General features: G+C 55.5%; 18 protein-coding genes and 2 pseudogenes across 50 annotated transcripts; 7 read left to right on the forward strand and 13 right to left on the reverse strand.

The window, feature by feature from the left end:
• Nucleotides 1-1,078: 1,078 nt before the first annotated feature.
• On the reverse strand, nucleotides 1,079-9,033 carry DECR2 (2,4-dienoyl-CoA reductase 2). The gene is made up of 9 exons (XM_006049939.4): nucleotides 8,795-9,033; nucleotides 7,589-7,657; nucleotides 7,223-7,274; nucleotides 6,520-6,655; nucleotides 3,987-4,111; nucleotides 3,825-3,918; nucleotides 3,569-3,673; nucleotides 2,894-3,108; nucleotides 1,079-2,026 (listed from the first exon to the last, which is right to left on the reverse strand). Exons 1-8 carry the CDS (start codon nucleotides 8,872-8,874, stop codon nucleotides 2,894-2,896), a joined length of 876 nt encoding a protein of 291 aa, XP_006050001.3. The 5' UTR covers nucleotides 8,875-9,033; the 3' UTR covers nucleotides 1,079-2,026.
• Nucleotides 9,034-10,344: 1,311 nt separating this feature from the next.
• On the reverse strand, nucleotides 10,345-13,472 carry NME4 (NME/NM23 nucleoside diphosphate kinase 4). Of its 4 annotated transcripts, none has more exons than XM_025274855.2 (5): nucleotides 13,268-13,472; nucleotides 11,631-11,788; nucleotides 11,278-11,379; nucleotides 11,069-11,181; nucleotides 10,345-10,612 (listed from the first exon to the last, which is right to left on the reverse strand). In XM_025274855.2, the coding sequence occupies exons 1-5, from the start codon at nucleotides 13,356-13,358 to the stop codon at nucleotides 10,489-10,491; spliced, it is 588 nt and encodes a 195-aa protein (XP_025130640.1). In that variant the 5' UTR covers nucleotides 13,359-13,472; the 3' UTR covers nucleotides 10,345-10,488. The 4 variants fall into 4 exon arrangements, with proteins under 4 accessions (XP_025130640.1, XP_025130641.1, XP_025130642.1 ...); XM_025274856.2 differs by having other exon boundaries at nucleotides 11,631-11,764; nucleotides 13,268-13,464; XM_025274857.2 differs by lacking the exon at nucleotides 13,268-13,472 and adding an exon at nucleotides 12,863-12,996 and having other exon boundaries at nucleotides 11,631-11,764.
• PGAP6 (post-glycosylphosphatidylinositol attachment to proteins 6) lies at nucleotides 12,913-33,370 on the forward strand. 4 transcript variants are annotated; one of them, XM_025274804.2, is made up of 13 exons: nucleotides 12,913-13,052; nucleotides 27,836-28,013; nucleotides 28,096-28,288; nucleotides 28,762-28,889; nucleotides 29,055-29,323; nucleotides 29,402-29,721; nucleotides 30,114-30,204; nucleotides 30,285-30,408; nucleotides 30,800-30,936; nucleotides 31,334-31,512; nucleotides 31,584-31,730; nucleotides 32,487-32,603; nucleotides 32,956-33,370. In XM_025274804.2, the coding sequence occupies exons 3-13, from the start codon at nucleotides 28,187-28,189 to the stop codon at nucleotides 33,250-33,252; spliced, it is 1,911 nt and encodes a 636-aa protein (XP_025130589.1). In that variant the 5' UTR covers nucleotides 12,913-13,052; nucleotides 27,836-28,013; nucleotides 28,096-28,186; the 3' UTR covers nucleotides 33,253-33,370. The 4 variants fall into 4 exon arrangements, with proteins under 4 accessions (XP_025130589.1, XP_025130590.1, XP_025130588.1 ...); XM_025274803.2 differs by lacking the exon at nucleotides 12,913-13,052 and adding an exon at nucleotides 24,216-24,474 and having other exon boundaries at nucleotides 32,532-32,603; XM_025274802.2 differs by lacking the exon at nucleotides 12,913-13,052 and adding an exon at nucleotides 24,220-24,474.
• Nucleotides 33,371-34,575: 1,205 nt separating this feature from the next.
• On the forward strand, nucleotides 34,576-37,315 carry MRPL28 (mitochondrial ribosomal protein L28). Of its 2 annotated transcripts, XM_006049941.3 has the most exons (6): nucleotides 34,576-34,732; nucleotides 34,910-35,207; nucleotides 35,758-35,910; nucleotides 36,209-36,343; nucleotides 36,433-36,519; nucleotides 36,917-37,315. In XM_006049941.3, the coding sequence occupies exons 1-6, from the start codon at nucleotides 34,686-34,688 to the stop codon at nucleotides 37,022-37,024; spliced, it is 828 nt and encodes a 275-aa protein (XP_006050003.2). In that variant the 5' UTR covers nucleotides 34,576-34,685; the 3' UTR covers nucleotides 37,025-37,315. The 2 variants fall into 2 exon arrangements, with proteins under 2 accessions (XP_006050003.2, XP_006050004.2); XM_006049942.3 differs by lacking the exon at nucleotides 35,758-35,910.
• A 10,675-nt stretch (nucleotides 37,316-47,990) lies between these two features.
• On the forward strand, nucleotides 47,991-86,969 carry AXIN1 (axin 1). 4 transcript variants are annotated; one of them, XM_025274798.3, is made up of 11 exons: nucleotides 47,991-48,054; nucleotides 51,829-52,789; nucleotides 71,333-71,473; nucleotides 73,696-73,792; nucleotides 74,462-74,599; nucleotides 78,031-78,560; nucleotides 78,992-79,162; nucleotides 82,313-82,558; nucleotides 83,891-83,998; nucleotides 85,444-85,611; nucleotides 86,262-86,969. In XM_025274798.3, the coding sequence occupies exons 2-11, from the start codon at nucleotides 51,912-51,914 to the stop codon at nucleotides 86,386-86,388; spliced, it is 2,604 nt and encodes an 867-aa protein (XP_025130583.3). In that variant the 5' UTR covers nucleotides 47,991-48,054; nucleotides 51,829-51,911; the 3' UTR covers nucleotides 86,389-86,969. The 4 variants fall into 4 exon arrangements, with proteins under 4 accessions (XP_025130583.3, XP_025130584.3, XP_025130585.1 ...); XM_025274799.3 differs by lacking the exon at nucleotides 47,991-48,054 and having other exon boundaries at nucleotides 78,034-78,560; XM_025274800.3 differs by lacking the exons at nucleotides 47,991-48,054; nucleotides 83,891-83,998.
• Nucleotides 86,970-87,297: 328 nt separating this feature from the next.
• Nucleotides 87,298-90,376, reverse strand: PDIA2 (protein disulfide isomerase family A member 2). Of its 2 annotated transcripts, none has more exons than XM_044935976.2 (11): nucleotides 90,128-90,376; nucleotides 89,342-89,548; nucleotides 89,129-89,262; nucleotides 88,918-89,055; nucleotides 88,728-88,844; nucleotides 88,525-88,650; nucleotides 88,259-88,405; nucleotides 88,058-88,178; nucleotides 87,800-87,981; nucleotides 87,576-87,686; nucleotides 87,298-87,453 (listed from the first exon to the last, which is right to left on the reverse strand). In XM_044935976.2, the coding sequence occupies exons 1-11, from the start codon at nucleotides 90,351-90,353 to the stop codon at nucleotides 87,379-87,381; spliced, it is 1,584 nt and encodes a 527-aa protein (XP_044791911.2). In that variant the 5' UTR covers nucleotides 90,354-90,376; the 3' UTR covers nucleotides 87,298-87,378. The 2 variants fall into 2 exon arrangements, with proteins under 2 accessions (XP_044791911.2, XP_006050010.4); XM_006049948.4 differs by having other exon boundaries at nucleotides 88,259-88,456.
• A 132-nt stretch (nucleotides 90,377-90,508) lies between these two features.
• Nucleotides 90,509-92,994, reverse strand: ARHGDIG (Rho GDP dissociation inhibitor gamma). Its single transcript, XM_025274850.2, has 6 exons — nucleotides 92,821-92,994; nucleotides 91,580-91,759; nucleotides 91,426-91,509; nucleotides 91,117-91,193; nucleotides 90,973-91,036; nucleotides 90,509-90,889 (listed from the first exon to the last, which is right to left on the reverse strand). Exons 1-6 carry the CDS (start codon nucleotides 92,891-92,893, stop codon nucleotides 90,690-90,692), a joined length of 678 nt encoding a protein of 225 aa, XP_025130635.1. The 5' UTR covers nucleotides 92,894-92,994; the 3' UTR covers nucleotides 90,509-90,689.
• Nucleotides 92,995-94,243: 1,249 nt separating this feature from the next.
• Nucleotides 94,244-102,209, forward strand: RGS11 (regulator of G protein signaling 11). Of its 10 annotated transcripts, none has more exons than XM_006049950.4 (17): nucleotides 94,261-95,298; nucleotides 95,674-95,770; nucleotides 95,840-95,890; nucleotides 95,995-96,101; nucleotides 96,697-96,748; nucleotides 96,863-96,921; nucleotides 97,081-97,157; nucleotides 97,275-97,356; nucleotides 98,381-98,449; nucleotides 99,249-99,278; nucleotides 99,353-99,414; nucleotides 99,522-99,635; nucleotides 99,710-99,825; nucleotides 99,917-100,004; nucleotides 100,083-100,221; nucleotides 101,914-101,996; nucleotides 102,070-102,209. In XM_006049950.4, exons 1-17 carry the CDS (start codon nucleotides 95,236-95,238, stop codon nucleotides 102,176-102,178), a joined length of 1,398 nt encoding a protein of 465 aa, XP_006050012.1. In that variant the 5' UTR covers nucleotides 94,261-95,235; the 3' UTR covers nucleotides 102,179-102,209. The 10 variants fall into 10 exon arrangements, 8 of the variants coding, with proteins under 8 accessions (XP_025130616.1, XP_025130612.1, XP_025130613.1 ...); XM_006049949.4 differs by having other exon boundaries at nucleotides 94,262-95,298; nucleotides 99,255-99,278; XM_025274827.3 differs by having other exon boundaries at nucleotides 94,253-95,298; nucleotides 95,840-96,101; nucleotides 96,844-96,921.
• A 1,440-nt stretch (nucleotides 102,210-103,649) lies between these two features.
• FAM234A (family with sequence similarity 234 member A) lies at nucleotides 103,650-123,703 on the reverse strand. Of its 4 annotated transcripts, none has more exons than XM_006049955.4 (12): nucleotides 123,573-123,703; nucleotides 111,642-111,939; nucleotides 107,869-107,988; nucleotides 107,483-107,674; nucleotides 106,632-106,762; nucleotides 106,306-106,438; nucleotides 106,033-106,162; nucleotides 105,591-105,731; nucleotides 105,306-105,381; nucleotides 105,047-105,202; nucleotides 104,672-104,774; nucleotides 103,650-104,582 (listed from the first exon to the last, which is right to left on the reverse strand). In XM_006049955.4, exons 2-12 carry the CDS (start codon nucleotides 111,904-111,906, stop codon nucleotides 104,371-104,373), a joined length of 1,659 nt encoding a protein of 552 aa, XP_006050017.3. In that variant the 5' UTR covers nucleotides 111,907-111,939; nucleotides 123,573-123,703; the 3' UTR covers nucleotides 103,650-104,370. The 4 variants fall into 4 exon arrangements, with proteins under 4 accessions (XP_006050017.3, XP_006050018.3, XP_025130603.3 ...); XM_006049956.4 differs by lacking the exon at nucleotides 123,573-123,703 and adding an exon at nucleotides 118,367-118,615; XM_025274818.3 differs by lacking the exons at nucleotides 105,591-105,731; nucleotides 123,573-123,703 and having other exon boundaries at nucleotides 111,642-112,099.
• A 7,029-nt stretch (nucleotides 123,704-130,732) lies between these two features.
• On the forward strand, nucleotides 130,733-163,174 carry LUC7L (LUC7 like). Of its 2 annotated transcripts, XM_025274775.3 has the most exons (11): nucleotides 130,733-130,934; nucleotides 131,774-131,844; nucleotides 132,826-132,920; nucleotides 139,509-139,607; nucleotides 149,862-149,972; nucleotides 150,962-151,105; nucleotides 154,419-154,595; nucleotides 156,871-156,959; nucleotides 161,648-161,677; nucleotides 162,039-162,206; nucleotides 162,831-163,174. In XM_025274775.3, exons 4-11 carry the CDS (start codon nucleotides 139,512-139,514, stop codon nucleotides 162,970-162,972), a joined length of 957 nt encoding a protein of 318 aa, XP_025130560.1. In that variant the 5' UTR covers nucleotides 130,733-130,934; nucleotides 131,774-131,844; nucleotides 132,826-132,920; nucleotides 139,509-139,511; the 3' UTR covers nucleotides 162,973-163,174. The 2 variants fall into 2 exon arrangements, with proteins under 2 accessions (XP_025130560.1, XP_006050019.1); XM_006049957.4 differs by lacking the exon at nucleotides 131,774-131,844 and having other exon boundaries at nucleotides 130,740-130,934.
• Nucleotides 163,175-168,471: 5,297 nt separating this feature from the next.
• LOC112581790 lies at nucleotides 168,472-169,516 on the reverse strand (annotated as a pseudogene).
• Nucleotides 169,517-171,071: 1,555 nt separating this feature from the next.
• Nucleotides 171,072-171,837, reverse strand: HBQ1 (hemoglobin subunit theta 1). The gene is made up of 3 exons (XM_006049958.4): nucleotides 171,702-171,837; nucleotides 171,358-171,562; nucleotides 171,072-171,258 (listed from the first exon to the last, which is right to left on the reverse strand). The coding sequence occupies exons 1-3, from the start codon at nucleotides 171,794-171,796 to the stop codon at nucleotides 171,130-171,132; spliced, it is 429 nt and encodes a 142-aa protein (XP_006050020.1). The 5' UTR covers nucleotides 171,797-171,837; the 3' UTR covers nucleotides 171,072-171,129.
• Nucleotides 171,838-173,919: 2,082 nt separating this feature from the next.
• Nucleotides 173,920-174,707, reverse strand: HBA1 (hemoglobin subunit alpha 1). Its single transcript, XM_006049959.4, has 3 exons — nucleotides 174,555-174,707; nucleotides 174,249-174,453; nucleotides 173,920-174,144 (listed from the first exon to the last, which is right to left on the reverse strand). Exons 1-3 carry the CDS (start codon nucleotides 174,647-174,649, stop codon nucleotides 174,016-174,018), a joined length of 429 nt encoding a protein of 142 aa, XP_006050021.3. The 5' UTR covers nucleotides 174,650-174,707; the 3' UTR covers nucleotides 173,920-174,015.
• A 2,253-nt stretch (nucleotides 174,708-176,960) lies between these two features.
• Nucleotides 176,961-177,752, reverse strand: LOC102398760 (hemoglobin subunit alpha-2-like). The gene is made up of 3 exons (XM_006049960.4): nucleotides 177,595-177,752; nucleotides 177,289-177,493; nucleotides 176,961-177,184 (listed from the first exon to the last, which is right to left on the reverse strand). Exons 1-3 carry the CDS (start codon nucleotides 177,687-177,689, stop codon nucleotides 177,056-177,058), a joined length of 429 nt encoding a protein of 142 aa, XP_006050022.3. The 5' UTR covers nucleotides 177,690-177,752; the 3' UTR covers nucleotides 176,961-177,055.
• Nucleotides 177,753-179,167: 1,415 nt separating this feature from the next.
• HBM (hemoglobin subunit mu) lies at nucleotides 179,168-180,127 on the reverse strand. The gene is made up of 3 exons (XM_006049961.3): nucleotides 179,832-180,127; nucleotides 179,472-179,676; nucleotides 179,168-179,359 (listed from the first exon to the last, which is right to left on the reverse strand). The coding sequence occupies exons 1-3, from the start codon at nucleotides 179,921-179,923 to the stop codon at nucleotides 179,231-179,233; spliced, it is 426 nt and encodes a 141-aa protein (XP_006050023.1). The 5' UTR covers nucleotides 179,924-180,127; the 3' UTR covers nucleotides 179,168-179,230.
• A 459-nt stretch (nucleotides 180,128-180,586) lies between these two features.
• LOC102399411 (hemoglobin subunit zeta) lies at nucleotides 180,587-181,825 on the reverse strand. Its single transcript, XM_044935978.2, has 3 exons — nucleotides 181,693-181,825; nucleotides 181,037-181,241; nucleotides 180,587-180,817 (listed from the first exon to the last, which is right to left on the reverse strand). The coding sequence occupies exons 1-3, from the start codon at nucleotides 181,812-181,814 to the stop codon at nucleotides 180,689-180,691; spliced, it is 456 nt and encodes a 151-aa protein (XP_044791913.2). The 5' UTR covers nucleotides 181,815-181,825; the 3' UTR covers nucleotides 180,587-180,688.
• LOC102402543 (hemoglobin subunit zeta) lies at nucleotides 180,587-194,110 on the reverse strand. The gene is made up of 4 exons (XM_025275195.2): nucleotides 193,980-194,110; nucleotides 193,380-193,584; nucleotides 193,049-193,178; nucleotides 180,587-180,687 (listed from the first exon to the last, which is right to left on the reverse strand). Exons 1-3 carry the CDS (start codon nucleotides 194,072-194,074, stop codon nucleotides 193,050-193,052), a joined length of 429 nt encoding a protein of 142 aa, XP_025130980.1. The 5' UTR covers nucleotides 194,075-194,110; the 3' UTR covers nucleotides 180,587-180,687; nucleotide 193,049.
• Nucleotides 181,240-190,447, forward strand: LOC123331589 (annotated as a pseudogene).
• A 12,084-nt stretch (nucleotides 194,111-206,194) lies between the features above and the next one.
• Nucleotides 206,195-239,502, forward strand: NPRL3 (NPR3 like, GATOR1 complex subunit). 9 transcript variants are annotated; one of them, XM_025275212.3, is made up of 13 exons: nucleotides 206,198-206,618; nucleotides 211,720-211,789; nucleotides 217,721-217,850; nucleotides 218,938-219,012; nucleotides 223,620-223,773; nucleotides 224,704-224,785; nucleotides 230,365-230,502; nucleotides 231,602-231,758; nucleotides 235,214-235,320; nucleotides 235,634-235,712; nucleotides 237,394-237,583; nucleotides 238,172-238,364; nucleotides 238,806-239,502. In XM_025275212.3, the coding sequence occupies exons 1-13, from the start codon at nucleotides 206,501-206,503 to the stop codon at nucleotides 238,969-238,971; spliced, it is 1,659 nt and encodes a 552-aa protein (XP_025130997.1). In that variant the 5' UTR covers nucleotides 206,198-206,500; the 3' UTR covers nucleotides 238,972-239,502. The 9 variants fall into 9 exon arrangements, with proteins under 9 accessions (XP_025131003.1, XP_025131002.1, XP_025130999.3 ...); XM_025275215.3 differs by lacking the exon at nucleotides 235,634-235,712 and adding an exon at nucleotides 235,713-235,842 and having other exon boundaries at nucleotides 206,201-206,618; XM_025275218.3 differs by lacking the exon at nucleotides 238,806-239,502 and having other exon boundaries at nucleotides 206,195-206,618; nucleotides 235,634-235,842; nucleotides 237,394-237,621; nucleotides 238,172-238,234.
• On the reverse strand, nucleotides 239,447-246,956 carry MPG (N-methylpurine DNA glycosylase). The gene is made up of 4 exons (XM_025275220.3): nucleotides 246,636-246,956; nucleotides 244,506-244,739; nucleotides 241,908-242,112; nucleotides 239,447-239,886 (listed from the first exon to the last, which is right to left on the reverse strand). Exons 2-4 carry the CDS (start codon nucleotides 244,725-244,727, stop codon nucleotides 239,480-239,482), a joined length of 834 nt encoding a protein of 277 aa, XP_025131005.3. The 5' UTR covers nucleotides 244,728-244,739; nucleotides 246,636-246,956; the 3' UTR covers nucleotides 239,447-239,479.
• Between the last annotated feature and the right edge of the window lie 4,186 nt (nucleotides 246,957-251,142).

Here is a 251,142-nt window from a genome sequence, read left to right on the forward strand (position 1 = left end):
CAGGCAGATTCTTAACCACTGGACCCCAGGACAGTCTGTGAGGCCAATTTCTTGCAGGTGAGCTGACCACCACATGCAGATGATGAAGACTGGGGGACAGACCTCACGGTGTGTGCAACTGCGCTGAATAGCTTTGGGTCCGCTAGATGGGCCGATGGACGCCCAGGTGGCTGGTCACCTGGTATTTCTGGAAGGGAGTCGCATTGATTCAGTACCTGGAGGACCTGCCCTCAGCAGTGGCAGCACAGGAAGGGCAAGTCCCTCACCCTCTTCCCTGGACCGTCGAGCCCCTGATGCTTGGTCCTTCGGGCTCAGACTGAATCACACCATCTGCTTTCCCGGGGCTCCAGCTCACAGTCGGCAGATCATGGGACTTCTCAGCCCCCACAGTCACATGAGCCAGTCCCTATAATAAATCTCCTCCTGTGGATCTATATATATCCCGCTGGCTGCCTTTCTCTGGAGAACCCTGACTAGCAGTAATGAGAGGCTCACTCTCACTCTCGGAAGCCGCCTGCCACTCTCTTTTATCCTCCAGGAGCTGAGCCGCCGTGCCCCAGGCCCTCGGATGTGGCTGGCGGGACAGCTTCCCCGGGCCCTCTCCATCTCCTCGGGGACAGCAGACCCCAGCTCTCAGGCACGAGGGGTCTGTGGCTGCCTCTCCCCTACACCTGCCTTCCCACCATGGCAAGCGCCCACTTGCCTTGCTGGTGGACCTCCTGGCCTTGGTTTAAGTGGCAAGCAAGACCCCTCTGCCCACTGGGTTCCTTGCCCCTGCACTGCGAGGGTGGGAAGGAACTCAGGTGGGCGCGGGTGCCTGCGGCAGAGGGCTCAAGCTCAGAGCGAGTGGTAGCAGCAGACCCAGCCTCGGAGGTCACCCTTCACCCGTGCTCCTAGGCTCCCTCCATCTGCGGGCGGTGGGCGGGGGCGCGCATTTCAGGCATTAGGCAAAGTGTTTTCTAAACTCTTCACAGGAGAAAGACAAAAAGGAGACACGCTGCTACCTCTCAATGCCCAGATCACCAGTCCAGGTGTCCTCCTTCTCCTTCCAAAAATATTGTGAAGTCCACTGAATATATAATTTTATAGTAAGATGTTTATTTTTTAAGGAAATGCATTTTCTGGCAAAACTCTAGAAACTGTGCTTATGCAAATGGATGATATGGGAGGGGGTGCGGAGGAGGGCAGTGAGCCACCTGTCCGGCCAGAGGGCAGACCAACAGCTAAGTACGCTGAAGCTTTTAACAGCACAGACAACAAGCCCAGGATCCAAGTGGCCCCCTTAAGGGCTTGGCCTGAATGTGTGTCACTGGGGAACAATTGAGGGTCCAGAGATCCCCCTCCCCCTGGGCCTGAGTGAGGGTGAGAATGGGGCCAGGCCTCCTGGAGGGTCCAGAGAGTGAGCCCCCAACGACCAAGGGCTAAGTCCTCTCCAGGGCAGGTGGGAGCACCCCGACCTGCGCCGGCAGAGGTCCTGTCTGCAGCACACACACCCGGGGGAGAGCACGCAGGACACAGGCCTGGGGGCAGCTCTTAGACACACTCCTCCAGCCTTCCCGGTCTGGATTTCAGTCAAGCAAAGGTCTCAGAGTGGGAGAGCAGGAGAAGACAGTCTGAAACACCTTCTTTTCTCCATCCAGGCCACGGGAGCCACCTGGAGGCACCCCCTGGACACAGGCAGGAGAGAAAGCCCAGCCTGGGTGGGGGCTGGGCAGGCAGGGAAGCGCTGACCCTGGGTTGGCCCGGGGCACACTCCGGGGGCCTGGCCAGGTGCTGGAGCACAGGCCGCCCGAGTGTGTATGGGCAGGTCCCTGCCTGGTCACTGCCCCCCACTCCCTGCGCACAGACAGGGCCGGGGGGAGGGCGCGTGGGCGCAGCACCGCTCCTAGAGGAAGGGCCAGTCTCTCTTCAGATGCTTGGCTGGGACTGCTGGGTCTGCCGCTCAGGCTGGGCAGGTGGGCGGGTGGCAGGTCTGTGGTCTGAGAATGGGCTGTGGACCAGTCCCCTGCAGCGCGCTGTCCACTGCCTGTCAGAAGTGGCAGCAGACACCAGGTCACTGGGGTACCGAGGGACGCCAGGCCGGCCCCCTACAATCCCTGGGGGAGTGAGTGGCAGGCTGGGCGACAGCAGGCCACCAGACCTGTGTGTCTCCTGAAGCGGACACGGTGGACCCCCGCCTCCCCCTGCACTCCCCCAGCACTCTCCACCCCAGCAACTGGGGGCCTGTCCAGCACGCACGCCCTCCTGCCGCTTGGGGCCTTGCTGCCGCCTCCCCCACTCCCACCTCCGACCCCCCCTGTGTGTCTAGAGGACTGAACACATCTTATTGTTCAGATGCTAAGTCACGTCCTACTCTGCGATCCCATGGACTGCAGCACTCCAGGCTCCTCTGTCCTTCGCTGTCTCCTGGAGTTTGCTCGGACTCCAGTCTGTTGACTGTGTCTGCCAGCCACCACACCAGAGAGCCAACTAGCATCATTTCTCCCACAAGCAGGCCCACCCCTGAGACCAGGGGTCCGTCTGGAAGCCGGCGCCAACCACAGCTTCGTGGGGCGACCGAACACTGTGAGCCCTGGGTGTTTCACCACAACCACCTCTGACAGGACAGGAGCCAGTCCAAGTCCTGTCTCTACCCTGTGACAGGGACCCAGGAGGCAGGGTCTGGGCCCTCCCAGCACCCCCACCATGCCCTGTGTGCCCTCAAGACCACCTAGGCCTCGCCCCACAACTGGAGCCAGGGAGCCTGGGGTGCCTGAGAGCGCATCTAGAAATACGCATAAGAGACTGAGGGGCAAGGCGTCAGGCCCAGCGCAGTGACTCCTGGCCACAGGGTGGGTGTCTGGGAAGGGGGCCAAGGACACGGGTGACGGCGACGGTGGGAGCGGGGCGTCACCTAAAGCTTAGAGGAGGGTGAGAAATCTGCCAGCGACTGGACGTCATTAGGGAACGTTAGCCAGGCCCCTCCGTCAACCACCAGCAGGGCTCCCGTCACGAAGGACGCCAGCGGGCTGGCCAGGAAGAGGGCGCTGTGGGCGATTTCTGTCTTGTTCCCCAGCCTCTGCAGGGGGCTGGCCAGGACCTTCGCCCTCAGGCCGGCCTGCGGGGCACCTGGGAGGGAGGAAGAGGTTCAGGCACGTCCCAGGACCGGGGGCCACCACCTTCCTCTGCCAGCGTCCCGAGCCGCATCTGGTGGGGACCCCGGCAGCGTTGCCCTGCGCCGGGCCCAGCAGCCCTGCCCTGCGCCGGGCCCAGCAGCCCACTGTGCAGCCAGCACAAGGCCTGTCCCTGCTTGCGGCCAAGGCGCTGCAGGCTTCAACGGGGCCCTTTGTGTGCGGCTCAGGAGGCCAGCAGCCCCTGGGCTCTAGCTCTAGGGGCAGCTGCCTAAGTCCGGCCCCTAGCCCCGTGCAGGGCTGCATGAACTGTCCCCAGGCTGGGATGGACTCTGCCCACCCGGGGAGCCATGAGCACTTGTCTCTGATCCCGGGCCTGTCCTAGCCAGGCAGGAGGAGCACCCCTAGAGGTACTGTAGGGCCTGTGCCCGGGGCAGCACCCGCTGGGGGAGCCTTACCCAGACGCCGCAACCCCTCCGTGCCACTGATGGGGCCAGGGGCAAGGCTGTTGACGCGGATGTTCTGGGGGCCCCACTCCACAGCCAGGTGCCGCGTCATTGCATCTGCGGGGGAGGCAGGCTGTGTGAGGGAGAAGCACGGCTGCCCGGCCTTCAGCGTGTCCCAGACGCAGTGGGGGCGCAGCTTCATTGGTACACTGCTGGCCTCCAGGGACAGGGAGGAACCCAGGCAGGCAGACCGAGGGGGCGCCCATACCCACGGCCGCCTTGGCAGAGCCTGCGTGCACTTGGAGCACCTGCCCCCGGGTGCCCAGGGTTGCAGTGATGTTCACGATCACCCCTCCATGGTCCTGCAACACATGAGGGGGGCAGTGAGCACGCGGCCAGGACCGGGAGGCCCCGGCCTCGGGACACTCACCCGGAAGAACTTCTCGTAGAGCACGCGAGACACGTTGAAGGTGCCCAAGGTGTCGATGTGCATCACAGTCTTGAAGGCGTTGGAGGACAAGGCACTGGCCGGGCACAGGAAGTTGCCGGCTGCACCTGCGGGCGGAAGGAAACGGCGGTCAAAGCAACTGCATCCTCAGGGTGGTCCAGGCCGGCCAGGGAGGGAACCTCAGCTTTTGGACAAACTCTTGAATGAGGGGCAGAGCAGGTGTCGTGGGTTGGATCGCGTGCTTCAAAAAGATACACTCTTCAGTGTATCCCAACACCTGATGCCTGTCACGGCTTGAGTGTCCGGTTGTGTCCAACTCTTTGTAATCCCACCAGGCTTCTCTGTCCACGCGATTCCCCAGGCAAAAACACTGGAGCAGGTTGCCATTTCCTTCTCCAGGACATCTTCCCAACCCAGAGATCGAACCCACATCTCCTGTGTCTCCTGCGTTGGTAAGCAGGTTCTTTAGCCACTGCACCAACTGGGAAGCCCAGGGCAGGTAAACTTAACTTTATGTGGAAACATGGTCTTTGCAGATGTCATCAAGATGAGATGATACTGAATAGGGTGGCTTAAACCCAAGGACTGCTGTCCTTAAAAGGGACACAGCCATGCACAGAGGGACAGAGCAGAGGCTGGAGGAATGTAGCCAGGAGCCAAGGGATGCCAGGCAGCAGCCCCAGGAGCCACAAGCCAGGCCCCGGACAGACTCTCCCGAGCCTCCTGTGGGAGTGCGGCCCGCTACACCTTGCTGTCACATCTCTGGCCTCCAGACTGTGAGAGAATGTGTTCCTGCTGTTTGAAGCTACCCAGCTGATGACTTTGTCAGTGGCAGGAAAATAATACACTAATTTTGGTTTTTTTTTTTTAATTAATTTTTACTAGAGTATTTTGTCACACTGGAAGTTTTTAAAGGAAATTTCAGCAAAAATGAACCTGAATGTAAAGTAGAGACTATAATTAACAGTTGTAACAAATGCAAGGTATTCATAGTAGACACTATGTGTGTGTGTGTGTGTGGCAGGAGTGTGGTATGAGTAGTTATTTATACTATCTGCTCAATTAGTCTGTGAATCTAAAACTGTACTAAAACAGGAGCTTTCCTGGTGGTCCAGTGATTAAGGATCCACCTTGTAACTCTTGAGAAACCTATATGCAGGTCAGGAAGCAACAGTTAGAACTGGACATGGAACAACAGACTGGTTCCAAATAGGAAAAGGAGTACGTCAAGGTTGTATATTGTCACCCTGCTTATTTAACTTCTATGCAGAGTACATCATGAGAAACGCCGGGCTGGAAGAAGCGCAAGCTGGAATCAAGATTGCCGGGAGAAATATCAATAACCTCAGATATGCAGATGACACCACCCTTACGGCAGAATGTGAAGAGGAACTAAAAAGCCTCTTGATAAAAGTGAAAGAGGAGAGTGAAAAAGTTGACTTAAAGCTCAACATTCAGAAGACGAAGATCATGGCATCCGGTCCCATCACTTCATGGGAAATAGATGGGGAAACAGTGGAAACAGTGTCAGACTTTATTTTTTGGGCTCCAAAATCACTGCAGATGGTGACTGCAGCCATGAAATTAAAAAACGCTTACTCCTTGGAAGAAAAGTTATGACCAACCTAGATACCATATTGAAAAGCAGAGACATTACTTTGCCAACAAAGATCCATCTAGTCAAGGCTATGGTTTTTCCTGTGGTCATGTATGGATGTAAGAGTTGGACTGTGAAGAAAGCTGAGCGCTGAAGAATTGATGCTTTTGAACTGTGGTGTTGGAGAAGACTCTTGCGAGTCCCTTGGACTGCAAAGAGATCCAACCAGTCCATTCTGAAGGAGATCAGCCCTGGGATTTCTTTGGAAGAAATGATGCTAAAGCTGAAACTCCAGTACTCTGGCCACCTCATGCGAAAAGTTGACTCACTGGAAAAGACTCTGATGCTGGGAGGGATTGGGGGCAGGAGGAGAAGAGGACGACAGAAGATGAGATGGCTGGATGGCATCACTGACTCGATGGACGTGAGTCTGGGTGAACTCCGGGAGTTGGTGATGGACAGGGAGGCCTGGTGTGCTGCTATTCACGGGGTTGCAAAGGGTTGGACACGACTGAGCGACTGAACTGAACTGAACTTGCAACACAGGGGGCGCAGGTTCAACCCCTAGTCCCACATGCCTCGGGGCAACTAAGCCTTCAAGCTGCGACTACTGAGCTTGAGCGCCACCATCCAGACCTGACACAGTCAAATAAATAAATATTGAAAAACAAAACTATACTAAAACAATAATATGTCTTCCCTTTTCCTTAATGGAGAGCTTCAGGACATGAGAGTGACCCTTCTCTGTGATTCAGCCTAGTTCTCGGGGCATCCTCCTGAGCCACGGCTGCATGGACCCGGGAGGAGCACAGCTGGACTCAGACAGTGGCCTGGAGCCAGGACAGTTCCAGGGCTTCCAAACAGGAAGGTCTTACCAGACCCATCAGAAGCCCCCAGTCATGCTCAACAGGGACTCACAGTTGATGAGAATGTCGATCTTCCCGAACTCCTTCAGGGCCTGCTCTACAGCTGCCGCGATGGCCAGGGGAGCTCGGACGTCCAGAGACAGAGGGAGGCACCTCTGGCCGGTGGCAGCGGCCAGCTTTCTGGCAGCCTAGAAGCCAGACAGGAAGAGAGGTGGGCAGCAGCCTGCTGGCCTCGCCTGGAGGCACAGCCCCTCAGGATCCAATGAGGATGATGAGCCAGGTTCTGCCAGGGACCCAGATTCTGTAGCTGAAACCCACCCTGGGGAGGCACAGCTGCCAAGTGGCCCTCTCCAGGGCCAAAACCCCTGGTACAGGCTAAGACATCCTGTACCCTCTCCCCTCTCATCACCCTCCAGGCCACTGGTCACAGGTCAACAGCAGCTCCGGCTGATGTCCAGTCCCTGTGCTGAGACCAGCTGTGGCAGGGGAGATATGTTCCCCCCTCAAGAAACTGCTGAGCCCAGAGATCTCTGCTGGGGCCACAGTACCACCCAACAGAAGGGTCGCTTCGCAGGACCCGATAATTAGATTCTGTAAAAACACAAGAGTATCCCTGGGGACCACTTCCATTGAAGCTCCATATTTGGGAGTCAGGTTGGTTTTGGTGTGATCACCCTAGGTCAGGATCTCCCAGGCCTAGCCTCCTGGCCCCCAAAGTCACCCGTGGACAGCTAGGCACAGGAGAGCCCCCTCACCATCGATACTCTGGGAAGACTTCTGCTGGCGATGACTGTGTGACAGCCGTGCCTGCAAAGCCAGAGAGCAGGAGTGAGGGCAGCAAGGTGCAAGGGACACACCCAGCAGGGCTCCTGCCCAGCAATCTAAGGGGCCCCCTCCCCCAAGGGTGTCTCAGGCTTAAACATCAGCCCGGGGCTGAAGGCAGCTGGCAGAGGACCCAGGGGCCTACGTGGGGCTGAGTGACTGTGGCAGGACCCCTTTCAAATGTTCTCTGACGGACTTGGAACTAGAGGGGTTCCCATCACTGACCGGCATTTTGCCCAGGATCCCAGGCCCCCTCCCAAGGAGGAGGGGGCAGCAAGATGGGGCATGTGCTTACTTACCGCATGAAAATCTCAGCAATCCGGAACCCAATTCCAGAGCCACCACCCGTGATGAAAGCCACCTTGTCCCTGAGAGAAAAAACAGAGACTCTTTACAGAGGCCCCGGTTCAGACTTCCTTGATGGTCCACTGGCTGGGACTCCACGCTCCCAATGCAGGGGGCACAGGTGCCACCCCTGGTCAGGAAACGAGACCCCCATATGCCACAACTAAGATCCAGTGCAGCTAAATAAATAAATTCTAAATAATTTGTTTAAATAAAAAATAAAAAGAGTAAGGGACTGCTGTTGAATGGGGATGGGGGAGGTGCTCTTCCATTGACCCTCTGCACTGGGCACTTGGGTCAAATTTGAGAAACGCCGCTTTTGAAGGCCTGCATTCCTCGCCTTTCTTCAACCTAGTAGTCTCTATGCAGAAAGCTATCAATTAATGAGAAATGTTTTCAAAACATAAGCCTTCCTCCAGCCACCCTCTAAATGAATAGGATAGCAGATTCCTGGAGAACGAGAAACAGGCAGGCTTTTCTTGACATAAGAGAAGCCATTTGGGGCCTACGCCATTCTGTGATCTAAGCCTGGACACAGTGCTGTGCTCAACAGGTCTCACAAGAATACAGAAACTAACAACTGTCATTAGGCAAGAGAAGTAACAATAGCCAAGATATGAATCATATACTGGTTGTAAAGTCTCCCAATTCTGTTTTGATGGTAAGGATCAGCCTGAAGTGCTCAGTCACCTGACCAACTGGAACCTCTGAGATGATGATAGTGACTTTTTCTGACACTTGTGACTTTAACGAACTAACGCTTGGACTTCATCAACCACCCAAATCCCTTCTTAAGATGCTTGCACTCTTAGCTTAAAACCTCCCCAAATTTGCTGTTCAGAGAGACAGCTTTGGGGAAAATCTTCAGTGTTCTCCTTACTTGCTGCTAATAATAATTAATCCTTCCTCCTCCTGACCTTTGCTCTGTGTTTTCTGACACTCGTCCCCACCTCCCCATCGATAAACAGGACATGCTCACGCAGGACAAAGATCGGAACACCAGTACTTGCATCGCTGGGATACCCGGACATCTGGACAGCCTGGCCACCAGGCTTGGGGTCCTCACACATCCCAGGAAGACCTCAGTCCCCCGCCGCGCGCACCGCAGGCGCCCCCGCCCCTTGCCCGGCTCCCTGGGGCGCCCCAGACCCGACGCTTACTGGAGCAAGTCCGGATGGAAGAGGTGGCGGTACTCCGGGAGACAGTCGTCCTCGCTGACGTCGGCCGGTGGCTGGGCCATGGCGCTCGGAGCGGGCCTGGGTGGCAAAAGCAGCAGAGACCTGCCGGGATCCCAGGACTCTAACCTCGGCCTCAAAGCACAGGAGGATCTCTGGAACGCGGACTTTCCGCACCTCGTCCACTCTCTCTTCCCAGGACGCCCCGCCCCGCGCCCCTCGCTCCTCCCAGGACGCCCCGCCCCACCCCCCTCCCAGGATGCCCCACCCACCCCGGTCCTCACACCTCCCAGAGCGCCCCGCCCCAACGACAGTCACTTCTCCCACGAAGCCCCGTCCCCTCAGTCCTCAATCTTCCCAGGAAGCTCCGCCTCCGCGACCCACGCCATTCCCAGGATGCCCCGCCCCTCCCAGAACGTCCCGCCCTCAGAGCCCCGCGGCCTGCTGGGACTGGAAGTCAGTCTGCGCGCCGCCGTGTGCGCAGGCGCAGTGCGGCGGGCCGGTTCCCATGGCGGAGGCGGGGTGAACGCGAATCAAAACTCAGCTTTCTAGACTACCTTTCACGTGATTGGGCGTCAGTGCTGCATTGGGGGCCAGCCGGACACAGGGAACATTTGGTTCACGGGCCGAGGCGGGGCCCCTCGGTTTCCCTCACCGCTTTGGGCCTAGCTGTGCATTTAAAACACTTCTTCGGACTCGCCTAGCATTTAAATATCTTCCCCTCCCGGGTGCTTCTCTACCCTGTTGCAAAGAAGAGGGAAGGAGACTAGAGACTAGGAAAGTCATGGGAAACTAGGAAGGCCTTTTCCTCGCACGGCCAGCCCCAGGGTCAGCTTCAAACATGACCCTTTCATGGCCAGTTAAAGGTCAGACCCTTCAACCGCGCCCTCACGTGGAGGCACAGGGAGAAACCTGAGCGGGGAACCCAAGGCCAGCATCGCAAAGACGTCATAAAGCAGGGTGAGGACCAGTCGGCCTCAGCAGGTGTAATGATATGCAGTATCCAGTACCTGTGACAAGTGGCCAGGGACACACCTGAGGACCAGGTGTGAGGAGTGATATGCAGTGTCAATGTGGCCACCAGCCTTTCTGCCTTCGGGGCGGCTTCAGCTCCCTGCCTACCCCTTCCTGCTACTGTTCACAACTGCCTAGGGCTCCTCCTTGAGGGACAGCACAAGCCCTGTGGCTCAGTTTGGAGCTCCCAGATTTCAGGCTGGAGGCTTCAGGACCTCTGCCTGTCTCATACATTCAACAAAGTTCTTGATCTCCTGGTATGTGAGATGGTAAGCTTCATTTCTACTTTCAAGCTGCTTACAACTTTGCATAAGGCCTCATTCCCACCTCAGAGATGGCAGGGGCCATAATGAGCACTCCACTCCCACACACAGCACAGTGAATTTTAATGTCCCCACTTTGGGGAAAGGAGGGTCACACTACCAGCTTTTGGACCCCAAAGCTTGTCTGGCACTTTGGTTCAGAAAGGACTTGGTCCAGCTGCTGGCTTACTAAAAGGCACATAAAGTTTGTGGCTCAACCATTCTGGGGCTGGAGTGGGGCAGAAGGTGGACAGGGAGGTGGTCTGGGACAGATGGGCAGAGCGTGGGTGTGAGCTCAAGTTCTTGTCGACAGAGGTAGCTGGTCCTGAGTGGATGCCAGGGTGACTGCGGGTGCCTGCGTGCTCAGGCTGCGTAGATGCTGCTGAGGTGGCCTTCATCTGCCCAGTCCACCAGCTCACTGCTCTGGAACCACAGCTGGATCTCTCTCTGGGCCCCCTCCACGGAGTCACTGGCATGGATGACATTCCTGCGCCAGGTGGCAGAGGTAGGGTACAGGCTTCAGCATGCACCTCGGGGGTCCTAGGCACAGTCTGCTAATCCCCGACTGTCTAGGGGAGTGGGTGGGTGATGGTGCAGAGGGGCAAGGAAGAACAGAAGAGCTGGAAAACTGGGTTCCAGCCTGCCCTCAGCATCTGTCCCAGGCCAACCCCTGGGGTGTCTGGAGGTAAAGTCAGGTGACAGACTGTGATGGCAGAGCATAGACACAACACAGGGAATTCTTTATCATCTCCTGTGTACATGAAAAGGTTTTTGAAAAATACTGCACTAGCCAATGTCAGGTTTGACATGCTACTATCAAGTTTCCTGGCTTCACTTTCCCCTGAGCAAGACACCCAGGCCTGGTGGATCTGCCTTGGGCACAGGCCGCCACCCTGAGCCCCTAGGGCACTGGGCCTCAGCTACAAGTGGCTGAGTGTGTTACCTGCTGACGTGGGTGCTGAAGTCTCCCCGGATGGTGCCAGGGGCAGCCTTGGCAGAGTTAGTGTGGCCTATCATGGCCCTCGAGGTGCAGACCACATTGGGGCCTTCCCAGACCTGCAGCAGAGAGATAGAGGAGGTGGGGAGAGGCGGGGGTCACCCAGGGCTCAACCCAGGGCCCTCCACCCTCCCACTGCCACAGCCCTGCTGTACCATGGCCACCACCGGGCCGGAGCTCATGTAGCTGATGAGGGCTGGGTAGAAGGGCTTCCTCTGCAGATCGTGGTAGTGCTCAGCAAGGATCCTCTCTGGGGCCTGGTACATTGAGGGAATGGGTGAGAGGGAGCCCCACCGGGCACCAGGGCAGTGGCTGTGGCATCCTGACCGCAGGGCCCTCGGCAGACGACACCGACAAGAGCTGGCACTCCAGCTACAGGAGCACAGGGCAGGCACTTCCCGCCCCTCCCCTTCTACTGCCAGCACAAGAAGGCTGTCCAGATGCAGGGCGGAAAACAGCCCCCACCCTAGTCCCCTCAGTGACACCCACAGGCCGAAAGCCCTGGTACCTGCAGCATCTTCATCCCCACCAGCTTGAAGCCCCTCCTCTCAAAGCGCTGGATCACATCCCCGACTAGCCGCCGCTGTACCCCGTCTGGCTTCACCGCAACCAGTGTCCGCTCCCGGGTCCAGGAGGGTCCTTCTGTAGAAGAGGGGGGCTCGGGGGCTGCCATGGCCTCACCTTTCATGTCTCCTGGACCTGGGTTCCCCTGCCAGGACCCAAGTGTCCCCTAGACTGCAGAGTTTGCCTCAACCAGAGCAGTCCTGGAGGGGAAAAGTATGGTGCCCACAGCCAGGACTGTCCAGCACGGTGGGCCCCTGGGGACTTCAGCCTGTTGCAGGGGGGCATGGCCCCACCCAGGCAGGCAGTGGGAGAAGCTGCCCATTATGGAGCTGGTGCCCCTGAGATGCCACACTGGAAAGAAAGTACAAGTCCTGATGTTCACTCCTGTACTTCCCGGAGCTAGCATAGACACTGTCTGCACCCCCAAACTGCCACATCAGGGGTCTGAGGTGAAATAATGGCAGGGACCAAGGAGAGTGAAAAGCACTTTCCCACCAGGTGGGTCACAGGGAGAGAGAGAGAGAGGGACCTGGGGATTGAGAAAGGGGGAGGGGTCATGTCTGCAGCCAGGGAGACAGGAGGGCTCCTCCCCTGACACCTTCCTGGGCCAGGCTGCTGTTGGGGTTTCAAGGCAGGAAGGACACTTGAAACCTAGTGTCCTAATGTCAAAACTGCCCCAGCCCTCCTCCTCCGGGAGTGATGCTGCCAGAGAGACCCCCAGTGTCATCACCCTCCTACCGCCTAACACTTCCAGAGTTAGGCTGACCCTTGGCATTGGGTCTAGGGTCAAGTGTACTCTGGAAAAGGGCCCAGACCCTGGATTGGCGGCTAAGCCCTGCAGAGAGGGAGGAGAGAACTGGAGAAGAGATGAGCTGCCAGGTCCAGAAGAGCCAGTGTCCCTGGGGGCATCTGCATCTGCCTTCCCAGCCCCAGGAGGGCTTGGGGAGCAGGCATCGGGCCCCCCACCACGTACTTTCAATGCCTTGCACTGCAGGAAGGACCCCACCCTTATTCGTTCCCCCAAAGCCCAGTCCCTAGGGGCCCTGCTGTCCAGCCTGGCCTACTGCCAGCTGGCTCCTGCCTCGGAAGATGGCAGTTTACCCTTGCCAGCATTGGAACGCCAGGACTCTGGAAGCGCCCGAGGGCCAGCTGCTAGGGCGGAGAACCCCCGGATACCTGCAAGGCTCCAGGCAGGGGTATGCCGGGAGGAAAGATGCCTCAGGATAGGAGTGTTCATTTGCTGAGAATGACCCCACGCAGGAGCCCTGGGCCCGCTGGGATCCCCGCCAGCACAAAGTGTAGCCACCAGGCTTCTGGTTTCCTCCAGCTCCGAAGCCCTCGGACCCCCTGCCCCGAGCACGGTGAGGTGAGTGGGGCCGTGGGGGCCTGGCTGGGAGTGAGCGGTGAAGGCGGCGGTGAGCGCTGGGGCCCCGCGGGGCAGGAACCCCAGGGGCGCGCCTCTCCAGTCCGCCTACTCCCGGGCTTTCGGCCCCGACGCCGGGGCCGCACGTGCGTCAGCAAAGGCCGGCGGCCCCTCGACCCGCCCCACCCCGCGCGTGGCCGCCCGGCGAGCGGACTCACCCGAGCAGGAGCGCGCGAGCAGGCTGGGGCCCAGGGCCCGCGCGCCGCACAGCAGCCCCCGCAGCGCCGCGAGCCCGGAGAGGCCGCGCATGACTCCCAGCCGCCGGTGCCGGCCGAGCGCTCAGGGGAGAGGGTCCTGGGAGGAGGGGGAGGGGCGGGGGGAGGGGGAGGCGGGAGAGAAAGAAACTGGGGGAAAGGGTGGGTGGAAGGAAGGAGGCGGGAGGAGGCCGCAGGGGTGGAGGGAGAGAGGGAGGCGGGTTGGGGGAAAGAGAGGGAGGGGAAGGAGTCGAGGGAAGGCAAGGAGTCGGGGGGAGGGCAAGCGGCCCCAGGCTTCTGCGCCTAAGGCTCCTCCCTACCCTCCCCCCCCCGGCACCCCGCACTCCCCAGCCCCCCCCCCCGCACCTCCCCCCAGACGCTGTTTCACTCGAATGGACTTGGGAAGTGTCTAATGTCAATTTCTGTTAAAATCAGAAGAAAAAAAGAATAATGGTGATGAACCCAGCACGGATCGTGTTGTCTTTAAATCAACGCAGTCCTTAAGTATAATGTTGAGTTCATGCAGGTCCTCCTGCGCCTGTCTTGGCCTGCACCCCTGTCCTGGAAGCAGGGCCGGCTTCTGGGCTGGGGGGGGTGCGGGGGCGCGGATGCTCCCACCTGGGTCAGGGTCTCCCTCTGAAATGACACCCTGAGCTGGGAGGATGGACCTGCATGGTCAGGCAAGGTTCGGCAGGGCATCCAGGCATTTGGATGGGGAAAAATCCCACCTTTATTGTCAACTGGCCTCGAACGGAAGGAATTTAGCTTCACTGAAACACCTTGCGATGCCTGTGACTTGATCATAAACAGAAATCACAGATATTCTCATTTATAGTACAGTTCACGTTAAAAGGGTGGCAGCTTACTATTTGAATTTTGAGATCCACGGGATCTAACGTAATGAGTTTTTTAAAAAACATACGTACTTAAAACTTGTTTTTTAAGCTGTGATATTTATTTTTTTGATCACACCTCGCTGTGTGTGGGATCTTAGTTTCTACCCCAGGGATTAAACCTAGGCCCCTGGCATTGAAAGTAGAGTCTCAACCACTGGACTGCTAGGGAAGTCCCCATATATATTTCTGTGTGTTGTGTGGATGGAGTTTTTTTTCTTAGTTTCATTTTCAATTGTTGATTGCAAGAGTATAAAAATACAATTGAGTTTTGTACCTAGATCTTGTACCCAGAAACTTTGCTGAACTCATTTATTAGTTCTAATAGTTGCTTACTGGATTCTTCAGGATTTTGTACACGCAAGCCTCCCCAATTTAGATGCCTTTTGTTTCATTTTATTAATGAATTGCTCTGGCTGGAAACTCCAGAGGGGAGAAACATGGTGACCACAGCCAGGATCTCCAGTAAAATACTGAATACGAGAGACCTGCTTTTTCCACTGTCTTCGGATGGGACACGATTGTTTTGAAATCTTTTTTCTTTCTTAGTATGGACACTTATAGCTATAAATTTCCTTCTAAACACTGTATTAACTGTATTCCATTTATTTTGGTATGTCTTCATTTTCTTTCATCTCAAAGTATTTTCTTTAATATTTACTTTTATTATTTTTTTATTTGGCTGTGCTGGGTCTTAGTTGTGGCATGCGGGATCTTTAGTTGTGGCGTGTGGTATCTAGTTTCCTGACCAGGGATTGAACCCAGGGCCCCTACATTGGGAGTGCAGAGTCTTAGTCTTTGGACCACCAGCGAAGTCCCTCTTTCTTTTTTTTTTTTTAATTGATTGATTTCTTACTGCGTTGGGTCTTAGTTGCAGCACTTGTGATCTTTGTTGTGGGCTTCTCTCTAGCTGTGGCATGAGCTCCAGAGCATTTGTGGCACATGGGCTTAGTTCCCCTCTGGCTGTGGGATCTTAGTTCCCTGAACAGGAATTCAACCCACATACCCTGCATTGCAAGGTGGATTTTTCATTTTTTTCCTGCACTTGGTCTTCATTGCTGCCCACAGGCTTTCTCTTGTTGTTTTTCGGTCACGAAGTTGTGTTAACTCTTTGCAACCCCATGGACTGCTGCATGCCAGGCTCCTCCACTATCTCCTGGAGTTTGCTCAGATTCATGTCCATTAAGTCAGTGATGCTATCTAACCATCTCATCCTCTGCAGCCCGCTTCTCCTTTTGCCTTCAATCTTTCCCAGAATCAGGGTCTTTTCCAATGAGTCAGCTCTTCACATCAGGTGGCCTGATACTTCCTTAGCACTCAGCCTTCTTTATGGTCCAACTCTCACACCCATACATGACTACTGGAAAAACCGTAGCTTTGACTATACGGACTTTATAATGTCTAGTTTTGTCATAGTTTTCCTTCCAAGAAGCAAGCATCTTTTAATTTCATGGCTGCAGTCACCGTCTGCAGTGATTTTGGAGCCCAAGAGAATAAAATTTGTCACTGCTTTCACTTTCCGCCTTCTGTTTGCCATGAAGTTATGGTCCCAGATTCCATTATTTTAGTTTCTTTAATGTTGTGTTTTAAGCCAACTTTTTCACTCTCCTCTTTCACCCTCATCAAGAGGCTTTTTAGTTCCTCCTTGCTTTCTTCCATTAGAGTGGTATCAGCAGCGTATCTGAGGTTGTTGTTTCTCCCAGTTTTCTCTAGCTGCAGCAGATAGAGGCCCCTCTTTGTTGCGGTAATAGGCTCTAGGTCTCGGGCTTGGTAGTTGTGGCCCATGGGTTTAGTTGCTCTGCGGCATGTGGAATCATCCTGGACCGGCGGTTGAACCTGTGTCTCGCTTGCCTTGAAGTCCCTTACAGTACTGTCTGATTTCCCTTTTGATTTCGTATACTCTAAAAACTACAAATCAGGACTTCCCTGGTGATCCAGTGGTTAAGAATCCACCTGCCCTGTCAATGCAGGGAACACAGATTCAACCTCTGGTGCAGGAAGGTTCCACATGCTGCGGGGCAGCTAAGCCCATGCGCCGCATCTGAGTGTGTGCCCTAGAGCCCACGTTCTGCAACAAGGGAAGCCACTGCACTGCAATGAAGCGTAGACTCCTGGTTGCCAGGGCTTAGGGGCTGGAAAGGATGAACAGTCAGAGCACAGAGGATTTTTCAAGGCAATGAGACTACCCTGTATGATGCTCTAATGATAGATACATGTCATTACTGTATGTGTGTTAGTCACTCAGTCATGTCTGACTCTTTGTGACTCCATGGACTGTAGCCCACCAGGCTACTCTGTTCCAGGGATTCTCCAGGCAAGAATATGGGAGTGGGTTGCCATTCCCTTTTCCAGGGGATATTCCTGACCCAGGGATCGAACTCCTGCATTGTGGGCAGATTCTTTATTTGTCATTTGTCCAAACCTGCCAAAAGTGCACCACCAAGACAGAAGCCTAATGTAAGCTGTGGACTGTGGGTGCCTCATGGTGTAGATTCACCAGCTGTAACTACCGTACCGTGCATGTTTGGGAGCAAGGGGTGTTTGCAAACTGTACTTTCTGCTTAATTTTGCTGTGAATCTAAAACTTCTCAGAAATAAGATCTGTTAAATACACACACACAAGGACTTCCTTGATGCTCCAGTGATTGAGACTACATGCCCCCAGTGCAGAGGGCATGAGTTCATTCCCTGATCAGGGACTTAGATCCCACATGTTTCAACTAAGGGTTCGCATGCCACAATAAAGATTGAAGATCCTGCATGCTGCAACTAAGACCTGGCACAGCCAAAATAAATTAAAAAAAATTTTAAAGTACACACACAGAGACCATGAAGAAAGAAAAAGACAAGTCACAGGACAGGAAAGAATATTTCCGTCGCCTAAAAACCATGCAGGTCTAGGGTTCCGTGATCAGAAATCAGGGAGTAAAAGACCAATGACCCAAATAGCACAGCAAATACTTGAAGATTGATTTCTCCAAAGAGGAATTCCAGACACCCAGTAAACAGTGCAAAAGTGACTAGCCTCAGGAGTAATCAGAGAAATACAAATGAAGACGGCACAAATCTCCAAGTCTGAAAATTCCAAATATTAGTGACAGTGTAGCCCATTGAGACTCCTCACTGCTGGTGAGACTCTCAACTGACCAAACCCAGTTAGGTGAACAGCATGGAATTGTCAAGAAAGGGAAAAGACAAATTACAGAGTTGAGAAAATATTTGCAACTCATATATCTGATCAGAATTTACAAAGAACTTTTGTAAGTCAACAACAGTAAACTGCTCAGCCCACACCCTCCTGTAACTCCCTCCCTTGCCCTTGTAGTGTGGACTGCCCCCAGTGACAAGGAGGAAACAGCAGGAGAGGGTCTGGTCACCGATCGTCAAGGTGACCTCATCTCCCCTTCCCCCTCACTTGCTGCCCCATGGGATGAGGAACACATGTCTCTGGCCAACAACCAGTGTGGACCTGAGGCCACGCCATGGATGCAAGTTTAGAAGCAAATCCTTCCCCAAAGAGTTGCAAGGAGTCAGACATGGCTGAGCACAAACACACGTACACAGGGACATTGATGTGGTGAGTCAGGTCTCCTATTTTGTTATTTGTTTTGTGTTTGCCTCCTCTGATGTATAGTCTCTTTCTCCTTTGCTGACCTTTTTGGATTAAATTAGTATTTTAAAATATCATTTAATGTATTTATTGGCTTTTTAGGTATACCTTGACCTGGGGGTATGTGTGCATGCTGAGCCGTGTCTGATTCTTTGTGACTGCGTGGATTGTAGCCTCTGTCCATGGGATTTTCCAGGCAAGAATACTGGAGTGGGTTGCCATAACCTTCTCCAGGGGGTCTTCCCAGCCAGGGATAGACACCCCCCCACCCCGTTTCTTGTGCCCCCTGTATTGCAGGCAATTTCTTTACCACTGAACCATCTGGGAAGTCCTGACCTGGGGGTATAGCTCAGCATTATTGTATATTAGTTGCTCTGCTGCTGCTGCTGCTAAGTTGCTTCAGTTGTGTCCGACTCTGTGCGACTCCATAGATGGCAGCCTACCAGGCTCCTCTGTCCCTGGGATTCTCCAGGCAAGAATACTGGAGTGGGTTGCCATTTCCTTCTCCATTGGTTGGTCTAAGGATTGTAATTACATTCTTAACATTTCACAGACTCTAGAATTTATACTGTGCCATTTCTTGTAAGATGCAGGAATTTTGCAACCATGTAGGTCTATTTTCTCCCTCTCCCATTCTATCTGCTCCATTGTTTCTAAGAAGTCATTCATTGAACTGTCATTCTCTTGAATGTCATTTTTCTCTGGGTGCTTTCAATATTTTCTCTTTTTGTTTGGTTTTCAGTAGTTGACTGTGATGTGTCTGGCTGTGATTTTCTTTTACACATTCTTCTTAAGACACACTGAGCTACTTGAATCTGTAAATTAACGTCTTTCACCAGATTTCATGTTTTTTTCTGCCTCATTCTCTTCTGTCCTCTTGGAATTCCCCCTTTAAGCATGTTAGACTTCTCATTCCTCCTTGGATCACTGCCAGGGGAGCCAGGGTAGATGGCTTATTCTAGGAGTGGGGGTCCCAGGAGGCTTACCCCTATTCTGCCACCCCAGGGAAGCTGGTGGGGGGTGCCAAGGGAGAGCCCGCAACCAGAGCTGACGCTAGAGCCTCCTGTCCTTGCAATCTTCTGCCCTTGTCACCCTCTGTCATTCTTCACTGGAAGGGGGGCAGGATTCACCGCGGCCACCATGCCCATTGCCGCTGGACTGTGGCCCCGGCTCAGTGCATGCCAAGAGCTCTGAGAGCAGCTCCTGTGCCCTTCACCTCCTGGTTCCTCGGTGCCCAGCACCCAGGACAGGGAGCAATCATTAACCAGATAAAATAGGGATACAGGAGAACTACATGCTGCACTCTAGTAGAAAAAATAACTTGCATTTAAGCATAATTTTAAGTGTATGAGCCTCCTAAAAGTTTTGATGGGAAAATGATCCTTTATGAAATGATAATAATAGATGGTAGTTGGAGTTAAGAAACTTTGTCTCGGTAAAATAAAGATGCAGAAACTCTATTTGTTCCCCAGAGTTCTGGGGAAGCTATTCCTCTGGGCCCCCCGTGTCTGGGTGCCCTGGTCTAATTCATGTTGACACGTAGGGGCACCAGGAGGAAGAGAAAGAGAAACCGCCCGCATCCCAGCCCCACTCACACAGGGACACTCTGGTCCCTGCCCGAGGAAGCCTGCAGTGGGCTGATAGGACACCCCGTCTGTAGAGCAGGCGACTCCTTCCAACCTGGGCCTGGCACACAGGAGGAGCCTGGGCTGAACTGGGGAGGGTGGGGGAGCAGGGGGCGGGGGTACTGAGGGACCCAGCCTTTCCCAGTGTGCCCAGGGCTGAGCGCCCACCTCAGCTGGAAGGGCAGCCGTGGGAGCAGGCCAGCTGGCACTGGCACTGGGCCCAGGATGGCGGCACTGCCGGCCTGGGCTAAGCGGGGAGGAAGGACGGAGGGGAGACCTGGGAGAGGAGGCAGGCGGGGGACTCAGGAGGGGCGGGCAGCGCTTGCTTTCTCTCCTTTGCGGGAAAAACGTCTTTCCCTGGGCGGGCAGGCGGGCAGCCGTCCACTCAGTCCACACTCATGGAGCCGGTGAGGGCCTCTGAGGGTGTTCCAGCCTGGAAATGGGCTGCATCCAGGAACTCTGTCCATAAAGCCAATGCAGGGGACGCAGGTTCCATCCCTGGTCCGGGAAGATCCCACAGGCTGTGGAGCCACTAAGCCCAGACTCTGCAACTGCAGAAAGCCCGTGCGGGAAAACCCATCTGTGGGAAAACTGTGTGAAAATTCCTGAGATATCTAGGTCCTCGTCTATGCACCGTCCCCTCACAGAGCCCCAAGGGTCCACAATCACAGACGCCTCTGTGGCCAGTGTTGCAGCTAAGTGTTTCAGGAAACAAACTCACTCAGAAGGACAATGCAGATAGTGGAGTGCAGTTTATTACACCGGCGGGCCCAAGGCAGTCTCCTCTTAGCCAAGGACCCTGACCAGTTTTTGTGAAAACCTTATATACCCTAAGTGTACATGCCCAAACCCACCTCCCCAAATTCCCTGAAACTAGTCTGAACAAAGGAAAAGAAAGATACAATCAAAGTTAACCTGTGATTCATATGCCTTAAGCCTAGGTAGTTAACAGTGCACAATAATCAATAGGCCTGTGGTCATATCCCAATAAGCATAATAGAATTAATGATTCTATTTAGTTACACAGATAATTAGGGTATTCTTTTAGGCAATGGAGAGTCTAGGTATGAGTCCTGGGACTCTTTCATCCTGGGGGTCTGGTTTTCCAGTTGGTATGTCGTTTCCATAGATACCGGGCATAGAGCTCAAAGTCCACAGTCCGGCCCGCGATGGAGTCCTGCTTTCAAGATGGAGCCTGTTCTGTCTGTTTCCTCCTTCACCAGCACCCCTGTAAGCACGGGTCCCCATTTCCAGTACATTTGTGTTGCCACCGATGCCTTCAGGAGCAGCTCACACTGCAGCCACAGAGGGCAAGTGCCCGCTCCCTCGCCCGAGAGGGGACAGGGTGTCTTGTCTTCCCTTGTGGTCCGTTTGCCTGCTAGTGGACCAGCTGCATCTTTCTTGTCGTCTCCTGTTGATTGCCAGGGTGTGGGGTGTTTCCAGTGTCTTCTTGCCTTCTGGGCTCTTTTTAGAGGAAACAGATAGAGCTGGACTCCATCTTAGGCCAGGCTTCAAACATTAGGCTACATGCATGGTCACTCTCCCAATGGACTCTGAACTTCGTGCCCAGTGTCTATAGAAATGGCATACCAATGGAAAAACAGACCCCTGATAAAAGAGCCTCAGGACTTGTACTTGGACTCTCCTTTGCTTAAAAGAATATGCTAATTATCTCTGTAACAGAACAAAGTGGTAAATTCCATTATTTATTGGGATATAACCATAGGCCTATTGATAAATATCCACTGTTTATTTAGTCTTGTGACACATGAATCATGGGTTAACTTTGATCCTACCTTTTTCCTTGTCCAGACTAGTTTCAAGGAATTTGAGAAGGTGGGTTTGAGCAAGTATACTTAGGGTATACAAAGTTTTCACAAAAACTGGTCGGGGTCCTTGGCTAAGAAGACTCTGCCTTGGGCCCGCCGGTGTAATAAACTGCACTCCACTATCTGCATTGTCCTTCTGAGTGAGTTTGTTTCCCGGAAAGTGTGGCTACAACATTTTCTTAAGTGTGTGAATTCCCTTTCTATCTCAGGTGGGTTTTTTATTACTTGCACAGCACATGATTCCTTCCACTTGGCTTGATGGCATGGATCCTTTTTCCTTTTACCCATTTTACAATTACACAACGTTTTTTAAATGAATCCATTCTTTAATTTTTTGGCTGTGCCGGGTGTTGTTGCTGCACAGGGCCTTTCTCCAGTTGCCGCAAGCAGGGCGGCTCCTCTCTGTCGAGGAGCATGGCCTTGGGCTTCTCACTGCGGTGGTTTCTCCTGTTGCTGTATGTCACATGGGCTTCAGTAGTTGCTCCACAGCACGTGTGATCTCCCTGGACCGGGGATGGAACCTGTGAACCCTGCACTGGCAGGCAGTTTTACCCACTGAACTACCAGAGAAGTCCCACATAACATTTTTTAAAGTGTAGTCAAATAAGTAACCTTTTCTTCATGTTCCCCAGTTCTTTGTCTTGCTTAAGAAAAGCTTTCCCATACCTGTATTCTAAGGGACGTGTTCTAGGTTCCTTTTAATATTTTTATTGTTTTATTCTTGACAGTTGATAACCTCAAATTTTCCACATACTGTGAGGTAGGATACAGAAACCTCCTACCACAAGGGTCTGTTTCCATCTTCAAGTGAGGCCCCCAGTGGGCCCTTTCTATTATAAAGACTCTTGTTACTTAGCAGAGATGTCTGATTCTGGTCCATTTGCAAGTTCCCCAGCCCCCCAGCTCCCCGCCTCAGACGAAGCACAGACACCTCCCCTCCTGCCTGCTAGGGAGCTTGGTGCTGGAGTCTCACTGAGGTGACCCTCAGAGCGGGTAGGGCTGAGGGTGCCGCTGAGCCCAGCTTGGGGCAGGGATGGGTCTCAGATGGTACAGACCTCAGGGCTCAGTGGTAACCACAGCTGCTGTCCCTGCATGATCTGGGTCAGTACAGTGCACTAAAATCGAAGCTCAGCAAAACCCGTAATTGGTCTCGTCTCTTTGAATTGAGAACCTGGGAGCCCCCGGCAGCCCTGGGTGAAGAGGCCCTGCCCAGATTCCAGAGGAATAAATGAGTTCACACCTGGGGATTTCTCCTCCCCCCTCACCTTACCTCATCCCTCCCTTCCCCCCAGCCTCCAGTGGCACTGGGCTCCAGGGGTCAGCTTCTCCTCCCTCCATACCCGTAAATCCACACACACAGACACACATACACTGAAATTCAAAAAATTCAAACAGATAGAACCCCTCCTCCCAGTCCTCAGCCACTCGCTTCCCTTCCTGCACCAACTGCTGGATGCTTCTAGGCATTCTCCACCTTTGAGACACGCCAACTAAACAATTTTTTTTCCTACAAAAAGTGGAGCTTTCTGAACACATTATTCTGCCCTTTCCTTTTTTCTGCTAACGGTCCTCCTGCTAGACCATTCCAACCAGTACACAGAGCTTCTGGATTTTCAGCCCACTGGATCAGTGTTTATACCATCACTCCATCTGGGTACCCGTGATTCAAATGCCCCTTTCCCTCATGACAGGTATCTGGGTGCAGGCTGCACTCATGCAAGCTCATGCTTCTGCGACCATTTCTGCAGGGAAAATGCACAGCGGTGGCAGGGTGAGGCTCCCAGAGGCTCAGCAAACCTAAGAAAGTCCGGGCGCTGCAATCAGCTTTTTGCAGATCTGTTAGGTCAAAGAAAAAAGGCCTCTGGGTGCTTTTCATTTTGCCTTTCTCTAAGAAGGGAAATTTGCATATCCTTTGCAGGAATCTTCTCCAGTGGTTTCCTTATTGGTATCTGTGGTTTCCTGGTTGGTGTTTCTTATTTATCTGTAGGAACTCTTTATTGTTAGTAATCTCAGTAAGATCTCTTTGTGATACAAGTCCAAGTGTCCTCCAGTTTGAGGCTTCCTTTTTTTGAACTTGTTGCAGTTTTGCTCTTAGCTGAATTTCTCCGTCTTGCCTCTAGTCTCCTGGGTCATATTTAGAAAAGTCTTCGCTTCCCCTAGACGCTAAAAAAGTTTCCCTAAGTTCTCTGGAGTCCCTTTACCGTTTCCTCTTCACGCTGAAATCCTTAATCTGTTGGAACAGACCCCGGGGTCAAGGGCGAGGAGTGACTCGCACCACCGACGCGAATCGCCACCTTCTCAGTGTACAAAATATGTGCAGGAGCCTCTTAATCTTTCCATGAACGTGTTTTCATCCACACTCGTAGAGCCTTTGTGGTGTGGCGCGCCGGGAGGCCCGCCGGGGAGTCCAGATCCGGGAGGCGGGAGCGGCCGCCGGCGAGCCGGACCTCCCGCCGCGGCCAGCCAGTCACGCAGCGACCCGGGTGCCCCCGGACACATGTGGGGCGCTCTGCGGCCGCCCCGAATCTCCGGCGCATTCCAAGCCACGCCGCACCATTTCTGCCTCAGAACCAAGACCCCCGCGGTTCTCTGGGTCCGGCGCCACCTTCTGCCCCCACTCCGCCCCCCGTGTCCCGCGACCCTGCACCGCATCCCGCCCCGCCTCCGCTACTCTGCGCGTAGTGGCGGACCCGCGTTCCAGCTCAGTCCTGACCCACCTCTGACCTATTTTCCCAGCGCGCCCTCTTGGTCCGCGGGACGCCCCCAGCCCCGCGTCACACCCCGCCTCGTGTCACCCTCCCTCGCCCCACGTCACCGCCCCGCGTCGCCCCTCTGTCCCGCATCCTCCTTCCGATCGCCTTCCACGCGCGTCCCCGGGGCAGCTCTTCACCCAGCGCCCCTCTCCGCCCGGGCTCCGGCGGGGCGGGGCCTCACAGGCGGAAGTGCCCGGGGCGCCGGCGGCCGGGACCGGCCCAGAGGATGGGAGCCTTGAGCAGAGGCGGCGGCTGGGGCCGCAGTGGCGGCGGTGGCTGCCCGGGCGGCGGCGGGGGCGGGCGGCCTGGTGCGCGGGCCGGGTAGCGCCTGGCCGAGCGCGGAGCCATGCGCGGGGCTGGGACTGGGACCGGGGGCGCGGCGGTGGCGGTGGCGATGTCGCTGCTGCTGCTGCTGCTCTCTCGGTCCCCGCCTGCTGCCGCTGGCGACGGCAGAAAGAGCGGTAAGCGAGCGCGGACCCGCGGGCCCCATCCCCGGGGCGCGGGCGGGGGCGCGGGGGAAGAGGCCGGGGGGGCGGGTCCGGGATTGTGACTCACCTGGGGACACCTGTGCGCTCACCTGGCGGGGACGTAGGCCTCAGGTCCCCACGCCGTGTTGGGGGCGCAGGGCGCCCCCTTGCAGGGCGCCGAGTGTGAGAGCGATCTGATAGAAAGGACGCCCTTTCCCCTTCCTCTGTGCCCAGGGCCAGGTTCGGCCAGACTGTCCCCTTGGAGCAAGCTCTCCCTTCCTTCCTCCTCCCCCTCCTCCTCCCAGCGCGTTCTGGCCGGGTAGGACCTTCGGGCACCAGGGTGAGGTTGAGCGGCCTGGGGGGGGGACTCTCCTGGGACTCCAAGGGCTGCGGTGGGAGTGCGAGTCCCTAGGAGGAAACCTTGGGCAGTGGGGTTCCGGGATGCCATCTGGTCTGGGAGAGGGGCAGAGTTGGAGAAAGTTGCTTAGATCCTGGAGTCGCAGCCAGGTGCGTTTCGTGGCTTCTCCTCTCCCACAGTGACCACTACCCCAGTGCAGTCAAAGGCTCAAGGGGGTGGCTAGATCTGAAGGTGCTGCTGGGCGCCTGGGGGTGCTGAGTAAACTACCTGACTTCTGTGGCCTTGGGCTCTCAGATGGCCTGCTGGCGGGCCTGGGAGGGCCCAGATGCCCCAGGAGGCATTAGGCAGCTTATCCAGCACAGCATGGGGTGGCTCCCAGCCCATCCCCCCGCCCTTCTCTGAGATCTTGCTCCTCCAAGCTCCTGTTTCTCTGAGGGCTGTGCCTCTGGTTTCTGAGCCTGGCTTAGCTTGAACTGAAAGGCAGTTTCCCCAAGGCTGGCCCCTGATGAAAGTGCTCCTCTGGGGACTGCCACCCCTACTTTCTCCTTTTCTTCCTTCTCCCGTGTCAGGGCTAGGTAAAGAGTCATTGGTAGGGAGATGGAAAACCTGGGGCAGCCGCTCCCCTCCTGAACGGATCCTGCTTTCTGTGTGATCCTGGCTTCTGGGGTCTCTGGGTGGGCAGGGTCTCCGCACTGGGTGCCTGTGCTGGTTTGGAGGATGTACGAGAGGATCCCCTTACTAGGGTCCCCAGACAGGCTCAGGGACTTTCTTTCTCCTACCCCCAACCCTGTGTCCTTGGAGGGGGTTGTGGGCAGAGCAAGTGTGCATGTGGCTGGTGCTTCCTGATACTGGAAATGTGACTTCCACTTCTGGCTCAGATGTGTGAATGGCCTGGTACATTCACCAAGATAATGGAGTGGGCGTCTTGGGCAGGGAGGTCGGGGTGCAGGGCTGGGGATGGGATGGAGGGGCTGGGTGGCCCTGGGAGTGGGAGGTCTTATCTCTTGTACACCTTGAGGAGACTTTACAACCACCAGCTGAATTGCAGGTGTCCAGCGCTGGCCGGGGAGCCAAAGGACCCAGCCCCTCTCAGACAAGGGGGCTGGACGCCACAGCTGGACCTCTCCTGCCTGGCCACATCAAGCAGCTGGGTGCTCGGCAGCTGGCTGTTTCTCTAAGGCCCTGTGATCCCATGGTGGTGGTAGTGGGGGGATGGTGCAGCAGGAAAAAGTTTATATTAGTTCAGTGGCTCCTAGTCTCTTAGCACTCAGGCCACAGCCGGCAGTTGGAACCTGGTGACCAGCAGATACCTGGAAAGCCTGATGCTTGTGCTGTGTGGTGCCTACCCCTGCCCAGCCCCCATACTGGGCTCCTGGGAGCTCAGATGGCTTTGCAAGTGGGCTGCTATCTCTTTTCAAGGTGCTTACATGGGAGTCAGGAGGCTGGCAAGAGAGCCAGCTGCTCACCCGGTTCCCTCACCAGCTCACCTGGCCCACCTGGAGGGGCCCCGGGCTTACTGCTGGGATGCTGTGGGCTGCCACCCTCCTAGTGGGGCAGGGGGAGGAGAGGGTGGCTCCACCCTGCTGTGTTCACAGTGTGTTTCTTCCCGAAGCACTTTAACATCCATTAACCATGGAGGGAGGGGCAGCTGAAGGGAGGTGCTGTCCTACTCGCCCAACTCAGAGGAAGCTGGGCCCAGAGAGGGGAAGGGACGGTCAAGGTCACTCCGCGAACAAGGCCTGAGCTGGTGGTGGGGCAGTGCTTCCTGCTGAGCAGCCCGGGCACCTCCTTAGTCACCCCTGGACACAGCACTGAGGCGTGCCTCTTCTTGGCAGGCCCAAGAGCATTCTTACCCACTAGTGGGGCAGGTGGTTATGCCGTGGGCCCCAGACACGAGGTTGTACTGGTTAATGGACTCTCCTAGGACGGTCCTAATCCAGGGTGGGGTCTCCAGAGACCTTTAGAGCTGGTTTGGAAAGGCTGGTGTGACAGGAGGGGGCCTTGGGTGATAACTTGCAGAGTGTGTTGGGGAGAGGGGCCATGGAAGTGAGGGGCTGGGAGACACTGCCAGGACTGGGGGGCTCCGGGGTGGGGCATAGGCAGCTAGCTTGTGTGCTGCCAACCCCTGCTTTGTCCCTGTGCCCCTCTGCAGGGGCTTGTGCCCACTGAAGCAGCCACTCCAGCCTAGGTGCCCTCCCCCCACCCTCCACCGCAACACACACACAGGGTCTCTGCTCACCTCCTCTCTGGGTGAGGAGGGACAGCGGCTCTTCCTGTACCCCAAATCATGGCCTGAGCAGGCAGCCAGCCTCCGGACCTGGTCGCCCTGCCCTGTCCACTGCAACCAGGACCAGGGATCCTAGCACTGGGGAGACTCAGTGGAGGTGGGGGTGTGTCCTGGCCTCCAGTGCCCAGGGCAGATGGGAGGAGGGATGGGGCTCCCACCTTGACCTCTTCCTGTGCCTTTCACCCTCCATCCCTCAGCCCCAGGTGTGCCAGGGCTGCGGTGGGGGGGCCCCGGGGGCTGTGAGCAGTGTGGAGAGGAGCAGCCCTCTGAGGGGGGCTCTTCCTGCTTCTGAGGTCTGAGGCACTTGACCTCATGTTGACCCAACATGTGATTGGTGTTGGCGCCTGTGGGACTTGTTGATCCGGGGTGCCTGGTGGGTGGGATGCAGAGATCTGGGGGACTGAGCCTGTGAGCTAGAGGTTGCTGGCAGGGCTGGAGGGGTTAGGAAGATGGATGTACAGACGTGGGTGAGAACGTGATTCCTGAGTGAAAGCTTCTGAGCCCCAGCCCTCACCAGGGGCTCGGGGGCAACAGTGACTTTTCCCAGGTTGGGGTTGGTGTGCCAGGCATCCCAGGGGCTCCATGGCTCCCCTGGCTGCTCCTCTGAGGCCAGGCCAGGCAGAAGGGCCTCCGCCCTCCGCCTTTCTCCATCTTGTCCCCAGGGGAGGGCTCCCAGGCTCCCTGGCCGCCTGACAGTGCCTTCTCTGCAGACTCCAGGCTGGTGTCAGAGCAGTTCTCCCAGGCCCCGCAGAAGCTGGCCTTTTACACCTGGTACGGCAGCGCCCGGCTCTTCCACTTCCGTGTGCCGCCGGACACGGTGCTGCTGCACTGGCTGCTGCAGGTCACCCGGGGCAGCGGCCCCACCTGCAACAACGTGGAGACCACTGTGTAGGTGCCAGCCCGCTCAGTGCCTGCCTGCTGGAGCCGCCCAGGGCCACACCTGAGACCTCCCTGCTCTCCCTGCCTCCAGGTACTTCCGCTACGGCGCCCCTCCTGTCATCAACCCACTGGGCACCAGCTTCGCCAACAATACCTCGGTGCAGCCCTCCTTCCTCCTCAAGATGCTGCAGGACAACGCCTCTGTCAATGTCTCCTACCCAGCACCTGGGGACTGGTTTGTGGCCGCCCACCTGCCCCCCTCCTCCCATAAGATTGAGGTGAAGGTAAGAGCACTCCTTCTGGGGATGGGGGGCAGCACCGCTCAGTGCATGAATGACTGGTCCCTGTTCACCTCCTTAGGGCCGACATTGCTTAGGGCTCTGCTGCCCAGCCCTGCCCTCGAACCCCAGGCTCTCTGGGCCAGCCCCTCCCGCTCTGGACCAGTCACTCCCCCTCCGTCCATCCCTTCCTCTCTGGGCCAGCCGTGCCCCATCTGCTCCAACCCCACCTCCAGAGCCAACCACGCCCCCTCTGGACCAGCCCCGCCCCATCTGCTCCAACCCCTCCCCCTCGGTCCATCCCTGCCCCTCTGGGCCAGCCTTGCCCATTTGCTCCAATCCCGCCCCCTCTGGGCCAGCCCCACCCCATCTACTCCAACCCCGCCCCATCTGCTCCAACCCCTCCCCCTGGGTCCATCCCCGATCTCTCCGGGCCAGCCCTCCCTCACCTTCTTTGCCTGTCCCCGCTCTTTCCTCAGGACTTTATTCCCACCTGTGCCTACATCTTCCAGCCGGACATGCTGGTCGTGCGAGTGGTTGAGATGTCCATCCTGGAGCCTGACGTGCCCCTCCCACTAGTCCTCCTCTCCCAGCCCAGCTACCTCAAGTAAGTGCAGGCTTGCTGGAGTGGGCAGCCCTGCTGTCCTCAGGGCAGGTGAAAAGGTGGGAGGTCCAGGTCTTGGCCCCCACCCTGGAGGGTGAATTTAAGCATGGGGTCCGGGGGCGGGCCGAAGCTGCAGAGCCCAAGGAGGCCATGTCCCCTTGGCTGCAGAGTCTTCGTCCCCAAGCACACCCAGGAGCTGCGGCTGGAGCTGCAGAGCTGTGTGTCCAATGGGAGCCTGGGCTGCCCTGTGCACCTTACCGTGGGGTCGGCCACCCTGCCAGGAAACTTCCAGAAGGTGCTCACTTGTAGCGATCCCACCATGGCCTGCCGCCTGCTGCTGCCCTCACCACCCTGGGAACGGTGGCTGCAAGTGACCGCCAAGAGCCTGGCGGGGCCCCGCGTGTTGGTGACGTTTAGTGCCGTGGCTGCCCTCACAGGTGGGCTGTGCGGGGAGGTGGCTCTGCCCCCCTCCACCCCCAGGCCTGCCTGCACTGAGCCCCTTGTGGTCCTGACAGCCTGCAGACCGTGGACTGTGAACCTCCAGCGCCTTCTGCAGAGCAGCCCGAACCAAAGCAGCAACGCCTCCACGGGCCCGCCGCCCCCGAGCCCCAACACCCAGGACCTGGACCAGAGTGGTGAGGCAGGCAGCGGCGCCTTCTGCTTCAGGAGCTTCCCCATCCTGCGGGAAGACATGGATGTGGTGTCTGTGCGCTTCCGGCCCCTGGACAGGGCCTCAGTGCTCGTGCAGTCGGACATGCCCTCAGTGATGAAACTGCACCTCAACACGGGCATGGACAGTGGGGGCTCCCTCAGCATCTCCGTGAGCATCAACCAGGTACCCTGATCCTCAAGGTTGGGTTGGGATTGGGACCCGGGGCCTGGGGCTCAGACCTTCCTGGGCTGCAAGGACTGCTCAGGCCTTCCTGTGCCCACTTTGACATGGAGATTGGGTCGGGGTGGCCTTTCTGGCAACAGAGTGAGCCTGGCAGGGCATCGGGCTGGCATAGGTGCCAACTGAGAAACAGGAGGCCTGTCCCAGGGGCAGCAGGTCCCTGTTGGCAAGCCTGGGGCTGCATGGGGGCAAGAGGCTAAGGCTGGGGCCCTTGGCCTGGAGGGGACAGTCCTGCTGGGCCCTAAGCCAGCGGGAGCCACAGAGAATAGCATTTAGCACCAGAGGTGAGCGTGAGGTGGAGGCTGGGGACTGACCCTGCTCGGCCTCCCTTCCAGACCGTGATTGCCGACAACACCTCGGTGGTGGCCTGTGTGACTGCTGGCTCGCCCTTCCTCAGCTTCAACACTTCGCTCAACTGCACCACAGGTACTGAGAGGCGCATCCGGCCCAGGGACTGGCAGGCATCTGGCTGCCTCTGACTGGGCCTTCCCACTTCCTCCCTGCAGCCTTCTTCCAGGGTTACCCCTTGTCCCTGAGTGCCTCGTCTCCCACAGCCAACCTCAGCATCCCCTACCCAGAGACAGACAACTGGTACCTCTCCCTGCAGGTCCTCTGCCCCGAGAGGCCTGAGTAAGTAAACTTGGGGTCAGGTGGCCAAGTGGTTGTAGTCAGGCCTGTGGATGGGGCTGCCTGCATCCCAGTTTGGGGGTGACCTGTCTTCCTCCAGCCGTGCCGGGTCAGTTGCCTCCTGCGGGGTCCCTCTCTCCCCCCGGCCACTGCTCCCGTGGCAGCTCCAAGAGCGAGGACACGAGCGGGGATGCTGGTCCCAGCCCAGGCAGGTGGGGGCTCAGGCGGGCAGGGAGAGGGCATCCTGGCCTTGCAGAGCCCCTTGTGGTTGCAGTCCTCTGGGGCCCGGGGGCCTCAACTCTGAGTTCAGGTGTCCAAGACCCTCTGGGAGCTCCAGAGCAGGGCTGGCCAGCAGATCTCTGCAGCCAGCCTTCCTGGGGCCCCTTCCTCGCAGGGAGTGCATGCAGGCCTCAGTCCTTGTGGAGACCACCTTGTACTTGGTGCCTTGCCTGAACGACTGCGGACCTTACGGCCAGTGCCTTCTGCTGCGTAGACACGGCTACCTGTATGCGGGCTGCAGCTGCAGGGCAGGTAGGGATGGTCCTGATGCGCCTTCCGCCTGTGCCTATGGACCCCAGCCCTGGGCCTCTCTCTGGCAGCCACCCCAGCTCGGCCAAGGTTGGAGGGCGCCCCGAAGAGTGAGGGCCACCGCCTCCTTCCCCGGCCTGCCATGCCCCGCAACCCCTGTGTGGGCTCACAGAGGCACCCCCGGAGATGGGACTGCTTTCTGGTCTTGGTTTCCCCTGCTCACACCTGCCCACACTGGCCTCCGTTTGCCCACACCTGTCCTGGCCCGCTGTGGGGTGAGGAAGGGTTTCCTCCTCAAGGCTCTGGGCATGGAGTAGGCCCTGAGGTTCCTGAGCAGCCACTGCCTGGCCTGGCCGCACTGGCCCGGCCTTGGCACCCACAGAGCTGCGTTGGCCCACAGGCTGGCGTGGATGGAGCTGCACAGACAACAGCACAGCCCAGACTCTGGCCCAGCAGAAGGTAGCCACTCTCCTGCTCACCCTGAGCAACCTCATGTTTCTGGCCCCCATTGCCATCTCTGTGCACCGCTGCCTCCTGGTGGAGGCCTCGGTCTATGCCTACACCATGTTCTTCTCCACGGTAAGTCCATCCGCTCCCCGGGGTCGGGGGGAGGTGGGAGGCTGGGTTGTCGCTCATCACTCGGCCCACAGTTCTACCACGCCTGCGATCAGCCGGGTGACGCTGTGCTCTGCATCCTCAACTACGACACACTGCAGTACTGCGACTTCCTGGGCTCTGGAGTGTCCATCTGGGTCACTGTCCTCTGCATGGCCCGGCTGAAGGCGTCCCTAAAATACGTGAGTGACCTCCTGATTCCTGGGTCTGGGTCCTGGGAGAGCGGAGGCCCTTGTGCACAGCGTGTCAAGGGAGACACCAGAAAGGGGTTTCTCGCTGCCCTTGGAAACCTCTTGATCTGACCAGTACTGGGAGAGGTGCCTCTAGCTGTGAAGGGACTGTGCTGACTGCTCGGAGGGTGCCAGGAAAGGATGTGGTGGGCAAGGTTAGGCCAGGCCTCATCCAGAGAGGAGACCTGGAGCCCCAGATCTGGACCAGACCTCCCCAGGAAGCGGCCAGCTCTGCTCCTGGAGTCCCTGTACTGAGAATACTTCAGGGCTTGGCTGCTGGAGATACGTGCCCTGGACAAGCCCATGCTTCAGAAACTCCCCTGTGGGGAGCTTTCTGGTGGCCCAGTGTTTCAAACTCTGTGCTTTCACTACCCTGGGCCCAAGTTGGGGAACTAAGATCCCACAAGTTGTGCGGCATAGCCAAACAACAACAAAAACTGCATTAGAAATATACCTGTGGATGGACCCGAGGGACCAGTGGATCCCAGCAGTGCGGGAGCTGGGAGAGGATTACCTCCTCCCTGCCAGCAGAGCAGGACACAGGCTGCCAGTTTCTGCAGGGGGGCTGGCAGGGGTGCTGGGGGCAACGGGGGGACATGGGGATGACCAGCGGGCCCACACCGCCTGCTCCTGCTGGACCTTGTGCCATCAAAGACACCCTGGCCTAGGGCTCCCATGACCCCATCATCATCCCTGTGTTTCGCCCAGGTCCTCTTTATCCTGGGCACTCTGATCTTCGCCATGTCCTTGCAGCTGGACCGCAGGGCCGCCTGGAACACGATGGGGCCTTGCCTCTTTGCCATCGTGGTCATGGTTACCATGTGGGTAAGGACCTGGGGCAGGCAGGCTTCTTGCCCAGACCCCCTCCCCTGGAAGTTGGGGTACAAGAGTGTGGGCTCCCCATACCTGCTCACCCTGCGAGGACAGAGTGTGGCCCCTCGTTCCGTCCATGTTCTCGTTCCTGGGTCTGTGAGTGTGGCCCCTCATTCCGTTCATGTTCTCGTTCCTGGGTATCTGTGTTCTCCACACCCGCTGAGGGCTGCCAGCGGCAACCCGCAGGGGCCCAGGGTGGCTTGGCACCCCTTGAACCCCTCCGAGCAGCCCACACTCGCAGCCCTGGGCAGCGCCCCGAGATGTGACCGCAGCTCTGTGCAGATGCCCGTGTGGTTTCCTGCAGGTATACCGCTGCGGGCGCCGGCGCCACTGCTACCCCCCCTCCTGGCAGCGCTGGGTCTTCTACCTCCTGCCTGGCCTCTCCATGGCTGCTCTGGCCCTCACCATCTATGTTTCCATGATGACCGGCGAAAACTATTACTACACCCACAGCATCTGGCACATGCTGCTGGCAGGGAGCGCAGCCTTCTTGCTGCCGCCAAGGGAACAGCACACCGAGCCCTGGGCCTGCGCCCAGAAGCTCACCTGCCACTATGAAATCTGCAAGAACCACCGGGACGAGCTATACACAGTGACATGACAGCCGGCGGGGGCGGGTCACCTGCAGCTCTGATGATTCCTCCAGCCAGGGGCAGGACCGAGGGAGAGGGACCCTATGGAGATCCATTTCCAACTGAATAAAACTGCCCTGCACACTCTTTGGCTTCCCCCTCCCGATGGAGGACCACACCCCCAGATCCCTGTGCCCACGGGCTGCCAGCTGACTCGGTCCCTCTGCAGGTCCCAGCTGGAGTCTGTAGGGGCCCCTGGGGCCAGGGCCAGGCTGCCTGGAGAGCACAGGTACCATGTGGGAGCAGGCTCTGGGTTATCCTGGCCTGGGGATGGTTGAAGGGAGATGTGGAATATGAGTCCCCCACTGCCCAGTTCCCCTGTGAGGCTTTCGTGTGAGACACCCAGGTGGGCAGAGGAGCCCTGAACCTGCCTCCCGTGGGCCTCTGGCTTCTTGACCCCTTGTGCCCTGAATGCCAGCCTGCCTTGGGCATGGATCTACCCCGTGCTGACACACTTGCCTTGAGAAGGAGTGACCACACTTAACCATGGAGCTGATGGCACTGGGGGTCCGTAATGGCCAGCTGCCATGGGTGGCATGGGGGAGGCTGACTTCTGGCTGTCCACTCCTCCCCCTTCACTTCCTGTGGCTCAGTTTTGAGATGAGCTTTCTGGGTAGGAACCTGCCAAGCAGCTCTCAGGAGGCTGAGCCCACAAGGCTCACCTTGTCCTCGCTTGTGTCCCACTGGGCCCTGGGTTCTGGACCCTTGTCTAGGAAGCATCTCCTTGTAGTCCCGGGAGAGCAGGGATGGCTGCCACCTTCCACCCAACTGCACAGAAGGGAGGGGACTTCTGGAAACCTGGCCCAGCCTTTCTCCGGTTGTGGGGACGCCCAGTAAGGGCTGCTGTCGGCCCAGCCTCCCTAAGGGGCTGCTGTCTGTGTGAGGGGCCCAAATGGGGCCGTGGGAAGCTGAGCAGCTGAGCCCAAGGTGGGGGGCATGAGGCCCTCCCACCTCCTGGCGTCTTCCTTTCTGAGTCCTGTCCAGGCTGTGGCCTCCCCGGAGGCTTCCCGCTCCTCCAGGAACCCAGGACTTGGCCACCGGAGCTGGCTTGTGAAGGGGAAATATTTATATGCAATATTTTGAGGGGAAGATTTTTCAAGACATTTAAAACGTATTTTTCTGTAGCTCTGATTTCACTGTGATTGGTGAATTTAATATTCTACAATGATGTTTCAAGCAAGAGTTTTTACATTGTTTTCTGCGCCCTTTCCGGGAGGCGGGAAGGTGAGACCGAGATTGACAAGTCCCACCTCCTTGGAAACGGGCCGTACTTGCCGACGGTGCCTAGAGCCGACACCTTCTCAGGGAGTTTTCTACCGTCCCTAAAGGCGGGAGAGGGGGCGGGACGAGGAGGGGTAGACCGACAGCCTTTGCAGCCAGTCAGCGGCGGGTGGAGGGCCCGATGCCTCGGCGCGACTTCCGGTTCCGGCGAGGCCGGGGTTCTGTAAGGTAGGTGGTGCGGCAGGTCTGGGTTCGGGGTTTTGCAGGGTCGAGCCTGGATCACGCGTCTGCGGTCAGGGCCGAGCGAGGGGTTGGGCCGGTGGCGGGGCTATCGCGGGGGCGGGGGTATGGTCGAGGCCCGCATCCTGCCGGGCGCGCGTGACGGCGGCCCCGACCTCCCGCCAGGCTCGCCGCGATGCCCCTGCACAAGGTCCCGGTCGGCCTGTGGAAGCGGCTGCGGCTGCGCGAGGGCATCTGCTCCCGCCTGCCCGCGCACTACCTGCGCTCCCTGGAGGAGGCGCGGACGCCCACACCCGTGCACTTCAGGCCGCACGGGGCCAAATTCAAGATCAACCCCAAGAACGGGCAGCGGGAGCGCGTGGAGGACGTGCCTATTCCCGTTCACTACCCCCCGGAGTCCCAGCTGGGCCTCTGGGGCGGCGAGGGCTGGCTGAAGGGTCACAGATACGTCAACAACGACAAGGTGGGTGAGCAGGCTGGAGCCGTGCTTCCGCGGTCTCGCTGCCCTGCTCCTCGTGGGCTTTTGGGGAACGTGGACAGTGTAAGGGCGCCCACCGCTCGGGGAGAGGGCCTGACAGTGTGGTAGAGACAGCTCTCTCTGAGTTGTGCTCAGGAGTTGAGTCTCAGTTCTGGCAGCCAAGTCGAGTGTACTGATGGGAGGAGCCCTGAGTGTTGAGAAGGGCTGGGGGTGAGGTTTCAGGTCACCTGTCAGCTTGCCGCCAAAGAATCATCTCAGATCAGGTCTCCTGAGTCTGCTGCTAAGCGGTGCTGCCTCTGGGGGGAGCTTGAGGTTGGGGGCTTTGTGTCTTTAAGGCCTCCCAGGCTGGCGTCTCTTTGCCCTTGGCCCCTTGGTCTCTGGTTTGGAATGACCTGTGAACCACGGGATACAGCTGTGTGTGTGCTGTGTCTGGAATGAAGACCAGCACCCTGGGCAGAGTCTGGGTGGGAGTGGTCCCTGCACTCCAGGGTGTGGTGAGAAGCAGCAGGGCTCACCAAGCCTCCCACACCTGCAGTTCTCCAAGAGGGTGAAGAAAGTATGGAAGCCGCAGCTGTTCCAGCGTGAGCTCTACAGTGAGATCCTGGACACCAGGTTCACTGTGACGGTGACCATGCGCACCCTGGACCTCATTGACGAGGCCTACGGGTTTGACTTCTACATCCTCAAGGCAAGCAGATCAGCACCAGGCTGGGGTCCCTGGTGAGATGTAAAGGGGACCATGTCCCTTAATGGACACCCCGTGGGAGTCAATTACTGTGGATGTGGGAAGCACAGCTGCCTCCTTCTCTGCTCTTAGACCTTCCGCTCTCCCGGCCTGAGTGTGAGGGCTGCCCACATGGCCTAAAGTACTGCACCAGGCTGGCCTGGGGGCTGCCAGCTGCTGGGGAGGAATCTGGAGGGGCCAGCTGTTGGAGTGGGCGGGGCCCTGCCCTCAGCACCTGGCCCCATGTGGTGCCTCCTGCCAGACCCCGAAGGAGGACCTGTGCTCCAAGTTTGGAATGGACCTGAAGCGAGGGATGCTGTTGCGGCTCGCCCGACAGGACCCCCAGCTGCACCCGGATGACCCTGAACGGAGGGCGGCCATCTATGACAAGTACAAGGTCAGGGCTCCAGCCTTTACTTACTGCTCCTCGTGGGTCCCCCAGCTGGCTGCCTGAACCTCACTGAGAGCCTGTCTCTGCCTGCCCAGGCGTTTGTCATCCCAGAGGCAGAGGCTGAGTGGGTTGGTCTGACGCTGGACGAGGCTGTGGAAAAGCAGAGGCTCCTGGAAGAGAAGGTGAGCATGTGGAAAGACCAGTGAGAGCTGGATGCTTGGTGCCACTGGTTGCTTTGACTGCCTGGCATTCCCCAGGGTCTGCCCAGTACCACTCGGAGGCCTTTCTGTCTGTCCCTTAGAGGAGTCTGTGGCACGTGGTAGCTGCTGCCCTCTCCCTCTGCCTTTATTCTCTGCAGCCCAGCCAGGGAAGCCAGGGGCAGGTGCCTGATCCTGTGGCCTTCTCCCCCAGACAGGGCACTGTCCTCTGGGTTAGGGGCGAGTGTGTGGTGACTGGGCCTGGTTGACCCTGTGGCCAGGCCCAGTCCTCTCATGCTCGATGCCTCTGGTGTTTGGTCAGCAGCAGCTGGACTCCCGGCCTCCCCAGAGCGCCTTATGGTGACCTGTCTTGCCCCTCCAGGACCCCGTGCCTCTGTTCAAGGTCTACGTGGAGGAGCTGGTTGAGCAGCTTCAGCAGCAGGCGCTGTCCGAGCCGGCTGTGGTACAGACAAGAGCCAACAGGACGTAGCTGCCCGGGGACCTGGGCCTGACAGCCAGGCTCAGCACCGTGGACAGAGCCTGGGGCTTGGTGACAGCCGCCCATGGGCAGTGGGTGAACCCATGGCTGTGTGCTGGCCATGCAGCTCCTGGCTAGGGTGGGCTTTGTGGGAGCCCCAGGAGGCGTCTCGTCCCAGGATCCCCAGAGGCCTGGGGCTATCTTACTGCCTGTGTGGTTCCCTGCTCCCTCCTCCTGCAGCAGGGGCCCTGTTGAGGAGGGTCACCGCCCTCCGGGGCCAGTGTGAGTAAAGTCTGAGCCAGGCCCTCTGTGTGCTGCTTTGCTTAGAGGATCAAGCTGACTCCCTGCCGAGGTGGTCTTGGGATGCAGCTTAGGTGGGTAGTGGTCCCAGGCGTGCAAGGCTTCAGTCCTGTCTCTCGTGGAGAACCCAGCGTCGGGGGAACAGAGTGGTGCTGCCCCTCCCCCGGTTGCACAGCCCTGCCCAGGTGGACTGTCCTCCAGAGCGGAGGCCAGGTGCCATGGCCAGGCTCTGGATGTGGCTGCACAGGGTCTGTGCCAGCTCGGCCTTTGGCGCAGTGAGCACCCCCACCAGCCCTGGGAGGTGCAGGGGCAAAGGGTGTCCTGCGGGGCAAGCCTTGAGGCTGCAGCTTCTGGCAGCCCCTCCCTGTCATGCTCAAAAGGCCGCCTATGACATTGGCGCCTCTCCTCCGCTGACCCACAGCCTGAACTTGGCGGGGGCGCTGTGCCCCAAGTGGGAGGCTGGACCAGGTACCTGAGGCTTCTCCTGATCTGAGATTTGGGGGCCATGACCCTCTTTGCTGACCTTATCCGGGAGTCCTAAGCACTGAGACCCATCCGGGTTTCTCTGGGAGGACAAGTGGGTGCCCTGACCGAGTCCTGTGGCTGACTGGACCACCAGGAGTACCAGACTCCCCGGGGGGTTGCCGTGGACGTGACACCACCTGGGCTATGTTTATAGGACAGGAGACCAAAGAGAGCCTGCAGCTGGCTGGTGGGCATAGCTGCAGGAGAGCCCTGGAGACCCTTGGCTCCCGGCGAGGTCATCCAGGATTGGGGGGTGCCTTGGGGTCAGGGCCCTAGTGGGAGTGCCCTGGAGGTCTCACCATTCCCTGTCTCCTCCATGGACCTCGAGACTCCATGTGTCCTACCGCTGTTTTGTGATTGGTTTTAATTTTTTAAGAGTTTTACCAAATGCTGATGGTGCCCAGCTCTCCCCTGGCCCGGTTCTGTGGGCTGGCAACGTCCAGCTCAGTTATCCAAACCACAGCCCCTGGCTTGGTGGACTGGGGTGATCTGGGTGGGCCACGTCCCCTCCCATGTCCAGGGTCTTCCCCCCCCCCCGCCACAGTCTCTGCCTGGGTCCCCTGTGATGTCTACCCAGAACATTCCCCGTTCATTGACCTCAACTCTGGTACTTCTGTCTTGGCCTGCTCCTTCCTGCTCCAACTAAGGCCATAGCCAAGGGGGCACCTGGGTCATTCCTGGGCCCCCGAGGGACCCTGCACTGGCATAGGGTACGTGACCTGAGTACGTGGGGGCTGGGCCAGGTACCAGCAATGGCTGTGGGTTGGGGGGGACTGGTGGGTCCTGGGAGGCCTCTGCTGGCTACTGGGAGGAGCTTGGCATGTCCTGAGAGGGTCACTAGCCTGCCCGCCACCTGGGGCCGAGCTGGCGGCGGGGTCTGAGTGCAGCCCTTTTCTTCTGGTGCAACAGCAGTTTCATCAAATTCTCCCCGATACCCTTGACTCCGGAGAAGTTTTGCAGCTCTCCCTGCAGGCCAGACTCATTGCCCGGCCCCTAGGAAGCCACCCCTGGGCCTGTGGGTTTGGTCTGGGGGGCGCAGTGGTGAGGGGACAGGGACTGCCTTCCACATGTCCCACCGCCAGTCCTGGTCAGGCTGAGGGCCCCTGAGCTGCCATTGCCCCGCTCAACCACACCCCTGACGTGTTGCTGTTTGAGCCTCTGGTTCTGCCCTGGCCGAGGTCCTGCAGCCCCTCAGGACTTGCAGTGTACCGAGAAAGGTCAAGCCTGCAGAAACCGGAGCTGTCCTGCACTAGCGCCCCGCTGCAAACTGGCCATGCCCCTGTCTCTGCACCAGCTGGGTCGACCCTCCTCTTGTGTTTCCATGACAGCAGAGCTCAACCAGTGTGGTTCCCTGCTGGACTGGGCAGGAGGGTGAAGTATCACGGTGGCTCTGGACTAGGGAGGGGCCTTTGGGACCAGCCATGGGGCCCTGACAGCATGGCATGCTGAGCTCACTGCCTCCTTCTGACGTCCCTGAGTCCCTAGAGAAGGGGATACCCTAGGTCAAGAGGGGCAGGGCCCCTCAGGAGGGTCTCACCTGAGTCTTCCCATCTGCACAGGGCAGCCTGGGCCCTGTCAGGGTGCGAGGGAGGCAGAGGAGCCGTGGGGGCATCCACACGCACTGGGACCCACCCAGCCTGTACACCCATCGCTGCCCCTTGAGCCAGCTCCCACCTCCACTGGCTGCCCCCAAGGCAGAGCCCTGCAGGGGTCAGAAGAACCTGTGCAGTCTGGCACTCCCTGGCAACAGGCTGGAGCCCCTTTAGCAGCCCCAGGTGGCCCAGCGCTGAGCCCCCGCCTGCACTTTGTCCCTGGACAGGCTCTGCCTGTGCTTGGTGTCCACAGACAGGAGGCCCCACGGCTGGGGGTGGAAGCTCGGAGACTGGGCAGCGTGGGGTGGGGCCAGGCCAGTGTGAAGAGGTGTGGGATGAATCTAGGGTACTGGACAAGTAGCTTCTGGGCCCAGTCTAGCGTGCCCTCTTTCTGTTCCGCCAAGTGTGTGAACGCTGGGTTCCTGTCCCACACTCCCCTTGACTCCAGAACCCTCTGGCTTTGGCAGTGGACTCCAGGGTCTGCCTCAACTCTGGCCTCTTCCTGGGGCATGAGGCTCACACCTGCTCCTCCTCGCCTGGCCTCTAGTCTCCATCTTCTGCTCAGCAGGTGGGGCTGGGCTGCCCAGGGCTCTCCAGTGACCTTCACGGGGACCTCGACAAGGTGGTGCTGACCTCAGCAGCCCATGGAAAGACCATGGGCTGTCAGGAACATGGGGTCTGGGTGGCTCTAGGATGCTCTCTGCCCTGTAACACCCAGAAGGGCCGGTCCTTGGAGTGATGGTGTATTGTGTCCTTGCTGGAAAGCTGTGGCATTGAGACCTCAGGGAAGGCCTTGCTGAGGCCAGCAGACTGGGGACAGGCCCTGGGAAGAGCAGCTGCAAAGCCTTGGGGTTGGAAAGAGTCCCCTGGTCCTGTCGGACAGGCACACAAAGTCTTGGGGGCAGGAGGGCTGTGCTGGGGTCACATGAGTGTGTTCAAAGGGCCGAGGAGGGGTTGGCTGCAGAGATGAGGCTGGCAGGCCCTTTGCAGTCTAGGTGGAGAAAGCTTGGACCTCCCTCGAGCGTGGGGAGTTCCTGCGGCTCTCGCTTCCGCTGCCCTCACTCACTATTTTCTCACCAGCGTGGGCCTGGCCTTCAGCTCCTGGTGCAAGCCTGACCTGAAGTCGTCCTCTTAGTAGGGGCTGCATGGACACTGTTCCTGCCACTGCCAGGGTATCAGGAAGGGCATGGGGTGGTTTGAGACATGTGTCAAGAGAGGGACAGGGAGCCCCTCATGCTGGACGTGCACAACACACGTACACGCTCAATGGCTGCTGCAGGAGCAGCCACCACCCAGCCACGTCTGACCTGACCCTCCGAGGGGACCCTGGCATGGGCCCACCAGCGGTGCCGCCTGCTCCCTCCGCAGTCAGGAGTGGCTCGGGGGTGGCGGTGTCTAAAGGGGCTGGTTGCCATGGCTACCATAGGGTTCCGAGGCCGTCATCTGGTCCCTGCCTCAGCCAATCGGCGGTGGGAGCCCGAGCTGCAGCCTAGAGTCACGCTTCTTCCTCGCAGCCACACAGTGGCCAAGAGCAGGGACCCGCTTCCTGGAGTGGCTCAGAGTGCTCTCACGGACGGCCAGGCCCAGCATGGCGGAGCGCGGGCCGGTGGGGCGGGAGCAGGCGCACGGAGCCAGGCAGGTGAGGTAAGCCGGGCGGGCGCATGGACAGACAGACGGGTGGACAGGCAGACAGGTGGACGCGCTCCCTGCTGCCCATTGTTCTTGTGGCGGAGCCCAGAGCCCTCCGCCCACCCCGCCCTCTGCACCTTCACCCTGGGACCCTCTCCCCAGATACCCCAAGGAAGGGTCACGGGAAGAGAGACAAAGGGAACGGCACGAGGCAGGACGAATCGCAGCGCACCGAGGTCCAGGAAACCGCTCTCGTGGGTCTTTCTCAGCAGATTTCACATAGAGGCGGCATCAAAGACCCCCAACTGGCCAGGGCCCTGGGCGTAACGGCCGCCCAGCCCCTCTCCCGGCCACTGCTCCCAGGGCTAGGCAACAGGCATGTCAAGGCAATGCAATTGCAGGAGCATTTTTTTTTTTTTAGAAGAAAAAAAAAAAGGCGGAAAAAAGGGAAAAAATGTCCACCTATAACGGGAGCGGTCAGCCCAAGATGGATCAGAAGCACCAAATCCCATTACTCGGGACTTCAGAGGACAGGCCCCGAAAAGGCAGCTGTGATTAAGAGCTTGTAAATGGAGTGTCTTTTGGAGATCAAAGAGGGACACGCTCATGTGTGTGCATGTGTGCGCGTGTGCACGCGTGTGTGCAGGAACGCGCGTTGAGGGGCGCCAGCAGTGGGACCGTGCGCCATGGCGTGGTGGAGCCCGGCGTGTCACCTGCCGGCCACGGCCACCCTCCATGTTGCAGTGTCCTTGCCGCTGTGTGTTACGTGCTACCCTGGGGGCTGAGCCCACGCAGGCGAGGCCCAGTACCCACCACCCGCAGCCAGCCCTGGGCAGCAGGCCCTCTGGAAGTCGGTCCTCCCTGGGCCTTGGCCCCTAGCACGGGCCTCCATATTCTTCGGGTCTGCTGTCGTCCCTGTGTTTGGCCCAGATGGACCTGGCAGGAGCCGAGGGCTCAGGCCCGCTGTGGCCGAGCCCGCCGTGAGGACGGGCGGAGACGCCTGAAAGCGCCCGGTCGTCCTGCTGCCCGCAGAGGCCGCGAGCTCCCAGATGGCCTGGTGAGCGTGTCTTGGAGGTTCAAAGCCTCCGTCTGTGCGATTGTTAGGTTATTAGGTAAACTCTGAGAAGCAAATCTTTTAATCCACTGTGGCTAATCCAGTGCACTTTTGTTTGCCATGACAGATTCTGCAGCAACAAAGGGGCCAGAGGGACCCGGCATACATAATCACATACTTATAACTGGGCCGCAGTGGCCGCAGGGTTCCTAGGCAGCCGAGAGAGACATCGAGGGACAGCAAGTGAGGGCGTGGGTGTGGGCGAGGGCAGCTGGTCCACCTGGGCACACTTCCCCATCTCCTGGCACCAGTCCCCAGCTATGAGCTTGGGGAGTGGCCCTGGTCCCCGGACCGTGCAGGCTCGAGGGGGTGGAATGAAGTATGTCAGGCCGAAGGAGAAGGGATAACCAACAGATGGGTGTGAGTTCTCACTGCCCCAGGAGGGGACTTCAGGGATGGGGCAGCTGGGACAGGGAACAGGGAGGACAGAGGTGCCAGTCCACCCGGTGTGAGGTCAGTGCAGCAGGAGGGCGGACGTCCCTCGGGGACCTGGCCCCTCTGCCTGGATCTGCCGCTCCTGGGGAAAGCACTGGGAGTGGGCGGGGCTGGGAGGCCAGTCCTCTGTTGGTGACGGGTCTGAGATACTCGACCTGGACCATGGCCAGCGTAGGGTCCAGCTCATGGCCTACGCCTGTTCATGGAGGGCTGCACACAGACCTCTGAGGCCAGCAGCAGGTTGGCACCCTTACTTGCTGAGGAGGGCACTCTGGCTCAGGGAGGTGCCCAGAGACTCTGGCTGGCCTGAGGCAGGCAGGTGCTCAAGTATCCAGGGAGGCGAGAGCTGGACAGGGGGTCCCAAAGCACCAAGCTGGGGAGGTATGGGGCTGGGGTGGGAGGTGCTGCTCGCCCCTCCTCCTTCCCAGGCCCCAATGGCTGTCGGGAGCCACCTTGGACATCAAACCCTCAACACCTGGCCTCTGTCCCTGAGCCTAACAGACAGCCCTGTGGTCAGAATCCACCAGAGAGGCAGTACAGGAGGGTGGCCCTGCTATGCCCCTTGACCTGGAGTGATGCAACCCCCTCAGGACACAGGGTAAGACCCGAGCTGGGCATGTGTGGAGGGTACCCTGGGATCGAGTGTGCTGGCTTGGGACTTGACCCGTGACTCCTGGGGGCCAGCAGGGGTCTGGGGGCTCTCAGGTTTGCTGGGTGAGTCATCTGTTCAGGGACCCTGGGACGAGCGTGGCGCTGGCTTGTTGGGCCTGTGACTTGGGGCTCCGAGCAAGCAGAACAAGCAGGTGACCCCTGCAGCTGGTCGTCTTTGAGAATGCCTGCAACGGCAGGGTGCTCGGAATGCTTCCTTCACTCTGGGTGGGACCTCCTGGCCTGAGAGAGGCCGGGGTAGGATGAAGCATCTCCTAGGAGTGGGGGCCACTGGGACTGGATGACAGAAAGCAGCAGGGTCAGAAAGTATCGGCTGCGCCACTGAACTGGCCTTGGAGCCAGCTTATCTGAGGAAAGCCCTGCTCCTGTCCCCTGCCCTCCCTGCTTGGCACTTAGGCTGCAGGCTGGAGAGAGAAGTCCAGGCAGCAAGAGGGATGCAGAATGCCAGCCTGAAGAACACGCCTGCCCACAGGTATGAAGGGCGAGAGGAGCTGGACACAGGTGGAAAGAGGTGGAGGACCTGTCAGAGGCCGAGCCTGGGCTCAGAGAGGCCCAGACGGGCGGCCATGGAGCCGGCTGGCCCAGGAGGCGCACCTCCTTGCCGGTCCTAGGACTGACTCGGGGCGACCACAGCAGTCACACCCAGCCTGACACTGCCTCAGGGATCAGCTCTGTCCCGTAGCCCCAGGTCCTCACCCTGCAGCTGTCTCACTCTCTTGGATTAATTTGTACCAACCGTTGATGGGAAGATAGCCTGCTGCAGAGCTTGCTGGCCTTCCTGAGATCACAACAGTAGTGTCCTTGTGGACCGTCTTCCTGATGCACGAAGAAACCGCAGCCCGGCCCTGTCCCCTCCAGCATGGGTGCTCTGGGGTGTTTCCTGCCTTTACAGGCACGTCCTCTGCATCCACCCAGGCGGGTACCGTGTGTGTGGGCTCTGAGCCTTTCTACTTGGTGTGTATCTCATGCCCTCGGTGTGACGACTCCACATCCTTTGCCAAACTTGTGATGGGGCACACATGCTCCCCCCACCTGCTCCCTGAGCTCAGAGCTGATGGAAAAAGCCAACTCGGACAAGATATGGAGTCCCCGGGGCCAGGTTCACGGCCGGAAAGGCAGGTGGCCCCTGTGGCTGGGGCCGCCTCTTGGAAGGGAAGTCCACGTGCCCTCGTCAGAATGAATGAGCCAAGGCCTCCTTCCACTTCGGGTCCTCACCTGCCTGCCCACTGCCCACCCCCACCATGCACACCTGTGACCAGGCAGAGGAGCAAGAAAACGCAGAACCCAGAAGAGGCTCTGCCTGTGAAGCGGGACCGCCTCCACAAGGCTGACTCAGAGCAGCCTATTCCTCGTCCTCCTCTCCTGGGAGAGGGTGCGGACCTCATGAGCAGTAGCCCATCCCGGGGGCTCGTCCCCAACGTGTGGCATCAGGCTTGATGCCCCTCAACGTGCCTCCTCAGTCAATCATGGATGATTCCTGCGGATCATTTCTTACGATAAATGGTCTTCCTCAGCCAAGTGGACAAACAAACACCCGTAAGGCTTCAGAGCTCACTGTGTTTCAAATATTCCTTTTATGTCTTAAGTTGAAGAAAATAATTTCTTTTCTGGTTTTAAGTTTTTCATTTAGTTCCTGGAAAGCCTGAACACACGTCATCCACAGTTTATCACATCAAAGCCTGTGGTGGCAGATTCCTGCCCCTGGGGAGGGTGCATCGGAAAGGCCCTCTGTAGGAGAAAGGGCTCCAGCCTGCACTTCCTTGTTCCCAGGCTCCCACGGCTCTGTCTGATCACAGCTCTGGGTGGCTGACGCAGTCCCTCTGACCGGCCACCCCTGTTCCAGCACAGGCCCCCGGAGCTGCCCTCCCTGCCTCCCTCTCTCCAGAGCCTCCCTGAGCTCCCTCCTGTGGGCTCCCCTATCCCCGCCCTGAGTGCCCACAGCCACAGCCCATGGAAGCGGGCTGCAGCCTTTCCTCAAGGCTTTCTGACTCCCTTCCTGTCCCCACAGGGTGAGGGCCCCGAGGAGCCGGAGGCGCGAGGGCCCTGCTCTGGTCCCAGGGCCTGGGGACATCTGCCGCCATGGGCCAGGAGGAGGATGGATGTGGACACGACCCTGGGAGCCTGGCCTGGCCACAGCAGCAGCTCTGCAGAACCAAGGCAAGCACTGGGGCCCCGTGTCTGGAGGTGGGAAGACAGCCTGAGGACCGATGTCCTGGAGGCCCTGCTGTCTGTCCAGCTTACCCAGGACTCCTGCAGCCCACACAGACCCTGTTGTGCCACGAAGCCCACCCACTCTGCCTCTAAGGCTCTGCAGCTGAACAGAGCCAGGGAGAGGCTGCAAAGGCATCTCCTGTACCAGCCCTGGGAAGGCTGGGACCATCCCAGGGGATGTGAGAGAGTGACACCTGCCACAAGGACCCTAGTCGGTCCAGCTGGGTTCATCAGTGCTGTTCCTCTGCGGTGCTGACCCACTGTAGCCACTGCCCCTGCCCAGCCAGTCCTGGGTGTGGTGACAGCCCTCAGAGGCGGCCTGGGCCATCGGCAGGCTGGGGCACTCCCCTGTGGCCTCCTCCCTCATGGATGAAAGCGTGGGTGTCGGAGGAGGCTGTACTGAGCCCTAGGAAGCTGGTTGCTGGAGCTGGGGTGCCTCCGTGCTGTGCACCTCAGGCAGGTGCCAGCCGTGGGCAGCTGCATAGGAGGCTGGCTGGTGGGGGAGTACCCAGAGCCTGGACTTCCTCCCTTCGTAGCGGGCAGTGGGGGTGAGCAGTGTCCCTGGGAAGAGGTAGTGGCATCAGAGATGACCTCAGGGACTGGGGGCAAGTGACCAGAGGCAGCCAGGGAAGAGCCCTGAAGACTGTGAGGGCCCCAGGGAGCAGGCTGGCTGCTGGGGACAGCCTAGGACAGAGGGACTGGGGGTGCTGGGGACAGCATGGGACAGGCGAGGGATACGGGGCCCCAGGTCTGGAGGACGTGAGCAGGTCCCTGTGTGGCCTGAGCTTCAACCTCCTTGTGTGTACAAGGGGGTACCAGCCAGGCCCTGGGGCCCCTGGGAGCATTTCTCAAGGTGCCCGGTCTGACGTGGCACGGCTGGAGGATGAGGTCCTGGATGATCGTGGGCGTGGACTGCAGGGGCACTTCCGTGGGGGGCAGTCAGCACTTCCTGGTGCCCACATCTTTCCTCTGGGAGGGGCTGGTGACGGGTGGGCAACCCAGGAGCTAGCCAGTGGGGCTTGCAGATCAGGCCAGGGTGGCCATGGCAACAGTGAGAGGGAGGGGGTTGTCGTGCAGGTGTTGGGACATCCGGAAGCCCTTGCTCTCAGGCTGGCCTGGGCCAGTGGTACCCGTGGGGCAGTGGTGGGAAGTGAAGTCCCTGCCAGGACCCTGGATGGTGCCTGGGTGGAACCTGGAACCTGGACCAGCTGGGTGGGGCCCCGGCCATTCTGCCCACAGCTCTTTCTGGAGGTTGGAGCTCCCGCCCTAGTGACAACCAGCACTCACTGGATGCCTTCTGTGTGACCTGACGGGGACTCAGGGAGGGCAGAGCCCAAGCCCACCTTCTCAGGGTCCTGGCTGACCAGGAGGCAGTAGGCATGGAGAAGGGGGACAAAGAGGCTGTATGTCACTCGGGGCTTAGCTCCTGGTCAGCTTGGCTTGGCCCTGCAACTGTCCAACTCCTGGACACCTGCTTCTTCCGTGCCAGGGGCAGTCAGTGGCTGTTCTCCTCCGAGAGTCTTCCGGGTCAGGGAGCTCGGAGGGCGTGGCAGCCCGGCTGGGCGGGCCGGGACTGGGGTGCTGACCTCTGGAGCCCTGGGTCAGTGGACACCATGTGGGAAGCAGAAAAGGGCTCCGACCTGGCGTGCGTCTGCGGGGCCGCCTGAGGGCCGTCTCTCCGTTGGGCGCTCGGGCCACCCTCCCTAATGACACAGCCCCAGGGGACCAGCGCAGTTCGACGGCGTATTGGCCCCGCCCACACCAAGGCCCCGCCCCCAGCGACATATCTGATGATGTCCGCTCGGCCCGGCTCTGCGTCACGCCTCCCGTCCGCCTGGACACTTGGCTCCGCCTCCACCCTCAGGGCCCACGCCCACACCCAGGCCCCGCCTCCACGGCAGAGGCTCCGCCCCCAGGCTCCAGGCCCTTCCCAGCGCTCGGATTTGGTCTCGCGCTCTGGCTCGGTCTCGCGCTCTGCGCCCGGCTCCCCCCGCCTTGGCCCCGCCCACGACTCGGCCCCGCCCACCAGGCCCCTCCTCCACGCCGGAGGCTCCGCGCCGCGCGTTCCTCGCCCTGTCCCCGAGTTGGGCTCTGTCAGGTGCTCCCGGCCCCGCCCCCGCGCTCTCGGCACGCCCCGCGCTCCGGGCCCCGCCCGACGCTCCGGGCTCCGCCCCCGCACTTCCGGGCGGCGCCGGCGGGGGCGCTCCGGCCTGGGCTTAGGCGCTCTGGGCTCCGGCTCCCCGCTCGGGGAAGCGATCGTGGCCGCCGCTACCTCCGCCGCCGCCGCCGCCGCCGCCGGACCGGCCGGAGTCGGGCCGGAGCCGCGTCCCCGCGGAGCAGGCCGGCGGGAGTCCGCGGCCGGCTTTGGCGGCGGCCCCGCGGCCTGCCCCGCGCCCGCCTGCGGGCCGCCGCGCCGCCGCTGCGATGGGGGCCGCCCGGGGCCGCGCCCCCGCCGCGTCCCGCCCGCGGCGCCGCCGCTGAGCGCATGGGCCGCGCCGCGCCGCTCCGGGATCCGGGCCCGGGGCCCCGCCGCCGCCGCCGCCGCCGCCGCCGCCGCCGCCGCGCGGGTGAGTCGCGCGGCCGGGCGCGCATTCCTGAGGGGCGCGGGCCTGTGCGGCGCCCATTGTAGGCCGCGCGGGCCGGGCCGGGAGCGGGACCCGGAAGAGGGGCTCGGGGGGCATGCGGGTCCGGGTCCGCGAGGGCTCGGAGCGCGAGAGGAGGCGTGCGGCCCACCGCTGCGAGGGCGGGTGTGTCTAGGAGGGGGTGCTCGCTGCTGATGCCGAAGACGAGGGGTCGGCCCCTGTTGACTCTGGGGCCGGTGGACGGCTCACAGCGGGCAGCCACTTGCTCTGGGTGAGCTGAAAGGAGTGAGGAATACTCAGGATTCTCAGAAGGAAGGTCCTCCGGGAGGAGGCTGGGGTGTGCAGCTGATGTGTTTGATTGGATGGTGGTGCTGACTGCGGTGCTGTGATCCGTGGGCCTGGGGCAGAGTGGGTGGTGGGTGCAGAAGCATCCTGGGGATAAGCCGGATGGCGGAGGGTCCCTTCTCCTCCCCGTACAACCCCCGCGCCCCCCAACCAAAAAGTAGGAATGAGTGAACCTGAAACCGGAGGAAGCACTCCCCGTGAGGCAGAGCCTGAGGCCGGGTGGTCTGGCTTGCTTGAGGGGCTCTACTCCCCCGGGTAGATGCCTCATCCCCCAGCTTTTTCTGCCTCTCTCCCGGGTGTATGTCTTAGAGTCCACCTCTGCTCTCTATTTTCATGGGAACTGAGTCCCTTCTGAAACCAGAGCTGTACAGTCAGGGCAGTGACGCTCATAGTTTAGCATCGAGCACTGCAGAGAAAAATGCATTAGTCCTCTGGGCATTTTTCTCAGCTGGTCTCTAAGATAATTAATAAAGAGTGATTGTGCATCTTGGCCCCTTGTTTGTGCTCATACTTCTGTTCTCTGCTGCTTCAGGGAGACCCTCAGACATCCTTGGACCAGGCCTTGTTTTGGAGAACACACACATCTAAACCTGACCTCCCAAGATAGCACTATCTGGGTTTCAGTTTTAAGAACTTCTATTCAGGAACAAGGATGGGAAAGCATACAGCATGTATGTTTCTGTCTGATTCCTAGCCGGTATTGATGTTTCTTGGATTTCTGGTTTCAGCAAAGCTAAGTGGACTTTTTGGGTTTCGTTGGTCATTGAGGATTTAGGTGGTGGGGGAATAAATTACATGTAAAGCTGTAGTCCCAATCCTTAGGACAGTCCTTAGTTAACGGACAGTTGGGAGTATGTCAGAGTCACACTCTGTTGTTTCCATACTTCACATAAATCAAAACTTCAAAAGTTGCATTTGAGTAAAACAAATAAATATACACACGCCTACAGCTCTGAGCTGGCTGCCGTGGTACCCAGGGGGTGCTCCTTGGCAGTGACTGAAGGAGATTGTAAATGAGGCATCAGAGTTGTAGATTGCTTTTGTGGGGTCCCCTTTGTTGAAGGTGGTTACAGGCTGTTGGCCAGATCCAGTGCCTGTGGGCCCGTGACTCTAATCTGAAGCAAGGCAGCATCTTCGCATGTGGTGTGTATGTGTGCACACTGAACGCCTGCCATGTTTCTTCTTGGGAACCTGGAGATCTCAGTAATGGGAGCGCGTTTCATAACAGCAGCAATGTGGAGAGATGTTCTTGTGCTCCTAGGACACCGAAGGTCTCCTGTCAGTTGACAGCCAAAAGCAGATGTGAATTTTAAGAAACGTTTCTTCTGGGCTATAAGAAGATAGCTTAAATGATTAGGGGGACTTGCTCTCACCCAAATGAAAAGACAGCTCGATGTTGAATTTGCTGCTGTTTCAGCACCCGTGAAGGGCTGATGTTCCACATCTGTGCCGAGTGTTGTTTTCCTTAGTGTTCATGAATTACATGTTTGTTGGTGCCCCTTAGTTGAGAGACCTTGTGTCAGATCCTGTAGGCCCTGCAGAGAATGTTTAAACCAGGCTGCTCCAAGTCGTTTACCTGGAAGACATCAGCACTTCAAGAGAAAGTGACGTGACTAGTAATCAGCCTCCCCCTTAGAAAACAGTGACTTGGTTTTTTCTCAAGGCAAGTGAACCACAGAGCATCTCCAGCAGTAAGGCTCAGGGGACCAGGTGTGGGTCCTTCCTGAGATGGTGGCCCCGACAAGAGGGCGCTAGCATCCGGGAGCTGGTGTGGAGACCTCAGAGGTGCTCAGTCCCCATCGATGGGGTTCAGAGGAGACGACCTTGCAGTTGAAGTGGTCCGTGAGCAGCAGCTGTCACAGCCCGTGGGCCTTGACCTGAGAAAGCAGGCTGTTCCTGCCGAGCCCGAGGTTGCAGCCGACCCGGTAGGCTAGTCACTAGCTGCAGGACAATAGTTGTGACCCATTCTCCACCTCTGGGTGCCATGAGGCGTTGGCAGCTGCTGGCAGGCGAGTGTGTGCAGACCAGGTGTGGGGCAGGTTGCATGTAGGCCAGGGCCCAAGAGTGGAGAGGTGGCTGGGAGGTCTGTGCCTTGTGTTGATGCCAGGTTTTTGGATTTTGCTCTGCTCCTCTGACTTGCTCAGTGCTCTCAGCGATTGGGCCTATCATGCTTCTCTCCAGTCTCCTTCTAGGCAGACCACCTACATCCAGCAGGCCAGGTTGGGAGGTGTGGCCTGAGCCCGTGGGCTCAGTGTCAGGGAGGACAGGACGCGAGGCTGTGGCAGAGCCCTGACAGGGCAGCCCTCCCTTGTGCGAGACGGGCTTCTAGCAGCAGAGACAGAACCATGGCTCCCTAACTCTGAGAGGGCGAGTCACGTGGCTTTCACTTTACCAAGCTGCATCCTGTGAGCCGCGGGCTTCCTTAGCTGGCCTCGTCTGCTCTGTACCCTCTCTGCTCCTCAGAGTACTCAGTTGCCATTTGCTGTCAGAAGGACACTTTCCTTTTAAGCAAGGTTTTCAAGTCTAGAGCACGTCTGATGGAAGTGTTTAAGACTGTTCATGGGAATTCTCTGGTGGTCCAGTGGTTAGGACTCCAAATTTTTACTGCTGAGGGCCTGGGTTCATTCCCTGCTCGGGAAACTAAGATCCCACAAGCTGCCCTGTGTGGCCAAAAAAAATAAAAGTCTTCACATCATCAGCGGTGTGAGAAGGCCCCTGTGCACGGGAGCAGCGTCCTGTGCTCCTCACTGGAAGGTTCCCTGCTCTTTGGGGCGTGTGGAGACTTAGAACCAGTTGCTGTGTGTTTGCCCGGGTCGTGGGGACACTCAATGTGAAGCGGTGGAAAGCAAGAAGCAGAGCGGCTGTGGGCCCGAAGAGTGTGGAGGGCCGACATGGCCGCCAGCCTTCGGTGTGGAGTGCCATGTCTGCGCATCACAGCGGCCCTGTGATGCTGAGATACACACCCTCACCTTCCTCGTGAGGGGCTGGCTCTCACCTGGCTTTGCACAGCTGGGAGGACCAGAAGCTCCTGCGTCTCCTCCAGCCCTCCTGCCTTTCTGGAGCTTGAGAGGGCCTGGCCACGCAGTCCTGTAGCAGCTCAGGATGGAGGGTCCCCAGGCTTGTAGTCTCTCTTTGTTCTCACAGAAGGACCCTCAAGGGTAGTGACGCTCTCTGTGTTCTGGACATTGATTTCTTTGTGCCAGAGGCATTCCTGTAGTTGGCAAAGTTTACAGAAATTGTTCTAACATAGTACAAAACCTTGTGACAAAGGATTGAACATTTAAACTGAGTTTCTGGCTTTGAGTTCGAGCGGGAGGGCATCATTGAGGAGAGTCTTGTCGTGAGAAAACCTCTGTGGTCATGTTTCCATGGACCCACCTTTCCTAATCCTTGTCCTCTTAATGGTTTCAACAGGACAGATTGATTCACTTTGGAGCCGTAAGTACTGATGTATTAGGGTGCAGCGCTCATTGTTCATTGACGCACAGAGTCCCAAAATGAATATCCAGGAGCAGGGTTTCCCCTTGGACCTCGGAGCAAGTTTCACCGAAGATGCCCCCCGACCCCCAGTGCCTGGTGAGGAGGGTGAACTGGTGTCCACAGACCCCAGGCCCGTCAGCCACAGCTTCTGCTCTGGGAAAGGCGCTGGGATTAAAGGGGAGACTTCCACAGCCACTCCGAGGCGCTCGGACCTGGACCTGGGGTACGAGCCCGAGGGCAGCGCGTCGCCCACCCCTCCGTACTTGAAGTGGGCCGAGTCGCTGCACTCCCTGCTGGACGATCAAGACGGCATAAACCTGTTTAGGACTTTCCTGAAACAGGAGGACTGTGCCGACCTCCTGGACTTCTGGTTTGCCTGCAGCGGCTTCAGAAAACTGGAGCCCTGTGACTCGAATGAAGAGAAGAGGCTGAAGCTGGCCAGAGCCATCTACCGCAAATACATCCTTGATAACAACGGCATTGTGTCCCGGCAGACCAAGCCCGCCACCAAGAGCTTCATAAAGGACTGCATCTCGAAGCAGCAGATCGACCCCGCCATGTTCGACCAGGCACAGACGGAGGTCCAGTCCACCATGGAGGAGAACACCTACCCCTCCTTCCTCAAGTCCGACATTTACCTGGAGTACACGAGGACAGGCTCGGAGAGCCCAAAGCTCTGCAGCGACCAGAGCTCTGGGTCAGGGACAGGGAAGGGTGTCCCCGGGTACCTGCCCACGCTGAACGAAGACGAGGAATGGAAGTGTGACCGGGAGGCGGACGAAGACAGTGGCCGGGACCCTGCTCCGCCCGGCAGGCTCACGCAGAAGCTGCTCCTGGAGACGGCCGCCCCGAGGGCCTCCTCGAGTAGACGGTACAGCGAAGGAAGAGAGTTCAGGTGAGTCGACCCGCGGCCTGCAGTCCTGTGCCCACCTCCACGACCTGGAGAAGCAGCCAGGGACAGGCCTTGTCCTTCAGCCAGAGTGGGTGGACTCCCGGAGCCGGGGTGAGTTGCGGGGCTGGTGTGTGCTCACGATACCTTCTCGTGTGTTAGGTGTCTTTACGTTTCTTTTTAAATTGTGTGTGTGTGTGTGTTTTGTTCCTGTGCTTGGGCTTCTCCTGGCTGTGGCGAGCGGGGCTGCCCTCCAGCTGTGGAGCCCGGGCTTCTCCCGTGGTGGCGTCTCTTGTTGCGGCTCGTGGGCTTCGTAGTTGCGGTGCACAGGCTTGGTTGCCCCGCAGCACGTGGAATCTTCAGGGACCAGGAATCAAATCCGCTGCATTGGTAGGCGGATTCTTAACCCCTGGACCACCACGGAAGTCCCAGATGTTTGTTTGTTTGTTTATTTGGCTTCATCAGGTCTTAGTTGCTGGGATCTTTGTTTGGGCCCACGGGCTCAGTAGTTGTGGCCTGGGGGCTTAGTTGCCCCAGGCATGTGGGATTTTCATTCCCCAACCAGGAATTGAACCAGAGTCCCCTGCATTGAAAGGCGGATTCTTAACCACTGGACCACTAGGGAAGTTCCCCCTAGATGTTTTTAATATTTGTATTTTGAGGGCACCTTTATTAAGAAAGATTGAAGGCAGGAGAAGGGGATGACAGAGGATGAGATGGTTGGATGGCATCACCGACTCTATGGACATGAGTTTAAGGAAAGGCCGGGCATTGGTGATGAACGGGGAGGCCTGGCGTGCTGCAGTCCATGGGGTCCCAAAGAGTCGGACACGACTGAGCGACTGAACTGACTGACTGACCTATCAAGAACAGCCTAGCCTATGTGGCTTTGTAAGTCATTAGGAATGTCGGAATTCTTGGGAGTCATATGATATTTAAAGCTTACCCTTTAGTAGTAAAATTTGTGTTCTTTTGCACAGAAGGTGGGTTTATGTGGCAGACTTGATCCTCTTGGCTTGATAGGACATTTGAGTGCGTCAGTATGGAGAGAATTCCAGGCCGCTTGGGAGGTGGTGGCGAGGAGGCTGCTGTGCTGCAGGCTGTCCGAGCACTCTGGGAACTCCCTGTGGCTGCAGCGGGGGCCCCAGGATTGGCTCTGCACCTCCCGGACCCGGACCCGGCAAGGCAAGTGTTGTGCTGCTGTGTGTTCAGTTCCCAGCTCTCTCCAGTTGCGATCAGTCCTTGCACGGGGCACGTTGCAGCCTTGGAGGCGTGAAGTGGCGCTCTCCGGAAGTCGTTGCCAGCTTGGAAGTGTGCCAGTTTGCTGGAAGTGTGTTTGATGTGGAGGTGGGGCCTATAGCCGATGTCGGTGGGCACTCGCGTCCTCACCCATTTCCCTGTCGGTAGGTGGTCCCAGACACTCCTGCCTGCAGAACTGAAAGCTGAGGATTCTGTGGCCCTGCCGATTCAATCGCGGATATGCAGATGCATCCCTGGGTGCTGGGCTCTCCTGTGGAGGCGGTAAAAGCCCAGATCACCTCTCCAGGCTTTCTGTGGCAGAGAGATTGGCCACTTCTAACAAACACAGTGTTAAACTTTTTCAGGGTTTAAATATTCTTTAAGTGATGTGATGATAAAAGATACACTGTTTTAGGTAATCTTTATGCACCTTTATACACTTTTTGTTCACTGTCCTTATTGATTAAGTAATCTTTTTAGGACAGAATATACTATAAAATTATCCTGGTAAGGAAGGCTAGTAAGTGACAATAGCTTTTAAAACCTAACACGGAAGTTTTCATATTTGATTAGAACAGTTTTAAAATGGGATTATATTTGAGGCCTGGGCTGCAGAGGAAAATAAATTGAGCTCAATTCTGATTTCTGATTTTAGAAATTCCCACGTGCTGCCCCTCACACTTCCCAGTTCTCGGTCGGGGGCCCGTTGTAGCAGCAGCCTTGTTTTTTCTCTCTTCAGTTTGCTCTGTTCATAGTATGTATCCTTTACTGTCCGATTGCGGGAACATGTTCAGCTGTGAGGACTCCGGCACGTGGAGGTGCTGGGGCCCCCGAGTCCTGCCTGCGCCCCCGAGTCCTGCCTGCACTGGGACGCGCCCTCCCGGGGCTGCCTGTGTGGGTGTGTGGATGGGCGCCCTCCTGTGTCAGGGCCGGTGTTCATCAGCACTGACAGGCTGTGGAGTCCAGCACAGTCCGCTCTCTTTGCAGGGGTTGCGGTTAGGGTCCATGAGGTTGAGAGTCACAGAAAACCCAGCCCACCCGCCTTCCACAGTGAAGGCGTTGGGCTGGCCCAAATAGACAGAAAGTCCGGCACAGGCCCAGCTTCTGGTGCGGTGTGATTCTGACTCCAGCCATGTTTCTTTTAAAGACTTGATTTTGTTTTTGTTGTCTTTTAGGGCAATTTTACGTTCCCAGCACAGTTGCAAGGAAGGTACAGAGGTTTCCTGTGTGCTCTTGCCCTGCACGTGCACAGCCTACCCCTACCACCCTCATCAGCGCCCCTACCAGAGTGGTCATTTGTTAACAGCGGATGAACCCGATCCTAATCTCTACTGTCTGCACGGTCTTGTCTTTTCTAGACGCCGTGTAGTTGGAAGTAGACCGTATGTAACCTGTTCACATTGGCTTCTCTCACTTGGTCACACGCTTTTAAGGTTCCTCAGTGTCCTTTCGTGGCTTGATAGCTCATAGCTTCAGCCCTGAATAGTATTCCACTCTCTGGGTGGACCACAGTGTACGTATCCATTCGCCAGCTAGAGGACTTCCTGATGGGTCCAGTTTTTGGCAGTTGCAGTAAACACCTGTGTTGGGGTTTTTGCGAGGACGTGAGTTTCCATCTCCTGTGGGTAGAACATTTAGGATCGTGAGCGCTGGCTCATGTGGGAGGTCGGTTTTACAGGAACTGCTCTTCTCTGGGTGCTGCTGTGTCTCTGCCTTACCACGGCCGGCTTTGCTCCCGTGTTCTGTAAACAACTGCCCCCCGCGGCTGGGGCTGCCGCGTGCCCTTGTGGCCGGCCCACTCCAGTCTGATCACGGTGCCTGGGCTCCTACCAAGTAGGGCCGCCCCGCCCTGTCCAGCAGAGAGGGAGAAAGAGAGTGGGTGCTGGTGCCTGCCCCCACCGCCCAGCCAGAGGAGCAGCACGTGCCATCTCAGCGCAGCCGCTGCTGGAGAGTGTGTCAGGAGGGCCTGTCTGGGACAGAACGACAGCAAGGGGCTCCAGAGCTGAGCTCCCTGGCCCCACGGGCCCTGCACATGAGGCCGCTCCAGCTGCGCTTGCTGGGGCCGCCCCGGCTCCCCATGCCAGGTGGGGCTGCCCGTGTGCCCGCTCCTTATTGGCTTCACGTGCTCACATGGCTTTGAGAGCCCTTTCCATAGGTCTTTGTCAAAACTGAGAAAATGGGTGTCCCTGGTGTTTTCTGCACTTAGCCTAGTCCCCTGGGGTCATTTGGAGCCCTGGGCTGAGGGGTCACTAAATTCCTTGCTGGTTTGCTGTTCTCTGTGTGGAAAATTTTCCTGGTTTTTATGGCCTGTTGTCAGTGGAACTCTGCACTGACTTTGGTTGGTTCCTACCCGCATTTAAATTTGGTGTGAATTGGCAGAGGGCCGTCTGATGGCACAGGTGTTTTGGCTATTTATTTACTGAGTGGTTTGGCCTGGGGGCCCAGGGCCTGTAAGTCATCCACAGGCTTGGAAGCCTGGCCTGGCCTGCCAGGGGCTGGGCTCGGCCTGCTTGGTCAGGCTTGAAGTCAGGCCATCTTTTTCAGTCCTTCAACTACCTGCACTTATCTGTTGCCACTGGTTTTCTTTTCTCTGTCTCTTTTTAAAAACATACTTCCTTTTTTGGGCACAGTATGCAGTGTGTGAAACTTCCCCGACCAGGGATCGAACCCGTGTCCCGCTGTGGTTAAGCGTGGAGACTTAACCACAGTACCACCAAGGAAGCCCCTCTCGTTTTTTAATCAACATATAGTTGACTTACAATGTTGTCTTAATTTCTGCTGTGTAGCAAAGTGACTCAGTTATACATGTACTGTATATGCATTCTTTTATATAGTCTTTCCCTTACAGTTTATCTCAGGATATCAAATATAGTTCCTTGTGCTCCACAGTAGAACCTTGTTTATGTTGCTGCTGGCTTTAATGTCTAAGTGGCGAATGCTTTCCATTTTTCTTTGCTGCCTTCCTCACTGGTTGAGAAGTTGCCCGAGGACAGGGTCTCACCTGCTGTCTCCTTACATCTTCTGGGTGGGGCAGACAGTGAGGCCCCCTGGTCAGCGCTGGTCCCTGTGGCCGTGGGCAGAGAGTTCAGTGCGGATGATGCTTGTAGCAGGAGTAACTTGTGGGTCTGGTGAAGGACGGATGACCAGCCCTTACTGCCCACACTGAGGAACTGCCTGACCTGTTTGTTGCCTTATCAACTGTGTTCTGGTAAATGGCTTAAAGAAGGAGAAATGTAAAAAGAGGAAGCACCCAAATGTGTGTTGTTTTGTGTGGAAGGCAGAAAAGGGAGGTTGCTCTGGGGTTTCTCTTGCAGCTCCAGCGCCGTGGCGCGGGGGTGGGGCGGTGACTCTGGGGCCGGCCGCTTCTGTTCTCAGGGTGGCGAGGGCCCAGGCGACGGGGGTCTCAGGACACTGGTCCTGCTGCTGTGGTTGTTGTTCAGTTGCTCAGTCGTGTCCGACTCTTTGCAACTCCATGGACTCCCGCACGCCAGGCTTCCCTGTCCTTCACCATCTCCCAGAGTTCACTCAAACTCATGTCCATTGAGTCAGTGATGCCATCAAACCATCTCGTCCTCTCTTGTCCCCTCTTCTCTTGCCTTCAATCTTTCCCAACATCAGAATCTTTTCCAGTGAGTCAGCTCTTTGCATCAGGTGGCCAAAGTATTGAAGCTTCGGCTTCAGCATCAGTCCTTCCAGTGAATATTCAAGGTTGATTTCCTTTAGGACTGACTGGTTCCATCTCTTGGCTATCCAGGGGATTCTGGTGACAGCCTGTTTAATTTGACCTTCAGGGCTTCCCAGGTGGCACTGGTAGTAAAGTGACCCGCCTGCCAGTGTAGGAGATATGAGAGATACAGGTTTGATCCCGATCCATGGGTCTGGACGATCCCTTGGAGGAGAGCCCTGCAATCTTCTGCAGTGTTCTTGCCTGGAGAATCCCATGCCTGGTGGGCTCCGGGCCCCAGGGTCGCAGAGTCCGATAGGGCTGAAGTGACTTACCGTGACTACCGTTGCACCGGTGGCGTGCGAGTACTCTTCACTGTTGGATTCTTAGATCTTTTGGATGGAGGGTGACTCGTTTGTGCAGCGTGGCTCTCCCTGCAGCCTTCCCCCTCTTTTTTCCTGCTGCTGCGGCTGTACTCACTCTCAGTTGGGACATGCAGGTTAGGAAGAGAACACGGCCCTGCTGCCTTTTCTTTGTCACCTTCCAGGTGTGTGACTTGTCCACCTGGGTGAATTCCTTTAACTGAACAGATGATCCCAAGGTTGGTGACTGGAGATGTTTTTAGACGTACTTTAGTGTGCAGCTGTGGGGTTCTCAAGACAGGAATTTACTGGGCATTCCCTTGGGGTCCTGTGGTTAGGACTCCACACTCCTGCTGCGGTCCCGAGTTCACTCCCTGGTTGGGGTACTAAGATCCCACAAGCTGGGCAGTGCAACCAAACAAAAAAGACAGGAGTTTATAGATCTTTCCATTCACCTTATGGGCTGGATGGGGAGAAGGTTAATTAAGCCCAGTGGTTTAATTTAAAGACCCCTTGCTTGATGCCTTTCCACCGGCTGTGTCTTCTGGGGTCACCCTTCTCCTGGTTATGTGATGGTGGGAGAGTTGCTTCACCTCTCTGAGTTTTCCTATAACATGAGGAGGATGAAGCAAGGGCCTGCCGGATGAGGCTGTCAGGGAGGCTCGTGAGCTGGTCCGCGGTGGTGCCTGCGCACAGCAGGTGTCCAGGGCACACAGCAAGTGCTTCAAGTTTCAGATCCTGCTGTGTCTTCGTTGTCATCTGAACTTACTTGTCTGCTCGATGTTGGTGACATTCTCATCCAAGTGACAGGCGATTTCAGATCGTGACACTTTGCAGTTTTACTAATCGCATATCCTGAGAGGCACCCAAAGCTGCCGTCCTTAGCTCCAGAAGTGGCCCCACCATCTACCAGCTCCAGCCCGGCCCACCTGGCCAGCCCGGCCCACCAGCCCAGACTCCCCGGCCGAGCGTGTGCTCAGCCCTCTGCTTCTCGCTGTGGTGCCCGCCACCTCCTGCAACCACAGAACCTTCTAGCTGAGTCTCTGCCCCAGTCTCTTCCCCACCACGCCCAGAGGGATCGTTTCTAGATGCCGGTCTGGCACGCGCTCCTTTCCTCCCTGATGCGTGGACTCCCCCCGGCTCCTGTGACTTCGCGTGTCCACGGGAGACCTGGTCATGGTGCCGACATGCTGTGTGTGCCTCGTGTGCCTGTCGGTCGGGGGGGTGGGCTAGTGAGAGTTCGTGAGCTAGTTGCAGGAGAATCAAAAAATATTTTCTCTATTTCAGTCCCACAGAACTCTGTAGTCTTTGATGACAGATTTCAGCAGAGCCTAGGAAGGTACAGTCCTCAGACCGAGGACTTCAGGGATGGAGAGGCCCCTTTGTCACGTGATCCGTGGCAGTGGCTTTATGAAAGGGGAGTGCCTGCAAGGACCGTGGCCCGTGAGGCTGCCGCGGCCAGATTGAGATGCCTGGGCAGGCGGGTGGCCGGGCGTGTGCATCTCTGTGTGTTCACCGCCCAGGGATCAGCCGGTTCTCAGGTTTGCGTGCCAGTTAGCGTCACGGAGACTTGAATCTGATTCATACGCACTGTCTGTTAGTCTCCTTTAGCATCCTGACTTCATTTACACCAGTTTACCTGGCATCCTTAGAAATAGTGGAGTTTGGCCAAGTGGTTGTTGTTCAGTGAAGGAAAAGGCAGATGCCCTAATAATTCTGTCTTCAGTCCACCTTGGGGCTGAGTACGTGTGTGTGTGTGTGTGTGTGTGTGTGTAAGAAAACCAGCGTTGCTTTATTTTTCCCCCGTGTCACATCAGTACAAATGCACATTTTTGTGAACCACTCAGGCTACACCCAGGGCCCATTAATTCCAAAAAGTGTTTGATTGAGAAAACAACTCAGTCAATCTCTTCAGTTCCTTCCCGGAACTCAGGCGTGCCTTATGACTTTGTGAAAAGAAACGCAGTCTCCAGGGCAGTGCAGAGGGCTTCGTGTCTGTCTGTGAGGGGCTGCAGCCTGCCCCTTCCTCATCCCTCCTCAGAACCAGTGAAAACCTTGGGAGCAGCTGGACTCAGCTCTTTTGTTTGGACCAAACTCCACCAGTTTTTGTGGATAGAGACAACGAGCCTTGCTTGGTGTGGCCCGGTGGACACCCTCTCAGCCCCCCAGGGCCAGGAGGCTCCCACTGCCTGGCTTATGGGGTCTTAGTTCCCCCACCAGGGGTTGAACTTGGACCCTCGGCAGTGAGAGCCAGGAGACTTGACCATCACTGGACCACCAGGGAACGCCCTTCCTTGTGCCCTTGGAGTCATTAATATGCTTTCGTTTGGAATCAATCCTCTCTGAATCACTGGCTCATTTTCAGTCTTCTGTTAAGGAGATATTTAGAAATGATCAGAAAGCACATTGCTTGCAGCACTGCGAGTAATAGCTCGCAGTCAGAATATAGTTCACTTGGTGTCTGATCTGATCTGACACAGGGCTGGTTGGTTGTACAGGGACTTTTTTTGTATGGCTGGAGAATATAGGCTTTCTGTTTTCTTCATTTGGTTTTTCTACATTTTCCAAATTCCTATAAAGCATACATTTTTGTAACTAGAAAATATATTATTAAAATATATACAAAAATGTATCATAAGAAGGTCTGGATGATATGCAGTTTTCAAAAGCATATCTTTGTCTTTTAAAAGGATCATATATGGAGAAGGAACTGGCAACCCACTCCAGTGTTCTTGCCTGGAGAATCCCAGGGACGGAGGAGCCTAGTGGGCTGCCGTCTATGGGGTCTCACAGAGTCGGACACGACTAAAGCGAGTTAGCAGCAGCATAACTATCTATTGTGGCCCATTATTTTAATTATACTATCAAATAGTAGCTTATACATGAGCTTATATTCTGTATTTTTCAACAGTTTAATCCATGATTGCATTTGATAAACAAAAACCATGTATTGTTTTTAATATTATTTGGAGATTGAAATGAAGCAAACTTTGTGGCTAAAAACAATTTAAAGCAATGAGACAAAAATAAAGTTCATAGGTTAATAAAAAAAAATAAAGCAATGAGACAAAATAAAATAAATAAATAAAAGGATCATATAAATGTTTCTTTTAAGTGTGATCTTAGGTCTTAATGTTTGCACTATTATACCAGTATTTTAATTAATTTTCATTAAAAAAAAAGAAGGAAAAATTCAAATAATGCTAAAAGGCCAAAAACTAAGTTTGGCAGTCTCATGACCCCTGGCCTTTCCAGGGTGGCCACGTCCAGCTTCTTACCCGAGTGTGAGTCAGCTCAGGTCACCATGGCAAAATACGGTAGACTTGGGGACTTGGGTGACAGACTCTTCTCATAGTTCTGGAGGCTGGAGGCCCCAGGCCGAGGCACCAGCAGCAAAGCAGCCTCTGTTCATTCCCCTCGCGGTTTGCACGTGGGCCTTTTCTCACTGGGTCCCGGTGGAGACAGACAGCTCCCTGCTCTCTTCTGCCAAGGTCAGTGATCCTATGGGATCAGAGCCCCACTTATATTTCTATTTATTTATTTTATACTTTTTGAAACCTTTTACTTATTTGGGCTTCCCTGGTGGCTCAAATGATAAAGAATCTGCCTGTAGTGCGGGAGACCTGGGTTCAATCTCTGGGTCAGCAAGATCCCCAGGAGAAGGAAATGGCAACCCACTCCAGTACTCTTGCCTGGAGAATCCCATGGACAGAGGAGCCTGGTGGGCTTCTGTCCCTGGGGCTGCAAAGAGTCGGACACGACTGAAGAGACTAACTTGCACTTGTTCAGAGACCTGTGCTGCGTCTCTTGCTCCACGGGCTTGCTCTGGTCGCAGCAGGCGGATACTGCTCTGCCCGCAGCCCAGGCTCTCACTGCAGCGGCCGCTCTGGTTGTGGTGCGGGCCTGGCTGCCCTTGGCCTCTGGGGTCGTCCCAGACCGGGATTAAATCTGCGTCCCCTGCCTTGGCAGGCGGATTCTTAAACCCTGGGCGCCAGGGAAGTCCAGACCTTTTCTTTTTTGTAAACATTTTCAGTAGTTTTTGTCTTTTTTCCCCCATTGTGCTTCATATGTATGTTTTCCAGACCTGTCTACCATTGGCTCGTTTCTCTTCAGTCTGCTCGTAGGCCTGTCTGTGGAGTTCTTAACTTCAGTTGTTATATTTTTCAAGTTTAGTGTTCATTTGATTCTTCTTTTTGTTTTTTTTTTTTTGATTCTTCTTTTTGTTTTTTTAATATTCAGTTCTCTGCTCAAACTCTCTCAGAAGCTTGTCTTTTAATGAACATGTTTATCACATGCATTTTAATGTCCTGTATTTTAAAATTGGGGTGTTTTGTGGTTCTTTTTCTATTGTCTGTTTTTTTCATGTTCTTGAGTTGGCTGGTCCTGCCTCCTAGTATGCTGGGCAGTTTTTATTGAACCCTGGACATAGATTCTGTATGTGACACAGATTAAGAAATCACTTGAGGACCCCAATCACATTTTTCTCCAGTGAGGGCTTACCTGGCCTTTAGTGTGGGGACTTGTCACTTTACACCAGCCGGAACCAGTCATCCCTCTAGGATAGCCACTGGGATCCCAGCTGAAGGCCTGGGGTCTGCACCAGCATCCACACCTTTGGTGCATTTGAAACGCCCATGTAGGAGTTCTGAAGTTATCACATTCTCAGCCTGGAGGTCACTGCTTGAGGACCTCAAGGAGAAAAGTGGGACCCTGTGTCTGACTTGTCCATCTGTTCTTCTTTTTTCTCTCATGTTTTAGCCCCTTAAGACCTCATTTCCCTGGTAGCTCTTGTGCCTTGTTGTTGACTCACTAAGTCCAACTCTTTTGTAACCCTGTGGACTGTAGCCTGCCAGGCTCCTCTGTCCATGGGATTTCCCAGGCAAGAATACTGGGATCATTCCATTCTCCAGGGGATCTTCCTGACCCAGAGAGTGAACCCACGTCTCCTCATTGCAGGTGGGTTCTTCATCACTGAGCCGCCAGGGAAGCCCCTCTGTGCCTTAAAACATATGAAAACCTTTCTATCTGTTTTTCTCATTGGTCTTGCAAGTGGTAGTTTGCTCCCGGGTCAGGGGACTAAAATCCACATGCCATGCAGTGCAGCCAAAAAAGAAAAATCTGTGAAGAGATGAGTCCTCTTGGGCATCCCTGTTTCTCTGGATGTGCCTTTAGCTGCCTCTGGGCAGAGTGAGTGCTCCGTGGATCATACAGCTCAAATGTCCTTCTCTGTCCACACACTCACCCCATTTGCTCTCTCAATATTGTTCAAAGGTAAATAATCTGAATAATTGTGTGCCCTTCCAAAGCATCTTTATGAATATAGAAATTAATATGAACATATTGTTATATTTTCAATGTTAAATACATTGTAAAGTAGGAATTTTCTTTAGAGAAATGTATGTGACCTAAAAAAGGAGGTCCATCACACAGAATATGGTTTATGTTGAGTATAAACTCCAGACCCATCGTGTATATGTTCGTTTTTCAGGTATAAAGATGACTTTACCAATCACTTGCAGCATTTCTGGTGTTGTCGTTGAGTTTGGGTTCTGTTGCTTCCTCCCTCTAGGTATTGTTGCCGTGCTTCCCGTGTGACAGAGGCAGCTGTGTGGATTATGGCCGGGTTCACTGTGACCTAAATGAGAAGCACACTCGGGGCCCTGGTGGACCTCGTGTTACTTGGCGCACACGGCAGACGGGTTCAGCCACGTGTCGGCTCACCTCCCTCAGTGTGAGCTGCTGGCCTCCGCGTCCGCCCTGCACGGGCCGTGTCTGAGCTATGCCACCGACACTCTTCCTGGGGGCAGAGAACAGGCCCCCAGGTGCCCCTTTGCTGGGGCCTCCCGCCCCACGGGGGTTCCCACTCTCTGCTGGTCTTGGCTTCCCAGCGTTGTGGCCATGCCCCACCTTCCAGGCAGCCCCCAGGGCCACAGGCATGGAGATGGCAGAGTTGAAGGGGCCGGATGAGGCCTGGCGTGGTGCAGAGCCGGGGTAGGCCAGTGACGGGACACTGTTGGACATCCCAGCATCGACGTTGGTGCTGTGAAATTCTGATTGCTTTGGAATGTAAAGTTTTGTGGTGCCGTGTACAGTTTGTTGGAGTTAATATAAAGATGCCACATTTTCGTGGTGAACAAAAAGTCTGGCAAGTAAGAGCAGTCCAGAGTCCATCCTGTGTGCAATGGAAGCAGGGGCTGTGTCTTGCCTGGTAGGGCTTTCTTGTAAGGTGGTCAGGGCAGGTTCATTTGGATATGGTAAAAGTCCTTTAAAAAGAAAATCTGTTTGAAACGTTGTGAAAGAAAACTTCATCAGTGGAAAAATCAAATAACTTATAAAAGCAAAGTACCTGAAGAGTCTGAGTTCTCCCTCAGGTTTTCACTTTCTGGGCAGACTTCATGTGCTGAGTCAGGGGAGGCAGACAAGGGTGTCCTTCGGGCCTAGGGGCTGCCAGACGCGCAGTTAGCTTAGAGAAGGTTGAGTGTTACCTGGGGCTTCCCTGGTTGCTCAGCAGTAAAGAATCTGCCTGCAGCGCCGGAGACGTGGGTTTGATCCCTGGGTCGAGAAGATCCCCTGGAGAAGGAAATGGCAACCCACTCCAGTATTCTTGCCTAGGAAATCCCATGGATCTTGGTGGGCTCTAGTCCATGGGGTTGCAAAGGTCAGACATGACTTAGTGACTAAACAATAGCAAACAACGAGTTACCTGGTGATGTTAGGAAGTGAAGAGGCTTGGAATTTTTGGTTTCTGAATTACTTCAAGGGAACAAATGGTACTATTTTATGAACAGAGTTTTGATTTTGACTAGATTCATAAGTGCATGTTCTTAATTTTTGAAAAGCCATGTTTTCAGAGTTGCTGATTTGGTCTTATAGCTTCAGTCCCGAGAACTAGTCTCCTCATCAGAGTTCTGTGCGATCTCAGAACTGCAGCCCTCAGCCTCCCGTCTGCTTTAGGTTGTGAATTGGGGATCGATTCAGGCCTGTGGTAAAGAGGGTGTGGGCTGGCCACGTGATCTGTGATTTTGAGCTCATGAAGAGCCCATGTCTGGAGTCCCTAAGCTGGATTTGCGAGACCTCAGGGGCTGACAGATAGCATCTCTGTCTGTTATTCTGAACAGCCTGCAGTTTGTTGGGAGGTGTCGCTCTTGCATGTTGATGGTGGTGATTCGCATTTGTGAAGAGTGACCAGCCCGTTCCTTGGAGCTTCTGTTTGAGCCATCAGAAGCTGGAGTGAGGGGCTGAAGTCTCCAGGGGAGGTTAGTGCCAGATGCATGCTGACCCCGTCATTGGAGTGAGAGTGATTCATTAAAAATCATGGTGGCAAACACATACCTGACCATGTGGAAAGCAGACAGCTAGTGGGGAGCTGCTGTCTAATTACAGGGAGCTCAGCCTGGTGCTCTCTGATGACCTAGAGGGGTGGGGTGGGGAGTGTGACTGATTGGCGTTGTTGTATGGCAGAAACCAACACAACACTGTAAAGCAATTCTTCTCCAACTAAAAATTTTTTAAAATGAATACCAAAAAAAAAAAAAAAAAAATCATGGTGACAGATTCTGTGAAACATTTTTTGTTGCACTTTTTAAATACTGCCACATGGAGTTCCTCTTCATCAGATCCGTGTAACCTAAAGATCTGATGTGAAGCATTTGTGTGAGTCCAGGCCCTGAAGGATTTCTGCTGATGTCTGAGAAGCCTGCTGTGCAGAGGAAAGCTGATGTAAACGTGCGGTGTTTGCGCGGAGCAGAGGTGAGCAGGGCTTCTGCTCCGGTTCATCCCTCGTTTGAGCTCGTGCTGGTGAGTTCCAGTTGCGGTGCTTTACAGTTTTCAGCGTGCTCTTCACGTATATTGTTCCATAGATTTCAACTGCTCTGCAGCAATGAACATCCAGGGACACGTTGCAAAAGTTATGTAAGAAATATATTTGGTGCAGGAAAACTGAAGAATACGGATAAGTGAGAAGTGATCTAGCTGGGTCCCTCTCAAATCTTCTTGGCATCTGTGTGGTCTCTCCTCTCTGCACAGATGGGCCCTGACCCATGTCACTCACAGCGCGAATCTTTAGCAGGTGTTGTAAAGAGTTGCTGGCTTATCGTAAAGAGTTACTGGTGTTCACAGCTGCACACAAGAATTGTGGCAAAGAGGGAGTCCCCCCCGCTGACCCGTGAATCTCTCAAGCCAGGAGTGCATGGTCTCCCTTGAGCATGGAGTTCTGACCTTAGCGCCTTGAATCTGCTGTGTTCAGCATCTTACAGGAAGTCAGGGGGGATCTCCGTCCTGCAGCCCTTAGCCCCCAGCCTCATCCCGCTCCATGTGCAGGATGCTGTGCCGGACGTGCTGGCCCATCTAAGTCTAGCGGTTTCTGCATCGTCTGGTGCTCCGCATCCCCTTGTGTGCTCGTGAAGGGTGCTTGGACCCCTTTCAAAGAGGTGGCCATCGTCGATCCACTTGGCAGGAGTAACCTGCCCACGGTCAAGTGCTGGTAAGCAGTGGTGAGGGCACATGGGCCCTGGGGGCCACTCTGGGGCCAGGGTCCTCCACTGCCTGCCTTGTGGGGGGCCGGGGTGTGGCGTCCATGACCACCACACCCAGTCCATGCCTGCCTTTTCCACAGAGCATAGATCCTTCTGTTGTTACTGTTCAGTCTTGACTCTGATGCCCTTTGGCGTGTTGTGCAATTCAGCGTTCATTCATGGTGGTGGGTGCGGTGTGCCAGTTGGGTAATAAAAATAAGTAAAGGGTCATAAAATAAATAAAAGGCGTGTGGGACCGGGAGGCCGCCTCACAGCACAGATCACAGGCTGTAGACGCCTGCCTGGTGAAGACCCGTCAGGGCGGGGCGGGGCTGGGCTCAGGGCTAAGAGGATGGCACAGCAGGTAGATGTCCTGCTACAAGGGCGTGTCCTCCCAGCACACGCAGATCAGACGACTGGTGTGAATAGAATGTGCATCATCCTAAAGTATCTCTGCTACTCATCACCTCTATTTTGAAAAATAATTTCTTACTTTTGGCTGAACTGGGTCTTGGTTGTGGCACACGGGCTTTTTCTAGCTACAGCGAGTGGTGGCTACGCTAGTTGTTGGGCTTGGCCTTCTCATCGCGGTGGCATCTTGTTGCAGAGCGCGGGCTGCAGGACGTGAGGGCTTCAGTAGTTGCTATGCACAGGCTTAGTTGCCCCGCGGCATGTTCAAGCCCAGACCAGGGATCGAACCTTCATGCCCTGCATTGGTAGGTGGATTCTTTATCACTGAACCACCAGGGGAGTCCCACGAGATCATCTCTTAATTACAAAGGAAAACAGTGAAGTTAGAGTAGAAACTTGGCAGGCCCTGGGTTTGCCGCCGGCATTGGGACCAGCCTGCAGGATGTTCTTGGAAGCGTGGCGGCATCGCCTCTGTGCTGCTCCTGGAAGCGCCTGCCGGGATCTCACAGGAGGCCGTCTGGGCCCTTGAGAGTGTCCCAGTGGGACAGGCTGTGGGCGTCTGAAGACTGGACAGTCATTATGCGGCTGTGGCCTGGGTCTCGGGACATCGGAATGGCTCTCAAGGCCGCTCCTGCCCAGGGGAGGGGTCCGTGCTCTGCCTCCTGCTGCTCTCTGTCTGTCTGTTGCCCCTGTGTCCCAGGTCTCTGGGCTCTGGCCTGGGGCACCAGCTGTAGAGGCTGGGTGGGGAAGGTGTGGGCTGGGCCAGCCTCGCCTTCCCAGGAGGGGCTTGCAGAGGTGATGACCAGGAGGGTCACTGCACAGGGCTTGGGGGCACAGAGCTCTCCTGAGACCCAGCTCTTGAGTCCTTTGGCTTTTACCATGGGGGGAAATTGCTGGATCCTACAGCAACTCTGTTTTAAGTTTTAGAAGCTACCGGACTGTGTCCCACCGAGTCTGTGCTGTTTACACCCCCGTCAAAAGCTTACGAAGTTCCACAGAAACCGAAAGGATTACCAAGCAGTGAAAGTGAATTTCAGCCCACTGAAATTACCCTTCAGGAATAAAGGGGAAATCAAGAGAGTTTCAGACCGGCAAACTCGGAGGAAGTGTCAGCTGCAGTGCTTGTACTCATGGACGTACTGAAGGGTGTTCTTCAGGCCTAGAAAATGCTCTCAGGGCAGGAGGGACAGGGGAGGGCGTGGTGACTCCAGGCTGCTGTTGGAGGATAAAGCAAGACTGGTGATGTCTCCTGGGGTTAAGATACCACATGGATCCAAAACCCAAAAGCCAACAGCACATGAGTGTGTGGGAGGCGGGTGGAGTTAATTCTGTTTTTTTTTTTCTTTAATGCTGCTCCGTGTGGCACGTGGGCTGTTAGTTCCTCAACCTGGGGTCGAACGTGCAACCCCTGTAGTGGAAGTGCAGAGTCTTACCTGCTGGACTGCCAGGGAACTCCCGAGTGGAGTTACCTCTGACCATGTGTTGCCTGGAAACAGGTAGGATGCAGTTAATTGGACCTTGATGCCTCAAGGGTACCTGTTGTAATCCCTGAAGGAACCATTGAAAGAACAGTGAAAGAGCTACTTTATTAGAGGGAGGAGACAGAAAATAGAAAGTATTCCAAAAGAAGGCAAGGAGGAACAAAGGAGAATAGAACAGCCGTGACCGACAGCAAGCAGTGAGCCGGTGGATCCACTCTGTAGCCACACTGAACGCAGCAGGACCGGAGAAGCGATTAAAAGGAAGAACGGTCAGACCAGATCGTGGGAAGGCAGCTGCTCAGGAAGGAGACAGAAGCAAAGGACGCGGGAAGTGTTCGAGTGAAAGCATGGAGGGTGGAGTCCTGCCCTCAGCCCCAGAGGCCGAGTGGTCCTGCAGGTTCTGTCGTGAGGTCTGGAAGCTACAGAGAGGCCGGAGGTCTCGCTAGATCCTGCGTCTGAGTTCCGGTTCCAGGCGTCCTGTGGGGAGCAGCTGGTGGCCCCCGAGTGACGTTTCGCAGAGCTTCCTGTGTCACGGCAGCCTGCGGCACCGGTCCCGAGGGCTGGCCTCACTGCCGGCCCCTCCTCCTCTTTCTCCCCACGCACTTTCTTCCCCATGTGTCTGGACGTGGAGCTGTGTCTGTGCTGGGGTTTGCTCAGCACTGGACGCTGGGGAAAGAACCCACGTTTTCCCTGCTTGTCACCTCAAAGCTGGGTTTCCTGGGCCCCGTCGGAGGAGGGCGCAGGCAGCCTGCGCAGGCGTTGGGGTCGCGGGCTCAATCCTGCCCTCTCGGGAAAGGTGAGGGTCCGGGGCTTGCGGGTGCTGGCCCCGAGGTAGGGGGACACGGAGGGGCGACTCCGCTGTCCGTGGTCTGAATTCCAGCGCAGTGGCTGTGTTGGTGATTGCATTGATGGTTTGTGTTTAAACAGCCAGAGGAATAGCAGTGTCATTTAGGGAGAGCGTGGTGCTGCAGATGTGGGCTCTGCGTCAGCACGCATGTGGGCCCAGGGCAGCCCCCGTCCCTTCCCCGGAGCCTCTGGGTCCTGTGCCCGCCCTCATTTGGCGGGAACCTGGCTGCTGTGGGGGCTCAGGAGGACCGTGATGTGGGGTAATGAGCCCGGGTCCTGCTGGAGGGCAAGTCGTGAGCACTGTCGCCGTCCTGGAGGTGCCGCGGCCACTCTGCTTGTGTGCGTGGCCCCGGGGAGGTGGGCTGCTCGCTGGGGTCTCTCCAGCGATACTGCCTGGCCCGGCCCAGCTCACGCGTCCTGTGTGACTGGCGAGCTGAGGTGGCAAGGCGTGGGCTGGCCTTTCCCCAAGCGTCCACGGCTCACACCAGGGCGTCCCCCTGGGCCCCGTGGATGCAGAAGCACTCTGCTCCCTTCTCTGCAGCGAGCACATGGGTCCCCGGAGCCAGTGCGGCTGCCGTTCACGAGCGCCCTGACCAGGATGAGGCTGCAGTCAGAGCCCTCAGAGGCCTCCTCGTCACGTCCCCCCTTCACACGACCCTTGGGGACTGACCACCGCTGCTTCCAGGGGGCTCAGGGAAGAGCAGGTGGTGCGGGGAGCCGCAGCTGCGAGGGACTGGCGGGGCCTTCGCAGGATGAGCAGAACAGAGACTCCAGAGAGGGGGGCGTGTGTGGGGTCAGGTGTGCAGGGATTCAGGACACGGTGGTGGTGTGGTGCTCAGTGCTCGTGGCTGGATCTCCATTTTGATGCAGAGGAGTAAGTGGATTTTACATGCACATATTTCAGGGAGAGATCTTAAAAAATATTGAAGTATTTGGAGAAAAACTGAGGGATATATTTATGATTGTCAAATGAGGAAAGTTGGCCTATGTAAGATACAAAAAAAAAATCGGTAAGGAGAAAGATTGGTAAGTCTGATTTCACAGAAGTAAACTTTTCTAATACCCAAATCGACATAAACAAAGTTAAGAAGTGACATTTAGGGAGGAAGTATTTTCACGTATGTAACCAGAGGTTAATAGTGAGAATATTTAAGTGAAAGTCACTCAGTTGTGTCTGACTCTTTGCGACCCCATGGACTGTCCATGGAATTCTCCAGGCCAGAATACTGGAGTGGGCAGCCTTTCTCTTCTCCTGGGGATCTTCCCAACCCAGGGATCGAATGCAGGTCTCCCGCATTGCAGGCAGATGTTTTACCAGCTGAGCCACAAGGGAAGTTCAAGAATACTTAAAGACATCTGTAAATCACTAAGAAACTCATAAACCGCCCAACAGAAAATAGAAAGTATGAACAGGTCATTTAAAGAGGAAAGAATTAACTTAAGTGACATCTCAATGCTCCCCCTGCTGACCATCTACCAGGGAAATGCAAACTGTTAATATCAATTTCTGGCTAGTTCGGTGACCTGTGGTGGCGCGTCCCGCCCAGGGGGTGCGGGATGGGCACTGCTGTCCCGGAGGGCAGCATGGCAGCTGCTCTCACATCCACGGCCCTTGTGCTCGCCCCCGCTCATCCGCGCTGTGCCAGTGCTCAGGCTTGTGCCCCAGAGGCCTGGCCGGGGCCCTCGCGGACGGCTGTGGCACGGGGCGGGCGGGGGGGCGCGCTCTATGGGTCAGTGAGTCTGTGGCAGCGCGCTGTAGGGGCGGGGGCGCGGAGCTGGTGCCGTTTCTAGTTACTGGCAGAGAGCACGTGTGTGCTCACGGGCACGGCTGCCCAACTGCACAGGGGAGGCGTGGGGTGCCCGTCTCCCCGGAAGCACGGGGGTGGGGGCAGGGCTGACCTGAGGCTTTTTCTGCCCTGTCTCTTCTGAATGCTTTGGGTCTGTTCCACGTGCTGGTGTTGCAGGTGATCCTGAAGAGGATCAGTGCGCGGGGACGTGGCCTGGCGGCTGCTAACGTATGTCCTTATTGGCAGGTGTGGATCGTGGCGGGAGCCCGTCAACCCCTACTACGTCAACTCTGGTTACGCCCTCGCCCCCGCCACCAGCGCCAATGACAGCGAGCAGCAGAGCCTGTCCAGCGACGCTGACAGCCTGTCCCTCACCGACAGCAGCGTGTAAGTGCCCGCCGCCCCCTCCCCAGCACCGCGGGGGCTGTTCCTGGAGACCCTCCTGCAGACCAGAGCCTCAGTTGCTTCCCTCCAGGCGAGACTGCCAGAGCTGCCTGGCGGCACCCAGCCCTGGTCTCAGTGGTGCTGGTGTGTGCGGTGCGTCCAGGGTGGCCACCCCAAGGCGTCTGCTCTGTGCTCGCCCCGCTGTGATCTGGAAGCCGTCTCACCCGATTGGCAGGGCCTGTTGTCCCCTCGGTGTGGCTCTGTGCTGGCCGGCTGGCCAGGGCCACAGGAGCCTCTGCACCCTCAAGGGTGGCGTGAACCCCTGTCCAGGGATGCCTCCCCTGGGGAAAGTGCTCGTTTCTGACACCTTTCTCTCTGGTTTGCCAATGACTTCGGGGACCTTGGCGCAGGTCAGGGTGTGATGGTGTCACACCTGCCCATGTCACGCCAGGGTATGGCCTGTCTGCCTGCTGGGGCATGGGGCCCAACTCCACCGCCCACGCGCGTCAGTCTTGCCTGCGTTCAGTCACACACTGTTTGCTGTCTCTCTGCCCCGACAGGGAGGTTCTGGCTTGGAGCCGGCAGGTGTGTGGGCATCTACCCCCGCTACAGCGCGTGGGCTGCCGCCCTGACCCTGTCAGCAGGTTGTGGGGACTGTGTCCCCGCCCTGCGTGGTGTCTGGAGGTCAGACAGGCTTCAGTAAGGAGGAAAAGGCCAGCTCGCCTGTCCTTGCAGGTGCACCGGGTCCTTCCGTGCTGTGGCCCTGCCTTGTGGGCTGTCCTGTCTACTGGCGCCTCGTACCGCCTGCCCAGGTCTGGCTCTGGTCTGACAGCCCCGTGTCTGGCACATCGGGAGCCCCTTCTCCTGTTGGGGGCCGCGAGATGGGGGCGTCATCCCACCAGGTTGAGCCTCTATGGGGCAGTCGGCATTCATCATTACGTTCTTTGTTTTGACTCTTTCATGGAAAATGTTGATGTTTTTAACAACTTACTTGATATTACTGGGGTTTCAGCACTACCTGCCATGAATATAAAATGTCGTGTTAAAGGGTTCCAACGAGCTGTGCCCCTCAGAGCCCCTGGGAGCGGCTGACAGCACGCGTTCTGTTCTCTTCCCCAAAACTCAGTTACTACAATGTCAATTAATCTCTTAATTCTCTCTAAGGGAAGGACATATGTTTGCTAAAGGGAAGATCTAAAACAACAAAAAGAATTTCCCCGATACTCTGTTCATCTTGGTTTACACTGAGACTCAAAAATATAGGAATAGTTAAGAACTTGGAATGTAAAATTGTGGCAGATATTTAAATATACTGAATATATGAGGCAAAAAATAGGATCGTGTGTTTCATCTGAATTATTTCTGTTGGCAACTCAGCATTGCCTCCACTTGGCGAAGGGCTTCGCAGTCCAGTGCGGTTGGGCACAGACTCCACGGACAGCGCCTGGCCTCCCAGGCGTAGACTTTAGGTGCGCGATCAGAGCACGTGAGCCTCATACACGGGGCTCGGGACACCTGAGCCACGTGAGGGCGTCCAGATGCACTGCAGCTCTTGTTCCCTGAGGCCCGGCCCCCTGGACCTCTGCGCCCGCTGCACTGTGGCCCCAGCTGGGGTCCTGAAGGCCTGGGGCGCCCAGCACCCCCGCCTCTTTGCCCTGCTCCGAACCAGGGCCGCCCTTCCCTCGCACTGGGCTGAGTGTGCCTAGGCCAGGCTGGGGCACACCGAGCACCGTGTGCCTGGGGTGCCTCTGCTGGCCGAGCAGCGGTCAGTGTGGGCCGTGCGTGGGAAGCAGGTAAGGGGCCAGGGACCACCCGCACTGTGGGTCCCCCCTGCAGGAGACCTGGGAGGCTGGGGGCTGTCAGGGGACCACCCCTCAGGTCCTTGGGAGACGGGTACCAGTCTCGCAGGAGGCGAGCAAGTCAGATGCTTCTCAGATAAGTGCTTAGTCATTTTAAAGGCAGTATGTGATTTGACTTGTGGTTACATCAATCTTCAGAAGGGTTGTAACTAAAATTCACGTCAAGAGAACAAATTTGAGTATCTGACAGATTATGCTGCTTTACTGTCTTATCCTGGAAGAAAGCAGGATTCAGGAACCCGTCCCGTTCTTTTTAAGAACGTAAAGTCGTCTTCAGCCAGTGCAGCTCAGGAGACAGGCCGCGCGGGCCTGCTCCTGGCGGCCGTGGCTGAGCCCTGCGTGTTCACAGGAGTGTCTCTCGGACAGGGATGGAGTCCCGCCCTACAGGACCCGCAGGCAGCACCGCCGGGAGATGCAGGAGAGCGTCCAGGCCAACGGGCGGGTGCCTCTACCTCACATTCCCGTAAGTGTCCGCCTGCGTGCGCCCTGCTCCCACCCGAAGGGCAGTGGCCCGCGGTCCTTTGGAGGGTCCAGGTAACTACGCACAGGGTTTCTCGCTCTGCTTGCAAGTGTTTTGGATTTGAAGCGATTTCAGTTTATAGCTCATACCCGCCCCCAAAGCTGCGCGGCGCGCTGCTGTGAGGCGCGCGTGGAATTGCGTTCTCTGAACATGGCTCCCCCTTCCCTCCCTGGCTCCTCCCTGCACCCGGCTTCTGTGTCACTCATCCCGGGTGCAGGGCCTGGGCCCCCCTCCAGTGTCGGGCTCTGCTGCCCTTTGGGTGCAGGGTGGGCGCTGCAGAGCACCTGCCCTTCTGGCGCCCGGGCTCAGCCCCGACCTCAGGGGTCTGCACAGCTGGATGCTTCTGCACAGCTGGCTGGTCAGTCACATGAAGCCCTTCTCCAGGGCTGGCTGGCATCCTCGGACAGGCGCCTTGGGCTGTGGGCGCCAGGGTAGCCGTCCCCGAGGAGGCGTAGCCCCTGGCCTCCTCAGGGTCTTCACCCATGGTCGTGGGAGGCAGGAGGCAGCTGTGTCTGCTTGTCCCCTGCCGGTCAGCCCGGGGCAGGGAGGAGAGTGCAGACCGTGCCCTGTTCACCACAGTGTATCAGGGCTCACTGTGGCATTTCCTCACAGCGCACGTACCGAATGCCAAAGGAAGTCCGTGTGGAGCCCCAGAAGTTCGCGGCGGAGCTCATCCACCGCCTGGAGGCCGTGCAGCGGACGCGGGAGGCCGAGGAGGAGCTGGAGGAGCGGCTGAAGCGTGTCCGCATGGTGAGTGGCTGCCGTGGCGCGGGCCACAGCGGGCCCCTGAGGCGTCAGCCTTCTCCGTGCAGTGGAGGGCATCTCCCCGCCAGCCGGACAGGTCAGGGCTGGAGGCCTGCGTCTTGCTCTGTGCCCTCCCTGCTGCGTGGAGCCCGGATGGCCTCCCTCGGGCAGGGCAGCCTGAGGCTCTGACCAGTCACCTCTGCGTGCAGAGTGGCTTTGCGGTTGGGACACAGCTCTGTCTCGTTTCCTGGCCGGTAGCCTTTCTGATAGAACTCCAGGAGCTGAGAGTCTCAGCACACCCGATCTATTTGCTCTAACTCTTTGCCTGTAGGGGCCTGCATGCCTGTCTTTTTTGCCTGCGGTGGCGCTCTCCCATCCTGGCTGCTGCACACGTGCGTCTTTCTACACACGAGGGGCCCCTGGGCAGAGGTGCTGTGACAGGCCCCCCCCGTCGCCCTCATGTGCCCCGCCGCCCGGACCTGTGGGCCTCGAGGCCTCTGGCACACAGGCCTTCTCTCAGGGCGGGAGTTCATTCTCTTCTCAGTATTTTGTTCAATATCTGAAACTCAAAATGTGACTTTCTTGTAGGAATTATTTCTCTACCGATCACCTGATCTTCCTGTTTAAACTGCAGAACCTGAGCCCTCCCCAGACCCTGTCAGAACCTGAGGGGGGCCCTGCTGTTTCGGGTTCCACGTTCCCCAGGGGTACCGCGTGTACCACCACTGGGGGCAGTGCCGTCAGGGTGGGTGAGGGGCCTGGCAGGTGGGCAGCCGCCTGGCCCTGACACAGGCCAGGCTCCCCTGCCTTCCCTACACGTAGTCAGCAGGCAGATCTCATCACGGGGCAGACCGTGGACCCCTGGAGGTACCGGAGACAGCCCTGAGCATGAGGTGGTCACAGGCCGTGGTGTGCCATGAGGGGCCTCGCGGGACCGTGCCCTGCTCCCCCTCCGCCATGTGGCGATGGCGCGGCCTCCTGGCAGGGCAGGTGCAGCCTGAGGCCCTCGGCCCATTACTACTCAGGAGGGCATGACCAGCGGGCAGGGTTAGGGGTGCGCTAGTCGTCAGAGCTGAGGGTTTCTGCCTCCTGGGAGCTGCCTAGAGGGAACAAATGCAGACCAGACTCATGCGTGTGCCAGTGCGTTGGCGGAACTCAGCCCAGGTCGCGCGTGTGAGGAGGCCGTGTGCCCTGGCATCGTCTCCACCACTGCCTCTCTGTGAGGCTGTCCTGAGTGCGTTACCATCAACAGTGCTTAAAACAGGCTCAGGAGGCAAGCTGTAATGTTTCGTGAAAGAAGTTTCAGAAACCTGCAGACTGGCAGGTTTCAGTGCAGACCTGGGCTTTCGCGATGCGCTGCCGTGCTTCCGGCCTTGGCTCAGGCTGTGTGCGTGTGGTCCTGGCTGGTGGCGTCGGGAGGAGGGGCGCACTCAGGTGGCCCGGCCTTCTGATGGCGTCTGAGGCTCTCCCACCGCGTCCCTGGCAGGCGCTGGACGGCTGTGCCTGCAGCCCACGAGCTCTCAGGGGCCTGGACCCGGCAGTGTTCTCTGACGTGACTGAACGTGTCCCAGCAAACGTCTGGTGTCAGTTGCTCAGGGCCTCAGGCTCAGGAGGGCTGCCCCGCATAGTCCTCGGGTCCCAGCTCCCAGCCTCGGGGGTGTAGCCGGCCGGCTCCCAGGGGCGTCCCTCCGCCCCAGGGGTGGCTCACTGCCCAGCAGTGGCCGTGTGGTCTTGAGTCTGTTACCGGGTGTGATTTTGTAAGCTGTGTGAACCATGGTATAAACAAGAATCCTTTTTTACGAGTAATAGCTCAGACATTTTTGGGGCCATGCCTTGCGGCTTGTGGGATCTTAGTTCCTGACCAGGGATCTAACCTGGAATCCTGCAGTGAAAGCACCAAGTCCTAACCGCTGGACTGCGGGGAATTCCCACTGCAGATTTTTAAGTAATGAATTATTTTCAGTTGAGCAGGGTGTTCTGGCAGCGTGCGGGCTTTCTCTAGTTGTGGTAAGCAGGAGCTACTCTTTGTTGCAGTGCGTGGGCTTCCCGCTGCAGCGGTTTCTCTTGTTGGGGAGCACCCGTCCTAGGGCATGTGGACTTTACTGATTGTGGCTCGTGGAGCCAGTACTTGGAGCACACAGGCTTAGTTGCTCCACGGCATGTGGAATCTTCCTGGGCCAGAGATCGAACCCGTGTGCCCCGGATTGGCAGGTGAATTCTTACCCACGGGAATACCTGGGAAGTCCTACAAATTTTTTAATAACTAAAGTTTACTGTAAAGCTTGGAAAATCAGAACAGAAGAAAATGAAAACTAGTGCTGAAGGGTTACATAAATCTGTAGTATTTTGAAACCCTAAAATTGAATTTCTGTGCATGCAGAGCTATTAGGAATAGCTGGTCTCAGATCCCTGGGTGTTTGGAGGTTTCTTTTTATAGTCTGCTGCCCTGGGAGGGGGTGACTGGCATCAATACTGGGTGCCCCTTGGTGCGGGTCTCCTGAGTCCCCACCCCCTGATAACCACGGAGCACCAGGGTCGGGGTGGGGACAGGGTGAGTGCAGGAACCCAGGGTCCAGGTAGCGATAGGGGGTGCAGAGCCCAGAGTCCGGGGTGCTCTAGGATGGCTCCCAGCTCGCCCACAGGGCTGCGTGTCCCCCCGTCTGCCCCGTCTCCCAGCCTGTCCTCTTGGGTGCCGTTTCTGAGTCGTGCTGCCCACAGCTGGCGGCACGTCTGGCTGACCGCAGGCACTTCCACAGTGGTGTGGAGTCCTGTGGGGACTCCTGGGGGCTTGTTCATGTAGCACAGGGTGGCTCAGTCATCCAGTCTCTCAGCATCTGCTCAAGGCAACTCAATAAGACGAGACAGTGAATGTCAATTGTGTGTTTCAGTATTGAAGTGATTGAATGTGTACATTTACAGGTCTGCTTACAGCAACTCTCAGAGTCAAAGGAAGTTCTACTAGTTTGATGTGATAATTTATTAACACTTGTAGCAAGATAAGGAAAAACCAGGAGCTCTTCTGTATAAGGGCAGTGTTTCCTGGGAAAATATGATGGAAAATACGGCAGTAAAATTGAGGAATAGGAAAACAGTTGAAAAAAATAAACATTTTCATTGAGAAGCTTAACGTGGAAGCAGTGCCAGGCGTCCTGGTGGTCTGTGCGGCCCTGGTGCTGTGCCCTCCTCTGCGTGGCGTGTGGCCCTGTCCCCGCACCAGGGAGGGGAGCCCAGGCCAGCCCACATCCACTTCGTCCTCCCAGAGCCCGGCCACACTGGCGCGGGGCTCGGGGCCACTCTGGATCGGGCGGCCCCTCCTGCACTTCGCTGGCCCGGCCTTGTCCCCAGCTCAGGGCTCGGGCCTTTGTGCTTTGTGTCCCCAAGCACGGGGTCTCCACGGTGCAGCCAGTGCCGAGAGGTGCCATGCTGTCTTGTCCCAGCAGGAGGAGGAAGGAGAGGACAGCGACATGCCCTCTGGCCCCCAGGGCGCCAGCCATAAGCTGCCCTCGGCCCCGGCCTGGCACCACTTCCCCTCCCGCTACGCGGACGTGGGCTGCACAGGGCTGCGGGACGCGCACGAGGAGAACCCCGAGAGCATCCTGGATGAGCACGTGCAGCGAGTGATGAGAACGCCTGGCTGCCAGTCGCCAGGGCCCGGTCACCGCTCCCCGGACAGCGCGCACGTGCCCAAGATTGGGGTGCTGGGGGGTGCCATGCCCGGGCATGGAAAGCATGCGCCCAAGTTGGGGGCAAAGCTGGACCCGGCTGGGCTGCACCTCCACAGACACGGCCACCACCACGGCCACCACGGCGCGGCCCGGCCCAAGGAGCCGGCTGAAGCTGAGGCCGCCCGCCGGGTCCCAGGCAGCTTTGCCTGGGGCCCGGAGCTGCACGGTCACGCAGCCAAGCCCCGCAGCCACGTGGAGAGCACGGGCGCCCCCACTACCGCTGGCGACAGCCTGGCCTACGGGTGAGTGTGAGCGGCGATCCCCTGCCCTGGCCCACGTCAGTGCAGGTGGTATGCCCCGGAGAAGGGTCCTTCGTGCCACCCTCGGGCCAGAGTTTCCCTGAGGAGTCCCTAAGCCAGGGCCAGAGTGGGTTGGCAGGAGTGCGCGCCTGGGTGCACAGCCACGGGGCTCCAGCCCTGAAGCACCGTTGGGTTGGATGGGCCCGTTTTGGGTGTGGTGTCTGGGTGAGGACAGGTGGCTGGGCCCGAGCTGCCTGGACGCCTCTGTCCACAGAGTCGGCCCGAAACAGCCTGACCGCGCCTGCAGAAGTGTGGCCAAGGCCCCACGTGCAGGCAGGGCCCTTGCGGGCTGTCATCCCCAGCCCTGCGGGTCCCGGCCAGCCATCCAGCCTGGGCTGGCTGAAGTAGCAAGTGACCAGGCCTTGCTCTTGCAGCGGGAAGGCGGGCACGACCTCCAAGAGAAACTCCAAGAAGGCGGAGTTGGGGAAGAGTAGCAGCACAGAGGCGCCAGGCCCGTCTGAGGACGCGGAGAAGAACCAGAAGATCATGCAGTGGATCATCGAGGGCGAGAAGGAGATCAGTCGGCACCGGAAGGCGGGTCACGGGTGAGGGCCCCCGGCTGAGTCACCACCCCCCCGGCTCTGAGTTCCCCCACCCCGGCTCTGAGTCCCCCTACCCCAGTTCTGAGTCCTCTCCTCCCCCTGGCTCTGAGTCCTCCCCTCGCCCCAGCTCTGAGTCCTCCCCATCCCCACCTCTGAGTCCTCCCGGCTCCGAGTCCCCAACTCCCAGCTCTGAGTCCCCCACCCCCAGCTCTGAGTCCCCCCACCCCCGGCTCTGAGTCCCCCAACCCCCGGCTCTGAGTCCCCCCACCCCAGTTCTGAGTCCTCCCCTCCCCCTGGCTCTGAGTCCTCCCTGCTCCCGGCTCCGAGTCCCCAACCCCCAGCTCTGACTCACCCCCCCACCCTGGCTCTGAGTCCCCCCACCCCAGTTCTGAGTCCTCCCCTCCCCCCGGCTCTGAGTCCTCCCCATCCCCACCTCTGAGTCCTCCCTGCTCCCGGCTCCGAGTCCCCAACCCCCAGCTCTGAGTCCTCCCCACCCCCAGCTCTGAGTCCCCCCCAACCCTTGGCTCTGAGTCCCCCCACCCCTGGCTCTGAATCCCCCTCCCCCCCGGTTCTGAGTACCCCCCACCCCTGGCTCTGAGTCCCCCCAACCCCTGCTCTGAGTCCCACACCCCCAGCTCTGAGTCCCCCCACCCCTGGCTCTGAGTCCCCCCACCCCGGCTCTCAGTCCTCCCCTACCCTGGCTCTGAGTCCCCCCACCCCTGGCTCTGAATCCCCCTCCCCCTGGCTCTGAGTACCCCCACCCCCAGCTCTCAGTCCTCCCCTGCCCTGGCTCTGAGTCCCCCCACCCCCCAGCTCTGAGTCCCCCCACCCCTGGCTCTGAGTCCCCCCACCCCCAGCTCTCAGTCCTCCCCTGCCCTGGCTCTGAGTCCCCCACCCTCAGCTCTGTGTCCCCCCTGCCCCAGCTCTCAGTCCTCCCCTCCCCCCAGCTCTGAGTCCTCTTCCCCCTGGCTCTGAGTCCTCCCACCCCCAGCTGAGTCTGCCCCTGGCTCTTTCCCTCCCCACCAGCTCTGAGTCCCCCAACCCCTGGCTCTGAGTTCCCCCACCCCCAGCTCTCAGTCCTCCCCTGCCCTGGCTCTGAGTCCCCCACCCTCAGCTCTGTGTCCCCCCTGCCCCAGCTCTCAGTCCTCCCCTCCCCCCAGCTCTGAGTCCTCTTCCCCCTGGCTCTGAGTCCTCCCACCCCCAGCTGAGTCTGCCCCTGGCTCTTTCTCTCCCCACCAGCTCTGAGTCCCCCCACCCCCGCCTCTGAGTCCCCCACCCCCGCCTCTGAGTCCCCCCACCCCCGCCTTTGAGTCCCCCACCGCCGCCTCTGAGTCCCCCCACCCCGCCTCTGAGTCCCCCCACCCCCGCCTCTGAGTCCCCCCACCCCCGCCTCTGAGTCCCCCCACCCCCGCCTCTGAGTCCCCCCACCCCGCCTCTGAGTCCCCCCACCCCCGCCTCTGAGTCCCCCCACCCCCGCCTCTGAGTCCCCCCACCCCGCCTCTGAGTCCCCCCACCCCGCCTCTGAGTCCCCCCACCCCCGCCTCTGAGTCCCCCCACCCCCGCCTCTGAGTCCCCCCACCCCCGCCTCTGAGTCCCCCACCCCCGCCTCTGAGTCCCCCACCCCCGCCTCTGAGTCCCCCCACCCCCGCCTCTGAGTCCCCCACCCCCGCCTCTGAGTCCCCCCACCCCCGCCTCTGAGTCCCCCACCCCCGCCTCTGAGTCCCTGCCAGCTCTGGAGCCTGCTGTCAGCACCAGGCGGCAGTCTCTGCAGGCCATGTGCCTGTTCGACCAGGGCCAGCCCATGGCAGCGTGAGGTCAACCCTTCCCTGTGTGGGCCCTATGACGGGGTGGGCATTGGTGACAACGTCAGTGTCCCGGGCAGGAGTGCCCAGTGGTGGGGTCAGCTGCTGCAGCCCCAATGGGCAGGATCCTACAGCCCTGTGGCCGCCCCTCCAGGAGGAGCCTCTGGATCTGGCCTCCTTGACCCCAACTGCCAGAGAACACGCCTCTGCTCCGGCTCCCCTGGCTCCATGTCGGTTTCAGCGTCACCCGTCCTGTTCGTGGTGGGGGTGGGGTGGGCAGGGGCCTGGGTTTTGGGGCCGGCCAGCTGTGGACTTGCCTGGTCCTGAGTTCTTGGGTCCAGACCCTTTGTACTCACAAAACCTGTCCCGGTGGCTAGCTCCTTGGCCGTTGCCCCACCCCAGCTGGAGGGTTTACGTGGGAAGACGAGTCCAGAAGCAGTGTCCTGGGTGCGCTGTGGGCTCCATCGTGCAGGCCTTTCTGGGGTCTGTGGGCCTGGAGGCAGGGCACAGAGCGGGAATTGAGGAGTCGGGGGCCTCGTGGGTCCTTCTAGGAGGAGTCCACCTCCCCATGGGGCAGGTCACATCATACAGGCGCTGAATCAGCCTTCTCCCCCAGGGTGCCATTCCTGGGATTCCCTCATTTTGCTCCTGGGGACATGCCCCCTTTCTGAGGCCTCTAGTCCAGCTGAGAGAGGCAATGTTTTCACTTGAATTCCATGCAGTGGTTGAGTGATGGCAGGTCACACAGATGTAGAAGGTTCTCGGTGTCTGATGGCAGGGAAGGTGGCATCACGTGGAGGAAAGTCAGGAAAAAGCACGTGATCAGAATTATGCCAACCATGGCAGGTGTTTTCAGTGGGGAAGGAAATAACGCTGAATGTACTGAGTGACTATCGCTAAGTCATATATATTTTTTCGTAGAATTTCCTGAACATTTCAAGTTTTTCACAAAGAGCACTTATTTATTTATATTTTTAAAGGAATGATAAAGGTTAAGCTTTTGTTTGTTTGGCTGCCCTGGGTCTTGGTTGGGGCATGTGAGAGCAAGTTCTCTGACTAGGGATCAGACCCAGGCCCCCTGCATTGGGGGCTGGGAGTCTCAGCCATCCGACCTCCAGGGAAGTCCCAAGAACACTTATTCTAATATCAAAATACTTTTCAAAAACAAAAAAACCTTTATGTAAAAGAAGTCTTCGTGGGGAAACATTAAGAAAATGTCCACATAGGGTATGAGTTGTATTTCAGAAAGCGATGAGGACAGTGCAGAGCAGGTCTCCAGAAAGGCCGTGCGTCAGGGGTGGGGGGTGTGCAGAGCCTGGGCGCAGCTCACCTGCTTCTGTTGCCCCCGAAGGTCGTCCGGGGCTAAGAAGCAGCAGGCCCACGAGAGCTCCAGGCCCCTGTCCATTGAGCGCCCCGGGGCCGTGCACCCCTGGGTCAGTGCCCAGCTCCGGAGTTCGGTGCAGCCTTCGCATCTCTTCATTCAAGACCCCACAATGCCACCCAACCCTGCCCCCAACCCCCTGACGCAGCTGGAGGAGGCACGCCGGCGCCTGGAGGAGGAGGAGAAGAGGGCCAGCAAGGCACCCTCGAAGCAGAGGTGCGTGGTCCTCACAGCATCCGTCCGGGGCGGGAGCCCTTCGGCGCCTCGGCTGGCCTGCGGCTGCGCTCCGGGTGCCGGCTGAGGCCCACCGCATCCGCGAAGGGGCCTGAATTGTTCCCAGCCACGCAGGGGACCCCTGGTGTCTCACTCTCGGTGCTGAGAGCCCAGCCCTACGGCCCTCCTCACGGCGCCCTGCGTGGCTGTCAGGGCCGGTGCAGCCCTTCGTGGGGCAGGTCATCCCTCCACGCTGGACCCTGGCAGTAGGGCCTTTGCAGTCACTTTCCCGGGTGGTCTGGGCTCTGAGGGCCTGGAGACGGGAGTGTGGTCGCCGGATGGTGACACTGTCCTGGGTGTTACTGGTCCCCGTGTCTGATCTTCAGTCAGCTGGGCTCCTGGGGCCGGGCCTCGCTGCAGAGTCCGTGCTGCTCTGGGGAAGCCAGCGCCCAGGTGCAGACCCGCCCCAGCCCACCGCCCTGCGGGAGGCCCATGCGTGTCCCCGGTCACTGAAGGTGACCCCGTTTACAGCAGCCGTGTCACGCGCTGAGGTCTTGCTGGTCCGCGTGGCCCGGGGTGAGGGCGGTACCTGAGGCCCGGCGGGCCAGCCCGTGAGCTGGAGGGTGGAGGGCAGCAGTGGGGCTGCCCGGAAGGGTACTGGGGCGAGCGGGCCCGTCCTGCTGCGCCTGCCCTGCAGGGCTCCCTGCTTGTGGTCTTGCGTCCTTGGTCTGCTCTTTGCGCCAGCGCCCACGGGCCCTGCCCAGTGGCAGGTCCTGTCTGGCTGTGGCACAGCTGAGCCACAGGGGCGGCTTGGGCGCTCCACACTGGTCGGTCCAGAACATGTGCGCCTTTTGTAGACAGCAAAGACTCCAGAGCAGAGGTCTGCTGGATCCTCCTCTTGGGGTGACCCCACCCAGGGCGGTCAAAATAGAAGTCACGTCAGGGCCACAGAGCGTCGCACCCGAGGTGGATGGCCCTGGGACAGGAGCGGTGGGCGGTGAGCTCTCTTCAGCTGGCAGCGACTGAGCTGCAGGGCCAGGTCGGGGCCTGCTCCCCTCCGGAGGCGAAGGCTCCTCTGAGTGCATGGAGCGGCAGGCGCCTGTGGGTTTCAGGAGCCCGAGGTCTGCCTGATGAAGACCTAGTGGGCGGAAGCGCTGGCGTCCCACCTGCTGTGACGGAGCCCTGACCTCCAGCTCCACAACCACGAGGGCCTGCTGTCCTGCCGTCCTGCCGGCCCCGTGCAGCAGGCGCCTCCTCTTTGCTGTGGAGCGTGGCTGAGCTGAGCGCTGCTGGAGGCCCGGCCCGGGCGGCGGCTCACTGCGCGTTGTTCCCTAGGTATGTGCAGGAGGTCATCCAGCGGGGGCGCTGCTGCGTCAGGCCAGTGTGCACGCCTGTGCTGAGCGCCGTGCCTGCGGTGTCCGACCTGGAGCTCTCCGAGACAGAGTACGTGCGCCCCCCTGGGTCCTCCCAGTGCCGGCCGGCCCGCGACGGGAGCTCAGGCGCCGCGCCTGAAGAGCTGGGGCTGCTCGTGTGTCAGTGAGAGGAGCCCTGTCCGTTCACGTGGGCACAGCGAGCGACGGGCCCGAGAGGGGCCTGCACGTCCCGCACGAGGCCTCACGCCCCGCATGAGGCCTCGGCCCTCGCTGCAGTGACCTGCCTGGTGTGATGGGCTCGGGGCTGCGGCCCTGACTCCCTTGGGCACTGCTGACCAAAGCACAGGCCCCGGGCACTGTGTGCACAGCGAGCCAGCTCTGATCTTGCGTGCAGTGTGGGAACGCGTGGTCCACGCCTGTGCACACGGGCCGGGCTGGACGTCCAGGGCCTGAGGGCCATATGTGGACAGCGCGGCCCACCCTGTCCCTGAGCAGAAGGAGGGGCCCCCACTCAGCCTTTGCCGGCCGACCCCCCAGTTCTTCGTCATGCACGGCCGAGGGCCCTGCTCTGAGCCTCCCCGTTGCTACTCTTTCTGGGGGGTGCTCTTGTGTAGAGAATGGAGCCCCTGGGAACCCCAGGCGGCTCCTGGGATGGGCCAGGCCTGAGGTCACAGGACCGAAGGAAGGGAAGCAGACGTCAGGAGCCTGGCTCAAGCTGGGGGTGGCCACTCAGCTGAGGTGACCGCCTGCTGCATGATCAGGAGCACCAGTGTGGGGGCTGCCCACGGAGAGGAGAGCCCGCTATGACTCAGGGCTTTCCTGACACAACGCTGGCCGCCTATCTGGCCAGGGCCAAGGGCTGCTCCTGGGCCCACTGGGCAGCCGGGGCGGTCACTGGACGGGACTCAGGAGGGCACAGGTGCCACCCGTCGAGAGGAGGCCTCTCGCTGCCCGTGCAGGAGGCACTGTGGGCCTCGGTCCTTTCTGGAGAAGGGGCCGGCTGCTGCCTCTGGTCTTGTGAGCAGCTCTCTGCTGTGAGGCGGGTCCATTTCCAGGTCCAGCGGTTCTGCTGTCTAGTCCCTGGCCTTGGGGTGTTTCTGAAGGTGGCTTTACAGGGACATGGGCCAAGCCACCCAGCCTGCTATCTCACAGCCAGGGGCCGGCTGTCTTGAGCTGCCTGGCAGAGGCACCCACCGTGGGGTCCTCCTGAGAAGCCTGCTAGCCCATTTCATGTGGTCTGGGTGGTGGGTCCACCCCCCAGGCCAGCCAGGCCACAGTGAGACCAGGGCTTTGAAGCAGATGGCGGCAGCGGCGGACAGCTAGCTGTCTGTGTCTGCATCTCGGTCCGGGCTGGCACAGCGTGGAAGTGTGGCTGGGCAGGGTGGGCAGCGGGGCCTGTGGACGCACGGCGTTTCCAAATGAGGTGCAGCCCACCCTGCAGGCTCTGCCCCGGCATTTTCTGGGGCGTCTGGTAGGGCCCCAGCCCCAGCGGTCACAATGCTTCTTGGCCCTCAGGACGAAATCACAGAGGAAGGCGGGAGGTGGGAGTACCCAGCCATGCGACAGCATCGTCGTGGCCTACTACTTCTGCGGAGAGCCTATCCCCTACCGGACCCTGGTGCGGGGCCGCGCGGTCACCCTGGGCCAGTTCAAGGAGCTGCTGACCAAGAAGGGCAACTACAGGTGAGAGGCTGGGGGGCTCACAGCACAGAGCCGTGTGCTCCCCCCCCGTTGAGTCCCAGCCCCATCTGCCTGGCCGTGGGCTGCTGGCGCGTACCCTGCGACAGGTGAGGCGTGGGTGGCCTTGGCTCAGGGCCCAGGTCCTGCAGGCCGACCAGGGCACCCATGCTGGTGTGGCCCGAGCCGGCCTTGTGTTGGCTTCCTGACCAGGCGTTTTTTATGGGACCGCGGAAGCCAGGGCCCTACGGCAGGTCCGCCCTGGAGGCCCCTAGGGGCACTGCAGAACACGCTAGGGCCGGTGGGGTCTGGTCTGGGGCCAGCCCACAGAGGGTCTGCCTGAGTGCTTTCCTCTGTTCACCGAGTGGCGGAGAAACCCTGCTGGGGGCTGTTGCCGCTGGAGAGGCCTGGGCTGCAGGGCTGAGTGCATGCAGTAGCCAGTGGAGGGAATGGGGACCCTGAGCCCACCCACCCCTCTCTGCAGAGGCCGGGGCAGGGACCCGCATGTGGTCGCTGCACGTGTCTGGCACCGGCGCTCAGGCACCAGGGCCAGCTCGCGGGCCTGCAGGAGGTGCTGGGGGGCGGCCGCCCGGCTGCCTGGCCCCACCGCCCTCCTTCCTGGCCCCGCCACCCTCAGTGCCTCCTCCCGACCACAGGTTCTACTTCAAGAAAGTGAGCGACGAGTTCGAGTGCGGCGTGGTGTTCGAAGAGGTGCGTGAGGACACGGCTGTGCTGCCCGTCTTCGAGGAGAAGATCATCGGCAAGGTGGAGAAGGTGGACTGACCGGCGGCCTGGCCGCTGCACCCCCCGGGCTCCACGAGGGCCCGTGCCAGGCCGCCTGCTCTCGGAAGTGCAGTGGGTGCAGCTGCTGGCAGGGTGGTGTGCTTGTCCAGGCAGCCCGCCCGGTCCCTCTGTGTCCAGGAGGGCGGGAGTCTGCTGTGGCGCCTCCTCCCAGAGATGTGCACTAGCCCGCACCCGTGGGGAGCCCGCCATGGGGCCACCTGGAGACCCTGCCCAGTGACCCCGTGCTGCTAAGCGGACGCCCCTGGCGCTTGCCTGCCGTGGCCTGCCCCAGAGCCAGGGTGCAGGGGCTCCGGGGCCTCTGTCCATTGTCCATGTCACCGAGTGCCTTCAACCAGCTTGTCTCTGGCCTGCCACTGTGTGGGCCCGGCGCCGAGCACCGAGGCCCAAGCTGGCTCAGCGGGTCCCGGGCTGCCCTCCCCAGGGCCCCTGTAAATATGTACATTTCTCAGGCCCGCACCAGCGGGGGGCTGCCCTGAGCCCATTTTTCATGCGCTGACTTGTACAATTATCTTTTCAAAGGTACTTGGATAATAATGAAATAAAACCATTTTTGAACCTTCCCTGGCTGTGGACTGCAACTGTCCAACATGGTTGCCGGGCTCCCGGCATACGTGCCCTGCCTCCCAGGCAGCATTCAAGGTCGGGCCGAGCCTCATGGGGCATGGGGTGGCAGGGCACAGAGCCACGCTGGCAGCTTGGGGGAGAGGGCAGGGCCAACACAGCAGCAGTGCTGTGGGCCTCCTTTCTGCCCCGGTGAGGCTGCAGACCCAGGCTGGACCTAGGTGCCCATCAGGAGGGCTGGGCCCCACCCAGGATGTAGAGGCCCCAGGGGCTGAAATCCAGCCCAAACCAAGACCAGAAGCTGCCCTTCTTAGGAACCACACACAGTCCAGGACCAGAGCTCTTTATTCACACGGCTGCTCTCACAGGCCCGGACACAGCTCCCGGGTGGGTGCTGACGGCGGGCAGCTACAGCTCGTCCCTGGGCTCCGTGGTGTTTCCTGGCTTCTTGTCCTTGGGTTCCATGGTGTTTCCTGGCTTTTCCTGGCAAGGGTCACAGAGACCCAGCTGGATGCCACACCCTCCGCCCAGCCCTGCCCATGCCCACCCACAGCTACTCTCGAGAGGACTGGCCCGAGGCCTGGAGCCTGGGGATAGACACCCACCGGGAAGGCAGCTCCAGGCACCTCTGCAGGCTCCTCTGCAGGCAGCTCGCCCCCACTGTCCAGAAATTTGGAGAAGGTCTCCAGGTCCCTAGCGCCTTTGTAGTCAATCACCTGAGGAGGGACATGGTCTGGGGACCCCGCCTCCTGGACCCAAGGCTGACTCTCCAAGGCCATGCCCACCTCCAGCCGAGGGTGGAAGCACCCAGACCTAGCCCAGGCCGTACCTTCCGACCGGGCCCTGCTGGGAAGTACTTGAGGGTGGGGAAGCCGTGCACAGGGAAGGCCTCCAGCTCGTTGGCTGTGGCGTCCAACTCGGCGATGACGATGTCCTCGTGGTCCCTGTACTTCTCGGCCAGCTCCTCCCAGGCTGGGGCCATCTCCTTGCAGTGGGCACACCACGGGGCATCTAGGATGGGACACGTCAGCATAGCCGGCAGGTCCCCCGCCACCCTCTGCCCGCCGCCCGCCACAGCCACACTCACAGAACTTGATGAACACGTTCTTGGTCTCATCAAAAGCCACCTGCTCAAAATTCTTGCCCACGAGGGTCTTGACTGGCCGTTGGTCCCAGTCTGGGGGGACCTCCTGGCTCAAGCGATAGGGCTAGGGGAACAGGGCCGGGGGTTTCACCAGGGGTCTCCCGCTAGCTGCTGCTCCCACCCCATGGGCAACCCACCGCTGACCTTGACCCCTCCACCCAGGACCGCGCGGCAGAAGTCTGCAATGGTGGCAGCGGTGACCGGCGCCCCATGCTCCGGCGCGTACTTCTTGGTGGTCTCGATGTTGATGAAGCGCAGGGTGGGGGCCTCCTGGGCCTTGAGGCCAAAGTACTGGAGCACGTGGTCATTGTCGGCACCCACGTCCACCACCACGAACAGCACCTGCCAGCAGTGAGTCCGCGTGGGCTCCCCGCAGCCCCACCACCCCAGCCCCTAGGCCCAGCCAGTACCTGCCCCCGGAAGGGGGGAGCCGCCTCCCGGAAGCCTGCCAGCAGCTCCCGGTGGGCGTCCAGCGTCTGGTTGACGAACAGCAGCAGGTGGTTAAGGATCTTGGCCTCAAAGATCCTAGAGGACGTCTGCAGGGGCAGGTGGAGCTCGTGGAGGCCCCCGCGGCCGCCACCCACCGCCTGCACCTGCCCGGCAGCCCACTCACCTCGCTGCTGTACTCTGTGACCAGGTGCATGCTGTGGGTGAGCAGGAAGCGAGACAGGTCCCCCTGGTCCAGGCCCAGCTCCTTGTCCACCGGGAAGTCCGCCCGCCCTTCGTCATACTGGACGACGCCGGGCGGGTCAGCGGGAGCCGACGCCCCCACCCCGGCTCCTCCCTGAGCCCGCCTGACCCACCTTCTTAAAGAGGACCACCGTGTCCTTGGTGAGGCCGAACTTCTGAAAGAGCTGCGGCCGGTCGGTGAGGCCAAAGGTCATGTCCAGGGCATCCTGGGCCAGGCCCAGGAAGGTAGCCACGTCCCTGTCCTGCAGGTCCTGAGGGGCCCGGGCCTGTGAGGCCGCCGGGCCCACACCCTGCTCCCAGGCCCAGCCCCGGCCCGCAGCGCACCTGGAAGAAGCCGACGACTACCACGTCCCGGGCGTCCGTGAGTGCGCGAACGTCCTCCTCGTCCTCAAGCCGCCTGGCGCTGGGCCCCACCCGCCGCCGCAGCCACTCGGCGATGCCCTCGGCCTCCCGGGGGCCTGCGGAGACTCCCCTCAGCTGAGGCCCAGCCTCTGCCGCCCTCCCGCCCCCTCGCCCACCCCCTCGCCCGCCCCGTACCAGTGTACTCCTCTGGGTGTGTGCGGTTCCCCTCTCGGAAGAACTTGAGCGTGGGGTATTCTGTCACTGCAAACTCCTCGGCCAGCTCTGGCTCCGCGGGCCCATCCACCTTGGCCAGCGTGACTCTGGCCGACTCTGCTGCCAGCAGGGCAGCTGCCTTGCTGTACTCAGGGGCCAGGGCCCTGCAGTGCCCACACCACGGGGCATCTGGAGGACAGACCCATGAGTGCCCCAGGCCTTCACCACCCCCGCCACAGCCCCTGCTCCAGCCTGGCCAGAGCCGGCCAACCTCGGGGCCAGCTCCACGCTTGAGATCCGGCCTGGAGCAACACGTCCATTCTACACCCTCCTCGTCAGGGGCCCACCTGAGCCTCGGCCAGAGTCCGAGCACCGGAGGCCAGGCTCCTTGAGGGCCCCCGCGTGGGACTGCAGTGGCCAGCACTGTCCCTAGAGTGGGTTTGGGACGGATCTTCTGTGGCCACCCCTGAGGCCAGCTCCCGCCATCTGCCTGTGGAGGCCTGCTGGCTGGGAGTGGCTCCTGCCTGTGAATGGGCTGTACAACCCCAGACGGATGCGTGTAAGCCTGAGTGCTGGCTGGCCCTTCACGGAAGAGCCTGGGGGACACTGACTGGTTCCCCGCTGCACCTGTGCCTCCCCACCGTGAGGCTGGACCCCAGGCCCAGCTCTGCCCCAGGGCTCTGATGGAGCCCCAGGAGCACAGCGAAGGAGGAGCAGAGCACCCAGGCAGCCCCTGAGGGTCCCCAGCCACGCTGGCCCGGCACTCACAGAATTCCACCAGCAGGGCTGGGTGCTCCTGCAAGGCCTGGCCCAGGGTCTGCCGGCTCAGCACCAAGACCCCATCCTCCTCCGGGGGCTCCTCCTCCGGGGGCTTCTCCTCAGGGGGCTTCTCCCCTGGGGGCTCCTCCAAGGGACCCCCAGGCCCCAGCCCCTGTCCGCACAGGCCTGAGGCCCCGAGTAGCAGCACCAGCACCGGCAGGAACTGGCCATCCATGGCGGTGCGGGGGCCCCTGGGGCGGGGGCAGATAAGGGGGCGGGGGGCCAAGCAGCGGCCGCCACGTGGCACCCAGGCCTGGTCGCAGGAGAGATAAGGCCAGGAGCCCCCCCCCTCCCGCCCAGGGAGGGGAGGCAGACAGGCAACACCAAGGGCACCGAGGCAGAGCGACGTTTAATAGGGCTGTTCAGGGCACAGTGCCAGGCCTGGGGGCATCCCGGGACAGGACAGGGGGTGGGGGGATGGCCACTGAGGGGCCGGGGAACACTCAGGGGTCCCTTGCAGCAGCTGACAGAAGCGGGGGGGCCAATGGGAAGAGGCCCCGGGGCGGGGCGCTCAGCGCTCCCAGTCCTGGCAGACGTGGAGGCCCCACTCCCAGGACAGGTGGGCGGTCCTGTCGTCATCGGTGAAGAAGGACGTGACCACGTAGGCGCCCCGCACCAGCGCGCCTCGGGGCGCCTCCTCTATCGGAGTCACGAACTCATACTCCTGGGCGCTCGGGCCGTAACTGCCCACCATGTAGACGGCTTTGTCCACTGCGGGGGAATGAGGACACTGGGGGCTGCCCTCTGCCCCCCTCCAAGCCCGCCCCCCACTGCTCCCTGCACCCCACCCTCACCTCGCAGGCCGTGGCGGTAGGTGTGATGCAGACACTTCAGTCCACTGACGATCTCCTTGTTGACCTGAGAGACAGACAATGTTAACGGGAACTTCTGGGGCTGGGCCTGGGGCTGGCTGGTGTCCCCCATGACAGCGCCCTCACCTTGAAGGTAATCTTCACTTTGTAATCAACACCCTCCTTCAGGACAAACACCTGGGTTTTCAGCGCAGCCAACTCCCCTGTTAGGGAAAGTGCAGCTAAGCGTGAACTCCTGTGAGGATGAGACCCTGAGCCCGGAGCCCCCATGGGGGGCCTGTGTCTGTGGGCTCTGTAGTCTGAGGACTTGGAATTGGGTCCTAAGAGGTCCATGGTGATGAGCTCAGGTCTCTACCCCAAAGATCAGTTGCAGAGGAGGATACCTGTGAGGTCCCTGCCTGGGGCTCAGGGTCGCGCCAGGCATCTGGGAGTTACCTGTGAGGTCCATGACGATGGGCCCCGGGGCCTGCTCAGATATCAGTGTCAGCCTGGTCACCTGAACGTTGGGCAGGCTTGGATCTGAAGAGAAACTGGGAGTCTACAGGTGCCCCTATCCCGCCCTCCCCCCAGGCCCAGGGCGTGGGCATACCCACGACAGGTGGGACAGGCCCCAGCAGGGCCTGCTTGTACTTGACCAGGCTCTCGTCGTCCGGATCCAGCTGCTGGATCTCCAGGAGGCTCTTCTTCTCCGGGGCCCGGTACTCGGGCACAGCCTCGTCCAGCGCCTCTTCCGGTGGCAGCTGCCCCCCCTCTTTGTCAGTCAGGAGGACTGGGGTTTGGGGAGGCCTTGTGAGCAGCTGCTGCCAGCTGACCCTGGCCTTTGCTGGAGTCTGCCATATGGCCAGCTGGGCCTCCCACCGCCCAAAGGAGGGGACTGAAGAGGCAGCCGGTGAGGGCTCTGGGAGCGGGGTGGGCAGGAAGATGCAGACTAGCATCCACGCCCAGCCTCTTCAAGAGGGGCCTGGCTAGTGCAGGAGGCTCCCAGAGACAGGCAATGGACCCCTGGAGGCACCAGCCACTTTCCCCTGGCCCGACCCTTCATGTAGAGCCCCTCCCTGACTCTGAGGCCAAAGGTGAGGAGAGGGAAAGGCCCAGATGGGGAGCAGCCCTGGGGGCCAGGGTCCACACTGCAGAGTGGTGACCACTGAGATCTCTGGAGCAGAGGCTGCTCCCCGACGCCCTGCAGGGCCTCTGGGCCCCGTTCCCACAGCACTCTGGGACAGCTCTGGGTCCCCACCACACTGCCTGGAGCTAGCTTCCCTGAATGCCTCCCCACCGCGTGGGGGGTTCCCCCACACGATGCCCCACACAATGTTTGGTTCTTGCCAAACCCTTTGCTTATGTTCTGAGGCCACCGCCCCAGGTGCCTCCAGACCCCGTCAGCTGAGCCCAGTCCCCAGGCCTTAATGGGGGTCACTCCCAGTCCTTCACACAGTCCCGGGAGCCGGCTCCCATGGTGCCCTGGGGCCGGGTCTCCGAGTCCCTGCCCACTGCCCCCCGGTCTCTGCGGGCTTCTCACCCTCCCCAAGGGGCGCGAGCCCCACCCAAGGGAGAGCGGACCTCAGGGGCAGGTTCCCGCGGGGAGAGGGGCCCCCGGCGGTCCTGGCTTCACAAGCAGACCCGCCCCCTCTTGGCCCCTTGCCCCATGACTGTCTAGCCTGGGAGAAGCCCCCCACCCTCTCCAGACCGCGGCGGGGGGACCGCGCCGCAAGGTCCCCACCAGCGCCCCCAAAGTTTCCGCGGGGAAGAAGCGGGTCCGCCCTGGGCTGAGCGCCCCCGCCCAGAGCCCCCCGCCCACGTGGCCGCCCTGGCCCCAGCCGGGCCGCTCACCTCGGGCGCACAGCGCCAGCCGGAGCAGTTCCAGCAGCTGCGCCCCCAGCTCGCACGCGTCCAGGCCCAGCATGGTGGCCCGCGGCCCGGCTCCGCCGCCGAGCCGCCGAGGAGCCGCCGCCCGCCCCGCCGCCGCCCGGCTCGGCGCTCAGCCCCTGCGCGACTGCGGTGAGCTCATCCCGGCCGGGAGCGCCCCCCGCGCCCAGCGCCGCGCCCGCGCCGCGCGCCCCCAGCCGCTCCGCGGACCCCGCGCAGCCCCGCAGAGACGCGCGTGTCGCCCGCTCGGCGCCGGCACCCGGTCGTCCCCGCCGCGGGCGCACCCGGACCCCGCACGGCCGCCGCGGACACAGACGCACACGGCCGCGGTCACGGTCCCAGCCTTCCACCCCGCCTGCACCCCGCTCTGGCCATCAGGGTGGCCCCACCCTCGCGGCGCCGCCGGGAGTCTGGGGAGTCTCGGGGGAAGCCCTCTGGGCGGGGCGGTTGGGGCCCGGGGCGCCGAGGGGAGCAGGTGCGTCCCCCCAACAAGTCCCCAGGCTCTTGTTACCTGAAGGCAGCGCAGACTGCACCTGGGGGCCCCCCCTCCTCCTATACCCTCTGGAGCTTCAGTCTGGGCAGAGGGGACCCCTGGAGTGTGCCCAGCCTCCGGGAGGTGGGGGAGCTGCGCACCCCAGAGGTTCACCGGAGTCAGCACAGACGGGCAAGCGTCCACACACAGGGCCGGGGTCCCCCACACAATGAGGCACCCCGCCACGATGCGAGTGTTTATTGACCGAGCTGTGCCAGGGCAGCTTGGGTGGAGGGGTCTTTGTATGCTCTGTGCTCCCGAAGCCCCTGTCCTTGGTAGGGGGAGAAAAGGGACTGATTCAAAACAGGTGGAGGTGGAGAGCTGAGAGGGGACACAGAAGGGCTCTCTGGTCTCGATGCCTAAACAGACCTTGCGGCAGGCAGATTGGGGTCAGTGGGGCGGGGGCCGGGTGAGCTGGGCTGCAGGCTGGGGCCCTGTAGGTCAGCTTGGGGGGGGTGCAGAACACCAGCTGGAGTCCCCCCCACCCCGTTTCTGAGGACACCTGAGGCTCAGATCTGCCCTTGCCCAAAGGAGCTTCTATCTTTGGAGGAGGCCAGCCGGCCGTGGTGCTGGGGGCACGCAGGCTGGGCGGGGACCGTCCCCCCTGGAGCCCACCTGCCCACAGTCTCTCCGAGGCAGGATCTCCCCAGCCACTCGAGGGTCACATCCCACCCACCTCCCCACTGCAGGGGCCCAGGAGGCCACTTGTCCTCAGACCGGGGACAGCTCTGGCCTCTGGTGGCTTTCAACCTCTCTAGAAGAGGACAGCTAGGTAGGCCTGCGGTCAGCCTGACCCGACCTGTGTGGGTGGGGCTGGGTGGGTGGGTTTCACTGGGATCTAGGGGAGAGTGATGCCTGGAGGGGTAGGAGCCCCCTCTAGGCCTCTCCCCAGCTCATCCTGGACCTGGTTTCACCAGCAGTGAAAATGGATTCAGATCGCCATGACTGAGGCTTCTGGCCAAAGGCCAATGCCAACATCCTGCCCCACCCCCCAGCACCTAAAAAACAGAAATAGACCTGTCTGCACACTTTAGAAAGGCCCCAACAAAGGGGTGTGGGAAGCCAAGATGCTGGAGGAGGGAGAGAAATGGCCAGGCTGGGCCCTCAGCCCAGAGAATGCCCACGAATCTCTGGAGCAGGTGCTGAGATCTCTCTGCAGTAAAGCCCCATCCCAGTCTCCCACAGCTGCAGGGTAACCTGGGTGGGGTCTCTGCTCTCCAAAGGCCCCCTCAGGCCCCTGTGCAGCTGAGGGGAAGGGTGCTGCCTGCAGTCTTCCCCAAGCCTCAAGGACCCCCACCTGCACCCCTACGCAGCAGTGTCCCCCCAACCCGGGAGCACCGCGGGGGTCAGGCACAGGTTCACAACTGCAGGGACACTTGTGAGGCTGTTCGACCCCTCACCCAGACCCCACAGCCCCCGCACGGCTGACCTCCGGGCACCCGGCAGGTATGGAGGAGAGGTCACAGCAGTCCCCCACCTAGGCCGCCTTCCCCCGCGTCTCCTCTCCCGAGTCGCTCCCCTCCCAGAGTCCTCTCCTGTATCTGCGCCCCAGCCTTTCCCGAGTCCTCGTCCATCTCTGAACCTCCTCCCAGCTGAGCCCGGTTCTCTCATCCCCCACGTAGTCCGGGTGGGGCCAAGACCCCCTCGAAGCGCCAGGCAAGTCCCCACGGACATCGGTTTCTCGTGTCGTGAGGGGAGCCTGTCCTGAGGCGGATACTCTGACGCCCGCGCGCCCCCCAGCCCCAGACCTCGAGGCCGCTGCGGGCGAACACGCAGGCGGGGCGGGGCGGCGGCCGGAGCGGGGCGGGGCGCGCGGACACCCTCACGGCGCCCGGCCTGCCTTTGCCATGGCCGCTAGCCCCGCGCCCCTCGGCGGGCACCCCCGCGTGCAGAGGCCGCATCTGAGCAAGGTGGGTGCCGGGGTCCTGCCCGCCCCCCGATTTCCTGGCACGCGAGGCCGGGAGGGGCCGGAGAGCAGTGAGTGCGGGTGCGCGCGAGTGTGGCCGCTACGCGAGCGCGCTAGTGTGGCCGCGGGTCAGGGGCGATGGCCTGTGCGAGCGGGGTGGGGCGACGGAGACCCTGGGGCTGGGGTCGCCCCTCGCCCTGGCCCCCCACCCACCCCCACGGCCCCGCGCCTCCGCACTCCGCCTCGGCCTGAAATCGCACCATCAGTGCGCGTTAATCTCCCGGCACACTGATCCGGCGCGTCCCGGCCGGTTCCTGGGAACTGGGATCTGGGGGTGGGGCAGGCCGGCCGCCGTAGCCCCTCAACCTCTTCCGCGCAGATGGAGCGGATGGTTGTGACCATGCAGGACCCCGACCAGGGCGTGAGGATGCGGAGCCAGCGCCTGCTCGTCACCGTCATCCCGCACGCGGTGAACGGTGAGGCCGCTGAGGGGGGAGGGGGGGTGCCCGCCGAGGCCTCGGCTCACCCCGGCATCTGCCGCGCAGGCAGCGACATCGTGGAGTGGCTGATTCAGAAGTACTCCATCGCGGAGGACGGTAAGGGGTCGTCGGTGCTCTTCCTGCGCCCCACGCGGCCCTGGAGCCGGGGCCAAGCCCACTGGCTCCTCCCGCCCCTGAGAATTCACCGCCTGGCTTCCCAGAGGCCCTGCACCTGGGCAGCCTCCTCGTGCAGCACGGCTACCTCTACCCGCTGCGCGACCCGCGCCGCCTCGAGCTCCGGCCCGATGAGACGCCCTATAGATTCCAGGTCAGCCTGGACTGGGAGCAGGTGGGGCGCCCCCCCCCCACCGTGGCTGCACCCCCAACCCTGTCGGGGACTCCAGGGAGGGGTGGGGCTGTGGTTGGAGCAGCACTGCAGGTCTGGTGGTCCGCTGGCCACTCCCCAAAAGGCCTGGACTGGAAGTGTCCCCATGACAGAAAGACCAGGTCAAGAGGAGGAACCTTTAGCAGGGCCCCCTAAGGGGTATTCCCTGCTGAGGACCCCACCAGCTTACCCGGGTCCTGAGGCCTCCCCCACCATCAGGGCCCTGAAGAAGGCAGCACTGCATCTCAGTGTGTGTTCTCAGTCATAATGGGCCCCTCCTGGCCGCACCAGGGACCCCGGCAGGACCTGCCCTCAGTCCCAGACCCCAGCACAGCAACTGCGTCAGGGTCCTGGGCAGGAAGCCTGGAGTCAGGGAATGGCAGGTGGTCAGCTGAGCCTGGGGGTGGTCGACAGACGCCCCCCAGCTGGCCCAGTCTCTTCCCAAGGGAGCTGAGACGGTGAGGACAAACTCTCAGGGTGGGGAAGGCACAGAAAGTTCCAGAAGGTCCCAGAAACCTTTGTTCCTGCCCCTTGCCAGACGCCCTATTTCTGGACCAGCACTCTGTGGCCAGCCGCCGAGCTGGACTATGGTGAGTAAGGAGGGGTGGGCCAGCCCGGGTGAAGCCTCGGGCTGGTGGCCTTGGGTGTGAGGCTGCAGGGGAGGGGAGCCGACGTTCCTCTGCAGCCCGTGCCTGCCCTTCCAGCCATCTACCTGGCCAAGAAGAACATCCGAAAGCAGGGCACCCTGGTGGACCACGAGAAGGTGGGCATCCTTCCCTTCGCAGGCTGAAGCCAGCCTGGGGATAGCAGTCCCCACTTGAGGCCCTGGAGCACACAGGGTGACTCAAAGGGAGGTGGGCGTCTGCACCCCAGAGCTGGGCGCAGGAGGGAGGGTCCCACTGGAGACCTCAACCCTGCCCAGGAGCACTACCACCAGCTGCACAGGAAGATCAACCACTCATGGGACCTGGTGATGATGCAGGCCCGGGAGCAGCTGCGGTGAGGCCCTCCCTCTCGCCCCCGCCCCCTCCCGCACGGGACTGTCCAGGCCTTGGCCTGAGGGTGGGGCTGCTGGCGTGGACGCGGTGTCCCTCCATCTTCACCCACCCCCACCAGGGCAGCTAAGCAGCGCAGAAAGGGGGACAGGCTGGTCATCGCGTGCCAGGAGCAGACGTACTGGCTGGTGAACAGGCCCCCGGTGAGCCCCTGGGGGGAGGTTCTTGCACAGCCATGGGGTCCTGCCCAGGGTCACTGTGCTGCCTCACGTGCTCGCTGAGCAGGACCTGCTTTCTGACCCCTGGGAAGGACGTGCTTTTAGGGGTTCTGTCGGGTGATAGGAAGTTCTCTTTCTGTGGTTCGTCACAACCCAGAGGTCACAAGGCCAGGCCTGAGCCACCCCTGCCCGCAGACCAGGTCACACCTGCTTCTCTCTGGGTCTAAGGAATCTGACCGAGGACAACACCGCCCTGGGGGGGGTGGTGAGGGGTGGGGTCACCTGAAGGCTCTGGGGGGCAAGTGGGGGCCAGGCTTCGCTGCAGCGTGAAGGGCTGAGGTTGCAGGCCAGAGGCTCCTGGGGCGCTGGCCTGGGGCCTGGAAGGTGGGTTGAGGCCCCGCTGGAGAGCCTGGTGGCCATCAGCTGTGCGGGCAGTGCCAGCTGACCACAGTAGGTGCGCTGGGGGATGTCCCCGCGGGAGCAGGCACCGGGGGCGTGATGACTCCATCAGGTGTGGCTGGCGTCTCCGGGAAGAAGACCCCTAACCCTCCACCTGGGGGTCCTGGACTCAGGACGGGGAGGTGGCGCGGGTGGGTGTGGCCGAGGCCAAGCAGCGGGCTGAGGGCCACGAGGGCTCCTGGGCTGCTAGCTGGGAGGGCAGCCGCCACCTCCCGTGGGGTGGGCGCCCATGGCGGTGGGGTGGCAGGACCCCATGGGCTCAGCAGGGCCTCCCGGGGTTCCAGTCTGAGCAACCCAGAGCCTGGGGTGAGCTCGGCCCAGGCGTGGAAGGACGAGAGGCCTGGGGCAGATCATGGGCTTCACTTGAGGAGCTGGGTCAGGGCAGGAGAGGAGATGGGGTGGGCTGGGCGGGCAGAGAGGAGACGGGGCCCAGGCTCCTCTGAGCACGTTTCCTCGGTGTGGGTGACACGGTCGGAGCTTCGGCTTCGGGGATCAGGAGGGTCTCCGCAGTCCACCCGAGCTGTGTCCCCACTTCCTCTTGTCTCTGCAGCCAGGGGCCCCCAGCGTGCTGGAGCAGGGGCCAGGACGGGGCCCCTGCGCGGCCGGGCGAGTGCCGATGGTGAGGGCCCTGCGGGCTCGCCCCTGCCCCCCACCCCACCCCGTGTGCCCCCACCTCCCCTGCCCCCTCACCACCAGGGACCTGCTGTGGACTGCCCACCCACCTGTCCGTCAGCCGGTCCCAGCACTCGGTCACTTTGGCTGCTCTGCTCTGCTCCTTGCCTCGCTGCCCCCACCTCAGCCCCCTGCTAACTTGTTCTCTCTTGCCTCCCACCTGCTGCCCTGGGTGGAAGTGAGTACAGCGGGCCCTATGGTGGGGGGGCTTCCCCCAGCCAGGGCAGCATCAGAGTCTGCAGGGCCTTGGAGGGGGTGGGCAGGGCTAGGGGCCCAAGGGACTCTGGCAGAAAGAACCACGCTCTCCAGAGCATGACTGGACCAGGACACACGTCTGAACTTGGTCGCTGTTGAGTCCTCAGTCAGATCCCATGACACCGGCAACAGGGCAGGTTCTTCTGGTCTTCCCAACTTAAGGATCATGCTTTGTGGTCACGGTTTTATCACTTCCATCAAAGTCAGCTGAGAGGGAAGGTCGGCATCACAGGTGTCCTGGGGGTGCCATGCCTCTCCCCTCCCCGTGGTATGTTTAAGCAGGAAGTAGTGATGGTTGAGGAACCTCGGGCAGCTCTGAGCATCCAAGGGCTTGGTCAACACTCCAGAACCTCCAGACTTAGGGCCCCAGGGAGCTTCCTGAAAAGTCAGACCCTGCAATAGAGGCAGGGACTCTGAGGGGCAGGCCAGGGGTGGGACATCAGGCCCCAGGGGGGCCTGCCTTCTAACTGCAGCCCACCGGCCCCTTGCAGACCAAGACCCTGGATTTCTACAGGCGGGAGGTAGGTGGGGGGAGGAGAGGGCAAGGGGCCGGCGGCTCCCAGGCCTGGCCCCCCTCACAGGCCTCCTGTCCTAGGTCGAGTGCTTACGCAGGGCGCTGGGCCGAGCCCGGGTGAAGTCCTCCACCTGCCTCGAGGCGTGAGTGGGATGGGGGTGGCGGCTGGCACCCCGAGCCCAGACCCTTCCCCCTGCGCCCTGGTCCCCACAGCCCGCCTGCAGCAGCCCTGGCACCACCCCACCCCCAGGTACCTGAAGTTTAGCAGCCAGCATGGACCGCATGACCCCATCATGTCGGGGTGCCTGCCCAGCAACCCCTGGGTCACAGACGACGATGCCTACTGGGCCATGAACGCACCCAGGTGAGCAGGTGGGCCAGGGGTGCAGGAGTGCCCACCCCATTCCTCACACTCTTGACCCGCCCGCCCTCCACCAGCGCGGCCGTGCCCACCAGGCTCCGCGTGGAGCAGTGGGCCTTCAGCTTCCGGGAGCTCCTGGAAGACCCCATGGGACGGGCCCACTTCATGGACTTTCTTGGGAAAGAGTTCAGTGGTGAGAAGCCCCCACCCTGCTGCCTGCTTGAGCCCCAACCCCAGGTGCCCAGCAGCCCGTGGTGGGCCTGACTTGGTGCCTGGACCCCCAGCCGAGAACCTCAGCTTCTGGGAGGCCTGTGAGGAGCTGCGCCACGGAGGCCAGGCCCAGGTCCCCGCCCGGGTGGACGCGGTGTACCAGTGAGTGCTGCGGGCTGGGCTGGCGGCTGTGGGCAGCCCCGCGGGCCTGATCCGCCAGGCTCCCCGCCCCCCGCACAGGCAGTACCTGGCGCCCGGCGCCGCCCGCTGGGTCAACATTGACAGCCGGACGATGGAGCAGACTCTGGCGGGCCTGACCCAGCCCCACCGCCACGTGCTGGACGACGCCCAGCGGCACATCTACCTGCTGATGAAAAAGGTGGGTGTTCCCACCCCCCGGGAGCTGGGGTCAGACTGCAGCCCAAGCCTGTCCAGACTCACCGCCCCTCCTGCCCACTGCCCTCCTTGACTTGAAAGCTATTTCCAGACTCCCTGTCTGTAGGTGTTGCAGGAAGTTCCCTTAAAGCACATGCCCACCTCTAATTCCTTTCAATGTGGCCACAGAGGCCAGCCTCACATCCCAAACACGAACAGTGTTCTTTATTTACTTTTTTTGTATTTTTAAAATATTTTTTACTTTTATTTATATATTTGACTGCACCAGGTCTTAGCTACAGCAAGCAACATCTCCAGGTGTGGCACAATGGGATCTTAAATTTCTTTCTGTTTTTCACCCTACTGGGTCTTTATGGCTGCCGCACAGGTGGTCGCTGCGTGTTCTCCACTCAGGAGGGGCGCAGGGCCAGCCGTCTCTTCTCGTGGCGAAGCCCCAGCTTGACAGCCCCACCCAGGCCCTCGGTCTCACACACCACTGCCTCCTCTCTCCACGTTGCTGGCCCAGCGGTGCTGATCGTAGAGGAGAGACAGGACGGAGAGATGGACTTGGTTCCTCCTCTACCACTTTTCAGAATAGGTGGTTGGAGCCCTGGTATCTGCTGAGGGCAGTTGGTGATGTCGGGATGTTTTTAATGCCACTGTTCACATTTTCACCATATGGGAGGGCTTTTGGCCCCCTCATCTCACGGGAGGTGCAGAAACCCCCTCTCGGCTGGCTGCTCTCGAGGCCTGTGATGTGTCTGAAACCTGTGGTGCTTCCTCCCTTTCTATGGGGCCATCCTGCCCCAGAGCCAGCAGCTCCCCGAGGCCTCGGCCTTCCCCCTGTAGTGGCGTTCGGAAGCCTTGACCTGCAAACCAGACTGGTCGGTAGCGTCGGGTAGTCATGGTTACCAGGCCTTCCGGTGGACAGAATCAGGGCGTGTTTGAAATAAAACACCAGGAGTTCGTACTGAAGCTTCTAATTTGGAATCACAATTATAGCGTTCCCTTAACCTCTTTCTCCTTGCTCCCCTTCTGAAGATCTGGGTTCTCAGTGGTACTGTTAAAATCACTCAACTTTTCCTCTCGAGTCACTCAGTAGCTGAGCCGAGGATCACGGCACTAGCAGTCAGTCACTGAAAGTCGTTTACTGCTTTTTCCTTGGTCCTTTGGCTGTAGCCCCTCGGATGCTTGGTTACGTGAGGTCAGGGTGATGTCACCCACTTGACGCCCAGCTTCACCTGTCCCCGCTTCACTTTCAGTGTTTGTTTAAATCACTTGTTTATTTTATAATCACGTGAAACATCCACACTGCTTCAGAATCTAACCTACAAAGCAAAGTACCTTCCACTGAATCTTGTTTATATCCCTGTTCCTCCACCTGAAGTTAACAATGTAAATGTGTATTTGTTTTTCTTTTTGAAACATAAGCAGCTGGGTTCATAGGTTCCTGTCCCTTTTTACTGAATCCTGTGTCATCTGGCCCACGCCCTCACCCTCTCTCTGCGGGTCCCAGAGAACCAGGGACACGGGTCCCTGTTGCCGGAGGTTCCTGCCTGATGGGGGCCAGTCTCCCTGAGTCTGACCTGGTCTTGGGGTGGGGAGGCCCCTGTCCGAGGCCCGGCCCCAGGTGAGCCCGGCCGTGCTGGCTGAGCAGGAGCAGGAAGGGCTCAGGGTGGGATGCTGTCTCTCACAGGACTCCTACCCGCGCTTCTTGAAGTCAGACTTGTACAGAGACCTGCTGGCAGAGGCTGTGGTGCCCCCAGAGACCAAGCGGCGGTGAGCCAGGCTGTGCCCGGGGCGGCGGGCGGGGGGCCGGTGGCCAAGCGCTCAGGCCCCTTCTCGCCCGCAGGGTGTTCCCGTTCATGCGGAAGCCCCGGCACTCCAGCCCCAGCCCTGCTCTCCTTCCCGCCTCGGCCTCTGGGGAGCCCGTGGGTGGAGATGGTGATGGGGAGACCTAGGGGGCCTGGGGGAGGGGGCACCATCTGGCCCTCGTCAGCTGCTCCACCCGGGGCCCTGGCAGCTGCTGAGACCCGCTGTGCAAGCGTCCCCGCGGGCCCTGAGCATCCCGCCTTGCAGCAGCGTCCTGTTCTCTTGTCACACCCTCCCTGGGGGCGCTGATTCCCAGGGCAGGGGTGCCCTGCGCTGAGACGAGATGGCAGGTCCCGGTGTCCTGTGCTGGCGCCCACCCGGCCCGAGACTCCGGGAGCAGTCAGGTGGTCACCAGCAGAGGGCGCCAGCCTGCAGGGGGACCTGCCCTCCCGCTGGGCCTCCCTGCCTCCATGGCTTCTCCCTGACCTGCACAGAGACCGCTCCAGCATCACTGCTCCTCTGAAAGCCGGGCCCGGTTCATGGCCAGGGCAGCAGAGCTTTTGGGGAAAGACACCTGGGCTCCCCACACGGAAGGCCCCCCAGACTCGGGGTGAAGGCTCAGCTGCTCCTTGGAGGGGCAGCGCCACAGCCCTCAGGGCGGCCCACACCCTCCTGCCTCCGGCACAGAAATAAAGGCCTCAGGGCCCTCCCTCTGAGCCCATGGTGCTGTGGTCCCAGTGGTGGTGCATGCGCGTGGCGTGGAGGCGGCGATCGCTGGTGAAGTGAGCAGTGGGCAGTTTGGGTGTCAGAGGCTGTGGGTTCAGGGTCCCGTATGCGGAGTCCACAGGCCTTGGGCAGAGCTCAGGCTGCAGACTTGGGGTTTGGGCTTCGGGGGGAGACCCGGCGAGAATATTGTGCTCTGGCGGCACATGGATGCCGAGTCCTCTGGGGGGCCGGGTGGTGCTGAACCCAGGTCTCCAGGGCCAGCTGTGCCTGAAGGCACCCCTGTGGGGAGCACAGTGGCCACGGGCACAGCGGCTTCACTCACAGGCCCAGGTGCACAGGGGAGGCTGTCTCTGGGCCCTGACTCCTGGCTGCCGGCACACAGTCCTGAGGCCTGCAGGCTGCTCGCTGCTTGGGGCAGGCTCCTCTCTCTGCGGTGTGAGCTCTGCTCTGGGCCTCGGGGGCTCCGTGGCTTCTCACAGGAACAAGGGATGCACCCCTTCAACTCGAGCCGCGTTGCCATGCCCGAGGCTTTTGCAAGAAGCAGAGCTGGTTTTGGAAGCAGGTTCGTCATGTAAACGCTTTTAGTAAATTCCTGTAGGATTCCCCACGTGGCCCCATTGCTTTGTGCCCAGACCTGCGAGTCACTGAAGCTCCTGCCTGGGTTGCTCCTGCTGGGTGGCTGGGGGACCCCTCGCAGGTCCCAGAGAGGGAAGTGCACCCACAGGCCAGGCTCCTGCCCTGTTCTGGGTGAGCAGGGTGGGGTCGCAGACCCAAGACGCACTTGGAGGCTGTGCTGGATGCCCCCCACAACTGGTCAGCCAGTTTGGGTGCTGGACGCCCTCCCTTTAGACGGACTTCCCACCGATTCAGCAGAGACACAGGCACATACAGGGCTTTCCCGATGGTGCAAAACCAGTGTTTACTCTGATTTCTTCCCGAGGTGCCCAGGGCCATTAGGCTGCGTGCTCTTGTCCGGTCACGGCGGAGCCCCCACAGCACCAGGAAGTCTGGGGCAAACAAGGCACAGAGGTGACACCAACTGGGGTGGGGAGTTGTCCCAGCACCAGGAAGGAGGGGCCGCTGGCCACAGTCAGGGCTGCAGGGACCCCTGAGGGACAAGGAGCCCTGGTGTGCGTCCAGGGGTGCACGTGGAGCCAGGTATGTGGAGCAGGTCCTCAGGGCACTCACAGCTGCACACGGCACATCCTCCTGCCAGGCCCGTTCCTCGTGGCCCTGTCACGGGCTGTCCGGGCAACTCACCACAACCATGTGGGGTCTGGAGTGGCCTACCACCCCCTGAGGAGCCGTGACCCCGGGAGACAGTGCAGAGAAGGCGAGGCTCAGACCGAAGGGGGAGGGGACTTAGGCGGCTGTGTCTCTGGCCAGGCGTGGAGGGGCAAGGGTGAGCTGCTGTCGGCCCAGGGCCCTGCCCAGGGAAACCCCGAGGGGCTCGGACGGGGGGCTGAGTGAGGACCTGAGTGTCCCTGGGGTGGCAGGACCCGTGCAGAGTGTGTGGCCAGGTCAGGAGTCAGCACGTAGACTGAGTCAGTGATGGACCGACGTCCCGGGACGTGTGACCGCAGCGGCCTCCTCCCTGTGGGCTCGGCCAGCCTGTCTAGGCCTCGCTCCGGTACCGCAGGCGGGAGAGCCGGTCCCGGACGGCCTGGTCGCTCTCGGTGCCACCCTCGGCCAGGTGGACCACCCTGCCAGCCAGGACGAGGTCCTGCACCTTTTGTTTGGTCACGGAGACCAGGCCGGGCGGGTTGGGGCTGGCTGGGCCCGTCAGGAGTATGCAGGCAGCGTGGCGGCCCGGCTCCAGCAGAACCACTGCGGGGACACGGCAATCAGGTGGGGGGGGCTGGCCGGCGTGGGCCTCCTACAGCTGGCGGGCCCGGGCCCACGGGGGGCGCACTCACCCTGGAAGGCGACGATGGGGGCGGAGACGTTGTCAAGCTCCAGCAGGACGCCGGGCAGCGTGGGGTGGAGCATGTACAGGCGGCGCCCAGCGGCTCCAGGCTCCTGTGTGAGTGCGGGGTGGAGGGTGAGGCCAACGCTCACGACCGAGGCCCTGCCCGGAGCTGTGTCCTCTGGGGTCCCGGGAAACGCCAGTGCCAGCACTGCACCCACTTCCTGCCCCCCTTCCCTGCCTGACCCTCCTCGGGGTCTTCCAGCTGCTGCCCCCCGTCCTCCCAGTCCCCCTCGTCTCTGCCCGCCCCGGGGGATTCTGTCTCCTTGCACACCCCCAGCCACTGGGTCTGCCCCACGCTGTCAGCCAGAACCCAAGACTCTACCGTCTGGTTGGAGTCAGTCGGCTCGTGGACGCCCCAGAAGAAAAAGGCAGAGCGGTGGTCTGCGGTGGGCAGGCTGGCGGACGGCGGGTCCCCAGGGAGGCCCGGGAGGGCCTGGCTCCATAGGACAGCCCCGGAGCCAAGGTCCAGGAGCAGCACCTGTCGGGGGCAGAGGACAGGTTGCAGCCCTGGGGGCGGCTCGCGGGGCCTGGTCCTGCTCCCAGCTGCGAGTAGAGCTGAGGCTGGAGGAGGTGCCGCTGACCTGTCTGTCGGGGCCGGTCCCATTCTCGACAAGCACGGCTGGGGTGTCGGGTTTGTAGTAGCCAAGAACAGGTTTTCTGGAAGGAGAACAACGAGGGGGCTCATGCAGGGCCTCTGTGAGGAGGTGCCCGGGATGGGGGCATGCCAGCGAGGGGCTGCTGTCATCAGGGGGGTCTCACCGCCCTCCTCAGCAGGGTGGCACCAGGTGACAGGCAGTGGCATTGTCCCCAGGTCTCCACAGGGGGACAGGCTGGGGGGCCCGGCTCCCTGCAGAAGGACCCCATACCTCAGGACCTGGGTTGTCCCAAAAGTCCACCTGGGCGTCAGGTCCTGCCCGTCCAGCAGCACGTAGGCCTTGGTGCTCACGAGAAGCAGGTCATCGCCCGCCTTCCCTGGCACGTTCATCAAGTAGCGGATGGCCCCCGAGCTGCAGGGGTGGGAGGGGTGGGATGGGGGCTACACAGGGGTGGGCGGGATGCTCCTCGTCCTCTTCCCCCACTCCCCAGGGCGCCTGTGGGGCTCCCAGGGCGCAGCCTCACGTTTCTTGCTTCTCCAGTTTCAGGATAACAAGACCCTCGCTGGATGCAGGGAACAGCGAGCCCAGGGGGACCCATCTTTTCCCAGTTTTTATTCCATTTCTATGCGCCAAGTTTCTGAGTTTGAGCCCAGGGTGACCCTAGATCCCTTGCACACAGCCTGTGCGCCCCACGGCTCCTCGCTCCCCCCACCTGTGCACAACCAGCCTGTGCGACGCGGCGCTGAGCATGTCCTCCCAGAGGGGGTCGCTCTTGAGCGGGCTGTCCCTCCTGCTGACCTTCTCGTACAGGCCCTTCACGGAGCGGCTACAAAGGGCGGTGCCTGGGAACATAGACAAGCCTTGTCCCCTCTCAGCAGGTGAGGCCCTCGCATCCCTGGAGGCACAGCCGGCCCCACACCTGTCTCCGCCCGGGTGCCAGCAGGCCCATGGAGGAGGCCATCCTGGGGCCACGGGCACCACGTACCGCAGGGGATGAGGACGTAGTGGGCCCCCGCCCTGGTGACATGGAGGATGGAGCCGCTGGTCCCATCCACACCCAGGCTGTCTGGGGGGCTGACCTGCTGCCCGGTGCCACCCGAGTAGATGGAGCCGTTGACCTGCAGCACAAGCGGAGGAGATGGGGCTCAGGCCGCTGGCAAGGCGTCCAGGGCTGAGGCTGGAGGCTGCGGGGCTGCCTGCGCATTCTCAGAGCTGCGCCTGCGGCTCTGGTGGGGAGCGTGCTCTCTGCCCGTCTCAGGGCCCCGAATGAGGCCCTGATGGGGAGGCTGCACAGCTGGGATGGGGCGGTACCTGGTTCTCCTCCTGGATGAGGACCAGCAGGTCTGGGGCCCCGTCGGCATCGAGGTCGGGCACGCGGAGCAGAGGGCTCAGGACGGACGCATTTCCCCCGAAGCTGCTGGGCTGGCTCCACAGGGTCTTCCCTGAAACGGAACATAGGACCCAAGTGCTGTGTGTGTGACTGCTGGGTGGCCCGCAGGCACAGTCAACGGCGTCCTCCTTTGCCCGCATCGTGTTTGCAGGTTGGCCGATGTGGACCTCCCCTTCCCAGGTAGGCAGGGCCTGGCTCACCGCTGCTCTCTGGGGTCACACACATGCACGCACCGGGCAAGAATGAAGGTACAGGCTGGTGGGGACCCGGGGGCTGCAGGTGCTGACCTGACGGCGTCTGACCCAGGTACAACCTGCCCACATCCATATTTAGACGTGTTCTTAAATCATTTCCTCTTTATTTTCCTGCCTGTCCGTAAAACCACAGCTTATAAAGCAAGTGCCACCTTGAACCACCCTAGCGTCAAGGCGCAGGATTCCTCAGGGCCTTGGAAGGGGACCTGGGCCTATTGTCTTTAAGGCGTGTAAGCGCCTCGTGGCTCGAGCTGGACCTGCGCATACCCCGCTCCCCCTGGACCTGGCCTGGCACCTGCACCTGCCCCGCGAGTGGGCAGCAGCTGGCTGCCCCAGCCCCAGGTGCCCGCAGCCGCACTGGAGGGGAGGACAATGGAGTGTGACTCCTCACGACCCCCAAGCCCGTGCCTTCCCTCCTGTCCAGATTCACTGCCCCCGGGGAGGGCGAGCTGACCCCTGAGGAGTGTGTAGCCCTGAGACCCTCGAGCCCAGGGGGCCCGCTGCAGGGAGCAGCCCACCTGTGAGCGTGTCCACAGCGACGAGAGAGCCGGGCCTGCCAAGGACGACGCAGGCAGAGGGCGCCGCGCTGCCCCTGGGCTGCAGGACGCCGCACTCCACGAAGGCCCCGTCCTGGGCCACAGGCCTCTCCCAGAGGACACTGCCGCTGGCTCCGGACACAGCGGCCACGAAGGTGCAGGGGCAGGAAAAGCCTGGAGGGAGGGCAGCCGCTGGCTGCAGCGTGACCCCAGGCCTTGGCCCCGAGCCCCGGGGGTCAGACAGGGAGGGGGCGATGTGGGCGTGTCCAGGACTTCCGCCAGCTGCCTCCCCCAAACCCCGAGCAGGCCAGGGGACACCTCCTCCTCCTGCAGGGAGTACTCAGCTTTGGGATAAAAACAAAACGTACCTTCATCAGCACAGGAGAGGCTAGAATTGCTGCGGCTGCTGTTGGTATTTTTATAAAGAAAGAGAATATCCTGGATCTTGTCCTTGTTCACGTCTTCTGCGGCCAGAAAGTCATAGGCGACTGGAAAGGAAACACGAGTCATGTTCCCAGGCCAGGCCTGGCGTGCCCCGCTCTGGGCCACGGAGGGAAGCAGGGCAGTGCCGCCTCCGTGGGCTGGCGACCCCATGCCGTCCAGAAGGGGCACCAGGTGCTAAGGACACCTGGGCAGCACCTTGTATCAGGGCCGAGGCCTGCCCTAATTAGCCTGGGATCTGGAGTCCACGCTCACAGGGGCTACCCTTCCTCCATTCAAGGACTCAGACGACAAACTACATGCTTTAAAATCAGACATCTAAGGGAATGAAATGCGGCCCTTACCTCACCCTGGATACAAAAATTTTCTCAAAATGGATCAAAGACCTAAACTGAAGAGCCAGAACTATAAAACTCTTAGAAAAAGAAACATGGGGGCAAACCAACAAAAGAAACAGGCGACAAAAGGGAAGAACAGGCAAACTGGACCTGATCGGGGGCACTGTCAGGAGAGGGGAAAAAAGAGCCACAGAGAGGGATGAAGTGTCTGTAGACTGTGCACCTGATGAGGAGGATCCAGAGTGTACAGCAACAAAAACAACCCAATTCAAAAACAGGCAAAAGACTGGAAAAGATGTTTCTCCTAAGAAGATGTACAAATAGCCCATAAGCTCACAGAAAGACACTCAACATCACTAGTAATAAGGGAAGCACATCAAAACCGTGAGGAGACACCATCTCCTACTTGTTAGGATGGCGATTATTAAAATAAAAGAAAACCGGAGTTTCCGGTCCGGAGCCCTTGTCCTTCGCTCCCGAGGATGTAAAATGTGGCAGCCGCTGTGGAAAACAGCCCAGCAGTTTCTCAGAAAGTTAGCACAGAATTAGCCTGGGCTCCGGCACTTCCATCCTTTGGGTGCACAGCGAGCATAACTGAGAGCAGGGACTCAAGTAGTCACTTGTACAGGAACGTTCACAGCTGCGTTATTTACAAAAGCCAAAACGTGGAAATAAGCCAGGTGTCCATGGGTCAAAGAATAAACAAAATGTGATCCATCCATAAAACAGATTGTTATTCACTCATAAAAAAAGAGCAAAATTCTGCATCAGGCTGCAGCATGGACGAGCCTCAAGTGTCGTCAGCCAGTCACAAAAGACACCTCCAGTCCCGTGAGGGGCTAAGCACAGGCCCCCCCAGAGACGAAGCAGCACAGACAGCGGGAGCGCTTGGGCGGGAAGGCGGGTGGACAGGCGCCCCGCACCGGCCATAGAACTTCTGAGGTGACAAAAGTTTTGAAAAAGCGATGATGGTCACGCGGTCTTCTGAACGAATGCCACTCAACTGTTTGCTCTAAAATGGCAATTTTTTTTGGTGATATGTATTTTACCACAAAAATAAAAACTGAATACCGGACAGAAGACTTTCAGAGTTAAGTGGTGAAGAGCTTGGCAAATAAACCCTCTCCTCCAAAAATAATGGTAAAATGAGATAGAATTGTGAAAAGCTCCCATTTCAGGACTCTGGGAGCAGACTGAAGGCGCACATTATTGGAACTGCTGCTGCTGCTGCTAAGTCGATTCAGTCGTGTCCAACTCTGTGCGAGCCCATGGACTGCAACCCACCAGGCTTCTCCGTCCCTGGGATTCTCCAGGCAAGAACACTGGAGTGGGTTGCCATTCCTTCTCCAATGCGTGAAAGTGGAAAGTGAATTTGTTCAGTCGTGTCTGACTCTTAGCGACCCCATGGACTGCTGCCCACCAGGCTCCTCCATCCATGGGATTTTCCAGGCAACAGTACTGGAGTGGGATGCCTTTGCCTTCTCCCCCATTATTGGAGAAGCACTGATTTAAGACACATAACCAGAGCTCTGGGCTGCCCACCCTGCGTCAGCCGGGGACCACACGCAGTAAGATCAGAAAGCAGCAGCTTCCTGCCAGAGGGACTGAAAACGCGAGTGCCCTCTGGGCAGGCGGGGTGGGGGCATGGGCAACTTCAGAGTGGATCACAGACCTCAATGGCAGAGCGAGAACTATAACGGGAAAACCCGGAGAAAATCTTCATGGCCTTAACTTAGGCAAAGAGTTCTTAGACACCAAAAGCATAAATCCACACTAAAAAAATGGATACATTTGGTTTCATCGAAATTTAAAACTTTTGTGCTTCAGTAGACACCCTAAAGAGAATGAAAAGACAAGCCCCAGATGAGTCACACACATTCGCACATCATATATGTGATGGAAGACTTGTACTTGGAAGATATTAATATAAAAACCTTAAAATTTTTTGACTGACATATACTTGATTAACAATGTTGTGTTAATAATAAGACAATCATACTTTTAAGTGAGTGGAAGATATGAATAGACGCTCACCACAGAAGGAGTAAGACCAGCCAATAATTCACGTGAACGTTGCAGTCACCAGGGAAACACGAACCACAGTGAGATACCACTTCACACCCACTAGGAAGGCCACACGGCAAAGACCATGACGAGTGTTGCCCAGTGGGGACATGAAACAGAGGCCTGGAAGGGACCGGGGTCAAACCGGACTTAGTGTGAAGTTCAACAACCCTGTTGCTGCCGGTCTTCCCAAGAAAAACGGGACACGTCCACACAATGATTTGTACACAAATGTTCACAGCAGTGTTACTCATGAAAGTCAGGAACTGAAACGATGCAAATGGTCACTAGCTGGTCAGTGGATGAACACCCTGTCCACACAAAGGAACACGCAAGTGCACGGATGAACTCATGTGAGAGAAGCGAAGACGCGTCTTACAGGATTTCACTCATGTGAAATGTCCAGGACTGGCAAGTGCATGCGGACAGGAGCCGCTGGTGGGGACAGGCCACGGCGAGGAGCCGGGTAGGAATGAGGGGACGGTCTCAGTGCTAGATGCAGAGACAGCTGCCCAGGTGCCAGGCCTTCAGCTGACTAAAAGTCACCAAGTCATGCGCTCAGCACAGGTGGATATAATGATACATGAATTATCTCTCAGTAAACCTGACAAAAACCAACACAGAAGCACATGTTACCGCTCGCTCTCAAAACTAAGCACCAAATTCTGAACAGAACCGACTGTAAGTGGGGCTCATGGAAGAAATTTCCCTCATTCCACCAGAAAGTGAAAGTCGCTCAGTCGTGTCCGACTTTGTGACCTCACGGCCTATACAGTCTGGAATTCTCCAGGCCAGAATACTGGAGTGGGTAGCCTTTCCCTTCTCCAGGGGATCTTCCCAACCCAGCGTTTGAACCCAGGTCTCCCGCACTGCGGGCGGATTCTTTACCAACTGAGCTATGAGGGAAGCCCTATTCCACCAGAGAGGGCTTCCAGTCTGTTCAAAGCAGCACTGCTAGGCTGTGAGCACGCAGGCCCCCGACACGGGACGGCACCCAGCGGGCAAGGGCATGCCCAGGAAGCAGATTCAGCTGCAGGCCCAAATCGTGGGCACCAGACGGCAGGGAGGGCTGGAGCCCAGCAGGAGGCCCACAGCAGACCAGCAGCCTGATTCTCACCTTTGGGACGGCCTTCTCTGCATCTATTCTGCCAGGGCTCTCTTGCTAATATCTTTTTAAGTCAGGAAAGTAACCACAAGGGCCCCTTTCTTTTCCCGACCCCACCCCCCCATCCCAAGGGCACTCCCGTTTCTGAGACTCCAGGGCAACCGGGGTCCCTCGGTGCCCCCGCCGCCCACACCTGCCGCATTGTAATCGATCCTCCACACCCCCTGCGACGCCGGCCGGTCTGGACACGGGATGATGAAGGAGACCACGAACACCACGAGGAGGCAGGCGAACAGGGAGAGGAAGAAGGCCGCAGTCCGGCAGCGTGAGAGGCGAGTCTGTGGGGCCGGCGTCTTGCGGGGCTCCTTTCCTGCCGGGCCCCCTGCGTTCTCTGGCACCTTCCTGTTCTCGCTCTTGAGCGGGTGGATCTCGGCCTCCAAGTCCTTGCCGTCCGTCATCGTGTGCACATCCCTGAGTTCACCTCCCGGCCACTGCAGTGGCGACAGAAGGAGAGGCGGTCAGGAGCTGGCGTGGCCGTGGCCCATCAGCCAGGAGACAGCATCTCGGCTCCTCTGGAGAAGGGCTCTGAACTGGGAGGCCGTGGTCTCAGAGGCCGCAGACACCACGGCTCCCACCTGCTGACCTGGGTAGGCCAGCCAGGCGAGACTACAGCAAAGCACACGTTAAACATTAACCATGAACTGAGTCACCTCTGACTGGCCTCCTGCCTGCCCCGAGAGAGGGCCAGACCCCAGGGAGGGGCTGCGCTTATTCACAGTGTGACCTGGGTGTTGGGCGAGATCTGCTGGGGCCTGCGTCCATCTCTGCAAAAGGGAACAGTGTTCAGGAGGCTGAGGCTTAGCGTGCTAAAGGCACGGAGAGCATAGGTTCAGCTTCTGACCCACAGCACGGCAAGCTGATTGCTGCTGGAAATGAGGGTGCGGGCCACCTCCCTCCTTCCTGCCCCTCGCCAAGTGCACCAGGCATGGGCAGGGAGGCAACCCGGGGAGGCTGGCTCGGAAAACACGGGGGAGACCCTTCTGACCCGCTAACGGCTGCACACCACCACCACCAGCCCCGAGCTCTTCGTTGTATGAGAAGGAAACACACTGCTGTTATTTTAGCTTTTGGCCATGCCTGTCGGCACGTGGGATCTCAGTTCCCCTGCCAGGGATCGAACCAAAGCCCCCTGCGGTGGAGATAAACTGCTGGACCACCAGGGAAGTCCCACACTTCTGTCTTGTGGAAGGCCAGGTATTTGTCATTCTGATCCTTTTTAAACAGCCAAACCAGTGTCCTGATGGGCACAGATCACATTGAGAGGACGCGGGGGATCACAGGGTCTGAGTGGGTGAAATCCTCATCTTCCCGAAAGGGAGGCCCTGCTGGAGGTTAAAACCAGGACGGTGTGATGGGCTCCCACGGGGTGGGTCAGGGAATCAGGAAGAGGCCACAGAGAGCGCCGATTCCCTGTATAAACTTTTTACTTTCTCCCTTTAATGGCTTTTCTCTATTTATATAATAAAAACCTGTGTATATACCCACTAGAGCGGCTTTAGTAATAAACTGAAAAAATGTAAGCGTGGAGGAGGAGGTGGGGACCCTGGGTAAACAGTCGTGTGCGGCTGAGGGCGCGGGCATTGCGGCAGCTGCCGTGGAGGTGGCCTGGCGGTTCCTCGGACGGTCAGCCATGGGGCCACAGTCTGACCCAGCAGCGCCACTCCCGGGCGCCCCCCAGGAGACCCAGAGCCCCTGCACACAGACGCTCAGAGCTTCATGGTTCGAACAACCCCAGTGTCTCTCTACAGGCGGTGGGTAAGTAGCACGGGTCTGCCCACGTGACGGAGTATCGCACAGCTGTGAACACTCACTTGGTGAGATGGCTTCATTTCAGTGTGTCCAGAACAGGCAGCTCCCTTGAGGCAGAAAGTAGGTGAGTGAGTGCCAGGGGCGGGGGAGGCGACTGCTATCGGGCGTTGCTTTGTCCTGTGATGGCTGCAGACCTCATGCATGTACTAAATGTCACTGATAGTAAGCTCCATGTTACGTGTACATTACCACAACTGAAAAAAACAGATGTCTGTGCCTTCTCCTCAATGTTGAGACAGGAGTTTTCACATTGTGAAAAAGTGAGCCTGTCAAGGAAATGAGCCGGACACAGGAAATGGAGCAAGGCTCGTGACCAGGGCCTCCTCTCAGCCCAGAATCTGACTGCAGGGGAGGAGGGGGCGCCAGGAGAGCGGGCCTGGGAAGCCAGCTCACAGACAGGTCGTCAGCACCGGCGTTTGGAACGGGCGCCCTCATGCTGGGAGGTTTACCTCTTTTGCCAAGTGCTGGGCATTTTCAGCCCCGCTTTGGTATCCGGAGCAGCAGCAGAGCTTTGGGAGTCAGGGTGCGGGTGCTGTGCCCGGCCCCCCCAGCCATGAGGACTTGGGATGCGGCCCCCTCTCAAGCTCTGTGTCCCCGACCCCGCGGGCAGTTCTCGTCAAGTGTATTAAACCCAGAAAAAGTGAGTTGACTAAAGGAAAGTGTTAGATGACACCGAGCACACTGCTGTCCTGCGGGCGGTGGCACAGAAATGGTGTGGGGCCTGCAGACGGCGGGGACGCACAGGCCTGGTTGCTGGGAATCTGCGGTATTGCGAGCTGAAATCTGCCTCCCGTGACCAGCTCCCGGCCCAGATTCTGTGCTGTGGAGTCACATCTAATCCCTCTCTTACACGTAAGCCTTCCCAGCGTCTAAAGACCATTAATGAAAAACCGTGTTCAGGAGGCTACCGCCTGCCCCTAGAGCTGCGGCCCATGACAGGTGTGGGCTCTCTGGTGTCCCGTCCAAGGTACCCGTCCGACCTCGCTACACCACCCAAGGTTCCCATTTGCCAAAATACCGCAGCTAATATTGGTAGAAAGAGAATTTGTTGGAAAGAGGTTGTTGTTTGCATGGTTCAGTGGCTAAGTCACGCAGACAGTGCCAGAATGGAGGGGAGCCAGAGAGCCAAACTCAGAAATCGGTGGGCACCAGGGACCCGAGGTGGCCGGGGCTCTTCGGGCCCACAGTTGGGGGCAGTCGGCGCCGGCACCATGCTCTGCCTTGGGCTCTCTCAGTGGGATGCTCCTGGGGCAAGCTGGTCACCCCTCCAGTTGTGCATCCACTGTGGACCGCCCAGCCCCTTGGCTGGCCCCATTTCCAGCCCTGCACCTTCCTACCAGGGCCCTGGAGGAGTCTGGAGACAGCAATGCAGGCGTACGGACAGACTAGCCTGGCGAAAGCACAGGCTCTCCATCCTGCTGTGCACCACGCAGGCCCCAAGCAAGGCCAAAGGCCACCGCCCTCACCTCGGGCAGAGCCTGCACGCACGGCATTTTGATACTGGGGCCAGTAGTAAACCACTCTGGAAAGTGAAATACTGAGCTCTACCTTGCAGCGTCTTCGAGAGCCCTTTCAGCTCCTGTGAGGTAACAGTGTGCTGGGGCGGGGCGGGGGTGTCTCTGGCTGGAGGCCCGAGCAGCGCTGGCCCTCCGCCCTGCTGCCTATCCCCCTTAGGAGCCAGAACACCAGGCACCTCCCTGAGTCAAGAGCTCACTCTAGTTACTCTGAATAACTTTTTTCCTTTTAATCATTAACAGAGTTCCAAGTTAAAGATACTTTGTAACAAACAGGTGAAGGATACTGTGCTCCTTCCTGGGGAAGGTTTGTGTTCTTAGGAGAGAAACCTTACCAAGTAACAAGACTTGATTCACCTGGAAACAAACCATGCACAGAGGGAAGACTGGGGAAAGACTCTAAACCACTCCCTGGACTCCTCCTCCTTCCTGGGTCCCTAGGGGCCAGGCGGGGCTCTCCTGTCGGGTGGGGGGTCCACACGCCTACCGCGCTGCCTGCCACCCCCGTCCTGTCTGAGGACGAGGGAGCGCATGCGGAGGCTGGCGGCGGGGAGGCGGGTCTGCCCCACAGCACCTCCAACGCCACGCTGGACGTCACCAGCGGCCGGGGCCAGCTCTGTGAGCTTTCTGTAACATCTTGTGAGCCTATAATTAGTTCCAAGTACACAGTTTAAAAAATAATAAAGAGAGGGGGGTCAGAGCTCCAGCAGGACTGGCGCCGCCCTGGAGCTGCCTGATCTCCAGGCTTCTGCTCCAGAGTCAGAGAACTGTTTGTGCTTTGTTCTGCTTGTTCTTGGCAGAACATCAACCACAGTGGAGTTTCTGCAAAGACCTCTGAGAACAGCCAACATCCCCCCGCCTGTTTCAAACCAATCACCGCCTTTCTGCAGGCCCCCCACGGCAATCACTTCCCTCCCCACCATGGGGAGAACATCCCTCTGGTTTTCTGCTGCTCACGTACAGCGAGTACCTGAAGAAGACAGCACAGGTGCCTGAGGTCACGAAGGGCCTGCCTGGGCAGGAAGGGAGCCCGTGAGGGCGTGGCGGGGCTCCAGGGTCCGCAAAGCCAAGGGCACACCTGGACCTGGCCTGGGTGCCCACAGCACCGCTCACAACTGAAGGCGCTGAGAGTGGCTCAGGGTGTCAGCCCAACCCCTGAGCCTGGCAGATGCAGAGTACAGTGCCCAAAGTCTCCCCAGAGCCGGATCAGTCAGTCAGTGAACCCCAGGCTTTTTTCCAGTCTCTTTCAGATCGCAGCTGCTCTGGTTCAATTCCACACAAAGGGGGAATAAGAGAAACTTAACAGGTCTTTTGCCTCTAATACCGCAATGAAGCCTCTGCAACCCTAACCCCGGAACGAAGCCCAAACCCAGGTGTGTTGATTAATTAGCCCTCACCTGCCAACAGAGGAAAGACCCACAGCCCCCCACCGATGGGCTCTCAGTAACAGGGCCACTGGAAAGACAGGCCAGCCTGGGCATGGAATGCATATTTTCTACATCAGCAAAACTCAACGTGGGAGCCTTGTGTAAGCATCCTCATCAGCATCAGGGCAACAGATACTGAAGGAAAGCACAGCCCACGCTGGGCACACGGACACCGAAGGAATGAAGCCGCTTTCACCTCAAATGGGGCTTCCCTGATAGCTCAGCTGGTAAAGAATCCGCCTGCAATGCAGGAGATCCCGGTTCAATTCCTGGGTCGGGAAGATCCACTGGAGAGGAGATAGCCTACCCACTCCAGTATTCTTGGGCTTCCCTGGTGGCTCAGCTGGTAAAGAATCCACCTGCAATGTGGGAGACCTGGGTTTGATCCCGGGGTTGGGAAGATTCTGGAGAAGGTAAAGGCTACCCACTCCAGTATTCTGGCCTGGAGTATCCCATGGACTGTATAGTCCATGGGGGCGCAAAGAGTCAGACACGGCTGAGTGACTTTCAGTTTCACCTCAAATAACAGCTGTTGGGATACAACAGAGAAAGCAAAGATAATAAAGGGCAAGGCCCTGAGGCTCGGCGATTTGAATCCTGACCTCATTTGCAGCCCTGTCCTTTTCTGTCATTTCTAAGCTGCTCTGGGACTTAACAACAGAAATCAAGCTGATTCACAGGATTTTCGGTCACTGGGTTTTTTTTCTCCTGAGGCTTCTGAGCTTCCCAAATAACTACGAAAGTAAACCAACAGAAAAAAGAAATGAAGGGAAAAGTGAGAGGTAAGAAAGAAAATGCATGGAGATGATATCCATTAAGGTAAAAGGTATGAGTCTAAGAATCACCTGCTTGAGATAAACACGCAATCACTGTGTGAGGCTTTTAAAACCGCAGCCCCGCCACCGCCCCCAGCACTAAGAAGCCTCACCCAGCTTCCCTGGGTGTGTCTGCTCAAGGCCAAATCTGCGCACCCGCCCAGCAGGGAGGACAGAACACCCAGCAAGAGTTAACATTTGGAGGGGCAAGAAGATGCAGTATTTGGAGAAAAGAAATAACTCCTTTTCCTCCAAGAGTTCTTTCTCTGAGAAGAGTTTACTGAGTCAGAGACAACAGAAAAATCAAAAATAAAAAAGCTTCACCCTAACTTTGTTTGATGCATAGTGAAAGCACAGAGTCTAACAAGGCTAACAAAGAGTCTAACAAGGGAGAACTGCCCCGACAAAGACCTGACAATTCTACAGGAATTATGAAAGCAGGGGCTTAACTTTTTAAACTAAAATTTGGTAACTTTTTTTAGGAGAGATCATTTTAGAGGAGTTTAATAAGAAACGTGTCCCCCATCCCCACCCCCTGCCCAATTTTAAAATGTTCAAATTTACAGCATTCCTTTTTTTTTTGGTTGTGCAGAGAGGCTAGTGGGATCTTAGTTCCCCAACCAGGGATTGAACCCGTGTGCCCTGCATTGCAAGACAGATTCTTAGCCACTGGGGCCAGCAGGGGAGTCCCCACAGCATTCTTTTAAAGGAATTTTCAGACTACGAATCAAAGAGGTCAGACGTTGAAAATTAAGCACTTCAAACAGAAAGGCTGTTTGCATATTTTTAAAAATTGGCTTCAAGTAAGTAAATTTTTGTTTAAACTGCCTGCCTTAAAATCTTAACTCTGGTTTTAGCTGAGAATTTTCAGAACATGGAAGCACAGTCTGTTTTGTGAGGGAAGAAGGAAGGAGGCACCGCTGTTATTTGCCCAGAAGTCCTGGTGGAGACACAGACCGCCTTCCCCCACTCATGCAGGAATAGCTGCTTCTGTTACTTGACCTTACTAGGGTGACAGCCTCACAAAGCAGATATTATTTTAATCAAGGGTAACTGCGAATTAGAAAACATGAAAAACATGCAGGGAACACTCAGGAAAAACTCTGACTATAGATTAACCTCACTATTTTAGCTTCACCAGTTAGTGAGAGAAACCAAAAGGATTTTGTCACTGGATTAAACCAGGAAAAGGTTTAATCGAGGATTGATCAGGTCCAGCAAGACTCTTACGGTGGGGGTGAGGGGGGAGCAGACTTCTCTCCACGGGGATCTCTCCCCCTAACTCACACTCACCGGGCTTATACTTCAAAGGCGCAGGAATCATAAAGGACGGAACATACAGCATCTAATCGTGTATCCACTGCCTTTGCTCACTTGGCCGTGCTGTGACCTGACCAGTAAGGGGGCTGGTTTTCAAGTCTTCTGTGGGGCTGGGTCCCCTGCCAGGAGGGCCCTCTCAATCCTCCGAGCCTCGGCTGGACCGCGTCAAACCTCAGGAAGCTCTGCGCAAGCCCCATGGACCGGGCAGGCCACCTTCCACCAGAGAACTCGGCCTTTTTCTTTCAAAGCGTCCATGATACTCCTCCCACAGCCACTGACCGGGAGCTATTTTAGGGCAGGCAGACTCTCCGGTGCCAAACACACGGCAGACACTGGGTAAGTGTCAGTTACGTGGGGAGAAAGCTTCACTCAAGAGCTTGTCTTGGTGCTCAGACCTCCTGACCTGTAATCATGAATCCACCTTACGTACAAGTGCCCCAACGCTTGTCCCCAAAGCCAGCTGTGACATACACAAGCGGCCTAGGAATGTCTTTACATCAGGGCTGCTCCGACAGCATTCAACCAGAGGCATGCATGTGAGAGACGCCCACAGAACCCAACTGGGCAAACTGGGTTTTGGGCTGAGCAAAGCAGAAGTCAGACAATGCCCACTTCAGTGTTCAGTTGTTTACAGCCGAACAACTATTTCCTCTTGTCACTAAGCAAATAATCTCAAGACAAAGAAGATGCCCTTCATCATCTTTCAAATGAGGTCAAATTTTAAGATCATTCACGGTTCCCGGATAAAGACAAGTGTTTCACGGGCAGGTCAGTGTTTAGGGACCAGACCTCAGCACAATCCTTTTCCTTCACAAGATCAAGACCACACCTGTCAGAGCGGGTGAGGGTGGCTGGAACACTGCCTAAGAGTGAGCTAAGAAGGACTAGCCACCTGTATTTCAGATGAGCGACTATTACACAGAACAAGGTTTTGCAGATTTATCCATAAAATCACATGGAAGAAGCCTTTTACCTGAGTTCTAAGGCAGATTTAATTTCCCCTGCTGCTAAGTCGCTTCAGTCGTGTCCAATTCAGTGTGACCCCATAGACGGCAGCCCACCAGGCCCTGCCATCCCTGGGATTCTCCAGGCAAGAACACTGGAGTGGGTTGCCATTTCCTTCTCCAATGCATGAAAGTGAAAAGTGAAAGTGAAGTTGCTCAGTTGTGTCCAATTCTTCGCGACCCCATGGACCGCAGCCTTCCAGGCTCCTCCATCCATGGGATTTTCCAGGCAAGAGTACTGGAGTGGGTTGCCATTGCCTTCTCCGAATTTCCTCTGATTCCCCCACAAACCAGTGTTTCTTCTTGTCCTCACATTAGGGAAGGCAGAGCTTTTAAGAAGATAAAGAATAACTCTTATTTGATCACCTTTCATCAATCCTATAAGTTGGTCCTCGTCCTCACTTGAATTTACTTATTTTTTAAAAGCTTTTGTGTTTAGCTTTAAAAGTTTTAAAGTTAAACACAAACGTTTAGATATTCGTGAACGCAGAGAGCACTAGCCCCATCCTTCCTCTCACCCAGTTCAGTGATTTCTAACAGAGCCAACCGTTTCCGTCTACAGACCAGCACTCTTCTCCACCATGCCCCACCTCCAGTTTTTTAAAAAGTTGCTCCGATTGTGGAGACATGCCATTTGATCTCTCAACATCTGCTTCCTGGTTATTCATTTAGGAATCAGTGTTCTTCTTCTTTTCGGACACCATATCCAAATTCCATGAAGGATTTAACACAGTGAGAGAGGGAACAAAATTCACTACGTTTGCGGGTTTTATAAAGACTGATTTTGAGCGAGGTATCCGGTACATTTCGAAACAACCAACAAACCCTGTAGTTTCTGACTTACCTCTTGAATTAGCTTCTCCTACCAACAGCAACTACTTTAGGTCATACTTTGATAATTTCTCACTTGGATTTCTGTAGCCATCTCAAATCTTGATTAAAAAACAAACAAAAAAAACCTGCCTTCATGCTGCAAGAGACATCTTTCTAAAACATCTGATTATGTCATTCCCCTGCTTGAAACTCTTGACCAACCCTTCACAATTTGCCTGCAGGTCTTTTCACCACCTGGCTTTTGCCAACCTGTAGTGTCATCTCTCCCCAAACCCTACACCGAGCAACTGTTCCCTCAGTCGTAAGGCCTTAAACGTCCACTCAAACCAGACCACCTCCTCCGCACCCACCACTGCTCCTTACTCACTGAGCCACTGGTGAGACCTGCCCCGGATGGCAGAAACTTCAGAGGGTATCCCTTCTTTGTGGCCTTTGTTTTCCCAGGATAAAGCATAGTGCATGGCATAAAATAAACACACACGTTCACCTGTCAATAAATGTCCAATTCTTCCTATGCTCTGCTTGTCAGCTTTTCTTCGAAGAGTAATTCATAAATGCATTTTTTGTTGCTGTTGTGTTTCTTTTTGTGGGCTTTTTCATAAATGCATTTATTAACAGTTTATTTTGAAGTATACACTGTGCAGGAGCACGTGACTTTTAAAACCTCCTTTAAAATATACAGCATGTATCAGATGTTGGGGTCAGTTTGACTACCTGACATCTACTCCTTCTTTCTATAAGAGCACCTGGATTTTCTCTGGGTAAATGCACTTTTCCACAAGCTGACTGTGGTTCTGGTAACTCTGAGGAGAGCTCCTTGTCTAGGGTTAGCTGCTGCTGCTGCTAAGTCACTTCAGTCGTGTCCGACTCTGTGTGACCCCACAGACGGCAGCCCACCAGGCTTCCCTGTCCCTGGGATTCTCCAGGCAAGAACACTGGAGTGGGTTGCCATTTCCTTCTCCAATGCATGAAAGTGAAATGTGAAAGTGAAGTCGCTCAGTCGTGTCCGACTCTTCGCGACCCCATGGACTGCAGCCTTCTAGGCTCCTCCGTCCCTGGGATTTTCCAGGCAAGAGTACTGGAGTGGGGTGCCATCGCTATCAGTTAGCTAACAGGGGTTAGTTAGCTAACAGGGGTTAGGATCCAACCGGAATTACAGAGGCACTCTTCCCATAGAAGTGGTTTTAAAATAAGTTCACAAGCTCTTTGATGTGCCTTCCTTCAAGGTGAAGTCTTTGAGGACCTTTCTGGCAGTCCAGTGGTTAAGAATTTGCCTTTCAATGGAGGAGACGTGGGTTCGACCCCTGGCAGAGGAACTAAGATCCCACATGCTGGAGAGCAACCAAGCCCGAATGCCACAATAAAGACCCAGCACAGCCAATAAGTAAGTAAATAAATAAATGCCTACTATGCCCCTTAAAACTTCCCTATAACACTTTCCTTCCCATTATGACTACCCAGAACCAGCCAAAATTCTGCTTAGACCGGGGCTTCCTAGATATGATAGAGACCCACTGGATACATTCTAGGCATATCCAATATACCCTGGTCATATTGTTTTTTTAAAAAATAAAAAGGTGAAGTCTTTTGTGCTTAGTGATGTTAGCGGATAGAATGTGGCGGGAGAACCAGCAAAACTGCAAAACAAGTTCATAAAGGTGTGGTGGCTTCACCATCCTCTCCTCTCTGACGTCCTGCTCTGAGGTGAGGAGGCCATGGGCCCTGTGCAAAAGCCCCCCAAGCTAGGATATTAGGACTCCAACCAACAGCCCAGAAGGCACCAAGGGCTTGAGTGAGCACGCTATCCTGGAGTCAGAACCTCCAGTCCCAATCAAGACATTAGAGGACTGTGTGTCCCACCCAGTACCTTGGTTGCAACCCCATGAGAGTCCTTGAAGCATAATCACTTCAGTCACTCATGAATTCCTGACCCACAGAAACTGATAATAAATGTTTGATGTTTTAATCCATTACACTTTGTGCTGATTTGTTACAGAGCAGCAGATAACTAATACAAGCAGGTAGGACAGAGTCAGGAACCTGAGAAGAAAGCCAACACATAAACAGATTAAAGAGTTATATGAGGTGATACTAGTGAGACCCCATGTGCCATGATCAGATCCTGATGGTCTCATTTAAGCTGCTGGCCCCATCTGTTTCTGGTCCCCTGGACATTCCTAAATGAAAGGCAGTGGAGTCCCTCCAGAGGTTGAACTAGTTTTAATAGATGCTTGACACTCGAAGCCGAAAGCACTGGAACCAGTGCAACAGGGGCTCAGAGAACTGGTAAAATGCCCAGGCAAATCTCCACTTGGTTGTTAACAGGGCCATTTTCATTTCACCCTTTCCTGCTCCTAATTCAGCTAACTTATTGTACTTACTATCTGTATCTTCCCATAGAACTGAAGCTCCTTGAGAACAGGAATTTCTTGGTAAGTGCTAAATCCTCAGCACAGACAACCATGCCTCACCGCCCCCCGCCACCTCGCCCCGGCACTTTTTGAGTTCCCTTGAGCTGCTGTGACTGCAGGCTCACAAAGTGCAAGAGAGGAGGGGAGAGGTCTGCGTGAGGCTCAGGACATCAGCAGCCTGAGTGAGTGAGTCGCTCAGTCGTGTCCTGCTCTTTGCTCATGGACTGTAGCCTGGCAGGCTCCTCTGTCCATGGAATTCTCCAGGCAATCTGCAGCCTAGGAGGAGGCAAGCCCATCGCACAAGCTCCTCGGCTGAAATTACAGGGTTGCAAGGATTTGCCTGTCAGTTCCCAGGCAGTCAGTTCAAGGGGGAGCTGAAGTCTCACAGACGACAGCATTCTTCCTCCTTTTCAACTCTGCCTTGCTTTTGCTTAGAAGACCGGCTGCAGAGAGTGATCACCCCATAGATAAGTAACTGTCAGCTAAGCTTTGGTTACCGGGCCGGTCGTCTGACAGGCGCTGTCCTAGTAACAGGACGTGGATCTCTGACTGTGGGTAGCGGCAGCTCACGGATATCGTGTCTTAGCATATTTTAAGATTACTCCCAGGCAACCCATGAAGCAATGGCTGGCTCGCCTCCCGAGCAGCTAACGAGGGGTGGAAGTTAATCCTGTCCTGGGGGAAAAGCGCGGCTGAACTGAAGCCCGGGCTGCGGGAGTCGGATCTGCTCAGAGCGCCTCCACCCACCGGGCGGCGCGGACAAGCGCGGATCCCAATGCCGGGCGCTGGGCGCGAGCACGATCGGGCCCTGGGGGCTGGGGTCTCCTGGGACCCCGCGGCGGCGCGGACACAAGCTGCGGGCAGGGAGGAGGCGGACCGCGCTAGCCCCGCGGCGCGCACGCGCGAGGAGGACGAGGACGCGCTACTCACCTGCCGCCGCGCCCTCGCGAGGCTGCCGGAGCTGCTGCCGCGCCGCCGCAGGCCGCTCGGGCCCGCCTCTGGCGTCACTTCCGCTCGGGTGGGGTGGGCCAGGCGGAAGCGCCCCAGGTCCGGACCCGCCTTGCGGCCGCATGCTTGCCCAGCAACGCCGAAGGCGGTGTGGGTCCTCCGGGCGAGTTGCACTTGGGGCTTTGGCTGCTCTGCTGCGGTTCCGCGGTTGTCGGCGCGTTGAGCCTCTTTCGTAGCTTTTCCGTGTGTTGGCCGACGCTTCCTTTTCCGGAAGTGCCTATTCTGGTCGTTGGTCCAGTTTTCTTCTCAGTGGGGTGTGTTTTCGTACTGTTTCCTAGCGCTCAGGAATGTTAAATTCTTGTCGGTTGCTTACGTCGTTACGTATCTCGTTTTGCGCCTTGTCTTTTCACTTTATGGATCTATTTCAATATAAAAAGTGCCAGTCTTTTATGATAAGTGCCTTCTTTGTCTTGTGTAAATAATCCTTCCTACCCCAAGTTACTCCCTCACATTTTAAAGTTTTGATTTTAACATTTAAGTCCTTAATTCAGTTTGGAATAGCTTTAGTATGGGCTAAATAGGTAACTTAATTTTTTGCCTATTTGGATAACCAACACTCCTAGTACCATTTATTGAATTAGTCCCTCTTTCCCCCAGCAGTGTGCAATGGCACTTGCCATATTTTTTATTGTCTTTTTTTTTTATTCTTTGCCATATTTTTAAAAAATCTATATATGCATGGGTTTCTGTTGGGTTTTTAATATTAAGCGTTATTAACTTTGTCCTAATGCTTACACAATGCATTAAATTAGGTTTTTTATTAATTACCCCACTGCTAAGTCGCTTTAGTCGTGTCCAACTCTGTGCGACCCCATAGACGGCAGCCCACCAGGCTCCCTGGTCCCTGGTTCTCCAGGCAAGAACACTGGAGTGGGTTGCCATTTCCTTCTCCAATGCATGAAAGTGAAAAGTGAAAGTGAAGTCGCTCAGTCGTGTCCGACTCCTAGCGACCCCATGGACTGCAGCCTACCAGGCTCCTCCGTCCATGGGATTTTCCAGGCAAGAGTACTGGAGTGGGTTGCCATTGCCTTCTCCAATTACCCCACAATAACAGTAAATATGAAACACCCTCCACAGGCCTCCCCCATGTCCACCCAGCCCACTGAGAACTGATGGAAATTTGTCTTTTTTGAGTGGCCACATGCTACACAGTTGAGAGGTTCAGAAAAATCACTTCTATCTGTTCAGAGAGGGGATCTGGATCCCCTGCAGATTTGAGTCCTTTAGTATGTAGATGAATCTCTCTGGACCCAGGCAGCCCCAGGCTCCTAGGTCTAGACTTTTAAGACTCCTGGACCTCACTATCCTTGAAATGTAAACACTTGGATCAAGATAACCAGCCTTTCTCCTCAGTACCCGGGCACCCAAGCCAGGCTGTAACTACTTGACCCTCTCAGAGAGATAAGGCAAGTTATTATATTTTTGAATCACAGCAATTAACTAGACAAATAACTACAGACCTAATTCTCCACCAGGCTTCTCTGGTGGCTCAGATGGTAAAAGAATCTGACTGCAATGCAGGAAACCCAGGTTCCATCCCTGGGTGTGGAGGATCCTCTGGAGAAGGGAATGGCAACCCACTCTAGTATTCTTGCCTGGAGAATCCCATGGACAGAGGAGCCTGGCGGGCTACAGTTTATAGGGTTGCAAAGAGTTGGACACTACTGAAGTGACTTAGCCCTGACGCAATTCTTTTAAGTATGTGAAGAGTCTCAGGGGACTAGGGCTTTTTTTGGAGCACTGGGAAATGGAGAGAAGTCTTATTTGCTCATAGCTTCTTTCTGGGATCAGTATGTATTCCGGTGTGCTGGGGCCACATGACAGCAGTTACAATAAAGAGACTAAAGAGTTAAGGATAAAAGTGAGAGAGTCAGTTCCTAGGCAGGTTGATAGGGAGTCTAGGGGTCCCCAAGGAGAGAGGGGTCTGGAATTCGCAAGGAGGAAGAAAGGACAAACTTTTTTTCTTTCTCCACATTCCTTAGGATTATATAACAATAATGTATCCTGCCTGAGGACAGTCTTTGGATTCAACCTTCTGTTATCTTAAAATGTAAATTATGGGAGTAGGTCTGATGAGGTCTTTACAACCTCCAGACATTCTTTGGATTATATAACCTCACTGTTAACACTAGCAAGCGGGTACTCTTTCTGCCCCCTTCTGATGCCTATGTCAGAAGCTTTCTCTAGCTCCTTTATACTTTAATAAAACTTTATTACACAAAAGCTCTGAGCGATCAAGCCTCGTCTCTGGCCCCGGATTGAAGTCTTCTCCTCCGGGGGCCAAGAATCCCGGTGTATTCTCGTGATTCAACAACAACCTTTCAAAAGGAGAAGAAAGAAAATGGTCTTTGTTCAGATGCTATGATTATATTCTGAGAAAATTCAAACAATTTTTTTTTTTAGATATTCTTTAACAGGTTTGGGCTTCTCCCCTGGGGAAGGCAATGGCTACCCACTCCAGTATTCTTGCCTGGAGAATCCCATGGACAGAGGAGCGTGGCAGGCTAGAGTCCATGGGGTCACAAAGAGTTGGACACGATTGAGCGACTAATTTTTCTTTTTTTTTTTAATTTTTCTTTTTTAAAACAGGTTAGAAATGTTTTCTTCTATTCCTGATTTCCTAATACCATTGTGAAATAAAATTAATATTTATGACAAGACAAGAAAAATTTAAACATGAAAAATTCTTGTCTGCCCTTTGGCCCCCTCTTCCCACATACTGTGCATTGTGTATCTGTGTTATACATGGACCAACCTTCCCCTTCATGGAATACCAGTTCAACCATAAAGAGCACCATTCTCCCAGCACCAACAAGATAACTCCTTAAAAGATAACATTCTTTCTTGATCTTGTATAGGGCCACATGACCTGCCATGATGACACTTAGATCTGGTTACCATGTAAATTGTCAATAATATGTCATTGATGAAGATCCTTCTGTCTCAAAAAATTTATATAACTCTTCCTTGACTTCTAACAGTTCTCAGAGTTTTATGAGATGCACTTCCTGGGCTATAATCCTCAAATTGACTTGAATAAAGTTTTTCATTTCTTTCTCAGGTCAATTGATTTATTCTTTGTCAACATCATCAATGTGTAGTGAATTTTATTAACTGGCTTTTTTTTTCTGCATCTCTTAAGGTGATTATGTGGTTTTTCTTCTTTAATCTTTTAAAGCAATAAATGCCATTAACTTTCTAAAGATGACTGATCCTTGTATTCCTAGATTAAACCAATTTGTTCATGGTCTATTACCCTTATACATGCTGCTAGATTTCACTTGCTGATACTGTGTAGAATGTTTGCCTCTATGTTAATGAGTGAGGTTGGATTATACCACATTTCATTTTCCTGTCCTTGTCTAGTTTTGTTATCAAGACTCTATTGGCCTCATAGAAAGAACTGGGCAGTGACCTTTTTATATTTCTTGGAGAGGTTTGTGGATTGGAATGATCTGTTCCTTTAAAAACTTGGGTTGAATGTGGCTTATCTGCCTGACTACAGGATGCAGCAGTGGGCCTGCCGGGAAGCTGAGAGGCTTGTGAAATACCCAGAGGCCAATGGCCTCCCCATTATGGAATCCAAGTGCTTCCATGACCCCAGCAAGATCCAGCTGCCAGAGGATGAAGACTGGTTGCTGGAAGGGGCTTAAGAAGCACCAGCTTCTCTATCCTGCCTACTGTTCTGACCTCTTCTTCAGTTCAGTTCAGTTCTGTCGCTCAGTCGTGTCCGACTCTTTGCAACCCCATGAATCGCAGCACGCCAGGCCTCCCTGTCCATCACCATCTCCCGGCGTTCACTCAAACTCATGTCCCTCGAGTCGGTGATGGCATCCAGCCATCTCATCCTCTGTCGTCCCCTTTTCCTCCTGCCCCCAATCCCTCCCAGCATCAGAGTCTTTTCCAGTGAGTCAACTCTTCACATGAGGTGGCCAAAGTACTGGAGTTTCAGCTTTAGCATCATTCCTTCCAAAGAACACCCAGGGATGATCTCCTTCAGAAGGGACTGGTTGGATCTCCTTGCAGTCCAAGGGACTCTCAGGAGTCTTCTCCAACACCACAGTTGAAAAGCATCAATTCTTCGGCACTCAGCTTTCTTCACAGTCCAACTCTCGAATCCATATATGACCACTGGAAAAACCATGGCCTTGACTAAATGGAACTTTGTTGTCAAAGTAATGTCTCTGCTTTTGAATATGCTATTTACATTGGTCATAACTTTTCTTCCAAGGAGTAAACGTCTTTTAATTTCATGGCTGCAGTCACCATCTGCAGTGATTTCGGAGCCCAAAAAGATAAAAGTCTGACACTGTTTCCACTGTTTCCCCATCTATTTCCCATGAAGTGATGGGACCAGATGCCATGATCTTCGTTTTCTGAATGTTGAGCTTTAAGCCAACTTTTTCACTCTCCTCTTTCATCAAGAGGCTTTTAGTTCCTCTTCACTTTCTGCCATAAGGGTGGTGTCATCTGCATATCTGAGGTTATTGATATTTCTCCCGGCAATCTTGATTCCAGCTTGTGTTTCTTCCAGTCCAGCGTTTCTCATGATGTACTCTGCATAGAAGTTAAATAAGCAGGGTGACCTCTTCTTAGAGCACCTAATTAAAAGGACTTGAAAGTGTGAAATAAAAAGTTGAGTTGAAAACCAGTTTTTTCACCAGTATAAACTAGGTAGGCCTGATGCATTCTTTGAGGAAGAATTTTAAACTGATTTATTAATATCTTAATGCTGCATAAAATTCCACTAATTAGAGCAGGAAGGGACAGAAAGAAACTGCAGATACTGAGGTGAAGTTCTGGGCAATGTTGAAGAAAAAAAAAAAAACAGCAACACAGATACACACAATACGAGAGCAGTGAGTTCAGTCTTACTTGGGATTTACTGAAAACAGTAACCCTGAAGACAATAAGCTCTGAACTTCAGAACTGCTCCAAAGAAGTGTGTGAGGTCAGTATATATTATATATATGATTTTGTTTTCATTTTTACATGTTCACCATTTTTTTTTCCTTTTTGCTCACATTTCCTTTATACATCTCAGACTGTCTTTTGAGATAATTTTCTTTCTGAATGGCATCCTTTATACATTCCTTTAGTGCAAATCTAGATTTAGTGCTGTTTTAGCTTTAGTTCCCCAGAAAGCAGAGCTTGACAGCAAAGCTTTGGTACTATTTTATTAAGGGCCTCATTCGCAGGGAATTAGGAATGGAAGGAAAGCAGTGAGGCATGGAAGGAGCAGAGCACAAATAAGTAGGCGTCACTGCCCAGACTCAGTGTCAGGCCATTGCCCTTTCGTGGTGTTATGCTGGGTACCTTGCTTTCCCAGAGGACTGTTCCTGGGCTCTAGGTAGCCAGTGGGTGCTGGAAGTGTTATGGGAAGAGTCACAAATTTGTCTGCCAAATTATACCTCCAGTTGGTCCAAGTTTAAGTTTCATCACATAGAATATAACTCCTCTGTGCTTCTGATTTGTGCATGCATGGTCATGTCAGGCCTCAGTGACAACAAGGGAAGCCTCTTGGTAGGGCAAGAAGTGCAAATTCCGTGATGCGGCTACTGAGAGCAGTGGTGAGATGTCGGTACGGCTTCCCACCATTGATTCCAAAGCCTTGGATGACTTGGGTATTGGGGACTGCAGTCAGAGGCTTCAAATATGACTACTGAAAAATCCCATCTTTATACACACAAGCTGGTCCTCACATCAGAAGGTAGCATCTGGGACTTCCCTAGCGGTCCAGTGGTTAAGAATCATCTGCCAATGAAGTGGACAAGGGTTCAATACCTGATCTGGGAAGATTCCACATCTACAGGACAATTAAACCTGTGCACTGCTACTACTGAGCTCGTGCTCCAGAGCCGCAACCTCTGAAGCCCAAGCACCCTAGAGCCAGTGCTCTGCAGCAAAAGAAGCCACCACAATGAGAAGCCCACATATCACAATTAGAGAGTGGTCTCTGCTCTCCGAAACTAGAGAAAGCCAGCGTACAGCAACCAAGACCCAGTGCAGCTAAAAAAAAAAAAAAAAAAAAAAAAGCATGTTTTCCCCTCCTCTTGAATCTGCATTGGCCTTTTGACTTGCTTTGACCAACAGATAATGGTAGAAGGAGAGTTCTTGGGGTCTGAGCCTTAAGAGGACTGACAGCTTCCACTCCTTCCCTTGGGGGCAACCAGCTGCCATAGCAACTGGGCTAGACTTCAGAATGTTATGATCTCACATACAGAGATAGAAGCAGCATGGAGCACCACAGAGGGGCTGGGCATGTCAGCGCAGCCTTCTTGAATCGCTCAGTTTCACACAAACAATTTTGTGAACCCAGCCAAACCACCCAGAGCAAGGAGCCCAGGGCCGGCTAATCCCTGCCTAAGCACCGCAGAAAAATGAGAAATATTGAATCACTTTTGCTTTGCACTATTATGTTTTGAAGTGACTTGCTATACAGAAATAAATACTTGACCTTCTTTACCGTAAAATGGATTTCTTGATATAAGGCAACGCTGTTCAGGATCCCGTGTCAATCAGGCCTCCTGCAGGCCTTCGGGTGTGGGGACACTGCAGTCAGGACAAGCGTGGACAAGACATTTCAATACACATCTGGAGACACGGACGGTTCTAGTGGTAGGAGTTACGGTTCCCTACTGTCTGCCGTATGCATGTGTCAGAGGTTCACTGTCAGTCTTGGAAGTGGCCAGGCCACTGAACTCAGAGAGGGACTACCAGCAAGTAGTAGTCACAGAACCTAACTAATTCCACGCTCAATTTAACTTTCACTAAAGTTATTTGTCAGGCACCATTTTCACAGGTGTAAAAAAAATAGTCTGAAAGTGGCTAAATGATATTTACAGGTTCACGACTAGCAAGAAAACACGGGATTTATTTTCCTGTTTGGGACTGTCTAAATTTATTTCCCTTTATTGCAGTTTCGCCTAGGTGGACCTTGGAAATTCTAGGCTCCAGAGTAAAATCAGGGAGGGAATTAGCTCCGCCCCCTGAGCAGTTTGCTTGCGTAATTTGCGCAACGGAACGTCAGACCCGCCTTCAGACCACATTTCCCAGCAGGCCACGTGCCGGCGCCGACGCACTTCCTCCCGGCGTTCCCCGCGTCGAGAAGGAGCCGAGCTGGCTCGAGACCGAGAGGACCAGCTTTCGTCGCCGCCGCCGCTGCCGCTGCCGCCACTTGGGAGAAGCCGTCGCGGCCACCCCTGCCGCTCCCGCCGGCCACCATGTCCGCCCAGGCGCAGATGCGGGCCCTGCTGGACCAGCTCATGGGCACGGCCCGGGACGGTGAGTCGGGGCGGCCGGCCAGGCGAGGGCTGGGGCGGGAGCGAAGCGAGGCCGCCGGGCGGCCTGAGGCGGGGGCTGCGACCGTCTGCGCCTGCGCGGGCGCCCTCCCTTCCCCCGCGCGTCGACCGCGGGCGCCGGGCCTTTGTCTGAGCCTTCCCTGCTGGCGTGGGTTCCCGGCGGGCTCCTCCCTTGGAGCCTATGCTGTCGGTGGGGCGCCAGCCCCCTCCCGGTTGACCTTGCTGCGATTTCTCCGCCCTCCGGCGGCCCTCGCCTCTCCTCGAACCAGGAGTCGGCGAAGGGCTGCAGCCAGCGTGGGCTCAGGTCGCTGGCAGCGGGCTGGCGGAGCTCTTCCACCCGAGGGAGCCGGATGGGACTGGAAACCCTGCCGTTGTTGTTCTGTACCATTGTGAGGGGAGCCGTAAATTGAGCTTTTCTAACGTGGGTTCCTGCCGCGTGCTTTTCCAGCCGCCCCCCCCCCCCCACCCCCCTTTTCCCCAGCCACACTGGAGAGCATCTGTTTAGCCTGCGCTTGGCAGTCGTTAGGTAGGTTGTGCTGTAGGGAGGAACGCAATATCATGATGGTTGTCTTAGGAGAAAGCGGTTGCATCTTTGCAAACTATGTACCTGCTGTGGTTTGTGTTTTCTTTTCTACCGAAGTAATGAAGTTGTAAGTTCACACTGGCACATTCGCAGGGCTGTGCAGATTCATTGCACTTTATTTCATAGGTGAATAAGTGCTTTTTAGCTTTCTTTGTATATTGAGTTGCTTTTGAATTGCTTCCCATATTTTTATTTCATACAAACTGAACAATTGTGGCCCCTCTATTTTATTTATAAAGGTTCAGTGTATCTTTGCCTGCCTACATCAATCTGCAAGGGAGTTGCAGAAAAGCCTCATGTTCATCGAGCCGTGAGTCACAACCAATTTTTAAGCTGTTATAACAAAAAAGTGTTTGCTTTTTTTCACAAGTAACTTTAAAAGTGTAGTTTAGAAAGAAAACATTTTCAATAAAAAGACACTACATTAATCCTGGATGCTTGCAAATCCTGAAATATATTCCTCCTTTAGTTTTACACAGCTCTGTGTCATATACACAGATTAGCTTTAAAATCTGTCACATTCCACTTTGCCTTTACTTTTATGTATCATTCCCCTGACTTCCTTACTGCAGGTTGGGCAAGAAAACTTTTCCTTTAAAACTTTTCAACAGCGGGCATAAAATTCTGCAGCTGAGGTCTTGAAGAATGCAGATGGGTACAGTATGTGTTGGAACTCACAGTGTGTATTGACTAACCTAGTTCCTTTTTTGCTTTTTCCCCTTGGTATTGTCTTGTTAAAAGTGACTCCCAGGTGCCAACTCTTTTTTTTTAAGGGTGGGGGTTAAAGGGGGATAGGTAGACTAAGTCTAGGTTATTTATCAGTCAGTAATAAAAAGGGAAAGCTTTCTTCATATACTTTTGGGCAAAATATTGCCTATACATTTGTCTATAGCAAAATGATTAGTAAGTAGCTTTTGTTGGAAACTACCAGCTTCTAAATCATACGTGGTGATTCATGGTCCTCTGATTAGCATGGGTTTTGGTATCTCATGGCCCACATGTATGTGTGGGGCTAATGGCCTTTTGGTGCTCAACGTATTACTTCTGACTCCTTGATCTCTTTGGCACAATGACGGAGTCAGATCTCATTAAGCGTCATTCTTCATGATATATGTAGTATCAAAAATCATCTGTATTTTGTTCCAGTTGTAAAAAAACAAAAACAAAAACGTCTAGGTCAGCTTTTCAGAGTATTTGGTAGTCTGCAAATCATCCAGGTGAATTGTACCAGATATGCTTTTGTGCTTAATGTGATAATATTGTCTTATTTAAAACCACACATGAATTTCAGGAGACGAAACCAGACAGAGGGTCAAGTTTACAGATGACCGTGTCTGCAAGAGTCACCTTCTGGACTGCTGCCCCCACGACATTCTGGCTGGGACGGTAGGTGCATCTGGGGGGATGTCCTAGGATAGTCAGACATGGGTGCTCTGCAGGCAGTGGGGGTGTTCAGGTTGAATTGTGTTTTCCTTTGCTAAGCAGAAATTACTTATTGTCCTTCAAATGATAGCTTCTGTTTGATGACATTTTATATAATGTTATTTTACTTCTATAAAGTTCTGTTTGTAAGGTTTTAAGGTTTGGGGAGAGTTATTTATACTGAGATATTCACAAGTTAAGTATTACTAGTCTCCTTTGGCTTTAGCAAAAAGAGTACTTCAGGTTAGCTTGTAGCTCTGTAAGATTATGGGTTGGTTTGTTTTCAGGTTAAACACATACTAGTTTTTTGATCTGATAACAGGGTATGGTTTTCCCAGATTGTAGGTTTTTGAAATATGTGGACTAATATTACTTTGCAGTTTTGTGTTACACCATCCTTTCAAGAAGTCAGTACATGACGTGATAAGTATAGAACTCTACAATTTTTAGTTCATTTCAGATGAACCAAACAGATAAATGCTAGTTTTGCAGAATGAACATTTATTCAAAGTTAGATAGTATTTAAGAAGACTAAAGAGTGTCAGATTATCTACCATGATTCAGCCACTTACAGAAATTGAGTCCCATAAATACCATTACCATTTTAAGATGTCACAATCCCCTCATGTAATGTAAAAATTGTCTTCTCATTTTAAGGGTCCAGTATGCATGTGCTAGGGAACCCTTTTTTTTAGGATTAATTAGTGCTTTTGTTATTACCATTTCGGGGAGGAGTTTCTGAAACACTGAGCTAGCTGGTGTATTAAGTGTTCTCAGGTTGGACCTTTTGACAGCAAATAGGGAGTGGCTGCAACGCCTCACGCCTCTGTTAGTTGAGGTCTTGCTGCGGCTGACTGGGATGACTGAGTGCTCGGGATCCTGGGAGCGCTGCCACTGCAGGCTGCCGCCTCCACTGGCCATAGCAGGCAGTCAGGAGCGCGCGCCTGACCTGGAGTAGGCGGCGGCCTAGCCTGCACTTGTTGGTAGGTCTTAGTGGAAGAAGTCAGAGGAAGTAGAGGGACATGCACCAGAGTGAAACATTTCAGCCGTATTTTTCTGGAATGCTGATGAGGGAGGGCATTTCCTACAAATGTTTAGTGTATTCAGATCAGATCAGTTGCTCAGTCTTGTCCGACTCCTTGAGACCCCATGAATCACAGCACGCCAGGCCTCCCTGTCCATCACCAACTCTGGGAGTTCACTGAGACTCACGTCCATCAAGTCAGTGATGCCATCCAGCCATCTCATCTTCTGTCGTCCCCTTCTCCTCCTGCCCCCAATCCCTCCCAGCATCAGAGTCTTTTCCAGTGAGTCAACTCTTCGCATGAGGTGACCAAAGTACTGGAGTTTCAGCTTTAGCATCATTCCTTCCAAAGAAATCCCAGGGCTGATCTCCTTCAGAATGGACTGGTTGGATCTTCTTGCAATACAAGAGACTCTCAAGAGTCTTCTCCAACACCACAGTTCAAAAGCATCAATTCTGTGGCGCTCAGCCTTCTTCACAGTCCAACTCTCACATCCATACATGACCACAGGAAAAACCATAGCCTTGACTAGACGAACCTTTGTTGGCAAAGTAATGTCTCTGCTTTTGAATATGCTATCTAGGTTGGTCATAACTTTTCTTCCAAGGAGTAAGCGTCTTTTAATTTCATGGCTGCAGTCACCATCTGCAGTGATTTTGGAGCCCAGAAAAAGAAAGTCTGACACTGTTTCCACTGTTTCCCCATCTATTTCCCATGAAGTGATGGGACCGGATGCCATGATCTTCAGTTTTCTGAATGTTGAGCTTTAAGCCAACTTTTTCATTCTCCACTTTCACTTTCATCAAGAGGCTTTTTCCTCTTCACTTTCTGCCATAAGGGTGGTGTCATCTGCATATCTGAAGTTATTGATATTTCTCCCGGCAATCTTGATTCCAGCTTGTGTTTCTTCCAGTCCAGCGTTTCTCATGATGTACTCTGCATTATAAGTTAAATAAACAGGGTGACAATATACAGCCATGACATACTCCTTTTCCCATTTGGAGCCAGTCTGTTGTTCCATGTCCAGTTCTAACTGTTGCTTCCTGATCTGCATACAGATTTCTCAAGAGGCAGATCAGGTGGTCTGGTATTCCCATCTCCTTCAGAATTTTCCACAGTTTATTGTGATCCACACAGTCAAAGGCTTTGGCATAGTCAATAAAACAGAAATAGATGTTTTTCTGGAACTCTCTTGCTTTTTCCATGATCCAGCAGATGTTGGCAATTTGATCTCTGGTTCCTCTGCCTTTTCTAAAACCAGCTTGAACATCAGGAAGTTCACGGTTCACATATTGCTGAAGCCTGGCTTGGAGAATTTTGAGCATTACTATTGTGCGGTAGTTTGAGCATTCTTTGGCATTGTCTTTCTTTGGGATTGGAATGAAAACTGACCTTTTCCAGTCCTGTGGCCACTGCTGAGTTTTCCAAATTTGCTGGCATATTGAGTGTAGCACTTTCACAGCGTCATCTTTGAGGATTTAGAATAGCTCAACTGGAATTCCATCACCTCCACTAGCTTTGTTCGTAGTGATGCTTTCTAAGGCCCACTTGACTTCACATTCCAGGATGTCTGGCCCTAGGTCAGTGATCACACCATCGTGATTATCTGGGTCATGAAGATCTTTTTTGTACAGTTCTTCTGTGTATTCTTGCCATCTCTTCTTAATATCATCTGCTTCTGTTAGGTCCATACCATTTCTGTCCTTTATCGAGCCCATCTTTGCATGAAATGTTCCTTTGGTATCTCTGATTTTCTTGAAGAGATCTCTAGTCTTTCCCATTCTGTTGTTTTCCTCTATTTCTTTGCATTGATTGCTGAACAAGGCTTTCTTATCTCTTTTTGCTATTCTTTGGAATTCTGCATTCAGATGTTTATATCTTTCCTTTTCTCCTTTGCTTTTCGCTTCTGTTCTTTTCACAGCTATTTGTAAGGCCTCCCCAGGCAGCCATTTTGCTTTTTTGCATTTCTTTTCCATGGGGATGGTCTTGATCCCTGTCTCCTGTACAATGTCACGAACCTCATTCCATAATTCATCAGGCACTCTTATCTATCAGATCTAGGCCCTTAAATCTTACTTCTCACTTTCACTGTATAATCATAAGGGATTCGATTTAGGTCATACCTAAATGGTCTAGTGGTTTTCCCTGTTTTCTTCAATTTCAGTCTGAATTTGGCAATAAGGAGTTCATGGTCTGAGCCACAGTCAGCTCCTGGTCTTGTTTTTGCTGACTGTATAGAGCTTCTCCATCTTTGGCTGCAAAGAATATAATCAATCTGATTTCGGTGTTGACCATCTGGTGATGTCCATGTGTAGAGTCTTCTCTTGTGTTGTTGGAAGAGGGTGTTTGTTATGACCAATGCATTTTCTTGGCAAAACTCTATTAGTCTTTGCCCTGCTTCATTCCGTATTCCAAGGCCAAATTTGCCTGTTACTCCAGGTGTTTCTTGACTTCCTACTTTTGCATTCCAGTCCCCTATAATGAAAAGGACATCTTTTTTGGTTTAGTGTATTAGGTATAGGTTAATCTGCCAAGTATTGACTGGACAAGTACTCTGCCAGGCACTGGGGATGTGGTACAAAAAATGTTGACTCTCATCTAATGGAGAAACAGGACAGACAGTAAATAGCGAGTAGGTTCTGGACTGTTTTGGATAGGGCGATATGGAAAGGCCTCTCGGGATACGGGAGCAGAGACCTCAGTGCCGTGAAAACACACACGTGCACCTTTGGGCGACTAGCGCTCCAGGTGGCTGGTGGAGCCAAGGGAAGCAGGAGTGCATCTGGGTTGGTGTGGGTCGGGGGGAGGAGGCAGAGACTGGGGCTTTGATGAGAGGCCAGGGACTGAGCAGTGTCACTGCCATCCCTGTTGGACAGGCAGGAGAAGAGAGCCCAGGAGACCTGTTTTCGTGCAGAGGTGCAGTGAATAAGTGTTGGGGCTGCTGAGGTCAGTTGGGATGAGGGCTGGGAATTTGGGTGACGAGTGTAAAGATGGAGCCTCGTGGCTGGGGGCTCCTGGGTGGTAGGGATAGAGTCTGCTGTGCTCCATGGAGGTGGACTGAGTGGTTAGAACCCTCAGCATGCTAAGGGCTTCTCCAGGCCCTCTGCTGTCAATAGGGGTGAGGCAGCAGAGGAATGGAATGGGAAAATGGTGTATTGATAGTAAGACCAGAGGGATAGCTGGAGGGAAGGCAGTGTAACTTGTCTCTGTGGAAGAACTTTGGTTTTCTGAAAGTTCTCTAAAGAGCCTTTACTGCTCTTCCCTGTCTGCTGTGTGAGACCTCTGGAGGGTAGAGAGCACAGATATTTGTGCGATTTAAAAAGAAGATAAAAGGTCTGGCATGCTGCATTTGACAGAGACTTCAGTATTTTGGAAGAAGTAAACGAGTGAGGTATTTCAGCTCTGCTGGGTGTTTGGCTGCCAGAGGAGTTGGCTAGTACTTCTGTCTCCTTGGCAGAGTTGCAGAGCAACCTTCAGAGACGCATGGAGTCCCAGGCCTGTCTTTCACCTGTTTCTGTTTCTGCTTGAGCGCTCCTATCTGAAGGAAGGTGTTGGTCAATTTTGCTTCATGTGTGGTTCCCTAATATTGAAACTTTCTTGACAATTGAAGCTTTTAGAATGGAAGTTAATTTGCACTTAAGATTTTTAGTACTTAGTGGTTTTGTTGCTTGCTTCATCTGAAAGTTTTTCTTTGAGCAATAGAATGTTCGTTAGCATTTAAAGAATTTCTAAGAGCTGTCTCTCGTTTTTCAGCTATAGCACTTAGTTACCTTTGTGTGATTTTTTTTGGCTATGCAGCATGTGGGATCATAGTTCCTCGAATAGAGATCAAACCCGCACCCCCTGCTTTGAAAGTATGGAGTGTTAACCACTGGACCACTAGGGGAATCCGGAAGCTGTGTATATATATATATAAAATATGCTCTTTTAAATACGTTTATTCATTTATCATCTTTGGCTGTGCTGGTTCTTCGTTGCTGCATGGAGTTCTCTCGAGTTGTAGCAAGCGGTCTCCTCATTCAGTGTCTTCTCACTGCAGTGGCTTCTCTTTTGGAGCGTGGGCTTCAGTGGTTGCAGCTCTCGGGCTCTAGAACAACGCCTCAGTAGTGGTGGCCCATGGGCTTAGTTCAGAAGCTGTGTATTTTTTAAGGATTACGTTTGGTATTTAAAAGAATGAATGAAGCAGAATATGCCAGCTTTACAATGACAGCAGTTCTAGTTGCAGCTTTGGCTTTTAGAACTTGTGTTTCCTTACCTCTGGATTCCCCGTGTAACCAACATACAGAAGCTGCACGTGACCTCATAGTAAGCATAATGAAGGAGAACAGAGCTTTTGCATTTACCGTTTGGTCAAAATGAATATGAGCTCCACCCTGGGCAGCCCCCTCTTGGCTGTGTCACTGGCGATGCTGTGGGACATTTTGTCATAAGGATGGCTGCATCTTCTGAGATTAGGGCTGAAGAGCTGGGTCCTGTCCTAGGATGTTACAGATTTTGTGATCCATGGAGTATTTTGTTAACCTCGTTTTGAACACTTGTAGTTTGAGCTGAAGGATTTCTGGACTCTGCTGCTCTGTTCCCTTGTTAGGTAGTTGTGCCTGTGTGCAGCAGCGTGGGTTCCCAAGGCGTCTCCTCTCCAGGCTGTTGGGGTTTGTTAATTGGCACTTTCTGACTTGTTAACCTGACCCTCAGCATCCGAACGTCCCTGTTGCTGTTGAGATGACCACAGACAGGAGTGGAGGGGGTCCCTGTACAGGGTCCTTTACTTAGAACTTAGGTAAGAAATGCACGCTGCTGTCTAATTGTTCTGTCTGTGCTCACAATGTGCAGTAGCACATCAGGCTGGTCTTATTGGTAACCCAAATAATTTGTTTTGGTGAAAGAGCCTTTTGTCTTTCACGTGGGGCGAGTGAGTGGTCCAATCTGTGTCCCCAGGTGTGTGTCCAGAGTCCTGTGCCAGGTTGGGAGAATGGATTCATGGGCTCTGAGTCAGCCAGTTGTGTTTGATTTCCTTTGATATGCAAAGAGCTACCTAACGTCAGGTGTTAGGTTATGTGGTAGCACCCCAAAACCTGATTTCTGTCTGTTCTTTCCTCTTCTTGTCTCTGTGATTTAGACTTTAGTGGTCAGGATTACAAGAAGGAATGCATGGAAACTTGTTGCTGTCAGGGATACTCTTGTTTCCTGGCCTTCTTGCCACCCCTTCCCCCATGCTGTTCTTTACTGAATAGACGTTTCTACACTCATGAGATAATAATGGTGAAAGCTAAGTAATGAAAAATAGTCTAGTAATCTCTGGTTCCATAGGAGATAGAGATCACTACACTGAAATGCACCTTTTCTGAGTGTCATGTAATCATGGTAGAAAAAGGAAAATAAGACTTCTTGGCCACATTGTTTCTTAGTTTTCTTATCATAGTCAGCATTCAAAAAAGCATTGTTGATTTTGATGACAGTTATCACCAGGTCATGTGCTTCCTACAAATGGTTAGATGTTTGTGTGTAAATTTTTGTTTCTCTTTCACAGCGCATGGACTTAGGAGAATGTACCAAAATCCACGACTTGGCCCTCCGAGCAGATTATGAGATTGCAAGTAAAGAAAGGGACCTCTTTTTTGAGTTGGATGTAAGTTTTATTTGATGTTAATTGTTCCCTACTGTGAAGAGCCAAATACTGCACTAACAAGAATAATGTAATGTGTGTAAGTTATGACGCAAAATGATAAAACAGATGTTATTCCACCACTCTCTGGCTGGGAGCTGGGATGTGGCCAGGACCATTCTGCGTCTGTGTGTCTACCATCCCAACTCTTCTACGTTTTGTACTGTTGTTTTATTTCAAGTGTTTCTTATATATTTTATGTTTTCTTGGACACTATGTTTATTCTTGCTTTTGAACTTAGAAAAATGGATTTGTAGTGTAGGTTAACTTAGTAACTTTATTTTTCCTTCAGTGCTGTGTTCTTTCACATACTTTTTTGGTATGGTTTGGTTTCATTGCTGCATTTCATAGTTCCCTGAACTACCCATTCTATATTTATAGACAGTTGGGTTGATTCTAGTGGGTTTTTTGTTTTTGTTTGTCTTTTTTGTTATGCATAGCGTTATAAATGTTCTTGAATATCTTGGTACACATGTACAACAGTTAACCTAGGGTATATTTTTAAGAGAAGAATTGCTTACTTGTAGGAGCTGTACATCTTGCAAGGTAGTTCTTTTTCCACCCTAATTTTTGATAAAATGTATCAGTTTACCCATTTAGTAACAGTGAACATACCCTTACCAATGCTTGGTATTATCAGGTCATTAAATATTTTGGAATTTAGTCATTATAAACTAGTATTTCATAACTTTTGTCGTTTTTCCCTCCCAAAAGAGCCTTTTTTAGACCCTTTCCCCTAATTCATCCATCTCCCCTCCATGAATTGTTTTGTTGTTGTTGTTGGTTGTCCCCTGCATGAAATTTTGATAACACAGATACCCAGCATATCAGTTTATGTACTGTGATCCTTTACAGGTCACTTATCATTGTACTATCTAAGATTTTCTTCACTCTTTGAGACCAGTTTTCATTCCTGTCCCCATTGGGAATGCATGATTTGGTCACTTTATTTTGTTAATTTATTTTAGGCTGTGCTGTGCAGCTTGTGGGATCTTAGATCACCTTCCAGGGACTGAACAAGGACGCCTGCAGTGGAGGCGTGAAGTCCTAACCACTGGACCATAGGGATTGATAGAGCCACTCCGTTTTAGTTTCTTTCTTTTCCTGAGTCCTCCATTCCTAGAGTTAGCAGAGGTCAGTGAGGGGTTTGATGCCCTTCAGGTTCCTGGGTGAAGACTGGGGAGGCACTGAGCTTGGTGGGAGGAAATCAGAGGAAAGGAATATCAAGGAAAGGCATTCTTTTTTTTCCTCCCAGTAGACATTTTAGAGGATGTATTGCAGCTGGAGTAAATTCTACTTAAATCAGTAATCTTAAAAAGTGGTTAAAATTACCATTTCTTTTTCAAGTGCATCAGTGTTGAATCTTCTTGGGATACCAGGTTTCAGAAACAGAGGAAAAAAGATGTACAGGTTAAATTTTCACTTTGAGTTATGTAGCTTTTTGTATCACAAATATTAGGATTTCTGCTGAATTAGAATATCCGTGTACTTTTTAAATGGCCTGATGAATTCAGTATTTAAGAACAGAGTAATAGAAGAAATTGAGAATACAGAAAGACTGAAACATACGGTAATTTAGTATTTTTATGCGCAGAAAGACTGAAACATGGTAATTTAGTATTTTTATGTGGAGCATGTGAAATTCAGCCACTGTGGAGAAGATGAGTTTTTTTAATGAACGGTATTAGAAACTGTGGATTACCCAGTTAATGAAAAACCGGGTTGGATCCCCCAAAAGAGAATTTTGTTTTGCCATCTTGACATGTTACAAACCCTAAGAAGCTGTAAGGTAAAGATGGATACACATTTTCTGTATAAAAACTTAAAAAATACTAGCATATCAAGAATTCCCATATATAAAATAAGAATTCAGCTGAGACACAATATCTGCAGCATATGAAGGGCAGCTCATCATGACTGAAAAGGACTGGAGCAACAGCTGAATAGAAAACAGTCAGAGGATAAAAGACATTTTTAGTAATCCTGTGATGGGTGTTCACCCTCACTCAGAGTTAAGTAATTCTGATACAGCTCTTGGATGACTGAGCCCCCGAGGATGGGAAAGCACATGGTAGCAGTGCTAGCTCTGAGAGCGTATCTGATGATGCACTTGCTTATGAATGAAGGTAAATCTGCTTCAGAATACTCCTGCAGCATTGCAGCCTGCAGACTCCATCAGTGAGGGCTTGGGTCGTGTCAGTGCTCTCCACAGTGGGATGATGTGCAGCTGTGGAAAGAGGGTTGAGGTAGTGAAATTATGTCCAAGGTAAAGTGGGAAAACTGGTGTGATGACTTCCATAGTGTGATTTTTAAAAAGAAAGAGTGTTTAGTGTTGTTGACATGCTTAGATTTGCAGAGTAGTTTTAGAAGAAACCATGAGACTTTGAACACATTTGTCTTAGTTGGAGGGCTAGAGTAGGTCAAAAGACGTTTTTGTACTGTGAAAATTTACCATTTAGAGGAATACCTTTTCCAGTTTAAAAGGTGACCACCTCTCCCTCCAGCTCCTTAAAAGTCATATTTGAGGGAATTCCTGATGGTCCAGTGGTTAGGACTTCCTCCTCTCACTGCCAAGGGTTCTAGTTCAGTCCTAGGTCTGGAAAGTAAGATCCCACAAGCTGTAGCCAAAATATAATATATATATTAAAGAATAGGTATGTTCTCTGATTTAGAAGAAATCATATTTTACCTTACAGATGGTTCATGCTGAAATGTTTGCTAGCTAGTGCTGAGCCTCCAGAGGAGGTCTTCCTGTTCTGACGAGTGGGGGTGACTTGGAGCAGCTGTGCTTGTGGGAGGGCAGTCAGCAAGTAGCTGTCAGCATGTTAAATGCATGTATTCACTCGTTCCAGGATCCTGCTGCTGGGACTGTATCTTAATGGTATGTGTTAATGAGTCCACAGAAAACGTGCTCATTGCAACTTTTTTTTAAAGTGAAAAGAGAAGGATCTAATGGGACTGTTTATTAACGAGGACCACTTACGTTAGTTATCGCCCTTTCATACAGTGAATGGTGCTTTGTGGAGCTCTGGGTGCTAGGAAGATTTTGCCATAACTTTTTATTTATTTATTTATTATTTTTATTTAAGTATGAGTAGTTTGTTTATTATTTTTTATTTATTATTTATTTGCCATTATTTTTTAAAATAATGACCTAAAGGTAGAATTCACAAGCCATAAAATTTATCCTGCCTTGAATTTTTAATACATATCAGTAGTGTTTGGATGTGCATGGGTTACTTTAATACACTAAATGTGGCCTGGCTTTGAAATACCAGGCTAAAATAATTTATTTCCTTAGTTACGCAGAATAAACTTAGAAGGAAAAAATAAAGTCCTTTTCTAGAATATAGGTTTGTTACAAAAACTTGATGGAATAACTTTTTCAGTCTTCTTGATGGGTAAGACAACTGTTAGAGATTCCAGGTGAAAAGTCTGCCCTTTTCCACATGACTCTTACCCAGTGCCTCTCCAGAGGTCACTTGTATCTTTTGAAGATAGGCTTTTCAGGGTGAACACATGTATATAGCAAAAGCTAGTTGTGATGTTTCTTGTCGAATTGCAGTCTTGATAAATGAGAACACCTCCGAGGCGCTTGGCCAGATGGCGTCAGCGAGCTGACTCTTGGTCTCGCTGGCCTGCCGCTGCCTCCTGAGGCACTGCTGTTGGTGTGCGGCTGCAAGCCCCCCGTGGCCATGTGGATGCTGAGTTCCCAGGCGTGGAGCAGCAGCTCCTGTGTTGCAAGCCCCCCGTGGCCATGTGGATGCGCAGCTCCCAGGCGTGGAGCAGCAGCTCCTGTGTTGCAAGCCCCCCGTGGCCATGTGGATGCGCAGCTCCCAGGCTGGAGCAGCAGCTCCTGCGTTGTGTCGGGTTTGGCTCTGGAGGGGGTGCAGTGTAGTCATCACTACTGTAAGACGGACATGGGTTTTGTTTTCACAAATCGTGAACCGTCAGTAATCCATGATTTTTCTTAGTAACTTATATTTGTGTATCTTACCAAGTGTTTTGGTAGAATCTCTTCACTGTTGACAGTAAATCTTTGAGGTGGGCCTAACATTTATCTCCAGAGTCTCTGAAAGTATAATAAGATTGGTGCTATTTGCCAGAAGTCACGGAAACATCATCACATGACCCTGGGAGAGTTGTTTTGTTGAGTGGATCAGTCAGAGGTGATTAGGAGCTGTTTTTATCCAGGTTGTATTAGAGACAGCAGTTTTAGAACAGGTTATTATAGTCATATCAACATGAAGGCTTTTGTGTGTTAGATGCCTTTCATCTATTCTTTCAGAAAAGAGAAACTTCTAAAACTTGAGTTTTTAGTGGATTTATTAATAAGTGGATGCATTAATTTAAAAGAAAATTATGCTTTTATAGAAAGCATCATTATTAGTCTGTTTTATTTCTTTTTTTTTTTTAATTTATTTCACTACGCTGGGCCTTAGTTGCAGCGTGCGACATCTTTAGTCATGGCAAGCAGGAGCTCTTAGTTGCGGCATGCGGGATCTAGCTCCCCAACCAGGGATCAAACCTAGGCCCCTACACTGGGAGTGTGGCGTCTCAGCCCCTGGATCACCAGGGTAGTTCCAGTCTGGTTTATTTCTGAATTAGTTGCTCAGCTTAGGTGACATTTGACTTTCAGTATAAAAATCTTTTATAAGAGCTCATCAGCTCTGTATACAATTTTAAAATATTTATAAGCTTTTAATGTCCTCTAAGCAGTTTGTAAGAAATGGTCCTAGAGTATTTGCCTGTGTATGAGAAGACTTAAGGTGTTTATTGCATTGTTCTGAATTAGTGAAAGGTGAAAAAATGCAAATACATACTTACTGTGGAATGGATATAGTTGTTTTAAAATAGTGAAATGCTGCACAGCTATAGATCATAGAAAATGTGTGCATTGATGTAAAAAATGAAAAAGCTTTAACAACTATCCTAGATGGAGTAAAAATTGTGTACTTGTATATACGTTTTAATACAGTTTTAAAAGGTACTTACCAAGCTCAAATGATGATTTCTTAGGGAGGAAGAAAGAATTATGCATTTTAAGTCATGTGAAGTTGTTAGGTCCAGTTGAATTGCTAGTATAATGTGCAGAAATGAAAATTTAAAGGTACTTCTAGTTTATAACTTATTTCTACAAATCCTCAGTCTTAAGAAAGTACAGTGGACCCTTAAACAACACTTGTTGCTTGAACTGTGAGGGTACACTTGGAGATTTTTTTCAGTAAATGCATACTGCACAGCTACAGGCTCCATCGCTAACCCCCACCCCCCGCCCATTGTTCAAGGGTCAGCTGTGCTTGAAACACAGGCAAACAGTGGTACACGAAGTACTGTTGTCGTAGCGTCGTGAATAAGGTTGAAAAATTGGATGCAACAAAAATGCTTTAGTGATGAATGAACAGATTATGAGGGACTCAAATGGTAGACTGTGCCCTTGAAATTAATGTTTGTGAGACCTGAATGTTCAGTGACTTAAAATTCCTTAGGAAGTCCTGAGCAAGAAAGGGTAAGTGTGTGTATTGGAACTCACTGTGTGCTCTCCCTGGAAGTGTGTGGCCAAATCAGAATTCCCCAGACTGTCAATGGAAAACCCAGAAAGCCTCCTTCCCTGTGCCCCTCCCACTCCCTGGAGGCAGACCCCTACCACAGCTTCAAGGTGGAAAAGGAGCAACAGCTTGCTCTTCAAGTGCTGCAGGTGACCTTGGATGGCCAGTTGCTTTTTGTTTTGTTTTACCTTGGAGGATCTCAGACAGCAGGAGGTGTAACGGCTTAATGGATCTCCGTGTACCTATCACTCAGCCTCAGGAATGATCAGCTCATGGCCAACTGACTTTTCACAAATCTCAGACTTCACACATCCTGTCATCTGTAAATATTTCAGTGTTGCCATTGACTTGTGAAGTTATTTTTACTTTGCATACAAAAATCTGGTATTATAGTTGGTTGGGACAGAATGTACTTATTACCATGTTTTTCTCTTTTAATTGAAGTACAGTTGATGTATAGTGTTGCGTTAGTGTCTGGTGTACAGCCAAGTGATTCAGTTATACGTATATATACATTTTTTTTCAGATTCTTTTCCAGTATAGTATATTACAAGATACTAAGTATATTTTCCAGTGCTGTACATAGGACCTTCTTTGTATAATTTATATATAGAGGTTTGTATGTTATTAGCATGTTTTTTTAAATGCGTTGAGAAAAAAATTAAATATGCCAATGTAAGTAGAAGAGTACAGTGACCATCTCTGGGTTTCGTCTCCTGGTTTTCAGTGATTGTTGATGTGAAGACTTGTTTCATCTTTATTTTGTCTTTCCATACTGGATTATTTTACAGTAGTTCCTAGAGATGGAATTTCATCTGTAAGTACTACAAATATATCTAGAAGATAATTTTATTTAAAATATTTATTATTTAAAGGATGATTTCTTAACCTTATCTAAGAGTCTTCAAATTTCCCAGATTATCTCAAAAAGGATTTTTTTACAGTCTTTTGTTTGACTCAGATACCAAAATAAGATCTACACGCTAGGATGCTTCGTAAGTCTTTTTACATCTGTTTGAAGAAATTAATGTTTCTCATATCCTGGATTTTGCTGATTGTATCCTTATGATGCAGTCTTTTTAACATGTTTTCCCTTACATTTGAAATTTCCTGTAAGCTGGAAGTTAGATCTGGATGCATGATGGTCAGAATCAGGTTTTTGTTTGACAGAGTAGCGCAGAGGTGGAGCTGGGCAGTGGCTGGCACGTCACCTCGGTGGCATGACGTCAGTGGGCTGGAGTGGCGTGGGCAGCCTGGCTGCTGGTTGCACAGGCCCCCATCAGACTGGGGTGCGTGCATCCAGCAGCAGTGAGGATTATTGCCTAGATCAGTTACGTCACTAGGGTTGCTGCTTGTCACTAATTGTAAAACACGTAAGATGTTGACAGGGCTCAGAGTTTGAGGTACGAAAGGTATGTTGTGAAGCCTGTCTCCTGCTCTGCTCTTCAGCCCCCTGATTGGCCCCAGAGGTAGTCAGGTGTTGAGTTTCTTCTCTTCCCTTTGGAGATTATGTGGAACCTGAGGGGCGTGTATCTCACTTTTCTTAAAACACAAGTAATAGTCTCCTGGACACATGCTGTGTCTGCCTGCTCTTCCCTCATCTTGATTTAATTTTCAGCATACATCTCAGATTATTCCCTGTAATATAGTTAACTCTGCCCTTTTTGTGGTGACATAGTATTCCAGAGGATGGGTTTCTGTTTCGTAGGACTGGTCCCCTGTTGATGGTCATAGTGCTGTAGTACACATCAGCACCTCGTGAGTGCGTCCAGGAAAGATCCCTAGACGCGGCGCTGTCTGCCCAGAAAGGTTGTGCTTTGTCATTTTGGCGGCTAGTGCCACCATGCTCTCCAGAGGGTGAGTGCTGCCCCCAGCGGCACCTGGGAGTTCCCATTTTCACGTCTTCACTAACAGAGCGAGTTACCAAACTTGCAGTTTTTGCCAGTCAGAGAGGTTTAAGCAGGTATTTCTTCGTGGGCCTGACAGGGTTGTCATAAAGGTGTTTCTTTGTGTAGGTATACCCTGCTTAGACCCTCAACTTGAGCTGGTGGCTGGCTCCTCCACCCAAAACTTGCGTTACCTGGAAGAAATTACCTCACCATTGTCTCTTTCTAGTCCAGCACAGCCTCGGCCTGACCACCCCAGGACCTGGCCTTAGTTTCTTGAGAGAGTTACACCAGGAGTTCCTTAGGAGAGGGAGTAGGTCATCTGTGTAAATGCATCTCAAGTATCTCAACTTGGACGCGGACACACAGAGCACCGTTAGTTCACTGTTCACATGTGGAAGATGTAAACATTTTTCTCTATTCAGTGAAAATATAGTTCACCTTTTCCCCATGTTGATTTCCTTTGAGATGTAACAGGTTTCTAGAGCAACACACCATCTCACCTAATGGGACCACTGCTCTCTGTCTTACAGGTGTGTAGTGTGGCAGTCACACTTTCTCTTAGGTCCAGGGTTAGAGTCCCTGTACAACCCTGGGCAAGTTACTTTGCCCTTTTCTAGTTTCTATATATGGGGCTGGTGAGTACTGCCTCAGCTGTGAGAGCCAAGCGTAGGGACTGTGGAGTCGGATCACAGGGGTCCTTGCCTCCTGACGCTGTCCCTCAGGACTCTGGAGACTGTGCTTCCTTTCCTTTATCTGGGAGTTGCTGCCTGGAGAGCCCTGGATGGCTGTCCCGAGGCACGTGTTTGCACTGACTGTTCAGCTGGCAGCACGGGCTCCTCTCAGGCTTGCCGATGCTGCTGGGCAGGAGGGTCAGGGAGACCACCTCACCGTCTTGGGGCAGGGGGCAGCCTCAGCAGCAGTGAGACCTGTGCACCCCCATGAGCTCAACCCCCCCGAGCAGTATGTGGTTCATCACGCCACCCCTGAATTACAGAGTAGAGGTGCATGACTTGCTAGTACGTGGTAGGTTGTCAGTAGCACTTAATTTGTAGGTTTGAATACCTTCTTTGTAAATTTTATTTTCATCATTTAAACCTGCTCTTTGATTTAGGAAGCAAAATGAAATTGAGAAGCACATTGAAGAGAAGGAGGGGCAGCAGAACAGAGCCATCTTTTAAAGAACATTCAGTTGAGATGTCTCTGCATTCTGCCTGTTCTATGCTATGAAGTTTACCATTTTATTGTTAGCTGATCAGATGTCTGAGTCCATAGGCAGTTTATATTCTGTGTAAGGTGCAGTGGTTCTTTGCTTGGTAAAGGCACTGGCAGAATTGCCCACTCAAACCCTGATGAGTGGAGTCTTGGTTCCATGTCCGGTGTGAGGTTGCTCTCTGGGGAGGCAGTAGAGGAACTCTGTACCCAGGTCTCAGCACCTGTGCGCAGGCGTCCCTGGGACCTCTCCGGCTGGTCCGTCAGGAGCCCTTGTCCCCAAGAGCATGGGTGGTGCCTGATTTACACTTTGATCCTGTCAAGTCCCCACCTTGTCAGCAGAGCTGGTCAGCTCAACATCCTTCCAGGAAATGCAGTGCATGCGTGCCAACGAATGCCGGTCACTGGCTTTCCTGATGGTTTGATTTGAGCATAGTGAAATGTTCATCGAGAATATTTGAGGACCAAAAACAGGAAGGAGGTCTTTAGCTCCAGGAGTGTGGAGTCAGGGAGTTTGCCTTGGTGGACCGCAGGTGTAGTGCTATCACAGAGCCTCTTCCCTGTCTCGACCAACGCCCGAGTGTGCTTTCCTTTGAAAAACGGGGATCCCACTGTCAACGCTGATCCCTGCTGGGGGCTTTCTCCAGACCACATCTGGAGGCAGGGACATAGGTCATCACTTCTTGGTCCCTTGGCCTGACTTTCATCTGCCTTATTACCATTTGCACCCAGAGCTTTCCTCGCTCTGCTCACCCTGTCTAATCCCGTCATCTGCTCCCAACGTCACTTGCTGTCTGTGTAACACGCCCCTGTGTGAGCAGCGTGGGACCTGCTGCCCAGCGCTGGTTGGTCCTAGCCTGGAGATTGGAAAAGGGGTGTCCTGTTTATATGTTTATCTGAAGTTATGTTGGGGCCTTGACTAGTTACAGCAAGTTAACTGCTTAGCATATATGACCACTTACTGATTAGTCTTTTATTTTTTTCCACCAACTCTTTTCAGAGTGTCTTTTCCATTATCTCTTTGGGTAAGTAGTAACCTGTTTTCCCACTGCTTTAGATGGTAGGCCATAACTGAACGTGTTCACCGCTCAAGTAACATTTGTTCTATTTTGTTTTGAGGTGGAAGGGGGAACTCTACCCTCAGAGCATGAGGGAATAATATTTACGTGGCTCACAAAGACCAGTGAGTACATCTGCACCCCCTGCCTCACCAGCGGAGGGCCTCTGACATGATAACACGGCCTAGCCTCTCCTGTCCCTCAGAACAGTCAGTTATGCCAGGTGTTTCAACTTCCTTTAGAATCTCTTGAAATTGTTGAGGGATGGGGGTTCTTTGACACATTTGAAGATAAATCAGATGAGAAGACCATACTTGTGCACAGTCGTTTGGTTTAACAAAGCCCCTAGATTGAATGTGATTGTGGACATGTTAGCAGTAGTGTAGCTGCAGATCTTCCCACTGAACCGACAGGCCTTAAGAACCAACCCAGGACTGCACTTCCTATCGAACACATGAGCTCTGAGGTTGCAGGCAGGTCACTGACCGGAGCCCTCTGCCTCTCCTGAGCTAGGCGATGGATCACTTGGAGTCCTTCATCGCTGAGTGTGATCGGAGAACGGAGCTTGCCAAGAAACGGCTGGCAGAGACGCAGGAGGAGATCAGTGCAGAAGTTTCTGCGAAGGTATGCGGGGAGGGAGGCCCCCACCTCAAGTCGTTGGTATAAGAGCGGGGCTGGGACCTGTCAGTGCCGAATGCGCATTTTGGGGTGGACAGTGGGTGTCCACTGCCCTGATTATTCAAGGGGAGGAGGGAAGCCGTCACCAAGCTCGCAGCCTGTCACTGCACTTTGCATATGTCGTAAAGTTACTTTATTAACATCCCTCTGCAGAACAGGAAATGGGGTAAGTTAGCAGGGAAATGGTTAAATTTTGGTGTGTGTGTCACAGAAGAAAAAGGTAGACCTGGTGAAATCGGCATGTACATCATTTAGAAGGCCTTGCCCTTCTTCAGTGGAGTTTTCTTCAGTGTTTTTTTTTTCTCCATTCAGTTTTATAAAAGGATTTCTTAGGAGATAGACAGTTTTTAACTAGCCCAGTGGTGCTGTTTATTTCTAAAAGAAACTCCCAGTATGAGTCATTTTGCTTAAAGGGTAAGTAATGTATGTATTTAGGCTCACACATTTTGTTACCCTCACCTGGAGGCTGAGCTGTATTGGAAGGTATACGGAGTGACAGCCTGGAACCTGGCCCACAGGATGGGCCTTACAGCCTGTGGGAGTGACAGGCGTGTGTTGTTGCCTCTGCTGGGATTCAGTGCAGAGATCTTACGGGTTAGGGTCTGACACTTAACGGTTGGTCTCAGTGGGGGCAGTATGGGTGTTGTAACTGTTACAATTCACATCATCAGTGAAGTTTCCAGCTGTTGGTGTATTCTCTTTGAAACAGCAGAAATGCAACAACAGAAACATTCTTTGCATTAAAAAAATCTTTTGTTTTTATTTTTTAATTGGAGGATAATTGGTTTACAATGTTGTGTTGGTTTTTGCCATACAACAGCACAAATCAGTCATAACTACACACATACACACACACACCACCACCCCTTCAGCCTCCGTCCCAGCTCTCGTCTTTTGTTTTTAGATATCTTGCATGGCTGTCTCTTTCTTTCCAGGCAGAAAAAGTACATGAATTGAATGAAGAAATAGGAAAGCTTCTTGCTAAAGCTGAGCAGCTGGGAGCTGAAGGAAATGTGGATGAATCACAGAAGATTCTCATGGAAGTGGAGAAAGTCCGTGCGAAGAAAAAAGAAGCTGAGGTTGGTGAGGAAAATGTCTTAAAGAGGGAAGAAACATGGTTAACTTCGGAGAGCTAACCATTGGGCTAAAACTGAGCCATGCCTCTATTTTCTTGAATATTGAGGAGGAGTTGGAAATAGGGTGATAATGTCAGGATGGTACAATTTCAAGTCAGCCCACCCTGGGGTTTGTGTCTTCGCTGCTCACTTGACCCCTGAGGCCTCAGACTGGGCACTTTGAGCTCTGAGCATCACTCCCGTGTGTAGAGTGCATCCTGAGCGTAGCTTGTCCGTGTTCGTGAGCACCTCCCGTCTGCGTCCGTCTGCTTCCAGGAAGGGCCCGGCGTGCAAGGTGTTCAGCTGATGTGATGGGGCCTGACTGGCTTTGCAGTTGCTGTGAAGAGAGGCCTTGGGTTATTAGTGACTCTGTGCCCTCAGGAGAGAGACCCCTGCAGGGTATGGGCAGCACCCAGGTGGTGTCCTTGGGCTGCCAGGCCAGGACTCTGCTGTGTGGTGCAGAAACTGAGTCCAGGACTGTCTGGACTGTTTCCTCTGTTGGGTTTTCTGCTTCTCAGATCCTCACCACTGGAGTGGAGGTGGCCTGGATCGACTTTGAGAATGTGGGAAGGTTAGAGTCAGGGAGAGAGGGCTGGGAGTGTACCTTTACTCCTCCTGTGGGCCAGGCAGAATGCACTGGCTAAGAATGAGCACTGGCTAAGATTCACTCTGATGAAGATGGGTGCTCAAAAGAAATGAGATCTCAGTTTAAGAGTGACTTGGGGTGCAGGGCACGTCCAGGTAGGGCAGGGTGATCCTGAAGGCCATTTGCTGAGATCCAGAGAGAAGTGTTCAGATGGTGGATGGAGACGTGATGGCAGAGTGGGCAGCGTGCCAGCGCAGGGCTGGTTTTGGTTGTTGCTGGTCCCCTGGCTCCTTGTGGCACCTGGGACGAAGTGGAGCTCAGTGATGACAGCTGAACATGTGAATCCTGCCGAGTGCCCACTGAGGCAGTGACGTGCGTGGGGAGTCCCAGGTCCTGCACCAGAATCCTTACACAGGATCCAAACCTCTGTGTATTTAAAGGGAAAATTTGAGTATATGGAATCAGGCTCCCTGGTTCGCTGACAGTACCCAGCAGAAAGGCCAGAGGGTCAGGAAGGAAGGAGCTCTGTAGCCTTTTAGTGAATCCTGAGGCCGAGCCTTCCTGCTTTGAGGGGCAGGGCAGACACCAGAAACCTGTGAGATGGATCCGAGACTTGAAAGAATGTAGATGTGGGGTTCCCCAAGGGCAGCAGGAGTCAGATACACATGGGGACTCCAAGCGCCTTGCTTCGGCCACTGTCCCTTTCCTCATCACCTGAGTTCCCCCCTTACTTAAAACTAACAGACAAGACAGGGTGGCTTGGAGCAGGGAGGCCTCCGCTGTGCTGGTCTGGGTAGTGCCCACCCTGCCCTTAGTGGCAGGCAAGGCTGTTTGGTATCCTAAGAAGTGGAGCGGGAGGGGCACTGTGTGCTTTTTACCCAGTTTCCCACAGTGGTTCTGTCTTAGAAAACTAACACAGCATCCCATCCCAGAACAGCTACCGAGTGACTGCTTACCACCCGTAGGTCCTGCCTGCTGCCCTCACAGCACACCCACTTCTCTGACCACCAGTCTGCCCTCCATTCTTAGCATTTGCTCATTTTAAGAACATTGCATAATGGATTCACACAGTCTGTAACCCTTAGGGATTGACTTTTTTTCCACTCAGCGTAGAATTTATTTTGAAGGATATTAGAGGATGGGATTAGTAATTTCAAAACTACTGAAAGGTGTAGAATATTATCTCAGATGGCTCTCACCCACCACGTTTAGTGTTTCTTGTTAAGCTGTTTGACTCTTTAGGAAAGAAGCCGCACTCTAATGGAAATCTGAGCTCCCGGTCTTTCCCGCTCTGTCCCCAGAGGCGTTCGTGTGCGTTCATTGCACACCTGGGCTCATAAACCATGCGCGTTCCTGGGCAGGCGTGGAGGCGTCCGCGTTGGTGCTGCAGGTCCTCCCACTTGCATCGCCGGGCAGAGCTCTCCAGGCTGCTGCAGGCAGATGGGTTCAGTTTGTTTACTGCTGCGGGACTGCATTTTAGGGGCACATGGCTGTTTGTCCATGGGTGGTTTTCCAGGTCACTGATGGTTTCTCATCTCACGGCTGGTTCTGTGTGTCCAGCACTGTGCTCATGTGAGGGATGTTTCCGGTAACCCCACCTTTACAGACAGGCTGCCCCCACAGTAACCATGCTGCACGGGCGCCAGCGTCAGGGTATGGGAGGGCCCGGTGTTCTGTGTCTCCGTCAGTCTAGTGAGTGACATGATGTCTTATTTTAACCTGCATTTTTTAGGGAATGTTTTGAATGTATGAGTTAATGGAAGATTATTACATTGTCTTACTTTAAGGACAAATGTTGAAATGTATCCCTCAACCTAGATTTTGAATGCGTGTGTTAATTTGAGCACAGGCAGCCATCACTGCGTCCTGGGTCATTTTCTTTTATATTCGTGTGTTTTCCTTTGAGGCAAAATGGCTCCCTGTGAGGAGACTCAGACCGCACTGGCTGCTGGGCGGGGGTAGGGTGTGTGTGTGTGTGTGGGCATGCGTGTGCTTTGTTCTGTTCCCTTAGGCACACTTCCTTGTTTGAAGAGATGTCTGGTGTGTTTCTCCTTCCAGATTTTAGGTTTCAGGGCTGCATTGGGCATTCCTGGGCACCGGGGCAGACTCTGGATGCTCTGTGTTTTGCCCGTCTGTCTGGTGTGATAGGGGTGCTGTAGTCAGTCTGATCTTAACAGAGCTCTGCCATGTCTGGTGTGATTAGGGGCGCTGTGAGGAGCCTGTAGTCTGGTCTTCACAGAGCTCTCCACCATCGCAGGAACTCCCTTTCCCCACTGGCCTTTAGCACACAGTCTCCTGTGTGTCTCAGTGTTCTGAATATCCCTCACTGCTTTGAAATCATGACTCTTAGTTCATCTCTTAAATAAACAGTTTAAATTGGATTACAATTTAATTACAATTTATTGAAATTAAATTATAATTTAATTACAAGTATCTGAAGCTTTGTAAACGATTCAGGTTTATGTATTTTGAAATCATCTTTAGGGAATTTCCTGGTGGTTCAGTGGTTAGTACTTGGCACTTCACTGCCAGGGTCTGGGGTTCAGTCTCTATAGTCTGTGGATTAAAGTCCCGCAAGCTGGGCAGCTAAAAATAAAAGTCACCTCCCTTCAAATACTTCCACTTTAGGGGTTGAGTGGACAGTGGCATTTGAGTTAACCTCACTTGGATCACTCTTTTCCTGCTCTCCAGGAAGAATACAGAAATTCCATGCCTGCGTCTAGTTTTCAGCAACAGAAGCTTCGTGTCTGTGAGGTCTGTTCAGCCTACCTTGGCCTCCATGACAATGACCGTCGTCTTGCAGACCACTTCGGGGGCAAGTTACACTTGGGATTCATTCAGATCCGTGAGAAGCTCGATCAGTTAAGGGTATGTTAATGTGCTATGTTTCTGAAGAAGCCTGCCAAGTCGTGATCGTCTTCATGTCTCTCTGCTTGTAGCAAACCTTGTGTTCTTTTTTTGTTGGTGGAGGTATCAGGCCTTGGTTTTATACTTTAGCTTTACAGTGAGCTACTCGGGTGTCATCATTGTGTTCCCTGAGATCTCAGAATCCAACAGGGCCTGGGATGTTTGTTTAGTCTACTACCCCTTGTTTACAGAGAACAATGGCAGAATTCATCCCAGGTACAGAGAACTCGTGCATCCCTCTGGAAACACTTCTCTTTGGAGGTGAGAGAGAGCCAGTAGCCTGTGGTTTTTCTCTTTGGGCGAAGGCGAACCTGTGGAATGTGGTCAGGCTAGAAGCATAAGAAGGTGACAGGGCTTTTTCTGGTGGCCCTGCCCCACAGCTGGATGCCTCTGTCCCTTCCTCGGGGCTCCTTGTTTTCCTGGGTTAGATTATAGCATTTGACGTCCTGCATATGGAATGCTGAGAAGGAAAGTTAAGCAACTTCGGGATAAGCTGAATTGTTTTCAGACTGATGAAACCTCCCTGGCTGTGTACTAGGATGCTGGGAAATATGCAGGCCTTTCCTCCAGAAGCCCGAAATCTGGAAGGACAGACATGTGGCCCCTAACTGTAGGCCACCTTGACAGTCAAGGCCTCAGGCCACATGTGGCCCCAGGAAGGGGCAGTGGGTGGTGCCCTTATGCCCAGGGAGGGTCCCTGGAGGTGGTGTGTGCTCAGACTGGAGAGGGAGCCGGTTGGCAGGCTCACCACTGGTCTTGAGCATCTCCTGTGCTTCCAGGGGAATTCTGAAAAGTGATACTTTCTGTCACATGGTTTTAAGTTGTAAATTTTTTTTATAAGTTTATGGTACAAAATATAAGCATATATTCCATGTAGCTAATATACTATAAATAACAATTTGGTGGCAGCTACCATCTTTATAAAAAATCTACTCCTTATATTCCTATTTTCCTTTAAATAACAATCCCAGAATTTTGCCCTAATGTTTCTTATACCTGAAAGCCCCCCCCCCTTTTTTTTTAACATCAGCATACATTGAAACTTCTTCTGCTGAAATCTTTAGAACTTAAGTATTCACTTATCTAAAAATCATATTTTGTCATTGTGGTTATGAGCAGTATATAGTTGATAGAACAATACAGCCAAGTTGCAGATTTCAATAAATAGCTGTTACACTATCAGCAGAAAAGGTTACTTGGAAGTGCACCTCTTAACCATGAGGAGAGTAGGAGCTCTGTGCCCAGTTCGGAGAGGGCTTCACTCAGTGGTCCCGGCGGTGTGCATGCCTGCAGGTCCTGGACCTAGATGGACGTGGCGGAGGGAGGCGGGCAAGAGTGAGGACTTGCCTGTGGGGAGACCTAATGTTTCAGGGAGTGGGGAGGGTTTGGGGAGGAGCTGATGCTAGCCCCAGCGCTGTTCTTGGACAGGGTGTGTGTGGAGACCCAGGTGCTGGGACAGCGTCCTTGTGTCCTGCTCCCAGTGTTGGATGTATGACGTCAGAGGACAGAGCTAGAGGAGCCGCACAGGAGGGCCTGGGCCCAGATGCTTTGAGGTCACACGCAGGCACACACACGCACCCCCAGCCGTGCCCTTTCTTCCTGGGGGCCTGGCTTTTGTCAGCTCTGACATTTTAGGTCATGCTGCACTCCCTCTTGGATCTTGTGTTGTGGCTCTGGATACCTCCCCCTCCCCAGGGGGAGGTGAGGAGGCCTTCTCAGCAGCATGAGATGGCGTGACAGGCTCCAAGTGGGTTTTGGGGTGCTCCAGTGGTAGGGTCTCCAGGCCATCTCCTGTGCTCCTCCCTCCCTCCGTGTCCACTACAACCCATCCCCAGGACAGGCAGCAACAAGGCTGGGTAGCTTGGCTCCCCTCAGCAAGATGTGCTTGATCAAATACACATGTTCTCCTTCACATAAAGTTTGTTGAGTCTTCTTTGGGTAAAAACCTTAACTTTCTTGATTGATTTGAAGTCATATGATAAACTTTTTGTAACTTAGAAGTACAGCACCTGTTAGAATTAATAGTTTGTCACTGAATTTATAAAACAGTTTTTATTCCATGTATTTTCTGTTAAGAGGTTTTGTTAATAAAAAGAATTGTGTTCCTCTTCCCTGAATTTCCCTAAGGTTCTTAAATCGCCAGTACTGAGGTCATGTAAACGTTCTTTGTTCAGCACTGTTCACACACTAGTGTGTATGTGCCTCTCTCATCTTCCCAGTTTTCCGTTTTATTTAGAAAACTGTGGCTGAGAAGCAGGAGAAGAGAAATCAGGATCGGCTGAGGAGGCGGGAAGAGAGAGAGCGGGAGGAGCGGCTGAGCAGAAGGTGAGCCCAAGGACAGCCCCCCATCCCAAGGACACCCCATGTACTTGGCAGTCTTGCTGTTGCCTGTGACACTTGAGGTCTGCCAGGTACTTGGTGGCCAAAAGGAGCAAAAAGATTCCTGCCCAGTGCAGGCCCTACGGCCAGATCCACCAGGGACGGGCTCGCGTGGGCCAAGGGCTGAGGCTTGTTGGGTGGGAGCAAGGAGAACGTGAGTGGCTGGGAGGGTCCAGGCCCAGGAGTGGGCAGGGACGAGCTGTGTGCTCTTGGGGCAGAGCTGATAGCATCTGCTAGCGGACGGTGTGAGCTGTACAGAGCGGGAGTGGAGCTGGCCTGGAGTGGCCGCTGATGGTGACAGAGGAGGGGAGCCTGGGATCGGAGTTTTGGGAGGGGAGGTGGTTCTAGCCGTGTTAGGGCTGGGATGCCTGAGAGCAGCCAGGTAGGGGTGGTGGGTCTGGTCAGAGTTCAGGGCAGTGTCTGGAGCCCAGAGTAGCCAGGCTCTATATTGGGCACACAGACGCCTGGAGGGATTCCTTTGTGAATAACTTGCTAACTTTTGTTTTTCATTATTTTAATTATGTAACATGTTGATTATAAAGAGACTGGAACAGTATAAAAATATTAAGTACAGACACGAGGGTCTTTTCACACAGGTGACCGCCGTCGCAGGGTGGGCTCTGTGCGTGGGTCCTTGGCCCCCGCAGCTGGCGTGCTCTTGGCCGCACAGCACCATTCTGCGACGTTGTCATTACCTGTCTCCATCCTCCCACCTTTGCCCACCCTCGTTTTCCTCCCTCTAGCACCACCAGTCTGTTCTCTGTAAGTTTGGCTCTTTTCTATTCCACATATAACTAAACTCATACAGCATTTATCTTTTCCTGTCTGACTTATTTTACTTAACGTAGTGCTCTCAAGGTCCATATGTGTTGTTGCAAATGGCAGAATTCCTTCTTTTTTTAACTGAACAACATCCCACTTTATATATACAGCTACATCATGTTTATCGGTCCTTCTATCAATGGACACTTAGATTTTCCTGTGTCTGAGCTATTGTAAATAATGCAGTGACCACGGAGTTGTAAGTGTCTTCAAAATAGTGATTTAATTTCCATCAAGTGAAAAGGCAGAGGAACCAGAGATCAAATTGCCAACATCTGCTGGATCATGAAAAAGCAAGAGAGTTCCAGAAAAACATCTATTTCTGTTTTATTGACTATGCCAAAGCCTTTGACTGTGTGGATCACAATAAACGGTGGAAAATTCTGAAAGAGATGGGAATACCAGACCACGTAATCTGCCTCTTGAGAAATCTGTATGCAGATCAGGAAGCAACAGTTAGAACTGGACATGGAAAAACAGACTGGTTCCAAATAGGAAAAGGAGTACGTCAAGGCTGTATATTGTCACCCTGTTTATTTAACTTATAATGCAGAGTACATCATGAGAAACGCTGGACTGGAAGAAACACAGCTGGAATCAAGATTGCCGGGAGAAATATCAATAACCTCAGATACGCAGGTGACACCATCCTTATGGCAGAAAGTGAAGAGGAACTAAAAAAGCCTCTTGATGAAAGTGAAAGTGGAGAGTGAAAAAGTTGGCGTAAAGCTCAACATTCAGAAAACGAAGATCATGGCATCCAGTCCCATCACTTCGTGGGAAATAGATGTGGAAACAGTGTCAGACTTTCTTTTTCTGGGCTCCAAAATCACTGCAGATGGTGATTGCAGCCATGAAATTAAAAGACGCTTACTCCTTGGAAGGAAAGTTATGACCAACCTAGATAGCATATTCAAAAGCAGAGACATTACTGCCAACAAAGGTGCGTCTAGTCAAGGCTATGATTTTTCCTGTGGTCATGTATGGATGTGAGAGTTGGACTGTGAAGAAGGCTGAGTGCCGCAGAATTGATGCTTTTGAACTGTGGTGTTGGAGAAGACTCTTGAGAGTCCCTTGGACTGCAAGGAGATCCAACCAGTCCATTCTGAAGGAGATCAGCCCTGGGATTTCTTTGGAAGGAATGATGCTAAAGCTGAAACTCCAGTACTTTGGCCACCTCATGCGAAGAGTTGACTCATTGGAAAAGACTCTGATGCTGGGAGGGATTGAGGGCAAGAGGAGAAGGGACAACAGAGGATGAGATGGCTGGATGGCATCACTGACTCGATGGACGTGAGTCTGGGTGAACTCCGGGAGTTGGTGATGGACAGGGAGGCCTGCCGTGCTGTGATTCATGGGGTCGCAAAGAGTCGGACACGACTGAGCGACTGATCTGATCAAAATAGTGATTTAATTTCCATCAAGTGAATATCCAGAATTGGAATTGCTGGATCATATTGTAGTTCCATTTTAATTTTTGAGACGCCTCTATCCTGTTTTTCATGATGGCTGCACCAGTTTACATTCCCACCAGCAGTACTTGCTTTTCTCCACATCCTCACCAGCACCTGTGTTTCTTGTCATTTGGTGATAGTACTCCGACAGATGTGAAGTGACAGCCCATCATGGTTTGATTTGTGTTTTCCTGATGGATAAAGTTGTGGAGCAATTTTTCCTTTGCCTGTTGGCCTTTGTATGTCTTCTTTGACAAAATGTTTGTTCAGGTCCTCTGCCCATTGTTTTAATCTTTTTTTTTTTTCCACTTCCATTTAGAGTTGTGTGAGTTCTTTTCATACTTTGGATAAATGCCTCTTGCAGTTTCTTGATTTGTAGATATTTTCTCCCATTCAGTTGCTTTTTCATTTCGCTGATGGTTACCTTCATTGTGCAGAAGCTTTTTAGTCTGATGTAGTCCCACTTGTTGACCTTTGTTAACTTTGCTTTTTAATTTTAATTTTTGGTGACTTAATATAAAACTGTTTTTGAATGTGTGAGCACGATCATCCTTGAATGTATTTGAGTATATATAAGTTCCTTAGAATTCCTGGGAGAGAGGAATTTAATATATAAATACTGGTAGGTGTTAAGGAAATTACTTTCTTGGAGTTTTTATAAAATCACCCTCCAGCCACATGGCGTGTGAGCAGTATCTTTTGTCACTTCGTCCTTCACAGGTTGAAAATTGCTGCTTAGAACAGGATGTGAGAGGTGCACTCTTGTCAAGTGTATTTCTTTTTTTTTTTTTTTTAATATTTATTTGGCTGCATCGGATCTTAATTGAGGCACGTAGCAAACAACAGACTGGTTCCAAATAGGAAAAGGAGTACGTCAAGGCTGTATATTGTCACCCTGCTTATTTAACTTATATGCAGAGTACATCATGAGAAATGCTGCGCTGGAGGAAGCACAAGCTGGAATCAAGATTGCCAGGAGAAATATCAATAACCTCAGATATGCACATGACACCACCCTTTCGGCAGAAAGTGAAGAACTAAAGAGCCTCTTGATTAAAGTGAAAGAGGAGAGTGAAAAAGTTGGCTTAAAGCTCAACATTCAGAAAACTAAGGTCATGGCATCTGGTCCCATCACTTCATGGCAAATAGATGGGGAAACAGTGGCTGACTTTATTTTTCTGGGCTCCAGAAGCACTGCAGATGGTGATTGCAGCCATTAAATTAAAAGACGCTTACTCCTTGGAAGGAAAGTTATAACCAACCTATATATATATATATATGTCCACCTATATATATGACAGTATATTGAAAAGCAGTGACATTACTTTGCTAACAGAGGTCCGGCTAGTCAAGGCTATGGTTTTTCCAGTGGTCATGTATGGATGTGAGAGTTGGACTGTGGAGAAAGCTGAGCGCTGCAGAATTGATGATTTTGAACTGTGGTGTTGGAGAAGACTCTTGAGAGTCCCTTGGACTGCAAGGAGATCCAACCAGTCCATCCTGAAGGAGATCAGTCCTGAGTGTTCATTGGAAGGACTGATGTTGAAGCTGAAACTCCTGATACTTTGGCCACCTGATGCAAAGAGCTGACTCATTTGAAAAGTCCCTGATGCTGAGAAAGATTAAGGGCAGGAGGAGAAGGGGACGACAGAGGATGAGATGGCTGGACGGCATCACCGACTCAATGGACATGGGTTTGGGTGGACTCCGGGAGTTGGTGATGAACAGGGAGACCTGGCGTGCTGCGGTTCATGGGGTCGCAAAGCGTCAGACACGACTGAGCGACTGAACTGAATTGAACTGAGGGTCTTCCTCTTACCATATGGAATCTTTCCGTAGGGCCACGGGCTCCAGAGCGCGTAGACTCAGTAGTTGTGGCACGCGGTCTTAGTTTCCCCATGGCGTATGGGATCTTAGTTCCCGGCCAGGGATTGAACTCATGTCCCCTGCGTTGCATGGTGGATTCTCAACCACTGGACCACCAGGGAAGGTCCCTCAAGTGCATTTCTTACATTTCTGATTGTGTACTGTTTCCCGGGAGCTCCTGCAGCACTCCAGGAAAGTGAGCCTGTGTTTGGAGCTTGGGTGTCCTGCCCAGCCCTGCACCGTGACTATCTGTGTAGCTGGGTTGGTGTCCACTGTGAAGTTTGCAGAACCACTGGTTCAGCTCAGTGCAATGTGGACCCCTGGGTGCTGGTCTCTTCCTTCTCCCTCCAACGGGTGGGGGCCCGGGGCGGGCCTCATAGCAGGTCCTGTGGGAAGTTGACCCTTGTCACCATGGGGATGTGGGGCACCTCCCTTCAGCTGTAAGGAATTGGGCTGTTTTTAGGAAATTGCTCATCTTTTTTTCCATTTTAGGTCTGGATCAAGAACAAGAGATCGCAGGAGGTAGGTTTTCCATTGATACATTCTCAGTAAGATGTCCTTTTTCATGTGCTTTTTTCTTGATACTTAGCCTTTATAACTTGGCATTAGTTGTCTGGGGTCAGGGCTGGTCGCGAAGGGCACAGAGCGTGGGTTAGAAGGAGAGCCCTGATTGGGGCTCAGTGCAGCGTGGGGTGGGCGTCCACTGTCAGTGAGAGGGATGATCAGAACGTTCCTGGCATGTTTCCGGAAGCATCGGTGGGGAGGGTCTGGCCAGTTATTCATGAGCAGGGTGCCGTTGAGGGGAGGGTTGTGAACCCGGGTTACAAGTCTGGGAGGAGAAAGCAGAGACAGCAGTAAGGTGTCAGCACAGCCTCTGTTGCAGGTCGCGCTCCCGGGACCGACGTCGCAGGCGGTCGAGGTCAACTTCCAGAGAGCGGCGGAAGTCGTCCCGTTCCCGGTCCCGAGACAGACACCGGCGCCACCGAAGCCGCTCCCGGAGCCACAGCCGTGGCCATCGTCGGGCATCCAGGGACCGGAGCTCGAAATACAAGTAACTACTCTGTTCCTTCAGTATCTGCAGCAGGAGTTGAGCCCTGCTCTGTGCACCAGGGCCTGGGGTCTGTCACCCAGGGACTGAGCGTTGAGGCCTTGAGGGTCCTGACGGGACCCAGGGCTCTGGGAGTCCACCAGCTGGGGGCAGCAGGTGGCTTCAGGGCTGGACAGTTGAGAGCTGCAGAGGTGTCTCGTGTAGGCGAGGCCATGCTTGGGCTACACGTGCACCGCCACTTTGGTACACACAGCCCTGGTAGGCTGCTCACCTCGGTTGTGGTGATTTTAAAAAAACACACACACTACTAATGATCATATTTGGAGATGCCCACCATTCGCTTTGGTAATACTTTTTCTCCATTGTGTTTTTACATAATGGATCAACTCGTGCTGTATTTTCCTTTGCACTGTTTACATTTTAGTAAAAGCTGTTCCTGTTACTAGAACCCTCTGGAAATGCCACTCTGTGTTGGCTGCCCAGCCCCTCCCTGTGCAGTGCCTGCTGGGCCCTTCCAGCTGTGTGGGTCTTCCCTTTCCTCGCACGGACGGTCCACGGTGTCAGTGCCTGGGGAGCACCCAGGAGGGAGGGCCAGCCCTCGATGAGCCTCTGGTTCCCTTTTCCCAGGTTCTCCCGAGAGCGGACTTCAAGGGAGGAGTCCTGGGAGCGCGGGCGGAGTGAGCGGGGGGCCACCGACTGGAGGCTTGAGAGTGCCAACGGGAAGGCCGCATCGCGGAGGTCGGAGGAGAAGGAGGCCGGCGAGATCTGAGCCCACGCCCAGGCACTGTAAATAGTCCGATCCACGTCTGACACGGCCTCACGTTACCCTTTCTATTTGCTGAATACAGCTCATCTTTTGTAGTTTAACATTTCTATTGTTTTGGAGCTAGCTGTGAGTTTCTAGAGGTGTACAGAGTTGCTCCTGTGTTCTGGGTTGTGTCGAGCGGGAATAAACAACCTGACAGACTGCCTCCTGGCGGCCGCGGTGCGTTCTCTGCTGTCCTGGCTGCACTGGACTTGCCGTGCCTTCCACAGGGTGGGGGGGCATGCCCGGGTCACCTGCACGTGGCCCAGAAATGTGACTTATCCTCGGGCTCCCCTCTGCCTTTTGGTGTCCGACACGCTGACGGAGCCAGAGGCACACAGCCGTCTGCTCTCCCAGCCTCATATGTCTTTCTGAGGTCCAAGCTGTTCACTTCCCCCATTTCTTTGGAGGACTGCCTGTCTGGTTTGTGGTCAGCAGCCTCCGCCCAGCACTGGAGCTCAGATAGGCTGCAGTTCCCCCTCTTGGAGTTACTCAGAGCAAAGAAAGACCCACGGAAAGGTTGACATGACGGCCACAAGGTCCTCAGAGGAAGGCATGTTGACTTCGGGGTCAGTCGTGGTTCTGCTCACCCTTGGCAGGGCTGGTGGTATTATCCAGTCTCCCTCAGCCCTTCCGCTTGTATCTCGAGACTAAAGTGAGCTATTCTGAAGATACAATTGGGAGCTCTTTCATTTTTTCACTTTTCAGGGGGAGGATGACTGTGGCGTGCTCAGTCGTGTCCGACTCTTTGTAACCCTATGGACTGTAGCGGCCAGGCTCCTCTGTCCATGGGATTCTCCAGGCAAGACTACTGAAATGGATTACCATTCCGTTCTCCAGGGGATCTTCCCGACCCAGGGATCGAACCTGTGTCTCTTAGGTCTCATGCATTGGCAGGCAGATAGATTCTTTACCGTCTGAGCCACCAGGAAAGTTCATCAGGGGAGTGTGTGGTTTTATTTTTGGAGGCAGCTTCTGATGGCCACGTTGTGAAACACACACCCACACCCCTGTGCAGAGCACATGGACACTGGGTCTGGGTCGTGTGGCTGCCAGCCCCAGGGCGTGGTTGGTGGCCCTCTTCTAGGCTCCTCACTGCGGTTTGTTTCCCTCTGGAGGGATGTGGGTAGTGGGCTGCTCTGCTGCCCTCTGGCAGGGTCTTCCCCAGCCAGCTGTGTCCACGGAAAAGAGGTCTGGCATCAGCGATGTCCCTCCGCCCAGGGGTGTTTCCCTGGCCTGCAGCCAGGCTGGGCCAGAGTGGCCACTGAGAGGCCAGGTAGGTACCTGCGGGGGAGCAGGGGATGTGCCGTTTTTGTGGGAAGTAGATAAAAGCCCTGGGAAAGCAGGGCGGAAAGCCCTGGGAGGGCAGAGGTGGGCGTGGGCGGGGGCAGGCAGAGAAGCCCAGGCTGTGCTGGTGGTTTCCTGACTCCACCCTGCAAGCCGGCTTATGACGGCGGGGTCTGGACTGAGTGGGCAGCCAGGGCAAAGACTGCCCAGCTCCTCAGGTCTCCATTTCTAACCTCCCGAGGGGGTGTTTGGGGGTCTCTTCTGTTTGTGTTGTGGTGACAGGGCACACATACTTGCATTTCTGACGCACGGTTGCGCGGCACTCTGTCTGCTGCCATCCCTGGAGGCTGGTTTTGAAGAGGCAGAGGGCAGATGGCGTCCCTGACCTTAGAGGAGCCTGGAGGTCCCAGCGAGAAAACAGATGGGCTGGGGTCAAGATGCCTGGGGGGCGGCTTCTGCTCCCCCCACAGCTGGGTGCTTGCTCGTCAGTCCAGAGGCACCTGCCTGCCCCTGGAGTGCCCTGGCCTGACTGCAGGGGCTGCCTGGATCCCCCCAGCCCCTGAGCCTCGGCTCCTCAGCTGGCTCCACTCCACTGGGCACAGGTGTACAGCGGGCTGCTCTGGAGGCCACAGCCCAGCCTGGGTGAGCGCGGCTCCAGGGGTGGCACCGGGAGGGTGCTGGGAGGAGGGCACCGCTCACCTGCGCCCTCTCGTCCTTGTTAGAGCCCTGCTGTGGGGAAGCGCTGGCTTAGCAGGGATGCCGGGAGCGGGCGGTGATGGCAGTCCTTGGTGAGAGAGGGGTTGGCTGAGCCCATAGGTGCAGATCTCCAGGGGCCTGTGGTCAGTCCCAGGGCTGTGTGGTGCCCTTGGCCCCTCCAGTCCCCGAGTTCTCAGGGACTCCCCCAGCCCCACTCTTCCGCTCGGGAGCAGGGGTGAGGGGTGTGGCACGGAGGCCCCAGTCTGTCCAGGGGGCAGGTGGGGGGGCCTGCAGCCGGGGGCAGGGATGTTTTGGTTTCTGCCCCTCTTTGGGAGTCTCTAGCAAGGCCTACGCCTGCAGTCTTGGGACCTGAGGGCTGGAGGGACGGTGTTGGCCCTGCAGCTCTGTGGGACTCCATGGCCTTAGCGGCGGTGCAGAGCCTCGCTGCGGCGTGTGGACACAGGGCCGTCTCCCCAGGGTGACGGCTGTGCAGTGGGTGCGTGCTCTCGGCTGGCCTGGGGACCGGGGGGATTGACTCCAGGGCTGGGGCCGGTGTCCAGCCATGGTTTGTGCATGTGGAGAAGGGGTTGTGCCTCGGAAGGGTCCCCTGCCTTAAACAGGGTGGTCCTGCTCTGGCGGCTGGGCTGAGCTGAGCGGTGCTGGGACTTCATCCCGTGCCCTTGTCCCCTGCAGGCCTTGTTGCAGCAGGTGGTATGAGCCCCTCTAGGCTTCCTGTGGATTAGGGGAGGGATCTAAGAATGTAGGTTTCTTTTTTTGCAGGTAGGTTGGTTGGTTTTTTGATGGAGATAAACTTATCTCATAAAATTCAACATTTCAGCCGCTCGAAAGTGTACAGTCTAGTGGCCTTCAGTGTGCTCGCAGTGTCGTGTTTATCACTGTGGCATTGGGGCGTCTCGTCACCCCAGCCCCACACCCACCAGCAGGCATGCCCCTTGGCCCCAGCCTTTGACAGCCACCAGTCTGCTCTCTGTCTCTGGAATTGCAGAATGTGACTTGTGATCAACGTGAGTTACTTCTGAGTGTGGTGTCGGCGGGGTTCATCCACCCCACCAACTCTAGCCTGTACCAGTACCGAGAATGTAGCTGTTTACCCGGGCTGCTGCTGCTGCTGGTCCGAAGCACCCTGACAGCTGGGCCGCAAGCCCTCAGTGGCATCTGTGGGACAGCTTAGAACAGGTCTCCTAGCTCTTGTCGTTGGCACATACGATGCTGACACTTGTTTGGACCTAGGGGAAGAGGGCAGAGCCATCCTGGGCCCGATCGCGGCGCGGTGAGCAGCGTGCTCTATGCCCACTGCACGAGCCCTAAGCCAGGCCCCCAGGTAACCATCCACACCCCCAGCACGGGGTCGCACGTGATAGGGGTCAACACAAGGTCTGCCCCCAGGTGCCAGTGAACCCTGGCCTGAGGCGGCCCTCTGCTCCCACCCAGGGGCACTTGGGAGCCCGTGAGGAAAGCCTGGGGGTCCCTGCGTGTCCTGAGCCCCCACAGCGCTGGCGAGTGCCACCCTCTTGCGTCTGCTGTCCCCCTTCTCTGCCCTCCCCCGTGCCACCCCCAGCCTGCCTGCCTGACTTCCCTGCTGGTGCTCGTGGGCTCAGGGCTGCCCTCCCGAGGAGGTGGTGCTGTCCTCACAGTTCAAGAGAGAAGCTGTTAACTGCTGGCCAGGGGGACTTCCCCCACCTGGATCCTGGCCACCACCTTTTTAAAATTTTTATTGAGATTAAATTGACAAATGTTATTTTAGTTTTACGTGTACGTGCTAATGACTTGATATATATATATATATTTTGCAAAATGATTTTTTTCCTATGATAAGTTTTAAGCGCTACTCAGCAACTTCAGGTATGCAGTAGAGAATGGTGTTTAGTGTGATACATCAGAGGATGGGATGAATGGATGGTATCATTGATACAGTGGTCATGAGCTTAGACAAATTTTTGGAAATGGTTAGGGACAGGGAGGCCTGGCGTGCTGCAGTCCATGGGGTCACAAAGAGTTGGAGGTGACTGGGCAATTGAACAACAGCGTGATATGTTACAGTGCAGTATTACATTGTCCTGGGCCTTCTGGGGCTGCTCCTGTCCCCTTTGGAACACCTGCCCAAGTCCAGCCACCTTGGAATCCAGGCCTTTCAGCCCCAGGCCAGGCCCCGCCTCTGAGCAGAAGAGAGCACAAAACACTGCAGACAGGACCTGCGGTACATCGCCGGCTCCTCGGTGCCCTCATCTGCCCCACAGTCCTTCCAGAGAGCTTTGCTCTCCTTGAAAATCGCCACAGACAGCACGCATTAATTGTCCCACAGCTCCTGATCATCAGGGCATCAGGTCAGATGCAGGTCCAGCACCAATGAGCCTTGAGAATGTGCTGAGCAACATGCTGGACACGAGAGACCACGAGCTGTGTACATTTACATGGAAAGGCCAGGATCAGTAAAGCCATGGGGCTGGGCTGGGAGAGGTGTGGAGGGGGGTGCCTGGTAGTAGACAAGGGGCTTCCTTTGGGGCTGTGAGGAAGTTCTGGAGCTGGCTGGAGGTGGTGATGGCACACTTGTGAGTGAAATGAATGCCACTGAGCCGCGCTCTTTACAGTGGTTGAACTGGTGTTTGTTACCTATATTTTGCATGAGTTAGTGTTAATCACTCAGTCATGTCTGACCGGCTCTGCAACCCCATGGGCATCTGTCTGATGCGATCCATCAGGCATCTGTCTGTGGAGTTCTCTGAAAGAATACTGGAATGGTTTGCCATGCCCTTCTCCAGGGGATCTTCCCAACCCAGAGATCGACCTGCGTCAGCTACATTGCAGGCAGATTACCAGTGAACGACAGGGAAGCCCTGTATTTTACCACATTAAAAAAAGCTTTGGTGAGGGATGGATGGGGAATTTGGGGTTAACAAATGCAAACTATTACATGTCTGTATAACTGACTTGCTTTGTTATATAGCAGAAACTAATGCAACATTGTAAATTGATAATATGCCAATAAAATTTAAAGACAGCAACAAACAGCCACACAAGGGGAGGTGACCACAGGAGAAGACCAGGAGGGAGCGCTGCAGGGCCCACTTTAGTCTCTGGATCCATTGATGATTCTTTTTACTGTATTTGCGCTTTTTGTCCTTAAGCCTCAAGTCTGATCTTTATCCCTTCTTTGAGTCATTTAAGTCACATAGTCAATGTTGGGTTGGCCAGAAAGTTAAACCAGAATGAACTTGACTGACCAACCCATGCACGACAGAGCAAGTGAGACTAGCTCCCTGACCAGGAGCTGAGCCTGTGCCCTGGGCAGTGGAAGTGTGGAGTCCTAACCACTGGGCCGCCAGGGAATTCCTCCATTGTTTTGTTGATGCCATCTTTTGGGGTCTTTACATTTTTCCTTCCATTTTTGCCCAGCTCACTCCTCCTTCCCAGGGTTGGGGGGTTGTGTTAGAATATTTTAACATTCTGTTTTTTACTCTGTTACCTTGGAAATCATAATGCTATTTCTATCTTAAAAAAAAAATAGTCCCACAGCATTTATTGTCATCTGGTAATAACATAAGGGTGAGCAGAACAATATGAATACATGTTTTAAAGGACACCTAAAAAAACCAACGGTATTGCCAAACAATTTCTCACTTCATCTGTCACTTCTAGTTGGAGACACTTTGGAGCAGGGTAACGTTATCTCCTTTTAGCATGATCCGACCCAGTTGTTTTCTTGACTTTGTTTTAGAATGAATGTCTTCTGCATCATCTAATACGAGGTTCATATACTCATCAAAACCAGTAGGTACAGCCCTCTGTCCGCATATTCACTTGCTCATAGAGCCACGCTTGAATCCGCGATCTATTTTGCAAGCATCTGAAGATTGATGGGCTGCACCCGCCTCTTCTGCATATTCCGGCCCTGGCCCCGGTACGCCGTGCTGGAAGCTCAGAAGCACCACATTGCTCCGCACTATCAGAAAGCCTATTTCTATCTTTTAAAATTTTCTTCGCTGCATGTGGGCTCAGTTATGGCACTCAAGTTTAGTTGCAGGCAGATTAACCACTGGGCCACCAGATAAGTCCTGCGATGTGCCTTTTTATATTCTGTGGTTCCCTGCAGATATTTCAAGTCAGGTTGCATTGAATGTGGCATCTGCATGGCTGCTGGCTTTCATGCAGGTGCCTTGCCCTGTGTGCCTGCTGAGTTTGTCAGCCCTGGCACCTTGTGGCCTGTGAAGTGCTTTTTTCTCGGCGGGGGTTGGGGGCAGGGGGGATTTGTTTGCATATCAGCATGTGATTTCAATTTATTAGGGAAGCATTTTTTCTTTTCTGCTGAATATCCAGGGGCTTTTTTGTTTCTGTTTTTTCTTTATTTCTTTTTACCAGTCCCTGTATTTGGAGAAAGGATAACCTAGTGGGATATCTTTAGGGCCCCAGGTTTATGGGAAAGTCACCTTTTGGGTGTATCACCTTTTACTGGCCCTTTGAACCGTGAGCCTGTAAGGAAAAAGAATTTCAGCTCAAGTTTGCTCATTTTGGCAAATACCTCAGAACCCAGGTGGTTTAGGTGCTGTGACATCTGAGTTCTCACCTTCACTTGGTTATCTGGTCTGAAGATTCTGAATCCACTTGCTGTTAGAGGGTGGAAAGGGTCTTATCCAGCATTCCTAATTGTCATAAATGAGGGTGTAGATCGGAAATGGCAGCTCAGAACAGGCAGAGCCATGGAGCGTGGTTGGGCCCAGAGACCTGAGGAGGGGCTGGGTTTATTTGGATGAAAGAGTACCCCCAGGAAATACCCAGGAAAAATTGGGCAAAATCTGGGTCAACCTGAGGAAGAATGCTACCCTGGGAAGTGGGTGGCCCTCCTCTAGCAGTGAGCAAGTGAGGCTGCCGAGGGTGCAAGGCACTCATCTGCTGGCGAAACTCAGGAAAGCAATTTTGGCGATATTACCAAAAAGCCAGAAATTACACTTCTGAAGAAATCCCCCAAGGGCATGACAATATTAGTGCGTAGACTTTTAGCTACAAATACTCAGGGAAGGTTTTTTGCAAATTAGTTGTGAAAGTGGAAAACATAAGTGAAAAAGCATACCTTGCTGGGATTAGACCGAGTGCCTGTCTTCTCCGCCTCTGGCCCCGCCTGGGGGAGCTGCTGCCATCTCGTGTGTGTTAAGTTTCCTCTGATCATGTCAGTGTGAAACTGAATATATTCATGAGAAATCTCTCCAAATGTGCCATCACCCCTCCCCACTGGGGGGTGAGTCACCCCTCTGGGCACTTAGTGGTCCTCTTTGGTACCAGATGGACTGTCCTAGTACCGCAGCACTCGTGTTCACAGTGACCCTTATTTGACTGAATAGTGGCCTCAGTGCCCAAGAGGAGTTAATGCACCAAAGACCTCAAGTGCTTCCTTTCAGTGAAAAAATAAGTTATAGTTAATAAGGAAAGAAAAAAACATGCTGAGGTTGCTGAGATATACAGTAAGAACGAATCCTGTATCTGAAATTGTGAAGAAGGAAAAAGAAATTCATGCTGTTAAGCAATGTATGTCCGGAACCCACCGGAAGGCATGGGCAGTTGAGGTGCAGCAATTGGGAGTCGTTTCCTGAAGTTTCTGCGATGACCGTGATTGATTTCATGAGAAAAAATGTTTAAAGGAAGACGCTCTGAGTTCTGTCTGCTGTGTGGGATGGGGGCAGGGTGCGCTGCAGGCGCCACCTCCTCCGACCAGGTCCGGAGTCTGGCAAAGGCACCGTTGACCCCAAGCTTCCCGGTTGCTCAAAGTGCCCTGCGTGTTCAGTTCAGGAGGCGCAGTCCCGCTCCACCCCGGCAGGGGCGCCCGTCCCTAGTTTCCTCTCAAGCTGTGCCGGGCGGTACTAACTAGGTGCATGTGAGGTGTCCGAAGGCTGCAGTGAGGAAGACGGTCCGGGCAGGGGCCCAGCCGACACCTCCAAGTGGCCACGCTCAAGGGCATGGTGAGTCGGGGCTTACCACGTGGGAGTGGAGACACCCTGTCCAGACTTCCTGCCTCTTTTGGGGAAGGGCGTCCCACCCTCGTCAGGCCCCTAGAAGAGAACACGGGCACAGCTGGGACTCTGCGGACTTTACTCAAACACCGGAGCCCCCTGCTACCACCCTCCCAATTTAGCCACTGCTGGGGGCCAGCGCCGAGATCACGTGGTTCAGAAACTTGACCAGTGAGGCGTGCATGTTGGGGCTGAAGTCTCCGGGGTAGTGCCGGGCGAGGGTCACCAGCAGGCAGTGGCACAGCAGCTGCAGATAGACAGAATGGTTCCCACACGGTGCACCACCCCTTGCCCGGTGAGAGCCCCCTCCCCCGGCGACGGGCGTCGGCCCCACCCACGAGCTCACCTTGAAAAAGACCGGGTCCACGCGCAGCTTGTGCGTGTGCAGCTCGCGCAGGTACGACAGGGTGCCCGGCAGGTCGTCCAGGTGGTTCACGGCCAGGCTCAGCGCGTCGGCCACCTTCTGGCCGTGGGCTCTGACCTGGGCGGAGCCGGGGCTCAAGTTTAGGTGGAGGAAATAGGTCTTGGAGGAAGGGAAGGCCACGAAGGTCCTGCGGGAGGAACGGAGAGTGAGGCGCGTCCTGATGGCGGGGTCTGGGGAGGAAGGGCTCCGGAATAGGACGGCGGGGGACGCATCCCCCGAGCGCGCTGAAGACAGGTGAGCCCTGAGGCGCCAGGACCCGTGCGCACCTCTCCAGGGCCTCCGTCGTGTAGATGCCGACGTTGGTCCCGAGCTTCCGCCACAACGCGAGCACTGCAGCGCGGTCCGCCGGCGCCAGCACCATCGTGGAGACCAGCCTGCCGCGCGTTCGGCGTCTCTGTGAAGCCTGGGCTTCGCCTGCGCCTCTCGGCCTGCTGTCCCCTTGGCCTCCGGGGGGCGCCGGGCCTCTGGTCGCAGAATCTGGCCGGGAGGGGTCTAGGAGCTCTCCACTGAGCGTCAGCTCTGACCTGGGGTCTTCCCAATCGCCCTGGACCCTGAAATCCCTATTTTTGGAAACTAATATTTAGTATGTGTCAATATTAGGTGGCCCTGAATTTTAGCATGGAGTTTGGCATTGAACCTCAGTCTGTTTTCTCATTTATGGTATATAAGGAAGGTAACAGTTTCTTCTTCCCAAGGTTGTTCCTGCTTCATAGCGGATGCCCTTTTCAGGACAATGAGCATTCAGAGTGGCTAGGATAGATCCTAAAAATAATAGCCAATACCTATAAAGCACTCATTCTGTGCCAGGCATCACTATACATCCTTTTTTAAAAATGCATTGAAATTCACATAAAATTTACTGTCTTAGCCATTTGAGGTGTACAATTCAGTGTCTTTAACTACATTCACACTATGTGTTACCATCACCACTAATTCCAGAACTTTCTCATCATCCCAAATAGAAATCTAATTGGCGCTAATGGTAAAGAATCCACCTGCCAATGCAGGAGACTTAAGAGACATGAGTGTTGGGAACACAAGGGTTCGATCGCTGGGTCAGGATGATCCCCTGAAGGAGGGCATGGCAACCCACTCCAGTATTCTTGCCAGGAGAATCCCATGGACAGAGGAGCCTGGAGGGCTGTGGTCCATAGGATCGCAAAGAGTTGGACACAACTGAAGCGACCTGGCACAGTACAGGATAGATCCCCCACATAATAGCTAATACCCATGTAGCACTCATTCTGTGCCAGGCATCACTATACATCCTTTAAAAAAAATGCATTGAAATTTGCATAACATAAAATTTACTGTCTTAGCCATTTTCAGGTGTACAATCCATCTAATTCCAGAACTTTTTCATCATCCCAAATAGAAACACTCTCCCCATCAGCAGTCAGTCCATAACCCCTGCCCTCCAGCCTCTGGACATCACCAGTCTGCTCTTGGCCTCTGTGAATTTGCCTATTCTGGACATTTCATGTGAATAGATTCATGCAGTATGTGGTCTTTTGTGTTTGTAGCATGTATTTACACTTCATTGCTTGTTATGGCTGGATAACTTACTCCATTGTCTGTTTAGACCACATTTTGTTTGTCCTCTCATCTCTCGATGGACATTTGGGTTGTTTCCACTTTTAGTCCAGGCTCTTATTTTGCCTAATAGTAAAATAAGGAAGACTGCCTCTTACAGAGAGCTCACATGCTAAAAGCAGGAAACCTGCCATCCATTTTCTGACGATGACTCTTGGGCCCAGGGAAGAAAAGACACTGCTCCCAGCTGAAAGCTTGGGGCTGGACCACTGCCAGGACTGGACACCTCAAGCCACAGGTGCTAGGGGCATTCTCCATGGGAAGAAAGCACCTCTGAGTGTAGGCACCCTGGCCTTGGCTCTTCTCTCCACAGCAGCGCCAGGGGGAGTCAGTGGGCCTCAGGGCAGTGCAGTGTATCCTAAGCTGGGTGCCCAAAATCAGGCCTTCAGACCCTCAATGGCCCGGTGGGTGTCCCGGGGGGGGGGGGCGGTGAACCAGGTGACAGAGGTGCCTCCAGGACCTGGCCTGGCTCTACAAGGGCACTACGCACCCCTAGCTTCCTCTAGGCACTTGGTGGGGAGGGAGGCACCCAGAGGGCCTCTGTGTTCTCCCCACCACCCAGCTCCGGGAGCAGCCCCGGGAGAGCTCCGAGTCCTGGCTGGAGGTCCGCCAACAAATTGATCATTTGCGCAAAAATCTCCGTGATGAACACGCAAGGCTCTGGGATGAATTCAGGGAAAGGCCAATGTACTCAGAAATCACTCCAGGCTGAGGGTGAGGGCTGCCCAGAGAATCCCAGGCAGTGGCCGTGGGACGGGCTCCACCCCCACCCCTCCGTCCCGTTTTCCCCTTCTCTCCCTCTGCCTGAGAGCTCCTTAGTCCGAGGCAATGAATGAGAACCACGCCCACCCCGGCCGGTTCGCGGACACAGAGACCCGAAGCTACAGACACTGCAGCCCACTCAGACTTTATTCAAAGATCAGGAGGTGAGAGTGCGCAGAGCGCAAGGGGGCTCCAGGCCAGGGTAGGGGTCGCCGAGGCTCCAGCTTAACGGTATTTGGAGGTCAGCACGGTGCTCACGCTGGCCAAGAACTTGTCCAGGGAGGCGTGGACCGCGGGGGTGAAATCATTGGGGAGGTGGGAGGCCAGGGTCACCAGCAGGGAGTGGCTCAGAAGCTGCCGAGAGAGGGGACGTCAGGGGGGCGGGGGCTGGGTGGGGGCGCCGCCGCATTCTCTGCCCCGCTAGCCCAGATCTGTCCCGGCCCGGCCCGCGAGCTCACCTTGAAGTTGACCGGGTCCACACGCAGCTTGTGAGCGTGCAGGTCACTCAGTTCAGACAGGGCACCGGGCAGGTCGTCCAGGTGGCCCACCGCTTTGGTCAGCGCGTTGGCCACCTTCGCGCCGTGGCCCTTGACCTGGGCGGAGCCGTGGCTCAGGTCGAAGTGGGGGAAGTAGGTCTTGGTGGTGGGGAAGCTCAGGAACATCCTGGGTGAAGAGGCGGGAAAGTCGGGCTTAGGCCGAGCGGCCCGGGACAAGGACGCGCCCGGCGTGCGGCCCGGTCCCCTCGGGGAAGGTGCGGTGCTCACCTCTCCAGGGCCTCTGCGCCATAATCTGCAGCGTGGCCGCCAACCTTGCCCCAGGCGGCCTTGACATTGCTTTTGTCGGCGGCAGACAGCACCATGGTGGGTTCTCTCTGAGTCTGGGTCTGGACCAGAAGAGTGCGGGGCTGTGAGTGCGCGAGCTTTTATGCTCCCGGCGCCAGGGGCACGCCCTCCCGCGCTGCGCTCATTGGCTGGCACGCGGCATGCGCGGCCGGACCTGGACCGCAGAGGGCGCGCGGCGCCCGACTTGCGCCCGGCCGGGCGATGGGTGCTTCCCTCACCCACCCACGGAGACCTGGACTCTGACCGGGGGTTATTGCTTCCACCGTCTGCTTCCCGCCCGCTGCGTCCACCTTCCCCGGAAGTGGTAGCCTCGCGCCAGGTGGCGGGGGCGGGATTGTGGAGCTGGGTGGATGCCCGCTCCTGCATCCTGTAAGAGTCCGTCAGCTGTCTTGAGAACGGAAGGGAGTAAGGCAGCCCGTGCTATCCACCCCGGACCTAGGCTTGGCACACTCTGGGCATTTTAAACTTGGGCAGTATCAGTGAATGAACGGGCGATTGAGTGCGCCTAGTCCATGCCAGAGGCAGCCAGTAACACACTTGGCTCACCGTTCACATGTAATCAGCGAATTCCTCCCCACCCCACTCCTACCCCCGTCCAAGCCTCCTGTTCCTCTTCAGCCTTGGCGCCCGATTCCTTTCTTTCCGCAGAGAGTTTTTGAGTGCAACTAAGTGGCAGTCTTGGAAGGAACAGATACTGAGAGCGGGTTACAGAATTTGCAAGGAGCTCTGGGTTCAAGTCTCTTCTCCCCAGGTGCTAAGGCAAGACTTGAGGAACGTTTCTCAGCCGAAGTCTTACATTCATAATATGGGAAGACCTCCAGCATAGATATAAGGAAAAGACAAATGACTTATGAGAACAATTGACAAAGGATTTTACTGGAAAATTAACATAAATATCGAAATAAGTGAGACAGAACTGAATGTATTGGCCAGAAAACAGGTAGAAGATACACAGATCAGTGAGAATAGCAAGTTGAAGGAAAACATGTGTAAGATAGAATGATATTTTTTGGGGGAAAAAAGGTACAGTTATAGACATAACTGCATCCCCTCAGCACAGAATAGAAGCCAGTGGGCTCAGTCCCAGACTTTGAAAATCAGCTGTTTCTGTGGGGGTTGGGGAGACAGGATGGAGGGACTCTCGCTCTTTTGAATAACATAAAAAAAGGTGCACGTGTGTGTGAAAATGTTGTTGTTTAGTCACTCAGTCATGCCCAACTCTTTTGTGACCCCATGAACTGTAGCCCGCCAGGGCCCTCTGTCCATGGGATTTTCCTGCAAGAATACTGAAGTGGGTTGCCATTTCCTCCTCCAGGGGATCTTCTCCACCCACGGATGGAACCTGGATCTCCTGCTTTGCAGGCAGATTTTTTTTTTTTTTTAAACCACTGAACCGCTGGGGAAGTCCCCTGGGAAAAAGTAGGTGGATTTTAATTTTTCATATATTTTCTACATTTAAATAAAAGTGAATGGGGCTGCGGGATAGTGGAAGAGTACGTGGTGAGAGGGGAAGTAACTCCCCAGCTGTTCAGAGGTCCTTGCCCCAAAAGAACGTGATCATCAGTGGCCCTGCCACCCTCCTCACCTATTATCCAACGCAGAGTTGCCCTGAAGACGAGGGTGGGGGGCTGGGCTGGAGGCGCTGATTGGGTCCTTAAGGGCTACAGGGTGGGTTGGGTGTTCGAGGTTCCAGAGTGGAGTCCAAGGGCCTTTCTGAAGGTTGCTCACAGGACCAAGGCAGAACTGCCAGGAGACCCCAGGAGCCCGGATGTGGGGAGGGGGCTTAGAGGCCAGGGAACGCAGGGCTAGGGGCACAGTGAGCTTCGCAGACTCCAGGGACAAGGGAGTGAGGAGCCTGCTGAAGACCGCAGCGAGCTCGAGGCCCCTCTTCTCACTGACTGCCCCTCCCCTCACTGACTGCCCCTCCCCCGCAACGCCGCAGAGAGTTCCTGTGACCCAGGACGGGTACCTGGGCCGCGATCCCTGTTCCGATCCCCCTTGTCTCTGATAGGGAGGAAGTGGAATCTCCTGGAGGTTGTCCTGCCCCTACTTTTGCACCAGGAAGAGCCTATTTGTGTGGTTTGCTTTTGTTTTCATCTAACTATGTTTAAGGGGGATCAGAAAAATTTCAAAACAGGGTGGCCATTTCAGCACTCCCCACCTCAGAGAGAACCCTTGGAAGTCTTCCCAGGAGGGGAACTTGGTTCAGCAGATTCTGGGACCCTCAGCCTTAGCTCCCCGCCCTCCTCCACCCTCCCACTCTTACAGACTGAGAACCACGCCCATCCCGGCCGGTTCGCGGACACAGAGACCCGAGGCTACAGACACTGCAGCCCACTCAGACTTTATTCAAAGATCAGGAGGTGAGAGTGCGCAGAGCGCAAGGGGGCTCCAGGCCAGGGTAGGGTCGCCGAGGCTCCAGCTTAACGGTATTTGGAGGTCAGCACGGTGCTCACGCTGGCCAAGAACTTGTCCAGGGAGGCGTGGACCGCGGGGGTGAAATCATTGGGGAGGTGGGAGGCCAGGGTCACCAGCAGGGAGTGGCTCAGAAGCTGCCGAGAGAGGGGACGTCAGGGGGGCGGGGGCTGGGTGGGGGCGCCGCCGCATTCTCTGCCCCGCTAGCCCAGATCTGTCCCGGCCCGGCCCGCGAGCTCACCTTGAAGTTGACCGGGTCCACACGCAGCTTGTGAGCGTGCAGGTCACTCAGTTCAGACAGGGCACCGGGCAGGTCGTCCAGGTGGCCCACCGCTTTGGTCAGCGCGTTGGCCACCTTCGCGCCGTGGCCCTTGACCTGGGCGGAGCCGTGGCTCAGGTCGAAGTGGGGGAAGTAGGTCTTGGTGGTGGGGAAGCTCAGGAACATCCTGGGTGAAGAGGCAGGAAAGTCGGGCTTAGGCCGAGCGGCCCGGGACAAGGACGCGCCCGGCGTGCGGCCCGGTCCCCTCGGGGCAGGTGCGGTGCTCACCTCTCCAGGGCCTCTGCGCCATAATCTGCAGCGTGGCCGCCAACCTTGCCCCAGGCGGCCTGGATATTGCTCTTGTCGGCGGCAGACAGCACCATGGTGGGTTCTCTCTGAGTCTGGGTCTGGACCAGAAGAGTGCGGGGCTGTGAGTGCGCGAGCTTTTATGCTCCCGGCGCCAGGGGCACGCCCTCCCGCGCTGCGCTCATTGGCTGGCGCGGGGCCAGGAGGTGCCGGCCTGGAAAGATGGGTCTGGAGAGTGTGTGGGGTGTCAGGGTCCCAAGGTGGCCCCTGCCCTGTCCCGCTTTGGCTGCAATCCAGCTATGTATGGTACCTTCTACCCTGGTTCTGTGGGTTGAACAGCTCACGCACTTTTCTGAGCCACCCAAACCCCCTGGAACCGAGTTTGTACCCACGCTGGGGTAGCATGGAGGTTTCCGTTTGCCAGTCTGGGAGAGGAACACAATCTTTTCCGAAGTGAATCAAGCTGCTTTCGCACTAAAGCGCAGGGACCTAGGGGGGTTCTGCCCAGTCTGGGTGAGGGGTTAGTGTCCAGCATCCCCCTTCAAACTTGGTCACTGACTGTCCAGCCCTGCACATACCTGAGACTGTCATCCAGGGAACCATCCTCCTTCAGAGTTTGGAGAGCTTGGAGGGTTGGGCTCTTGTCTTTGCAAAGGGTCTGGACTGATCGCTAAGATCTGTGCCCCAGTGCTGCCGAGGAGAGATTGACAGTGTGTGTGTCTGTCTATCTGTGTGTAAGATGGGGCACTATGGCCCAGGAGCTGCAGAGACTGAGTCAGAGTGCTGGAGCTGGGGTGGGGGTTGGGTAGACTCGGGCCTGCCAGACAACCAGCCTTCCTTAGGATTATTATTTCAAAAATCATTTCAAAGACCCAGTGAAGTTGGGGATTTTTTTGGTCGGGTGTATAAGGCTCAGATTGCTTAGGGACATGCATAGTGTCACACAGTGTGTCTATGTGGACTAGGAATGTGTCGACATACCCCACTCTCTGCCCCAGGAGATTCAGAGGAAGGGACTAATTCGGACGAGGGCCAGGGACTGAGACTGGAGTTGGAAGAAATGGGGGAGGAACAGAGGTGAGGTCCAGGGATCCCTGGACCACCAAGTCTGTTTGACCTCAGGCCGGAAACTTGGTTGAGGGTCTCTGGTGCCCGCTACTGTGTGTTAAAGAGGGGAAGATTGACACTTGCAGTTCCTGAGGGAACTAGCGATGGAGATGAATGAGAGTGAATGAGGACGTGCTTAGCCAACCGTCTGGCAGGCGCGATGCCGAAAGGGAGTACTCGATGGGCCCACCACATGACGCTGCCCCAGGAGGGCAACTGTCTCAGGGTGCCAGGCGCGTTCCAGACCCAGGACTGTCAGCCCTGGAAATGTCCTCATTCAGGCTGTGTTGAGTGCCAGAGGCCCTGCTCCTGGGCCCCTGGTTCCACTGTCAGCAAAGATTCGGTGTTGCGCCCTACGGTTCCTGGAGTCTCCCCTCAGGACCCGGAGGTTCTCCGACCGGCGACTTCGACGCCAGTCCGTCTGCTCCCCAAAGAACACACGTGCGCAGGTTCCAGCCTACTGAGGCCTGTTTATTGAATTTCGCAGACCTAGACCCGCGGGGCATGGAACTCAGCGGTACTTCTCCGTCAGCACCACGGCCACGCCCGTCAGGAACTTATCCCACGCCGCCTGCATCTCCACCGTGAACTCGCCCTGCAGGTGGGAGGCCAGCACCACCTGGAAACACTGGATCACCAGCTGCCGGAGAAGAGGCCGATGAGAAGGGCCCTGTCCTCGCCGGTGCCTCCCCGAACGCCTCCCCGCCCGCCTCGGCTGCGCCGCGAGCCCTGCTGCGCCCCGGGTGGCTCACTGGGAAGTTGGTGGGGTCCACGCGCAGCACTTGTGCGTGCAGGTCGGCAAGCGGGCTCAGGACTGCGCGCAGGTTGTCCATGTACTGCACGGCCACGCCCACCGCCTGGAGCATGCGTTGACCGTGGCTCAGCAGCTGCACCTCGTCTGGGTGGTCACCCAGATGTCTGAAGTAGACCTTGGTGCTAGGGTACACAGTGAAGAGCCTGCGGGAGCAGGGATGTGGGGAGGACGGTCCCTCCAGCGTCTGCGCTGCGCAGACCCCGGGAAAACCCGCTCAGACTCGCCACCAACCCGGGACTCAGGCCCAGTACCCTGGTCTCCTCCTCCTAGCGATTCTGGAGACCCCGCCCCAACCCACCTGCGCAGCAGCTCCGCCCCGAAGGGCGCCTCGTGTCCGGCGATCAGGTCCCAGACCTGTGCTATGTGGGCGCGCTCTTGGGCGCTGAGCATGACGCTGGCGTGGCGTGCTTTAGGGGCCGCGCCAGCCGCCCCGGCCTCCTTATAGCGGCCCCCCCGTGGCGCCCCGCCCGCCCTTATCTTCAGGAGCGCGGCGGGAACCTGGCGACCCAGGTCGCCAACCCAGGTTCTCCTTACGGCGGAGAAACTAAATCACGCCGTGTGTGGGTGCCTTTGCTGCAGACTTTAGATGGGTCTGCAATTATTCCCCTGAAGGCAAAGTTACTGCTCCGCCAGACAGAGCCAAAGGAGGGACAGGGAGAAAGCGCGTGGGGCAGGGAGCCCCCTTAATCCGAGGGGCCAGGAGGTTTCAAGGGTCCTCGCAGCGGTGAGCTGGGATGACAAACTCTGAGGGAAGTACTCTGAGTCCCGACGCGTACCCACCGCGCCGAGTGAAGCCACAGACTGGGTGACATGGGGTGGGACAGAGGTCCCAGTGCAGGTCTGACCCGAGAATGCGGCGTGGACGGTCCTGGGCTGCCCTGCTCCCTTCGGTCGCGACTCTGGGCTCTGTAGGCCAAGGACCGCTCCAAAGCGCCTCTTGGAGTCACTCCAGGCCGGGGGATGACACCGTGTTGGGCTGCGTTCCTGCGAAGTCCCCATTCTCTCCCGTCACTCTCCCTTCTTTCCCCCAATACTGAGAACTCACGACCAGGCTCCTTCCATCCTCATCCATTTATTGGGGGTCCCTATGAAACACTAATAGGGTGCAGGGGAAGAAGAGGGCTCGAAGCCTGTTCTAGGGGTCCTGCGGCGGCCTCAGCGGTACTTCTCCGTCAGGACGCCGGACACGATCGACAGGAACTTGTCCCAGGCGGCGTGCGCGTCGGCCGTGAAGTCGGCGGGGAAGTGCGAGGCCAACGTGACCAGCAGGCAATGGGACAGGAACTGGGCGGGAGGGAGAGCGGTCAGCGCTGGCGGCCCGGACGAAGCTCCGCCTCCGGGACCTCGCCCCGCCCCCGTGACCCCGGCCCAGGAATCAGCCCCGCCCCCGAGGCCTCGCCCCGCCCCCGAGGCCTCGCCCCGCCCCGAAACCCCGCCCACCGAGACCTCCTCCAGCCCCCGGGACCCCGGCCCCGAAACCCGCGCCCGGGGCCCCGCGCCCACCTTGAAGTTGACCGGGTCCACGCGCAGCACGTAGGCGTGCAGCTCGCTCAGCTTGGACAACGCGCTCGTCACGTTGTCAATGCTCTTGACCGCGACGCCCACGGCGGCCACCACCTTGGAGCCGTGCGCGCGCAGCTGCGCGGAGCCCGTGTGCAGGTCGAAGTGCGGGAAGTAGGTCTTGGCCTGCGGGTAGCAGGAGAAGAGCCTGCGGGCGGGCGGGCGAGTTAGTGACCCCTCTGGGTGACTCTTGCGGTAGCCGCTGCTCAGTACTGCCCGGCCACCTCACCCTGACCGCCCGTCTCCAGGTCATTCCTTCCTTCCCTCCCTCCCTCCCTCCGTCCACGTGATTGTGGGGACCTGGGTGCTGGGCCCCTAGAGACACAGGTGACCCTCAGACCGCCCCCATCACCTCCTCCTCCTGCCTCTGACCCCCGAGACCTCACCTGCTCATGCTCACTGACCCTCCTCACTGACCATCCTCGCTGACACTCCTCACTGACCACCTCACTGACCCACCTCACTGACCCTCCTCACTGACCCTCCTCACTCTCCCTCCTCAGTCACCCCTCCTCACTGACTCCTGTTCTCACTGACCCCTGACCTCACTGACCCACAGGGTCCCCTCCAGGCTCTACCCCAGCCCACCTGGTGCTCACCTCTCCAGGGTCTCGGTGCCAATGAGGTCCGCCTGTGTAGAGATCTTGCTCCACAGGGATACGATGATGGTCCTCTCAGTCCTGGTCAGAGACATGGTGGCTGCTGAGTGGGAGCTTGACATACTGAAAATTGGTGTTGGTGATGCTCAGCCCCCAGGGTCCCTTTATATGACCCAGCGTTGTGGCCAGGGTCATCACTGGGAGAAGGGAGAGGGCAATGCAGTGGGTTTCTTATCATTTCCAGTGACAGCGGGTGGTCAGGGCCTGGTGGGCTTGATGGCTGAAGGGCTATCACTTTGGCTGCCCCTGCAGAGCCACAGCCAGAGCAGGTCACAGGGAGATAGGGGCCCTGGCCTGGCCAAGGGTCCATGTGTCCATCCAGCCCAGGGCCCAGCCTCCATAACGATTGTCCCTGACCTGCCTGTCCCTCTGAGGGAAGGATGACCTGGGGTGCGTCCCTCCCAGAAGCGCTCTGTGTTATTATTTTTAAGTTTCTGCGGCTCCACCTGATGAGAAAAGTGAAGCCAGGTGTCACAAGGAGGGAATAACAGTCTTGGCTTCTGGCTCTCTCCAGCCTTGGCTGTAGATCCCTCCTCACCCAGCTGAGGCTCCTTCTGAGGTCTCCTCCACCCACAGGCCCCCAGATGCCTGGTGGGGGCCTCTGCCAGCTGGCACCCAGGGGAGGGGCTGGCCCTTCATGCAGTGCCTGGGGCACAGAAACCCACGGTTTTCCCTCCTGGGTTTCCATCCCAACGTGCGGTGGTAGCTCGTTGTGGTATATATGGATATATTTCTATTTGACTGTGCCAGGTCTTAGTTGCAGCACATGGGATCTTTAGCTGTGGCATGTGGGATCTAGTTCTTTGACCAGGGATCACACCTGGGCCCCCTGCATTAGGAGCATGTTGTCTTAGCCACTGGACCACCAGGGACGTCCCTCCAGTATTATTTAAATAGAAGGAAGGGATGGATAGCAGGCAGCAAACTGGTAAAACAACTGTCCCCAGGTGATGGGGTCTGCAGGAGTTCTAGCTTGCTCAGTTTTCCATATTTTCATGGGGCTTCCTCCTGAGCACAGGTTCCTGGAACTGCCAGGTGCCATGAGGTGGAGCTGAGCTGTGGGCGGCCTGGCACCATGCCCCAGTCTCTGTGTCTGAGCCGGGGGTTCCATAGCCCAGGTCTTGGTCTTCTGGAGTGTTACTCCGCTCATGTGTCCCCCCAGCCCCCTGTCCACGGCCGCAGAGAAGGCAGCAGGGGTGCTTAGAGAAGGGGCTGACCCCCTTCAACACCCCATCCACGGCGCTGTCCCAAGGGAGCCCATGTTCACGTGCTGGCCAGTTTCAACTCTTGATTGCTGGTGGTATTAATAATGTGTGTAGGGACACCTGGTTTTATTACCTGGGGTGGACGCGAGCATTTTCCCGCATGACAATTAGAATCTGTTTATTCCTTTTCAGTGTTCAAATGGATTCAGGGTGTATTTTTGTAACCTGTTTTTTTTTTTTGACACACGTACGATCAGTCTCCAGACACACATGCACTGTCTTCACACACTCAGGGTCTTCTTGCTACATTTTCTTTAACACATGTTTTCCGTATGTATTTCAATTAATATTTTAAGAATTTGCAAATTATGCATATTATTTGTCACAGCAGCCCTGGAAAAAGCCCAGCTTAAAAAGCGAAAGCTCCCTTCTGTCCGCCTCACCTGCGCAGGTGACCTTTCTTTATCCATTTCCTGGGAGTGAGCCACCAGTTGAGCGACAACCCCGCGCTGCGGACGGCGCATGCGCAGGGGCGCTCCCCGCCCGCTCCAGGGGCCCCGCCAGCGTCGTGTCTTCAGAGGCTCCGTAACAGTCATGATTCCTGTTCCTACCAACAACACAGAGGAAGAACACAGACCCCTGGGTCACCACTCACCCTTGTGTATTTCTTTGTTTAGCTGACTTCCCTGAACTGCCTCCAGCGTATTGATGCTTTTCTCTTCACTGTTAGTCCCTCGGTCCAGCAAGAGTGTGCCCAGCACAGCTGGCCCTAAGGGTGAACTTGAACCAACTGTCTGGGAAGCTCACTCTGAAGCTTAGACTTCAGTCCCAAGCTCAGCCACCTGAGCCTCCCCGTGAGCACCCTTCGCAGCCCGGTGAGGTGGCGGTCACTGTGAGGAGGTCAAGTTCAGCAGAAACCATTTCCTTTCGGGTCCAGGACGGGTATCAGTGGGGACAGGGGTGACGTCTGGGCTCCAGGCTGGAGAGGGCAGGGACCACAGGAGACTGCCAGCCCCTCATCTTGGGAATTCCCCAGCAGGGGGTCTCCAGCCAGAATGGAGGGTGCCAGGTGTAAGCAGGGGTGCGGTGGACCTGTGTGGGTGTGGGAGGTGACGGGGGGAGGAGCAGGCAAAGTAAGTCAAGCTGGATTAGAACCTGGTTGCAGGACCCCAGCCCGGAACTTCAGCCCCCAGAAACTCAGGCCGGGGCAGGGGGCCTGCAGGCCGAAAGGCTGGGGTGAATCCAGGGAGGGCCTGAGGGCAGGAGGGAAGAGCCCCTCCTGGGCTGGGGCCGTGGCTGACCGCTCCTTCTCTCAGCATTTGTCAGGTGGCGCGCAGATGCGCTTCGCCCCACTGCTTTCTTGCCTTTCTTTCTTCTCCTGGGTAGTCTGTGTCCTGACCCCACAAACTTGTGCCTAGGGAGTTGATTTTAATGGAGGGGGGCGAGGGCCCTGGCTCCGTCCCCATCCCAACCCCCCTCCGTCTGCCCTTAGTCCACCTGGCGGCACCGACCTCCACCTGTGCCCTGGAGACACCCCCACCCCCCGCCCAGGCTCACATCCCCTCCCCTGCCTCCCATCCCTCCTGGAGATAGCTGCTCCATCCTTCCTTCCTGAGGTTCAGACCAGCGAGCCCAGGCCTATCTGACCCTCATTTCTCACCCCTGAGCCCTGCTGTGGCTTCCGACCCTCCATGAGGGAAGGCTCCCTGCTCCCAGCTCTGCCTCCCTCCTCTGTCCTCCTCCAGGCCCCGAGCTACCTCCTTCTAGCCTGCTCCGTCCTCCCCAGGCCTCCCTCTGGGAAGGTTTTCCCTCAGATGTCACTGGGTTACTAGGCCCACACTGACCACCCCATTTAAAATTGCAACTTCCCCTGCCTGGCCTGTCCAGTCTCCAACTTGCTACACTTTTCTTTTTTCCACAGAAAAACATATGTTTATTACCCACTAGAATGTAAGCTCAGAAAGGGAGGGAATTTTGGTTTGGTTTTGTTTCCTGGTCTGGGAAGCCTCCTGGACAGTCAGGAGCCCAGAGCTGGCTCCCCGTAAAGAACTGTCTAGTGACCCACGGGTCTTTGTGCCTCAGCGCCATGCGTGCACTGACCACTGTCTCCCTGAGTGAATGCCCCTGCCTGCCCTGCCTCCCAGGTGAGCTGAGCTCGGGGCTGGGGGTCAAGGATGGCTGGCCGGGGCCTGCCCAAAGGTGGACGAGGGGGCTGGCTCCTGTCCCCACAGAACAGCAGGCCCACCAGCGCAAACGGTGCCGGTTCTTCGGAACTTGAAGGGTTCCCAGGGTCTCCTGGCCCCGTGGGAAAGCTGAGACTTAGAGAGCGGGGCGGCAGCTGTGGTCACAAACTCCACTGGGGCCGAGGCCCGGGCTTCAGGGGAGAGACTCCTCACACTCAGGCCGCTCCCCTCCACTGAGGCCCGAGACCCAGCTCCTAGGAGCTCCAGGGCAGTGAGGTGCGTGGGTCCACATCCCACAGCCACGATTTGGGCAGCATTCCCTCTGGTCAGAGTCCTCCCTGGAGGAAGGGAAGGAGGCATCTCCCTTAAGAGAGGGTCTGCAGCCCTGACCAGACGCTAAAGGCAGGCGAGCAGCAGGGGCTGCCTCGGGCAAGCTTGTGAAGGCCCAGAAGCTCCATGCATTCCTCATGGGTGATGTATGACCTTCTAACCAGTGCCAGACCACTGCTAACTGCTGGGTGCTCAGCCCAGGGCAAGAAGACACTCCTGCTGGGGAAGGTGTGCAGAACAGGATGAGGGCAGCAGGTAAACATGCCGTGAGAAGGAGGAGGGCCACCCCGGACACCTGGGTTTTCTCCACGACGCCTGTGCACTCCTCTGGAACATGACATCAGGACTTGGCCACTGGAACTGCGATGCTCCAGGCAGAAAAGCACTGTCCAGATAGAGAAAACAGGGGCCACTCCCACCAAGAGAACATCCCGGTGGCCCCCGTCCTGGCTGATGAGCGGTTGCTGCTTCACTGTCAGTCACAGCATCGCTTATCTTCTAGATGAGACTCACTGAGACACTGGATTGTAGGATGACTCCCACTTCCCGGTTCAGTCCAGAGCTAGCCTGCTTTCTTGAGCCCAGGCTCAGTTCTCTGACTCAGATACAGGGCTCCCCATGGCAGTGGTCTTCTCTGCGGCCGTGAGTTAACAGACCCAACTCTGTTTGGCCATGGCTGTGTTCCAGCTGGTCTCTGGCTGGAGAGAGACAGATGGCATTGCCATCAGAAAGGAGAGAGCAGGGAAGTGCTGTTCGTGGAGCTCAGAGGGGTTATACTTTTAGATAAGGCGGCAGGGAAGATGGTGCTGAGATGGGGATTTCTGAATGAGTATTTGAAGGAGCTGGGAGAATCAACCACAAGATGTTTGGGGAAGAGTGAGTGGCGCCAGGTGCAAGGGCCCTGAGAGGGCCCAGGCCTCCGTCATCGTCTGGGAGACAAAAAGGAGGCCAGTGCAGGGTGGAGTGACAGGCGGGGAGCGCGCTGAGGTCAGGTCTAGCACATCACGAACAGCGTGCTGAGCAGCTGCGGTCCCCCACCTGGACCAATCATAGCTAACATTTGTGTTGTCAGTGTATATGGGGATGTGTCTCAATGTGTTTTGTTTTTCTTCTAAACACTGTGGACATGTGTGATGACATCATGTCTCTGTGTAAACTTGAGCACAGATCTCCTAGAATAAGGAGATCCTTCTATGTAAATGGGCTTCCCTGGTGGCTCAGAGGTTAAAGCGTCTGCCTGGAATGCGGGAGGCCGGGGTTCTATCCCGGGGTCGGGAAGATCCCCTGGAGAAGGAAAATGGCACCCCACTCCAATACTCTTGCCTGGAGAATCCCACGGAGGGAGGAGCCTGGTAGGCTACAGTCCATGGGGTCTCAAAGAGTCGGACACAACTGAGCGACTTCACTTTCTATATAAATAACCACAAGCCTATCCTCAATCTAAGTGAACTTCCCTTTGCACTGAAATTCCCTGTTCATCCCCCACATTTGTTCAATTTGTTCAGGTTGGGATCTGATCCAGGTTCTTATGTAGCTTTCAGTTGCCTATTCATTTTTTTCTTCCAGAAGCTCTCCACCCCATACCCACTGTTCCTTATCAATGACTGCAGAACAGTTCAGGCCTACTGGCTTGTAGAATATTTATTTCATTTTGGGGTTGCTCTGATAGTTTCCCTGCAGTGTTATTTAGCTGGTTCCTTTGTCCATGTGTTTCCTGTACCCTGGAAGTCAAATCAAAAGACTTGATTAGGTCAGGTTAAAAGCTATTGACAGTGAAAGGGCAACTCACAGAATGGGAGAAAATATTTGCAAACCACATATCTGATAAAGAACTATATCCAGAAGGTAGAAATAACTCTTACAACTCAACAACAAAAAGAAACAACCCAATGAAAAATGGACAAGGGACTTGAATAGACTTTATCCAAAAAAAAAAAAAAAGAATAACACATGAAAAGATGCTCAACTTCGTGACTTGTTTGTGAAATGCAAATCAAAACCACAATGAAGTCCCGGTCCAGGTCTCTCCTTTGGAAAGATGTCAGACCTGGCAGTAGCTAACACCTGGAGCCTTAACTTGAAGCTGCAGGAACTGACCAACACTTATAAGCTGCCAAGTAACTTTCTGGATATCAACATCTTTAATCCACAGACGGTAGGCGTGGGCTGCACTCGCTTCACCCACCTATGAGATTTGCATGTGGACAAAACTACCTGTTTTCAAACTGAAGGAGTCCTGTGTATGACGGTGCTGCAGTAACTTTGAGTGACTAGAAAATGAGCTGGAGCAAGAGAGAACGATTGTATTAATAGTCCCACCACTGCATGGGAAAGTCTTGAAATGGCAGCTCCCTTTTCGAGGAAACGAAAGGGTCTTTGAGGAGTCCTTTATTGGAGAAAAGAGGTAGGGCCTCAAACAGTTTATTAGCAGAATTGCTAATAAACTGGATGGATGCTGGGCATCCACCAGCTCAGAATGAACGCTGCCTACACATGTTCCTGCAGGAGGAGGCAATTGACAGGAACTGCATCCCCAGGAAGGTGTGCCCGTAGGAGCCCTTCTCACCACTTGCCCTCTACTTTCCTGCTGAAATGACACTGGTTGTCACACTAAGCCTCTCTCTCTTTGATCTGAAGCTGGCCGTCCCTGCCCTGGCCTGATAGACAATGTGGCATTGTGTTCCTTGGCACCTGACTGTACCTTGGAGGCTCTGCTAGGAGCCTCTTTGAGGAGAGGTGGGAACCACAAGCAGATGCCCTTTGCGTTGGGTTGAGGTTGGTGGGGATTGGACTAGAAGGCAATTTCTTGGGCATTTCACATGCCAGAGGCTAACCTTGGTCGGGGGGCAGCGTGTGCTGGTGGGGCACTTGTATACTTACTGATGCTGCAAGTCCAGGGGATTTTCTTAGTCTTGAGTTTAGCCAGGAACACAAAGCAGGGAAAGACCCTGACTTTCCTTCTGGCATGAACTTTTTCCTTTCGGGAAGGTGGCAGAGACCTCAAAGCTCTTATTTTTTCCAGGCCCATTCCCAGTTTTCTCAAGAGTTTCCCTTGTTGTACTTTAAACAAAGAGAGACCTTGTTGCTCTTCATGGCAGTAATTCTGAGGTCTAAGCTGTCTGTTGTGTGGAGTGAGGTGTGTGGGTTTTCTGGGCCCATCATCGTGGCTGCTTCAGAGTCAGGAGAAAGCCGTGGGGTAGTCGGGGGATCCTGTTGCCTAGACCCCCTCCTTTGTGGCTCCCCACTCTAGCTGCTGGTCTTTGCTCACCAGTAGTTAAGGCAGTATGGGCTGGGCCAGCAGTTCTGCTTCCTCAAGCCCTTGCTACTTCATGGGTTAGTTTTGCAGGTTTGGTGGCTTGAGGGCTGGGGGAGATTCGCCACAGCCAGGTAACTTCCTGAAGGGTGGGAGTGGGTCATTTTCTAGGTACCTCCCAGGGGTTAGAAAGGGCATCAGGATGTTGGAACCCCAACATCCTCCCCAGAAGCTAAGCTAGCAACTGGTGTAGATTTCCCAAATCTTAGAGTCTGAAGCAACTTCTTGAGCATGGCAACTTTCCTGGGCTTCTGTCTGGGAGGTGGTGGTTTGTTTGCTGGGGCCCAATATCTATCCCAAGTGGTGTTAAAAGTGAGGGTTCTTTGCTTAGGCTCCCTGTCATGGGAGGACTGGAGTTCTTTATATAGGGTCTCAGGGAAAAGGATTACTGGTTCTGACAAGACCCTGATTGGAGAGATTAGGTTTGCGTTTAGAGTCCATCCAAATGTTGAAGTTCCCTGAGACCGATCAGCTCTCCAGTTCTGCGCAAGCTCCCGAGAGAAGCTTGCTCTGTTTCCCACTTTTCCAGTGTTGGTGTTGTTGCTGCCTTTTTCATCTGTATCCACTGTTACTGACTTTTTTAAGTTAAAAATTCCTTCTTTAATTATACACAAGTGCTGGGAGCCTGGCCCCATTTCTGCTGTGCATGTATCCTGACTTTGGGCTTTTATTCAACAAAATATTCATTCTTCTGTCCGACAATGTCATACTCAACTCTCTTTATATTAAGACACTGAAGAAAAACCACCCCCCCCCCCCCACAATTCAGGGACTTCCCTAAATTGGTCCAGTGACTAAGACTCTGCACTCCCAGTTCAGGGGGCCCAGGTTTGATCCCTGATCAGGGAACTAGATCCCACATGCCGCAACTAAGTAACCCAGTAAATAAAATAGCAAATATTTTTTAAAAACCCCAAAACGTCCACAAAAATATGAAGATCATGCAAAGAGAGACTGAAGAGCCAGGCTGAAGAAGACTAAACGAGAAGTTTGATGTTGACAAGTAAAGGCCATTCTTGGGAGGGACAGTGTGTGATGAGATCTGTGTTGATGGCTTTGGACTGGTGTTAATCTCCTGACTTTGGTGGCAGGTTAATCACCTATCTGTGCAGGTGCCCCAGCGGCTCAGATGGTAAAGAATCTGCCTGCAATTCAGGAGACCTGGGTTTGATCCTGGGGTCAGGAAGATTCCCTGGAGAAGGAAACAGCAACCCACTCCAGTATTCTAGCCTGGACAATTCCATGGACAGAGGAGCCTGGCAAGCTACAGTCCATGGGGTTGTAAAGAGTTGGACATGACTCAGCAACTTTCATTTCACAATCTCGTGATTTTGGTGGTAGTTCTCTGGCTGTCCAGGTAAGTGTTCTTGTTGAGTTTAGGAAATCTACAGGTGTTTAGGGGTGCTGAGAGTATTAAAGGGAGTCATGCCTGCATTCTACTCTCAAGTGACTCAGAAAGAAAGAGCAAGTGAAGGCAAGTTGTAAACTGAGGAATCTTGATGAGTATTTGGAAGTTTTGTCTTCTTAGCATATTTTGCAGGTTTATTATGGCAGAAAGCAAAGAAGAACTAAAGAGCCTCTTGATGAAAGTGAAAGAGGAGAGTGAAAAAGTTGGCTTAAAGCTCAATATTCAGAAAACTAAGATCATGGCATCCGGTTCCATCACTTCATGGCAAATAGTAGGGGAAACAGTGGAAACAGTGACAGACTTTATTTTGGGGGCTCAAAAATCACTACAGATGGTGACTGCAGCCCTGAAATTAAAAGACGTGTGCTCCTTGGAAGAAAAGCTATGACCAACCTAGACAGAATATTAAAAAGCAGAGACATTACTTTGTCAACAAAGGTCCATCCAGTCAAGGCTATGGTTTTTCCAGTAGTCATGTATGGATGTGAGAGTTGGACTATAAAGAAAGCTGAGCATCGAAGAATTGATGCTTTTGAACTGTGGTGTAGGAGAAGACTCTTGAGAGTCCCTCAGACTGCAAGGAGATCCAACCTGTCCATCCTAAAGGAAATCAGTCCTGAATATTCATTGGAAGGACTGATGTTGAAGCTGAAACTCCAATACTTTGGCCACCTGCTGTGAAGAACTGACTCATTTGAAAAGACCCTGATGCTGGGAAAGATTGAAGTTGGGAGGAGAAGGGGATGACAGAGGATGAGGCAGTTGGATGGCATCACTGACTCAATGAACATGAGTTTGAGTAAACTCTGGGAGTTGATGATGGACAGGGAGGCCGGCGTGCTGCAGTCCATGGTGTCGCAAAGAATTGGACACGACTGAGCAACTGAACTGAACTGACTGACTGAGATATAATTCCCATGCCATCCAATTCACCCACTTAAAACATAACAGTTCATTTTTAATACATTCACAGAATTGTGCAACTATTACAATTTTAGAATATTTCCATCATCCCCTGAAGAAACCCCATACCCACTAGCAGTCACTCCTATTTCTCCATCTTTGTCTTATTTTTGCAGTTGCTTTTTGACAATTTGAAAATGTTTTAAAATACAAGATTATGAACTCACAGTATCTGTATTGTGATAACAACAAGTTACTGGATATTAGAGATTCTTTGCGCAGCCAAGGTACTATGTTCACAAGTCACTTGGAATAGTTCTTTTTTTCTGATCGTTAGATTACTACATCCTCAACCAGTTTCATGTAACTTATATTCTTATTTTGATGTTTTAATTTTTTGCTCTTTTAAATTTTCCTTTTGATGATTTAACATGATTCAAGGTCAAGAGAGTGAAGAGAGTTAGGCTTGGAGGAGCACGCCATCAACCCCATTCACGTTGCCGTGTGTAATCATTTCCAGTTTATCTGTCCATAGTTGCTTTTTGCAAAAATACGCAAACACACACAAACAGATGAGCACTTGCAAGGGCACACGGAGGTCAATGAACCGCTCACATGCATGTGTGCCCACACATACTTGAATTTCCCCTCCTCACAGAAAGGAAATCATGCTATACATACACCAATCTACTTTTTCACTTCTTTTTCTTTTTAACACTGTAAATCCTGGCTATCATGTCACAACCATCATAAGAAATTGTCATTTTTTTTTTTCCGTTCCCAGTTCCTTGTGGTGTGGATGTTCATGGTTTGTTCTGTTGTTGAATCATTGTGGACTGTTTTCCAGACTATAGCAGACTCAGCTGCCCCAGTGGCTCTATACATCTGTGTTCTACTCCCACCCACGTTGTAGGGGGGCCGCCAGCAGAGTATGGTCAAAGTCTTGGGTTTTTGTTTATCAAGTAGGTGAGAAATAGATCCAAGTGCAATTTTTAGTATTACTTGCATTTCTCTTGTTATGAGCAAGGTTGAACCTCTTTCCCTTTTCCGTGTCTAATCTGTATCCCCCACTAGACTGTCAGCTCCACCTGTCAAGAGCTTTGCTGGTTTAAGTGGTCGTATGCATGGCCTAGAAATATTCTTGGGCCTCTTGCTGCTGCTGCTGCTAAGTCGCCTCAGTTGTGTCCGACTCTGTGTGACCCCATAGAGGGCAGCCCATTAGGCTCCTCTGTCCCTGGGATTCTCCAGGCAAGAATACTGGAGTGGGTTGCCATTTCCCTCTCCAATGCATGAAAGTGAAAAGTGAAAGTGAAGTCGCTCAGTCGTGTCCGACTCTTAGCGACCCCATGGACTGGAGCCTACCAGGCTCCTCCATCCATGGGATTTTCAGGGCAAGAGTAATGGAGTGGGGTGCCATTGCCTTCTCCGCTTGGGCCTCTTACGGGCTCATAAATGATTGCTTAATGGAGCAATGAATGGGTGGATGAATGAATGAATATATTCAGCACTTCTCTCTTACTGAAATCAGGCATAAACCAGGAAACAGTATAAATTCCAGAAGGAGAAGAGAGTATACCATCAGAAGCCCCAGAGACAGCCAGAGGGTCCAGCTGGGTTCCAGCACTGCCTCCCACCCCATCCCCAAGTAAAGGCCTAGAGGCGCCCTTTCTGCAGAAGAGAAAGTGCTCCCCCCAGGTTACGGGGAGCCGATCTGATCTCTGCCCTCAGACAGAGGGGGTCAGTGCAAGGATGCCTGCAGGCCTCCCGTGTAACCCAGGCAGGCCCTGCACCCTCCCTCCACCTCTGCCACCCCCACCCACAGTGGCCCAGTGACCACAGAGACAAAGTGGACGTTAATTCGTTTATTGGCCCGTCTCGGGGAAGGCGTGGGGTGGGGTGTGAGACTCCTTAGAGCATCTGGGGGCCCATTCCGTCCTGGGGGTCCTGCGGCGGCCTCAGCGGTACTTCTCCGTCAGGACGCCGGACACGATCGACAGGAACTTGTCCCAGGCGGCGTGCGCGTCGGCCGTGAAGTCGGCGGGGAAGTGCGAGGCCAACGTGACCAGCAGGCAGTGGGACAGGAACTGGGGCGGGAGGGAGAGCGGTCAGCGCTGGCGGCCCGGACGAAGCTCCGCCTCCGGGACCTCGCCCCGCCCCCGTGACCCCGGCCCAGGAATCAGCCCCGCCCCCTAGGCATCGCCCCGCCCCGAAACCCCGCCCACCGAGACCTCCTCCAGCCCCCGGGACCCCGGCCCCGAAACCCGCGCCCGGGGCCCCGCGCCCACCTTGAAGTTGACCGGGTCCACGCGCAGCACGTAGGCGTGCAGCTCGCTCAGCTTGGACAACGCGCTCGTCACGTTGTCAATGCTCTTGACCGCGTCGCCCACGGCGGCCACCACCTTGGAGCCGTGCGCGCGCAGCTGCGCGGAGCCCGTGTGCAGGTCGAAGTGCGGGAAGTAGGTCTTGGCCTGCGGGTAGCAGGAGAAGAGCCTGCGGGCGGGCGGGCGAGTTAGTGACCGCTCTGGGTGACTCTTGCGGTAGCCGCTGCTCAGTACTGCCCGGCCACCTCACCCTGACCGCCCGTCTCCAGGTCATTCCTTCCCTCCCTCCCTCCCTCCGTCCACGTGATTGTGGGGACCTGGGTGCTGGGCCCCTAGAGACACAGGTGACCCTCAGACCGCCCCCATCACCTCCTCCTCCTGCCTCTGACCCCCGAGACGCTCCTCACCTGCTCATGCTCACTGACCCTCCACACTGACCCTCCTCACTGACCCCACCTCACTGACCATCTTCAGTGACCCCTCCTCAATGACCCCTCCTCACTCACCCTCCTCACGACCTACACGGTCCCCTCCAGGTTCCATCCCAGCCCACCTGGTGCTCACCTCTCCAGGGTCTCGGTGCCAATGAGGTCCGCCTGTGTGGAGATCTTGCTCCACATGGACACGATGATGGTCCTCTCAGCTCTGGTCAGAGACATGGTGGCGGCTGAGCGGGAGCTGGGCGCGCTGAGAACTGGCGTCCTGGTGCTCAGGCCCCAGGGTCCGCTTATATACGTGGAGCCAGGGTGGGGGCCACGCTGTGGTCATCGTTGGGGGAGGGGAGGGGGCCGTGGGTGTGGATCTCTTATCAGATGCAGTGACCCTGGGCGGTCAGGGCCTGGTGGGCTTGGTGGGGTGAGGGGCTATCACTCCGGCCACCCTTGCTGGGCCTGACTAGACTCCAGGGGAGATAGGGGCCCAGTCAGCCCAGGAGGTCATCCTGCGTTTGCAGCCCAGCGCTGCACTTTCTTGTCCATTTCAGAATCCCAGAATGGGAGAAGCCAGAGGAGTGCCCATACACCGTCCGGTTCCTGGTTCCCATGCCCCTGCTGGCCCCATTACTGCTGGGCTAGGCTGTGGCTGGACCCACATGACACCTCCCCCCTGCCCAATGCACACACTGGCTCTAGAATCCCTGGGTTTCCTGCAAGAAAACAATGCATGGTCTTGCCTGGTGGGCCCTGAGGAGGGAGGTACTGACTGGTTTCTGAAAAGCTGGGGAAGTGGCAAGTAAACAGAAGAGAATCCTTCTAATATCGTGTGATTTTAGGTTCTGCAGTTTTGCTCACCAAGTCATAACTTAAACAAAGTGAGGCAGATATGCCTTTCAATTTTATTTCAACCTACAATTGATTTTTTTAGTATGCTGCTCTGTGAATTTTGACACGTGTATAGATTTGTGTAACCTCACCCACAATCAGGACACACAGCTCTATCACCCCCAAAACTCCCACTGGCTGCCCTTTTGCAGCCTCATCTTCCTCTATCCCCTAAACTGACACCACTGTACTTCTGTCTCTTTTAACAATGTCCTGTAAACGGAAATATACAGCTTGTCAACATACAGCATGTCATCTTTCAGGACTGGCTTCTTTTTCAGCGTAATATTCTTGAGATACATGCATGTTATTGCCTGTATCAATAGTTGGTTTCCTTTTACTGCAGAACAGTACTCCGCGGTAGTAATGTTCATTCATTCTCCCACTCAAACATGTGGGTTTTTCCCAGTTTGGGGTTATTACAAGTAAAGCTGCTGTGAACATTCTTGTGTACGTCTTTATATAAACATGTATTTTTATTTCTCTGGGATAATACCATATCTAGGAGTAGGATTGGGCTAAGTGTATGTTTAATTTAGTAGGAAACTGCTCATCTGTTTTCCAGAGTGGCTTCAACATTTTGCATTCCACCCAGCAAAAGTCCTACCTGCTCTGTGTCTTTGTCAACACTTCCACACATTGGTTGTTCTGATGTTGTGGGGCCATATGGCACACTGGCTTCAGTCTGCATTTCCTTGACAGCCAGTGATGTGGAGCATCTTCTCACACTCTTGTTTGCCGTCCAGGTTTTCTCTTCGCTGAAATATCTCTCCTGGTATTTTGACCATTTTAAAATTGGGTTGTTTGTCTTCTTACTGTTGAATTTCGAGAGTTCTGTGTGTATTCTGGATGCAATCATTTGTCAGATATGCACTTTGCAAATATTTCCTTCTAGTTTGTAGCTTGTCATTTCATCCTCTTAATAGTATCATTTGCAGAGCCAGAGTTTTATTTTTTATGAAGTCTAATTTATCAAGTTTTTCTTTTAAGATTCATGTTTTTAGAGTCATGCCTGAGAATTCTTTGCCTAATCCCGTCACAAAGCCTTTATCTAAGTGTTTTCATCTAAGACTTTTTTCTAAGTATTTCAGAGTTTATGTTTTACACTTAGGTCTGTGATCTATTTTGAGATCATTTTTGTTTAAGGTATGAGGCTTAGGTCTTGGGTTGTTTGTATTTTCTCTTTACCTATGAGTGTCCAATTTATCCAGTACCTTTTGTTGAAAACACTATACTTCCTCTATTGAACTGCCTTCTCTAACTTATTTGTAAACAATTAATTGCACATTAATTGCACATATTTCTGCACATCTATTTCTCTACTCTTTCTTTTATTCCACTGACCTATGTGTCTATCCTTCACCAAAATCACACAGGCTTTATTACTGTAGCTTTATGTCATGTCTTAAACTTAGATAGTCTCCCAAGAATGAGAGAAAACATTTGCAAATCATATATCGGATCAGGGACTGATCCAAAATATAAAAAAATCTTACAAGTCAAGAAGAGACAGCTAACTGAAAACTGGGCAGAGTACTTTCATAGACATTCCTCTAAAGAAATCATAAATGTGCAATAGACACGTGAAAAGGCGCTCAGCGTCATTACTCATTAGGCAAGGTAAGGTAAGTCACTTCAGTCGTGTCCGACTCTGTGCGACCCCATAGATGGCAGCCCACCAGGCTCCCTGGGATTCTCCAGGCAAGAACACTGGAGTGGGTTGCCATTTCCTTCTTCAATGCATGCAAGTGAAAAGTGAAAGTGAAGTCGCTCAGTCGTGTCCGACTCTTCGAGACCCCGTGGACTGCAGCCCACCAGGCTCCTCTGTCCATGGGATTTTCCAGGCAAGAGTACTACAGTGGGGTGCCATTGCCTTCTCCGTACTCATTAGGGAAATGCAAATCAAAACCAAAAAAGATAGCACATCATACTCACTAAGATGGCATCAAAAACCCCAGCCTGAACTGTAATCCTAACCTTACCTACAGTATATAGAATGGCTCTATTTAAAAGACAAAATGACAAGTGTTGGTAAGGAGATGGAGAAATTAGAATCTTTAGACTGCTGATGGGAATGTAAAATGGTGCAGCCGCTATGGAAGACAGCCTGGCGGTTCCTCAAAAGGTTAAACAGAGTTCCCACATGACTCAGCAATTCCATTCCGTAGTACACACCCAATAAAATACATCCATTTGAAAACTTGTACTGTGTTCATAGCACTGCTATTCATAACAGCCAAAAAGTGCAGACAACCCAAATGTCCTTCAAGTGATGAATAGGTGAATCAAATATGGCATATAATCTAGACAGTGGAGTAATGAAGTAAAGTGAAGTCGCTCAGTCGTGTCCAACTCTTTGCGACCCAGTGGACTGTAGCCCACCAGGCTCCTCCGCCCATGGGATTCTCCAGGCAAGAATACTGGAGTGGGTTGCCATTTCCTTCTCCAGGGAATCTTCCCAACCCGGGGATCGAACCCAGGTCTCCCACATTGTGGGCAGATGCTTTAACGTCTGAGCCACCTGGGAAACCCCAAGTGGCGTAGTATCCAGTCGTAAAAAGGAAGAAAGTACTGATACGTGAGTGAATCTTGAAAAAATTCATACTGTATGATTCTGTTTACATGAATGTCAAGAACAGGCAAGTCCTTAGAGACAGATAGTAGATTAGGGAACTTGCCTAAGTGGTTAACTTGTCCAATGGTTAAGAATGCTCCTGCCAATGCAAGGGACATGGGTTCAATACCTGGTCTGGGAATATTCCACACGCTGAGGGGCAACTAAGCCCATGCGCCACAACTACTGAGCCTAACACTCTAGAGCCTGAGAGCTGCAACTACCGAAGCCCACCTGCCTAGAGCCTCTGCTCCACAAGAAGCCACCACATGAGAGACCAACGCACCAGAACTAGAGCGTAGCCCCTGCTTGCTGCAACTAGAGAAAGCCTGCGTGCAGCAGCAAAGACTCAGCACAGCCAAAAATAAATTAATAAAATTAAAAAAAGATAAAAGTAGATTAGGTTGTCTGGAGCCAGGGTAGTTGGGGGTCTGTGACTGTTAATGGGGCTGGGGGTTCTTTCGAGGTAATGAAAAGTTTCTAAAATTGTGGTGATGGTCACATAACTCTGAATATACAAAACCCCACTGAATTGGACTCTTAATTTTTTTTCTTTTTTTGGTCTGTGCAGCATGGTATTTGGGATCTTAGTTCCTTGATCAGGTATCACACCTGTGCCTGCTGCAGTGGAAGTGCAGAGTCTTAACCACTGGACCACCAGGGAAGTCCCAAATTGCACACTTAAAATGGCAAGATGTATGGTATGTGAATTTTATCTCAATTAAGGTGTTAAAAGATTGGGTGATGTCATTCCTCCATCATTATTCTTCTTTTCCAAAACGATTTTGGTGACTCTGGTTCCTTTGCCTTCCCATGTGAATTTTTGTTTGTTGTTCAATTGCTCAGTTGTGTCTGACTCTTTGTGAACCCATGGACTGCAGCACACCAGCCTTCCATGTCCTTCATTATCTTCCGGAGCTTACTTAAACTCATGTCCATCGAGTCGGTGATGCCATCCAGCCATCTCGTCCTCTGTCGTCCCCTTCTCCTCCTGCCCTCAATCTTTCCCAGCATCAGGGTCTTTTCCAATGAGTTGGCTGTTCACATCAAGTGATAAAAGTATTGGAGTTTCTGCTAGCATCAGTCCTTCCAATGAATAATCAGGGTTGATTTCCTTTAGGATTGACTGGTTTGATCTCCTTGCAGTCCAAGGGATTCTCAAGAGTCTTCTCCAGCGCCACAGTCAAAAGCATGAATCCTTCAGCACTCAGTCTTCTTCGTGGTCCAACTCTCACATACATGACCACTGGAAAAACCATAGCTTTGACTATACAGACCTTTGTTGGCTAAGTGATGTCTCTGCTTTTTGAATTTCAGAGTTAGTCAAAGAGTTACTTGCACAAAAGCCTAGGAGTTTTTCAGAATGGAGGTAAACATTTCCTGCGTGGAGAGTTCTGATCACAGATATTTTGCTAAACTATTCTTAGAGAAAATTGTGAGGCTCAGACAAGCCCTCTGATTGGAAAACATGTGCACAAGAATAAACAAGTGTTGAGCACCTTCTGTGCTTGGAGTGTTACTGTGCTATGAGGCTTGCTTCTCCTAAGCCTGAGACTGGGCTGATGAGACTGGAGGTCTGAGGGCGGGTGCTGCCTCCGGGGGTGCCTCCCCGCTGCTGAGCAGAGAGGGCGGGGATCTCCCGGGGCTGTCAGTGCCTGTCTGTGGCCTGGAGGCCGAGTCTGTCTTCCTGGAAGCCCCTTCCAGGTCTCCCCTTATGTTTCACAGCTGTGCCCTCTTCTCATGTGACAGGGTCTCCCTCTCCCAGGGTGTGCCCACCCTCTGCTGGCCTTGCGCTCGTGGTCACCTCTCCTGGCCGTGCTCTGCCTCTGGGCCCAGGTGTTCACAGGGTGTGTGACTTTGCCTCTCTGGGCTCACCCCAGAACTGATGAGCCCAGCCCTCCCTGCTCACCCCTGTTTCAGGAGACTCCAGGCCGCTGCCCGCATCTAGGCCTGCAGTCGGGGTGTGCGAGTCTGATCCTGAGGCTTCAGCTCCCCAGAAAGAAGAGAAGGAAGGAAGACAGACAGGGACAGATGGACAGACTGGCAGAGAAAACAGGCTGAGCCAGGGAGACAGAAGGGGCTGAGGAACACGTGGAAGTTCAGGCAGAAGGAGGGAGTCTGGAGGTCCTGGGTGAGGGTGGAGCTGACCTGCTGGACAAGGTAGGGGAGGCACAGCGGGGCCTCAGTGAGCAATGTGCCTTAGACAAGGCCCCCAGCTACAGCGTCTGGGGTCTTGGCCAGGAGTCAGTGTGGGGGGTGAGGAGTGTGGACTCCTGGCCTCCCGCTGTGGGGCTGGTCCTCACTCCCCTCTTGGCAGCACCTCCCCCATCCTTGGCTTTCACAGGACAGAGAGTCACAGGAAGCCACTTTGATTCTGAAACTTCCAAGGCCTGCAAAGCATTGGTGTGGGCAGGCACCCTTTTTCTTTTACTTTTTTTCATTGCAAAATACAGCACAAGATTACATCACAGCGTAATGAAATATTATAAGTCACACGCTGAGCGTCCCAGTCCTCCTCAAAGGTGACCCCAACCTACTTTCTTGCTTTACAGTAAGCTTTTACTACACACTTATGTGTCCTTGGACTTCCCTGTGGCTCAGATGGTAAAGAATCTGCCTGCAACACAGGAGACCTGGGTTCTATCCCTGGGTTGGGAAGATCCCCTGGAGAAGGAAATGGCTACCCACTCCAGTATTCTTTCCTGGAGAATTCCACGGACATAGGACCTTGGTGGGCTACAGTCCATGGGGTCGCAGAGTCGGACACGACTGAGCAACTCACACTACTACTACTGTGTGTCCTTAGGCGCTTTAGTTGGTGTTGCCTGCCTTTGGCTTTCAGGTCCATGAGACAGTGTAGGGGGTCATCTCCTGTCACCCACGTTTGTGACATGCCCGAGGTGCTGTGGGCATTGGTTGTCGTCGCCGTGTTGTGTTTCCTGGTAGGGACATATCACAAGTTACCCAGGGTAACAGGGATGGACATTTGGGCTGTTTAGTTCTTGGCTGTTGTGAGCGACGCTGCAGTGAACATTCTGTTGGGTATATCCCCAGGATGGAGGCTGCTGGGTCCAGGGCGTGGAGTTCTCAGCTTCCGCAGTTAATGGCAGATGTTTTCGGGAGCAGTTGTACCGCCTGGCACTCACCTAGTGATGTTCTAGTTCCTCTTGCTCCTCACCCTTCTGAAAGTTTGTCACGTGGGTCCCAGTTGGAGGCGGGGTCTCAGGGTTCAGGTTTTCTGCTGGGTGTATACTAGCTTCTCACGTGGTCTTAATTTGCACTTGACACTGCTGAGCTAGGTCCCTGTTCACACAGTTGCTGTCCTTTGCATTGCATTTGCATTCCTTTTTTTTGTTGAAGTTTCCAAGTCATGGCCATTTTTCTACTGTGTTGCCAGTCTTATTGATTTATAGGAAATTTAAAGAGATTCTAGGTAGGGACTTCCCTGGTGGTCCCATGGTTAGGAACTCACCTGCCAATGCAGGGGCTATGGTATGATCCCTGGTCTGGGACGATCCCACAGGCAGAGGCGCAGCTGAACCTGAACCGGCACATTGCAACTACTGACCAGCACGCCCGGAGGCCATGCTTGGCAACAAGAGAAGCCGCTGCGGTGAGAAGCCTGCGTGTTGCAACCAGAGAGTAGCCCCTGCTCACCACAACTAGAGAAAGTCGGCGTGCAGCAATGGAGACCCAGCACAGCCATAAATAAATAATTAATTTTTTAAAGTACTAATGGACAGGTAGGCCTGGCATGTTGCAGTTCATGGGGTCGCAAAGAATCGGACATGACTGAGCTACTGAACTGTACTGAATACTTACAAAAGTATTCTGGATGTAAGTTCTTTGTCAGTTTCATATATTATACCTCCCCCAGGTCTGTACTTTGCCTGCACGCTCTTACTGCTGTTTTTGGTTGAGCAGAAATTTATAATTTTAATGCAGCCAAATTAAGTGATTTTTAAAAATTCAGGTAAAAAAAAATGTACCTTTCTATACGTAACAGCCGAAAGGTGGAAGCAACATAAATGTCCATCCATGGATGAATGGATCAACAAATGATGGTATTTCCATACAGTGAGATATTTACTAAACAAACATGAAAATGAAGCTGAGAAAGATTTAGGGCAGGAGAAAAGGACAATAGAGGATGAGATGATTAGATGGCATCACCGACTCAACAGACATGAGTTTGAGCGAACTCTGGGAGATGGTGAAGGACAGGAAAGCCTGGCATGCTTCAGTCCATGGGGTCGCAAAGAGTCGGATGCAACCGAGTGACTGAAAACAATGTAAAGATGAAGCACTGACAGAACGTGGATGAACCTTGAGAATATTACGCTAAGTGAAGGAGCTAGACATGAAAAGCCATATACTGTGTGACTCCCCTTATATGAAGTGTCCAGAACAGGCAAACCCAAAGAGACAGAAAGTGTGCCAAGGGCTGGGGGCGGGGATGGGGAGGATGGGATGATGAAAATATTCTGTAACTAGTGTGATCCTGGTTGCATTCATTATGAATATATGAAATGCTACGGAATTAACTTCACTTTCAAATGGTTAATTTTGTGTTATGCAAATTTTCCCTCAAATTTTTAAGAAGGAGTAAGCATTATGCTGAAGGCTGAGGTGAAGTGAACCTTCTACATTACTTTTCTAAGAACTTTGCCGTTTGGTCCTTCGAGCTGGCCGCAGTCCACCTTGGATTGCTTTCGTGTGGCGTGAGGTGAGGTCTGCGGACCGGCTCTGGCTGGTGTGAACTGAGTGTTCTCTAAGTCCTGGGCCTGGTATGGACTGGGCACTCTCATGTCGGGTGTTGAAGTTTTATTTTTCAAGATGACGTGTTTTCAGATAAGGAAACACAGGCTTGGGAAGGTTACACGTTCACAGTTTCCGTGGAGGAGGAGCAGCCCCAGTGGGCAGAGGAGACCGAGGTTTGCTGTGTGCGAGGCCTTCTGTGTCTGGGCCTTGCTCTCCCACTTGAAACAAGAGGGGCTGGGCCTGTGCAGGGCCTCAGGGCCCTGAGACCTGCTGGCCTCTGGGCCAAATTCCAAGTGCCAGGCTTGTTCTGAGCTTGTGTACTGGGGCTGAGCTCAGAGGGGCCGTGGTCTCAGCAGAAGATTGAGATGGGGTCTGCAAATGCTTCCTCCCCGCCTCCCCCAACCGAGAGCAACCCCTGGCTGACCCTGGGCAGGATGAGCTCCCTTGTGAGCTCTGGTTTCACTGTTTTAACCTCAAGCGTGTCCTCCACCTCACTCTTAGGACAGACGAGCTGCTGCCGTGTGACCTCGGCACACAGCAGTGTGAGTTCAAGATTATTGTTGTTCTTGTTGTAGGTGAAGGATTTTCCTGGGCAGATACCCTGCGGTGGGGATGGTGGAGGTATCACGTCGGTTTGAGATAGGGTTCGTGAGCCCCGCCTGGCGCTTGATCATCGAGGGTGGCTCTATCGGGGCCAGACCGAGTGGCAGGGCCGATAAGGCCTAGCCGTCCAAGGAGCCTCCTGGCCCTGCCCTGGGTTAGGATTCGGTGCTTTCACTGCTGTGGCTCAGGTTCAGTCCCTGGTCAGGAAACTGAGATCCCACAAGCTACAAGGCATGGCTTCCCCTCAGAAAAGACAAAGAAAATGAGGACTTGGCGATGTGGGGCGCTGGCAGGCAGGCGTCTGAGGGCACACCCTGCAGTGAGCAGAGGCCGAGCCTGGCACAACGCTGCCTGGGAGGCTGTTAATTCCTACTGCGCTTCCTGGTGGGGAATCGGAGTCCAAAGTGGGGCCACCTTCCCTCAGTCCCTCTGCTGCCGGCAGCTGGCTGCATGGCCCAGGGAGTGACCATGAGCCCTGGTTTCCCTGACAGCCCGGGGAGGCAGACGGACACGGACACTGAGGTGCCATTGGGGAGGGTCCTGTGGAATTCAGACCCCGACTCCTTTCAGTCCAGCCCGAGACAGTCCTGCATCCGAGCCTCGGGAAGGGATGTGTCCTGGTGAGCTCCCTTCACCATTCATGGATTCCAGTGCTTGTTACAATGAAAAGTCATGAGCCACACAGCCAGAAAATACACAGTGAATGCTCTGGGGAAGGTTCCTAGCACGAAGTGGGCCCTGAGAGGGTAATATAGGAATGGTGGTTTCTCCACTTTTGGGCCTTCCCCCAGCCCAAGCACAGCCAGTTCTGGGGTCATAGGCCCATCCAGTGGCACAACAGCATGTCCAGGAAAGTCAGAAGAAGCAGACCTGAGCCAGAGTCCTGGCTTTCACGTCTGGGTGCCCACAGATTCCCAATGTCCGGCAGGGAGGCCCCATCCATACAGCTCTCCCAGCCTCGCCTCTTGCTCCTGTGTCCTTGTTTCCATTCTGAGGACATTCATGGGAACTGGGGGAGAACTCAGAAACCTTTTGATGATACATAAAATCAGTATATTCTAGGGACTTCCCTGGTGGCCCAGTGGTTAAGAATCTGCCTTGCAATGCGGGGGACATGGATTTGATCCTGCTGTGGAGTTACTTAGCCTGTGTGCCGCACCTACAGAAGTCCAGGCACTGCAGTGAAGATCCTGCATGCTGCAACTAAGACCGGACACAGTCAAATAAGTAAATACAATATTTTAAAAAATCAATATATTCTAGACTGGAAAAACGGCTTGCAGAATCTGTAACAGAGGTTAGCTGTGGTGGTGGTTTAGTCACTAAATCATGTCTGACTCTTGCAACCCCATGGACTGTAGTCAGGGTCCTCTGTCCATGGGATTCTCCAGGCAAGAATATTGAAGTGGGTAGCCATTTCCTTCTCTAGAGGATCTTCCTGACCCAGGGATCGAACCTGGTTTCGTGCACTGCAGACAGATTATTTACCCACTGAGCTACAAGAGAAGACCCATTTATGTTATTACCCTTATTTTACATAGAACATGAGGCCCTGTACGGAAGAAATGTCTCTTTCCTTATCCGTAATATGTATAGCATTTTTTAGGCCATGGATATAAAAGTATTTCACCAAAGAAAGATCCCATAAACAAAGGATAAATGGGCTTCCCTAGTGGTCCAGTGGTTAAGAATCCACCTTGGAATGGAGGGGACACCGGTTTGATCCCTGGTCCCAGATGGGGCAGAGCAACTAAGCCCGTGTACTGCACCGAAAGCACCTGCAGTCTAGAGTCCTGGAGCCACAACTACCGAAGCCCATGTGTCCTAGAGCCCGTGCTCCGCAACGAGAGAAGCCCACGTTGCAACTAGAGAAAAGCCCGCACACAACAATAAAGACCCAACTGCAGCCAAACATATAAGTAAGTAAGAAAGGTTTTAAAAAGGACACACAACACAAAAGGAAACATAAAGGCATTTCTTAGGCTCTGGCAAATAAGCAATACAGTTAATTCTGTTCCTCAGTAATACAAAAATGCAACATGAGACATTATTTTCCTTTTTTTTTTTTTATTTTCCTTTTTTGACATTTTTTTGGGGATTAAAAAAAGTCAATGCTATGCAGTCCTGGGCAGGGCAATATGTTTGTGGGGGAACATCTGAGACATTTCAGAGATATGTACCCATTACCCTGGGAGATTCAACCCATGAATATGTTCTGCAAAATACACATTTGTGTTATCCTCAGTGAAAGAGGTTACTTTGGCAATGAAAATGCCAAAGTTCCATTCCTGGAACTTCCTTGGTAGTCCAGTGGTTAGGAATCTGCCGTGCAATGCAAGGGACTTGGGTTCAATTCCTGGTCGGGGAACTGAGATTCCACATGCCTTAGAGCAACAAAGCCTGCATGCAGCAACTGCTGAGCTCACCTGCCAGGACGGAAGAGAGTCCGTGCGCCACAGGGGAGATCTTGCCTAATGCAGTGAAGGTTCTGCATGCAGCAACTAGGACCCAACACACACAACTAGATGAATAAAAGACAATGCTCCTTCTTTAGCCCATTGATTACTTTCCCATCCATCTGATGTGCTTGAAAAGATTTGAAAACAGTTGCAGTAGACTGCCCACCACAGTCACCTCCTGGGACCACAGGGGTGGGGTGGGTGGAGTGCTTTTTTTACTTTTTAAAAGCAGCTGCTTTGTGAGATAGAATTCACATATCGTACATTCCACCCATTCAGTGTGCAGTTCAGTGGGTTTTAGTATGTTCAGAGAGTCATGCAGCTACCACAATTTAGAACATTTTCATTACCCCAAAGGAACCCCCGGCCCCTCAGTTCCCACTGGTGGTGTCTAAAGATTCCGATTTCACCATTTGCTCACTATTTTTTTCAAGTATAGCCATCCTCGTGGGTGTGATACGGCATCTCTTTTTAGTTTTGATTTGTTGCTGTTCAGCCGCCCAGTTGTGTCGGACTTTTTAGGACCCCACGGACTGCAGCATGGCAGGCCTCCCTGTCCCTCACCAGTTTTGATTTGCATTTCTCTAACTAGTGATGTTTGAGCATCTTTTCACGTGTTTCCAGGTTGCTTGTCTATATTCTTCAGAGAACTATCTATTCACGTCTTTTGCCCACTTTTTAGGGGGTCACTTGTGTTTTTCCTGTTGAGTTGTGAGTGTTTTTTTAAAAATATATTCTGGATACAATTCCCTCATCAAATATATGACTTGCAAACATTTTCCCCCACTCCGTGGGTACTTTAATAACTTTTACAACAAAGAAAGGCACATTTAGAGACATCCCTTGAGCCAGAAGGTTAGGCCAGGCAGCTTTCTATTTGCATTGCCAGCGGCTCTCTTGGGCAGAAGCGGGCCGCTGCAGGCATGCGGGTAAGCCCAGCGTCCAGAGCCGGCATCGCGCCTGCGCACACGGCAGCTTGCGCCTGCGCAGAGGTCGCCGGTCTGCGTACAGGGTGCTTCCGCAAGTTTGCCTCATACAGTCGCGAAGTCTCGCGAGCCTCTTGCGAGTGTGGGGTGTGGGACGGGCCCGTGGGCTCGGTGGGTCTGGCTCCGCTCGGCCCCCCCGCCTCCAGCCGGTCCTCCTCAGGGCGGTGGGTCCCGGGTCCTCAGCTCTCCCCCGGGCAGCTCCTCCTCAGAGCCCCACCCGCCCCTCGCCCCCGACCCGTCCTCCTCAGGGCGCTGGGTCCCGGGTCCCGGCCCCTCCCCGGCCCGACGTCCTCGGGGCCCCCACCCAGGCCCCGGGCCGACCCCTCCCCGGGCTCCCGGCAGGATGGGGGACAACACCAGCCCCATCAGCGTGATTCTGGTGAGCTCGGGGAGCCGGGGCAATAAGCTGCTGTTCAGGTACCCTTTCCAGAGGAGCCAGGAGCATTCGGCGTCCCAGACGAGTAAGTGGGCGCCGGGCGCCGCCTCCCTCGCTGTGAGCTGGGAAGCCGGCTACCGTGTTGTGTCCGTACTGGCGGTGCCTTCTCATCACAGAGTGCTGGGGAAGTATAGAAAAGTAAAAAGGAGCAGGAAAAGAATCACTCATAGTTTAAACATGTCAAATCACTGTTGCTAACGTTTCATCGGTTTCTCTAGCCTTTTACCTAGGATAAAGGTACAATGTGAATGTATTCAGCTAGGATGAAGTTAAGAAATGCAGGGACATCGGAGTTTCCTTTGGCCACTTCCCCTCAGTTCTGCTGCTCCTCCCCCGTTAACCACTTACATTTTGAAAAGCGTTCCTCTTGAGCAAAGACACCAAATATATATCCACAGAAAAATAGTTTATTACTTTGGGTTTCTTCCCCCTCCAACACATAGGATGTTCTCAGTCGCTGTTTTTTTCCCATTGAACCGTCTGTCTTGAAGCCTTTTCCTGCCTAGCAGACAGATGACCTCTCTCTTGGTGTAGCGCACAGCTGCCTGGTAGGAACATACTCTTTCCCTGCGGATGGACATTTAGGTTACTTGCGGTTTTTCACTATTGTGGATGTTCAATTTATAATTAATCTAATTAAAAAAATTATTTTAAAATTTGTAAACATGGAAAAAGTTTTAAAGGCCCAGAGGAGTTTAGATTATGAAAAGATGGTTCTTGCCTCTCATTGACCCCCAGCCACCCACATCCCTTGTAGGGTCAGATGCTGTTACCATTTTCCTGTGCATCTTTCTAGAATCTTAAGTGTAAATGCAAGCATATACGTACATTATTTTCTAAGCACAAGTGAACACACTGTTCACACTCTTCTGCCCTGTTTTCATTTTCACTTTACATCTTTGATATAGATTTAAAACTATGGTCAGAATCATAGGAAGAACTTACTATGGTTTATTCATCCAGTCCTCTGTTCATGGACATTTGTTTCCAGTCTTTTGCTAGCAGTGTGAATGTCTTTTATGTATATATTTTTTTGTTCTGCAGAATATATGATCAATTCCCAGAAATGAAATGTTTGGATCCTAGGGTTAATAGTGAGTCATGTGTTAAAATTTATTTATTTGGAGGAAAATTGCTTTACATTGTTGTGTTGAGCCATGTATTTTTAATAGATCAGATTTTTCTATGTTTGTTCATGAGATAGGTGAAAACTTTTATCCGATAGTAGTTTTAATGGGCTTTTGCCTTCTGACTGAGAGTGAACATGTTTTCCTGTTTTTATAGTCATTTGGATTTCCTTTTGAGTTAAGAACCTACTCATAACCTTTGCTTAATTTCCTCTTGAATTGCTTGATTTTTTTGTTGTTGGTTTGAAGAAGTTTTTAATATATTTAGGAAAAAATAGGCCTTTGTGACAAAGCTGTACGTTCTTAGCCAGTTTGCCTTTTGAGTTTTGATTTTTATGGAGTCAAGTTTTCAGCCTTTTTGTGGTTTCTGAGTTTTGTTCTGCATAGAAAGGCCTTCTGCTGTTATTAACAGATTATTAACAAAAGGAGTGTCTTGTTTTCCTGTGGAATATTTATTGTCTTTTTAAAAGATATTCTGTATAATTGCTTTATAATGTTGTGTTAGTTTCTTCAGTAAAACAAAGTGGATCAGCTTTATGTGCATATAATATCCCCTCTTCCTTTGACCTCTACTTCTCCACCAGCCCCCTCTCCCATCTAGGTCATCACAGAGTACTGAGCTGAGCTCCTTGTGCTGTATAGCAGCTTCCCACTAGCTAGCTATCAGTATATATTTGTCAATCCTACTCTCCCAATTTGAGAAAAGGCAGAGGAACCAGAGTTCAAATTGCCAGCATCCACTGGATCATCGAAAAAGCAAGAATTCCAGAAAAATATCTATTTCTGCTTTATTGACTATGCCAAAGCCTTTAACTGTGTGGATCACAATAAACTGTGGAAAATTCTGAAAGAGATGGGCATACCAGACCACCTGACCTGCCTCTTGAGAAACCTGTATGCAGGTCAGGAAGCAACAGTTAGAACTGGACATGGAAAAACAGACTGGTTCCAAATAGGAAAAGGAGTACGTCAAGGCTGTATATTGTCACCCTGCTTATTTAACTTATATGCAAAGTACATAGTGAGAAACACTGGGCTGGAGGAAGCACAAGCTGGAATCAAGATTGCTGGGAGAAATATCAATAATCTCAGATATGCAGATGATACCACCCTTATGGCAGAAAGTGAAGAAGAACTAAAGAGCCTCTTGATGAAAGTGAAAGAGGAGAGTGAAAAAGTTGGCTTAAAGTTCAACATTCAGAAAACGAAGATCATGGCATCTGGGCCCATCACTTCATGGCAAATAGATGGGGAAAGAGTAGAAACAGTGGCTGACTTTATTTTTCTGGGCTCCAAAATCACTGCAGATAGTGATTGCAGCCATGAAATTAAAAGACACTTACTCCTTGGAAGGAAAGTTATGACCAACCTAGACAGCATATTCAAAAGCAGAGACATTACTTTGCCAACAAAGGTCTGTCTAATAAAGGCTATGGTTTTTCCAGTGGTCATGTATGGATGTGCGAGTTGGACTATAAAGAAAGCTGAGCGCCGAAGAATTGATGCTTTAGAACTGTGGTATTGAAGAAGACTTGAGAGTGCCTTGGACTACAAGGAGATCCAACCAGTCCATTCTAAAGGAAATCAGTCCTGGGTGTTCACTGGAAGGACTGATGTTGAAGCTGAAACTCCAGTACTTTGGCCACCTGATACGAAGAGCTGACTCATTTGAAAAGACTCTGATGCTGGGAAAGATTGATGGCAGGAGGAGAAGGGGACGACAGAAGATGAGATGGTTGGATGGCATCACTGACTCAATGGACATGGGTTTGGGTGGACTCCGGGAGTTGGTGATGGACAGGGAGGCCTGGCGGGCTGCGGTTCATGGGGTCACATAGAGTCGGAATGACTGAGCGACTGAACTGAACTCTCCCAATTTGTCTCACCCTCCCCTGTCCCCACTGTGACCACATGTCTATTCTCTACATCTGCGTCTCTATTCCTGCCCTGCAGATAGGTTCATCTGTACCATTTTTCTTGTTTCCACATATGTGTTAATATATGTTTTTGTTTTTTGGGTTTTTGTCTTAATATATGATATTTGTTTTCTTTGTCTGTGAATCTGTTTCTGTTTTGTAAATAAATTTATTTGTATTATTTCTTAGATTCTACATAATCTATATTCTAGATCATCATATAATATTTTTCTCTCTCTGGCTTACTTTACTTAGTGTGATAATCTCTAGGTCCATTCATGTTGCTGCAAAATGGCATTCCATTGTAGGACTTCCTGGTGGCTCAGTGGTAAAGAATCTTCCTGCCAATGCAGGAGACATGGGTTTGATCCCTGGTCCAGGAAGATCCCCTGGAAAAGAAAATGGCAACTCACTCCAGTATTCTTGCCTGGAGAACCCCATGGATCCTGGTATGCTATAGTCCATGGGGTCGCAAAGAGTCAGACTTGACTTGGTGACTGAACAACAACAACAAAATTTCATCGTATATGTGTACCATATCCTCTTTATCCATTCATCGGTTGATGGGCACTTAGGTTGCTTCCATTTCCTGGCTATTGTAAATAATGCTGCTGTGAACACTGCAGTGCATTTATCTTTTTGAATTCGAGTTTTTGTCTTTTCTGGGCATATGCCCAGGAGTGGGATTGCTGAATCAAAAACTCTGTTTTTAACTTTTTAAGGAACCTCCATGCTGTTCTCCATAGTGACTGCACCAGTTTATATTCCTACCAACAATGTAGGAAGATTCTCTTTTCTCTGCACCCTCTCTAACATTTGTTCTTTGTAGACTTTTGGATGATGGCCATTCTGACTGGTGTAGTTGTAGTTTTGATTTGGATTTCTCTAATAATTAGAGAAATGGGCTTCCCTGATGGCTCAGTTGGTAAAGAATCTGCCTGCAGTGTAGGTGACCTGGGTTCGATCCCGGGGTTGGGAAGATCCCCTGGAGAAGGAAATGGCAATCCACTCCACTCATCTTGCCTGGGAAATCCCATGAACAGAGGAGCCTGGCGGGCTACCGTCCATGGGTTTGCAAGAGTCGGACACAACTTAGTGACTGAACCACCAATCTAATAATTAGAGATGCTGAACATCTTTTCATGTGCCTGTTGGTCATCTGCATGTCTTCTTTGGAGAAATGTTTGTTTAGGTCTTCTGCCCATTTTTGATTGTGTTACTGGTTTTTTTGATATTGAGTTATATGAGCTGTTTGTATACTTCGGAAACAAAGCCTTGTTGGTCACATATTTGTATCACTAAATATTTTCTCCCAGTCTGTAGGTTGTCTTTTCATTTTGTTTGTGTTTTCCTTTGCTATGCAAAAGCTTAAGAGTTTGATTAGGTTCCATTTATTCTTTCTTTTATTTCTTTTGGGAGCCCGACCTAAGAAAATATTGCTACAATTTGTGTCAGAAGGCTTTCCCTATCTTCTCTTCTGGGAGTTGTATGGTGTTGTGTCTTATATTTAGTTCCTTCAGCCATTCTGGGTTTACTTTGATGTGTGGTGTGAGGAAGTGTTCTAATTTCATTCATTTTCGTGCGGCTGTCCCGCTTTCCCAAGGTCGCGTGCTGAGGAGCCCGCCTCCATGTGTACTCTGGCCTTCGTGGTTGAGCATCAGTTGGCCGTAGGTGTGCGGGTGTGTCTCTGGGCGCTCTGTTCCGCTCCAGTGGTCCCTGGGGCTGTTTTTGTGCCAGTGCCACACCGTTGTGATTACTGTAGCTTTGTAGTGCTGCCTGAAGTCTGGGAGGATTATTCTTCCAGCTCTGTTCTTTCTCCTCAGGATTGGTTGGCAACTCTGAGTCTCTTGTGATTCCATATAAATTTTAGGATTGTTTGTTCTAGTTCTGTGAAAAATGTCATGGGTAATTTGATAGGGACTGCATTAATCTGTGTAGATTGCTTTGGGTAGTATGGCCATTGAAACAGTATTAATTCTTCTAATCCTAGAGCAGAAACCATCACTTTTAATGGTTCCACAACCTTCCCATATGTGGATGGGTCCTGTTTTCTTAGCTTTTCTCCACTTTTGCCTTCACTCAGGTAAGCCTCGTAGCAGATACGCTGTCAACAGTGCCGGAGAGCATGCTGAAGACCAGGATGGGGACCCCAGGTACGGGCTCTGCAGCCGCTCCGTGGGCGCCGGCCCCCTGTCGATCCAGACATTTCCCCCCCTCAGGAGCCCTGTTCCTCTTCTGCACTTGGTGGGTGTTTCAGGCAGACTGATGTGGGATTGTGGTGCCCGTCTCTGGCTTTCTTTGTGATTCGGTTCCATGATCCTGCTGTGGGCTGTGTTGTTGGTGGGGCAGGCTGGAGACTAGATGGGGCCATGTCCCTACAGGATGTTTATGTCCCATGAGAGGAGCACGGAGGAGGGGACCCTGGTGCTGCCCTTGGACCCTCGTCCCCAAGCTCGTGTGCAGAGGCTGAATGTGGGTGCTTGAGCAGCACAGCATGCCCGGGCGGAGCGGCGGCTGGGGGCCAGTGCTGCCGTGACCCGGGCTGAGGAGGAGGGGACCCTGGTGCTGCCCTTGGACCCTCGTCCCCAAGCTCGTGTGCAGAGGCTGAATGTGGGTGCTTGAGTAGCACAGCATGCCCGGGCGGAGCGGCGGCTGAGGGCCAGTGCTGCCGTGACCCGGGCTGAGGGCCCAGAGGAGGGCAGCTCCCGTGCCTTCTGGGCGTGCTCCCCCCTTCTCTGGGAGGTGCTCTCAGGGTGGCAACCTTGAGAAATGGCCACTTCTGCCTTCTTACATTCATTTTAAAGTTTAAGAAATAATGGTACAGTCCCAGATGAAGGAGACAAGATCGTGACCTGCGAGTCCTGCGTGAGATTATATCCGTGGGAAGGCATCTGTGGGCCCCAGCCTGCACCCCGGCTGTGTGAGGCGTTAGCACCGTCTCCCTCGGTTCTCTGACGTGGCGCCTGCCATCGCCTCGTGTGCTTTCTCTTCTTTTCTCTGAGGATGTGGGGGCCTCTGGCATGACCGCCGACTGGCTCTGAAGGGAGGAGGAGGCAGGGATGCGGGGGCTGCTGGGCATCATGTGTCATTCTGCTTGACATCAAGGCCTGTGGATGTCTTGTCCTTTAAAGTGGTGCCTGGAAACACTCTTGTCTGTGAGGCGTGTAGAAAGGCGTATCACACTGCATGCCGACTGAGTGCGTTTTGGCCCCCCCTCCTGTGTCACAGGTGGTCAGAGCAGGGCTGGCCACCTGCCTGCCTTCCTCCACGCTCTGCGGATGTGAGGCTCAGCCCACTGAAGACTCAGAAAGAGCTCTTGGAACAGTCTGGGAGAAGGGCCGGCAGGACCTGTATGCTGCAGTGACTTTTCAGAGGCTTACAGTAAAATGACTGGGAGGATGTTTTCTGGGGAATTCATTCTGCATTTAGCGTAATGAAGACAGGAAACCGGGGGACAGGCATAAGACACTGTGGGTCAGTCAGGATGCCAGACAGGCTTGCTCCCTAGGGAGAGCTGGTCTCTGCAGAGGCTCACTGAACGTAAGAATGCCTTTGTTGGTGATTTTGGCACCTTGTAGCACCTGCTGACCCCGCTCTGCGCCCCTACACCATCAGAGGTGCAGGTTAATGCCCCAGGGCCCGGCTGTATTTTGTCTTACAGACCTGCCAAACTCCTGCTCTGCCCCTGGCACCCAGGGGACCCCCACCCAGCTCAGATGTCTCCCCAGAGCAGTGCAGTGACGTGCCTCACACTCACTCCCTGTTTTCCTTGGTTGTCGTTCTCAGAGGGGCTTTTTCTTCTGGAACCAGCAGTGTGTTCCCGCTTGTCTGCCAGATTGAAGCTGTGTTAACGGGCCTGACGGTCCCCTCTGAGTGTGGTGGTGCTGGCCTCACAGGAGTGCAGAGCTGTGCTGCCCAGGGTTGTCCTCACTGGCTAGCCGTTTAAGTTGACATGGACTGAAATCAAATAAAAGTAGAAACTGAGTTCCTCAGTTGCACTGGCCACATTTCAGGTTCTCAGTGGCCACCTGTGATGACAAATAGGGAGTGAAGAAGATGGATATTGTTTGTTTTCTCTTAAGGCCTGAAGGTCAAGTTTAGAAAAGATGCTGTCTTCCTGTTAGGGAGGTCAGCTGTGCAGCGGCCACAGGGTCTCAGGAATTGAGGCTGAGATACTTGGTGGTGGTGTGCGGTTCTCATGAGCCTTTCGCCTTTGGGGCCTTGTCTGAGCTCCTTGACATGTTTGGGCAGAAAGACTGAGCGCCGTGCAGGCACCCAGCGCGTGCGTGCGCTGCTGCACTCTGATCGGGCCCTCGGCCTTGTTCTTGCTTCTGGGAACTGACCCTCCTTGCCCAGCCTGAGTTCACTCGTGAGGATTTGAGCGTTCCTGGGAGGACTGGGTGGTAAGTCTTCCATGTCGGGAGAGTGTTTTTCTGTTCTTTCTTGTGTGGCAGGTGGTGTAGTCTTGACCTCAGCGGTTAGTGTAAGTGTGGTACTTCTGCCAGACCTTACCGCTGTGTTAATTGTCATCTTGTAACTCTTGATGAGTTTCAGAATCAGTGTGGTCTTGATGGCCCTGGTCCCATTGCAGTGAGCGAGTCGTCCAGCCGGCAGGTGACTGGCCACAGGGTGGCCAAGGCTTCTCCACTCTCCTCTGTCTCAGTTCCCACCGCCTTCTCCTTGCTTATTCTGGACTCCTGGTTTCCCTCGGTGCTGGGGGTGGACTGCTGGGTGCAAAGACTCACTGCCTCACGAGAGCCCAGGCTTCCCGCAGCCCCTGCCCTTTCTGCACCTGGACTTGTCTAGTGCTCTGAACCTGAGCGCCCAGACAAGGTTGGCTGGCACCAGGGACCTCTGGGACTGAGTGCTCTCAAATGCCCCCTCCTCCCGGCAGGCGCTGTGCCCTTGGGAGGGTGTTTGACAAGTGGAAGCAGGGTTTCTTGTCTCCCTCACCTGCCCCTCTCAAGAGAGACGCTTGTCATCACCCCTCCATCTCTCAGAGGGGTCTGTGAGGTCTGTCCCAAGGGCTGAGTGTCCCCTGTGGCACTCGGGCTTGGATGCTGCCCTGTGCCCATCACACACTAAAATGTCCCCGTGGGCTTTATATGACACTTCTCTAGGAGGCAGGAGTACAGGGGGACCTCCTGCCCCTGACAGGGCACCCCCGGGGTTGGAGGTGCACAGCGCACCTGGGTGCCCCGAGAACGAGGGCAGAGTCGCACGCCCTTCCATGCTGTCCCGCTGTCTGTTTGTGGACTGGCCCGAGAACACGCCCTGTCCCAGGTGTCTCAGGGTGGACGGTCTTGGTTTGACTTCCAGCTGTGCTGGTTCATCTTTCTAAATGTGTTTTCTTTTTTAATTTCTTAAGTTATTGCAGAAATGTTAGTTTTTATAACAATTATTTTAGTGTATTAAAATATATCAATATTTACCATGCCTCTCATCATCAAAACAAGGGGAGAGGATTTTTGTAAATTTTGGAAACATCAAACAAATATCGAGAGAATTCCCTGATGGTCCAGTGGTAAGGACTTGGTGCTTTTATCACTGGGGCCCAGGTTCAATCCTCGGTTGGGAAATTAAGATCCTGCAGGCCGCATGTCGCGGCCTGAAAAAAAACCAAACAAATATTGACACTTTTTGTTTCAATTTGCTATTTATGACTATTATATCGCCTGACCCCACATCTCATGACATAGCTGTCTTTGTGCATGTTATGTCAGCAGATGCTGTATAAAGCCAGCTGCTGCTGCTAAGTCGCTTCAGTCCTGTCTGACCCTGTGTGACCCCATAGACGGCAGCCCACCAGGCTCCCCCGTCCCTGGGATTCTCCAGGCAAGAACACTGGAGTGGGGTGCCATTTGCTTCTCCAATGCATGAAAGTGAAAAGTGAAAGTGAAGTCGCTCAGTTGTGTCCAACTCTTAGGGACCCCATGGACTGCAGCCTAAAGGCTCCTCTGCCCATGGGATTTTCCAGGCAAGAGTGGTGGAGTGGGTGCCATTGCCTTCTCCTGTATAAAGCCACTCAGGTGTTTTTCTCATTATAAACCTGTAGTGTTAAGCTCTGGTGAGTGGATTTCTGTGTGGGCCAGACTTGCCCACACAAGCAGAGCAGTCAGACAGCAGAGGGATCTCGCCGAGTGTCTGCCGGGGGTTGAGGGGTGGCTTTTACTTGAAGCAGCACCTGACTTTGCGGTTGGTCCCCTCTGCAGACCTTTGCTCTCTGGGCCCAGGTAGGGAGAGTGCTTTTCAGGCGGCCTTGGGGTTTGGAGGCTTCTAGATGTGCGTGAGACCACTGCCGCTTGCCTCTGAGTCTCAGGGCCTGTCCCACAGCCCAGCAGACTCAGGTTCCTGGACGGGAGGCTGAGGCCAGGGCTCAGGCCCGTCTGTGGCTCTTCGTGGCAGAGCAGAGGTTTTGGAGGAGATTTTTGATATCACAGTAAAAAGTGAAGTCTCTGGGCGGTGGGTGGTGTTCTCCTATCTGTCCTGTGGTGTCCTGAGTCACAGGGTGGCAGAGTAGTGGTGGGTTTGCTCAGATAGGGCAGGAGGCGCGGGCGCTGGGCCAGCTGCTGGGGCAGTCATGTCAGTGAGGCTCCACCGCCCCACGTCCTCTCCGGTCTCCAGGCCCCTGCATGGCTTCCCGAGCAGAGTGAGCCATTGAGAGGTTTTGAAGAAAGACCTAGAGTCTCCCGCGTCTGGTTGACTCACCAGAGGGCCGTGTTCCTGGGAACGAGGCCCCACAGTGGGGGCCGAGGCCAGGCTGCAGGCCCCATGTTTCCAGAACATCTCTGATGGTGTCCGTGCGGGAAGGGCCGACTGCAGCCCTGACTGCGAGTGGCGCGGCGGCCCGCGCTGACAGACCCTCTGTGTCTGGTTCATTCAGGGGCCCCAGGCGACTGAGCGTGCCTAGAGGGCCGTGTCAGTCCTGGGGGAAGACTGGACACCCGTGTGACCCCGCCCAGGGCCTCAGCGGTTTCTGCGGGATTCCCGCAGCTGCTGGTCTCATTTATGCTCGCCCCGGTGTTGGGCGCGCATAAGCAGCCGCTACCGCGGGGCCCCTTCCTGGACCCTTGAGTCCGGGCGGTGTCTGGTTGCTTCGTAGCTGAGTGGAAGCAGCAGCAGCAGCACGCACAGTGTGCGGCCCTCCTTCCTCTGGGGGCAAGGGTTCTCGGGGCAGGTGCCCCCCCAGAGCGCGGCCCCTGGGAGAGGCCCGGGGTGCTACCACCAGCCCCGCTGCTCGGGAGGCCTGTGTCCTCAGTGGCCCCTGTGGAGCCCTCCCCGCACAGCCTGTCCTCCTACCTGGATGCCGGAAGGGCTTTTCCCCAGCGGGGGGATGAGCACAGGCCTTGCTGCCCTCTGGCTCCACATTCGACATGGGGCATCTGTGTCTGCAGAGTGGAGGCCCCGGTCCTGGGCTTGGAGACAAGGCTGCCCTGCACTCTGTCCCCTGTGGTGACGCCCCCACGCTGACACCCTGGGCAGGAGGGAAGGGGCCATGCTGCCAGCCCGCAGCCAGCTCGCACCAGCCCTTCCTCCTCCGTGGCCTCCGTCTCTGTCTGTCCCTCCATCCTCGCAGTTAGTGGATCTGTGTATTTCATGTGTCTGAAATGTTTTTTCCCGAATAAAAGCTGGAGGGTGACGTGTTCAGGGTGTGGGAGGCCCAGGAGCTGCCCTGGGATGAGAGCGGTTCAGAGGCTCCAATGCGTGCATCCCCTTGGGCCTCAGTCAGCACCGAGGGGCCGGCCTCTGGGGGCTTGGTGGGGGGCCCTGCACCCCTGGGCCTGTTAAGGGAGCCCCCCCTCCGGCCTCCGAGCCTTAACAAGGTTCCTCAGGGCCTTGCCAGCGCCCGCAGCCTTCCTGAGGGCAGACGCCTCTCTCCTCCTGCCTGGGTGGGGGCCAGGGTGGCAGCACATGCCCTGCGGGACCGCTCGCGCCTTCGCCTTGTAGCTCTGCCCTGACCCTGGGGGGTGCTTCCGAAGGGCAGCTGTCAGGTGGAAGCTTCCCGGTCCCCACCCGGGGCAGTGGGCCTGCTGCTGTGGCTCGCAGTTAACTCTTTTCACTCCACTGTCTTTTTAAATTTTAAGGTTTTCAGATGTCATTCTGGCAACAATTTTGGCAACCAAGTCTGAAATGTGTGGCCAGAAGTTTGAACTGAAGATCGACAACGTGCGGTTTGTTGGGCACCCGACGCTGCTGCAGCACACGCTGGGCCAGGTACGGGCTCCCGGGCAGGCGCGGGCCCCTGGCTCCGCGGCCTTTGGGGCTGTGGAGGGCAGAGCCGTCCGGTGCTTGCCCACCTGCACCTCCTTGTAGGCCCTGAGTCCTTGCCCGGAGCTTTTGCTGTTTGCATCTGGAGTCTCTCTGGACCGCGGCCTTCCTCTTTGTGTATACCATGTCTGTTTCGGGGGGGCAGCCAAGAGAGGGAGGTCAGCAGTGTGTCAGACCCTTGAGCTTTATATAAAGCAGGGCAAGCATTTCTTCTTGCTCATAAGTGAAGTCCTAGCCAATAGTGTTATCAGTTTAGCGCTCACTGTCGTGCTGAGCGTGCTCTGTGTGTTCTCCGTGGAGATTGGATGCACTGTTACCCAAGGGCATTTGCACACCGGAACTGCCAGTCAGTCCTCTGCACACAGGCAGAAGCGACACCGGTGTCCCTGGGATTCTGAAGGGTTTTGATGTGACACACACATGATCCAGAAATCGTCTGAGGGCCTGGGGTATGGTCCTCAGGTGTTCTCGTCTGGAGGAGAGCTTCTGAGACAGCAGGAGCTGCCAGGGCAGGGGACACGGTGGGGACATGGCCCCTGGGGCACCAGCCCTGCCCACATTCGCTCCACCCCACTGGTGGCCTGTGGGTGGGGTGGGGGCCTTTGGCAGCCCCTCGCCACCCTGCCCGCAGAACTGGAGGCACAGGGCTGGAGACGGGCCTGATGGGTGGCCCAGGGATCCCTTTGCCCCTGCTGGTAACGCTTGTCGGCAGCTGGTGCTTGGGCCCTGGGCAGGCTGGTGCCCCAGTGGCCCCTGCCGTCTCCTCCGGGTAGCCAGCGCACTCGAGGTGACTGGGCAGTCTTGTCTGTTTGGGTCACAGCACTCTCCTGCTCCTTTCTCCACCGTGACCGTCTGTCCGTGCAGCGTGCACTTGCTGTGCGTCTGCACTGTGGGTGCCTCTCAGAGGCCTCGGGCTTGGTTCTCCTCTGGTTCCAAGTACTCTGGAGCATTGTCCTGCCTGCGGTGGGATCACTCCAAGTGATTGTCCTGGCAGGTGGTGGCTCTCACTCACAGAACTGTGCCCCTTTCACAGGTCTCCAAAACTGACCCGTCCCCGAAGAGGGAGGCTCCCACCATGATTCTTTTCAATGTGGTGTTTGCACTGAGGGTGAGTGTAAATGACTGAAGAGCAGAGCAGGGAGGAGGGGGGTTGGGGGAAGGGTGGGGGTCACGGGGGAGGGTAGAGGGAGAAGGAGGTGCTGAGGAGGAGGGGTTGGAAGAGGGGCTCCGGGAGGGGTGGAGGGGCAGTGACTCATTTCTGGTGATTGCGTCCTTCACTCAACTCAGCCCACTCTGGGCACAGCTCTGGCCCCTTCTGGGTGCTGGAAGAGTCTAACTTCATCCTTCCCCTCTCTTTAAAGTAAAATGTACGTAAAACATACCATCCTAACCGGTTTACAGTGACATTTTGGTGGCATCTGGTAACAGTGTTGTGTGACCATCACTGCCACCCTATTGTCATCGTCCCCAAAGGACATCAGTTATTCCGAATGCGCTCTCCTCCCCCAGCCCTGGAACTACCAATCTGCTTTCTCTTTCTGTGGATTTACCTGTTTTCTGTGCTTCACGTGAAAGGGATCCTACAGTATGTGAGCTTTGATGTCTGACTTCTGTCACTTAATGTAATGGTTTTGAGATTCATCCAGTTTTTCATAATCTTTTTTTTTTAATTGAAGTGTGGTTGATATATAATGTTTCAGGTGTACAGCAAAGTGATTGACATATCTATATATTCTTTTTCAGATTTTTTCCATTAAAGATTATTATAAGATATGGAATATAGTTCCCTGTTGCTGTACAGTAGGTCCTTGAGGGTTTTTTAAATACTCTTTTAATTGAATCATACATGTTGTAATATGGATCAGTATTTTCTCCCTTTCTATGGCTCAATCATATTCCACTGAAAGGAGATCATACTTTGTTTTATCTACTGGTGAACTTTTGGGTTGTTTCCACCTTTTGGCTGTAAGAAAATGCCATTAAGGACATTTATGTACAAGTTTTGTGTGAACACATGTTTTCATTTCCCTTGGGCACATACCTAGAAATGGACTTGCTGGGTCATGTGGTGACTCAGCGCTTAACCTTTTGAGAAGCCGCCAGACTGTCTTCCACAGCAGCTGCACCATTTTACACCCCCACCAGCCATGTAGGAGGGTTCCAATTTCTCTACATTCTCAGCATTTGTTATGTTGGGTTGTTTTATAATTAAGCCTAATTACTTCTTGAGGCAGTTCCTAGCACTGTCTAAAGTTTTGTTTTCACTAGTTAGAGGAAATTTCTTCTTGGTAAAGCTGTCAAAGGGCTTCCCAGGTGGCTTAGTGGTAAAGAACCGCCTGCCAGTGCAAGAGATGTAGGTTCGACCCCTAGTTCAGAAAGATCCCCTAGAGGAGGAAATGGCAACCTACTCTGGTATTCTTGCCAGGAGAATCCTACAGGCAGAGGAGCCTGGTCGGACACGACTGGGCACAGCACAGAGCTGTCAGAATACAAGGGATCTCAGTAAACATGAGCAGCACTCGTGGGTAAGGGCTGGCTGGTGTTGCGAAGGAACTTTGAAATCTAGGAGACATGTGTTCAGTTAAATATGGCACTCCTCCACCAGCAGATTTCACTGGCGAGTCCAGTCGTTCTTCCTGGTCGGCACACGGGAGCTGCAGGTGGCTTTCGTACAGAAGTGTCAGAGGGAATGGTTGTACCTTGGTGACAAGGAGCGGGCAGTGTGCCTTCTTCCCTGCGTGCTGGCGGGAGTGATTCCAGCAGGAGAGGACCTGCCACCTCAGCTGCCTTCTGAGTCTCAGAGTGTTTTCCCCACAAGGCTTTTTTGATCTCACTGAAGAGTTCAGAATCAAAATAATGCTGGAGAAAAGCTTTCTTCGTTCTGAAGGGAGCTGTATTCTCAAAACTGCCCCCCTGCTGATCAGTGGAGAGCTGCCAGTTAGACACGGTGGTCTCTGCTGGTGACTGTGGGGCTGGAGGTGCCCAGAGGGGAAGCGTTGCTTTCTGCTTCGTGCACTTGGGTGGCGTGTGCTCGTTGAGTGTCTTTTTATCGTTTATTTCATTATGCACTGCAGACATCCACAGAAAGAACTCAGTGATGAAGACAGACCGAAACCACGACCAGTGCTGTCCACCCGTCAACTCTGATAGCCCCTGAGGGGCGGGGGCGTGAGGAGCCGCTGCGGCCCCACCCTGGATGTTGCAGGCAGGCCCTCATCTCTGGGAGCAGCGGCATGTGATAGCCGAGTGTGTGACTCCCATGGGCGCGGCAGTCAGGGAAAAAGGCAGATTTTAAAGTGTATGGGGATTTTTATAATAAGCAGGCTGGAGATAATCCTGCTGTCCAGTGGCCGGAGAACAGTTAGACAGGGTGGTAGTTTATACACTAACGTGTTCTGTGGCCACCACAGGTGAGAATGGGGGTGAGGCCAGATGCTGGAGTGAGCGGGTGGGTCCCTCCCAGGTTAAAGCCACAGGAGACAGGGCAACATAGGACTTCAGAGCATAGGCAGTGATGTGAGCAGTGGGAGGAATTGAACGCAAGGTAAAGAGTGGACGGGTTTTATTTCCTCTTTTCTGTAGTCATATAAAAATGTACACTCTTTTTGCTTTGAAGTTTTCAGCACGCCCTGGGCTCGAGACAGTAGCCTGATGACCCTTGTGCCCTTGTCTCAGGTCCCACGGCTGCTGCCTCTGCCCCTGGCTCCTCTGCCCGACCCCGTTGCCCGGCTGAGGAGGACAGGTCTCAGAGCGCCTGTGTGCTCACCCCTACATACCTCAGGAAGCGTCTCTGAGAGGGGACAGCTGTTGTACACCATACCTGACAGAACTAACTTATGTAGGTAGCAGCTAGTGTCTGGTTCGTGGAAACGTGTCCCAGTCGTCACAGCATTTTTTCCCGTTGGCCTGTCTAAACTGGAGTGAAAACCAGAAACCAGCCCACAGAAGCATGGGGGGTTGTGTGCCCAGGCCTCTAACGCTCCCCTCCTCTCCATCTAGAACTCTCTTCTCCTTTATCCCGTGGACGGGTCCACGGTCAGACCTGTCTCTGTGCAGACAATCCCTGTGTCTCCTGCAAACTGTACATCTGCTCTGAGGGCCTGACTGTTTGGTGGGAGTTTCACGGGTGAGACAGTCTCACTGGCGATGCCCTGCGCGTCATGCTGCTTCACATCACGTGTGCAGGGAGGGCATGTTTCTCAGAGCTCCACTCGGGGCTGGCGCCTCCTCGGTGGTCACCTTGGTGTACCCCATGTAGCATGGGCTCTCCAGGCACCTGGAGCCAGGCTGGGCCTTGTAGCCAGTCGGGACACCTAGACACACTCGTCCATGTGGGCCTCGCCCAGGAGTGTGAGTGAGCGGCCCTGGGCACCCGATTTGCGGCACCGTCTTGCCCCAGCCAGTAGGTGTGTGCTGAAGGGTCAGGGAGTGACCATGTGCCCAGGTCACTCTCCTCCCTCTGCTTTGCTGGGAGGAGGATTTTTACACAGATTTTTCTAAAATCTAAGGCAGAACGTTTTGATTTGAGGCACTTGTGTACACACTTAACCCAGACCCTCTATCCCGTGACCTTCCGGGGACCCTTGAGGGGCCCTCCTGGATGTGGGGAGGGCTCCGGTCTACAGGGGCCCGGCGTGGACCTAGCCCTCAGCCCCTCGCCGCACAGGTGTGCTGCCGGGGGTGAGTTCTGCTTGTGAATGTGGATCTGCTAGGAGCAGAGTGTCCCCAGCTCCAGGTGATGAAGGTGTTTACTTTGTCTAGGTCAAGGTTTGGCCCAGGAGCCTGCCTGTGGACCTTTGCCGAGGGCCGTGCCTGCAGATAAACAGGAGGGGAGGCCAAGCGGAGGCTCTAATCGGGGCCGCCACTCTCCCTTCCTCCCACCTCCACCCGGGATGACTCAGCCTCCCTGTCGGCTCCTGGGGTGCTGAGTCACGGCTGGGCGGTTATCAGCTCTGGGGGCATCTTCACAGACCTCACAGCTGCCTGCCCCACCCTTGGCCTGGGCGGGTGCGCAGGCCTGGCTTGGCTGTGGCCCCCGATAGGTGCCAGGATTAGCAGAGGGGTGCAGAGGGATGTGCGGGGGCCTGGTGCCTGCTGACCTGTTAGCCAGCTCTCAGGAAGAGCGCTTCCTCTGAGGACAGAGGTCTTCACTGAGCAGTGGGCCCAATGCTTGTGTCTCACGCTGTGTCCCTGTTGTTACTTGTGTGCTTGTGTGACTGAGCTCTCATACAGCCGCTCCCTGGAGACCGTAGACACCCCCGGGCTCTGCTCTCCATAGGCTTACTCTGAGCACTTGACCTGTGGGCTGATGGGTGAGGGAGGGGCCCTTGTTCTTCCTCAGACGGAAGCCTGTGACCTTGGGTCCCTGCGCACGTGGTGGTGGGGTCTGGGCCTTCTGTTGTGTCACTGGGCTGCTCCTGCCAGGCCTGGACTGCATTCCTGAACATCCCCCGCCTCCCTGGATGTGCTGGCCTGGGGCCCTGAGTACGGGACCCTCTCTCACTTGTTAGAAGCACCTGTGTGCCTGTCCTCCCCACTGGGGAACCCACAGGGCCATCTGTGCTGCCGTGTGGGCAGCAGCTCCATGCCCACCGTGGAACGTGTGCAGACTGGCGTCGCTGGGAGAGGCCCTCAAGGGGACCCGGGACGGGACACCCAGAGAGGGCTCTTCTGTGGTCTGAGCAATGCTGCGTGTCCTCCCGGGGTGCCCTGCAGGCCCACGCGGACCCGTCGGTGATCAGCTGTCTGCACACCCTCTCCCGCCGCATCGCCACCGTGCTGCAGCATGAGGAGCGCCGCTGCCAGTACCTCACGCGGGAGGCCAAGCTGATCCTGGCGCTGCAGGACGAGGTGTCCGCCACGGCTGACGGTGAGCGCGCCAGCGGCTTCTCCAGAATACGGAGGCTGGTGGGCTCTGTGCTGGACTGAGCATGCCCTGGGCACGCAGCAAGACCCTCAAAGGCCCCAGTGAGACCCAGGCTCCTAAACTGACACTCCGGGAGTGGCTCCCCAGCCCAAAATGTCCCCCTCCCCCAGACCCTGCATGATGGCTCTTCCCGCAGGTCAGGTACCACCCTGGTCCTGCTGAGCAGTGTCCCTGGGGTGGGGGGCATGCGGAAGGGCAGTGTCAAGCTGGAAGGAGGCCTCTTCTTCGCTTTCAGCAGAATTGAAGGGGAGCCCAATTGAGCCGTCAGCTGGCCAGTTACTAAAGCAGTACCTGCTGACGGGCCCGCTTGAGGCCCTGCTGCACTGCCAGCGTTTCAGAGCTGAGAGAGGCCCCCCCGTCACAGGCTTTGCACCTCTGTCTTCTCAGGTCAGCACCTCCATAACAGAAGAGAAAACCAGGACTACATTTGCCAGTGAACTTGGGCTAATTTTAGCTATAAGTAAAAGTACATGTAAATGTGCCACTTGGAAAAATTTGTTTTTGATGTTTGACAGTTGTCAAAATGTGTAATACCTTTATTTTCCCCAGTTATGTACTATTAATAATAACAATCCAGAAGTTTTATCTTTTAAAAACATTCTTAAGAGTTTGTGACTTTTTCACCGGAATTTGTAAAAGTTCAATGTAAGTACATTTATTTTTTGTTAGATGTTACGTGAGGCCTGTACTTGCAGAGTCAGGTGGGGCCAGCGGTCAGGGGAAATCCAGAAGACGGTGGCACGGACCAGCGGGCAACATCCTGATGTTCGGTGTACAGTCACTTAAAGTTCTTCTTAGCCTAAACTTGCCATCTGGCCTGTGTGAGCTCTGTGCTGTGCAGGCTCTGAGTCCCCTGTGTTACAACTCTTGCAGCAAATGATGGGCCTCAGTCCCCATTCCACCACATCCTGCCCAAGTGCAAGCTGGCCAGGGACCTCAAGGACGCTTATGACAGGTAAGACGAGCGGCCTCCTGCCCAGGGCCTCCGCAAGGCGGGTGCCACTTCCCCGCTCTGCCTGAGATGGGAGGGAGGGCGGGAAGGTGCCTGGCTGGGACGGCACCCCTAGACTTTGCTCTGACTAGAAAATGGACCTGAATAAAGCTGTGTGGGGGCCTAGAACGCAAGGTGACGCTGACTGAGCACAGCACCTACAGTGTTGCAGGCCCTCCTTCTTCAGGCGAGGTCACTGTGGCTGCCGCACCCAAGAGGAGACTGAGGCTCAGGGTCTAGGGCTGGCCCTGCTCCCCCAACTAGCTGACTAGCTCTAGTCTTGGGGATTTGGGACACTCAGTGTGGGCAGCAGGCAGTGGAGACATGGTGGGAACCCCAGCTCAGCACCAGCTCTTAGTGTGGATAAGCAAGGCAGGCACTCTTCTTTCTAAAGCGTGTCCACAGGGCTTTGACCACTGCTCCCTGGCCCTGGGTCTGCGGGACCCCAGTCCTGGGTGAGTGCCGCTGGCTGGCAGCTTCTTCTGTCCTGCACCTGGCCAGCGGGCTCACTAGAGGCCTCTCGGTGCTGAGGGGACCGGTGTGTTGCTGGACGGGGGGCGCAAGGGGCACTGCCCCCTCACCTCCCCTCGCCTCCAGCTTCCCTGCCCCGGCCTCCTCCATCCAGGAGACCGTGTTCCCTGCTGGAGATGGGCTTGACCTGAGAGCTGTGGCCAGAGCCCCTCCGGAGATGGTGGTTTGTCCACATCCTTTCCTTTTTCCATGTAAGTTTTCTTTTTCCCCGTGAATTCTCTCTCTCTCTTTTTTTTTTTTTTTGGCTGAACTGTGGGGCTTGTGATAGCTTAATTCCCCAACCAGGGATTGAATCTTGGCCTCCTGCAGTGGAAGCGTGGAGTCCTAACCACTGGGCTGCCAGAGAATTCCCCCCTCCTTTTTTTTTTAATGTTAATGTTTTTTTCTGATTTCACCAGTATTATGTATTTATTATAGATATAGAGAAGTATAAAGAAAATAAAACCATCTGTAACCCCACGCCCAGTGGTAACCACTGTGATGTTTTGGTAATTGTCCTTTTGTTATTTAGCTTAAGCCTTTGAAGAGGTCCCGTGACGGTCAGGTCTGAAAGGGCACTGGGCTGCTTTCCCTTTAGACCCTCGCCGGTCCCGTCCCGGAGACAGGATGTGTCAGGTGGCTGCGTGCTGTGTGCCCCTCAGAGGGCGCGGCGCACAGGAGGGTGAGCCCGGAGCACACTGCGTGTGCAGTTGCCCTGTACCTTCTCACCTCCATGTGCAACTTAGACATCTGTCTGTTGGTAAATAAGGACTGACTTCTCTGCTGCCCAGCTGTCTGCCGCCTCCCTGGGGCTTCAAGGGCTCCAGCTTTTGCTGCTGAAGGACATGCGGCTTAGCCGTGCGTGTTTTTTTGTGGGTGCCCGTGCATCCCTGAGAGAAATTCCTAAGTGGAACTGCCGGCTGAATAGTCAGGTGTGTGTGTCACGGAGGTACTGCCCTCTGTGGCTGAGTCTGCCCACCTGTCAGCAGCACCTGACTTTGCCACACAGAGTCTTCTGAGCTTTCCGTTTCTGCCTACCACGGTCGGATGGTGTCTCAGGTCAGCCAATATGAACGCAGGTGTGCACGTCTTCACCTGGGCCCACCCCTGTACCCTTCTCTGTGAATGCTCTGCTCTGGCCCCGTTTCCTCCTGGGGGCGCAGGTGCCTTTAGTTGGGAGGGAGAGCTGTCTTCAGGGATGCACAGCGTGGCTGCTGTTTCCGTGTCTTTATTTCGATGACTTCAGGGTGTCAGAGTACATAAGAGCAGCGTCCCTTGAAACTGCATGCTAGATCCAGGCCAGTGTGGGCTTACAGTAAAAAGCAATCCAGAGCCAGACAGTATGTTTCTGAGCAAACAATGAGCTGTGAATTCTTAGGCTCGAACTGTGTTGGGATGCTGACCCTCGGGAGTTGACAGCTGCTTTCGTGGTCTGCTGGACCAGCCGAGCCCGGAGCTGGGGCAGCCCAGCGCCCTCTAGCGGCAGCAGTTCCAAGGACAGGAGTCAGCACTTGGCAAGAGCAGCTCCCGGGTCCCCCATTCAGCCCTTTGCCTCCTTCCTGAACCCAGAAGACCCCCTCCCTGTTTCCAGGCCCGACTCTTGTGACCTGGGTCCCGCCCAGTGCTTCTCCTGTAGGAATCCCAGACCATCCGTGTCCTCCCCTGTCCCCGCCTGCTGACAGCAGCAGCTCTGACCCAGCGGGAAGGCTGTGAGGGTCTGGCCTGACCCTCCCTGCTCCTGCAGTGGGCTGCACCGAGGGGCAGGGAGGCAGGTGGTAGGGAGCACGCAGCCCTTTCTCGGTGGAGGCTTGCCAGCAGTCCCCGGGACGGGCTTTCTCAGAGCAGAAGCAAGAGGCCTTAAGCTGAGGTCTGGTTGAGGTTCGAGGCTGGGCTGGACTTTGCACAGGGGCGTTCTGGACCGAGCGCTTTGACTGCAGTCCCGTGTGTGGCGTGGCCCGGAGGCCCTGTGCGCCGGGACCGCTGCGTCTGTGAGCTGCTGCTGCCGCGTGACTCCGCGGAGCCCACCGCTGCTTGCCCGGCACCTGTGTCTCCCCTTGTAGCTTGGTGACTTCAGTGACAGCATCCCCCGAGGTTGGGGATGTCCCCTAGCCGTCTGTGCTCAGCATGTGGATCCCGTGGTGGGGCTTGAAGAAGTGTTTGCCAAGCAGTTCCTGACCTGCGGCAGTGCTGGGGGTGCTGGGGACTCTGCCCTGCTCTTCGCTGCCTGTCCAGAGCAGGGCTGGGCCCACGGACTCGCCTACGAATATCCTGAGAATTTCAGTCCTTTCCACAAAGCGCACCTGTGTTGGAAATTTCAGGGTGGGCTTTCAGGAGCCCACCTGCCCTCCTGGGTCATGCGCAGTGTTGGCCTGTGCGCTGTGTTTGGGACCAGAGGGTGCAGGGCTGGCTTCAGAGGTCTCTGGCCCGGGGCAGGGAGAAGGGTGCCTGGTGCAAGCCCACAGAGGGCGTCAGGACAGAGGCTGAAATTCGGGTCCTGAGCTGTGAGGTGGGCGATGAGCTTCATCCTGTGCCGTCTGGGATGTGAAAGATAAGCGCTTGTTGAAAGGCCAGTGTGATTGCCTTGGGCCTTGAGCTCTGGGGGCGCATCTATCTCGTGTCGCAGGCGGGGCGGGGTCTCAGAGCTGCAGTCCAGTGTGTGGTGTGGCCTTATCCGTGTGAGGGGCCGGATAAGCCTCACACGGGCACAGTGTTTTCCTCAGTGTCCCCACCAAACCGTTAGCTGCCCTGAGGATATAAGTATGAGCTGCTCAGGACCCTTTTCGGGCCCAGCCTCTACTCTGCTAGTGCTCAGTCGCTCTGTCCTGTCCAACTCTTTGCGACCCCATCGACTGGGACCCCATGCTGCTGCACAGGCCTTGATGGCTTGTCTGCCTGGTACCAGATTTGGCACCTCTGCTGATCCCCATGAGGCCCCAGGCTACACCTACCCTTGCCCCCTCCTCCACGTCCCTTTTCTTACCACTCTCTCCGGCTTCTTGTGTTCACATAGTTTGCTTACAATTCCCTGTGTCTTCCCTGGCATGGCTGAGTGGGAGCCCCCAAATGCAGGCTGTAGATTGTGCACCAAGAGCCTGAACCAGTGCCTGGGGCCTCCTCCTGTGCCCGGTGGCTCAGCAGCCTGCACATGGCATCGCTGGGCTCCTGGAGGAGCCCACTTGGCTACATTTGAAAAGAGGAATCTCTGTGTTGACTAGGACTCTGCGTTCCAGCAGCTACCTTGTGCCATGTCCTGGAGGGGAGCTCAGAGATAGGAAGACCTTGGTTCTGAGTCCACTGCCTTTCTGAGCAGATGTGAAGTGAACTACACACAAGCCACAGCTTGTGGCCCCCCTGCAGCTGGGGGCCTGAGACCCTCTCTCATCCTTCAAGGGGGACGGCTGGGGACAGGGAAGCCCTGGGAGAGGGCCCAGCCCTCCAGGTGCCCCGGTGGCAGCACAGGAGAGGGAGCAAGGCTGGGGCCAGCAGGAGTCCTGGGGGCAGCTGGGGTCACAGGCATGCTCCGTGTGCTTCCCGTGGTTCCTCTCCCTGGTGCCCATTCCCTGCTGGAGACAATAAGGACTGGTTTTTACATTTGAAACTGCTGCCCGTGGATTCCGCACAGCTCTTTGGACAGGGCTGTGGGGAGGGACTGTAAGAACAGCCTGTGGATGCGGGGCGGGGGCTGCAGGCCGCCTCTAGCACCAGATCCCTGAGTCTGTGCCCGAGAGCCCCGAGGCCTGAGTGCCAGCAGCGCGGGCTGGAGCGTGGCAGGAAGGGGGCCGGGCAGGGGGCACAGGCCGCACACCCTCCTCTGTGCTAGCAGTCGCTCCTTCTGTGCCCGGCACCCGGGCTGGGTCAGGGCCTCAGCTTCGTTCCTGAGAGACGGCAGCCCAGAGGGTCTCATCCTCAGGCCTCCTCTCCGCTCCAGGCGGGAAGTGCTCTCAGTGTCCCTGCCCGTTGCTGGCCGTGCGGTGAGCACCACACCTTGTGGATTCTGGTCGGGAAACAGCACTGACCGCGGACAGGAGGGCCTGCTGCTGCCCGTGCACAGGACAGATGGCAGCTTGGAGCTGCCCGGGGGGCCAGGGCCAGGCTTGGGGCTCACCCCACTGAGAAGGTGGGCCTTGAGTTGAGATCTGTAGGCAGGAAGGAGCCCTGGCGCCCCTGAGGGAGAGCATGTGGCTAGGGCAAGTCCACGAGCTTGGAGAGCAGCAGGGCAGCCTGTCCTGCTGGACTCTCCAGCGGGAGGACACAGGGTTGGCAAGAGTGGGCAGGTCCCACAGGGCCTGGCACTTTGAGGTCTTGGCTGGGACTGCTGAGGTGGGACCCCTGGGGGTCTGCGTAGGGAGGGCGGACCGGGGAGGCCAGAGTGGAGCAGGTGTGCAGTTTGACCCTGCGTGGAGCAGGCAGGATTGACAGGCAGTCTGAGGTGGGATGTGAGACATGAGAGTCAGACACAGAGTCTCTGTGTTTGGCCTGAGCAAGGTTGGAGAGATGAGGGGTGCCAAAAGCCTGAGTGGGGGCTGGCGTGGCTGCTGGCTGTGGAGCGCCTGCAGGGCTGCGCCATCGGCAGGGCCGGGCTCCTCCCTCGGGATATCTGGGGGCCGGGCACCGCCACCCTTCCCTCCTGCTCCCCCTTCCTCTCCTGCTCATCTCTCCCTTTTGGTGATGGGCCCTGCCCTGCCCAGCCGCCCATTGTGTAGAGGAAGCCCTGGGACGCCCAGGTGCATTGAGCCTCCAGGGCAGAGATTGGAGAGGCTTCCCTGATCCCTTGCCTCTGGTTGGACTGCAGATTCCGAGGCTGGCCAGAAAGGCAACTTTTGTGTGTGTTCCTAATACATCATTTTCTTCTCTTAACCCTACTGAGATGTGGGGTAGGATGCTTTCTTAACCCTACTGAGATGCAGGGTAGGATGCGGGGTAGGAGTCTGGGAAGCCTCCCTGCTGTGTACTTGTGGGCTGGGCGGAGGCGCCCTCAGGCGGGTGTGCAAGATGTGGTTGCGTGTGCAAGGCTGAGGGCCCTCTCTCTGCAGCTTGTGCACGTCTGGGGTGGTGCGGCTCCACGTCAACAGCTGGCTGGAGGTGAGCTTCTGCCTGCCCCACAAGATCCATTACGCGGCCAGCAGCCTCATCCCGCCAGAGGCCATCGAGCGCAGCCTGAAGGCTATCCGGTGAGTGCCAGCCCCACACCCGCCGGCCCTTCTCTCCCTTGTCTGCCTGAGGTGTACCAAGCACTTGGGTCCTCTTCCTGCCACAGAAACTGGCAGGTAGGGCTCTGCTCTTTGTAAACACATGTTTTTATGTCCAGTTTTGTCCAGGAGTGACCATCACCCCCAGCTCACCCCCAGAGCCTCTTGGCACTGCCTGGCCGAGCAGGGCTTTGTGCTGCAGCCCCAGCCTGGGGCCTCGGTAGGGCTGTGGGCCGCGCCTCACGGCCAGCAGCGGGCCTGACCCTCGAGGGCTGTGTCTTCATGGTGTTACTCCTGGGGTCTGTGCTTGAACCAGAACTTGTGGGCTCTGTTTGTCCATTTCAGGCTTCCTCCTGCAAGGAGAGCACAGAGCCCAGTCTCCTGCCTTTGCCTTCCCCACCAAGTGCTCTGTCTCTTCAAATGTCTTAACCAGAAAAAGAGATCTGGGCACGGGACAGCAGATGTTTCGATGACAGAAAGCAGAGCACTGTCTTCCTCCCTCACCCAGGCCCCCGCGCTGTCTGTGCCTTTCCTCCTGGGCTTCCTTCCCAGCATGTGTCTAGGTAGTTCTGTTCATAGTCTGAAGTGGGGATTTTGCTTTTCCCATGTGTTATATGCTGTGCTTAGTCGCTCAGTCGTGTCCGACTCTTTGCGACCCCACGGACTGTCGCCCGCCAGGCTCCCCTGTCCATGGGATTCTCCAGGCAAGAATACTGGAGTGGGTTGCCATGCCCTCCTCCAGGGGATCTTCCCAGCCCAGGTATTGAACCCAGGTCTCCCGCGTTGCAGATGGATTCTTTACCATCTGAGCCACCAGGGAAGCCCTCTTCGGGACTGTTTCCTTGGGAAGGGTTGACTGGTTTTTCAGTCAACCAGTGTTTGCGGGCAGTCCCAGAGGCGGGATAGAGCCGGTCATCAGGGCTCCCGCAGTTCTTTCTGCTGCAGCAGTGATCCTCGCAGGTTTTTAAAGGCCTCAGGGCACAACCTTGTCTTCCAGTTCCTCCCGTGGCCTCTTCTCTCCAGGTGCCCACCCCGAGAGCCCAAAGCTGCTTGTACCACTGACCATGTCTCTGCCCTGCAGCCCGTACCATGCCCTGCTGCTGCTCAGCGATGAGAAGTCCCTGCTGGGTGAGCTCCCGCTTGACTGCTCCCCAGCCCTGGTACGCGTGATCAAGACCACGTCCGCTGTGAAGAACCTGCAGCAGCTGGCCCAGGACGCAGACCTGGCTTTGCTGCAGGTACCTCTGGGGGCCTGGGGAGATACCCTCAGTGGGCAGGATGGGCAGTGTGGGGTGGGGGGCTGGACGTGTCATAGGAGGCACCTCAAACTGCCTCCCTAGGGCCGTAGTCCAGCTGAGGGCCGCGCACAGCCTGCCACAGTGATGGATCTGGAGGCAGACCGGCCTCTGGGCCGGGGGCCTGAGTGTCTGTATCGTGGTGGGGGTGCTGGGCTCTGGCAGAGAGGAGTGAGGCCTTCATGGTGCTGGGTGAGAGGACTTAGTCCCTGTGGGAGCCATGTAGAGCAGGACCATACCCCATGACATGCGGGCCTGTGTTCTGTATGAGGTGCCATCTCCCTGCCGAGTCACATGCTTGGGGGCTGCCCTTTCTGATCAGATGGCGGCCCCTCCTCTTTGGCTGAAGATCTGGTGGAACAGTAGGCAGGGCTGAGGGTGAGGAAAAGCACAGGAAGAAGTTGGAGGCTGGGTCAGGGGGGCCTCAAGCGACAGCCTGAGGGGGACCCTGGGTCTGGAGTGGGGCAGCACCTGGCCACCAGGGGGCAGCGGAGCCCGGGCCAGGGGCCACAGCTGCGGAGGCCGGGACAGCTTTCTCAGGCCCCTTGAGGCACCTCCAGGGGGCCTGCAGTCTATTCGCCGTTGTTGTTCACACACTAAGTCATGACCAATTCTTTGCGACCCCCGGGACGGCAACACGCCTCTGTCCTCCACTATCTCCCGGAGTTTGCTCAAATTCGTGGCCATCAAGTCAGTGATGCCGTCCAACCATCTCATCCTCTGTCGTCCCTTTCTCCTTTTGCCTTCAATTTTTCCCAGCATCAGTGTCTTTTCCAACGAGCTGGCTCTTTGCATTAGGTGGCCAAAGTATTGGAGCTTCAACATCAGTCCTTCCATGAACATTCAGGGTTGATTTCCTTTAGGATTGACTGGTTTGATCTCCTTGCAGTCCAAGGGACTCTCAGGAGTCTTCTCCAGCACCACAGTTCGAAAGCATCAGTTCTTTGGTGCTCAGCCTTTATGGCCCAATTCTCACATCTGCATATGACTACTGGAAAAACCGTAACTTTGACTATATGGACCTTTGTTGGCAAAGTGATGCTTTTTAATACACTGTCTAGGTTTGTCATAGTTTTCCTTTCAAGGCGCAAACGTCTTTTAATTTATGGCTGCAGTCATCATCCAGAGTGATTTTCTAGCCTGGGAAAATAAAATCTGTACTTTCCCCACATTTTCCCCATCTGTTTTCTATGACGTGATAGGACTGGATGCCATGATCTTAGTTTTTTTAATATTGAGTTTTAAGCCAGCTTTTTCCATTTTCCTCTTTCACCCTCATCAAGAGGCTCTTTATTTCCTCTTGGCTTTCTGCCATTAGGGTGGTATTATCTGCATATCTCAGGTTATTGATTTTTCTCCCATAATCTTGATTCCAACTTGTCCTTCATCTAGCCTGGCATCTCGCATGATGTACTCTAGACATAAATAAATAAGCAGGGTGACAATATACAGCCTTGACCTACTCCTTTCCCAATTTTGAACCAGTCCCTTGTTCCATGTCTGACACTCTAACTGTTGCTTCTTGACCTACATACAGGTTTCTCAGGAGACAGATAAGGTGGTCTGGTATTCCCAAATCTTTAAGAATTTTCCATGGAGATGGGCACGTTAGCACAGTAGGGGAGTTTGTTCACCAGGCCTGACTCTCAGGCCATTCTTCCCCCAAAGCAGCCCTTTGGGATTCTGTTGTCTAGAATCCTTCCCCCATCTTTACCCCAGGACCTTTGTCCACCCCACGTGCGAGTGTTTATTGACCTGTGCCTGGTGTCTCACGTGGGGTCCTGGACTGCCTTGCTAGCACCCAGGAGACACAGACCTCGCAGGCGCTGGCCGTGGTGTGTGCACCACTGCGCGGCATCCTGACCGGTGCTGCTGAGGCCAGGTGCCCGTGCGTGTGCGGCTCTGAGGGGCCCTCTCTGCCCCTGTGGCTGCCTGACAGGGGTCTGTGTGGACACGCCTCCCCCTGGCCACAGTTGCCCTGCACAGAGCTCTGATGATGTCGCCTCTGTCTCTCCCTGGCCATGGCCTTGCCGTCTGCTTCCTTGCCCCTCTACACTGAACCCAGTGTGGTTGGGGTTTGCTGCTGGTGTGGTCATGCAGGGCCTGGCCCCATGGGTGGACTGTGCCGGCCTCTGGCACTGCTGCTTCCTTCAGCAGGCGGCCCAGCAGAGGCCCCGTGGGGGAGGCTGGCGAGCCCAGCCGGAGCCCCTGCACAGATACCAGGGAATGTTGGTCTCAGGTGTGAGTGTCATCAGGTGATTTGAAGGTTTTTGTCTAATGAAACTAATATATTCTTTCTTATAAAAGTTCAAATATCACACAAATTATAGACACAGAGTAAGTGCCCACAATCCCATATTGCAGCAGTAGCCACAGTAGATTCCTCCAACTCTTTTATATACATGTTAACATATAATCTTTGAATAACAAAATCAGGATTATACTTACATTACTTGTAATGAATGAACAGTGCCCTCATAGACCTCCGCGTCCTAATGTGAGTGGGACCTTCCTTATGTGGGACTTTGCAGATGGAATTAACACTCTTGATATGGGGCGATAATCCTGGATGATCTGGGTGGGCCCTTGTGAGAGGGAGGCAGGTGGAGAGGCTTTGACTACAGAAGAGGAGGCGGGAGGTGACCTGCAAAGAGGTGACCGCGGAGGCCAAGGTGGGAGGCGTGGTCTCACCTCACCTCACGCAAGGAACAGCAGCTTGTATCTTGGAGGCAAAGATCAGTGTCCCTGCCAACAGCCTGACTCCAGCCCAGTGCTCTCAATTTCAGACTTCTAGCCTGGAGCAGGCGCTCTGGCTGCAGGGAGAGGGGATGTGGACCCGCTGGCTGAGGTTGGTGGCAGAGACGGAGGGAAGTGAGCCTGTTCCTTTAGAGCCTATGTCACTGGGACTTGGGGTGAGAGAGAGGGTCAGCAATGGGAATGAAACGTTATTTGTGTTTGAGCTGGGGCCACTGGAGGCCGTCTGCTGAGACGAGGTGGGGGTGTTTTGGTGCTGTGCCCGCAGGCACTTGGCTGTGGTGGTCGGGGTGAGCACTGCCCAGTGCCATGGTCTCACCCTGGCCCTCCCTCCCGGCGCTGTGGTCTGTCTGTGGGCCATCCTGATGTCTTGAGAGCCCAGGGCAGCAGGACAGAGGGAGGTTCTCCAGGGACGAGTGAGGGGTCGGGGTGGGTGCAGCGACCCCTCATCCACTGTCCTGGTGCTCGGTGCCGGTGGGCTAGGGGCTGGCCTCTGCCAGGATGAGCAGCCAAGACCCTTGCGCAGCTGAGTCGACCTCATCCTGGTTGCCCTTGGCATACGTGCCGGGGCCAGCCGGGACAGCTGAGGGACCGGTGGCGGAAGGGTCAGCCTCCCAGCACTGTCCCCTGCCCCCTGCCTGCAGGTTTTCCAGCTTGCGGCCCACCTGGTGTACTGGGGCAAGGCCATCATCATCTACCCGCTGTGTGAAAACAACGTCTACATGCTGTCTCCCAACGCCAGCGTGTGTCTGTGAGTCCCTGTGGCTGACAGGGCCCCAGGTGGTGCTCCCAGCTCAGCCAGGCCCGTGTCCCAGTTCTGGCCTGGTCCCGCCCCTCCAGCGCCACCCAGGCCTGTGCTGCTCTGCACTTGCGGCCTCTGGGAAAGGTCTGCGCCTGCCCACACCTGCCGGCCAGTGGGCCCTGTGCAGGGTGCCTGCTGGGAGGTCAGGAGCCTTGGTCCCGACGCAGAGGTTCACAGGGGCTGCCGCGTGGGGAAGGCGTCTGGGCTCTGTCCTCACTGCACCCTCCCGGACCCTCACCACACTGCATCCCCTCCTGCACAGTGCGGGCTCGAGGCAAGGACACAGATGCCTGACCGAGGGGAGACCTCTTGAGCTCAGGGATCCTCACCCCCATCCCCAGGTATTCCCCGCTTGCCGAGCAGTTCTCACGCCAGTTTCCATCTCACGACCTGCCGTCTGTCCTTGCCAAGTTCTCCTTGCCTGTCTCCTTGTCAGAATTCAGGAACCCCCTGGCCCCCCCTGTTCAGGAGGTGAGTCTTGGGAGCTGGGGGAGCCCAGGGACCAGCCACCTGGCTTCAGTCCCCAGTTGATCCCAGGCCTGCAGTGTTGCTGCACCCAAGGCCTGGGTTGGGGGCAGTGCTTGCTGTGTAGGTGATACCTGCCCTGCCCGAGGCTGGCTGCCTGGCTAGGCTGCCTGCCGACACCTGGGCAGTGCCAGTCCCTCTACACACGGAGCTCTGTCTGCCCGTGGCAGGCAGTTCTCAGGGTTAGGGCGGAGCTAAGAGGTAACTGGTAGCAGATCGTGACCACTCCTGGGACAAGAGAGCCACCTGGTGCCCCTTCTGGACCTGGGGGTCCTAGAATCGGGAACACAAGAGGGTTTTGTTTTACTGAGCCTGGGCCCTGCCCCCTGACTCCCTCTCCTGCCTGCCAGGGTCCCCGTGGCCACGGGGTCTGTGGGTATAAGTCTGAGCTCACAGACACCCAGAATTTTCACATTTGGGGCCTGCACAGGACAGGCCTGGGTCTGGGTCAGAGTCAGGGTGGTGAGGGGCTGGCAGGAGTGTGGGTGTGGTGTGGTGGCCACCAGGGAGGGGTGAGGCATGGGGAACGAGCTGGCGAGTTGTGTGTTTACAGAAGGACTGATTGACCTGGGTCCCAGAGCCAGGCCTTGCCCCTCCCCCACCCCAGCCTGAGCTCTGGGCCCCCGGGGGAGATGGGCTGGTGTTCTCAAGGCTTGTCTTCAAAGTGAAGTGTTTGCTGTAACAAGTGCCGGGGCTGGTAGGTAAAGCCAGTCCTTAAAAGCAGCCCTTTCCTCCTTAAGTTGTGAACACAGAGGAGGGACCGTGTCAGTCACCATCTGGTCCTCCCAGGGGTGGGGTGTGGTCTGCTCCAACCCCAAGCTGGAGGTTGGTCTGTTGGTCCCTTCACTTAGACGCCGAGCGTGACTGTTCTAAATGCCGTTGTTCGCGGCACCTTTGGTTTCCTGGGACAGTGCCAGGTTGTGCCAGCCAAATAGAAGGCACACTGTGTGTGCACCCTCCCCTCCCCAGTGCAGACTTCCCAGTGGTCTGAACAGCCGGTGGCTTTTCTTGGCCTGAGGGGAGCTGGTTCCGATTTTGCTGGGTCCTGGGTGAAGCCGCCTGCCTCCCTAACTCCTGTTTCAGGCCCTGAATGTGTGCAGGTGCTGACGAGGTCTCTTGAAGTATTTAACAGTCCTCTTCCATTTTCCTTGCTGTGACTGGGTCATACATGCTCACGGTACACGCGTGTGTCCATGCCTGCCCGCCCCTCCCAGCAGGGAACCCCAGTGACAGGAAGGTGGCATGTGGGTCTGGGGACGTGGATGCCCCCACATGGGGGTCGACCCAGGGGAGGACTTTCTGCTCTTAGGGTGCTGGCCACGGGCGGGGTCCCCACAGAGCCCACGGGCCGGGAGAGGTGGCACAGTAGGGCCGCCACGTCACAGGTCCTGTCAGCTCTGGGCAGAAAGGCGTGTGGGCAGCTGGGCACGTGGCGGGGTGAGGGCCGCCGTGGCCCCGCCGGGTGTCCCCTCTGACCTCCGGCGCCCCCGCCTGCAGACGCAGCTCATCCAGATGGTGGTGTGGATGCTGCAGCGCCGGCTCCTGGTGCAGCTGCACACCTACGTCTGCCTGATGGCCTCGCCCAGCGAGGACGAGCCCCGCACCCGCGAGGACGACGCGCCCCTGGCCACCAGGGTGGGCGGCCGCAGCCTCAGCACGCCCAATGCCCTCAGCTTTGGCTCCCCAAGTAGGACTTCCTGCCCCTGGGCATCTGTCTGGAGGGGGGTGAGCACCTGGGCGCCCTTGCGAGAGGTGGGTGGCTGGGAGGTCCGACTTGGGCACCTGTGAGTGACCACGGAACCGTCACAGGGCCGCACTCGAACCCCTGCTCACACCGCCCTCTGGGCAGCTGTGTCCTCACATGGACGTCACTTGCCCCCCTGGGCAGCTCTGCCTGGGGGACGGGAGGTCCTCCCCTGCTTCCCTGAGGACGGGGCTCTGCCTTGCTGAGTCGGAGCAGCCTGGCCCAGCCTGGGGTTGGAGCAGACCACACTGCATCCCTGGAGGACCGTTGAAACCTGCAGCCCCAGGGCCTCTGTGGAGATGGTGACTGGTCCCTTCTCTGCAGAGCCATTTGGCCACAGTGTCTCCCTAAGGCAGCAGCCCTGAGCCCAGGTCCCTGGCTTGGGGACCCCAGCCTTCCCAGGGCCCCATTAATGCAAGGGGCTGGATGACCTTGGGGTTTGGGGCAGCTCCCTGAGGGCGTGGCGGTGAGCTCCCAGGTGGATGTGGGTGACCGCAGGGCCGCCGCTCCCTGACTGCTGACGGTTCTCAGCCAGCAGCGATGACATGACCCTCACCAGCCCCAGCATGGACAACTCCAGCGCTGAGCTGCTCCCCAGCGGGGACTCGCCGCTGAACAGGAGGATGACAGAGAGCCTGCTGGCCAGCCTGTCCGAGCACGAGCGGGCCGCCATCCTCAGCGTGCCTGCGGCCCAGAACCCCGAGGACCTCCGCATGCTTGCCAGGTGCGGCGGGGCCCCGTGTGGAGAGAGACAGGTGGCAGACTTCAGCGCAGGTCTCAGGACTGGCGCCTGTGTGTGGGGTGTCTCTTGGACCTCCTTCCAGTGCTGCTCCTCACGTTGTCCTCAAGGGCTGGGCAGGGATCATCCCAGGACCCTTGGCCTGGGGGCGGGGTGGGGCCTGAGGTCTGCACATCATGGGTGAGAGACCTGTCACCCCCCAGCCCAGACCTGGGGGCACTGGGCACGTGGTGTTCCGGGAGCATGAAGTCATCGGGCCAAACCTCCAGGCCAGACTTCCCCAAGCTGCAGTGGCACGGAAGGCAGAAGCGACAGCTGCCCGTGCGGCCCCCTCCTCCGCCGAGGGGCTGTGGTGGGAGCGGGCCCCGCGGGCTGTCCGAGCCCCGCTGTAGCTGTCCTCACACCCTCCCGCCCCCACCCCCGCAGGCTCCTGCACTACTTCCGCGGCCGCCACCACCTGGAGGAGATCATGTACAATGAGAATACACGGCGCTCCCAGCTGCTGGCGCTCGTGGACAAGTTCCGCAGCGTCCTGGTGGTGACCACGCATGAGGACCCGGTCATTGCCGTCTTCCAGGCCCTGCTCACGTGAGCTGGGTGGGGGCACTGCCTCTCACTCCCGGCTCCCTCCCACTGCGGGGCCTTGCTCTCCTCATCTTCGGTCTTCAGGACAGCCTCAGGGGCCCTGGGCTGTGAAGGTGAGGTTTGAGGTAGGGGCGCGACCAGCACGCGGGCCTCTTGAGGGCTGCATGCCTCCCGCACGATTCTGCCCGTGTCCCTCGCCGCCCTGTCTGGCCCAGCACTGCCTGCCTGCGGGCACCTCCCCAGCCCCACCCTCCTGTGTTGGCCTCCGGAGGCCATGGCCAAGCAGTCCCCTCTGCGGGCACCCAAGGCACCAGGACGTCCTGTGGGGAGTTGCTCTGTTTCCCCTGGGAGTGTGTCTGCCGTGGTGCCCCCCACCCCGGGGTGGCCTCAGGCCTGAGAGAAAGTGGGCATGGTGGCCCTGGGTCACCGGAGCAGAGCTGGCTGCCAGGGGGCCTCTGGCCAAGGTGCAAAGGACACTGTTGTAGAAACACAGCATTTATTTCGTTTGTAAACAATTAAAAGTCCCCGTGGGAGCAGGCCCTGGCTCCAGTCTGTGTGTCCCGCTCTGCCGCCCTGTCCACCACGCTGACCCAGGGGCTGCCCCGTACGTAGAAGCGCAGGGGCTTCTGGGCCCACTCGCCAGCCTGGCCTATGCCCACACGGGCTGCCGCCACCACGGCTGGCTCACTGGGCTCGGGGGGGCCCTGCTCCAGCCACACAGACTCATCCCTGGCCAGGTCGCGCTGGTCGAAGCTCCTGTCGATGGCCAGGGCCTGGCACAGCTTGGAGGGGCCGTTGCAGAGCTCACGGTCTTTGAGGGCTCGTCCCGCAGCACCTTTGCGGAGGGCGTGGCGAAGTTGCCGCATGGCCTCCAGGCCCCCCAGGGGCTCCAGCGCTCGGAGCAGGACACACGCCCCGTCCCCTGTGGGAGATGGAGCTTCCAGGCTGTGGTTCTCCTATCCAAGGCCCGACCAGAGCGGCTGGGGACACCTGTGCTCACTCTCTGCCCAGACCCTGTGCCTGCCACCCGTCCTGCTCACCTGTGCCTCCTATGGGCACCTCTGGCCGCGTGCCTACCAGCTAGGGAGGCATTGAGCTCCCTGGCTTCCTCTGGTTTGTATGACTGGTGCTAACTGTAAGGTCGGTAGGCAATGGAAGCCCCAGAGATGGCCCCCCATGGGCATATGCCCATCAGCCCCCAGTGTACACAGGGTGCAGGTGAGCCCCACCCTGTGACCCAATGGGGAGAGGTGCCAACATAGCTCCCCACCTCGGGGCCCGCCCTCTCCCCCTCCAGTCCAGGCCACTGAGGAATGGCTGACACCCAGGGCCTGGGATTCCCCAGAGAAGACATGTCTGTCCAGAGCCCTTGATCCCCAGCTGAGCACTGGGGTTGTTCTGGGCCCGGAGTCTGCCCCACCTGCTGGGATCTGAGGGGCTCAGCCTGACGCGTGGGCAGCCCAGTCTCTCCCGGGCCTTAGCCACACAGGGCTTCCCAACAGCACCCAGGAGCTGGCCTCCTGCACAGCCCGCAAGCCTTAACCAGCCACTTTTCAAAGCATTTCAGGATGGCCTGAGGGCGCCCAAGCCTGGGCTCTAGTCCCTCCATGATTCCTGGGCTCTCCCTCACCAGCTGCACAGCTCCCTCTGGTTCCACCAAGCGCGCTGGGTGCCACCTGCACACAGGTCAGGGGAGCAGCTCACCGCTCCTCTCCGAGGATGCGTGTGCGTGCAGCCCCAGCTCTTCCCACTGGGCCTCCCTATCCTCCCCCCTGCCCCCCGCCCCCCACCCGCAGCAGCTGCTCGGTCTCCGCCAGGCCTCCACCCTGCAGGCACAGACCGGCCCCGCTGCCCTTCCCTCCCTCCTGGATGATGCTTGGCCCCAGCAGTCTACACCCTGCGGTTTTCTGCTCCCCTGACCAAGACGTTCCTGGGCATCCTGGTCACATGACCAGAAAGGAACACATTACCTCCCTCATCTGCCCGGTCCAACTGTACCCCCCAAAACGCCTTCCCTTCCTCACCAACCGCATCCCCTTGTCCAAGTGCAGTCTCCCCTCACGAGGGGTTGGTTCTAATGCCAAAGAAAAGCTTGGCCACTGGAAGGTTCTCTGGGAGATAACAGGCCCCTGGGGCAGTCCCTATCACTCAGCTGCACATAACTGCCTTCTGCGGGGCGGGGTGCAGGGCCAGTCAGGGCTCCTCGCATCCTCCAGCCTGCGGATCACACTCAGCATCTGCAGCTGTCCACTCTGGGCGATCACAACTCGCACGTCACTGGAATTCTCCAGTGTGACCGACAGCCCTGACATCCCAAGTCTTCATCTTGGGACGGAGGCTCAGCAGACGGACTCTGGGACTGGCTGGCCAGACTGGGCTAGGGAGACCTACTGCCGGGCGCTTCTTTCCCAGCACAGACGCCCAAGAAAACAGAGGTGCCTATCCACGAAGGACCTGGTGGGTCCCCCAACGAGGGAGAGCTCTAGATCAGCCTCTCTCCATTTGGCACCGCTGACCCTGGGGCCACGATTCTCTGTGGAGTCGGGCGTCCTATGTGTCATGAACGGTGCGCACCCTCCCTGACTCGTACGCACGGGAAGCCAGGAGCACGCCAGGGCTCTGACGGCCGAGAACATCCAGACATTGCCTCGTGTTCCCCACGGTGGCAGGGTCATCCCTGCTGAGACCCTGTGACTGCCCACTGCTGAGGCTCCTGCCTGAGCCCAGAGCACCCCAAATTGATCGCACCATCGTTTCCCTACAGTCGCCCCCTCCGAGTCCTCCCGCGCCAGCAGCGGCACCAGTGGCCACCGGGGGCCCCTGCACCCGGCCGCTCTGGGTTCAGGTCTATCTCTGAGCCACTGGTAATGCAGCCAGGGTGACGCCGCAGCCTCGCTCCCAAGGCGCCCCTGGCTCAGACACCTGCCCCCCGGTCCTCCTCACCTCGGCTGGAGACGTTCATGCAGAAGTATATGCCATAGATAAGATACACGTAGAGGGTCCCAGGCTTCATGAACATGCCACGGTTGCGGGGGGTCTGCCGGCCACCCCTTGAATGGGCAGCTTCATCCTCTGGCCCCAAGTATGCCTCAGTCTCCACGATGCGGCCGCGGAGCTCTGTGCCGTCATCCAGTCGTCGGACTAAGATCTGCTCCGGGGAGGAAGAAGGGGGCTCGTTCCCTGCTGATGGCCCGCAGCCTGGACGCCCCTCCCCAGCTTGGGATGTCCCGGGACATCTGCATACAGCCGGTCCGGCCATTGCGCCCCCCATCCCGCTGGGCCGCGGGCCACGGGCCTTGCTCAGCGAGTGTCCCGTCCACGGCGCAGCTAGCCTGGGCCAGCCAGAGCCGGGGTGTGCTCAGCACAAGCGAGTCCTCACGCCTCCTCTCACGGGGGCCCTGCGCCCCCCCGCCCAGTGCCCCCGGACCTGACGCTTAGCCTGGGGCTGAGCGGTGTGAAGGGCACAGGGCCCTGCCCAGGATTCCAGGGCCCGTGGAGCTTTCCACCCAGACCAACTGCAAAGGGCTGTCGTGCTCAGTGCCCACGCAGCCAGCTCTGAAAGCAGCAAGACCAGCTGCCCCACGGTGCCCCAGCCTGGCCCCCAGCCCCGGGGTGCCAAGCTCCTTGAACTGGGGGTCAAGCACAGGCAGTGGGCTGGGGAGGTGGGCCTGGCGCTGGCTGCCTTGGACAACACCCTGGGGCGGGGACTGGGTGGGTCTGGGGTTGGGTCCAGCGGGGGACAGAGGCTGGCTGAGCACAGGGCAGGGGCGGCTGTCAGGGGCTGTCCCCTGGGGCCAGCAGAGCACCAAGGAGAGCAGGCCTCATGGGAGTCAGGGCCCTGAGGAGTGCTGGGCACGTCAGAGCTGGGCCCACCTGCCTGGAGCCCCCGTGCCCAACGCCTGCACCACCGTGGCCTGGCCCTGAGAATGGCTGGCAGGCATGCCCAGTGTCTGCAGCCCCAGGTCTGACTCAACCAGGGTTCACGGTGGAGTATCGGGGATGGCCACTTCCCCAGGACGTCCCCAGCACCTGCCTTGTCCTTAGGCTAGAGCAATCGAGCGGATGGCCAGGCCACTGCCCCTTAACCCACGGAGCCCACTGTGTCTGGCCAGGGTCAGGAAACAGCCTGATTTCTGCGCCGCCGTCGGGTGGGTGGAGCCTCCTGCAGCCCTGTGCTCATGGTCTGCTTCTACTCCGAATCTCACGACCTTCTCTCAGACAGCAGGAGTCGGCTGCCCCTCAGCCCATCACAAACATCTCCTGCTTGCTGGTGGGGGTCCTGAGAGGACCCTTCTCAACCCACGAGGGGACACAGAGTGGTTTGGGCTGTTGCGGCAACCCGTAGCTCCTTGCGCTGACCTGCCCGAGGATGAGTGCACGACCCAAGCCTGGTATGGGCTCTACAGAGGACATCCACTGGGAGAGTCTGAGAAAGGTTCTCCTCCTGAAGGAAAGGAGTATACGGGATAAGACCTTCCCTTCTCTGCTGGACAATGCCCTGTCCACCCTCAGGCTCAAATGGGCATGCTGGGAGCCCAGGGGGAGCCTGTGAGGACCTGGGGTCCTCGACGGGACGCTGGACTCACCTGCCCCCATGCCACTTCGTGTGAGGTCATAACCTCTTCTGACTCCACATGCTTTCAGGACCTCCTGGCCCCTGAAGCCCAGAGCATCCTCAGGGGAACAGACTGCTCCCTTCTGGACGAGTGCACACTTTAGATCACGCTCCACTAGCTTACATTTTAGGGTCTGTTCTTGGCACCAGTTTTCAAATAGCCACAGAAACTGACTCTCCTTGGCTATTTTAACCTCACGGTGTGCTCATTAAAGGACACGACGTAGCCACCGAGCCTCCAGGGCGACCAGGAAGCCAGGGCCTGGCACCAGGACTGTAGCCCGATGGTGCTCCACACAGATGCGGCACATGCTGTGCGCACGCCGCCTGGAGCAGGCTCCCCGACGGGCGCTGGGCATCCGGCGCCCATCCCAGGGGTCAGGGCTGCAGGTGCTGCCGGGAAGCGAGCCAGTGGCAAGGAAGAGGCTGTCGCCAGCCCGTGCCGATGCAGGACAGCCTGTGTGCCGTGGGCTCGGCTGCTGTGTGTCTAAGGCGCTACACACAGACCAACTCCGGCAGGGCAGTGGCTGTGCCAGGGGACAGGGCAGGTGACAGGGCCAGCACGGACCACAGTCCTTGTGAGAAACCTGCCTGCCCTGCAGGCATCCCAGGCAGACCAGGGCCAGTGCTCCCACGCCCCAAGTGGAAAGTCTGATGCTGCAGCTGCTGCCTCCTCACTCTCACTGCCCAGAGCAGGCAGGCACCCCAACAACCTCGGCATTCTTCTGAGCCAACCCTGCGCCCAGCCCCTGCCCCAGGCGACTCAGGTGAAGCTCCTCAGGGCAAGTGTGGGCAAAGCGGCTGACTGCCTGAGGACAGGCAGGGCCAAGTCAGGGACGTGAGCCCAGCGGGAAGAGGGCTGTGCCCACAGACGCTGCCCGGTGGTGACTCTTCACGCGGAGGCCACGCTGCTACATTTCTATTACCTGTCCGAGAAATGCCCGGGCCAGGGACACTGCGGGCTGGTCGAAAAATGCTGATCCCAGGCGAGCAGGACGGCCCTCCGGGCTTGAGAAATAGATGCTGCGTGTGGGGCCCACGGTCGCGGGTGGCCCCAGGTGCAGCTCCTTGGGGGAAGGCGTCTGGGTCCCATCTGATGGGCTCTGATGCCGCTTGGCCTCCAACGCTCGCTGCTTTTTCTGCCCCATTGTGCGGGAAAGCTGAAATGGGAAAGGACAAAATCATCTGGGGAGGACAGCTGGTTGTTCAGTGAAGTCAGGAGCTCGAGGACTCATTTAACCGCCTGCCTGTCCACCTCCTCATCTGCAAAATGGGGGCAACCAGCTGCAGATGATGCCACACCTGACGTACTCCGCCCAGGCGGGGACCCGGAGGCCCTAGGAGATGACCGCACGTAAAGGCAGTGACAAGGCAGCCACTCTGCCCTGTACGCAGCACTTACACAGCTCAGTGGCAGGAGGCTTCAGGGCCTGGGGAGGGGACAGTGGCACCCAGGCCTGGGTCAGGGCTGGTCCCCGCTGACTGCCACTCATCACGTGGTCCCCAAGTGGACTTCTGAGCTTCTGAGTCCTCGGCACCTGACCCTGACCAGGAACTTTAAGTCAGCTGTGACCCCAGTGGGGCCTTGGCCGAGGAAGAGACTAGGGGGTCGAGTCATCCACACCCCTTCCCCACAACGGCAGGACTCCCGCTGTGCCTGACCCCTCCTACAAGAGCCCAGAAGGCCTGACACCCCCGTGGGTGAGCACCAGGTCACCCATCTTGGCTCAGGACAACCCTGATGAGTTCCCAGCTGTCCTGTGGCTCGTGACTCAGGATGTCAGAATAAGGAGAAGTGAAGCAAAGTTGAGGTCCCAGGAGTGAGGCGGCTCCGCCGAGACCAGCACACCACCTGCCTCCCAGCTGCTGCCGCAGGGCCGGGGACCTGACCACACACACCCTCAGTCATTCTGGGACCAGCCAGTCTCCCAGGGAAGACGCAGGTGAGCACTGGGGCCTGGACACCCTCCTCAGGGGTCGATTCCAGTGCCTCCCTGGCATGCGACAGACCCATCACCTTTAACGTAAGTGCTGACACTATGTTGTCCGGAGCCACTGGTCAGCTGAGAACGGATGCTGATGTGACCGCGACTGCAGCCTAGCCCGTCTTCCGACACCGAGCGTGGGTTCACGCTCCGGGACGCTGCGGCCCTGCTCTTCAGCCCGGGTGTGGCTCCCTGCCTGCCCGAGGCTCCGGGCTGACTCTGGGTCTCTGCCCTGACCCATCCTGGGGGGGTGGGGGCTCATACAGCTGCCCCGGGAGTGAGGCTCAGCAATGCCCCCGTTCAGATCCCCGGGCTGAGGAGTGGGGTGAGCCTGCTGTTGCACCCAAGAGTGACGGCTGCCCCAGAAAGTGACTTAATGTCTGTGCTTCTGTTTCACCTGCAGAAAGGGAACCAATATCGTCACACAGGGTGGTTCTGAGAATAAAACGAGAAGCCGGGGAAGTACTCAGCCAGCCTACAGACAGCACTCACTAGTGTTAGGAAGAAACACCCTCACCAGAGTGCCTCTGGGCAAAACCTGGGGAGGGTCTCTTGCCAGGCTGGGCCTCCCCAGGGGAGGGCTGGAAACAGCCGCCTGGAAGGAGGCGCCCAAGACACCTGCCACCCCTCCGTCAAAACCTGGGCGAACGGGGTCAGTTACAGAGTGTTTATCCGTCTGGGACACGCACTGGAGGGAGGGCTGTGCGGAAGTAGTCTCTCGGGCCAACCGGACGGTCACGTCTGCGGCAGGCGGGCTCCGGGCAGGGGCCGTGTGAGTCGGGCCGTGTGCCCAGCATGTAACCAGGCAACCGGGCTCGGGCTCTCCTTCCTGGAGGCCTCGGGCCGGGCCTCGACTCTGCTGGTGGCAAATGGAGCGGCCGGGCGGGTTCGACCCCGCCGGCAGGGCTCATCTAGAGACTGCACACGCAGCGGGGCGGCCCGGGAGTACGTTACTGGCTCCCGCTCAGGGCTCACTGCGGTGGGGCTGAGACTCCGGGGAGGGTCTCAGCCCAGAGCCTGTCCTTCGGCCGTGCGCCCTCGGAGGGACCTGCTCCCGGGGCGCGCACTCACCTGGGCCCCGCGACGCGCAGGTTTCCGGCGGCCCGCCGCGGCTTCGGACCCGCCAGCGCGGAGCCCACCCAGGAGCCCACCCGGAAGTACCGCCTGGTCTGGGGGTGGAGCCGGCGCCTGCGCAGAGGAGGGCGGAAGGCCGGCTGCGGGCGGGGGAGCGGAGCGAAGCGGAGCTGGGCGGGCGCCCGGGGCCGGCCTGGGGACCCGCGTTTCCCGCTGGCGCCCCTGCCTGGCGCCCCACCTCCCATCTTGGACGAAGCCCGCGGCTGCTGGAACGCTTGCAGTGTGAGGGGGAGCAGGCAGCTGGGGTGAAGGGGAGCCCCGGGCTCCTCACCTCTCCCAGTGGCATGCCCCCACTCCCCCCGCCACACTTGCACGGTGGTCCACCTGGTCCACCCTCCCCCCCGCAGCCGCAGAACGCACTCCTCCACCGGCTGGTGGTCAGACCTCCAAGAGGCCTGGTCTCTTAGGAGCCTTGATTGGGCCCCGGCTGGAGCTGTGGTGGTTTTGGGGTGCACGTGGAGTGCGCCTGAGGGAGGGGGCATGGGAGCCCTGGTCCTTGAGACACGCCTTCCTGGACTGCGGACGCGCATTACCTAGGGCGCATTTGGGTGGAGAGGATAGATTGGATGACGGAGTGGGCCAGAAAGACTTTGTCCAGGAGGTGGACCCAGGCCTTTCTGGAAGCGCCCCCACCCCCACGGGTGGGTCCCAGGACACTGTCTCAGCAGTGGGGCCCCCACCCCTCCCACCACCTAAGGATGCTGAGAGGAGCCTGCACAGTTCTGGGGGTGAGCGGGCTGGAGTGGAGTGAGGCCAGCAGGAGGGCTGTGGAGACCTCTGACCACCCTTACTGCAGGGCAGCGGCTGGGGGCGCTGTGAGGTGCATCACTGCCCTTTTGGGCAGCGTAGGGAACAGCTCTGCCCTGGAGCGTGTCCTGAGCTCTCTGACTGGGTCACCCTGGCCCTGTGAGGGGCACCCACTGGGCCTTGGGAAGCTGCTGGGCAGAGGATGGTGTGGGGGTGTGGGGAGGTACCAGGGCCTGTGACGGGCCAGGATGTGCATGGCGCCTGGTCAGCAAGTCCAGCTGGGACAGCCCTGGTCTCCAGCTCCTCCTCCTCCTCCTCAGACCAGCCCAGGGGCTCAGCTCCAGCGCAGGCCCAGGCCCCCGCCCAGCGGTGCACCCCCACCTCCCAGGGCCCCCACGGGGACTTCCTGCGGAGGGAGGGGCAGCCTTGCAGCGCCTGCGGGAAGCCGCCCAGCTGTGTGTGGCACTGAGGGCTGCTTCCTTCCGGGGGTGCAGTGTGTCGTCAGTGGGAACTTGTGAGGCAGGCCTGGATGTGACTCCCACCCTTCTTCCCTCCTCACCCGCTGCAGCCTTTCTGCCCGAACAATGTCCCCCCCTTCCGGCCTTCCTGTGTGCCCAGCCTCCCTCCCCCTGCCCTGAGACAAGCTGAGGCCGCAGTTGGGCCCATCCCCCTGGGGGGACCAGGGGCACGGTGGCTGCTGTTTTGGATTCGTTTTCATTTCAATTTCACGAATGGTGCGTGGACCTTGTAGAAATCTCGGGAGTTCACACATTCCTTCAGGGCGTCTTATCCCCAACTTGAAGACGAAGAGAGGTTTGGAGGGCAGCCCAGAGGGAGGAGACGGGGCTGGAGCCAGCAGCCCCTTCTCCAGATGTTCAGCCCAAGTGCAGGGCCTTGCACAACCTCTGCCCCCTCCCGCCCCGGGCCCCCCACTTCCTGCTTTGTGGTCTGAGGCTGCACCGCAGGCAGGAAGTGGTGAGGTGGTGGGCTGCGCGTTCCCACTGTGGCCTACAGGGCGGGCTGCGGGCTGGCCGGGGTGAGAAGCAGGTGCTCAGCAGGGGGACGGGACTAGGGCCTTCTCTGTCCCCAGGGTGCCTGCCTGCTGGGCTGGGAGAGGCTCCTTGGCGGAAGCCCTCAGTGCTCTGAAAGGGATTGGTGCCCAGGGGAGCTGCCCTGGGCCCTGGAGGGAATGGCGATCCCTGAGCCTTGAAAGGACTGGCTCCACGAGCTCCCACCCAGCACACTGCTCGTGGGCCTTCTCTCCGTGCCTCTGTGTGGGGGCAGCGAACGCTGCCAGAGGGGCCGCGCTGTCCCTGAGGCTGCAGCGGGGCCGCCTTGGGCGGGGGCCTCTGTGGCCGACGGGCCTGGGGCATTCGGGCAGCGCAGGCAGCCCCTGGCCGCGTCACCCCTTCCTGGGGCTGTGCTGCCAATGCTGCTCCCTGGGGGCTGGGTGCTCAGGGCCCCCTTGCCCGGCCCCGAGACGTGGGGAGGGGCAGCTGCCTCAAATAGCCAGTGACTTCAGGCCCCTGGCTGGCCTGGCCCACTGCTGCCTCTTCCCCAAATAGCCAGGGGCTGGTCCTGAGCTCATGCAGGCCCCCAAAGTTCAGGCGGGCCTGCTGAACTAACCCCTAATGGCTGGTAGGGGTGCCTTTCAGTGGTTGGGCCCCCACCCACTCAGGTCCTAGAGCCGTCCGCAGGCAGGGAGTGGTCCAGACACCGGGCCGGCCTGTCACCTGCACACATCCCAGGCGGCTGCAGTGGAATCCTCCTTCCAGGGCCTCAGAAAAGATGAAACAGGGACTGGGAGCTGGGCCTCCGTGTCAGGAGCGCCTCCGTCAGAGCACAGGGCAGTGAGGCTGGGCATGTGTCCCTGTGGCCGGGGTCCAGGCCTCTGCTCACACTGTCCTTCTGGCGTCAGGGTCCTGCTCAGGAGGCCTGGTGGGCTGAGAACCTGTGGACTCCTGGGCTTGCCTGCCAGGGTGGACGTGGCAGCCACACCTGTGAGGGGCAAGGGCCTGCAGCAGAGGCTGCTTGGGGTCTCACAGGCGTGGGGACAGAGAGGGTCCCGTGGAGGCAGCCCAAAGGAAGCAGGAGGGGGCCACCCTCTCCGGAAAGGCAGCTTACACTCACTGAGGACAACTCGAGGTGGTGCTGGCTGGGGTGGGAGTGCTGCGGCGGGAGGGACTAGGGGGTGGGCCCAGGCCTGGCTGAGGGCCTGCTCTGGCCGAGCTCCTGGCTGCTGGGAGCGAGAGTCTGGGTCACGGAGGGGTTCTGGATGCCCTGTAGCACCCGCTGAAGGGAGACCTGTCAGACTGGATGCCCGGCCTTGGCAAGCGCTGGAGGTGAGCCCAGGTGCTTGGCTCCAGAGACGACACCACCAGCTCCAGCCCTGGCAGCCAGGCTGGGCATCCAGGTGGACAGGGCAGGCTTACTCCTGGCATGGTGGGGAATGCCAGGCGTGGAGAGACTGTCCTATCTCTGGCTGGGAGCCTTGCACGGACGGGGATGTGGTGTAGCCAAGGTTCTTGGGTCACACCCCCACCCACCTTGAAGGACCCTCCTGTAGCCCCTCCGAAGCTTTCATTGTCTCCCTCAACCCAAGAATTGTGTTGATTTCTCCGAGTTCACAAAGGACCCAGAGTGTGCAGACACCATGCTGTCCCATCCGGCAGTGTGGACAGGCAGTCAATCAGAGGGTTCTGTCCCTCTCCCAGGCTCCAGTGACCAACCTCAACTAGTCCACTTTATTTTCTGTGTGGCCAAGGACCAGGGCACTGTCTGAAGCCATGCCCTGGGCTTAGCTTACTGACCTGACCGTGGCAGCTCCTCTGTTCAGAGAAGACCACTGCCTCCTGGTCCCAGGCCAGCAAAGGGCCCCTGAAGACACATATGGGGCCTCTGAGGCTGGAGGGGCTGGGCCCCGTGTGCCTCAGGAATCTGCACCCAGTGGGAGGGTCTTTAGGACCCCTGGTCCCGGGTTTGCTTCTGAGGAAGCCTGTGCCCCTCCCCCACGTGTGGCTCCTGGTTAGCTGGGCCCATTCCAGGGTCTGTCTCTGGTGGTTGTGTCAGGAGAGAGGGACGCAGGCAGACTCCCTGCAGCAGCCTCAGCCCTCAGGCTACCTTGTGTCCAGCTCAGGGCGGCAGAGATGGGCCCCCCGCCGGTGGGTGAGCTCTAAGACAGGGAGAGCACGCAGCGGGTGCTGCCGTCTCTGCTGTGGGGCTCCAACCTGACCGGGGGCACCTGCTGGGGGAGCCAGGCTCCAGCGGGTGGGGAGCAAGGGGCCCGGGAGGTCACTGCTCCTGTCCTGGCTTTGGTTTGAGTGCAACTGAGTGTAAGTAGGCATCAGTGGTTGTGTTCACGTGTGTAAGTGTGCGAGTGAGCATGGAAGTGTTACAGTTGTGTATGTGTAGGTGTGGGTATGGGAGTCTGTAAACAGGCGTGGGTGAAGGAATACGGGGGCAAACCTGAGTGTGAGTGGGTATGTCGTAGAAACTAGCAATCGAGAAACCAAGCGACACTCGGAGAGTTGGCGCTGCTGCTGCTGCTTCTAAGTCGCTTCAGTCGTGTCCGACTCTGTGCGACCCCACGGACGGCAGCCCACCAGGCTCCCCCGTCCCTGGGATTCTCCAGGCAAGGACACTGGAGTGGGTTGCCATTGCCTCCTCTGGAGAGTTGGAGAACTTGGGTTTATTTCGC

This window comes from Bubalus bubalis, chromosome 24, assembly GCF_019923935.1.
Source record: "Bubalus bubalis isolate 160015118507 breed Murrah chromosome 24, NDDB_SH_1, whole genome shotgun sequence".
Taxonomy (NCBI): domain Eukaryota; kingdom Metazoa; phylum Chordata; class Mammalia; order Artiodactyla; family Bovidae; genus Bubalus; species Bubalus bubalis.

What these genes read in the sequence shown, in the direction of transcription:
- HBQ1 (XM_006049958.4), bottom strand. Translation starts at nt 171,796, where the DNA reads ATGGTGCTGGCGCCGGCGGACCGCGCTGCAGTGCTCGCGTTGTGGCGG. An exon ending in ACGACGGAGGCCCTGGAGAG is followed by an intron (nt 171,563 to 171,701) that starts GTGCGCACGGGT and finishes TTCCTCCCGCAG; the next exon opens with GACCTTCGTGGCCTTCCCTT. An exon ending in TGGACCCGGTCTTTTTCAAG is followed by an intron (nt 171,259 to 171,357) that starts GTGAGCTCGTGG and finishes GTCTATCTGCAG; the next exon opens with CTGCTGTGCCACTGCCTGCT.
- LOC102398760 (XM_006049960.4), bottom strand. Translation starts at nt 177,689, where the DNA reads ATGGTGCTGTCTGCCGCCGACAAGAGCAATATCCAGGCCGCCTGGGGC. An exon ending in GGCGCAGAGGCCCTGGAGAG is followed by an intron (nt 177,494 to 177,594) that starts GTGAGCACCGCA and finishes CTCTTCACCCAG; the next exon opens with GATGTTCCTGAGCTTCCCCA. An exon ending in TGGACCCGGTCAACTTCAAG is followed by an intron (nt 177,185 to 177,288) that starts GTGAGCTCGCGG and finishes CTCTCTCGGCAG; the next exon opens with CTTCTGAGCCACTCCCTGCT.
- ARHGDIG (XM_025274850.2), bottom strand. Translation starts at nt 92,893, where the DNA reads ATGCTGGGCCTGGACGCGTGCGAGCTGGGGGCGCAGCTGCTGGAACTG. An exon ending in GCCTGTCCCACCTGTCGTGG is followed by an intron (nt 91,510 to 91,579) that starts GTATGCCCACGC and finishes GTTTCTCTTCAG; the next exon opens with ATCCAAGCCTGCCCAACGTT. An exon ending in AAGTGAAGATTACCTTCAAG is followed by an intron (nt 91,037 to 91,116) that starts GTGAGGGCGCTG and finishes TCTGTCTCTCAG; the next exon opens with GTCAACAAGGAGATCGTCAG.
- PGAP6 (XM_025274802.2), top strand. Translation starts at nt 24,360, where the DNA reads ATGCGCGGGGCTGGGACTGGGACCGGGGGCGCGGCGGTGGCGGTGGCG. An exon ending in CCCATAAGATTGAGGTGAAG is followed by an intron (nt 28,289 to 28,761) that starts GTAAGAGCACTC and finishes CTCTTTCCTCAG; the next exon opens with GACTTTATTCCCACCTGTGC. An exon ending in CTCTGCCCCGAGAGGCCTGA is followed by an intron (nt 30,409 to 30,799) that starts GTAAGTAAACTT and finishes CCTTCCTCGCAG; the next exon opens with GGAGTGCATGCAGGCCTCAG.
- HBM (XM_006049961.3), bottom strand. Translation starts at nt 179,923, where the DNA reads ATGCTCAGCGCCCAAGAGCGCGCCCACATAGCACAGGTCTGGGACCTG. An exon ending in GGGGCGGAGCTGCTGCGCAG is followed by an intron (nt 179,677 to 179,831) that starts GTGGGTTGGGGC and finishes CTGCTCCCGCAG; the next exon opens with GCTCTTCACTGTGTACCCTA. An exon ending in TGGACCCCACCAACTTCCCA is followed by an intron (nt 179,360 to 179,471) that starts GTGAGCCACCCG and finishes CTTCTCCGGCAG; the next exon opens with CTGGTGATCCAGTGTTTCCA.
- LOC102399411 (XM_044935978.2), bottom strand. Translation starts at nt 181,814, where the DNA reads ATGTCAAGCTCCCACTCAGCAGCCACCATGTCTCTGACCAGGACTGAG. An exon ending in GGCACCGAGACCCTGGAGAG is followed by an intron (nt 181,242 to 181,692) that starts GTGAGCACCAGG and finishes GCCCGCCCGCAG; the next exon opens with GCTCTTCTCCTGCTACCCGC. An exon ending in TGGACCCGGTCAACTTCAAG is followed by an intron (nt 180,818 to 181,036) that starts GTGGGCGCGGGG and finishes CCTCCCGCCCAG; the next exon opens with TTCCTGTCCCATTGCCTGCT.
- HBA1 (XM_006049959.4), bottom strand. Translation starts at nt 174,649, where the DNA reads ATGGTGCTGTCTGCCGCCGACAAAAGCAATGTCAAGGCCGCCTGGGGC. An exon ending in GGCGCAGAGGCCCTGGAGAG is followed by an intron (nt 174,454 to 174,554) that starts GTGAGCACCGCA and finishes CTCTTCACCCAG; the next exon opens with GATGTTCCTGAGCTTCCCCA. An exon ending in TGGACCCGGTCAACTTCAAG is followed by an intron (nt 174,145 to 174,248) that starts GTGAGCTCGCGG and finishes CTCTCTCGGCAG; the next exon opens with CTTCTGAGCCACTCCCTGCT.
- NPRL3 (XM_025275215.3), top strand. Translation starts at nt 206,501, where the DNA reads ATGGGGGACAACACCAGCCCCATCAGCGTGATTCTGGTGAGCTCGGGG. An exon ending in TGCAGCACACGCTGGGCCAG is followed by an intron (nt 217,851 to 218,937) that starts GTACGGGCTCCC and finishes CCCCTTTCACAG; the next exon opens with GTCTCCAAAACTGACCCGTC. An exon ending in ATGTGGTGTTTGCACTGAGG is followed by an intron (nt 219,013 to 223,619) that starts GTGAGTGTAAAT and finishes GGTGCCCTGCAG; the next exon opens with GCCCACGCGGACCCGTCGGT.
- RGS11 (XM_025274827.3), top strand. Translation starts at nt 95,236, where the DNA reads ATGGCCGCTAGCCCCGCGCCCCTCGGCGGGCACCCCCGCGTGCAGAGG. An exon ending in CGGCCGGGCGAGTGCCGATG is followed by an intron (nt 98,450 to 99,248) that starts GTGAGGGCCCTG and finishes GGCCCCTTGCAG; the next exon opens with ACCAAGACCCTGGATTTCTA. An exon ending in CCCCCAGAGACCAAGCGGCG is followed by an intron (nt 101,997 to 102,069) that starts GTGAGCCAGGCT and finishes TCTCGCCCGCAG; the next exon opens with GGTGTTCCCGTTCATGCGGA.
- MPG (XM_025275220.3), bottom strand. Translation starts at nt 244,727, where the DNA reads ATGGGGCAGAAAAAGCAGCGAGCGTTGGAGGCCAAGCGGCATCAGAGC. An exon ending in CCCGGGCATTTCTCGGACAG is followed by an intron (nt 242,113 to 244,505) that starts GTAATAGAAATG and finishes TCCCCGGAGCAG; the next exon opens with ATCTTAGTCCGACGACTGGA. An exon ending in CATGAACGTCTCCAGCCGAG is followed by an intron (nt 239,887 to 241,907) that starts GTGAGGAGGACC and finishes CATCTCCCACAG; the next exon opens with GGGACGGGGCGTGTGTCCTG.
- LUC7L (XM_006049957.4), top strand. Translation starts at nt 130,874, where the DNA reads ATGTCCGCCCAGGCGCAGATGCGGGCCCTGCTGGACCAGCTCATGGGC. An exon ending in ACGACATTCTGGCTGGGACG is followed by an intron (nt 132,921 to 139,508) that starts GTAGGTGCATCT and finishes TCTCTTTCACAG; the next exon opens with CGCATGGACTTAGGAGAATG. An exon ending in GAGGAGCGGCTGAGCAGAAG is followed by an intron (nt 156,960 to 161,647) that starts GTGAGCCCAAGG and finishes TTTCCATTTTAG; the next exon opens with GTCTGGATCAAGAACAAGAG.
- NME4 (XM_025274855.2), bottom strand. Translation starts at nt 13,358, where the DNA reads ATGCGCGGCCTCTCCGGGCTCGCGGCGCTGCGGGGGCTGCTGTGCGGC. An exon ending in GCTCGCGCGCTCCTGCTCGG is followed by an intron (nt 11,789 to 13,267) that starts GTGAGTCCGCTC and finishes AGGCCATGGCAG; the next exon opens with CCCCCGAGCCCCCCTCTTCT. An exon ending in CCGGCCCGGTGGTGGCCATG is followed by an intron (nt 11,182 to 11,277) that starts GTACAGCAGGGC and finishes TCTCTGCTGCAG; the next exon opens with GTCTGGGAAGGCCCCAATGT.
- MRPL28 (XM_006049941.3), top strand. Translation starts at nt 34,686, where the DNA reads ATGCCTCGGCGCGACTTCCGGTTCCGGCGAGGCCGGGGTTCTGTAAG. An exon ending in CCATCTATGACAAGTACAAG is followed by an intron (nt 36,344 to 36,432) that starts GTCAGGGCTCCA and finishes CTGCCTGCCCAG; the next exon opens with GCGTTTGTCATCCCAGAGGC. An exon ending in AGAGGCTCCTGGAAGAGAAG is followed by an intron (nt 36,520 to 36,916) that starts GTGAGCATGTGG and finishes TTGCCCCTCCAG; the next exon opens with GACCCCGTGCCTCTGTTCAA.
- AXIN1 (XM_025274798.3), top strand. Translation starts at nt 51,912, where the DNA reads ATGAATATCCAGGAGCAGGGTTTCCCCTTGGACCTCGGAGCAAGTTTC. An exon ending in CACCGGAAGGCGGGTCACGG is followed by an intron (nt 79,163 to 82,312) that starts GTGAGGGCCCCC and finishes TTGCCCCCGAAG; the next exon opens with GTCGTCCGGGGCTAAGAAGC. An exon ending in CTGGAGCTCTCCGAGACAGA is followed by an intron (nt 83,999 to 85,443) that starts GTACGTGCGCCC and finishes CTTGGCCCTCAG; the next exon opens with GACGAAATCACAGAGGAAGG.
- FAM234A (XM_006049955.4), bottom strand. Translation starts at nt 111,906, where the DNA reads ATGACGGACGGCAAGGACTTGGAGGCCGAGATCCACCCGCTCAAGAGC. An exon ending in CGCTGTGGACACGCTCACAG is followed by an intron (nt 106,763 to 107,482) that starts GTGGGCTGCTCC and finishes GTTCCGTTTCAG; the next exon opens with GGAAGACCCTGTGGAGCCAG. An exon ending in TCATCCAGGAGGAGAACCAG is followed by an intron (nt 106,439 to 106,631) that starts GTACCGCCCCAT and finishes CTTGTGCTGCAG; the next exon opens with GTCAACGGCTCCATCTACTC.
- PDIA2 (XM_006049948.4), bottom strand. Translation starts at nt 90,353, where the DNA reads ATGGATGGCCAGTTCCTGCCGGTGCTGGTGCTGCTACTCGGGGCCTCA. An exon ending in ACACCCAGAGGAGTACACTG is followed by an intron (nt 89,263 to 89,341) that starts GTACGGGGCGGG and finishes GAGTCTCCGCAG; the next exon opens with GCCCCCGGGAGGCCGAGGGC. An exon ending in TGCCTGGAGCTGCCTTCCCG is followed by an intron (nt 87,454 to 87,575) that starts GTGGGTGTCTAT and finishes GACCCTTGCCAG; the next exon opens with GAAAAGCCAGGAAACACCAT.
- DECR2 (XM_006049939.4), bottom strand. Translation starts at nt 8,874, where the DNA reads ATGGCCCAGCCACCGGCCGACGTCAGCGAGGACGACTGTCTCCCGGAG. An exon ending in GTCTTCCCAGAGTATCGATG is followed by an intron (nt 6,656 to 7,222) that starts GTGAGGGGGCTC and finishes TCTGGCTTCTAG; the next exon opens with GCTGCCAGAAAGCTGGCCGC. An exon ending in TCTACGAGAAGTTCTTCCGG is followed by an intron (nt 3,919 to 3,986) that starts GTGAGTGTCCCG and finishes CATGTGTTGCAG; the next exon opens with GACCATGGAGGGGTGATCGT.
- LOC102402543 (XM_025275195.2), bottom strand. Translation starts at nt 194,074, where the DNA reads ATGTCTCTGACCAGAGCTGAGAGGACCATCATCGTGTCCATGTGGAGC. An exon ending in GGCACCGAGACCCTGGAGAG is followed by an intron (nt 193,585 to 193,979) that starts GTGAGCACCAGG and finishes GCCCGCCCGCAG; the next exon opens with GCTCTTCTCCTGCTACCCGC. An exon ending in TGGACCCGGTCAACTTCAAG is followed by an intron (nt 193,179 to 193,379) that starts GTGGGCGCGGGG and finishes CTCCCGCCCCAG; the next exon opens with TTCCTGTCCCACTGCCTGCT.